We start from the raw sequence: 210,395 nt of genomic DNA, 5'->3' as shown, positions 1-210,395 counted from the left end.
TCGATATTATCTCCCGGGAGGAAAGGTCAGGGGGTCCAAACTGCGCCCTGGGGGTGAGGTCCCACCCTATAATTGTCCTTTGCAAGTCACCCCCAGCTTTTCGCCCTGGTGACCTGGACCTGGCCCATTGTGTTTGCTCTGCTCATGTCCGTCTAACTGCCTACCACACTTCTATTCCTCCTAGTCCCCACCTTATCTGAGCTTCATAAGAAAAGAAATACAAGCGTCAATAATCTTTTTTTCCCCATTAACCTATGACTTTCTGAAAACATGCTACTGCCTTAATCTGCTCAGGCTGCCATAACAAAGTACCATAGACTAGATGGCGCATAAACAACAGAAATTTATTTATCACAGTTCTGGATGCTGGAAGTCCAAGATCAGATCAGGTTCTTGTGAGGACCCTCTTCTGGGTTGCACATGATGACTTATCATATCCTCACATTGTGGAAGAGAGAACTCTCTGGGTCTCCTTCATAAGGGCACTAATCCTATTCATGAGGGCGACACCCTCATGACCTAATCACCTGCCAAAGGCCCCACCTCCTAATAATATCACTTTGGAGGTTAGGCCTTAACATAGGAATTTGGGGGGAAACACAACATTCAGTCCATACAATCACAATATTTCAAAGACACTATCATAAGCAATGACTTTTTATTTTATTATTATTTTTCTAATCACCACCTGAGGATATATTGTTTTTAAAAGATATATATGTTTTTATTGATTTTCTTGAGATAGAGAAAGAGGAACATTGACAGGAAATAGAAACATCAACGGGTTGTTTCCCATACCCATGTGCCCTGACTGGGAATTGAACTGTCAACCTTTCGGTAGATGGGATGACACTCAATCAACTGAGCCACACTGGCCAGGGCAGAGTGTGTATGTTCCCCCACGTCCCGCGTGGTTCCGGGCTCAGGATCTGGAGAAGGGGCTGCACACAAATGAAAGAGATGAGACAAGAGATAATTTGGAAATACTGGGGGGACAGGCGGGCAAGTCCAACTCAAGGGGAAGGACTTCCACTGGTGCCCAGGCCTCGCCAGCCTTTTATTCAATATTAGATACACATAAAGCCCTTAGTCAGGCAGGCAATTGTGATAGCAGACAATCTTAAAGGTCAGTAAATATTAGAAGGATTTACTCTGAGACTATTTGATCAGGAAATAGCTTGAGCCCCCATTGTCAGGACTAGACAATCGGTTCATAACTCAGGCCCTTGCCATAGGTTCAAGGTTCACCAGCGTTCTGGGATCCTTGTTTGCACTTCTCTGCTAGTGAAGACAATGGGCGGCTTCCTGCAGCAGAGGATATGTTTTTCCTATTGATTTTAGAGGGAGAGGAAGGGAGAAAGAGTGAGAGAGAAATATCAGTCGGTTGCTCCCAGACTGGGGATAGAACTGAAAACCTAGGTATGTGCTCTGACAGAGAATGGAACCCCCAGCCCTTTGGTGCAAAGGACAATGCTCCAACCAACTGAGCCACCGGCCAGGCCAAGCAACATCTTTTCTGAAAACAAGAGAACTAGAGCACTGAGCCCAGACATCAGCTTTCACTTACCTCCAATTTTCTCCCCCTAGAGCAGTGGTTCTCAACCTTCTGGCCCTTTAAATACAGTTCCTCATGTTGCGACCCAACCATAAAATTATTTTCGTTGCTACTTCTTAACTGTAATGTTGCAACTGTTATGAATCATAATGTAAATATCTGATATGCAGGATGGTCTTAGGCGACCCCTGTGAAAGGGTCGTTCGACCGCCAAAGGGGTCGCAGCCCACAGGTTGAGAACTGCTGCCCTAGAGGTGCCAGACAAACTCAGGTCCAACTAAGGCCCTCACAAGGGCCTTACTTTGTTCCTGCACTTGAAAAATCTTGCCGGAAGTCATGCCTGCATATCCCTCCCCCTCTTCACATGCTGGTCATTCCCAGCCTTCCAGCCTGAGCTCGAATGGCCCCTCCTCGGAGACTTTTACTGATAACCTTCTTATCCTTGTTTATTTTCTTCTGTAATTGTCTGTGTTTGCTAGTCATTTCTCTTCCTGGCAGGGCTGTACAGTTCATTAAAGCAGGACCATGCCTATTTTGAATTTCTCTCTCTCTCTGCCCTGTGAGAACACAAAAAGATGGCTGCTGTCTGAAAACCAGGAAGAGGGCACTCACCAGAACCAACCGTGCTGGCACCCTGCCTCTAGAACTATGAGAGAGAATTTTTTGTTGTTTAAGCCGCCCAACCTGTGGTATTCTGTAATAGCAGCCTGAACTGACTAAGACAGTGCTCAATAAATATTTGTTAATTCAATAAACAAACTTCTAAAAGCTCATGTAGTTTTAGTTCTCAGCTAAATTTATGCTGATAAAATAGGGTAACAGTGGCTCATTGCACAAATGTCAGAAAGATCCTTTGTTTTATGAAAAGATTCAAGACAGGTTTTAAAAGAAGTAACTTCACTTTCAAAATTCTTTTAATTTTCAAATTTTCAGGAGCATGACAGCAATAGTACATGAAGTGTGGTATATCCACATCTCTCCCACTTATGCAGTATTTAACTGGCAAGATTGCTAAAGAGTCTAATGTCTTCCAAATTTAGTAAACTTCTAATGAAATGTTTTCCTGTTTCATTTCATTGGTAAAAGCCATAAAACAGTTGGCAAATCAATGAACAGCAGTGACATTTCTTTTAAACTTAGCATCATAAATCTCCTTGGCTTTAGAGAGGCACACAAATGTGGGAGGTTTGGTCTGTTGTAGTTAGTGGCTATTGTTTACCTTTTGCAAAAATTTCAGAGGTGAATGAAAGTAAGAGGGAAAGCACAAAGCAGAGATGTGCTATGTATAGATGTGTGTGTTCTGAGTGTGATCTATGTGTGCAAACATGTGTTAAAGGATAGAGTTGGGCCCCACCAGCATGGCTCGATGGTTGAGTATCAAACTATGAACCAGGAGGTCACAATTTGATTCCTAGTCAGGGCACATGCCTGGGTTGTGGGCTTGATCCCCAGTGTGGGGTATGAAGGAGGCAGCCAATCAATGATTCTTTTTCATCATTGATGTTTCTATCTCTCTCTCCCTCACCCTTTTCTGAAATAAAAAAATATTTCTAAAGAAAAAACGAAACACAGGAACTGAATTTATAGAAGCCCCTTAAAAGAATATAGAATAATACAGTAGGAAATATACAACTTAATTAAAGCTAAAGAAAGGTGGTAACTATTAAATAGAGTCTCAATAAAACAGAAGATTGAGGAAGAAAGATGTCCTAAATATACAGAAACTAATAATGGAATTTGGACACATAATAGAAAATTTATTATCCTATATAATAAAAGCCCAGCGACCAAAACAGTGCAACAACCACGACCAGAGACCAGAATGACCACAGCCCCTCCCCCAGCCAGCCCCACTCCCCAGCGAGTGGTTAGGGGTGATCAGCAATCAGGCAGGTAGGTGAGTGGTTAGGGGCGATCAGGCAGGCAGGTGAACAGTTAGGAGCCAGTGGTCCTGGATTGTGAGAGGGATGTCCAACTGCCAGGATCCCTGTGGGATCAGGCCAAAACCAGCAGTCAGACATTCCCCTGAGGGGTCTGGATTGCGAGAGGGTGCATGCTGGGCTGAGGGACAACACCCACCCCCGTGCACAAATTTCATGCACCAGGCATCTAGTACTCTTATAATTGTATGATGAACAGAATAAATTAATGTTTACAATTACATATAGGTGAGAAATTTCTAGGAGTTTTACTAAATAAATTTAAAATGCCTATTATGGGATAAGTATTTGCAAGTTAGACATATCGTGAGTACACCTTATTGTTGCAGGCCCTCCCTTGGTTTCCCATGCCTCCCGCTTTGAGTCCAGAAACATTTTATTATTTCTGCTTGGTTAGTTCCTGTGATTAGGCTGGCTCAAACTGCTGTGCCTGCCCCTGCCTGTGTTCCACCTGCTTTGTTTTTCCACTGGACCCCTGCCCTGTCTGCCTGCGTTTCAAGCTAACTTCTCTCAATAAGAAAGGGGTTTGGACATAGAGCAGCCAGCAAGTACGAAATACCTACTGCAGGGCCAAAACATGAAGCAGAAGTTACAAAGTGAAGACAAACATTTTGCTTCTTAAAAATTGCTCGTTATTGGAAGTTGGTCCTAAATATATGTTAGCTTTATATATCAATTAAGTTAAATACGGTCTCCATCTCAAACATGTGGCTTACCATTTCATGTTTTAACTTTTTGCAAGAAATTTACAAAGGAAATTCATTTTTTTACACAGTAACAAAGAGCATTTAAATATATATTAAATCACATTTTTACATAAGATTTATTTTAAGTATTCAAATGGGCATTACCTATAACTTCTGTGGCTTCTCTGGGTAAGATGATAACTTATTGGATAATAATAAGATCATAGTCTTAAGAAGTGCTTTATATGTGTATTAACCCCATCCTCACAATAACTCTGACTGGCAGGCATTATTATTATCTCCACGTTACAGATGAAAAGCTGGTGCCCAAAACATCAAGTAACTTGCAAGGTCACACAGCTAACAAGTGGCAATTGGCTGCAGGCTGGCAGGCTCCAGAGTCTATCATTAGCCTCCCCAACATAGAAGCCAAATTAGCATATGTGACAATGTGATCATCATATATGTTTAACTTTATGTAATGCCTTTGCAAAATTTAGTTTTTCCCATACATTGTTTTCTGCCCTGCTCAACTAAAATGTTATAAACCAGGGAAATAATGACATCTTAATCACTAGGAGTACAGAAATAGGAAACTTTTAATATCTGAACAAATCAGTGTAAACAGAAGAAATCATGAAAAAGCCACGAAAGAGAGAAAATAATCTTTAAAAACTTCTTAAGGGCATTGCTAAGTCAGCCAATGTCCTTCACCTTTCAACCATAAAGGTTATTTTTAATTTCTTGGGAGACAGTGGTCTTATCTGTTTTTAACATCTCACAGTACTATAGACAAACACACCAACATAACAAAAATGGAAGAACAAGTCTGAATTTAAAATAAGGCAAAAAAGCACAGGGCTTTTGAAAGGCAAACATTAAATAGATCACTACTGAGCATCTATACTTTCACTATGTAAATCAGAAACATTAGAGACTCTAATCAAGTTAAGTTATGCTCATCACACCTTAGAGAGACACCATTTGGAAACCTCATTTTATATCTTTCTAGCTCCTAACTTCACCTGACATCTTTTGTTCAAAGTTTGCATCCATGAACTATATCTCTGCACACATTTCCATGTAGGGCCCTTTTGTTACTTGTCCTTACAAGTCGCTTTCTTACTCTTAATCTTGTGCTTAATTTCTCTTCAGACCTTTGCAACTCAGTTCTTGCTTCATTGAATTTCAGTGTTTGTGTTGTTGTTTTTCTGGATATTCCAGTGGAGTCATATGGAAAGATCTGTTCTCTCTCTCTCTCTCTCTCTCTCTCTCTCTCTCTCTCTCTCAACGGGCTGAGTGAGGCCATCTCTGTGTGAGAAGATTATTTGGGTGGATCCTCACCACTGTTTATCAGCAATCAGTTGGCTCTGCAGGGGCAGCATGGATGGAATCCTGAATAACCCTGCTGCCCTAAAACATGTTTCCTACCATGGACCCCAGACTTAGCATTGGGGGCTTGTGTTAAAATAAGATGAGCTTTTCAAAAGGGATTATTAGTGATTTCCACTACGAGTCCCATCAGTCACCTTGAAGGACACTGAGGGAATGGAGCTCGGGACAGGGATGTCACTAGGGGGCTGGTTCTTGGGACAGGAGGGCTGCAGTGGAAGATAAGTCTGACCTGAGAATCAAAGCCCAAGGCGGGGGAGTTTGCTAAATCAAGAACTAGCATCAGGTAAGTGTGCTCCAGGCAGAATGTACAAAGGAAAGGTGTGGAATACAAAATGGAGGAATAATGAAGGTTAGTTCCCGGCTTGATTAACTGCTCTAGGCTAACTCGGATTAGTTACATTATACCAGGAACTGTTATTACTGAAGAAATGGATACTAACATTCTCCCCTTGTGTTCCCATCAAACCAGAGAAAAACAAAGTAAAACTCACTTCATAGAAAGAATTTTTCTTATGTAAAGTGAATGGAGAAATTTGTTAGGCATCCCATTATTTTTTATTTTTTATTTTTATTGATTGCAGAGAGGAAGGGAGAGGGAGAGAGAGAGATGGAAACATCAATGATGAGAGAATCATTGGTTAGCTGCCTCTGGCACACCCCACAATAGGGATCAAGCACGCAACCCAGGCATGTGTCCTGACTGGGAATCGAACTGTGACCTCTTGGTTCCTGGATCAATGCTCATCCACTGAGCCACACCCGGCTGGGCACCATCCCATTCTTTAATTATTTCAGTACATGAAATGAAAATATGATCCTATAATTTAGTGGCCTGAAACGTACTCAAACCAAAATGAAGAAGGACGTGGGAATTGGAAACATAGACAGCTGCCATCTAGGAAAGCCTCCTCGAGATCAAGACTCTTTCCTCAGTTCTATTCTCTTCTACTTCACCCCTCCCACCTTTCCTCTTCTGGTCAGAGGCCAAGCTTTCACTCACCTCACAGGATACAGAAGTAGCACCAGGCTCCTTGGGGAGGGTCATGGGAAGGTGGGTTTTTCCATGCAGCATAATAAAGGAAAGCAATAGGTGCTTGAGGCAGATGCCACTTCCACTCACCATCCTAGTCCAGGACGTTGTTCTCCTCATGCTCTAGCAGCAGGTCACAGATTCATCTCACAAAGGCTGGTGAGAGAAAGCAACTGGGTCACCTGACATGTGACCTGGGCTCAGCGCTTCACCTCCCGGAGGCTTACTTTGGCCATCTGAGCCTGAACTGCCTTATCGGCTGCATGTATTGCTTTATGAACACCAAAGTGACATCCCAGCTAGGAAGCACTCAAAAACATATTTCACACAAAAATAAATAGTCAAACTTTTTTGTAAACTACTAGTAAGAAAATTCCACAAAAATAAATTCCCGATTACATACAGTTCAAATTATTTCTGTTCTACAGAGTGGAACAGACGCCTTTCCCACTTTCATAACATGTCATTATTTCCCCTTTGAAAGGTTACCCTCAGGAAAACACGGCAGGGAGTAATGAAGCGAAATGGGAAGAGAAGTCCCTTACTGTACACCTACTATGTGTCAGACACTCTCCTGGGCACTTCTTAAATGAATTAACTCATCAAATCCTCACAAAATCTTCATGTGGTAGACACTGCAATATCCCAGTTTTCCAGCGGCTGAGGTGGGGGATCTAACTTTCATACAGTCAGAAAGTGGAGGGTCTGAACCAGTCTGTCTTTGTGATTCTGCCACTGACTGCGGCTCAGCTCACCTTGTTGCTGATCTACAAGTGATAACAGTCACCAGGGGAGCAAATTTACACACAAAGGATTTATTTTTGTGTCAAATCGCCTCTAATCAGTCAGACTTTTAGCATAAAAGAACTTTTGATTGTGAGTAGCAAGATTTGAATATATTCACTTAATGAAGTGAATAAGACCCCACCTCCATTGCAATATTTAATAAGATAGGATAGAATCTGATAAGAAGTCCCATAGGTCACCTTCTGTTCCAGTCAGATTTTTGGTCCAGCCTATTGATTAGCTTTCTACAATATTTTCTGTGCTTTCTTCCATTGTAATAGCCTGGATTCCTACTTAGGAAAGAAAGGAAGTTATGAAAGATTTATGGAAAAGCTTTGAAATGCATATATAATCAGAAGTCCGGGCTTCTGTTCTGGCTTCTCTTGCATGGCTGTCGTAGTACCAGTAGCTTCACTTACACTGTCTCATGCCCTTACACTACCTCTGAAAAGGTCTCCATTGTGGAAAAGTAGTCTGCGAATTCCAGAATAGCAGAGTTAAACGGTTTGAGAATTATCACAGGTCTGGTCTAGTTCTTGCTTGCTGAAATGGGTGAACTGTGCAGATGGGCCACCCACAGATGGCCCAGGCTTGGGTTGAACAGAAAGTATTTTCTCAAGAATGTCTGAACAGAGAGCAGATCCTGGTGGAAGGTAGCCAAGATCGAGCAACGCGATGCTGAGCATCCTGGGAAGGAGCCCAGAGAGGGCAGGGGCTCCGTCTGTGAGGAGGCAGGTGGGAAAGGCCACTCAGGGTTGAGGCTGGGCTGCACTAGGGTGGTGTGCTTTGAGGGGCGCTTATGTAAAAGATCAGCGGAGGATGAAAGGGATAAAGGCTAAAATGATAGTAAGGAGGCTGCCCAGGCAGCTGTAAAATAAGCAAGACAGATTGGGTGAGGGCCAAGGGATAAAGGGCAACAGGAAGCAGAAACAGCGATTCCTCTATTCAGTAAGATCAGGCAACGGCAACAAAATACCAATTACGGCTTGGTTTGCATTCCATTCTGTAAACATACATGGAATGTCTGCACTGTGCAACACCCAGTGCCAGATGCAAAAGAGGAGGCGTTAACTCTACTAAAGTCATAAAAGAAAGACCAGAAGGACAAAACACTAGTGGCAGGAAAAAACCAAGAGGAAGTCTCTCTGTAGAGTTCTCCCAACCGTCTGACCGCCGTGGCCTGAGGTGACCTCTCTTCCTCTGAATCTGCCTGTATTATCCAGTAGGCACTTTCTTGAGGCTTCTAACTTATACTCAGCTCATTCATTGGGAATGAAATATTTACGGAGAAGCTACTATGTGCCGGGAGCTGGGAGCTATAATGAGGCATTAGACTCAGTCTCTGCCTCAAGGACCTTCCTCCCTTGCCTGGCTCCATTGGTTTGGGTCCTAGTCTTTCTTTTCAGCTAAGCTCTTGCTATCACCCTAGACCCCTGACCCCTCGGTTCCCATGTGAGGGTACATGCAGCACTGCATTTCCAGTGCTCGGTGCCTCAGCTGCCACACTGCTGACAAAGCTGCCCGCCACACACCAGTTCCTCCCCCCGCCCCCCCTCCCGCCCCCAACACACACACCCAGTTCACCTCTTCAGTCTCACAGGGCGATCCTTTACACATCCCGTTCCAAACCCTCCCACCCTTGCACTTCTACTCCATCTACCACCTACTCCTCACATTTTTTGGAATCCTGCCCAAGTATATCAAGAAATGCAATCGCCTTCACGTTTTTTCTCCCGCCTTTCCCTCGGGCCACCTTTCCTGCTCTTCTGTCCCCGAGGAAAAACTACCCCTTTTTTGTCATCCTGTAGCTTTTCCACAATGCCTTGCTTTCTGTTTACAAACATACATCTCCTATCCTGCTTTCACCCCCAGCTCTTCCTTCTTCCCAGTGACCACTGGAACTCACTCTGCTCTCTCCTACCTCACGCCACCCCACGTTCTGCAAAGGTCACTGCTCCTCAAGAGTCACTGGTGAGAGAATCACCACTCACCTGCCTGGGAGTCTTGGGCTGTCATCTTCCAAGATTTCTGTGCCACAGCGCATTCCTGTTTCTCCTTCCATTTTTCGACAGCCCTTTTCCAGGCCCTGTCCTGGATCCTTGTTCCATCCAGGAAATAGGGGTGTTAACTAAGATTCTGACTCTGGTACTTGTTTTTTCTTCACTGCGTCCCCTTTTCTGGGGAGATCTCATACACCCTGCACTGCTGGTGTCACACTGGGCCAGTATGTCCTAAATGTGTGTATTAGGGACTTGATGGTCTCCTCAGTTTCAGACCCGAGTTTACAATTGCTTGCTAGATATCAATTGTAATTCAACACATCCAAAATCAGATGCATTATCTGTTCCCCAAATTCTATTTCTTCTGACTTGTATATCTCAGATAAACACATTACCGTCTTCCCAATGCTCAGGCATGAGGTTTCAGTCATCTTTGATTCCTTCCTTGTCTTTCCTTCCCCGGCCACACCACCTAACACTCACCAAATCCAGCTCTTCCAGAATGTCCCCACATCTCTGTCCTCTTTCCTATTCCTCTGCTACTTCTGCAGTTCAGAACTTGGAGGCATGTGGTACGGTTGGAAGTGTGGAGGCTTTGGAGCTGACAGAAAGTGCATTTCCTTTCTAAATATTTAAAATCATATAGAGAAATGCAGAGGGAAAAGATGAAGGCGGCATATGTGAAACTGTTAACAATGGTATAGGGTGGGATTATAGGTGATTGTGTTCTTTTTTCTGTCTTTGTGCTTTACTATGTTTTTGTATGAAAGCAAAATCAAATATGAGTATGTTTAGTCATCAAAGAAAATTCCAACTGGTTTTATTTCCTAGCTGTGTAACATTATATGTATATATATATATATACATATATATATATATATACCTATATCTATATCTATCTATATATCTATATATATCTATATATATCTATATCTATATCTATCTATCTATATATCTATATCTATCTATATCTATCTATATATATCTATATATCTATATATATATATCTATATATCTATATATATATATATATATCGGCCTCATAATTCTGCCATAAGACTTTATTAACTTTAACAAATAAAGCTTTTAATTTACAGTATTTATTCTGACAGCATCTATCATAAAGAAGCAATTGACTCAAAATGAGTTACTTGATTGTAAAAAGAAATGATTCTTGTCAGAAAATAACAAGACAAGAAGGTACAACATTCTTTTCTGATAATATATGGGTTTTTTGGTAATTAAATTAGCCTACTTTGGAAAATGCAGTTAGTGCAGCAGCTTGAGCTTGAAGACATCCTGTACTGTAAGGCTTGGCAAAAATAGTCCTGACATCTTCCTGGAGTCAGAGTGGGAACACTGTGGGCAGGAAATGACAAGTTATAATTGCAGTGACCGCTGTCCATCTTGCTGGACACAGGAATCAGCAGGCTGCCCTGTGTTGTGCTATCTTCTACCCCATTTCCTGTGCTTCTCCCAGCCTTTTCTGAATCCTATACTTTACCTCTTCCTTATCTTCCCCTCGCTATAGAACAAGCATTGCATCCCTCCTCTGAGCTCAGATAATAGCATGTTGTCTGTACTTTCCTTATGAACTTGTTGTTTATGTTATGATTCTTCATATTCCTGTCATTGCATTTGGTAGATGTAGCACCCTGAGGGAAAATCTCCATCTTTGTGTCCTCAGTCTTTGCTCGATAAATATCTGTTGAAGGAATAAATGTGTGATAACAAAAACAGTCAAACTCACCTATATTTCTCACCTGAAGTCAACTGTTGAAAAGTTACAAAAATCTCTGATCAATAATTGACTAATTTTAAGACATCACATGCTTAGCAAAATTTTTGCCAGTTAAAAAAAGAAGAAAGAGAGAGAGAGAGAGAGAGAGAGAGAGAGAGAGAGAGAGAGAGAGAATGTCATGCTGTAACCCTGTGAAATTATCATTGGCTCATGCAAGAGGTCCATGGCAGAAAAGAACTGGGTTAAAATATTTTTTTTTCCCAATGACTTGCCTGATTTCTATGTAAAATACTTTCAAGACTAGAGAAGTAAACACTTTCTGATTTTTTTTCCACTTTAAAGGGAGTTCCAGAGTTTGACTCTTATTTTGAATGATGTCTTTGTAACAAACTTCCTCAGTTGACAAAGCACACATGGCATTTCTGTAACTGTGGCTACCATAGAAATGAGGAGCAGTGCCAAATGTTTTACTATTTTAAGGTCCTTATGCAATTTTTTGAGAGCTCAATTCCTCTAATCTTTAGCACATATGTATTATAGAGATATAATATGACTATAATACAATAACATACAATTATATATCTATTTATTTTATATAATACATAACTAATACAATGTTAATAATATTTAATTATATCTCTCTAACCCACCACTGTAATAAACATTTCAAGTAGTGTGAGCTTGGTGTTTTTTTAAACTTCTAGTCTCTTATTTTGTTTTAAATTATTTATCAACAAAGATCTGAAGACGTATTTGATATCCTCAGCCTTGTGGTGATAAGATTTTCCCTTTATTGTAGTTTTGTATTATTAAAGTAGGGTGGAAATGGGACAAATTAGCTTTGCATCTGTGCCTTCCAGGAGATCAATTTGCTTCCACTTCATAAAAGTTCTTCACTGTTCATTGACTCAGATTCTAGCAGAACTAGGGCCATCAAAATGTCTCTTGTTTATAAGATAGAGTGATTTCAGCATGACCATATTTTAAAATACAAATAAAAAAATTTTGCTGCTGAAACCGGTTTGGCTCAGTGGATAGAGTGTCCGCCTGCGGACTGAAGGGTCCCGGGTTTGATTTCGATCAAGGGCATGTGCCTGGGTTGCGGGCACATCCCCAGTAGGAGATGTGCAGGAGGCGGCTAATCGGTGTTTCTCTGTCATCGATATTTCTAACTCTCTATCTCTCACCCTTCCTCTCTGTAAAAAATCAATTATATATATTTAAAAAAATTTTTTGCTACTCTAGCTAAAATAGTTTATCATATTTTTATTCATAGCTTTTATATTTCTTTGGTGCCTTACATTTTCAGGCAACGACCTTCTTTTTTTAATCCTCATCTGAGGATTTTTTTCCATTGATTTTCCAGATAGAGTGGAGGGGAGGAAGGAGAGGGGCAGAGAGAGAGAGAGTAATATTGACATGAGAGAGAAACATCGATTGATTGCCTCCCGCACGTGCAATGACCAGGGCCAGGCGTCAAGCCCACAACTGAGCTAAGTGCCCTTGACCGGGAATCAAACCTGAGACCCTTCAGTCTGTGGGCCGATACTCCAACCACTGAGCCACCAGGGCCAATGACCTTCTTTAATACAGCGTTATAAGTACCAAGCAATTTTATGAAATGTTAACAACCATAAGGTAGCCTAGATAAGAAACAAAATTGCTGATTAAAAGCCTGAAGAAATATAAAATTGACAAAAAGTCCAATTAAAAACCTTTATAGAAAATAGTCTAATTCTTAATAGATAAGCAGTTTATGCACTGAAGCCAATAAATGTTCCCTTCTCTTCCTTTTCTCCCTTCACCTCCCTCTCAGGCACTAACACACTGAGCAACTCTCATCTTGCCACACTCTGTCCAGTGAGATGGAAAAAAACAATTCTGTCCCCAGTTCAATTCCATGACTTCCAAGAATGCCTGTCCAGAGGTCAAAACTTTCGGTGATTTTCCACTTACACCAGACATGAACCTGGCTGGAAGGCAGGATTTTAGAGTCTGAGGGCGCTCTACCTCTGTGGGCCAGCCTTTGGTGCCGAGGGGCCTGACCCAGACCAGTGCTCAGTCAGTACTTGTTGGATGAACATATGAGTAGAAAAAGTGATGTATTTGTATTAGTATAAGGTACAGGTAATTGCCTTCTATTTCAGTTTTAAGAAGAAAACAAGGATTTTTTTTCTTTTAATCATTTCTTCGTCTGCACTTCAACACTGCTAAAACTTTCTCCTGAGAGGGAGATTTCAGATTTCTAGATTCTGTTCCAGCAACAAGTTGTTCTCTTCTCCCTCTGCCCAGTTTTCTTTTCAGTGAAACAGAAAGTTCCTCTTTGCAACGTGGTTCCTGGTTTTGGATGTGTGTGGAAGAGACACTACTCATGTGACATTCTGGTAAAGGGGACTGGACTCTGGAAGCTCATGAACTGGATGGATGCCTGTACTGAAGTAAGTCTGAGAGCAAAGAGGGTTCTGAGGCCTGGTTATCTTTCCATCTGGGAATATGAAGCTGTAAAGAATGGAGGGGACAGAGGGGGAGGTGTGTTAATATGTATGTGCTGCAGTTGGCATGGAGACCTACATGGAGAGGTTTTTTATGGGCGGTTACTGGGCAGACTCAGTAGGGAGATATCCTATATAATAAAAGCCTAATATGCTAAGTGCCCAGTCGGCCGGTTGGATGTTCAGCCAATCAAAGCGTAACATGCTAGTGATATACTAAGGCCGCTCAACTGTTCGCCATGATGTGCATTGACCACCAGGCAGCAAACAGTCAACCAGTCGACCAGACGTTATGACGTGCACTGACCACCAAGGGGCAGATGCTCCAACTGGTAGGTTAGCTTGCTGCTGGGGGTCCGGCCAATCAGCACAGAGCGAGATGGGCCAGACACGCCCTGGAGCCCTCCCGCAGTCCATCCCTGGCTGGCCAACCTCCTGTGTCCCTCCTGGGCCCTGATCATGCACCAGTGGCATCTTTTGGCCTGGTCTGTGCCCTCTCGCAATCCAGGACCCCTTGGGGGATGTCAGAGAGCCGGTTTTGGCCTGATAGCGGAACGACTGGTCGCTATGACATGAACTGACCGCCAGGGGGCAGACCCTCAATGCAGGAGCTGACCCCTGGTGGTCAGTGCGCTCCCACAGGGGGAGCGCCGCTCAGCCAGAAGCCGGGCTGATGAATGGCGAGTGCAATGGTGGTGGCAGGAACCTCCCCCGAGGGCTATTGGACTGTGAGAGGGCGCAGGCTGGGCTGAGGGATGACCCGTCCCCCCCCCCGAGTGCATGAATTTTGTGCACCGGGCCTCTAGTGTTTAGATAAATAGGATCAACCTAAGTGATCAAAATAAAATCTACATAATAAACACTCTGATTCTGGGACATGTTTCCTGTTCTCTGAAAGAAAACACTTTGACCAGCAATGTGGTTTCAGGGGTGCCAACCTCTCTCTCATTTAGAACCAGCTTGTGGCAAATGGTGGCTTACATGTAATATCATGGGCACTAGTAACACTTTAGGCTGAGGTCTTGTTCCTATGGGTTATGCTCCTCGTCCTTTTTATTTTATTTATTTTGTTAGTTTAAAAATATTTTATCTTTATTGTTGAAAGTATTACAGATATTCTCCCCCTTTTCCTTCATTGACCCACTCTATCTCCATCCCGCTTCCCCACCCCAGGCCTTTACCTCACTATCATCTGTGTCCATGGGTTATGCACATATGCATACAAGTTCTTTGATCTCTTCCTACCCCCCTCTTTCCTGCTTTCCTCTAAGTTCCCTCAGTTTGTTCTATGATTCCATGTCTCTGGATCTATTTTGTTTGCCAGTTTATTTTGTTCATTAGATTCCAAATATAAGTGAGATCATGTGATACATGTCTTTCTCTGACTGGCTTATTTCACTTAGCATAATACTCTTCAGGTCCTTCCATGCTGTCTCAAAGAGTAAGAGATCCTTCTTTTTACAGCTGCATAATATTCCCATTGTGTAAATGTACCACTGCTTTTTTACCCACTCATCTACTAATGGGCACTTGGGCTGTTTCCAGATCTTAGCTATTGTAAATGGTACTGCTGTTAATATAGGGATGCATATATTCTTCCTGATTATGTTTCAGGATTTTGAGGATCTATTCCTAGAAGTGGGATCTCTGGGTCAAATGGCAGTTCCATTTTTTAATTTTAGAAGAAACTCCATACTGCTTTCCAGAGTGGCTGTACCAGTCTACATTCCCACCAGCAGTATACTAGGATTGCTTTTCTCTACATTCTTACCAGCACTGGTCATTTGTTGATTTGTTGATAGTAGCCATTGTAACAAGTATGAGGTGATACCTCATTGTTGTTTTAATTTCCATTTTTCTGATGATTGGTGACTTTGAGCATTTTTTCATATGTCTCTTGGTCATCTGTATGTCCACTTTAGAGACGTGTCTATTTAGGTCCTTTACCATTTTTAAATTGGACTGTTTGTCTTCCTTTTGTTAAATTGTATGAGTTCTTTATATTTTTTAGAAATTAACCCCTTATCAGATATTTCATTGGCAAATATGTTCTCCCATGCAGTGGGATCCCTTTTCATTTTATTGATGGTTTCTTTTGCTGAGCAGCTTTTTATTTTGATGTAGTCCCATTTGTTTATTTTTTTCTTTGTTTCTTTTGCCCTAGGTGACGTATCAGTGAAAATTCTGCTACATGAGATGTCTGAGATTTTGCTGCCTATGGTTGCTTCTAAGATTTTTATGGTTTCATGACTTACATTTAAATCTTTAATCCATTTTGAATTTATTTTCTTGTATGGTATAAGTTGGTGGTCTAGTTTTTCCTTTTGCCTTTTTTTTTTTTTTTGCATATACCAGTCTAATTTTCCCCACACCATTTATTGAAGAGACTGTCTTTATTCCACTGTATGCTCTTGTCTCCTATGTCAGATATTAATTGAACATAATGGATTGATTTCTGGGTTCTCTGTTCTGTTCCAATTATCTCTATATGTGTTCTTGTGCCAGTACCAGGCTGTTTTGGTTACAATGGTTTTGTAGTATAATTTAATATCTGATATTATGATCCCTCCTACTTTGTTCCTCTTTCTCAAAATTGCTGTGGCTATTCAGGGTCTTTTTTGGTCCTTTTTATAAGTACCGCGCGCTAACCGATTGCGCCACTGGAACTCCTTTTGGTCCTTTTTAAAGGAGAGAGAAGAGGCAAGGGAGACCAAGAAACTCAAGATCAGGGAGGAGAATACTCCTTTCATAATTTATTCAAGGCAGGGTATATTTTGTTGCCAAAGTGTTTTAAATGAAACTGAGTTGCATGTTCTTCTCTCCCCTTTTCAGAATGAAGACATTTGTCCTTAAATAGAGATAGAAGGGCACATGTAGTGTCTCTGGGTACCTGCAGGATATGTGTGAGCTTTGGGACAAGTGTTGTATTCTTATCTCTTCTCAACACTAGACTATGAGAAAGAATGTAAAAAAAATAGTATAAAAAGTCACTTAGGTCCTAATAACTTTGAGCTAGGTACTTTTGAAATTTTACCCAGCACATAGTTATTTTAGAGACTGAGATTTTAATAGACATATTCAGTTAATTCTTCAGAAGTGTTTAAATTATCTAAGACTTTTGTTAAACACTTTATCTATAAAGCCCTCAGGTAAAGGTCAAAATGCAAATATCTAAGGACAGGACATAATTATGAAATTACAAAAATTCAGAGTTCCCATAAAATCTGTGAATTTTATCTAAATGTGTTTCTACGGGTAAGCAAAGCAAGGCTGAGGAGTAGAACAGAATAAACAGTTGAAATTGTGCCAGTGGTATTATTAATGCACAAATCACTTTTCAGTTGAAGTAGTGGATTCTCAGAAGTAATCAGAACACACAGTTTGTGCTAATAACAATACAATGTTAGTTTGTACCAGAAAAACTAGAGAGTACCTGGAAGTGTTCCAGTAACTGACAAAGCAGTAAAAAAATAAATAAATAAAAATAAAAAAATTCCTGATTCCATGCCTGAGAGAACTGGATTTTATTTCCTCTGTTGTATAAGATTTGCTGCCCTAATGCAGGTTTATTGATGCATCACAAAGATGGGAAGGTTTTGTGTTTTTGTTTGTTTGTTTTTTAATATATGGCATAAAAATTCAGAGTTCCCAGTATTTTCACTCACCCTTTTTCTTTTTTTGTTGTTGTTAATCTTCACCTGAGGATATTTTCCCACTCATTTTTAGAGAGTGGAAGGGATACACAGAGAGAGAAACATCCATGTGAGAGAGAGACATCAATTGGTGCCTTCACACAGGCCCTGACCAGGGCTGGAGATCAAGCCTGCAAGTACATGCCCTTGACCAGAATCGAGCCTGGGACCCTTCAGTCCACAGGCCGACACTCTTTCCATTGAGCCAATGCCCCAGTCCCCCCCCCCCCCCCATATATTTTACCTGGTTTTCTAGTTGTTTATGGTGGAAGGACAATTTCCATAACAGTAATCCTTTGTGGGAAGACACAGAAGTCCCTTGTAGTATAGTTTTACATTGGCTTCTCTGGGGCTCCAGACATTAGCCATTTTTATGGGAACTCTTGGCTTAGGATGCTTAAACTATGTGGTGCTATAAGTGTGGATCCCACAAGTATGCAGTACTGGCTTGAGGAATCGTTAACTTTGTTTTTCTACCCAGAACCACCCCCAGGCAGATGGCAAGTTTCCATATAGCTCCTCCATGTCAGTTGGTGATATTGTTACTATTCCCTTTTGTGTTTTTTTACTACGCTACCCTTTGTGCTCACAGCCTTGTGCAGAGATGTTGGTATGAAGCTCCCCATTATGAGCAATCTGAGTTCGCACCTCTCGTTCTGACGGGTATTAAAACTCTAGCCCCCGGCCATAGGGGCTGTAACTGGGTAATATTATTTTTGCATTATGGCATCTGTGCATATTTGATTTCTATGTACTTATAATAGCTTAGAAAATTTATCCTAGTAAGTAGCTTAGTTTTATGATTCTGACTTAAAATGTTCAATGATTGTGATTTTATGTTACAGTCTTACTAAGTTTATCTACAAAGAAGTGCATTTAAGAGGACTCGAATTTTTCCATATTTATGTACTTAATTTTATAGGTAATTAAAGTTATTCAAGGTCTTGCAAAGTTTTTGTTTGGTAAGTCAGAAAATAGTACTTAAAATGGAAAGAAAATATATTAATTTATAAATACAGTTTAACAAGTTAAAGGGAATTTAATTATACTATAAAGTACCTTCAGAATAACTTTTCTCAATAGATAGATTTTTAAATGAAAAAAAATGAGATTTTAAAGCTCAACTTCAATAATTTAGGAAGCTCTAGACTTTTAATTTTATTACTTTAATATATTGAATATTAATTTTATAAAACGGGGGGGAGGGGGTAAGAGATCAACCAAAGGACTTGTATGCATGCATATAAGCATAACCAATGAACATAAGACACTGGGGGGTAGGGGAGGCCGGGGGATTGTTAAGGGCGGGGAAAAAAAGGAGACATATGTAATACTCTTTGTAATACTTTAAGCAATAAAACAATTAAAAAAAAAAGAGAGAGAGAGAGAGAGAGAGAGAGAGAGAGAATCTGGCTGGAGAACCTGGCTAGAGAACCCAACTATACTGATCATCTGAAAAACAAAACAAAACACCAAAACAAAAAAAAACAACCTAAACTCTGACGAGTCTTTTCTGTGTTCCCATATAATCCTCTGTATACCAATAGATCACATTTAGCAGGTCACAGATTCAAGAATTCTTATGTTAAAAGGACCTTCAACATCAAATTGATAGATGTGTAGTTTTAGGTTTTTTTCCCCTGTAGAAACAACAGCTTTTTATCTAAGCCATCAAATAATAGTTTATTCAGTTTGTTCATTATAATGGCTGAAATAATTCTAATAACCACTTTATTGAGCTATGAATACGAAAGCCATTTTTCTCCCTCACCGTTATGGTGTTCCAGAAAGTCTCTGCTGGATGGCGTGCATCTTAGTGATAGTCTACTTTGATTTCCTAAGCTTTCAAACAATTTCAGAATTTAGAACACATTGTTTTAAATGCTGTTGTTTTTAATCCTCCCCGAGGATGTGTTTCTGTTTGTTTTAGAAAAAGAGGAAGGGAGAGGGAAAGAGAGAGCAAGAAACATTTATGTGAGAGAGAAACATCGATTGGTAGCCTCCTGTAGATGCTCCGAACAGCCAGGGATCAAACCCACAACTATGTGCCCTGACTGGGAATCAAACCTGAGACCTTTCAGTGTAGGGGATGATGCTCCGACCAACTGACCCACACTGATCAGGGCTAGAACACATTGTTTTAAAATTGTGTTTTTATTGGATTCAAATCCTTCTTGTTTTCTCCCCAGTTTGACTCCAGTGGCATGGAAATGAGGAATGGGGTAGTGGGTTCTGTTAGCACACACCTCCCTCTCCACCTTCTCCCAACACTGGGACTCTGCTGTTGGTCTCGTGAGGGGTGCATTTAGGTTCTGTGTAAAGTCTTAGGGGCCTCTCACCTGCACAGCTCCTTGACACATAAACCCACCCCTGCTTCATCCCTTCCTCCTCTCTCTGCTCCCAGGCTATGTCCACTTTCCTTCTGGGTCCCCTTGCCCAGAAGGAGCCTCCTTGCTGAGGGAGGGAGAGCTTTAGACTGCTTAAGGTCAGCGGCCCTCCATTGGGTCCCCTGGACTCTCAGGGATCTCATTACTTGCCATGCCTGCTAGTGACAGTACAGCATCTCTCTCCTGCCCATGTTCAATGTCACAGCAATAGCTTGGGGCACTTGGCTGGACAAGGGAATTGGCAACAGTCAAATGAGATGCAGTTTCCAGTCCAGAACTTTGCATAGGAGAGGATTTTAGGTGCCCCTTCTAACAGTGTAAGAGAGTCTGTTGTCCCATTCCTGACCCTTGACAGGAAGAGGGAAAGAGGGACCTGTTTTCACCATTAGTATTTTCCTCCAGTGGTGTGTGAGCAATTGTGTGTGTGTGCGCGCATGTGTGTGTGTGTGTGTGTGTGTGTGTGTGTGTGGAGGGGGGGAGGTTGGGACTAGGAGTTGGAGAAGAACCAAATTTTCTAAAGCAGAATGCTGCCTGTAGGCATGTCCTGCGAAGAGGAGTAGGCCCCGAATCTGGCAGTTCTCTGAATTTAGAATGAGGGCTCTTTTTTCCTTAGTCACCAATTCTAGCACTAGACATCCCTGACCCTTTTATCATCCTTAATTGACACAACTCATTCAATTACTTTGGGCATCTTAACAATGGAATAAATTAATTGTCCAGTAAGATAACAGATGTACAGTGACAGAGCAATTTCACACCTCTGAACCTCAATGGACCTTGGGTGACTTACCTGATGTCACTCTGAAGGTACAGCTTTAAACCCAAAGGAATTTAAATCAGAAGACGAGCTACAAGAAGCGACAAGAGAGATGCAGCAGAGACCCAAATGAGCAGCCAAACAGTAACAATGAGAGAAACACTGATGAAGAAGAGAAAAGGAGTGAAGACTGTTTATTAATACCGAGGAGGCTCCAAATCAAAAGACCGCCAACCGAAATACACACCGCTGTCTCCACAACACACGGACATACTGGTTTGCTTAACAACTAGTCGCGTTCTCATAGGATACTGGAGCATAACTGCAATCTACATCCAAACTCTGCTCCACAGCACATTCGTCTGCTTTCTGATCATTATTCAATGTCCCTCTTTTTCTGGTCTTTTGCTTAAAACCCTTTCCTAATATCTGTGCTACCAATGGTATTTTCTTAACTATTAAAATATTAGTTGGTGCTTTTAAAAAATATGAATAAAAGATTTGACAATCCCCACTCTCCTCCCCTAAACCAAAAATAGGGAGTAGAAAGCACAAAGACTTCCTTACACTTAGCCAAACCATTTGCACACGAGTAGCACAAGGTAGCCTAGGCCAGATTCCTTCGCATGCCCTCCCAGCGGGTCTGATCACTTGGACTTAGCGCCTTTCTGAGGCTTCGCGGCAGCCATCCTCGCCTCCTCCTCTGGGATAAACACACTGATGGTGAAATCGATTGTCTCGGAGCCATACTTGTTCTTCACAACCAGCCCGTACTTGCCGGAGTCGGCGGTGGTCACCCCGGTGACAGTAAAGAAGGCCGTCTTGCCGGCTTCGAACCTGAGGTTGCAGTGGTCATCCGAGTCCAGGGACTTTTCGTTCTTCAGCCAGGAGATCTCTGGAGTCGGGTCGCCCCACACGGTGCAAGTGAGATTAAGTGTCTGCAAAACAGGTTTTATGAGAGGAAAGGAGAGATATCAGATATAATGATGATCCAACTTCAAAGTTCTTCTGATGGTGTGGCACGACTCAATGGAGGATAAATATAAACCTCCCGGATCAGGGGTTGAACTTGTTATGTATATGCACCTGTGTGAGTTACAGTTTGAACACAAACCTGAGAAGGTTTCTTAGGGACTCGGATTTGAGAATGCTTATTCCAGATCCCATCTCCATTTTCACTTTCATAAACACATAAATAGATGCCTTTCACTCTAAAATGGCATTTCAAACTTTGTCTCAGTAGAGACATCTCATTGCCATAATCACCACCTGCTCACATGTGCATTTCAACTGCGTCACAGAGCCCAGCAGCAGAATCCTAACAGCTGTTTCAGATAATGTGACTAATTTTCAAATTCCATTTCCTTGTTTTATTTCTCCCCCAGACTCTACCCAATCAGTTTCATATACAGTTGTAATAAATAATAGAGAGATCCTGTGTACCCTTACCCAGTTCCCCCCATAGTTACATTTTACAAAACTACAGCATAACATCACAACCCATACAATGACATTGTACAATCCACTGATCTTATTTAGATTTCCCCAGTTTTACTTGTACTCATTTGTGTATGTGTATGTTTACTTCTATTTAATTCTATCACCTGTCTAGATTCATGTATCCACCACCTCCATCAAGATACAGAACATTTCCATCACCACAGGATCTCTCATGTTACACTTTATAACCACCTCTCCCCACCTCCCAATCTCCCAATCTTATTCCTAATCTGTCTTCTGTTTCTAAAATTTTCTAATTTCAAAAACATTATATAAATAGCATCAGACAATATGTAACCTTTCTGGATTGCCTTTTCCACTCAGCATAATTCCTTGCAGATTCATCCAAATTGTTGCAAGTACCAATGATTTGTTCCTGCTTATCACTGAGTATGTGCCATGTTGTGGTCATATCTCTAAGGGTTATCTGGACCGTTTGGGGCTATTAGGAATAAAGCTGCTAGAAACATTTGTGTACAGGTTTTTATGTGAACATAAGTTTTAATTTCTCTCTGATAAGTGCCCAGGAGTGCAATTGCTGGGTCATATGGTAAATGCATGTTTCATATTTTAAGAAATTGCCAACCTGTTTTCCTGAGTGGTTGTACAATTTTGATTTACATTTCCACCAGCAATGTGTGAGTGATTCAGTTTCTCTGCATCCTCACCAGCATTTGTTGTCACTATTTTTTATTTTAGCAATTCTGATAGGTGTGTTATGGTATTTCAATGTGGTTTTAATTTGCATTTCCCTGATAGCCAAAAATGTTGAATTTATTTCACATTTTAAATTTCATTCTCGCATTTTTTTCTTCCTAAAATCCAGTAATTATAAGAAAAATAACTAGGGCACACAGGGAAAAGGATATCCTTCTAAATGTCCTTCTATAGAGTCTTACATGACCACCTGTGATCTCTTCTATAAGAGTATCTTTTAAAATTGCATAGATTAAGAAATCTGTTTTCTTTCCAGGATTAATTAGCATTTCTTACTGAATTATTCTACAAATACATTTCAAGAAAAATATGAGTCAACCTATTGCCATTAGTCTTCTCCAAGTGGGCCAGGTTTTGGGAACTGTGATTACTTGGGCGTCAAGACTTTTAACAAAACCAAACAAAACTAAGTACCTTAGATGTTATGGGAAACTACTATCCATACTCTAGATTTGAGTTATAGATCACAAAGTATTTTCACATATACACTGCCTCCTAATTTTCACTATGACCCAGTGAGTTGCATATTTTGAACCTCGTTAGGTGAGGAAAATGGAAAATAGAGTTTAAAACAAAAGCAACCCTGTAAATGGTTGAGCTTAAAGTAAACTGTAGTCATGTTTCACTACAAAGAAACACAGGTGGATGAAACCTACCTCTCACTCAACTTTAGATATACCTTGTTTTATCACTCTAGTTCCAATCACCCATCATATGTCTTCATTATCATTTTGAGGTGAGAAAAGGTTTTATTCTACTATAAATACCCATACCCCTATGACTGGTATATTAAACTTGTTTTTTGTTTTTATTGATTTTAGAGAGAGAAGACGGGAGATGGATGGAGAGATAGAAACATCGATGAGAGAGAAACATTGATCAGATGCTTCCTGCACGCTCCCTACTGAGGATTGAGCCCCAAACCTGATCATGTGCCCTGACTGGAAGTCAACCGTGACCTCCTGGTTCATGGGTTGATATTAAACCTGTTTTTAATGAAACAGGGATGAAGAAAGAGAATCTAGGTTAGAAATTATGTTCATTGCTTTTCAGAGATTATTATGGAGCCAGGTGATACTAATTTAAAACTTACGAACAGAAATCAGTTTTCAACTGAAATAGAGCCTATCGACATTCATGGAGCAGCATGTCTCCTTTCAAAGGTGAGGTGTTTAATAAGACAGCCCCTTTGCCACTAGGTGTTAGAAGTCGCTTCTTTCTTCAATTACATTTGGCATGTAGTTATGATTGAACATTTTCTACTCCTTGTGATTTTAGAGGGTAACTCTAGAAAGATACTAAGTGGTCTACATGTGCCCACATTAGATAAACTTGCATCCTGATGCTTGGCCCAAAATATTAAGATGATTGGAAAAATGGCTGCATTTTGAACCTTGTATTGGCTATTCTGAAGTCAAGCATAAGCAGCCATTGCATAGGATGGTATGTATCGTAAAAGATAGAACAAAGTCTGAGGCCCTGGAACCCATTCCTAGTGTGGAAGAAGCAGGGACAGGAGTGCTCCATGCTTACCTTGCCCTCCTGGATGGTGACCACATCGGGGAGACCACCCACCACCCGGGCGCGATCTGCAAGAATAGGCATTTCTGGTTAATCACTGAAACATTGAGCATCAGCTCAGCGATCACATTCACAAAACCACCCCAGGGAACTAACTTTCCAATTTAGTCTCCTTCTCCTTACAGTAACTTTATACCTGCTTTTAACATGCAAAAGTTAAAAATGATCCAGTGATGCTGAACTGTTAATCCTTCTTCACACACATATTTCATGAATGCAGGAGCCTCTATCTGTGCCTAAAATATCAGCTTGAGATCTCTTTGTTGGATCAAGACCTGCTCTATCATTTTCATGGCTATTTTCAGTCCTGGCCCTTCTGCAGCTCAGTGGGGCTCAGCTCGAGGAGGCAGAGCAGATCACTATGGACAGCCTCCAAGCTCAGTGTGGCCTCTTTTATGGGCTTCCCTATGATGAAAAAAGGTTGCATAATTGGAAGTGTTATGTCAGGGAGATCTGGCGGTTCGTGCAGACATGGGCTTTCTTTGAGGATTTCCCTGTAAACCTTCCCTTTCTCGTATCCTGAGAGTTCTTGGTAGCACTATGCAGGACTGCTGTCTATGGCCATGAGTATAAAGGCTTCAAGGTGAAGGGACAAAGTGCAGCCAAGGTGCTGAAATCCAGGGCTGACTCCCTAGCCGAGCCATGTATCCTGGGTGTGACTGCTCAGCCCCAGGGAAGGATGCCTTCTGTAATTTACTCAAAATCACCCTCTCTGATACCAATGCTGTGGCTGCCGCTGTCTCATTTGTAGGCCTGCTTCATGAATGTGTAGCTCTTGACCCATATTTCTACAATTCCCTTCTCCACTAAGTCAGGCTAAAGCTTTAGCTGCGTGTTGACTGCATTCTCCCACTGATTTCACTGCACCTTACACCACTTATAAGCCCAAGCCATCATCTTGGTCCCTGTGCCACTTGCTGTGTGATATTAAGCGTGTCACATCACTGTGTGGACCTCAGTCTTCTCATCTACAGAATGGGGGGAGGGTTGGATTAGAAATGTGCACAGAGTCCATGGGATTCCTCTGAGGGGGCCGGAGAGAAGGTCAAGATGGGGTATTGTGTCAAGGAGCCAATGAAGATAACTCTGCTTTTACCTACTTTATATATTGGGTCTGTGTGGAAGATTTTGTGTGAATTAAGTGTTCCATGGCTTGGAAAAGTTTAAAAACAGAGAGCTAGAAAAGCTCTAACATCTCTTCCAGCTCTAAACTGCGGTGACCCAGTGATCTTAGGAAACTATGCATGAACTGGAGGGAAGGTTGGGCTTCTTGCCCACTAGAGAGTTCAAGAATGGGGCGTGGCTGTCAACTGCTGCTGCCTCAGGCTTGGCTTTGCTTGTGTGTCTGAGTGGGAGGGCCATACTCGGGTGCCAACAAGAAAAACTCCCTGTCCCTGGACACTCCCCACAGTCCCCTGGTGCTGCCGTCTGCCCTATTCACCACCAGCAGCCACCTCACAAGCCAGGGCCTGAGCGGGAGAGGGAAAGAGCACAAGGCGGAGGACAGCAGCACATGGCAAAGGTGAAAAGTTCCATTCTGAGTCGCCTGGAGCCACTGCGAGGCAGACAGATGACTTCACTTCCTACTCCTTCCCCTGCTCAGGCCCTTTCCACTCCAGCTCAGGACAACTAGAAGTTTTAACCCTCAACATTTTTCAAGTCATGCCTCCCCCACTGCTAAAGAACCAGAGTTATTATGACAAATCAGTCTGTGACTTATGGAATGCCATAAGACCGAGTCCTTCTCGAAATCTCTATGTGTGAAGCAAACAGTTGATTGAACACATTTCTGGGTGGACTTGACAGTTTGGTGTGTGTTCACCGGGACTGTGTCCAGTGAAATGAAGGGGAGGCCTTCCTTACTGGGGGTTGTCTCTCCTACGGGGCTCTCAGGAACACCTGGAGTGCTTGTGATTTACCTCATATAAATGTACGAAGATTCTCATTTCTTTTTTTCTTTAATGTACCCAAATGTTTCTGATACTCTGTGCCTGCTGCAGGTGATTAACAACCTATTTTATGAGTTGCAGCCTGGAGATTTTTCCAAATCGCTGGCTCAAGTTAAAAGCTGGGTGACATTCCTATGCTGTAACCTGAGGCCTTCTTTTCATAGACATCCTTACTCAAGAGACTAAATGAAAACATATGTAGAAGGCCTAAGATTAAAGAAACAAAACAAAACAAAACAAAACAAAACAAAAAAACAGGGAAAAAAACTACTTTTACTCTTTTCCATCTGCAGTTATAATAGAAAATAAAAGTTACATTTTGAAACTATGCTAGGAATAAGCAAGAACAAGGTTTACTTACTTTTCTCAGCAATGGCAGCTTGTCTGTGGTTGAGAGAAACAAACAAACACACAAACAAAGAAGAATGTGGCTTTAGTGGTGTTTCAGAGTAGCTAACCTTGACTGTGTCTCATGGCCCCACAGACATTCTGCTGTTCAACACAGCAGTGGGGAGCACTGGTTTCACTGCCCTTGTCTAAAGGAAAGGCCCTCCCTGTTATTCAGGTGGGGGAGCAGCACGCAGGGTGTTCCAGAGAAATTAGTGCATGCACTTGGCCTTTGCGAGGCAAAAGAAGACTTACTTTAATCTTTGGAATTCGGCAAAGGCTTCCTCATAATCTTTAAGGGGAAAAAGAGAAGTTAGAATTTGCTCAGCCAGAATTGATAACACAGAGGGGCTGTTTAAATTCACAGCATGAGGTCAATGTGATCAGTGCAGATAAAAATAAGCTGACCCCGTGCCTATGTGTTCACTCTACAACTTGATGGACTTAAGCAAATACTTTCTAGGTAGAAAATATGAAATAGTGGACTTTAGAAGTTCTCAGTTCTGTGAGAGGCCTTCAGTTCTTCAAAGGGGAAGGCCAAGAATTAGCTCCACCAGAGATAAAAAGGGAATAAAGGTCTGTTTCAAATAAAAGTTGGTTGTCTAATAAGCATCCTGAGCTTCAAATAGGCCTTTCTCTTATTAAATCATCCCACATGCCATCGCCTCCTAGCTGGACAGTTAAATGTTTCTATGTCCCGTGGTCTGGCCCACCTATTTGTATTAAAGAGCACAAGGAATTCCTGCAGCCACAGGCGTGCCTGTGCTTGCCTGAAACAATGCTTCTCCGCTGTGCAGAGAAGAGATAAAAGGCGAGCGAGAAGAGGAAAGGAGAGCTACAGAGTTCTAAATAATCTGTTTCCCCGAGACTGCAGGGTGAGCCACTTTGAAGACTTCAGCTGAAAAGGCAACCTTGTTTAGAAGTCTCTCCCACCTTGCCTTTAAAGAGCCTCTGTGGTCTAGGAATCATAATATCGTACGGAAAACATTTATATAACACTAGCCCACCCCCTTCCTTTTCTAGATGGAAAAATGAAAGCATAAAGCCAGGCTTAATGTCTCTGGAGGTAGACTAGTTAGGCTAAACCAGGCTAAGAGTTCAGTACTCTTTCTGCCCACGCCAGACTGAGAGAGTCAGGAACCTGCGAGCCAATCTGCGTTGGGTGGCTGTGTCTGGGTGTAAGACAATCCACAGCCTTTTTGCTTAAGGGGGACTTAAGAGCAGGGTAGCTAACTAAGCCCTGATGGGCCAGAGGGTATAAGAAAAAAATTTTTAAGTTTTAAATCTATCCACTTCTTATTTTCCTTTTTCTACTGTGTTTCAAAGTATCCAATGGTCTGCAGAAGAAATCCCCTGTCACTGTGGGATGTGACTCAGACACAGTGTGGCCCTGAGAGCATAGCCCCAGGGGGCAGCCTCTCATTCCCTACAGAGACCCTTCAGCAATTATGGTGGGCGGGGCAAGGTTAAGAGACATTACAAAACCACTCAAGGCAGGGTTGACTGTTCTCTAAATTATGAATCTACTCTCTGAGGATTAAAACACTGAGAGCTATTACATATTTAGGTTGCATTTTTTTTTTTTTTCCAGAGAGGAATGGAGAGGGAGAGATAGAAACATCAATGATGAGAGAGAATCATTGATTGGCTGCCTCCTGCACACCCCCCACTGGGGATCAAGCCTGCAACCTGGGCATGTGCCCTTGACTGGAATCGAACCCAGGACCCTTCAGTCCGCAAGCCGATGCTCTATCCACTGAGCCAAACCAGCTAGGGCTAGGTTATATTTTAATATACGAAGAAGTGGAAGAAAAAGTCAGTCCCCAATCTTTTCTGGTAACTTCATACAGACTATTTTATTTTTTTAAGGAAATAATAAATAAGATGAAGAATACAGTACTAGGAGAGAGAAATGGCACACAGTGTTTTTAATTTTTTATTTATGACTGTATGTGTTAACTTTTTAAATTTTAAGTAATAGCTACACATCACCTTTTTTCTATGTTCTTAGGTGGAAGCCCTTTTTCCTCATCTCCTGTGACTTTCTTCTCTTACCTTGTCTTTCCAGAACCACCCCTCCACCCCCATTCTTTCAACCGATAACCATAAGGATCCAACTTTTCCAGCTTCTTTCTGTCCTCAGTATTTGTCATTGCTTAGTCACACTTATTCCCACCCCTGCCCTGGATCTCCACCCTTCCATCCTTCTGAACTCTGATACATCAATTATTTAATTCACTCACATCTTTAGTCCTTCCAACTCAGTGGATTTCTTGGAATCCATGAACATGATCACATTTCAATCCCCATAAAAACTATGCTTTTCCAGTGTTTGTCCTTGCTCAAGTGATAGTAAATCAATCTGCCTTTCTTTTGTATGCATCTTGAAAGAGTAGTGCTTACTTTTCAATGATTCTGCAACCATTGAAATTCTTGACTTCTACCACTGTGGTTGAATTTAAATTGCTTTACTAAAATCTCCAATCATCTTCCAATAGGTAAGTGTATTGACCTCTTATCACCCTTCATTAATTATTTTATTTTTTAATATATTTTTATTGACTTCAGAGAGGAAGGGAGAGGGAGAGAGAGATAGAAATATCAATGATGAGAGAGAATCATTGATCGAACCCGGAACCTGAGCATGTGCCCTTGACTGGAATCGAACCCGGGACCCTTCAGTCCGCAGGCTGACGCTCTATCCTCTGAGCCAAACCACTAGGGCTCACCTTTCATTCTTTTTAAAAAGCCCACTCCTCTATAGTAAGTTTGAACCTGCAGAATATCCATTTACCTTGTCCAGAAAGATCCACTGTCTTCTGGTGTCCTGTTTTGCCATCAAAAAGCTCCATTACATATTTCCCTTGGTCATTCGGAGTGGGCTCACTGATTTGCAGCCAGATCTGCTGCTCCCCGGTGACTCCGCTCTTAACTCTGTCTGTGTACCTAATAGCAGTCCCACTGTTCAAATCAAAGAAAACATCAGTATTGTTTGCTTTCATCCAGAGCTGACCTTTACTTTGTCTCTTATTGATGGTCTTACCATAAAGTTTTACAGGCTTTCAAATAATATGGGATCCACATGTGGTCTACAGCTTCAGAGCAATGATGGGCCCTGCCTGAGTCACTAAACTTGGATTTCAAGACCCAGGGTGAAGGGTGAGGGAGGGCGTCTGAGAGGCTCACATTTAACTCACAATAGCAGTCTGGGGCCCAGGCAGATTGCAACATCAGTACTTCTCAGTAGTATTAATTATCTTTGTTTTTGCTTGGGCTTATTTGTAGGACGAAGGGAATCTTTAAAGTGAAAAGGCCAGGGAACATATTATGTTACTGTATATTTCATGCAGATGCTCTATGAATATAAATCGGATTTTACAAGCTAATCAAAAACAGACCTAAGGAGGTTCACATGCGGCTGGCATCTATTGACATATGTTGTTAGAGAGCTATTTAAAACACAAGTAATTATGCACTAGTAAGGCCAAGAGTGAACGAAAAGAAGAGTGGCTGCCAAAATGAATGAGGCACCTTCTCTGTCCCTGGATGTGAGTTTCGAAGTGTTCTACAGTACGTCAAGAGCAGACCCAAGCATTGTGTTCTTTGCAAGAGAATACAAGCAAATAGAACCCTTTGTTTTGTGATCTGAGGATCTAGAAATGTTGCTGTTATAGAGGAAGTAAGAGAAAGGTACAGGTAGATGTACTCTCAATGATGTTAAAAGTAACTTCAAAGAAATAAGGGGAAAAGGCACTAGAACTACCTAATTTTATTAACAATTATGCAAAGAGAAAAGACTAAGGTATAATCCCAAAATGTTCATAATATGACTAGGAAAACCATGGATAATATATTATAAATACTTTCTAACTTATAATATGATATTATAAATGTATTTTCTAATTCTGTTTATAGTTACAATATGCAAAATAAACTTTAAGAAAACCTTGAAAAATAAAAATCTCCACCAAAATGTTTCTGTTTTCAAACAGTCAGCTTTTTCTTATACAGCACATTCTATAAAAGATATTAAAATTAAAATGCCATAAAATGTAAGACAAAGGAACCCATCTGTATCCATAGACTTTAACCTGAGCAATATATTTGTCTTAGAGAGCTAGAAAGACAGACAGTTCTCTGCTTTGCTATAATAAATGTTTGAATTCTTTAATCTCTGGCTAACATGCATAATAGTACCTTAAATTTGTAAAGCACTTTATGGTTTACAAAGTGCCATTAATTTCATTCATTTGTTGGATCCATCAGTGTTATGAGATAAAGCAGGTATTATTCAGTGAGATTCAGAAAATTAAATAACTTGCTTAATATCAATGGGAAGAGAGGAGCAATGTCAAGGCTAAAAGCCATTTCAAGTATTTTTTTCATCATGTCACATACCTACATAAAGACAATGAACACAATCCTTGACTCCTGAATCTTTCATAGGCAGGTGGACACAAAAAACATTTATTTAAATGACTAGTAAACCAAGTGATGTAAGAAGTTTATACCTTGTTAGTCTAATAGCAATTTGTTCAGAACTCAGTGTTCTAAGTTTTCTGAATAAGTAATTCTTTTAGGGATGATGTATAAAGCTTTTTGATTGATGATTCAATTACCTCATTTTCTCTTATTCTTCAGACTGATATATTAGAATGTCTTAGATGTCACAGAGGAATTTCCTGGAATTTGATCTATTTTAATTTATACTTTCCTACAATATATTCTGAAAGAAATTGGATAAAGGAATGAAACCCCAAGAATTCTACATTGGATTTTCACTTCTCATTTTTTAAGAATTCAGGAAATTAACAATAATAAATAAGTTCTACATAATAGGAAAGTCATTTTAAAGAAAACACAAATGGTTGTTCTGTGGGACCCAGCTCTGGTTAAATGTTAACCAAGACTTCTAATGCAACTTGAACACAGGGCCAGTGCCATGACAGGGGGCCTCTGGAGCCAGGCTGCCTGGACTGAGCCCTCATCCACCACTTTGCTGTGTGACCTCAGGCAAGTCACCTCCCTCAGCCCTAACTTCCTCTTCACTGAAGCAAGAAGTATCTCCTCCAAAGAGTTGGGTATGTTAAATGAATTCACACATCTAAATGGCTTGGAAGTACCGGGTATATTGTAAATACCCACTGAAGGGAAGATATAACCATTGTTATCTGTGTCCTCCTGGGGGTGCCGCAGTGACCTACTGCTCAGGGGGTCTCATTGGACTTGGGGAATGAGTGTCAGCTGCATCCTTAGTGTGGACTGAAGGCGGCTGTGCCCCATCAGATTTCTCTGCCAGGCTGCTGCTCTCTTTCAGCTCAGGATATTTCAAGGAAGCACAGAGGTTAGGATAACATCCACAGTATAAATGGGAGAACTGGTTTGACTTACAAACCCATTTTGGCTCTTGGAATCCCAGAGGTCAACCTGAATGGAACCCCTCTAGAACTCCACAAAGGAAGCCCGAGATCAGAACAGATCTTCATGCTCAATTCAGTTCAACTACATTTTCCCAAAGTGATCTTGAGATCTTCAAAGCCTTCCGAGGGAGGACAAGAAACATGCTAATGAACCAACTATGCCAATTGCTACAAACAACAATAACAAAGCTGGGCACGTCTCAGATTAGGCTTCTTTGGTGAATTAGGCCACTAATTAATACAGTGGGAAATTTAGTGTCTCTTGGTACATGCTGCTTCAGTTTTGTTCCAGATCATAGCATGGGTAGCTGTGTGTAGAAAGAAAGAATCAGCACCTGGCTCTGGATACTTGCAAAGCAGAGGGAGCCCAAACACAACCGTCTGGAGGTGGAGATCACATTATAAAGATGTGCACGAATTATGGCACTTCCCTGGTCACAGAGACATGCCCCTAGGCCTCACCGGTTTCACCCTATATGTGTTGAGGCAAAGTGCTAACTCACACAAAGGGAATAGCCTGGGTGCTTCTGTCCTATACTCATCAACATCAGGCCTGAGAGGTCAGAAGACTCCTTAGCTGAGAGTACAGAGAGTTGCTGTTGTTTTTCCAACTTTTTTTCTTCTTCACTTCAATGGAAAAGGAATTTCTACACAGCAATTAAGTTCCCATTACTTACTTGTGGGACCAGTTAACTTTCAGGTCATCCAGGTAGTAAGTAACAAGAGAGTACAGCCGGATGCCCTCAGCTGTGCTCTGAATTTTCAGGTCTGAAGCAGACAAAGCTGAAAGAAGAAAATAGCATATTTCATACACCTGTAAACCCATCCAGAAGAATAATGAAGCACTGTCATGGTGAGAACATTTTAACTTACCTATTTTTTTACATACTTCAGTCATCAGTTCTTGAAAGGCTGTGGATGGAGATTCACAGACAAAACTTTAGCAAAGAAATGCTCATTTTAAGGTCAAATCTCGGAACTATCAGCATTGTGCTCTCAAAAACATTCTATCTGGTGGAGGGTACTGGTCACAAGATAAATTTGTTGACCAATTGAAAATAAGTGTTCTTGGAGTGAATAATTCCATTTTTATCAAGTTGTAAAAGATCCTTGCTCTTATTTTGATATTTTCCCCTCCAATTCTCTAACTTTTGTCACATTTACATTCTAGAGAAAGAGCCACAATAAGATTTCCAGGAAGTTTCTTGGCTTTAAGAGTCTCTTCTTCTTAAGTCCCAGGAAGCCTTAGTTCCTATTAGAGGAAGTTTTCTTATCTGTGTTATCAATTCATAATACATTAACCATCTATAAATCTGATATTTTGCAGCCTAATAATGTTTTTTTGCCAATAAACACAGTTAGTCCTATCTCCACCAAGAGTTAGGAAGGTGAAATCAAAGTCAGACTTCTGCTGTTTGTTAGCAATATTGTTAAAGATCTTGTTCAGGAACAAGATCCACTTAACTCCCAGCTGATATTGGTTGGATATGTGACAAATCCATGGAAGTTTGGAAGTTTGTGGGTCACATATAGGTATTTGCTATCATGATGTATTATGTCCTTAGTAGTCTCTGAAAAGTGGAAATTACTTTCATGCTCTGCTAATAACTTAGAGGCTTAGAGTTTCATATATAAATCTTTCTTGTCATCATTTAAGGGTGGATTATTTTGCAACATGCTTCTCACAGTTTTTGATCCTGTAACATTTTTTATAGGGTTGAAACAAAAATGGTGATTTATATTGAAAATAAACCCCTGGTGGACTGTGGACTATAAATTCTCTGAGGATCAAAAGTACACTTCTGATTTCTAGGGGAACTTAGAATGAAGTATTTTTCAATATAACAGTAGTTCACTCTGCTGGAATTTCCATTAAAACAAAATCTGTGGATAAAAAAATCAGCATGACTTTGATCACCAGCTCAGTCTCACTCGTAATTCTGGTAACCTGTATATAGAACACACAAAACAGACCCCAGCAGCTGCTGGACTGACCTTTATCCACAAGCTTCAATCTGCTCTTATCTTTTCCTCTGTCGTCTTTCAGAATAACTTCATAAATCCCAGCATCTTTTTTGGAAAACTAAGGGAGGGATACATATACCACATTGTAGCTTATCGTGGCTCAGAGTTGGTGTTTGCATTTTTAAAGCCCTGTTATTTATAGAACTGCCATCAAAACACACACTGAACAACATTTAACCATGTGAGCAATGAATAGTTTGCAGATAAACCTATCCATTATAATTTGACCTAGCAGTCCTGATTTTTCACCCTCTATGGCTATAATTGATTTGAGACTTAATAAGTCCATATCTTTTACTCTGCCTTCATATATTTGAAAGGTATGCTCTTTTAAACAAAAAGGAGATAAAAATCTACACTTATATGAATACTATTCTGATTGTACTTTTAGGAAACAAGTTATCGTTAGGTTAAGAGCAAATGAAGAAGGATCCACTTAACTCCCAGCTGATATTGGTTGGATATGTGACAAATCCATGCATATCACAAGGTGAGAGAGGCTTTTGTGTTCCTACAGCTTGCTTTTTAGATGAAGTCAGGGCACGGATCTTTGGAGCAGTTAGAAGTAAGATACTACAAATGCCCAGGACAAAGGAATACAGAATCTAGTCTCTGGTTCTGGAGAGAAAGTAGGGTGCAGAACTAATGTATACATTTTACACTTATAGTCACCTACCTCTGTTATAAGCAGGGTACATATACCGTCCTTAAAGTCATGCTTTTCATCCACCGATATCTCCCTTTCATCTTTATACCACAAAATATGGGTCTCCTTCTTAATATTTGCCACCTAGAAGAAAAACCATAATTACACTTCTTGTAATAAGGGAATGCAACTCTTATGAGTAGTTGTTAATGTGGCCTCAGATAGAAGGAAAAGCACTAACCTTAGAGTTAGAAGATGCTAAAGGAATTAATTCAAAGCAATTTTAATTGGTAAAGAGTTTAGAATAAAGTGAATACAAATGGATAAACCTAAATCAGTAGCATCTTTATTTCCAGCAGTAAAACTTGACTTTAATAGTTCTAGTGGACAAGAAAAGAAAAAATAGATACATACACACTAACATACAGACAGACTTAAATGAAAATAAAGATCTGAAAACCATAGGAAGACAAATCCTATCAGATTAAAGTATGGTCTATGTCACATGATAAAACAAATGGCTTATCAAAAGAACAGAACAAGTAAGCCTCGAAATATAGATCTAAATATTTTTAAAAAGATAAATGAAGCTTTGCAAAGAAATTTGGAGGGGGACTATGTTTAAATTTTAAAAATAAGATTACAAATTTTCATCCGTTTGTTTATAGTTATATTTCCTCTTTGGGGAATTGTAAATTCATTTGTCCAGTTATTCAGCTAATCATCTCACTATACATACATCTAATCATTATGTTGTACACTTTAAACTTCTGGGTTACATGTCAATTATAACTCATTAAAAACAAGGTTATTCAAGTTTTAAAATGTTAAAACATTTTGGTTAATAAAATAAGAACCAACACTGGTAACAACATAGTAAAACCAATACAAATGCTCTTTATGATCCTGTAAACTGGTTTCTGAATTATAGAACGTGTGTTGCTAGGCGACATTGCTTACAATAGAAAGTACCCCTGACTGGAGAGCTGCATCCATCCCTCCCAGGGCTGGAAATGGACCCCATAGCTTTGGGCTTCCTCAAGTGTACTGATTCTTGTAACTTGTGCATGTCCCTTGTGGGGATCCTGGAAGCTCTGTCTAGGGAGTTGTTACAAGGGGTATGGGCGCCTTGAGGAGTGAGGAATTTTAAAAGCTACAGTGTTTCCTATACCTGACCAAAGCGGATCTTCCCTCCTTGCAACTGAGCTGTCATCTGGAGGTGGCGCTTTCAATATGCACTCCTACAGAGAGGCATGCCCCGTACCGCCCTGCAGGAAACCTGGGGTTCTTACCCTATATTCTTTTGAATAGACTAGTTCCAAGTGGGGCCCATGATAGTCCCATGAGTCTGAATGTTTGGCTACACATACTGCATTAACTATAATGAATATGTAATTGCTAAATGTACATAAATTGCTATAATAATGCAACAAAGAGCTATGAAAGGACAGAGGAAGGTTCATTCTACCTAGACTGAGAAGGTGAAGGCTTTATGGAAGAGATGACTGACATGGGCCTTGAGAAAAGATTTTATCAGAGAAACTGAAAGAAGGCAGCCATTCCAGACATTGTAACAACATCAATACAGTATTATAAATATTCAGAACCTCTTTCTAGGCTCCCCTTGATTGTCCAGAATCTGGGTAAGAGGCTAATTCTCCTGAGGAAAGCCATCAGATGGAACGCTAGAGCTCACCGCCCAGAAGGCTACTGCAATAGGTAGCACAGAAAGAAGGAAGATGGACATGTGGGCCTCCCTGGTTTATGGGGTAGGCAGTGTGCAGGAGAAAGTCAGTAGGGGGCAACATGGAAGTGCACAGCTAGGAGAAGAGGTAGTGAGGGTTTTAGCTGCTGCCTGAGAAATTGTTTTTTAAGCTTTGCCATTTCCTGAGAGGATAAAACCTAGAATTTATTTTTCTTATACATTTATGGTAGACTGCTGTTTCTTTAAATTTCATCAGACGTAGAAGAGACTGGGGCACTTGGATTCTGGCTTTTATATGACAACTACATGCCAAATGCCAAAGCTTCACTTCTACCTTGGAGCACCTGTTCACCATCACAACCTTCACACTTCAACTTCATCCAGCAGAGTTCCTTATCCAAAACATTTTGATGACTCACTCAGCTGAACACCATGTGCTAAGGTACAAAATAATTCAGGACGCAATGTGAATTGTTTCTTCTAAATCCTTCCAAAGGCCTAATTAAACAATTGATTCTGGGCTGCAAACACTTTACCTCTCCCTCATGGCAGCATGGTGGTCTCAAAACCAGTAGCAGAGCTGGCCAATACACAAAAGTATTATCGTACTAGTCACACAATTTTGATAGGAAATTGCTAAATTTTCATGGAAAGCAGTGTAGCTAGAATGATTCTGGAATAGATCTACCACTTAAAATGTAGATTTGACCTAAAACGAAGACAATGTGAGATTCTTCTGAGATTAATAATTTAAAAATAAAGGGGGTGTGTTGAACAGGTGGAGCACAGAGGCTTTTGAGAGCAGTCAAAATACTTTGTACGATACTATAATGGTGGACACATGCCATTTATACAGTTGTCCATGTCCACAGAGTGTACATCATCAAGAGTGAAGCCTAATGTAAACTACAGACTGTGGGTGATAATGATGGGTCGGTGCAGGCTCATCAGTTGTAACACATGAACGACTCTGGTGGGGGATGTTGTCACTGGGGGAAGCTGTGCAAGTGTGGGGACAGGGGGTTATATGGGAAATCTCTGTACCTTCCCTTCAATTTACTGTGAACTTAAAGCTGCTCTGAAAAAAAGTCTTACTTAAAGGACACACAGAATAGTCTGTCCTTATTGACTAGGGTGTGGGTAATGAATAAGAATGATCATGTTGCCTTCCCATATTTTTATGTTATTTTATGTTAAATGTTTCTTACAAACCAACCATTACAGTAACATTCAGCAGTAAGGATGTGTTGCTTATCATTTGGTTCAAATGGAGGAGATGAAAAGTTGATCTTCCTCTTCTCATATTCTATTTTATCTTTATTTCCCTTGTTTCAAATGTTAAAAATTTATCCACTTCTTACCTTACACTTCAATAGTACATTACATTCACCAGTCACTTCCCAGCTCAAATACTCAGCAAAATGTGGACCTAGAAAATATTAATATCAGTGATCACCCTATTAGTCATGAAAGCAAAAATCAAAGCTCATTCTTTTTTTTTTTAATCCTCACCCAAGGATGTTTTTATTGATTTAAAAAAAATTTTTTTAGAGAGAGACAGGAAGGGAAAGAGAGAGAGAAACATGAATGTGTGAGAGAAACATTAATCAGTTGCCTCCCATACTTGCCTGACCAGGATCATAACTGCAACCCAGGCATATGCCCTGACTGGGAATCAAACCTGCAACATTTTGGTGTTTAGACAATGCTCCAACCATGAAAGCTCATTCTTAAATTCTAATGTGATTTATATTTGAAGTGAATTTTTTAAAATTCAAAATTCCGTTTTTAAACATTTTAGATGAATACCTATTTAATAATAAATATTTTCAATTATTTTTTATTTGTAGCCATATTAACATAATTAGTAACATTGATTTTAATTTGCTGTATAAATAATCTTGGAATATTTTGTTCAAGAAACTGAAGCTATTTCTTTACTCACTGATTGTTTTTACCTTGTTTCCTGATCCATTCTTGCCTCTGGAATTCAGCTTCTTTCTGGAGATTTTTATAAACTAGAAATTGAAAAACAAGAACGTAAGAAACTGAGTGGAGTGGTATAAATGTGCATGACAGCCACTGTGCTAAGTGATTTATGTTCATTATTATAACATTAGTACATCATGACCCCTTTATTCATTTTCAGTCTTCATAGATGAAGAAATAGGCTTGGAAAGGTTAAGCAATTTGTTCAAGGTCATGGAGCTAGGAAATAGTGAAATAGTACTGGATATTGGAAGTGAAGAGAGCAGGCCACCCTCCCATTGCTTTGTTAAATGCCACATTTTAAATCTTGATGGTTCCCACAGTGGTTTATGGCAGCTGAAATACAATCGGATGTATGATTAATTAATGAGGTATGCTCTACTTTTGCATATTTTTCTTCTTAATTTAAGCAATTTAAGATAAGCACACATCATAAGATAGTATCACAGTTTGTTTCTGAGACACATATACAATCCTGGTTGTACTGCAACGTCTTCACTTTACTACTTTTAGTAGTAAATATTTGTTTATAGATGCGATAATTTATATACAGTTCTGCCTGTAGGCCAGGGATAAATTTGGTATTCTTTGAAATTAACTTTCACTTCTATGTAATGAAGTACTATGGAAAGTATTAACTGAGAATTGTATTTCAAGCAAGGGAATCCAAACAAGAACAATTCCTACTACCTTCCACATGACCACTTTTGTGCCATTTTCATTAAAGGGAGTAGCAAAGAATCCCGGTTAATGTTCCACAGAGTTCTTACCATCTCCAATGAGAACAAGAGTAGAATGGCCAGTTGCTCTCCCATCTTGAAGCTGGAAAGTATATGTTCCCTCATCCTCATCCAGGAGCTTGTCCATGAACATTTCAATTATACCAGTGTTTCGGTCAATATGCATCTTATATTTCTTCAATGTGAAAAGGAAAAAAGAGAAATTAATGAGGTAGATACGATGACAATAAGCCTGATAAAAAAAATACCAACTCCAAAGAATCATAATTTTAATAAAATTTCTTGTTAACACTTTTTTTTAGATGAGCACATTTTCAAAATCTTGTACCCAGGAAAAGTAAAATATTATGTGGAATATATGACTGTGACCAGAAATGATTACTAAAAGACTGAAATTTAATTTTTAAATATAGAGTTTTGTTATCCCAAGTCACAAAATATTATCCAAAAGTTGTTTTTAGCTAATCTCTTCACCTTCTTTCATAAAAAACATATATGCATAACCCATGGTCACAGACAACAGTGTGGTGATGACCAGAGGGAAGGGGGGAAAGCGGGGGTGGGTGGGGACATCCACAATAGGGTCAACAATAAAAATAAAGAATAATTAATTAATTAATTAATTAATTAGAAAGTCCAACATCTCCAATTTAATTACCCACTGTTAATTATAGCGGCATCCAATAAATCATGTGAGTAAAAAAAGTTGTTCTTAGATTTCCATTTACATTCCAGATTACATTTGTTTTAATTACCAGAATAATGCAAAATTAATTATAGGCAGTATGAGGGAAGTATTTGTCTCATTATTGCTATATCCCTAGTATCTAGCACATGCATGGAATGTAGCAGGCAATGAATTAATATGAGAAAAAAAATGCTTCCAAAGCATTTGAAATCCATTGGCTCCTAATGAAATTGCCCTGTTAGACTATGCTTAGTTTATCCTGTTGCTTGGGCAACTGTTTTTTTCAGTGTAAAGATAAATCTTAGCCCTTGGGCAAGTTCCATAATGAATTTGAATTAATAAGTTTTTCTACAAAGTGCCCATGAAGACTCAGGTCTGGGATCAACTCTGTGGTGCAATTCAGGTCCTGGAGCCTCCCCCAAGGAAGCCAGTCTCCAATTGAGATCACTTTTGGCTTAGCTTTCTTCTACCTTCCTTGTTTCCCTGACCCTCTACTCCTGAAAGTACTTCTCCGTAAATCACTGAAACTCTACTTCAGAATCTCCTTCTAGAAAACCTGACCTAAGACAGCATTTTCCACCCAATAAAACAGTATGATTAGAGCCTAATGCAATGACAATAAACTGTGTGTGCATGCAGCAACATGTAAACGTGTGTGAGCACATGACAGGGAGTGGGTCTCTGCACACATGTGCACGAGTGTTCCCTCAATGGCTGTGGTGGCACAGAGTGATGCCAACAAAGTTTTTCCTTCCTTTCCACTGGCCACAGCAGTTTATGAGAACATTTGAAAACAGGGAAGAGATGGGCCATGGTGGACCCGTATCTACACACAATTACTGTATGAGTTGAAAAGGAATAAAATGCATACCCATCTGCTCATTATAATACTCATTCTTCCCCTCACTAATGACCCCTCAAATGTTTCAAAAACATATCTTGATCAGAGGAGAATAGGTTGTTAATAGTGGCCACAAACCATATCTCTCCCCTGTCTTTTCAGTCTCCCATTTACACCCCTGGTAACATAGGTGAGAGCCAGGGCCCCTAAACCCACTTTTTTCAGTCCCACCAGGCACTGGCCGGATCCTGGCTCTACTGATGTCTGGAGAGGACAAACAAAGCAGAGATGTTGTCATTCTTTCTATGGAAACTATGCTTATGTTAAAAGCGAAGAAGTAAATATAGATATACACAATCACCTATGTAAATAAGATACGAATGGACATATACACACAGATGTATAGAAAAAGACCAAAAAGTACATACCAATATGTACATCAAAAAGTTGTAAAAATTTGTGACTTGTTCTTTCTAAGTCTTTAAAGTTTTTTACAATAAGGATGTATTGCATTTTTAACCAGAAAAGCAATAAATATATCTTACTGCAGTTTTTTTCTGAGCCATTGAAACAATTGAGGCCATTTCCTCCATATAAAGAACCAAGTCCCTGCTGGGGGTTCTGATGTGAGTATGTGAGTTTGGGTCAGGGTGCTGGCTCCTCTGCCTTCTAAAGGGAGCAGCTCTATTTCATGGGTGATTAAACTTCCTGATTTGCCTGAGACAGTTGTGTTTTATGACTCTCGTCCTGGGAAAATTACTAGTATCCTCTTTCATTCTCAAAAGTGCTCCACTTTGGATAGTATGAGACAATCAATTTATGTTTTTCTCTGCATTTTTTACATGTGAAATTTAGACTCCCCACCCCACACCTAGTGGTTTTCATAACAACTTACCTGCATTCTAATAGGCTCCCCCAGCACATTCTATAATAATATGTTTAGAAATCTAGAAGTGTAAAACCTACCGGCCCTTCAAAAATTTCCTTTTCATTAAATACGTAGTTGACTTTGGCATTGCCAGACAGCTTCTCAGCCTGCATCCAAAACCGGACCTGACCTTTCTCCAAAATTTCAACTGCCAAATCTGATTTAACTGCAACAGCTATGACAAATAGAAATAATAATTATATTGGTAACCAATTTTATTGACACAGATTCTTCCAACAAGTGAAAACACACTCAATGGAAATGACAATAGAGCACCTTGCTTCTTGAAAAGCCTGGAGGCAGTGAGAGTGTTGGAGGGAAAGCATGGCATGGAAGGATGGAAGACCTGGGTTCTAATTCTGACTGTCACTCTGGGCAAGTCACCTGCCTTCTCTGAGGTCAGATGTCTCCACTGTAAAAATGCAGAGGACGAACTTGCATCCTGAGGTCCTTCAGTTAACCTTTGTGACTCTCTACTGTGGCTTTGGTTATGTATACTGGTATGTAGGGATGAAAACAAAGTATGATGAAAGGAGTCTTGGGCTGGCCCCAGGAGAGCTGGAGCCTAGTCCAAGGTCAGCTACTAACAAGCTGTGATATTAGGCAGGCCATTTTGTATATCTGGGCCTCATTCAATTCATTTATAAATGAATGAAATTGAACTGAAAGTTCTAATTAATCAAGATATTCTCCTGTTTCACCATTCTGTGATCTTAGAGTTATTTCAAAATATTTGGAAAGGAGTTCAATTTTATTTTTTCAACAATTTATCTCCCTCTGGAGGTTCTTTAAAATGTTTTTAAAAATAAATTTTAAAAAGAATTAATTTTAATTATATATATAAGATGAACCTAGCTTGCCATTTAAACCCTACCTAACCCCCATGGTATACCAGTTCAAGTTCTCAGACCAAGCAAAAAATTTCAGAGGCAAATAGCGAGTCACTATTGAGAAGCTACATTAAAATACCACATGGATTACCTCACAAAGAAAGTGAAAGAACCATGTATCTCTGATTTATACTTGTATCACTTAAGCCATTTGAGTCTGAGTGAAATTTTAAAAGTTGGCTGACATCTCTTAAAACTAGTTTCTAAATTTACTGTAATGTGAAAATGTTCTCTACAAAGCCTCCTTCAGTCAATAGTTCTGTACTAGAGGCGGCTCCAGGGCATACTTTGCAGGAAAAGCATGGTTGTTTCTCAAAGTTTAGTAGTCCTTTTGCTTCCTTTAGGAGAAATCATCACCCTTAAACCTATCTCACAATTTTATGTAGCACTACTACATTTTAAATTATAAGCTTCTTAAACTTGTACCAAATGTATATTAATATTTATTTGTATTTATCCTAAAACTACCCTTTTCAAGCTTTAAGGGATGCCTTTTATTTGCACTTTTATATTCACTGTAAAACTCAGCTGTTCCAATACAAAGCTAAAAAGAGGCTCAGACCAAACCTCTACCTTCCATACAATTTTCAAGTATATATAACTGTTAAGACACCACTCATGGTATTATGTTTCCAGTTTTATGGTGACTAAGCATACAAAAGAGAAATGGTTTTCCCCTGGAATTCAGGAAGTCTGTGTCCTACATTTACACCTTCCTATGCTGCTTTGCCGAACAAAGTTGGTTTTGAGAACATTACAGCTGAGGCCAATAGTCATCAATCTCATCTATCAAGTACCATGATCAATCATTCCTTAGGAATGGAAAAGATACCAGGAAATTGATTTTAGAGCATCAATTTTTTAAAAATTGCAGTCTCATTTGAGAATTTCAGGAAAGCCATACACCCTCTTCCTAGAAAAATGCACATATACAAACATACAAAGTTTTGTCTATAATCTGGGTCACAGTATCATTTCCTGGTTCTGAAATTCCCATAGTAGTGAAGGAGTTATAGTTTAGGGATTAATGAGTTTAAAAAATCGTGATGTAAAAGAGTGAGTATATGAAATACCTTTCTATTTGTTTTCTCAAACTCTAGGGTGCAACTTTCTGGATAAGTCCCTATTTTGGTCAATAGGTACCAATGACAAGAGATCTTATCAAGCCAGTGGAACTTTCCGAGTGTCATTTCAGACTTCTTTCTCTTTTAGGTGTCAAATGTGAAATTTAATCTTTTATGTGGAAAATGTTTTATTGGAAGGTTTGTAGATAGTTCAGAGAAATTCTTTTTCTGACCAAGGCATCTTTGACTTATTTTTCAGGACTTTAAAGTGATCGGCAGGTAATATCTTTATTTAGAGGTATGATTCTTCTATTAAGTGCCAACATTAAATTGATTAGGAGATTACTTTGCCTAAAAGACACAGGAATTAATGTGCCCAGAAAAAATAAATAAATATATGATTCTAAAATGTGTAGGCAAAAAGAGAACTGCAGCTGTTATGCCTATGTAATCTGCCACTTCTCTATGAAACAGAGCATGAAATATGGTACCTATGTTAGTATTCTCTTCAGCTCTTGAGAACAATGACAAAGATAAAAGCAGCACTTCTAGAAAGTGCATCTGTAGCTATCAAGCTATGTTCCATTATTTGTTCTCTAGAGCCTCTTCTCTTAATCCTGTCAGAGTTGTTATCTGCCCTATTCCAGAAGTCACCACCTAGCAGGATTGCTAAACTGTGAAAGTATTGTGGACACTTACTTGGGAACTTGTGCTCTTGGCTGAGAGCAAGTAAACGTTTCAACTCTGTAGGGAGAAAAAAAGAACAATTAAACCTTGAATTACTAAAACAAACGTCACTTGATGATAGAACATCATTGAGAACTCAAAGCAGCTTGGACTTGTGAATGAGCTGGCTTTAAACTTACCTTCCTCATCTATCAAGTAGCTTGCTGCTATTCCATCAGTTTCTGTTACATCACAGGAGTAAATGCCCAAGTCTTCCATCCCGAGTTCTTTGAAGGTAATTTTTGTCCTTAAGAACAGAATATTTTTGTAATAAATGACTCCACATGGCATCTGGGGACCTGGGTCCTGCATTGTTTCTAGGCATTTGCACATGCTACCCCCTTCCTTTGGAGTCCTTAGTGACCTAGTCATTCTTGCTGTTTCTCGAAGTCTTTCCTGACATTTTCCTAGGGGTGATGGTGATCGGAGTGGGGAGCTGGTACAAATTTCCCATGCCCAAGCTATGCTCCATACCTATACACATGTCAAATAAAGACAATTTTAGCTGATCAGACCTTGCTAGGGAACCTGGTTCCCCCCTCTGGCCTCCCTGCGACAGAGCAGAACCTGCTGTTGGTAATTCTGGTGCCTGAGTTGTCATCCCCTGAACTTGCCATTCTCTAACAAAATTATTATTTTTTTAATTTTTGATATATATTGGGGTACTTTATAATAGAAATAATACTTGGGAATATTTTGCAATCCAGTGTGATTGGTATTATAAAGATATACACCTGGATAAGTAAGGCAAAGTAAAAAGAAAACTCAGACTCTTGGGGCTAAAAGGATTAGATCATAAAATCAATCTCCTTCACTCTCACCCATTCTACAGAAAAGTAATCGGAGGTTCATGGAAATTAAAAACTGCTCCGGGTCACACAGCCAGCTCCTGGCAGAGCTGGAACTAGAACTCATCTATTCTGTGCTTCCCACATAGAGTTCTTTCCAGTGCACTACTGTGTCACTCACAAGTGGTGGTGAAAAAGCAGAGCAGATTATACCTACCCCGTTTAATTTACCCTAACTTGAATTGGCAACCAGCAAGTTCTTCCTTGCTCCCTCCCCACAAGCATCCTCACCATTACTTTAAGATTTCAAAATCTGTAGTATAATGAGAATCATTTTTAAAGCTTACTTTTATGTCAATCAAAGCTCATCTAATACCATAAATGAGATAGCACTTTAAATGAAATAATGTGAAAAGTACTTTATAAGGATTTCTTTGTTGTTGTTTTTTGTTAATTCTAACCCATGGATATTTTTTCCTTTGCTGTTTTTAGAAAGAGTGAAAGGGAGGGAGTGAGGGGGAGACACACACACACACACACACACGCACGCACGCACGCACGCACGCACATTGATGGTTGCCTCCCGCATGCACCCCAACCGGGGCCAGGGATTGAACCTGCAACCCAGGTACATGCTCTTGACCTATTGACTAGGAATTGAACCTGGTATCCTTTGCTGCATGGGCTGACACTCTAACCACTTAGCAAACCCAGACAGGGCAAGGTTTGTTACTTTTTAAGGATTATACTGATTATTACTTTTTATATTACATACTAGATATAAAATATTTGTGATTCATCTCTTTATACTATTTGAAATGGAAAGCAAAGAGCTTACTTCACCCTTCTATTATGAAAAGGAAACCCATGATTATAACTGAAACAGTCCGTACTTGTTTCCTTTGCTTTCAACTTCCAAACGTGCAGAGTCCTCAGTGGCTACATAATCCTTGGACCAGGTGAACTCAGAATTTGGAGCCATCTGATCACACTCAAAGTTCAAGGAAATGATTCCATCATCATTCACACTTACAACAAGCTCTTTGGTTCCTAGAAGAAAAAGAAGAAGAAGAAAGAGGCACTGATATTTTCTGGTAAAAATCGACCAAGAATTCCTTGATATCCTTTACTTTAGCCGTAAAGCAGGGCTTTGAGCTTGTGCAGGGAAAAGCACCAACTGCTCACTGTGACTGACATTTTGTTTTACAATTCAACTTTTATACTGTAACAGGGAATTAAATAAAAGTGTCATGTTTGGCCAGGGCTGAATAAAAACTAGGTGATGTGACTGATGGCTCAGTTATGGGAGTGGGTTGATCACAAATAAGGAGAGAAAGGCAGCATTGGGAAAAAGGAAAGTTGGTTGAATGATCCTCATCAGGACTTAACTCATGACTTTGCGTTAGAAACACCTATATCCAACTCATCATCAGTAAAGGATAGATAAGAGATAAGAAAACCAAGGAGAAATTGAAGGGGAGAAAGTAGAGGCGCTAAGAACTGTCTATAGTCACATGTTCAAATTTTGCAGATCATTTAAGAATGGAGAAATAGATGAAAACTTGTTCCGCTGATCAGGCAACCATAAATAAATCTGAAGATGCCCCTCTGAATGGGAACAACAGCAACTTAGAAATGACTGTTATGAAACTGTATGGAAATTTAAATGGAAACAAATTTCAAGAGACCCATATGTTTCAAGATTGGCATTTAGAATTTAAAAGAAAACAATTCTGTTCATGTTTTGACTTCTTTTATTTTTGAGAGTTATACTAAATTGCACCTGCATATAATATAGCAATTCAAAGAGAGTTTGTACAGCATGTAAAATGTTCACATCTACATCTAAATCCAGTTTGACAGGTAAAATGCTCTTCAATTACCAGTCTAAACGTGGTGTGTTTTCATGTATCAGAAAAAACATATATTTGATCTCAAAAGGTGCAACTTTATTTTTTAAAAGCACAAAATCTTTTCCAATAGATGCTTCCCAAGGGATCAAAGGTTTTCTTTTTATACGGTATCATAAGATATCCCGCATTGTGGCCTACTGTCAGGGGAAAAAATTGCAAAATGTCATTCAAGGGAAGGCCAAAAGAATATGAGCGCCCAAAGAGTGAGCGGTGCGAGGCTCCTAAGCCTGGCAGTTGATCTAATTTGTGTCCTTGTTGATGGCAGTGTGTGCTTCAATTATAAATGTCTAAAAAGTGATTTTTTACACATGGGAAGCTTAGGGAAGACTAGGTCTAGAAGATTTTAAAAATGACTTTTTAAACAACAAACAGGGTTAATTTTATATTTGGCTATATGGGTAAAAGGAAATATAATCAATTAAAGAGTTATTTCTTAAGTGAAATGTCTACCATGTATTACTTTTAAGGGGCTGTGTCTACCCCATTGGACAGTGCAGACCATGTGTTACTTCTAGTCCCAGTAACACACGACTAATCCTTACAATCCATTGTTGTAACAAATAGTGAACAAGTACTGTACTTAAAACCTAAGAAAAGAGTAACACCTAAGTGTGTTGAGGTTTAGGCAGTTATAATACACAGTTAGCATGACTGAGTCACAGTGAGAATGTAAATCGGAAATATTCTATATATTTGTATTGTTATGAAGAGGGAAAGAAAGCCATGGAAGTTATCTAAACCTTTCTTGCTATTTGTATAAAGCCCATTTTGAAGGCACGGCAATTGTTCATATTAATCATTCATTGCTTATCTGTAGTCCCTTTTAAAAGGAAGTGAATCACCCATATGATTGCTGTTTATTATATTAGAGGTACGCCTTAGGTTTACAACAGAAAAAATATTGCTTAGGTTAAGAATCTTGTTTTTTACTAAGTCAAACATTTGACTTTTCTGGCAAAGGAGTCACAAAACTTAAAAACTAGAAACAATTTAATTAGCTTAGCCTTTCTCTCAATTCCATAGATAACCTTTGCACTCTAATACTTCACCCATCTGGAATATTGCCCAAAACTAAGAAGTAAGGAAAACAAGCCTCTAAGAGCTAGTGCTAATGTGACAAAGTCCACACATTAGTAGTATTTCTGGAAACTCACTGGAGAACTCCATAGGTTGTCACTTGGAATCTATACTTAGCTTGAGATGATTCTAACAAGCCTCATTGTTAGAATCTCAGTAGATTAAATTCCCCAAAGAGAGAGAAGTAAGATGCTACTATTAACAGGCACACTGAGAATAAGGAACATGACAGCAGGAGAGGAGACAGAAAACTAAAAAGCAGGCCCAAAGACATTATAGCAAGTTTTAGATTAAAATTTGTAATTTAAAAATAAGTGATTGTCGGGAGAGTCAGAAGATGTAATGTCAACTAGTACATAAGAGAGTTTTTCTCATCTGTGAAGCTTTTCTTGATCAATCAGGTCAAATCAGCACATTGTAGACAATATAGTGGATCGGAAAGAAAGGCATGAATATTTCTTCAATTTGTGCACAAAGTTGTGGCTCTGATGAGTGCTATTGGTTGATTTATTTAAACTATATTTAACACTTCAGTTTTAAAAATCAAATACTTATTAAGATGAGTATTTCATTAGATTTTCACTTTTCAAAAACTTCACTGGTTGATTATTTTAATTGAATATAGGGTTAAATTCTACAAGAGTAGGGATTTTTTCTTCCATATTTTCCATATGTATTTATATGTGCCAGGGATTGGATTGAAAAAAAAAAACAAAAACAGATTTAAAAGAAAAATGTCAGTTTAGAATTGCAACATTTACTTATTGGAATTTGTTTTCAAAACTTGAGTGTAAAAGCAAAATTTTGATAGATAAAATGAAAGTCACAATAAAGAAAACATTCTAGGCACAGTGGGTTTCCTACTTAATTTTATACTCAGAATGCAAAGTTTGATTTCCTCTTTGACAAATCAATGATGCTGTCAACTTGTTACAGGACAGCTCCCTGAGTGTGTGTGGAGGGCTCTCCCCTTCTCTATGGCTCTTGTCACTCTCATGAGAGGAATTCAGGCGAATGACATAAAGCAGCATTGAAGCAAGGCAAGTGAATTTATTAAAGAAGCAAAGCAAGCCAATTTATTAAAAATATACTTGGCATAAAGCACAAGTGGGCAACTCAGCTAGGCTGAGTGTGCCCTCCTGTGGAGGTTCAAGGGGTCTTACACCTTTCCTTTATAGGTTTCAAAGTCCCCTGCCGGATATCTTGGGTAGCAGACTAGGTTTTGAAGTTCTCGTCTACATTGTTGGGGTTTATCTTGGAATGTTTGTACGTACATCTGGTTATCTTGTTCTAAGCCGGCTGAGTTTTTTGCCTAGTGGGTGAGATAAAATTCCCACTTCTTTTCCCCTTCCCCACTTTGCTGCCCTAGCAGCTATCTATCCTGCCTAACATTCCTCAAGTGATATTTGTCCTTGGGTTTAGCTGGCACAAATGTCATTAATTGGATCTTTGTTCTCTATTTTCCCAGAACAGGGTGATTTAAGCTACGTATTATCTGGTTAGGGAGGAGAGGTATAAACCATTTGCTCTCAAGTGTCCTTGGTTGGGGAAGATAAGGTCTTTTGATTCACAAGCTGCCTGTAAGCTCTCCAAACTGGCCTTGTTTAATTTTCTTGTCTCAGTTTTCCCATTCCACTTGCCCAGGAATTTTTCTAGTTTCTTACTATCCTGCCACAAACTGGCTGAAAATATCATTCTAAAAATAATATAATCAGAATCTCAAAACTTTGAAAAATCAAATTTACTGAAAATAATTGCAATATTAGTTATTTAAGCATATTTCTTGAACTCCAACAATTTTCATTAGAAAATAATGTTTAGTTAGAATAACTTAATACTGTATTGTAGAGAAAGAATCCAGTTTCAATACTATCTCTGTGCAAACATAAGACAATGTTATTGGTTTATTGTCTTAAAAATGGTCAGTGCAAAAAAAATGGTCAATGCTACAAGCTTGTTGCCTATTTGTCACATGAATTACAATGCTGATGCTATCAGACTCTTTAAATAGGCTTTTCAAATTAAAAAAGTTCTGTTATTAAGTTTTAATTAATTTGTTAACATAATTCTTTGAATAAAGGTGCTATTTTTTTATTTTTTAAAAATATATTTTTATTGACTTCAGAGAGGAAGGGAGAGGGAGAGGGAGTGGGAGAGAAACATCAATGATGATGAGAGAGAATCATTGATTGGCTGCCTCCTGCATGCTCCCTATTGTGGATGGAGCCCAAAACCCAGGCACATGCCCTGACCAGGAATCAAGCTGTAACCTCTGGGTTCATAGGTTGACACTCAATCACTAAGCCATGCTGACCAGGCAATAAAGGTATTTTTAAAGAGTGACTTAGTAGACCAAGTATTTTACAATAATACCTAGAATGAGAAATTGGAGTTGCATTTGGAAAAAAAGGTGGACCCTTCTTGCATTCTGGGTATTTTTGGAAATACTTTAAAACTATTTAAAACAACAAAGAATAAATTAGAAGAGTTTAAAACAAAAGACATTTCTTGGAAAATTTTAAAGTAGACTAAAAATTTAAAAAATGAGCTCAGAGTTTTTTGTATCTGAAAAGGAAAGACATGTTGGATTGTAGATTTCTCTCTGTATAATAAAGACAGTGTATATGTTAATCTGGAAGGACCAATTTTTCCACATATTAAAATCTCGCCGAAACCGGTTTGGCTCAGTGGATAGAGCGTCGGCCTGCGGACTGAAAGGTCCCAGGTTCGATTCCGGTCAAGGGCATGTACCTGGGTTGCGGGCACATCCCCAGTAGGAGTGTGCAGGAGGCAGCTGATCGATGTTTCTCTGTCATCGATGTTTCTAACTCTCTATCCCTCTCCTTTCCTCTCTGTAAAAACTCAATAAAATATATTAAAAAAAAAAATCTCAGAGAAGTTAATTAGTAAGATTCCTTAAATAAAGGGGTACTGGATGCAGAGTGGGCAAAAAATTCTATTCCAATTTTACAAAAGATATATAATACACTATTCAAATGAATGGTTCTTTTTATAAACATTTAACGGAAAAAAAAAGTGAATTAATGTAATCAGTTACAAGTAATACTGGGCTCCCCTGTATTTAAGAGGAGGACCGCTGGCTGACCCACCACTTTGCTTCCATATTGCAGCCCCTATTGATGCTTCTCTCCCAGCTTCTCTTCCAGCTTCATGACGATGGTGTTCATTACAAGGTATCTAGGGTTCAGTATACATGGTGTGGCTTCAAATCAGAGTCACATTCACTGACCTAAACGTGGTAGTCATTCATTAGTTTTTCATTTAATAAGTGACTACTATACACCAGGTACGAGGCTCTCGGCTTATAGAAAGTAAAGACAGTTTCTATTTTGAAGGAGGCCATAGTTTACAAGCCAGTTTCATGCTATAATGTTTACCCAAGGAGTTAAACAAACAAGCAAACAAACAAACAAAAATGAAACTGTGCCCAGGCTCAGTACTGGAGATTCCGATATAATGGCCTGGAATGGAGTCTGGAATGCAGGCAGTATTTTCAGAAAGTATTTGCATGAAGGTTGGGAAGTACTGTTTTAATGGATGAAAGAGACCAGTGATTAAGTAAATACAAGTGCAGTTTTCTAAATCAGTTGACCTAATCTTTAATATTAAGCCTGGCTTCCTCCTTCAGAATCCTTCAAGACCACCATTAGGCCACTGAGCACATATTTACATTCTCAGCCCTACCATGTTCTATGACTAACCAGTTTTTAGAAACTGGGATTGGTTAGTGGGACGTCAGCCCAATCCCAGATCATTATTTCATCTGGTGCTGTGTTCTTCTAACCTGCCTTGCTCTAGGTGACCACGTCCTAATTTCCAGTAATCCAGTTTCTGCTTGGGACTCTGCCTTGTGTCTGGGTTCTTTTGCCCATCACCTGAAGCCTCCTGCCCAGTGCTGTTTCTCTGCTAAGAATAGCTGTAGCCTGTACTGCCAGTTATTTGTTGCCCTCCAGATCACCTGCCACACCTTGGCAGGTCTCTTTCTTGTCTCCCGTCTGATCTGGCTCACCTTGCTTCCATCTCCATCTCACCCCAGGCCTGATGTAATCAACCCAGATACTATTTGATAAATATCAAATATCAAGAATAGAAGTGCCTGTCATGTACCAACAAATATACACTAAATAATTTTCAGCTTATTCTTCTTGTAAGTATTTTTTAGCTAATAGATTTCTTGGTAGAACATGGCACAATCCATTTTCTAGATCCTCATTACTATTAGATTTTGTGGCAGTGGCTGAGCTATTTCTACTGGCATCTTAGTTGACATCAAAGGGATACCCGTGATCCTACAAACCCAGTGGATTAGGTTAACTTTTAAGTGGAATTCAAATTACACTTGAGGTGTCCTGTTAGATGTATTCAAGGTTTGCTGTTACATGATAAGCTTGATTTTCTATCAGAAATTTTAATAATGCATTCCAAAAGAAGTCGTTCTTCTGAAATAACAATGTGGGTTTTATATCCCAAATCTTGAAATTGATAACATGCTCCCCACCTCTTCCCATCCATTCTAACATAAAATAAATATCTGGTTAAAAGTAATATATTAGCATTTAACAAAATTAACAAATACAGACGACCTTATGCTACATATAAATTTTTACAAGGAGTTATAAAACTTTAATACCTAGCTCATGGCCTTTTCAGCTATAGGAAATATTTTATGAACATCTATCTAGCTCTCACATGTTGTAAACTCTGGCTTTTCCATCAGATCATAAGCCTAGTATACATGACAAATGCTACATTACTCTACTTCTGGTGTCCACACCACATCTCAGAAAACACATGTTGCAAGAATGAATGTGCCTGCTACATATGGAACAAGTCCAAGTGTCTCCTGGGTCTTGGTGCTTCTTCATGGCAAAACATTTTGACTTTGTGCACCCCAGGATTCTTTTCTAGGCTGGGATCCAGTGGTTCCCAAGTGGGGTTAATCTGGTGCTATTTTGTGATAATGTCTGTAGCTGTTGTTTGTAGTTACATTCTGGGGATGGAATGGCCATACCAAAATGACTTTTGTTGCCTATTCCAAATCAATGAGACAAAACGCTACCCAGGAGCCCACCAGCAGATCCTTTTTTGGTGGTAAATTTTTCATAGTGAAGGCTTCATTATGGCATGCATGGTCACCTACCACTCTGAAGCTATTAATGAGAAAATAATAAATCAATTTAAGCTTTCTTCAGCCAATCGTATTTGGATTCCGGTGCTTAAAGTGACTAGATTAAGAGTTTAATTTACCCATGACTAGATTAAAGTAGTTTCAATGTTCTACTTACAGGGATAGACTCTGTAGTTGGGTCCTTTTACATGTCCATTTGCCATCTTATATCTCCTCCTAGTTGGCACATGAAGGATCTGATTTCTATAGGAATATGTGTGCTGGTGTCTTTGTGTATTCCCTTTTACTTAGCATATATGTTCCTAGCATTTTTTCTGTTTTCTTGTGAAATTTTGCAAAGGGGACTTATAGAGGTATGGCACTCTCACCAGCACACTTACCACACTTTGTTATAAGAAGGTCACTTCTGTACCACCTAGCTCTAGAGAGAAGTAATAAGAATAGTTGAAAGAGAGTTATGAATAATAGGATGAAAGGGACAAATACTTCCTTCAAAGGGTACATTTGAGATACTCTCCATATAACAAAGTGAGAGCAGAGTTTTCTGTGTTTACATTGTTTTCTCATCATAAAAATAAATACTACATTATTTATCTGCTCTTTATTTCCATCTGAAAATAAGGATAAATTAAAGTGTAACTGCGTGGATTAGAATGAATATAAACTTAAAATGACTGGTTAATATTTTTTTATCCTATCTCATTTCTAGTGCTTTCTCTTATGCAACTTTAATGAACTGAAATATATAACACTGAAAAGTAATAGAAGTTAAATGACAAAGCAAACAATTATTATATATTGATTTGAAACTATCTGCACAGTGAACACTATAGACTTTGTTCCCATAACAAAAGGAAAGACTGTCTTGCCTACTCCAATCATAACAGCTCTTAAAACCGTGAAGTGAGGGCTGCCTCAACTCTATAGATCATTCAGTCAGACCTGCTGTTAGTTTAACCCAGGGGTCAGCAAACTATGGCCTGTGGGCTATACATGGCCCATTGCCTCTTTTTTTATGGCCTGCAAGCTCAACATGATTTTCACATTTTTAAACAGTTAAAAAAATCAAAAGAAGATTAATATTCCAGGACATGTGAAATTATTGAAAATTCAAATTTCACAATGCATAATACATTGTATTATATAATGCATATAACACGCACAAGGAAGTTTTCTTGGAACATAGCCATGCTTACTAGTTTATGCATTGTCTATGGCTGCTTTTGAATATTGCAACAGGAACCAGGTGGCCATAGAGTAAAAAATATTTACTATCTTGTCCCTCACAGGAAAAGTTTGCTGACCCCTGGTTTAAACTAATTTAAAAATCTTGCGGTTGTTTAAGAATTGTGATTGCTAACTGCTGTTCTAGCTTTCCCTATGATTGGAAAAACGTTCTTGTGGATTTTATGGCCATGGTATAATAGGAATAATGTCCCAGGAATGTATGCTTCAAACAGTCAGTCCAGGACTCATAATTTGATCAAGAACATCCCTGTTTTTAGGTATGAACCAGAATAGCCCTGGACCGTCTCAAACCTGGCTCAGCCCTGTACTGAGGCTCCTATGATGTGGTAAATGACTGTCATGCCTAAGGTAATACTTATCAACTATTCAGATACCCATATATTGATGATTTTGAAAACTAGGGAAAGCACAGAAAGTTAGGTTGAATGTTACTTTGGTATCTTACACATGAAAGAGCAAAAGCCCACCTGGTCGAGTTTCTGCCACAACAGGCCCAGCAAGGTCGGATGGCTTGCCAACACCAGCCTGGTTTATGGCTCGGACGCGGAACACATAGCTGACACCCTCCTGGAGGCCTTGCACCTGGAAGAAACAGGTATAAATACAATGGGCATTTTGTGTCACTTAAACATAAGTGCTCTTCCTCTGTAATAACAATTTATAGTTGACCCTTGAACAACATAGATTTGAACTGCATGGGTCAATTATGTGCAAAGTTTTTCTTTCTTTTGAAAAAAATTATATTGAATTTATGATTGGTTAATAAATTATATAGGTTTCAAGTATACAATTCTACAATACATCATCTATATATTGTATTGTGTGTTCTCCATCCAAAGTTAAGTCTCTTTCCATCACCATTTATTCCCTCTTTGCCTTCTTCTATCTCCCCCCATACCCCTTTCCTTATGGTAGTCACCATATTGTTGTCTATGTTTATGAGTGTTTGGGGTTTGTTTTGGTTTTTTTGCTTAATTCCTTCACCTTTTTCACCCAGCTCCCCAAACCTTCTACCCTCTGATGGCTGATAGTCTGTTTTCTGTATCTATGAGACTGTTTCTATTTTTTGTTTGCTTATTTTGTTCATTAGATTACACATATAAGTGAAATCATATGGTATTTGTCTTTCTCTAACTGGCGTATTTCACTTAGCATAATACTCTCCAGGTCAATCCATGCTGTTGCAAAAGATAAGATTTCTTTCTTTTTTTACAGTAGTATTCCATTGTCTAAATGTACTGCTGCTTTTTTATCCACTTATCTACTGATGGGCACTTGGGCTTCTTCCAATACATAGCTATTGTAAATCACACTGCAATGAACATAGGGGTGCATATATTCTTTTGAGTTAGTGTTTTGAGTTTCTTCAGATACATTCCTAGAAGTGGAATTGCTGGGTCATAAGGCAGTTCCATTTTTAATTTTTTTGAGGAACCTCCATACTGTTTTCCACAGTGGCTACACCAATCTGCATTCCAACAGTGTACAAGGGTTTCCTTTTATCCACATCCCGGCCAACACTTGTTTGTTGATTTATTGATGATAGCCATTCTGACTGGTGTGAGGTAATATCTCCGTGTGGTTTTAATTTGCATTTCTCTGATGATTAGTGACATTGAGCATCTTTTCATGTGTCTATTGGCCATCTGTATGTCCTCTTTGGAGATCCTTTGCCCATTTTTTAATTGGATTGTTTGTTTTCTTGGTGTTGAGTTGTATAAGTTCTTTGTAAATTTTGGATATTAATCCTTTATCAGATGTATCACTGATGAATGTGTTCTCTCATTCAGTGGGTTGTCTTTTCATTTTGTTGTTGGTTTCCTTTTCTGTGCAAAAATTTTTAATTTGATGTAGTCCCATTTATTTATTTATTTATTTATTTATTTATTTATTTATTTATTGTCTTTTGTTTCCCTTGCCCAAGGAAATATATCAGGAAAAGTACAAATGTCTGAGATTTTCCTGTCTATGTTTTCTTCTAAGATTTTTATGGTTCCAAGTCTTACATTTAAGTCTTTAGTCCATTTTGAATTTTTTTCTTGTATGGTGTAAGAAGATTCTGTCTTTTCTTTTCTTTTCTTTTCTTTTCTTTTCTTTTCTTTTCTTTTCTTTTCTTTTCTTCTTTTCTTCTCTTTTCCTTTTCTTTCCTTTTCTTTTTTGCATGTACCTGTCCAATTTCCCCAGCACCATTTATTGACTGTCTTTACCCCATTGTGTGTTCTTGCCCCCTTTGTCAATATTAATTGACCATAGATGTATGGGTTTATTTCTGGACTCTCTATTCTGTTACATTGATCTGTGTGCCTCTTTTTGTGCCAATCATGGGCTGTTTTGATTACTATGGCCTTATAATATAGTTTGATATCAGGTAATGTGATACCTCCAACTTTGTTTTTCTTTCTCCAGATTGCTGAGGCTATTTGGGGTGTTTTGTGGTTCCATACACATTTTGGGAATATTTGCTCTACTTTTGTGAAATATGTCATTGGTATCTTGATAGGGGAATTGCATTGAATCTATAGATTGCTTTCTTTGGGTAGTATGGACATTTAAATAATCTCAATTATTCTTATTCATGAACAGAGTATTTGACTTCACTTATTTATATCTTCTTCAATTTCTTTCTTCAGTATCTCATAATTTTCCAAGTATAGGTCTTATACATCCTTGGTTATATTTATTCCTGGGTATATTTTTGATGAAATTATATATGGGATTGTTTTCTTAGTTTCTTTTTCTTTTTAAAATTATACATGGGATTGTTTTCTTAGTTTCTTAATAATAGTTCATTATTGGTGTATAAATATGCCACTTATTTCTGGATATTAATTTTGTATCCTGCAACTTTATTGAATTCATTTATCAATTCCAGTTGTCTTTTGGTGGAGCTTTTAGAGTTTTCTATAAACAGTTTCATATCACCTGCAAATAATGACAGTTTTACTTCTTCCTTTTCAATTTGGATGCCTCTTATTTCTTCTTCTTGTCTGATTGCTATGGCTAATATTTCCAGTACTATGTTGAATAAGAGTGGTAAAATCAGACATCCCTGTCTTGTTCTTAATCTTAAAGGAAACCCTTTTAATTTTTGCCCATTGAACATAATATTGAATGTGGGTCTATCATATATGGCCTTTATTATGCTGAGATATGTTTCCTCTACTTTCACTCTGGTTTCAAATTTTAAACCCCCAGATTTTTGTTGTTTAAGAAGATGTTTGCTAAAAAGTTATTACATGTGTGTACTGACCTAGAGTTATAAGAGTATAAGGGTTATAAAAAAATTTAAATATGTTTTTATATGACACTTCCACTTTATAACTTTTGTGACTTTCTCTGGGTTCAGCACAATCTTATTACTATTATAAAAAGTGTTTCTATTTCACCAAATAGTATCTTTTTATTTTTAAAATATGTGATGTTTAAAAGCTATATTTCATTTGAAAGATAAATTTATTACACACAGAGGGTACAATTTTTCCCCATAATGTTGGGATAGAGATCATTATCCAAAATGTGATTTAAATCAAACAAAACTAGAATATATTTATTCAACTAAGCAAAGTGTTTGTGACTATTCATTTAAATGAGCTATGTGTTAAATCATTAGGATTTTAATCTAATAATTTAATTGTATTGTGTTCATGATGATGGAATGTCAGTAGGTAGTGATAGCTTTCACTGTAGCTAATAGAGTTTTGAAGTGAATTTTCATCTGTAAATGAACTTGATTTAGGTACAGGCTAAATTTACAGAGTTTGAAATATTTAAATTCTATGTTTAGAAATAATGCCAGGTAAGTGTGGATTTACAGAAAGGAACAGAAACATTTCCTTGTTGTGATAAAAATAGAACAGTTGCCAGGTGTGTGCCACATCTGCACCTGCCACTAAGGTAACATGTGGCTGTGAGTCAGATTTTTGCATCATGACACAGGAGGTGAATCCACATCCTAGTGTCTAGTCACTGGAGTGACATTAACACCCTTCCACTCTTAAAGGAATAATGACCTCTGGCCTTACTTCACCCCAGTCAGGTCCAACTTTAGGCTCTTGCTAGACTGATTTAGAAGTCATCCTGGCCCTAAACACTTACCACCATTATCCAGGATGCGCCTGGCCTTTATTTTACATTGGCCTCTGGGGGTTTCTTTGCATCTAGAGGCCTCCTGACTCATCTGGACAATTAAACAGCATCCTTGGCTCCAGACCGTCCTTGACCTTTTGCTAAATTGGTATATGCTAAATTGAGTCAATGGCATATTGGGTATAATGGCTTAGGGGTCATTTCTCCTGGAGCACATGTATACATTTTTTATGGGGGCTATAAATGCCTTCACTCCAGAGATTAGCTGACAGATGGTATGAACTTTAGTCCATAGTGGCAGGTCTACAGGTATCTTTTAGACCAGGTATACTTTGAATATCTTGTAAGGCCCACCCTCTAGACAGTGCCTATTTTGTCAACAGATGGGGTGGCACGCTAAATGTAGTGTTCAGCTTTCTGTATGACTGTGGTGAAGCCACACTTCATTCTAAGTAACAAGAACTAGAATCAGACATCCCCCTAGTTTCTGAGGCCCTACAGTGGAGTCAGGGTCTCTGGATACTGCTGACAATAAGGGGAAAACATTCTTTTGAGATTTCCATTTGGGACAGGTGAGAGATTCAGTGGTTTTAGCAGAACAGTCTTTGGTAGACAGAATTGGAAACTGGTTCAATTAGAACACTCTAGAGGAATCTGGAAGGCAATGACATAGATAAGGGTGAGGATAAGGTCAAGAGTTGAGTGAACCCATTCTACTCGCTTCTGAGAGCTCACATGAGCACAAACGTGAGGGAGCAGGTTAAGTGAGACTGGGCAAGACTCAAAGGAATCAGCAGTTAAAGGCTTACTGGCATGAGGCCTATAAAAATAGACCCTTAAATCAAAAAACACCTTCAAAAGAATTATACGAAGGAATAAGAAAGTCAGCTTTGAGGAATGGTAAGTAAAAATGTCTTAAGACTGTGAGTAACAAAATGTGAGGTGGGTAAGTGGAGGCAAGAAGGGGAAGACTAGAGAGAAGAGGACTTGTGGATGTTTTCCAACGCTAGGCTAAGGAATTCAGGTAAAATCTAACCAAATTGTTTTAAGCATCAGAAACCTTGCCAATCCCTAACCACTGCCAAATGAAAACTTACCAGGAGCCCAATGTCTGACACAGACCAAAGCAGAAATATTGTCTTACCTTGCTAACTTTTAAGTTAATATCATTAGAAGAGAATTTTAATCTTTTTAAACAGGTTTCTCAAATTATGAGCATCCTCCTACCTTCAGGTATTTGTTTGTAAGAGCTGCCTTATTGAGTCCTCGCCATTGGTCATCTTTGGCATTGGCCTCCTTCATGTCCACAAAGTAGCCAGTGACTGGAGTCCGTCCAGAGTGAATTGGAGGCTTCCACTGCAGAACCAGGGAGGTTTTCCTGACTTCACTATATTTGAGATTTTGTGGTGGTCCTGAGAAAGAGAGAGAAAGTGCATCAAAGTCATAATGGAGATAAGAAAACTCAAATACATATAAATCTAGAACCACATTTAAGGTCTTACAGCTGAATCTGAGGCTGTTTTTCGTTTTGTTTTGTTTTGTTTTCAAATCTACCATTTCCATAGAAATAGGTATTTTGTGGTCATTACATATCAAGTTTCCTCATTGCTCTACATCAGTGATGGCGAACCTTTTGAGCTCGGCATGTCAGCATTTTGAAAAACCCTAACTTAACTCTGGTGCCGTATCACGTATAGAAATTTTTTGATATTTGCAACCATAGTAAAACAAAGACTTATATATATTTTTTAAAATATATTTTATTGATTTTTTTACAGAGAGGAAGGGAGAGGGATAGAGAGCTAGAAACATCGATGAGAGATCAGCTGCCTCCTGCATACTCCCTACTGGGGATGTGCCCGCAACCAAGGTACATGCCCTTGACCGGAATTGAACCTGGGACCCTTGAGTCCGCAGGCCGACGCTCTATCCGCTGAGCCAAACCGGTCAGGGCAAGACTTATATTTTTGATATTTATTTTATATATTTAAATGCCATTTAACAAAGAAAAATCAACCAAAAAAATGAGTTCGCATGTCACCTCTGACACGCGTGTCATAGGTTCGCCATCACTGCTCTACATCATCCTAAGACCCTATATGGGCAGCAGGTAGTTAAGGTCAGTTCAAGATGCTCCTCAGAGGCTGGAAGGAAGGCCCCGATCGCGGCCCTGATCGCTGGCCAGGCCTAGGGACCCCACCCGTGCATGAATTTCTTGTACCGGGCCTCTAGTTATTCAATAGTATTGTAAAAATATTTTATGTAAACATGAGGAACCAAGAGAATTCATTTCCCGTAGAACTTGTCTATACAGCACTTAAATTTAGCTCCAAGTGGTAGGGTCTATTGGAAGAAAGTCTGAGTTTTCAGGATTTACCTGGAACAGCAATGGTCCACTCTTCACATTTGAAGCATTCGCTTACTGCCGAGGGCACTCCCAACCCAGCGATGTTCATAGCTGCCACTTGGAACTGATACACCGTGTTTTCCTTCAAGTTGCTGATCTGCAACATAGATAATATCACAGAGAGTGAATGTTTCAGGTTTGTTTTCTGTAATTGTTCAACATTTTATTTATTTACCTCCTGTGTTGAACACACTCTAGAATGACTCTCAGTGAATCATACCTTTTCGTAAACTCTCCTTGAGTGTGGGCGAAACAAGGGACCTGCTTCTAGCCAACAGAATATGGTAAGGGTATTGGAATATCAGTTCTGAAGTTATGTTACATTATAAGGCAAAGGAGAAAGGATATTTCATATGTTATTAAGGTTCTGAATCAGTTAATTTTGAGTTAATAAAAAGAGAACCAGATTATCCTTGGTGGGCCTGCCTGACTTTGATATTGTAATTTATAAGAAGAAATATATATTTGGGTCCTAATCGGTTTGGCTCAGTGAATAGAGCGTCGGCCTGCGGACTGAACGGTCCCAGGTTCCATTCCAGTCAAGGACATATACCTTGGTTGTGGGCACATCCCCAGTGGGAGGTGTGTAGGAGGCAGCTGATTGATGTTTCTCTCTCATCGATGTTTCTAACTCTTTATACCTCTCCTTTCCTGTCTGTAAAAAATCAATAAAATATATTTTTTTAAAAAAAGAAATATATATTTGGTCTTTGCCAACATTCCAGGCGCAGGGCTCCTAAAACCCTTGAAGTTTTACAAAGTGATGCAAACTTTAAATGTTCTTTTGTTAATGTTAATGAAATGGGGAAGCCCTTAGGTAGTCTAGGTATTGGGCTGGTTGCTAGGGAAACCAATCATGTGATTAGAATGTTGGAATTTTCAGCCTCACCACTGGAATCTCTGGGGAGGGAAGAGAGGCTAGAGGTTGAGTTGGCTAATGATTTATTCCATGCCTATATAATGAAGTCTTCATAAAACTCCCAAAAGAACAGGGTTCAGAGAGCATCCAGGTTGGTGCTGGGGGAGTGGCACTCTGGAGAGGTCATGAAAGCTCATACCTTGCCCTGTGCATCTCTTCCATCTAGCTGTTCCTGAGTTATATATCCCTTTATAATAAACTGATGATCTAATAAATAAAATGTTTCTCTGAATTCTGGGAGTCACTCTAACAGATTAATGGAACCTGAGGAGGAGGCTGTAGAAACCTCTGATATATAGCCAATCAGTCAGGTCAGAAGCTCAGTGACAACCTAGACTTAGCACTAGAATTTGAAGGGGTGGGGGCAGATTTGTGGGATCAAACCCTTTACCTATGTGGTCTGATTCTATCTCCGGGTAGTGTCAGAATTGAGTTAAATTGTAGGACACCCAGCTGTTGTCAGGGAAATGTTGGGTGTGATGGCAGTGTAAGAATAAAGGAGAGCCCAGCCAACATGGCTCAGTGGTGGGGTGTCCACTTATGAACCAGGAGATCACGGTTGGATTCCTGGTCAGGGCGCATGCTGGTTGCAGGCTCGATCCTTGGTGTGGGGTGTGCAGGAGGCAGTCGATCAATGATTCTCTCTCATCATTGATCTTTCTTTCTTTCTTTCTTTCCTTTCTCTCTCTCTCTCTCTCTCTCTCTCTCTCTCTCTCTCTCTCTCTCTCCTTTTCTCTCTAAAATCAATAAAAATATATTAAAAAACAAAGAATAAAGGAGAAACACACAGGAGAAAGAGTGGAGTTTTTTTGAAGGACTGACTTTAATCAGATAAAATGGGGTTTGGAAACTTCCTGAATAGAAACACTGTTTCAATGGTCATCAAGAAGCAAATGCCATTTTGAGACCCGCCTAGCCCCTGGCATTTGGAGAAGGGCAGCCTCAGACCTACAGCTGCCAGGAACTCAATTCTACCAACAACCTCAAGCTCCAGAGAAGAATGCAGCCCAGCTCACTCCTAGATTGCTGCCTTGTGAGAGCCCGAGCAGAGGACCTAGCTAAGCTGAGCCTAAACTTCTAACTTGTGGAAATGGTGCTATAACAAACATGGATTATTTTAAGCCACAAGGTTTATGGTAACTTGTTATACAGTAATAGAAAACTAATGCATGTACAGATGAAAATTAAATAAATTCTAGGCTAGGAATAAAAAAATTCAAATTCTTGTAATGTTTCTGCTCTTTACTGAGTGACCTAATATTTTCTATATCCCTCAGTAGGAATTAGGTTATTGTGAGGGCAAATATATGTAATAAAATAAGGAATATGAACACATTTGCAAAATAGAAATGATGGAATATATTAGTGTAAAAAAAAATCCATGGACTATACAATCCTTAAAAAGGCTTAATAGCCGAAACCGGTTTGGCTCAGTGGATAGAGCGTCGGCCTGCGGACTGAAAGGTCCCGGGTTCGATTCCAGTCTAGGGCATGTACTTGGGTTGCGGGCACATCCCCAGTAGGAGATGTGCAAGAGGCAGCTGATCGATGTTTCTCTCTCATCGATGTTTCTAACTCTCTATCTCTCTCCCTTCCTCTCTGTAAAAAATCAATAAAAATATATAAAAAAAAGGCTTAATAAATGGAAGTATTGCTGGAAATAGCTGCATTAACAAAGCTTACCTATTGTATGACTTAAGCCAAAACAAATATAAATCCATGATCCAGTCTACATCTGATTTGATCAGAAAGTCATAAGTTCATCCAAAAGTGGGCTTTTCTTGTCAGTTATTTAGGATATAAGTAGAATATAGTGGCTATGTATTATAGTAGCAGATTAATATAAACACCCTTTTTTATTAAACACATACACTCCCTTTAAAACGAAAACATCTTTTTAATTATGGTGAAACCATGAGGTAGAAAACTTGGATCTTAAAGTCCTTTATTTAGGTACCAGGGTTGCTTTGGGGCTCTATTACTGTGACCGACCATTACAGTTTTCCTGGAAGTACCGGGTTCCCAAGGATTAGGACATATGTGTGTTAAAATTAGGAGAATCCCAGCCATGACCTGTGTGGTTCAATTGGTTGGAGCATTGTCCTGTATGTCAAAGGGTGGCAGGTTCAATTCCCAGGGCACATTACCAGGTTGTGGGTTTGATCTCCCATCAGGGCATGTGTGTGAGGCAGCCAACCAATGTTTCTCTGTTGCATCAATGTTTTTCTCTCTCTCTTCCTCTCTCAATTAAAAAAAAAAATCCAGATTCATTTGGATTCTGGGATTCTTGAAGCTAGTGGCATATTTGTTACAGATATTTTGTAAGTTAATTTTTGTAAGAAACATTAGTTTTCACCGTAAGTATACATTTCATAATAAACATTCTAAGAAATTATGCTTATGTGTATGAATAAACATATAAACATACATCCTATTTATCTTCATATACATTTTACAAAACTCATGACATTGCAGGCAATGAACACTGGAGAAATGACATGAATCTTTTACAAGGTGCTGGGCATGTGCATGCATGTGCAAATGTGTGCGTGTTGAGTATGTCATACATGTGACACTCCACACTACAGAAGGTCACATTCTTACCTTATATGCTTCCTCACTGACAGCTTTGATGTTGGCTTCTCTCCATTTTCCTGGTACCCCATCAATTACCTCACGATAGTTCACATAATAGCCAGTAATTTCAGCCCCTCCACTCTTATCTGGTTGCTTCCATCCAAGAACCATTGAGTCACGAAAACTTTCAAGACAAGTGATATCATAGGGTGGAGATGGTGCCGCTGTTGCAATATGAATACTTGTGAGTAGACAGAAATGCATCTGTGATTCTATGTACATTAAACTTGTTTCACTGGTTCCATAGTGAAGGCACTAGGTCTTGTGGTATAAAACTAAAATGTGGCACTGATCAGTAACTTGGCATCTGATTTGGTGTATGAGAAACAAATTCACACAGGGCCAAAAAGGCACTGCAATTATTATTCTAAAGATTTTTTAAAAAACCTACCTCCCAGCCCCCAAGAGGGATAAATTTGAAACATTAAAAGCAAAATGGTGCAATATCCAGCAAAATGATTCCATTCCCCTGAAAAAGGAATATTGCAAATGGTGCAATATCCAGCAAAATGATTCCTCAAGATATACATTTTTGTTTCATTATGTCATTTTGTTTTTATTTGATCCTTGAGGAAAATGGAATATGTAAATCAATTTCTGCTTCAATTCATTTATTGAGAATTTCCATGTATTTACAGAGTTATTAGCATTTAACCATTCAGGTGCAGGTACCCTGGTGAGACATTATAACTATATAGGTTCTATCTACAAACAGGAAAAATCTTCTGAGGTTAAATGTCACCTTTAAAATTTTTTTATAAATAGGCACAATCTTCTATGTGATTTTTTTTTAGTACATAATACTTTTTGTCTCATTATTTTTAACCTGATGTTAGAATATTATTCATATAGTAAAAAATATTATATAGCTATTTCCGTGTTTATTGATGTCTAGCCATAAAAATATTTGGAGGATGTTTTAAAAATCTTTCTTCGTTTATGTGGCTTTGCTGATCAACTACTGAAATTATAGTTTTTAATAAAGATAGAGAGGATGTGGTGGTAGAAAGAAATCTATCTAGATATGCAATGACTAAAAAGAATTTTCTAAATATTTATTTGGCTTATCAAATATAAAGAGACTATCTCATTACCATTCAAAAAGAATCTCAGAACAGTAAATATTTTAAAAATAAAATACATTTGTTTCTCTCCCCCCAACCCCAACCTCCTTCATTCTCTACATTTTACAAAAGAGCACTCTTTCTCTCTTTCTCCCTATTTCAGAGCAATGTTAAATAAGAATATCCCATCTTACACTGAGTTGAAGGGACAGATAAAAGTGTCTAAAAAAAATAGAAGCTGTGACAGAAGTTGAAGGTGGGGTAGAAATAGGGGATAGATGAGAGGTATGTTTTAATGTATCATTACATGCTTATTATTTCATTTTTATTTTATTTAAAAAAAACATTGTCTCCTAGAATATATGTCACAAGTACCAATTATCTTAATCATAAAATCCTTAACTTACTGATAGTCTTAAATAAATCAGTACTGGACATGTGGTACATATATCATAGAACATAGCTAATACCCTGTTAAACTGTTCATGGCAATTCAAAGAGTAATGTTCCTTTTACTTATTTTAATTAAATGTGAAGGGTAATTTGAAAACCTGAGGTTGAACAACAGAAGTTGATAACTCTAATCCTGGTAAAATCTCCCTTCTTTGTGAAATCCTTTTCCTATGCATGTACTAAGACTGTTGCAAAGAACCTCACAAAGCTATGATGATCAAACCTTTCCTGCTCTCATCTCTAACTCCCTTAGCAAAATGAGGCAAGGGGTGTATCTGTCTCAGAAACCTAAAAGGACTGTATAACCAAATTACTTTAAATATGCTATTATCATTAAGCACAATAAGTTATGTATAAAAGCCAACCCATAAAAGATTACAAAAGTATTGCAATAAATAGCTGAAAACATAAACTTAAGAATAAACATGAAAGTGAACACAGATGGAAGAATGTGATCTGGACAATGAGAGGGGAGGATGCTGATGGAGACAGATGGAACATTTTTACTCTTTGAACTCTCACCTAGATTCTTCTTCTTTTTTGGATCATCAGACTTACTTTCCCCCTTAAGAGCTGCTTTCTGTGGTGGTGGGGTAAGCTCCTCCTGAACCGTTTCACTTACTTTACTCACTTCTTTTTGGCCCAGGTTGTGAGAGCTACTGGGAAGTGAAGGTTTGCTAAGTTTGCTATCAAGTAAAGCATCTTTCTTAAAGGCTGGCTGGGAGGTTCCCTGCATGCCTCCCCTGGAATCTGTTAGTCCACCAGGTGCATCATTCAGTTCAGGCCACACATCTGGAGACACTCCTCCCCCTACAATCGCCAGATAACAACAGAAACACTTTAAGCCCAGGCACAGTGTAAACTGCTCTTACTTAATAGAGCAAAGAGAAAAACATTAGCACCACAGACAGAACAAAAACAATCTCGGTTTAATGGAAATCACTTGGATTTGTCAGAAATATGGAGAGCATAGATTTCACATAATGTACACCAAGGAAATATTTCAATTCTCCATATTCTGGAAAAAGAAGAAATGAGAACAAAAAAACTACAGACAGAACAGGAACAATTTTGGATTTGCAGAACCCAAGTGTACACAAGAGAAAGCAAATCTCAGATATTTCTTGGAAGATATAAGTTGTATTATTCAACAGAATGGGGGGGGGGGAGAACCATAAAGTACACAAAAGACGTAACATTAACGATCCTGATTTTATAACAGAATGATGCATATTAGTGAAATATTAATGGTCTGTACCTCTCAACCTCAAAGCAACATGTTCACTATTGTCCATATTATAAGAAATATTAAAAAGTAATATGGAACACTAACTGAAGACAATTGATATTTAATGACCTTTCTCTTTAAATGTGTTACTATATGACAAATTTCATTTTGATTGCTCTGAAATTTCAGGGTCCGTTCCCCATGTCATCTAAGATTGTGAGGTACATCACGTACATACATACTGGTTTTATTCTGTTGGTTACTTTGCAAGCAGAGATGAAACAGGATTAAGCCACCACATGTGTCTTTGCAGGAACTGTAGAGGAGTTTATAAAAAGCATGCTAATGTGCTGTTAGTGAAAATAAGCCAGGCTGTGTTGCAGATGAAATGGCTTTTAGGTACAAGATGATCTGTGTTATGGGTGATATACCACTTCATGGAATTGGATGGCCCTTCACATTCCCGTGATGAGCAGGAAGTTAGAATGGAGTTTCCCACAATGGGAAATATCTGAGGAAACTTGGACTTGTGAAGATGAAAAGGCTACAGATGCACAGAATCTGGATAAGTGATGAAGATCTGTAAAATGACAGCTATGGAAGGTTAATAAGATGTCACCTGGAGTCAGAGAAAATGATCATTTGAGGGTGGAATCATGGAGCAATATTAGAAGCTTTAAACAATTTCTGGAAAGGGTGGTATCTGCCTTTATAATTTAGAAAAAATCATTTTTTTTCCTTAGCAAAATTATGCATAAGGAACTTACCAATAGCAGCTTTTACTTCAATTGCTTCTGAATCCTGTGAATATTCACTAAGTCCAGCTGCATTAACTGCTCTGACCCGGAAAATATAACTTTGACCAGTCGCCAATCCATGGCACGTAAATCTGAAAGGAAAGGAAGTTTCAAAAAACTTTCCTAGGAGAAAATTAGAGAAGATGGTTGTTAACTTAATGAATGATCTGGCTTTATGAAAAAGAGTCATTTTTTGTTGTTGTTGTTAATCCTCACCCAAGGATATTTTTCCATTGGTCTTTTAGAGAGAGTGGAAGAGAGAGGGAAAGACAGAGAGAAACATTGATGTGAGAGAAATACATTGATTGGTTGCCTCCTGCACAAGCCCCAACCAGGGCCCAGGCCAGGGAGAAGTGTCCAATCAAGGTATTTGCCCCTAATAGGAATCGAACCCAGGATCCTTTGGTTTGCAGGCTGACAGCCTCTATCCACTGATCCAAACTGGCTAAGGGTACGATTCATTTTTAAAAAGGAATAAAAAGGTGTAGAGAGATGCAGGTAACATGTGCTTTTGACAAGAAGGCTGTTAAGGCAATTTTCTAAACTCTGTCAAACAATGAGGAGCCCTGGTATTCCCCTGCATAAGTCCCTTAACCTTTCTGAGTCTCTGTGTGCTCATCAGCAAAATGGGGATAATTATATCCACATAATAATTTTGTGTAAATATTGTCCATAAAGTATTTAAAGTACCTATTACAGGGCCTGCATATAGAAGGCATTTAATAAATAACAGGTGGCATAAATAATATTATTAATGGCTATTTCAGGTGCATCCTTATAGCCATAAGCATAGGTGGCTCCTCATCACTGAGGCCTATTCCCTGCCTTTCTGCATGCCAGGGGAGGTATAATTACTTGAGAAATTTTACTTGAATTTGAAAGTAAGGTGAAAAATTGGCTCCAGAACTGCCATTTAGATATAAAAATTCAATAATAAGGTGTGAATTCATGGGCAGTTTCACACAAAACAACCTCACTCTCTAATAGCTACTCTGGTTATAAAAAGCTGTTTCATGAATCACTGTAACATTTTAATCCATTCTAAGGACTGTAACCAGAGGAAATAACAGATCTGCTAGTGACTCTATTACTATTTGCATGTTGAAATATTTAACAAAGGCAGCTACGATTTACACCAATCTTAAATTTAGGCCAACCCTTGGGCCAGCTCAGTTCAGCGAATATTTATTGAGCACATCAGTGTTCCAGACACTAAGCTGGGTGCTGTGAATACAATGACAAATAAAACATGGTGCCCGTCCTTGAGAAGCTCCCATCAGTTTCTGGAAAGGCAGGCTTTCCTCCATGAATGTTTCTAAATAGTCCCAGAAAAATGCTGGGATTGCAAAGTAAAAGTGAAATGAGCAAACAAGCGCAATGAATCTCTTGTAAAGCACATTGCCTTCTCCCATTAATTGGTTTGTCTCTATTCTCTCAAGTTTTAGAAAAGAAGCACCCTATGGGGGCGTCTTTGGACTTACCAGGTACAAGTGGTCAAAGAAGGAGCTGCCTAACAAGCTGCCAATTTTGTGGGTGGAATTCTCCTCTCAGACTGGCCCTAAATCAAAGGAGGCCCAGATTTTGGGTGCAGGCCAGAATTCATCATCAACTTGCAACGCTGGTTGATAAATTATTTGAGAGCAAGAAAAATAACCTTCCTCACATTAGAAGCAAAGTGTTGGCAAACTGTTCTGAGTGTCCTTGGTTTGTATTTATGTCTCATTAGCACTGAGTGTAATCATGTTGATGTTCAGAGTTTGATGTTTTCTTCTGTTCATTTAAAATACCTGGGCAATTTGGTTAGCTAGAGCCTATCAGATCCTTAGAATCTAGTATAACATTGGCTATTAAAGACAAGAACAGAGGGGTAAAAAAGGCAAATAGCATAAAGGAAAGAACCGGAAAAGACCTACGAAATGAACTCTTATCATAGCTGGCATTAAATATTTCTTTTTTTAAAATATATTTTATTGATTTTTCACAGAGAGGAAGGGAGAGAGATAGAGAGAGTTAGAAACATCGATGAGAGAGAAACATCGATCAGCTGCCTCTTGCACATCCCCCACCGGGGATGTGCCCGCAACCCAGGTACATGCCCTTGACCGGAATCGAACCCAGGACCTCTCAGTCCGCAGGCTGACGCTCTATCCACTGAGCCAAACCGGTTTCGGCATTAAATATTTCTAAGTGTTTAATATGACAAGTAAGCCTTTTATCAAATATATTGTAGTAGACATATTCAATTTTAAATTCATTTGAACATTTAAAGTACAATATTTTTTTCAATCTCCCTAATTGAAATTATAGGATAATGAAGAAAGAAATTAAAGAAGATACAAGTAAGTGGAAGCATATACTGTATTTATGGATTGGAAGAATTAACATCATTAAAATGTCCATACTACCTAAAGCAATCAACAGATTCAACACAATTCCTATTATAATACCAATGGCATATCTCATGAATCTAGAACAAATATTCCAAAATATATAGAGAACCACAAAAGACCCCGAATAGCTTTAGCAATCAATCTGGAAAAAGAAAAACAAAGTTGGAGGTATCATGCTACCTGATATCAAACTATACTACAAGGCCATACAAAACAGTATGGAACAAGCTTACAGATCAGTGGAATAGAACAGACAGTCCAGAAATAAACCCACACTTTATGGTCAATTAATATTTGACAAAGGAGGGAGGAATATACAATGGGGTAAAGACAGTCTATTCAATAAATGGGAAAATTGGACAGATAAATGCAAAAAAAAAATGAAACTAAACCACCAATTTACAACATACACAAGAATAAATTCAAAATGGATTAAAGATTTAAATATAAGTTGCAAACTATAAAAATCCTAGAAGAAAACATAGGTAGTAAAATCTCTCAGCAATATTTTTTCTGCTATATCTCCTCAGGCAAGGGAGACAAAGGAAAAATAAACAAATAGGACTACATCAAATTAAAAAGCTTTTGCACGGCAAAAGAAACTATCAATAAACTGAGTGGGAGAACTTATTTGTCAATGATACATTTGAAAAGTGTTTAATAGTCAACATTTATAAAGAACTTTACCAAAGAGGACATACAGATGGTCCATAGACATGTGAATAGATGCTCAACGTCACTAAGCATCAGAGAAATGCAAATTAAAATCACAACGAGATACCATCTCACTCCTGTCAGAATGGCTATCATCAATAAATCAACAAACAAGTGTTAGAGAGGATGTGGGGAAAAGGGAACCCTAGTACAACTGCTGGTGGGAATGTAGAATGCTGTAGCCTCTGTGGAAAACAACATGGAGTTTCCTCAAAATATGAAAAATGGAACTGCCTTTTGACCCAGTGATTCTACTTCTGGGAATACATTTGAAGAAATCTAAAAAACTAACCAGAAAAAATATATGCAACCCTGTGTTCACTGCAGCATTATTTACAATAACCAAGATCTGGAAACAGCCCAAGTGTCCATCAGTAGATGAGTAAATAAAAAAGCAGTGGTGGCCCTGTCTGGTTTGGCTCAGTGGCTAAAGCATCGACCTGTGGACCAAAGGGTCTCGGGTTTGATTCCCAGTCAAGGGCACATACTCTCTGTTCTATTCCATTGATCTGTATGTTTATTCCATACTGTTTGATATGGCCTTGTAGTATAGTTTGATATCAGGTTTATCAGCCCTTGTAGGGGTGTGTGCGGGAGGCAACCAATCAATGTGTCTCTCTCACATGGATCTTTCTCTCTCTCTCTATCTTCTCCCTCCTCCTTCCCTTATAGAAATCAATAGAAAAAATATCCTCAAGTGAGGATTTTTAAAAAAAATAGCAGTGGTACATTTACACAATGGAATACTACTCAGCTGTAAAAAAAAAAAAAAAAGTCATCTTACCTTTTGTGACAGCATGGATAGACCTGTAATGTATTATCCTAAGTAAAATAAGCCAGTCAGAGAAAGACAAATATCATATGATCTCACTTATATGTGTAATTTAATGAACAAAATATTTTAACAAACAGGGTGGAAGCAGAGGCATAGATGTAGAGAGTAGGCTAGAGGCTGTGTGTGTGGGGTAAGTGGTAGATGAAAGGAGGTGAAGGGGTTAAGCAAAAAGAAAATAATATATATAACACATAGGCATAGACAACAAATGGTGATAGCCAGAGGGAAAGGGGGTGGGTGTTGGTGGACAAGTGCAAAGAGGGGATAAACGGGGACAGAAAGGGACTTTACTTTGGGTAATGGGCACACAACGCAGTATGCAGATGATGTTTTATTGAGTTGTACACTTGAAATTTTTACGGTTTTGTTAACCAATGTCACCCAATAAAAATTATAAGGAAGTATTGAACTATTTTTTAAAATCCCTCCATTGGATGTTTTTGCTGCTGTGTGGGTCCATGGCTGTATTTCCTCTTCACAGACTCTGTAGCTCTAGTCAAATGTCCCTACCACATGACCACACACACACACACATACACAGAGTGCAGTTACCGTGGGCCCTTCACCGGGTTGTTGTTGCAGGGCTCCCACTTGCCAGAGCCAACAACACTAGACTCTATGTAGTAGCCAACCAGCTCCTTAGCATCTTTGGATTCCTCCCATGAAACTACCACTGATGTGTCTGTATTTCTGCTTGGGATGATGTTGCCTGGAGCCTTGGGGATATCTGAGAAAAGAGAAAAATAATGCTGAACTCAAGGTCACTTTAAAAAATTCATTCTTAACACATGTGAACAAACACACACACATAAATTTTATATAACTAATCATATCAAATATATGGTTGCTTTATTTTATAATATACTAGAGGCTTGGTGCATGACATTCGTGCACTTGGGGGGAGGGGGACCCCTCAGCCCAGCCTGCACCCTTTAGCAGTCTGGGAGCCCTCGAGGGATGTCCAAAAGTTGGACATCCTTAGCGCTGCTGTGGAGGAGGGAGAGGCTCTCGCCACCACCGCTGTGCTCGCCAGCTGTCAGCCTGGCTTGTGGCTGAGCGGTGCTCCCCTTGTGGGAGCGCACTGACCACCAAGGGGCAGCTCCTGCATTGAGCGTATGCCCCCTGGTGGTCAGTGCATGTCATAGCGATCAGTCATTCTGCCATTCAATCAATTTGCATATTAACCTTTTATTATACAGGATTGTTAAAACTAATAAATATATTAGGTTGAGAGAATGATGATAAACCAAATACCCAGGAACACAGTAACCCACTCCAGAAAAAATACATTATCAATACTGTTGAAACTCCTGAAGAAATTTACTTTCAAAATTTGATAATACATAATAATAAATTTTAAAAATGTATCCATCAAATATAGTCATCAATTAAACTTATAATAGATAAGAAAAATGTCACCACTTTTACTTCATAATATGTATAAATATGATGAATATATATATATATATATTCTAATAAAATTTTTGCTTTGGAATTTTCCCTTGAATTGAAGTAAAATAAGTTTATAGCTGTTCAACCAAGCTCTACACTTACCAAGTTTGTCCCCAACCACAGTCACTTCCGTTGCCTCTGAGGGCTCACCAACTCCTGCTGAATTAGAACAGCGGACACGGAATCGGTAGGATTTCCCCTCAGTCAAGTCGAACAGAGCGAAACGGGGAGACTTCACGGGGAGCTCTGTGTTCACCCGCTGCCAGTTTTCTGTTTCCATGTCACACTGCAGCCAGAACAGTGAGACCCATTGAAAGCACAGTAGGAATAAATGGGAACTCCAGGCAGGGCATCTCAGGGCTATTTATGTGTTTCCTGTTATTTGAGTTGAGAGGGTAACCTCTAAAATCCTTGCAGTGCCTTTCATGATAATGTCATTTGTGTGTGTGAGGGTAGAGAGTGTAAACTCCCCCTAGTCGATCTGCCCACTGAGGAATAAAACTCTCCCACGCTTTTAATCTGTTAGTTCATGGCTTTCATTCATTTTGACATACTCTCCCCTGGGGAACACAGAAGCAATTATCAGTCATTTATACTTTCTCAATAAAAATAATAGCTGCCTTTCACTGTGCTAAGAGCTTTCTTCACCATTGTCATTCTTCAAATCTAAACTATGCTCTGAAGTAGGCATTGTGGGGGTAGTATTTTGTGATTATCAAAGTTTTCCTGAGGGAGGACTTAGGCTTGGGGAGGTTTAAAAGCAGCAATGTGTAATAGTTGGGTGTATATGAACCTAAGCCAGACGGCGGGTTCAAATCCTAGCTCTGCCTCTTACTAACTGTGTGGCCTTGGGTCAATTATCTACCCCATGGGTGCCTCAATTTCCTCATCTACAAAATGAGCATGATGAAAATAAAAGTATTTCCCTCTTAGGGTCACCATAAGGATTAAGTGGGCTGACAGGCATGCAGTGCTATAAACCGTGCCTGGTCCTGAGCAACATTCCTGTTGATAGGAACAGAGCTATTGAGGGATGCTGCCCCTGTCTCTGACATGACCAGATTTTGACAGGGATGAGAGGAAGAGCTCAAGACATAAGACACCCAAGGAAAAGACCACAGTAGGATAAGGAGGCTGGGAGCCCTAGAGACCAATTCATCCGATTCCCTTGTTAATAAACCCCTCATTTTCAACCATTTCAGGGCTTAGGGACATGCTGTAACTGATGTTAAGCCTGTGGCCATGACAGGCAAGTGCTTTATGTGCATGCAAATCCCAGCTAAAAAGCTCCACAGAGAAGTGCAGGCATGGCAATCACCACAGAGGCAGCACTGCTGTGGGCCTGAGCATTCTGGAGATGGAAACTCGCCACAGAACGAGAGCACGGGAGCATTTCCCCTTTGAGAGGTCAATGTATGAGAAACCGTTATCAGAAATCATTTGAGACTCAGCTCAGAGGATCTGGCATGTGGATAGTTCTGTGAAGGTGGCCCAGGACCTGTGCTGCTCCCCCAACACCGTAACATCTCTGACTTTTTGAATGTGCCACCTGTGCCTGTACAAGCCTCTCTACTCGGGCTACACAGTGAGTCTTAAGACTGCCGATAGGTTCGTGGAAACTGCAACTTTAAGCGAAAGGATGTATAATGAAAACAATTTTATCATAGGCTAATTGATATAAACAAGAATTACATTTCTGCCCTAACCAGTTTGGCTCAGTGGATAGGGCGTCAGCCTTCAGACTCAAGGGTCCCAGGTTTGATTCCGGTCAAGGGCATGTACATTGGTTGTGGGCGATCCCTAGTAAGGCATGTGCAGGAGGCAGCTGATTGATGTTTCTCTCTCATTGATGTTTCTAACTCTCTATCCCTCTCCCTTCCTCTCTGTAAAAAAATCAATAAAATATATTTTAAAAAAAGAATTACATTTCTACAGCATATTTCTGTCACAAAAAACCACCAAATTTCTAAATAAAGACCTAAAACACATCTAATATTAAACACTGAAATAAATGTGAGCTATACACAGATTTAAGAATGATGAATAAAAACAAGTAAGATAATGCTTTTCCAACATGCTTATTCCAGTTCAGGGTTGTGGGCGACCTGATACTGTCTTGGCAGCTCAAGACACACGGCAGGAAGGTATCCTGGACAGGACACCATTCTGTCACAGGGCCACTCACACCCCCACACTCACTCAGACTGGGACACTTCAGACACACCAATTCATCTCACATGAATCTCTGAGATGTGGCAGGAAACTGGAGTACCCCGAGAAAATCTACACAGACATGAAAAACCTACAGACTCCACGGAGACAGTGGCCCCAGGCCAGGAATCCGTTTTTCCCTTCCCTTAATGCTTTAAGGAAATGACGAGGAGCGAAACTTAGGGGAGTTACAGACTTTGGTGGAGAAATTAGTTTATGTGGCCAGAGGACATGTTCAACAGAAGCCAACTGACTCATCGGGAGAAACTGCCTCAGAACTCGGTGGTTACTGTGTCATTCCTACAGAAAAGATTGTCACTGCTGTCCCAGTGCTTATTCAGAACTCTTCCTGTGGAGCACTTCAAACAGATTCAGTGAGGGTGCGTATTAAACACAATAGGGGGTGAACATTTATCATTCTATTCTTGCTCTCCATTAGAAGAAAAAAATATTCGATACGGATAAGAAGGAAGTGAGGCATCCTCCTCAAAGGCTGAGCTAAATGTCCTGATCAAAGAAAAGAAATTAATCAAGGGGAACCACAGACCCTAGCATTTTAAGCTCCAGTACATTTTTCTCAAGAGCCACTGATTTGAAATAATTAAAAAGCCATAAAGATGTTTATATATCAATTTTATGATTGTACATAATTTGTATATACCTATATATCTATAGCTATATTTATTTTCTGATAATAATAGTCAGGAAAGGTGACCTAATTAGGGTTGTGAAATTAAATGGTCAGAATAGCATTAAGAGAAAAGAGAGGGGCTTTTAGGAAAGTTAATTGAGCCCCACAATATTTTTGCAAAAATATATATTTTCTCTGATTTTTGCTGTGACAATAAATTGTAAAGTAAATAATATGTTATCAAGCTATTTCACACTTTTATAAAATTTTCTCTCAAGGACAAATACTGTATGATCTCACATGTAGAACCTAAAAACAAGCAAACAAAAAAACAACAATCCCAAACAATCCTCCCAAAAACCGAACTCAATGATACAGAGAACAGATTGATGATTGCCAGAAGCTAGGTGTGGAGAGTTGTGCAAAATGGGTAAAGAGGTTCAAAAGATACAAATTTCCAGTTATCAAATGTCAGGTAATGTACAACCTGGTGACTATAGTTAATAATACCGTATTGTAGAAAATAAATAAAACACACAAAAAAGTATAAACGCTTGTTTCATTGATTGTTCTAAAAAAATGGTGCAGAGCTGCCAATAAAAATGTAAATATTCTTATATATAAACTTATTTTTATTTCATTTTAAAAATTTTATCTTAAGAAAAAATTATATCTTAATCAAAACTTTTCTAACAAATGGATTTTGAACCTCTTTAATTAATTTATCATATTTATTTTATATTGAATATATTTGACTTATAACACTGTGTAAATTTAAGGTGTACAGCATGTTACTTTGATACATTTGTATATTGTAATATAGTTGCCAATATAGCAATATTTATCACATTGCATAATTATGGTATAATATTATTGTCTATGTTCATGATACTATACAGTAGATCTCTATGGCTTACTTACTATTCGTTACAAGTTTGAACCTTTAAACACCATCACTCTTATGCTCCCTTCCCATTACCTGGAAACCACAATATTACTCTCTGCTTTTAACAGTTTACTTTTTTAGAGTCCACATATAAGTGATATCATACAGTACTTGGCTTTCTGTCTGACCTATCTCCCTTAGCATAATGTCCTCAAGGTCCATCCACGTTGTTTGCAAACTGGAGACTATTCTCCTTTCTCATGGCTGAATAATATTCCATTGTGTATATGTACAACCACATCATTTTATCCACTGATGGGCAATTAGGTTGTTTCCATATCTTGGCTATTGTAAATAATGCTGCGATAAACATGGAAGTGCATATATCTCATCAAAATCCTGTTTTGCTTTGATATGTTTTCTTCATCTCCCTCCTCCTGCCACCCCCATGCCATGTATTTTTTTAAGACACTGAGTCACCTCCAGTACTACTTGTGAAGTTAGTGTCCTTATCTATGGGATTTACCTTTAAATGTAGCCACTATCTGATTTCTTTGCCTGGGTGCTTCCTTTAAATCCTGTTTCCATCTACCCAGAAGTGGGATTGCTGGATAGACAGTAGACATATTTTTAATTTTTTGAGAACTTTTATATTGTATTCTCTAGTGGTTGGACCAATTTACATTCCACCAATGATCTATAAGAGTTAAACCTCATTTTAGTCAAATTCTCTTTACATATCTTTTCTAGTAGCAATTATCCTTTTGGCCAAGAACTTCTTCCACTCCTAGGCCCTGTACCTGGCTAGGTCTCCTATGTATCTGCCTTTGCAGCTGGGGCAGCTCCCCAAACAATGGCCTGTGCAGGTATTGGCTCTTCTCCATTTTCTGGGCATAAATACTTTCTAGAACTCTCCTCAAGTATGAGTATATGATAGATTCACAAACAATTCTCATGATTTCACTCATTTTAGGCCTGCATTGTATGCTGCCCTTTCTAACATAAGTACAATATACTTGTAAGATATTTGAGGGAAAGAACTAGCCAATATGTTATGTTGTTTCTTAATCTCTGACTGCATCCTACAAACTGTACATAGAGTAGTGCTGGTCAAATGTGTGGCAGCATGTGAGGACTTTCTGTCTTCAACTCTCTCAGCCATTAGAAAGTATTTTAACTTCTACTCCTCTCATGCATCTACCCTTGCTGATGCTCATTCCCTACTGCAGAGGGACAAGGGGTAGAGAGGTGAAAAGCCATCACTAGGGCAAGAGAGGCAGAGAAAGTCTCCAGAAAACTGTGTTCTACAGGAAATCTGCAGTTTCAGGAACCTCTCTTCATAAAGGGATCATGATTTGGGGCCCGTGGACCTCTTAGAAGTCTATGGATGAGTCTTAGGGTCCAAAAATCCCCTCAACTTTCCAGCAAAGTTCTGTGTGATATATATTTTTCTGTGGAGGTTGTTCACAGTTTATAAAGTTTTAAAGAGTTCAGGACAAAATGAGAATGTAATCTCTGCTTTTAAAAGAAGTCTTCAGAAAGTGGCATGAGGTAATAATGCTGCTCCCAGAGTCTTACCTTTTCCACGAAGTACAGGATGCCCTCATGGCCACGCTGGCCAGGGGGTTTCCAACTCAGCACCACGTAACTCTGGGTTGCCTCGGTGACAGAGAGGTCTGTGGGAGGTCCAGGAACAATACCCTCTGAAAAACAACAAGGAAAGTGAGGGGCACACACTCTGGGAAACCCAGGACACTCAGGCACAGATGTTTCTCTATCGCTGAAGGAAGACTTAGTTACTGCTTCGTAGGATAAAGAAGTACCTTGTTTCTAAAATTCCTCCTAAGACAGTCATACCTAATTCAAAGCCACAGTTTTACTTTCTTTGCTGGACAATTTTAATTTCTTTATTAGTCCTAAAAAGCAGCTGTAATGACACAAGTTATCTTTTATATATTTACCAAAAGGAGTGGAATAATAGTTTTCTAATGCAATTGATTGATTGATTGATTAGAGTTTTCTAATTCTTTAAATTACAATTTATATAATATATTCGTTTCAGTGATACAACATATGGTTAGACATTTATATAGTTTACAAGGTGATCCCTCTTCCTAGAACCCCCCTGACACAATACAGAGTTACTACAGTACAGGTGGGGCACAACTTCTATTAGCTTTTTTAAAATAGAATATCTTTTCAAGGATGTTTGAATAGCAAACAACGTTGGAATATAGACAGCATATCCTCTAGGGCAGGGGTCGTCAAACTCATTAGTCAACAGAGCCAAATATCAACAGTACAACGATTGAAATTTCTTTTGAGAGCCAAATTTTTTAAACTTAAACTATATAGGTAGGTACATTGTTATTAACTTAATAAGGGTACTCCTAAGGCTTAGGAAGAGCCACACTCAAGGGGCCAAAGAGCCGCATGTGGCTCGCGAGCCGCAGTTTGCCGACGACTGCTCTAGGGCAAAGAGTTGACTGTTCTCTGACCAGGATAACAAAAGGTGATATAGTTCTCCAGAGAAAGTTTGGTTAGGTTTGGTAGACGCCCCCTAATAAGATTGTGGTTTCCTAAGTGTAAGGCTTCTCAGCAGAGACACAAATCTACTGTGTGTGCAGCATCCACCTCTGCTGCCCCACATAACCCTGTGGGGTTGGTGGGGAGGGGCAAGGGACACCAAAAGGAATATGAAGCTCATGCTGTCTGCAGTGCTGTGAGGAGAAGAGTCCCAGGAGTCTCATGTCTCTTGCTAGTATCTATGAAACTAATAGGAAACATTAGCTCATAAGTAGAGTAAACTTTTAGACCCTCCGTGGTTCCTGACATCAAAGTGATACTTCCATGTGAAACAACTACAATACTGAGCAAAATATATGAAATGACTGTTTCAGGCATCAGATATTAGTCAGCATAGGACAGTGAGACCCTATGGATAGGAAACAATTAGGTGAGTCCTGCCGTAGTCCTAGCTTGCTGTGTGGAGAGAGTTTCAAGGCAGCAGCTCACGAAGAGGAGCCCAGGTAGAGCCTGGCAGTCTCCCCGAGGGGAGGAGAAGCTGGACTTCCCAGGAGAGTAAGGCATCCACAGAAAGAATCATAGGGATGAACTTCAACTGGAGGAAAGGGCTGCCCAGAGAGCAGGCTTCAGAGATCTGCAGAGGGTCCCTCTGGAGTGCTCACATGAGTGCTGATCAGCTCATACATGTGAGGAATCCACCTGAGATGGGGAAAACCCACACAAAAGAATTGAAGGGAACAATCTTCAAAGCTCACGTTGGGCCTGAGAGAATTCATGTTCCCACCAGCCAGAATGGAAATCTCCTAATTCACGGGGCATCCGGAACAGTACTCAGGAGGGCATTTCCTCTGTAGTGAGGCCAAATTACTAGACTAAAGGCTTCTCTGATTACACTCAACAAAAGCAAGCCTTGAAAGGATTACTTCCCTAGAACAAAGCTTAAGAGTATTTATAAAAATACAAAAATATCCATCACCAAACACTGTAAATTCAAAATGTCTGGCATCTCATAAAAAAAATCAAGTATCCAAGAAAATACAAACCATAATGAGGACAAAAAAATCAATCAATAAAAACAAAACCAGATAATGTCACAGATGATAGAATTAGTAGACAAGGACATAAAGAAGTTATTATAAATATATTCCATATGTCCAAGAAGATAAAGATTGAACATGTTAATTAAAAACATAAAAAATATTAAAATGATACACAAATTCAAAGATTTAAAAAGAAAAAAACACCACTGGCTGGAATTCACAGCATGTCAAACACCAATGAAGAAAAGGGTGCCCAGCCGGTGTGGCCCAGTGGTTGAGTGTCAACCTATGAACCAGGAGAACACAGTTCGATTCAGGTCAGGGCACATGCCCAGGTTGCGGGCTTGATCCCCAGTGGGGAGCATGCAGGAGGCAGCCAATCAATGATTCTCTCCCATCATTGATGTTTCTACCTTTCTCTCCTTCTTCCTTTCTTCCTTCCTCTCTGAAATCAATAAAAATATATTTTTAAAAAACTGTCCATCAGAATCATACACACAGTGAAGACATATTTTAAAATGAAGATGAAATAGAGACTCAACCAAGAAAAATAAAATAAAATAAGTCATAGCCATCAAGCCAGCACTACAAAAAATATTAAATGAAATGTCTTAGGTAGAAAGTAATATCAGATGGAAATTGAGATCTACACAAAGAAATGAGCAACAGAAATGGTAAAAATGAGTGAATATCAAAAACTTTTTCTTACTTTTTAAGTCTTTTTGAAAGATAAGCTATGATTTGAACAAAAATAATAACATTGTACCATATGGTTTAAAATAAATACACAAATAAAATATATGATAACAATAGCACCATGGTTCAGAGGGGAAATGAAATAATACCATTGAATGTTCTTATACTACTTGTGAAGTAATAAAATATTACCTGAAGATAGGTTGTGACACAATGTATAATAAATTTCAAACTACTATAAAGTAAAACAAAGAATTATAGCTAATAAGATAACACAGAAAACAAAATAATAAAAAATACTTAATACAAAAGAAAGTAGAAAAAGATGAAAAGGGAAACAAACATATGGAATAGACAGAAAACAAATAGCAAGATGGTAGGTTTAAGTCAAATCATATCAATAATCACACAAAATGTAAATGGCTCAAACACCCCAATGAAAAGGCAAATATTACCAGATTGCATAGATCTAGCTTTTTTATACTGCCTACAAGAAACATGATTTAAATATAAACACACACATAAGTTAAAAGTAAAAGGATGAAAATCAGATGCCATGCTAAAACTAATCAATATAAACTTGAAAGGTTATATTAATACCAGGCAAAGTAGATTTCCAAGAAGGAAAAAACACATTACTATGGATAAAGGGACTTACTTCATAATAATAAAGTGGTCAATTCATAAGAGAATATAACAATAAAAATGTTTATGCATCTCATAACAGCATCGAAACACATGAAGCAAACCTTGTAGAACTAAAAAAAGAAAGTGATAAACATATCATTTAATCAGAGGTTTCATCACTACCAATAATTGATAGAACAGTAGATAGAAAGCCATCTATAATAATAAAAGCATAATATGCTAATTAGACCAGGCATCCTTCTGGATGATCTTCTGGACGAAGCCGGGGCTGGGAGGGAAGCCCAGTCCCAGAGGGAAGCCCGGGTCCCGGGTGCCAGGGGGAAGCCAGTGCTGGTAGCTGAGGGAAGGAAGGCCTACTCTTGCACGGATTTCATGCGTTGGCCTCTAGTTAAGGATATAAAAGACAATTGGAATCCCAGCAGATTTTTGTAGAAATTTATAAGCTGGTTTTAAATTTATATAAAAAATGCAAATACTTAGAATAGCAAAATAAACCTTGGGGGGTGGGGGGAGATTAGAGTTTATACTATCTGATTTCAAAACTATGAAACTTAAAAAATAAAAACACCCATAAGGCTTCTATAGCTACATAAAAGAGAAAATAAAATTTATCAATAGAGATTGCAGAAATAGATCCACAAACATGCAATCAAATTCCACGTTACTTGGGAAATGCAAATTGAAACCACTATGCACCCACACTATGAAATACCACTATACACTACTAGAATGTCTAAAGTTTAAAAGACTGCATGCCACGTACTGGTAACAATGTGGAGCAACTGGGGAACTCCCATAGAGAAACTACTGATGGGAATGTAAAATGGTACAACTATTTTGGAAAACAGTTAGCAGTTTCTTAAAAATTAAACATAAACCTACCATATGACCTATCCATTCTACTCATCGGTATTTATCCAAGAGCAGTGAAAGCATACATCACACAAACACTTCACAAAGCTTTCATAGAAACTTTCAATGGTGAATGGATAAACTGAAATGAATTGATACAAACATCAACATGAATAAAACTAAAAATAATTTTGCTGAGTAAAAGAAACCAGACAAAAATGAGTATGATTCCATTTATCTAAAATAGTGGGCAATGCAAATTATAGTGACAGAAAGCAAATCAGTGATGGCCTGGAGATGGGGAAGAAATAAAAGGGAGGTATTACAAAGGGATGTGAGGAAATTTTAGGGGTGATATGTTCATTATTCGGATCACAGGTTTCACACGTGAACACATCTGTAAATATTGTCAAATTGTACATTTTATAAGCATGTGGTTTAGTGTATGTCAATTATATCTCAATAAAATGTTTTAGGAAAAGTGTTTCTCTGACAATATAAGTTATTTTATGATATCCAAATGTTCCAGAATGTTCTTTCCAAAACATCTTAATATGCAGTGTACCATCCACTACAGCTAACCAGCAAAGCGAAACACTGGCAATAGTATTTGAGGAAAACGTAGCTTTTACCTCTAGGTTCCTCTTCAGTGACAATGATCTGTCCAGTCCAGGGTGCTGAAGGGTGACCTGAACAGAGATAAAAATAAAAATCACAAACATTCACAACAGCAGTTTCAACTGCACTTATAAACCGATTAACTGGCCAAGTTAGTCACAAATGGGTTTGTTACTAGTTGACTTATGTATTGTTCTAAAGAATCTTACTGAGCATGTATACGGTATTGTGTCCTTGAAGAATTCACAATCTGCTGGAGCTTGGAACCCGCCTGAACTGAGTCGCCATTTCTAGAATTGTATTTACACAAGGGAGGTAAATAACCTGTGTTCAATTACTGTTCCATATAGATCTCTTGAAACATGTGGGCTCTCTCATACCTTCTTAAGGGAGAAACCTTTCTGGAACAATTGCAAGCCCAGTAGCTATTTATCTGTCATAACAAAGATGAAAGAGGAGAGGAGCGCTGATGGTGCAGTAAAGCTCAACAAAAGCGATTTCTTGCCATTGCATTCAAAAACTGTTGTCTACAAAGGAAACCAGTTTAGATCTTAAGTGTGGGAAATGGATGAGATGAGGAGTATAAACTTAAAAAGGAAATTCATGTCTGTGATCCCACAGACACCAGAAAGAGAAAATTATTCAACTCCTGCTCTAATCAAAGGACTTTTGACCAGATTTTGTGCAAAAACAGAAAGGTAATAAACAGTATAACTTATTTTCAGCTCAAAAAAATCTTATTTTTATTGGAATTTATAGGAAAAGAGTAAATGAATATATGAGATGGAATTAGGAAAGAGAGATGGAAGCTGGATGTTAGGTGAAAAGTGATCGGAGAGCTATCAAGTAGTGTGATTAGAAAAAGTCTCGGGGAGGCAACTAAGATGGCGGCATAGGTAAACACCGGGAAATTATCGCCTCACTCAACAATTGAAAATTACCGCAAAGGACTGAGCAAACATCATCCAGAACAACAGGAAGGCTGGCTGAGTGTAAATTCCACAACTAGAAGGAAAGAAAAGCACGCTGAGAGCCAGAGGCGCTGCGGAGGTGAAGTGCAGAGGTACGGCGGCTCGCGCGCGCGAGGAAAGGGGGTGGCGCCTGAGGACGCGGCTGACTTTTTGAGTCACAAGCTCCTGACTGCTCTGAACTCCGGTTCCGGGAAGTCTCTGGGGACCCAGGACTCATACGGGGAGAGGCTGGTCTGTCCGGCAGCGAGCGAACTTGAGGGCGGCTGTCCCTCAGAGGTGCTTGCAGCCGTTACCGGAACACTGAGACGTGCGACTCTGGGCGGAGAATCGGCCATGGCTGCTTTCTCCGCCCTCTGACTCCCTGAGACCCCGCCCCACCCAGGCTGCGGCAGAGGCTTTTGCATGTGAATGTACCTAACTGCAGCCGAACCAGGCAGACCTGGAACTTCCAAGAGAAGGCCCAAGGCCCCGCAGCGGCTTGCATTGCTTCACAGCTGAGCCTCTTCGTGGCTCCTGCTGTGTGGCCTCAGGCAGAGGCTGAATTAGCACCTCCTTAGATCCAGGAGCCACTGTACCCAGTGGTCAGAGGGGGTCCATCCAGACTGCAACTCCTCAGATCCATAAGGGACGCACTCAGGGAGCAGACTCAGTGAGCACCAAAGCCCCACTGAAGCAAGTCTTGCCCCAGAAGGGTGTCTTCAGCACAGAAGTTCTCCCACTTTAGACACAGCTGATTCTCACAGCCAATTGGCCTGGAGGTCAATTCCTCCCAGTGATTCTACAACAACCAAGGCACCAAGAGTGCACCAAGAGTGTCCACCCCAGGTAACTGGGGAGGCTGAGCTACTGGGCCCTACAGGACACCTGGCGCACAGGGCCACTCTATCAACACAGGGAAGCTGCCAAAATGCGGAGACAAAGAAACAGGTCACAAATGGCAGAAATGGAGGAAAGCAAACGATTGGATATAGAGTTTAAGGCCACGGTTATAAGGTTTTTCAAGAATTTTATGGAAACCGCCGATAAATTTAATGAATCCCTCAATAAGTATAGGGAGACCATGGAGGACATGAAAAAGGACCAACTAGAAATTAAGCATACACTGACTGAAATAAAGAATAATTTACAGAGATCCAGCAGCAGAAAAGAGGATCCCAAGAATCAAGTCAAAGATTTGAAATACAAAGAAACAAAAAATACCCAACCAAAAAAGAAAAAAGAAAAGAGATTCCAAAAATATGAAGATAGTGTAAGGAACCTCTGGGACAACTTCAAGCGTACCAACATCAGAATTATAGGGGTACCAGAAGGAGAGAGAGGGCAAGATATTGAAAACCTTTTTGAAGAAATAATGACAGAAAACTTCCCCTACCTGGTGAAAGAAATGGACTTACAAGTCCAGGAAGCGCAGAGAACCCCAAACAAAAGGAATCCAAGGAGGACCACACCAAGACACATCATAATTAAAATGCCAAGAGCAAAAGATAAAGAGAGAATCTTAAAAGCAGCAAGAGAAAGACAGTCAGTTACCTACAAGGGAGTACCCATACGACTGTCAGCTGATTTCTCAACAGAAACCATGCAGGCCAGAAGAGACTGGCAAGAAATATTCAAAGTGATGAATAGCAAGAACCTGCAACCAAGATTACTTTATCCAGCAAAGCTATCATTCAGAATAGAAGGTCAGATAAAGAGCTTCACGGATAAGAAAAAGCTAAAGGAGTTCATCACCACCAAACCAGCATTATATGAAATGCTGAAAGGTATTCTTTAAGAAGAGGAAGAAGAAAAAGGAACTCTTACCATTTGCCACAGCATGGATGGAACTTGAGAGCGGATAAATACCACAGGATCTCACTCATTTGTGGAATATAATGAACAACATAAGCTGATGAACAAGGACTGATCCAGAGATGGAGAGGCATTGATTGGACTGTCGGGACTTGGAGGGAAGGTAGGGGAGGGTGGGGGTAAGGGGGAAAGATCAACCAAAGGACTTATATGCAAGCATATAGGCCTAATCAATGGACATGGACAACGGGGGGGTGAGGGCATGAGCGGGGGTGGGGGGGTGGGGGGTAGAGGGTAACGTGGGGACAAGGACACATATGTAATATCTTAATCAATAAAAAAATATATTAAAAAAAAAAAAAAAAAAAAAAAAAAAAAAGAAAAAGTCTCCAGAGAAAAAGTAGCATTATTTTACTTAGATTTTTATGATGCTACTACATGTACTTAAGGTAAAAGAAAAAAAAAAAGTAACACTGCAGCCCTAGTCAGTTTGGCTCAGTGAATGCAGCATCAGCCTGTGGACTGAAGGGTCCCAGGTTTGATTCCCGGTCAAGGGCACTAACCTTAGTTGCAGGTTCCTGGGCCCTGATTGGGGTGCGTGCAGGAGGCAACCAATTGATGTGTCTCTCTCACATCGATGTTTCTCTCTGTCTCTCCCTCTCCCTTCTACTTTCTCTAAAATCAATGGAAAAATATCCTTGGGTGAAAATTAACAACAACAACAACAATATTGCAAATAAACCACAGACCAGTAGTCCTCATCTAAGGTGAGTTTGCTCCCCAGAGACATTTGGTAATGTCTGGAGATAATTTTGTCACAAGGGGCAGAGGGGGTGGGGGAGCGCTATTGGCCTGTAGTAAGTAGAGGCCAGGGAAGCTGCTAACATCCTATAATGTACAGTGTAGACTCCCCATAACATAGAATTATCTGGCCTAAAATATCAACAGGACCAAGGTTGAAAAATCTGGTATAGAGTGAAATGTTAATTTACAACAATTATTCTAATGCCAGTTTATGGTTCCTTTTATTGAGGGTGCCATATGGGTTCCCATGAAACAAATGCAGAGCATAATTCACGTACCATAGTTTTGACGTCGATACTTGGAGGCTAACTGGATGAACAGATTATTTTTGACTGTCTATAAGAAAACTCAAGTATAGATCAGATATAATGTTGTTTTTCCTTTAATATAAAGAAACTCATTGTACTGAGATATTAATAGTGAATAGATGAGTCAAAAAACAAATACTTTTTTGTTCTCATGCTCCTCAGTCCTCCTCCCCACCTTAAGGATTTTCTGATCAATAAAGGATTTCTTATTCTCTGTGCCCTCTAGTGGAAGGGGGAGGAATAACTTTGCAATGAGATCGGTAGTTCTATTAAAAAAATTTTTTTAAAGGTTCAGGAAGACCCTAGAAAATGAAAAATGCTTACTTCTAAGTCTTGCTTTCTCAGCTGGGTCCAGAGCAGCTGCAGGCTCAGAAACACGAGATGGTAGACCTATTCCAGATTTATTCACAGCCCGTACTCGGAATATATAAGAACGGCCTTCTAACAATCCAGTGACTGGGAAACGAGCAAACTTCACAGGTGTGTCATTGCATTGAGACCAGCTATCTGTGCCCACCTCACATCTAAGGAAAAAAGAGCAATCAATAAGAATGTTAAGAGAAGTATGGCTAAATTCATAGTTTCAACGCTGCAAACCTACCCAGTTGCTTCAGATTTTTCTACAAAATATCCAGCTCAAGCGCGGTTCAATAGTTATTTAGTTGAACTCAATTCCACTCAACTGTAATGTATCTTCTCTAACAAGAAAAAGAAGCTCAGCTCCTTCTTGACACAGACATGTCCTTTGACCACACTAAAAATATGCAGCTGCCCTAACCGGTTTGGCTCAGTGGATAGAGCGTCGGCCTGTGGACTGAAGGGTCCCAGGTTCGATTCCGGTCAAGAGCATGTACCCTGGTTGCGGGCACATCCCCAGTAGGGGGTGTGCAGGAGGCAGCTGATCAATGTTTCTCTCCCATCGATGTTTCTAGCTCTCTATCCCTCTCCCTTCCTCTCTGTAAAAAATTAATAAAAATATATTTTAAAAAAAATAAAAATATGCAGCTAAGGGCCTTGGGTGTTAAGTAGAGGAGATATGATCTGGGATGGGGCTGGCGGGGAGAAGCAGGCTGGTATGTACAGTCTCTACATTGAATAGACTAAGGGGAGGATTGGTCAAACATCTGCCTGGCTGATGTCTTCAGTTCCACCATTAGCGACTTCTTTAGGCATTTTTGTTTAAATTATGGAACTATTGCTGAGAAAGTTAGCACCTTAAAAGATACTTATCTATACTGTAGTTTGGAGAAAGCTCACTTGAAGGTCACTGCCTGCTGTGCAGGTGGGAGGGCGAGGAGGGTACAGTAATTGTTTCTTAGCAGATGAGATTCATGAGATGCAGTGAAATTCCCAGGCCTGGATTTAAACACTTGAAACCTCAGATTTCTAACTGGGTGCTTTCAACAGTTGATGCCTGGGGATAGAGTGGCTACACCCCAGGAAACAAAGATGTGAGTTCTATCATGTTATAGCCTGATCCACAGGGCTTTAGAGGCTCAACATGTAATTGGAGTAACTCATCATTTTTCATGAGTAGAGACTGGACTTTTCATTTATATCACTTCCCCAACACAGCTTTATGTCCAACATGTATAATTCCCAAATGATTCTCATGGGGAGGGGGGTGGTTCCAATGGCAGTGCAAAGGTGGTTGTAGTGCGGGATTTATCTTTATTTATCATCACCCTTCCTCTTGGAGATAAATATTTTCCTCAACTTTATGTAAAGTGTTAGCAAATACAGCTTCACTCCTTGCCTTACATCCACTTTTCCCCTAAATCTTCCTTTGTAGAAATTATGGAGCTGTTATAAATGAATGTGTGAGGCTAGGACAATTCTCCAAACTGCCCCTGCCCCCTACCCTCTCTCTGTAGATTCTGTTGTGGTGACCCAATGATCCTACAGCATGCTTCCTAACTCTCCTGTGGGCAGGACAAAGGCGGAGAGCCGCTGCTCTGGAGCTGTCTACAGCACGGTGGAGCAGAAAGAATACACACAGCCGGGCTGCTCTCTGAGTTCTAGTTCTGCTAGAATTACACTATGTGACTGTGTTTCCTCATTAGCATGTGGCCTTCGGTCAGCTACTCATTTCCTAATCATAGTAAGAGTACATACCCACCTTTCAAAGGATGGTTATGGGGTAGTGGTCAATATATGAGAAGGGCTTAGAACAGTGCCATTCACATGGCAAATGATGAATAAATATTACTCATAGTATTGTTATTTTTTTATTTTGACTAAGGCAAGAGAAAAACAAAATGTACTTATTGTCTCTGGTTTTTCAATGATCAAAGTTTGAAAATCCCTTAGAAATTTGCCAAAGATAATAAGGCAGAAATTGTAAGGATGCAAAAGAATCTGTCTAAAACTTCACTGTTCTTCATTACCAAAAAATAAAAAATGTAGAAGCATTTAGTATACAATTAAATAGTATATAATTTATTATAAAGTTTTCTCTGGATGGTATTGAGATATATATATATATATATATATATATATATATATATATATATATATATATTTACTGCTATAAATATTAGGCTTAATATACCTTGGTACAACTTCGTTGTATCATAGTAGCTAAATTATCTGTTCCTAATAGTTTTTACAACCAAATTTTATTACTCAAAAAATGGAAAGAGAATTAGAGCAACTATTTGAATAGGAACTAAGTCAGACAATAATTTATTTAGGTTGATAATAGAAAATTTTTATCTTTGTTGTCTAAAGTTAGTGTATAAGTAATATGTAAGACCCAATTACCATAGATCAAAGTCTCTAAGTTTTAGAGAATGTAAAAAGTAAGAACTTGTAGATAGAACATAATTTAATACTACTGATATTTGTGATTTCTTTTTCTAATTTGAAATCACTTCCTGAGATTTAAATAAAATTTTGTTAGTATTCATAAAGTATTATTATTCATGTAATATTCTTAAATTGTTGACATACTAGGATTATGGACATTAAATATATTAAATACCACTTATTTCACTTCTAAAGTGACCTCTATTAGGTCTATGAATTTATAGTTTTCTTGCCAAATTAGAGACTTGTGCTGGTCATCAAATTCAAAGGTTATCTTTGGAATTTAGGTATATACCTATCTATAGCTATATCTATATCAGTCTACATCATCTATACATACACATATATGTATATACACATTTACATGTGTATACATATATATAAATGTATTTATATGAGAGAGAGAGTGAGAGAGAGAGAGAGAGAGAGAGAGAAAGGGAGAGAGAGAGAGAGAGAGAGGGAGAAGGAGTGAGAGGAAACCAGAAAAGAAAATATTTCACCTAGAAATGGTGGGAGAAATCAAGCATGCATCTCTATGGCCAAATCACTCTAACTAAAGTTAGACTAAGTACTAACTTATCAATAAAATATCCCAGAATAGGACTCCCTCCATCCACAGCTGGCTGTTTCCAGGTGACGATGATATAATCTTTGTTGGCATCCACGCACACCACATCCAAGGGAGAGGCTGGGGCTCCTTCAATCTCTGCATCACCATCTGTGGAGACACAGAAGGATCCCATTAGCCCTCTTAGATGTGCTCTCAAGCCCTCAAACTGGGTTCTTAGTGCACACATTTCAGTGGCTACATCTTTGACCCCAGTAGAGCAAGCTTCAGGCTTTTAATTCGCTTACCAACATAACAATGTGTGCTTTTCACCATCAGTACAAAGAACATTATGTTAGAAAGGGCTCTAAAAAGGACCCATGCTCTTTGCCTCATGGACCCTGACTGTCCAAATGTTCTAAAAGAAAATAAATATGTATATGTTAAGGATTGCTATCAGAAAAGTCAAATGTAAGTTGTGCCAGAAAGTCTGTTCTTAAGATATTTATTGTGTAATGTTACTCAGAAACTATGAATGGCTCCAAAGAGGAACAAATAGCCCCCTCTGTTACCTTCTGGATGCATCCACGAGAGAATAAGAACCATGAAGCTTTGCCCATTCCTGTGCTGGGCACTACTGTTTTGGAAAAGAAAGGAAAACATTCATTTCAATCAAATGTTTGTTCTCGAACTGAAGATATTTGCGAAAGGAACTCTGATGCAATACCCACATCTGAGTTTGGCTTATCTGAGTTTAGTAAAAGTCCAGGATTATACAAGCATCAGAGGACAGTGACCCTTTATGAAATGGGATCTTCTGACAGTGGGGTCTTCTCAGCACTGTCTTCAAGCACAGCTAAGTTGGTGAATCAGGGATGTTTTTAGGAGGAGAGGAAGAATAATAAAAATAATCAGTAGCCTTTTAAATGAGAACAATTAAGACAGGAGGCAAAGTCCCTGAGGGAAGGAATCCACGTTTGACACTTTCTTCTGACATCTGGTCAACCCTTTCATAATTGGAGTTAGTCTGAGAGGAGGCTGAGACATGTAGGAGCCACTTACCCAAGGGAAAACACTCTTGTTGACTGAATAAACACTTTGTTTTTCTATCTGTTACACTTGTGTAAGTCTTCTGAGTTACTAAAACATTTGATAGCAGGGCAGCAATATTTATCTACTTCTGAATATAATAGGTGCACATTACCTGTGACTAGTTCAAGTCACTTCGATTTTGAACATTCTATTTCTTGCCCCCATGAGATCTGCAGGAAAGTGTCTCTGGGGAAATGTCTCCTGCTATAGGAAAACTAATCAGTGCCTGAAACCTAATGCAGAATGCCTATATGCCACACAACAGGGAGTGATTTCGTCTCTGAAATCAACAAAAATATATTTTTTTTAAAAATTAAGCTCTAGCCGGTTTGGCTAGTGGTAGAGCATTGGCCTGCGAACTGAAGGGTCCCAGATTCAATTCCAGTCAATTGCAGGCTCACCCCCAGTTGGGCATGCAGGAGGCGGCCAATCAATGATTATTTCATCATTGATGCTTCTATTTCTTTTTCCCTTTCCCTTCCTCTCTGAAATCAATAAAAATATATTTTTAAAAATACATTAAAAGAAATTTAGTTCACTGAACATCCATTGTATTTAACAGTCGGCACTTAGGGAATCATTTTTCAGCACTTTTATAAAATTGCTTATAAGATGTGGGCTTGAGGATTTTTCAAAAACAGCTTCTCTTTAGCAGCTGCTGGAAGCCAAATCCAAATACTGTATTATGTTACTTCACACTTGTGCTCTTGGCTCCTAGCAGCTGCTATGGACTCTCTGGCTCACAGCCCCATCAGTCAATGTCAATCCTTTCCTTAGTCTCTGCCCTGCCTTCTCCCAACCCTCCAAATAGCCAAACTTTTTGTAGGTTTGATTAATTAGGTCAAAGACTATCCTGCTACTCTTTATTTTTTGACATCTGACACAGGCTATTAACAACTTTTTCCAAAATGTAAATAATTCTGATGTTTATATATATAAAAGTACTGCATGCTTGTTAAATATATGATAATCAAAAAATACATGAAAATATCTTTTAAATGCCATAACTCAGAGATTACTGCTACTAACGGCCTATATTTTTCTAGATTTTTCCCCTATATTTATAACTCAAAAGTAATTGTTTTTAAAATAAAATGGAATGGTACTATATACTAGTAATTTCATGTAAACTGATTTTTTTAGATATATTATCATCCTATCTAATAATAGACAAACATGGTAATTGACCATACCTTCGCTACGCCTCCCATTGGCTAATCAGCATGATATGCAAATTAACCGCCAACAAAGATGGCGGTGAATTTGCATATACCGGCTGGGAGCGTAGCAAGCCAGGTGGCCAAAAACAAGCCGGGAGGTGGAGGCAGGAGTGAAACAAGCTGGGCGGCGGAGGGAGGTGGGGGTGAAACAAGCCGGGCGGCAGAGACGGGAGCAAAGCCTGCCTCAGCAGGTTTCGCTCCCTTCTCTGCTTCGCTCCAGCCGTAGGAAGCCCTATTCTTGCAGGAATCTTCCTGTAACAGGCCTCTAGTATATATATATATATATATAAGTATACATCATTAGTTTTCATATAAGCGTACAACTTGTTTTTTCAACTTTGTCCACTCAAGTTCCTAGAATTATTGAAAATGTGCCTACAATGCATAGTGACAAAACACACCGAGGGAAGTCAAGCAGATTTACACTCACTACAATAGGAATTGGTACCTCCATTCCTTTATCCCAGCCCTAACTGGCTTGGCTCAGTGGATAGAGCATCAGCCTGCAGATGCAAGGATCCCAGGTTCAATTCCGGTCAAGGGCATGTACCTTAGTTGTGGGCACATCCCCAGTAGGGGTTGTGCAAGAGGCAGCTGATCAATGTTTCTAATTCTATCTCTCCCCCTTCTTCTGTAAAAAAATCAATAAAATATATTTAAAAAATAAAAATTAATAAAAAAATATTTTCATTCTCTTCAATATGATAGATTAGCACATTGTATCATTTTAATTACTTTGATTGCTAATGATAACTTTTTTACATACTTATTTGCCATTTGTAATTTTTTTTTCATGACATTTCTATCCCATCCTTTATCATATTATCAACTCTTCCCTCCATCCTCTCTTTATAGGGAATGGTGAGGAAAGAATACAGGGGTGGGCAAAAGTAGGTTTATAGTTTTAGTATGGAAAATAATACAATAATTGAAAAATAATAATACAAGAATAAACTGTTTTGTGTATTCACAACTATAAACCTATATTTGCCCACCCCACATATAAGAGTCTAGAAAGCTATGTAACAAAATTATAACACTGGATATCTCTAAATGGTAAACTAATGATAGGCTTTTCTCTTTTTTCTTATTTATATTATCTCTTTTCTTCCCCACGAAGAACACATATTATCTATGGAATAAAATCCTGTCCAAATGAGCACAGCTTTGGAATGTCTTTGTGCAGTGTATAAAGCACCATATGTCTTTGGAAATGACATATGGTGCTTTATACACTGCACGTTATAGTTCGGAAGCTATTTTTTAAGCAGCAAAAATACCAGAGCACTAGCATTGAAATGGCCTCATGCAGCTTAATGGATGCAAAGTTTAAAAAACACACACATAAAATGTCATTTAAATATTTCTTTTTTTTAAAATATATTTTATTGATTTTTTACAGAGAGAAAGGGAGAGAGATAGAGAGTTAGAAACATCGATGAGAGAGAAACATCGATCAGCTGCCTCCTGCACATCTCCCACTGGGGATATGCCCGCAACCCAGGTACATGCCCTTGACCGGAATCGAACCTGGGACCTTTCAGTCTGCAGGCCAACGCTCTATCCACTGAGCCAAACCGGTTTCGGCCATTTAAATATTTCTTAAAGAGTTAAATATAAATTTAACACATGACACAGCAATTCCACTTACAGGTATCTATCTACCCAAGAGAAATTAAGACCTAGGTCCATGAATATGAACACAAATGTTCATTGCAGTCTTATTCATAATAGCCAGAGTAGAAACAATCTATCAGCTGGTGAATGGATAGACAAAATGAGACATATCCATACAGTGCAATACTAGTCAGCAATAAAAAGGAACAAACTACTAACATAATGAACCTCAAAATATATGCTCAAGAAAAGAAGGTAGATGTAGAAGATCATATATACAGAAATGTCCAGAAAAGATGAATCTATTGAGACAGAAAGCAGATTAGTGGTTGCCTAGGAGCCAGACTGAGGATAAGTGGAGAATGGGCATAAGAAATCTCCTTGGTGTCATAGAAATGCTCTAAAGCTGGATTGTAGATGATGGTTACACAACTCCATACATATTCTAAAAAGCACTGTCCACTTAACATGGTTGAATCTTATAGATGTAAATTATACCTCAAAAAAAATTTTAAAAAAAGAATCTAAAATACATAATTTATTCAGGAACTGCTGAAATTGTCTTTCCAATTTTGTCTTTCCTATTTACCTTTTCAATTCTCTCATATCAATATCTGACAAATTTTAGAATCTTTCCATTTCTTTATTTTATGAATTTAAAAACTGGCTTAAGTATAAATTTCTAATTTAAATCCCCCCCCCCCCCCCGCCCAATCTATAGTTAGTTATCTGAAGTTTGGCCTAAATGTGACAGAGAGCCACAGTTCTGAGCGTGGGCACTGAAAAATGTTGGGGTACTCTAGACTATGTCAGAGTGCCCAGAAAGAGTCCAGGAGAAATCACCAAGGCATAACTAAGTATTTTGGGGTCACCAGGGATATTCTCTGGTTCAAGTAAGATAATTGAGAACAAAAGCAAAGACTTTGCTTATTCAGTCCTCGTTTAGTCAGGTTTATCCAGATGGTTTGGTTAAAGAAACTTACTTGCTGATAAATTCCCATGTGTCTGTTTTCATTGCAATTTACCCAGAAGGCTAGCTTCTTTCTTCCCTGTGGCAATAATGACTTTTCCCATAATGCTTTCATGTAGGAGAAAAATCTAACACATTTTTCAGTTGGTATAGATATTCGTGTATCTTTGTCAGTTGCTGGTCAGTGGCTAAATTCAATGAACATTGATTGCTGTTGAATACTGGTGTGGTATAAACTGCTAACTGTTCTCAGTATCCACTCTTCCTGACTCCTTTTAGTACTTAAACTACTGAGCTTTAGCAGGGAACACACTGCCCAAAAAGAGACTAGACATCCTAGCTTCCCTTACTGTGAGATGTGTGCATGTGGCTAAGTGTTCACATGCAGAAATGCTGTGTGCATCTCTGCTCTCCTCCTCCACTTCCTTCCTCTCCTCTTCCCATAGACTGGAATGGGATCATGGGACAGCATCATAATGGGTAGACTAAGACTCTGAAAAACAAGACTGAAGATAACTATCTGGACCATTCCCATGGTAAGTCTAAAAAAATTAGCAAGTCAACCTGTATGGTTTATATTTTTATTTTCTGAACATATATTTTGACATCTTATACACCTTTCTGGCTGGAGCTAGCCAATCCTTGGAGATAAAAGAGGGCTCAGCCTGGAGCATGTCTTTGATATGTAAACTAATTCATCCAAAGCCAGGCCTTTTTTGTCTGGCCCATGCACCCTAGGGGGAAATATTCCTCTGCCTTAATCATCCCAGGGCCAGGTACTACGTAACTAGGTACCATCCCTAAATTATTCACACGACTCAATCCTAAACTGCTTTGCTCTGTCTTGCCTTTCCCACAGAAACTTCAGTAAAGGCCATGATCTAGGCTCTCCCCTAACTCCTGCCTCCTGACCAATCAATGCAGGTTCTTTCCCATGTGGTCCTGCATGGTATGCCCTGCCTCTGTCTCTGGATTTGTAAGTATAAATACTCGGTTTTGCCTGGCCAGTGTGGCTCAATGGTTGAGCATTGAACTATGAATCAGGAGGTCACAGTTCAATTGCTGGTCAGGCTACATGCCTGCGTTTCAGACTAAAATGCCAGTAGGGGACTTGCAGGAGGCAGCTGGTCAGTGAGTCTCTCTCATCACTGAAGTTTCTCTCTCTCCCTTTCCCTTCCTCTCTGAAATCAATAAAAAACATATATAAAAATAAAAAATAAAATTAAATACTCTGTTTCCCTGAGCCTCTCCTCTGACTCCTGTTGTAGCCACACCTGGCTGATCATCACAAAAAAGAACACAGAAAACCACCCTTGTAGCCTGGAGGTATTAATGGTCCTCCCAATGTGCTAGGGCCTCATGTAGAAATAACATTCCCACTTGTACATATATGATCCATTCAAGACACTGCTGAAAAAAAAAGAAAGTATCCTAAAATTGATGATTATAGTTTGTCTTAAGAATTAAGTTATAGCCCTGGCCGGTGTGGCTCAGTTGGTTGGGCGTCATCCTGTGAACAGAAAGATTGTTAGTTCAGTTCCCAGTCAGAGCATATGCCTGGTTTGTAGGCTCAATCCCAGGCAGGCAGCCATCACTGTCTTGCTCTCACATGGATGTTTCTCTCTCTCCCTCTCCCTTCCTCTTTCTCTAAAAATTGATTTTTTTAAATCTTAAAAAATGAAGAATTAAGTTGTAGCACTTTGTTTACTAGTTCATTAAAGCTAAAACTATATTTTTAAAAGATAAGAAATAATAAATTTGCTCCCCAAATAGATATTAAAGAATAAGTTCCCAAATAACACATCATCCTTTTGTTGCAGCTCCCATAAACTAAGATGGCTTTTCATAAAGGATTTAACATCTCTACTCGAACACCTATAGATAACTGACGAGGAAGGTACTGACATTAGGGATAGTAACACAGTTTTGAAACTAGTTACTTTTGGGTTGGTGCCTTCAGAGTTAATTTTTATATCAGGTCTGGAAGTTGATATACCTATGCCATGTAATCTGGAAGAATTTCCAAACGGCTCTTTAATCATTACATAAAACCTGTTTTGGTAGGTTGATTTGGTCTCGGTGTTTTAAATATTCTTTAAAGATGCTTTCTGCTAGGTCTTACCTCGAACAAAGACATAAGCACTATATTGTTCGTAATATTCTCCCATTCGTACACGGATTGTGTAGAGGCCTTCATCTTCTTTATTGAGATGAGAAAATGTCAGTGTTGCCCGATCTCCACTCCAATGGGGTTGCACCCATTTTGATGAAGAAACAGGTATTCCTGGGGAAAGAAGTCAACAAATTAACTGATTTTTTTCTCTATTGCTCCCTTCTTCCTCTCTCCCCTCCAATGCTCTCTTTCTCTCCCCCTCTACCCTTTCTCTATTCCTCTCCTTCTATATTGAAGGCTATTTGACTACAAGAGCAATTCTCTAGGGCTTTGAGTCATTCTGCCATGTTTATATTGGTAAAAATACTAAATCAGAAGCGAGGGACCAGTGCCAGATGCATAATCTCCAGTGCAAATGAAATGGCAAGGCCTCTTGTTCAAAAGGCAGAGAAAAAAGTACATTAAAAAGTATAAGGCTTTTTCTTCTAAAAAAGTTTATCACTTATAAAATATAATAGGAATGATACAAACTGCAAGAACTAATATTTTTGTGCCATGATTTTACAAAAAATAATACTTTATTACTGTGATATCTTGACTGTTAATAAATATTTCTGGCTTGATTTTCTGCAATTCAGTTAATTAGGCCATCAAATTCATACCTTTAATAATTTCATTTTAAGTGGATGTAATTGAAAGCAACATCACTCATGCTTTACAAATGCAAGATCACAAAGGAGATTAAAAAATTTTTTATTTTGAGGAGAATCTTTCTGCTGATGCCACTACTATTACAGCTGTTAAGAGTGTTACTTACTTATAGTATTACATAAATTTATATTAAATAGTACCATATAGTTAGGGTACTATAAAGTTAACTTTCTGATAAACTATTTTAAAATATAAATTTTACTACTCTAGAGCTGATTATTCTTGAAAAACAATTTTTCTAAAAAGATTTAACTTCCATACAAATAAGTTTCATGTATATCTAAATTTAACTTAAATGTAATTTATGTAATTGCATCTTAATGTTTTCTTTTACATGCCCCATAATTTGTGGTGGTCATACAAGAAACTGAAAATAACTTCATGGTTTGTATATAATTCAAACACCTATTTATGCATTCTATCATTATCTCTTCAATTAAGAGGAAAAATTAATTTAAAAATTGTCTTCCTTGTTAATAATTGCTTCATCCAAAGTTTTATACAAAAATAGTGTTCTTTTACATTGAATGGGACAATCTTTAAACTTAGTTTCTATTTCTAAGTCTGTAGATAGTTGCTTTGCAATGTTGTGGCAATTTTCATAACCAGAGATTCTAAATTCTTTGAAGAATCTTAACAACTATCTTATGTGCTTTATTGCAATGTCTACGTACACACATTTATTTTGTAATATTTTACTGACAAAGTTTACTGCCTGATTGCTGGCAGTTCTTGACAGCGTTCAGGCCAGGGAGTTAATATCTATGCAGATGCCACAAAGGTAAGTCCTGGGGATGGACAGGCAAGCTGGCCTCCACAGATGGCTCCCATGCTGCCCCTCTCCTCCTCTAGGGACATGTCCACATCAGTGCTGCTACTGCTGCTGCTATGCTGGTTTCAGTCTAAGCCCAGGTCCAGGTCCCAGCCATTGCCCTGGGACCCCACGCTGCCCCAGACTGCCCAGGTGCCCCATGCACAACTGACATGCTTCCTAGTCCCACTGGTTTATAAACTTCATTTATTTTACTAAATAAAAGTAACTTACAAAATGAATGTATATCCAACTTACAACAGCAAAAACACATTTTTTGTAATCCTTTCCATGTTACTTGATAATGTTATAATTTTCACAAATATTATGAAAGTTCTACTACTTTGATGTATGTATAAAAACTTTTTTAAACATCCTCTAATGTTCAAATTCTGCCAGCCCTGATAAACAGATCTGCAGTCTCATGGACGTTCATGCTGTGGTGCCAATCCCAGTCTGTGACCTTCTGTGAATAAGAACCTAAGTGAGAATTCATTATCAAGGCTCACCATTTCTGTACCACTGGATCTCTGGCTGGAAATGCTTAATTTCAGGAGTGATAACTACACGGCAGCCTAGACTCAACGTCTCGCCCTCTCTCCCAAAAGACACATCAAACTTGTCATCAAAGTGGATATCAAACTTGGATGCATAACCATAAGGGGTCACGGCAACTGGGTACAACAAAAACAAATATCAGCAATTTATTTCTTTTCATCAAAGAGACACAGCATTTTAATAACCACAGGCAGAGAGCAGTCACAACAAATACTGATCAAATAATTTATCTAAGCAAAAATTAAGTCTTATAAAAGAAGTACATTGTGAGAAATGGAAATTCTATGCATGAAAATTCTTGCTTCATTGGTCAAAAAAGCTTATTTATAATTAAAAAATTTAAAGGTCATTTTATATAAAACATAAATTAATACCACATTTAGCTTAGACTTAGTTGCAATATACACATGCACTTTTTAATTTTAGATTCTGAGTTCATCTAAACTTTGTTGCTTGTAATCTTGGAACAAATAGCTATATCAATTCATCATAAAAATTGAGTTTTTCAGTAAGTTGCTTTAGTTTCTTTAAAAATCTGAGTAAAAGATATATTACAAGAAATGTCAATAGAGAAAACAAAAAGCTTAAAATATGGTAACTTTAAAAATATTTTTCTTAGAAATGTCTTATTAATAGATTGTATAAATGCCTGCATCATAAACTCTCCCAGGTTTTATTTTCTCTTTTCTCAAAGGAAAGGGCTTGAGAAAATAACAACTATTTATTTGTGGGTTATTATATGCCAGGCAAGCTACCATTGGAATGCCATTTAAACCTTGGCATAAATATTAGTTTTTCCTCTCTTCCAGATAGGATGTAGTAGTTCACAAATATACAGCTAATGACAAGGTTTCAAAGGTATCACATGTGAAATTAAAACTCAAACCTATAACTGCTCAACTCCCAACACTTAGGCCCTTTCGCTCATGTTTCATCTCTCTTCCTAAGATCTCTTAGTATTAATTTGAAAAGGCAAGCTAACTTTTATTGAGTTCAATTTGTGCCAAGTATTGTTTCAAGTGTTTAATATCTATTAACTCAAGCTACATAATAACCCTATTAGGTAAGTGCTATTGTTATCTCTATTTTAATAATACTCAATATTATATTAGTTTCAGGTGTACAGCATATTATGCTGTATTTTAAATGGAGATGGCACTTAGCAAATCTATTTTTAAACTTACAGCTGAGGGGCAGGGTGGAAGCCCCAGCATGGAAGCGAGTCTCATCAAACTCTCCCTTATATCCTAGAAAAGAAAGCATAAATGCATGTGAACTTCTTCTAATTTACTTGTCAGCAATGCGAATAAATAATAAAAAGGTGCATTTTGAATAAAATAAGTCAGCAAACCTACTCTTTACCACAACCGAGGCGTATGCTGAAAGCTCTCCTTTAGCATTCATCGCCGAGGCCCGGTACTGCGCGGTGTCTTCAAAATCACACCTGAAAGAACGTACAGAAACGCGTGGCCGTCACAGTGACACTCCCTGCAATTACTAGCTGCTCCTTCAAGGGGTCTTTGCTACCACGGCACACTGTAAGCCAGTGGCTAGCGTGGCTCTAAGGAACTCTTGAAGAAGCTACTCTCTGATCTGGCTCCCTGTGGGATTTTATGTAGCTCAAGAGATTTACAGCAGATTCAAGCCAGCAGCACAGAATGGGAGAAGATCTATAGTCCATTGTTACCCTTGCCCGGATTCATTTTTAATGTCCAAAAAATGTTAATAAAATGCTAAGCACATACATTACAGCATGAAGAGCATTATGATAGATAAACTGGGGACACAGCCTCCCTGCTGGCTTCCCTCAGGGTGAGTTTCAGTCTGGGGGCGACAGGGAAAGAAACAACCTCTCCTTGTAGACTTCCACAGCCTCCCTCAGCCCAGACCAGATCCAGGTTGGGCCTAATGTGTGTTTCTAGCCTCAAAGTACAAATAAGTTATTCATCCCTTAATTCTACTAAGGTTCAGGCCACACTTGCAGTTTTGGCCCACATTTGTTAGGTCCCCTGAGTTATAATACAGAAATTGGGATATCTTAATAATGGATTTAGGGAGACAATGATCTCACAGAGAGGTGAACAGGCTAAGATTACCAAGCAGGTTGTTTTGTGTCTTATCGCTACCAGTGTCTGTGTTATTCATTGTCCCTGAAAGTTTAGTTTCAGTCATATAAACTTATTTCTTGCTGAAATTTTATAGACATGAATAGAACCCCAGGAAGGTCAATGCAATTGTATTTCTCATAACTATTTAATTATCAAGCAGCCACACAGCTCACTGTTGTCTCTATAGAACAACTGACCCGCAGAATTGACGTGACTTTAGGTCAGGGTCAGAGCTTCGTGAATGTCACATGGTGCCAGGCAACTCTTTGAAGCCCAGCATCACGTGTCAATTGCTCTGACCTGAAGAGAAGGCTATAAATCTCTTGAGATCAGAATGCTCTAGGTTTTACTTTGACATCTCAGCATGTCGTGGTTTTATGTGAACTGAAGAGGGTGGGAGCTTGTTTAACTTTTTTATCCACATAACTAGGGTTGGACAGCAAAGCCATCTGAGGAGACACAATAAACTTTTGAGGACTTAGAAATTTTAATGTGGGTTTTGCTTTCGAATTTTGCTTTAAAAACATCCCAATGTCCACCCTGCCTCCATCTACAGGCTGATAGGCAGATGCATCATTTTCCACAGTTCCTGGTGAGCAGAAGGAAAGAGCAATTTCTCCTAGTCCACCTTACTTTCTTTCATTGCCACCCACCCCAACCTTCATGGCCTTTACTAAGTAAAGGCAAAAGAATATGATGATGATGATGATGATTTGGAACACTAAAAAATAATTGAGCCGTAGCCAGTTTGACTCAGTGGATAGAGCGTCGGCCTGCGGACTGAAGGGTCCCAGGTTCGATTCCGGTCAAGGGCATGTACCTTGGTTGCAGGCACATCCCCAGTAGGGGGTGTGAAGGAGGCAGCTGATGGATGTTTCTAACTCTCTATCCCTCTCCCTTCCTCTCTGTAAAAAAAATCAATAAAATATATTAAAAAAATAATTGAATATTAATGTCTATTTATGTAACTCATTTTCTTACTGATGTCTAAGAAAAACTCTCCAGTATATAAAAGATAAATTAAAAAATGTGAATTTTTTCTCATCTTTGACTAAATTCAAACTTAAGATCACTTTAGTAGGTAAAGTGGGCTTGGTAAGAATGAGTCATGCATATCATTCTCAGCTGGGCACCTAGAGAAGCAATGCATGTGCATGCCCCCATTGTGAGCATGCTGCATTTGGGAACAAGTGGGGAGGGCAGCTGTTACTGGGGCAGCGAGGTGCCTACCTGAGTGACTGTAAGGCAACACATACAGACCCTGATGTTTTCTTACTTGTTAATTTCCAGCGTGTGCATTCCATATCGACTTTCGATAATATACTTTCCAGGGTTTGCATGGACATTTATTGGCACCTGGTTTTTATACCTACGAGACAATGGAAACAAGGGGGAGTAAGTTGAAGTGTATATAAATAGCTTCATGATTAAAAGCACACACAATTCTTGAAGGAACACCTGTAAACATGGCACTGAGGTCAGCAGCAACATCTGTTCAATAAAGGCAAGTCTACAGTATATTAAATAAAATGCACAGTTAATGCAATAAAACCTCTCAATGTACTTACTTTCCTGTCCTTCATCATAAAAAGTACATTTAAGAAGCTGACCATTCATAACAATGTGGTTGAATCTTACATGTATAATGTTGAGTGGAAGAGAGAGAAACAAGAGAGTACACAGTACAATGGTTGCTTTTATATAAAGTGCAAAACCAGAAAAGACCGATTCATGCTGCTAGAAGTCAGGAAAGTTATTTCCCCCTGGGGTAAGGGAGGGCAGTGGGGTGGGTGGGGGAATTATGAAGGAGGCAACTTGGATGCTTGGTTACATGGGTGTGTGCAGTCTACAGAAATTCATCAAAGTTCTACATTCATATATAATATGCACTTTTGGTGTGCATATCCTTCGTAAAAGAGCTAAAGAAAAACTTGACCATTGCTGACACGACAAAGGGGAAGTTTTCGTGTTAGGGGTTTTATTGTTGGCTGTCTATGTAGGATGAAAGTAAAACATTCTTCCTACTAACATTCTTGCATGTTGTGAAAAAACAATATCAGTTGTATTGAAAGCTCATTATATTTAAGTGTTTTATTCACTCATAAGCAAGCATGGCTCTTGGCTTGGAAGAAGTTAAAATAATAATCATGAAAAAAAATCTGACAAATATAAGCTGAAGGATTCCCCTTTTCTGACTGTCCCACCCCTAGTTAAGCCTCTCAGACCTCAGAGAGAGAGGTTACATGGAAGGGTCCTTTCTGAGACACTGTCTCCCAAGTCTAGAAGTGGCACCTTGATTCTCTACCGTGTCCTCAAGGTCTGAATAGCCGGTGGCTACGGTGCCAAACCAGTCTCTCCTGCTTAAGCCATTTCCTCCCAAAAGAGGAGCTAGATTTCACTTGTTTTCCTTTCAAACGTGCCACTTTATGTGCACAGATAACATAAATAACACGAATAACCACAACCGACACAGAACATTTAGTAGAGCCAGGCAAGGTTCTAAGTGCTTTATGAATAAATTGTAAATCCAGCCCTCACAGCAACCACATGAGGCAGAACTGTTTCTAACATCATTTTCCAGATGAAGAAGTCCCGGCATGAAGAAGCTAAATAACTTATCCCAGTTCACACAGCTAGAAACAGCAGAGTTGGGATTTGAACACAGTCAGTCCGGCTCCTGACAACATGTGATGCTTCCATTTTCTCTATTTAGCTGCATTTTATTTCTTTAGACTTCTGGAAATGGTTATAAAGAGGTTTGGGATTAGGGAAAGTGGTGAAAAGGGAAAGAAAATAATCTTCAATTAGTTCCTTCCCCTTGCCAACTTGCACACTCACACACACGTGTGTACACACAGGCTCTATGCCCCTAAAACAGAAATCCATTTTCTATACTTAGTATTTATGCTTTATTTTATTTTTAATCCTCACCTGAGGATATCTTTTTATTGAATTTAGAGAGAGAGGAAGGGGGGAAGAGAGAGAAAGAGAGAAACATCGATGTGGGTGAGAAACATCTACTGGTTGCCTCCCTATGTGCCTTGACTGGGGATCTAACCCACAACCTAGGTGTGTGCTCTGACCAGGAATCGAACCTTTTGGTGCATGGGATGACCAAATGAGCCACCCCACGAGGACCATTTTCTATACTTTTTAAAATGTTATCATTCTCCTTCTCCATTTAGCAAAATCCCAACTCATCCTTCAAGGTTCATATCCAATGCCACTTCAATAAACTCCTCCCTAAAACCCCGCACAATATTACCTTTTCCTGCCTCTCTGCATCAGTGTTATTTGGATCAAATTGCAAGGTATAACATATTAAATTATTGCTAACTATGTATCACTCCTACTAAGCTCCCAGTACCTTGATGATGGGGACTGTGTCTGATCCATATTTACTTCTATTCCCACTCTCATGGGAATTTGAGTCATGGGCACATATTTGGCACTCTGTGTTTGTTAAATTGAATGGAATTATTGTGTAATGCAATAGACTAATTATAGCTTTATAATTTTGGGCCAAAGAAACAGAGTTCTGGTATGGATAATTTAAAATAAGTGCATATGAGGACAGTAAGTTGAGGCTCTTTGTGTCTCGGTTTTCTCATATCTAAAATGAGAGGGCTGGACTGGCTTAAGAATTGCAGTTGCATGTATGATGTCAGGTGGGTACTAGATTTATCAGGGTGATCACTTCATAAGCTATGTAAATGTCTAATTACTGGGTTGAACACCTGAAACTAATTTAATATTATACATTAACTGTAATTGGAAAATGAAAATTTTTTTAAGTGGAAAAAGAATTGCCGTTGTGTGGCAGTTGTAGCGGCATAACCTACCCAACCCATAGAACACATTGCCAGCTGCTTCCTGCTAGCCCAGAAGCAGCTTCAGACAGCTGCCTCCCCACAGGGTCCCAGGCAGACAGGACTATCTGATCAGGTGGCTTGTAACAAGAACTCTGCTGGCGGCTTCTAATTTCAAACATTCCTCATTTTGACGAATGACAGGGTAGAATCTGTTAATTGACATGTTCTTTTGATTGAATTAGGTTAGGTAATTTCACACTTGACTCAAAGCTCCCTCTTTCTCAGTTTTCATGTGTTGGGTGTTTTCAGTAGTTCCTTTTAGCATAAGAAGAGAAATATGACACCAAAGGCTGTGTATGTGATACTTGACCCAACAACTGGGTGACACTCAATTTGGCTTCTGACAAAAATGTTGTTCATATCTCCATAAAGTTTGAGTTAGAACAGGATTTTGCAGCTCCCAGGGTTGTTTCCCCTTCCTTGCTCTCCAGTACTAACCAACTTAGCACCTGACGACTTTTTTAAGTTGACCACATGGCACATGAAATCAGTTTAAAACACACACACACACACACACACACACACACACCATTTGAGGGTCTTCCTCGTTTTTCCTCTGGTACACCAGCTGTCACTGTAAGAAACGTCTGTTTTAAATCACCAGGCAAGGAGTAAAAAGCAATTCAACTCTGTTTTCCAAGGAAGTCACTGAGGCATTCAAATTCTGGGTCACTTGACATTGGCTATCTTCAGTATTAAGTCAGAAAAGAAAGGAAGGATGTTTGGCCTACTCTATATTAGTAAATGCTTCACAGCTTGTTATTTCTGGAAAGTGAAATTCCAAACTGGCCAGTCATCAGCTAATTCTGGAGAGCAATCTACAACCTGGGATATTTTGTCAAGAGGTTTCTGAAATTCTCATGAATATTCAGATGTATACTATTTCACTTATCATTTTCATGTAGCTTCTATAAACAATTAATGAGTTTGCATTTTACTATAACTATTTCTAGAATAAACTCTTAGTTTATGTGTGTAAAACACACAATAAATGCCCCTAAACAAATGTCTATTTGGATACAAGGGTAACAATGGAAGGTCTTTGGTGGTGTAAAACATCGTCAAGTAAAAAGGCTTCAGCCTAATTTTTTTCTATCAGCAAATAATGCATGCAAAATGGTATTTATCATATTGAATCCCATCACAAAGGTGACTGTTGCTTAGAATTCAACCTTATGTTTTGAGTAAATAGTTATTACCCAATTTAAAAACCAATGAGCTGAGAGAGCTCTATCCCATTTGGATAGATTTTGAAATTATATAAATAGAAAAAAATCTAAAATAAAACCCCAACCCTTATGTTGGGAGGTAATTAAAAATTACAAATAATTTTAACTATTCTAAATGTAGGTTGTTTTCCTAAGATAATATGGCAGCAAATACTAAATTTAAATATATTGTGAATAACTCTACTCTTATAAACAAATTCAATACATAGTCTATAATAGAATTTATAAATTCTCATAATATGCAAAAATAGAATAAGACCTTTCCAAATCTCCATTTTTCTACGATATATTTATCATATTATTTCATTCCTACATTTTAAATTATTATCATGCCTAATGACAATTTCTTTAAGTATCTATTTGCCAATGACCTTAGGAGCAATGTGAAGAATTCCAAACATGTATTTTTTAAGTGTCTCGCTTAAGGATCTAGCCAGTATCCACATATAGATCCAAAAAGGTGTTGAATGAGTGAAAGAATGCTGCTCACCAATACCAACACATGCTCCAGTGAGTTTGTGTGAATCTCCTTGCAGACTACAATCCATATTCTCATTGATAAAATTGATCTAGACTTTGGGTTGGAAACCCAATGAAATCTGGTTCTTTTTAACTCAATTCTTTCCTTCTTTTAAAGAGAATTGTTCTCTTTTCCGGTAATTCATATAATTTTTAAAAATGACTAAGCAGCCGAAACCGGTTTGGCTCAGTGGATAGAGCATCGGCCTGCGGACTGAAAGGTCTCAGGTTCGATTCCGGTCAAGGGCATGTACCTGGGTTGCGGGCACATCCCCAGTAGGAGATGTGCAGGAAGCGGCTGATCGATGTTTCTCTCTCATCGATGTTTCTAACTCTCTATCTCTCTCCCTTCCTTTCTGTAAAAAATCAATAAAATATATTTAAAAAAAAAATGACTAAGCAATACATTTGTATGGTCCAAGAACTAGAAAGTATAAGGGTGCACAGGGAACAGTCTCCTTCCTCACACTTGTCTGCCTTCTACCCAGCTCCTTCCCACAGCTTATATAATGCTCCCCTTAGATTCGTGGTTTTTTTAAAATATATTTTTTATTGCTTTCAGAGAGGAGAGAGAGATAGATAGAAACATCAATGATGAAAGAGAATCATTGATTGGTTGCCTCCTGCACATCCCCCATCGGGGATTAAGCCTCCAATCTGAGAATGTTCCCTGACTGGGAACTGAATCATGACCTCCTGGTTCATATAGATCAACTCTCAACCATTTTTACCTCTTCTTCCAGAGTTCCTTTACACAAATAAAACAAATACAATTTTCCCTTGGTATGCACAGGAGGTTGGTTCCAGGACACCTGAAGATACCAAAATCCACAGATACTCAAGTCCCTTATATAAAATTGTGTAATATTTGCATGTAACCTATATTTGCAAATAGGCTACAATAAAGCATGTCTACACATAATTTCATTTGTGTGGATTCAGCATAGTGCTTGGCATGTTTCAAATTCAAGTTCTACTTTTTAGAACTTTCTGGGATTTTTTCTCCGGAATATTTTCACTCTGCAGCTGGTTGAATCCGTGGGTGTGAAACTGTGGATATGGAGTTTCCTAACTATACAGATATAAATGTTCCCCTACCTTTTAAACCAATATATAGCCTGCCATACAAGTTATTACATAAATATTGCCTATTAAGAAAAACAACGTGGGACTGACCAAAGAGCAGCTGCTGCATGTGCGTAACATTTGCTAGACCTCAGGGATTTCCATGACCCGAGGGTGCCTAGTGGAAACTTGGAATCAAGTTTGGAAAGGGCTCTAAGGGAGCCAGGCACCAGGCACACATGCCTTTGAAATACGTGGCTAAGGACTAACTGTTGCAAACAGAGGCAGCATGACTACGTGAAGCATTATCACACACTTACTCCTATTATTTACCTCCTTCTATTCAGGAAGGTCATTCTCAATTATTTCTTTCATACTTGTCTTCAGTGTCAGACCCAGGAAGCTGAAGTTGGGAACCACAAAAGCATAAATGCCAGCAAAGAAATCACCAACCACCTGGGTTCTTGCTTGGGCTGTGGATTCCCTGCTCATTGAGGGGATGGATGACTTCTGAAGATTGCATTAGCAGCATTGCAAAGTAAGTCAGAGCTTCATTAATAGACAACATATGCAGGAATGTATACTAATCCCACACAGAAGTTTACTTCCAGAAGTGGATTTATCTACCTAGGAGCCAATAAGGCTGAAGTTGTAGGGTCTCCCACTAGCACGGGTCTCCACAAGACTGTATGTCTAATTTACACTAACTTTATGTTCTTCTTTGTAAAGACTACCCCCAAAATGAATAAACGTCATGCCCCACAAAGACTGGATCTGACCTTTTTTATTGCCATAGGCAATTTTCAGTTATCTACTAGCTGATTGTCCAAATTTCAGCTTTCAGAAGGAGAAAATCTTGCTCTCAGAAGTATGGTTAAATATTTTCTTGGTGGTCCACTACTTCTTTTGTTTTAATATTTACTTTTTCTTTGACTTGCAGGACAACAGGACTTTCTGTGAAATGCTCTGATCTGTCCCTACTGGAAGAATCTGGGGTAAGAATGAAGTTGTCTTCTCCAAGCACTAAAGGGAGTGTAGAAACTAGGGAAGGCTTTTCCAGTAAATTAACAGTCTCCCAATCATTCCTGAGGCAAATCTTGCCTCTGTCCCTTGGTTTTTGTTTAAAAGGAGCCTGTTGGACATAAAATTCACATGTTGAGGAAATGAATATTCCAAAGCCAGATATAAAATTTTAGTAAAAAATCATACTACTGCTCAATTCCATTAGTGAGGATAACTAAAAATTGACAGTATTTCTATTTTTCAATTTAACTGGAATTCTAAGAGTTGACATTTTGGTCATCTCAAATTTTTCTGGAGAGTTTTTATTTTTTATATAAATATTTTGTTTTTAAATCACTAATTTTCCAGCCAACAAAACAGAATATAAGAAGTTTAATCTTTGACATATCTGAGCTCTGCCTTTGTGGAGCCTGTAACTCCAGTTTAATAATTAACACCATCAATGTCCACTTGCATGCTTGTACTCTAGTTGCTGTGAATTTAGTAGAATAAATAAATGCTTAAGAAATGAATATTTACCTGCCAGATTTTACTTTTAAAAATCACCTTTAACTCTAATTTTTTTAAAGCAGAGATAGGATGCTATGTAATAAATATATGTACCTAACTAAGGACTCTGATTATTTGTTTATTAGTAGTACATTTGAATTTTATGAAAGAAATGTTTTTAATGACCAAATAATATTTCTCGGAGCTGGAAATTTGTTATCCTTCATGCATTTCTATAGGAAAGTCTGGATTTTTTTTTTTTTTTTTAGGTGACATGTCATCCATTTTTTAAGAGGAAATATCCCTTTAATAGGCCAAATTATGCAACTCTGTAGTCACAGAGAGAGATGAGGCAAAGATAAGTTGATTCTTAGCTTACTATAGTATACTTTTATACTTTAAAGTTTATAAATTTATTTTTTTAAACTTCATTTGCATTGAAATATGTTCCTACATTTCTCACCTTTGAGTATTATAAATTATTTGCCTTGACAATATATATGGCTTGGATTTTCATTCTTTGATTTTCAAACTCAAGAACCCTGAAAAAAGTTTACATGTAAGAAAAATTGCAAGTAAAGCCAATGTTATTAAAGGCAGGTTGACATCATAGGTGAATTTTTAAAAACTCTCCACCTGCTTCTTAAGAATAACCTTAGTCAGGTAACTGGATCTATCTTGTCAGCTACCTCCATTTATGCTAGCCACGTGTCTGACCAACATTAGAGATCATGGGAAAAAAGGAGAAGGAAGCAGGGACTCTGCAAGTGACAATGTCCTTCAGTGTAGTGTTTATACTGCAATATAGGGTGCATTTACCACCACTCCTGATAAAAAAAAAATAGCATGCAAAATATCCATGTCAGAGAATAAAGTGAAAAATGCCTTTTGAGTTGGCTCAATCATTTTCATACTTCTGCTCTCTGTGGCAGATATGCATGACACATAATAAGAAAATTCTGAGCTTTGGAATCAAAATATCACTGACAATTGCAATAGGATATACAGGATGTCCAAAACATGTATACACACTTTAACAGCTGATAGCTCAATTGATGTTTCTCTCTTTTCAGCCAGACTAAGCTTTGAACAAAAGAAATTCATCCTAAAATGCTACTAGAAGTTTGAAAATGCAGTTGAAGTACAAACATTTTCAAAGTATGTATACATTTATAATTATTCAAAGTGTGCATACATTTTTGGGGTCACAGGGTGTCCCCCCCATAAATGCATACATACTTTAACAGCTGATAACTCAATTTTCGCTCCTTTTCAGGTTTAACTGATTTGAAATAATGGGTGAAGCCAGACTAAGCTTTAAACAAAGTAAATTTATCCACTAGACTTTTTTATGGGGTTACAAAAGGATAGAGTTTACAGTACAAAACAAGCAATAGTTGATGAACTGAGGGCACACATTATCAGCAGTGCCTGGACCAAAATGGTTATCAGTTTGAAAACAGGCATTGACAAAAAAAGTTACCCATTTCTGTAGATTCTTTTAAAATTTGAAAATGAACTGTATGTTAACAAATACTGACTTTGTAATCTTTCATAGTGTGTATAATTTTGGGGGGGCGAGGAGCTACCATATATAATGGAAGGGGAAAGGGAGCATTTATTCTTTATGGAAAGAAGATTCCTTCAGGCCCCATATTAAGTAATATTTCCCATCAAATCCCCTCTTTTTTTCTTGGCTTTAGAAAAAACACATTGGCCGAAACCGGTTTGGCTCAGTGGATAGAGCGTCAGCCTGTGGACTGAGAGGTCCTGGGTTCGATTCCGGTCAAGGGCATGTACCTGGTTTTCGGGCACATCCCCGGTGGGGGATGTGCAAGAGGCAGCTGATTGATGTTTCTCTCTCATCGATGTTTCTGACTCTCTCTATATCTCTCTCTTCCTCTCTGTGAAAAATCAATAAAATATATTTTTAAAAAAAAGAAAAAACACATTGAACCTCAGCTCAGATGATTAGTAGAGTTGGAACCCTTTGGGTTTTAATTATTTTTTAAAAGGCAGTATTGCTTGTCATCACAAAATGATACCTATATTTAATGAGAACAAATTTTTATGATCTATAGAAATTATAGATATACATTTTCTTTGTATGTAAATATGTTGATAAAATTTTAACACTTTAATAAGATAAAGACCCATCGTATAATTCTACATAATAAAAGGCCAGGGACCATAAGTGTAACAACCGGAGCGACCGCTCCACCAGTCGCCATGAGGTGCATTGACCACCTCTCGGTCCCTGCCCCCCCAACATCCCCCCACCCCCGGCTCACGATTTCATGCGCTGGGCCTCTAATATAATTATAATGTATCATAATGTATGCAATACTGTTTTCCCATACATAAAATATTAATCTCAGTATACTTTCTTCACTATTTTAAAAATCTATACAAATTTGTAAATGCTTTCAATGACTCCTGCATATTTATAATGCTGAATATTTTCACTAGAGGTTAAATTAATTTTGTATAGTTGATTATAGGAGTAGTTTTCAAAAAGATAACATACCATGTGACACGAGGTGCTGGCCAGCCAGATACCGAACAGTGTAATTTTACATTTTCCTTCTCCCAAACAGTGTGGGAACGAGGTTTGATGACAAACTCAGGAGCATGGAGAAGATGATCTTCATTCATTTTTCTATGAAATGCCTCAGTTTCTTCTAACTGGAAAAAAATCAAAGTATTATAAAATCAAAGTAACTTGTACTATAAAAATAACAAGCAAGAAAAAAATAGCAGCCAAAAATAAAAATAACAAGCAGAAACCAAAATTACAATTTTTCCATTTGGAGCCTGATTTTTATATTTAAATCAAATGCATATTCCTTGCTCCTTTTTAAAATAAATACACCATTTAAGACTTCTGGTCAAGATGGCAGTATACCCCCTACCAGGCTTCTGGGGGATCCTAGGGAGAACCCTAGAGTCAGGCCACCGTAAACCCTGGGGAGAAGCAGAGACCCCTGAGGGCATCCCAGCCCCCCTTACTGTGACTCCCCACACTCAGCAATGACCTGTGGGGTGGGGGGGCCCTGGGACGTTTTTAAACCTAGGGTTTGGCGTCTGGACTAAGCTCCATCCATGTTACTCACAAGTTTCTGTTTATATTTCTAGCTTTTTTAAATAAAAATAAAAAAAACCCAGAAAACAGACGTTTTCACAGCCCAGGGGCCTGGCACGCCAGTCTGTGCCTGCCCACCCCAGCCCAGCCCAGCGGTCTCATTCCCTGGGCAGAGTCACATCCAGCCACCCTTCACTAACAGACCAGATCACACAGCAGCCGTGACTGTAACAGGCTGCCGCATACACACTCGGTCTCACACTCACCTGTGGGTTTTTGGTTCCGTTCAATTTGGGTTTTTAACTTTACAGGGTCAGTACCGCTTCACCCTCCTTTTGTATGGAGTTCCATCCAGGGGCTTTCCCCCTGCTCCAGTCCTGAGGCCTCCTGACCCTGATGTTGTGATACACCCCACAGAGATCTATGTTTCTTATATTATTATTATTATTGATAATAATTATTATAATATTATGTAATAAATTTATAAGAAATGAAAAAAAAAAAAAGATGGCAGTATAGGTTAATGTGGTACTCAATTTCTCAACAGAAACTTTGCAGGCCAGAAGGGACTGGCATGAAATATTCAAAGTGATGAAAAGCAAGAACCTACAACCAAGATTATTCTACCCAGCAAAGCTATAATTTAGAATTAAAGGACAGATAAAGAGCTTCCCAAACAAGAAAAAGCTAGAGTTCATCACCACCAAACCAGTATTAAATGAAATACTAGAGTGTTCTTTAAGAAGAAGAAAATAAATTTTAAAAAATATGACCCTAGCTGGTTTAGCTCAGTGGATAAAGTGTCAGCCTGTGGACTGAAGGGTCCCAGGTTTGATTCTGGTCAAGGACACATGCCCAGATTGTGGACTTGATCCCCAGTGGGGGGCATGCAGGAGGCAGCGATCAATGATTCTCTCTCATCATTAATGTTTCTAACTCTCTCTTCCTCTCCCTTCCTCTCTGAAATTAATAAAAATATTTTTAAATGGATAATAAAAGACAATAAATATATATATCAACAACCAAATCTAAAACTCAAAATAAATGCATAAGCAGAACAGAAACAGACTCATAGATACAGAGAACATTTTGATAGTTGTCAGATTTGGGGGGCTGGGGTTCTGGGAATGGGTGAAAGGGATTAGGAAGTTACAAAAATAGTCATGGGATGTAAAGTACAACATAGGGAACAGACTCAATAATACTCTAATAATTATGTATGGTATCAGATGGGTATGAGATTTAGTGAGATGAACACTTAATAAATTATACAATGTCTAATCACTAGGGTGTACACCTGAAACTAATATAATGTTGCATGTCAACAGTAATTGAAAAATAAACAATGATTTAAAAAATAAGAAAAATTTTAAAAGCTACACCATTTAATTTTTAACATTTTTAAGGCCAAGGTACATATTTTATTTCCCGAAGGTGGACTTCTTAAGATTCTTTAAAACCTTAATTTCTGTAGAACCTAAAATTACATGGAGTTTAAAATGATTGTTTGTCTTTCTCTGACCTATATATTTTGATGTCTTCTTCTTAGTTTCTTTGTTTCTCCACAAGATCACATATCTCTTCATTTGAAACAAGTCAATTTCTATCTATACACACACACACACACACACACACACACACACACACACACACTACATGCATTTCTACTTTTGTAAGCTATATTAACTTGTCTTTTCTTACTGTTTTTCTTAGTGACAGACGTTCTGCCTTTTCTCGAATTGCAACTTTTCTTGACTTCTTCTCAAAAACTTCCTCCTGGTGGAGAGTGGACAGAGACTGTTTCGATACTGTGGACTGCTTGGATGTTGTGATTCCTTCTTCACTAGCAAGAAGATTCCTCTGGGCTATATAAGCAGCAGCTTCTTTAATTCTTTCTTCTTCTGTGTCTGTTATTCCACTGACATGCACTTGGCTAGAATATAACAATGGCAAAATAGAGATATTGTGGATGGCAGTGATAATATTGCCTAATTTTACTAAGTTCAAGGTACCAGGCCTCAGACATTGTGCACCATGCCCAAAGAAAACTTGATAGAAAAACCTGTTAATCAGGAACTAACTCTTCATGTATGAAGTGATTGTCACCTTAACAAAAAGTGGTAACAACGATAATAATATCTATGGTGGCCCTGGAGTTTTGCCAAGTGCTTTTTACACACATTATCTCATTTTACCACCACAACAACCTTATGAGGTAAACTTTAAAACTTTATCATTTCAATTTTAGATATATGATAACAAGGCTCAGAGAAGTTAGATAACTTGCCCATGGTCATTTCCTTGGTGTGTATAAATATGATTGAGTCTATAATAAAAGATTAATTTATGACTTCCTTCCAGAAAACATCCTATATAATAAAAGCCCAGCAACTGAACTGCAGAATGACCAGAACAACCAGTCAACCAGTCGCTATGACGCACACTGACCACCAGGGGGCAGAGGCTCAATGCAAGAGCTGCCCCCTGGTGGTCAGTGTGATCCCACAGTGGGAGCGCCGCTTGGCTAACTGGGATGAGCGGTGCTCCCACAGCGGGCCGATCCCCGCAGGCCATGCCCCCCACCAGTGCATAATTCCATGCACCAACCTCTAGTGATACTATAAAATAAAATGCAGTTTGTGTGCTTTGATTCTGATACATGACTAATGTGCTTAATCTGAATCTATAAATCAATTGATGTAATGCATTGGCCAGAGCTGTTGCATGTATAAGTAAGTTCTAAATTTACCTGAGATCCTTATGCTTACTGGGTTTCTTTTCTAAATAATAAAGATTTCATGTGCATATATGATTGTGTATGTATACATGTATGTGTATATATTTAATATGATGGTCTTTATTTATACTTGCACATAGTTCTGATGAGATGCTAAAACTTGCATTTGAAGTGACCTTTATAAAAGTTACTTGTTTTTATTTATAATTGATGATAATGCCAAGTGAGTAGTAACACCCAAAAGTGTTCTGCAGTAGTTTATGATAGAATTTGTGCTGTGGTTTATTAATGTTGTCAAAAATATTTGGATTATTTTTAACCTCCTTGAATACCTTTGTCATGAACCCCATTAGATGTTTCAGTGAGTAAGTATATTGATTAGGTTGAAGATTCTTTTGAAATTGAGTCTCCCTAGACCTCTCAAGGCAGAATTGTATATTTGCTTTTCTTATCATAATAATTACCTCTAAATTTAAGCAAACACTGCCATTGTGTTTACAAGTTCCTGGCACCTGAATCTATGCAACTTGCTGAAGAGCATGAATCAACATTTTCTCAAGCTTGGAATTTCTTATGGAATATTACTAAAATATCTGGTAGACAAGACTAGTCTACTCTGTTTCTCACTAAACTTAGTAAGCTGTAATTTCATTTTCCATATCTCTATTTCTCCAAATATGAATAACCCAGTCTCTACTAAGGAATTTAGTAGTATATCCAGTATAATTTAGGAAGAGAAAAAGAAAAATGAAACAGTTTTAGCTTAGTGTCTTGATATAATTACCTCTCTCTCTCTCTTTTTAATGAGATTGGGAATGAATTAATAACTGAATACAAAACAAACCATAATGAAAGTGCCTGGAATTCTCTATAGAGGTTAAAATACAATAGAAAGATTTGAAATGAACTTCTAATAGGATACTCTCCTCTCTCTCTCATATATATATATATATATATATATATATATATATATATATATATATATATTTAACGGATTATATTCAGTGCTAGTTTTGCCCTGAGTTTCGATAACTCTATGTAAGAGAACATTAATTTTAACTCACATTACCTCTAACCGAGACATGTTGGCATAGCTCTAGAGGGCAGAATGGAGTCACAGTTTCCATGCCTTTTCCATTTACAAATACGCTTAACCTAAAAAAAGCTTTAAGTATTTCACATGAGAACTCAAGTACACTTAAAAAATATTTTTGACCCAGAACAGCAAGAATATTTGCCTTTAAGTAAATATAAATGCAGATCAGTGATAACCCTGCTATAATCTGGGTACAAGAATATGATGCTAACATGCTGACAAACATATGCTGCTACTAATCTATAATAATAAAAGCATTATATGCTAATTAGACCAGACATCCTTCCTGATGACCTTCCAGACGAAGCCAGGGCTGTGAGGGAAGCCCAGGTCCTGGGTGCCTGCTGGTGGCTGGAGGGAAACCCGGGTCCCAGGTGACAGAGGGAGCTGGTGCTGGCAGCTGGGGAAAGGAAGGTCTACTTTGGCACGAATTTTGTGCATCAGGCCTCTAGTTTAAAATAAATTTAAATCCTCCCTGATGCTGTGATTACCTCTGATGGTCTCAACTTAAAACCTGTGGTGACACAGTAAACTCAAAGTATGTCAGTATAAGAAGTAGAATATTTAAGTGCCATGCAAAAAAAATTGTATTTTCCAGAAATACACATACTATGCATGTATGTTGCATTGCCCAATGTTAGGGGGACTCTCAGCTCTTCTACCATCTGCCATGAGACTTGTAGCAAGTCACTGAACCTTGATTTTCTGTTCCAAAAATTGATATACTAATACCTCTCCAGGGCTGTATTGAGGATTTAGCAAGATAGTTTCTATAAAGTATGACTCCCAGAAAAAAATAGGTACTCAACAAATGTTCATTTCCTTCCCATCCTCCTCTTAGATTGCTAATACCATCAGCACATTATGAAGTATTATTTTCAAAATAGTAATAAGTATAGGAGATGACTCCATTTAAAAAATAAAGGAGAACTGGAAATAAAACCTATAAGATCTTTTTAAAGTCACATTTTCTTTTATCACAGTTTATTTTATAAATGATGATTTCTTGAGACTGGCCTGGAAAACACAAAATTGTTTGGTGGGAGAAGACAATGGAAAGCTTCATTTCATGCCCACACAGGTAGAGAAGCATGCCATGATGGTTAATGCTAAGTTGATGGTTTTTAAATAATTTTTTTAAAACAGTGAGGACGAAAACAAAAAATAAAATAGTTCACTCCTCTCCCCTACCCATCTCCTATAACGAATGTGAATACATATTACACTAACTGTGAAGAGGCTTAAGTCTGGGCAGGCATACTTAGTAATATAAGCAGGTTTCTCTGGAGAGTTCACTTAAAAATCAGGTATCAAAAAATCAAAGATATCAAATAAAAGGCTAAAAATAGGATATGATTTATTCCCTTACCTTCCTAATTGGGTTCAGAGCAATTGTGACATTAGCCTCTGAAACGATTCAGAAAGGAGCCATCAGAGAGCAGGGGGAAGAAAAACACGGGAAAACAAAAACCATAACTACATTATTGCCTACTGAACTTCCTGAGAGAACGACCTCATTCTGAGTATCACTATTAACTCTGTCAATAGTCCTCCATTCAAAGGAAAATCAACAGGAGAAAGCTCATAAAGTTCCCCTTAAATTTTAATTTGGTGTCTCAGACAAGTTTCCTTTCAAGATTCCTTTGGATATTATTATCATTCAAAAAACATGTTTATATTATAAACACTGAAATTTGGCATTACTCAGACTTGTGATTTAGTGATTATTTTGTTTGATATTTACCTCAAATAATCTATTCTACATTCAATAAATATAAGCCAGGCATCAAATTATGAGGTAATTCATATATATATATATATATATATATATATATATATATATATATTGTATTGATTTTTTTACAGAGAGGAAGGAAGAGGGATAGAGAGTTAGAAACATCGATGAGAGAGAAACATCGATCAGCTGCCTCCTGCACATCTCCTACTGGGGATGTGCCCGCAACCCAGGTACATGCCCTTGACCAGAATCGAACCTGGGATCCTTCAGTCTGCAGGCCGACGCTCTATCCACTGAGCCAAACCGGTTACGGTATGATGTAATTCTTTTACTTAGCCTATGTTTTCTAACACTTTTTCCTCCTAATGAATAATAATTAAAACCACACAGGCAACCAAGATATTTTTCATTTACCTAACATATCATTTTATTTTGTTTTTTTAGTTCATCCAACATCTTAGAGTTTTGAATCTTTCTTTCACTCTATAGTGACTAGATATAGTATTTGTTAGGTCGGAGAGAGCCCAGGTTCAGATACATGCAGACATGTGATGAGACAATGGACTTCCCCTGGAATTTCTCACAGATCAATGTGCCAGACACAGATACCAGCTTCTTCTCCCTGAATCCACATACCCCCACACAGATAGGGACTTCTTCAGAATACCCCCGCCCAACCCCTGCGGCAGAGAATTCCTCAGCTCATGTCCCCGCCCCTCACCCAACTGCAGTATAAAAAAAGCGCCCCCCTCCCTGTTGGCGTGAATCCATGTGCCCTGTCCTGGGGGTACGTGGGTCTCCCGGGGATGCAGAATAAACCTTTTCCTTTCCTTTCTTTTCTGATTCACTGGACTCTATTTCTTGCGCCGCCACCTGAGCCACCTAACCTAACATTTGGTGCCTTGAAACCCGGGTGGCGCGAGCACTCTATTTGGCCGTCCCTCCACGGCTCGGGGTGCCCGCCTCTCCCTCCTCATGGCTCTGGACCCATCAGGACCTCATCTCTTCAGCTCAGCAACTTTTCCCAGTTTGGCAGCATCAGCGGTGAGTCCCGCCCCGCCCCGTGCCGGTCCCAGGTGGCCGCCTGCCCGCCGGCATCTCTGTCTGTAAAACGTGGCCACGTCAGAGATTGCCTCTCCGGACCCTTCCAGGAAGGCTCCTCCGGACCTGGGGGGGTAGCAGGGACGCCTCTACCCCGCCCACGGTCCCTCCGTCCCTCCGTAGCGTGGGTTAAACTGCTGGGACGTCAGCCTTTAGCCCCGCTACAGGCCACGGGTATTGAGCACGGGGAATCCAAATTCCAAACCTGACCTGAGCACACCTCTAGGGTGCCGGCTCACCGATCTGGAATTGGGACCCTGACTTTACCGTCACACCAATCTCAGTAATTTCTGCCAGCGAACTGGGAAATTTGCCCAAGTCTCTCTCTCTCAGTCTCTCTCTCAGTCTCTCTCTCAGCCTCTCTCCATCTCTCTGCGTCCCCGTCCCTCCCCCACAGTTCCTTCCTCCATCTCTCCTCTCGCTCCGCCCTTCCTCCTCCCTCCAGGCTGTCCCTGTACTGCCGAGCCCCAGGTGTGTGCGGTGCGTGGGGGGGTGGGTTCATGTGCTGTGTGTGGGACGTGGCGACGGCACCGCCATCGTCTCCGCGTCCCCTCAACCCCTCCACAGGAGAACTCCCCCGAATTCCCCTAGTGAAAGCCGCCCGCTCTCCAGCCGGCATAAGCTCCTGTCCGTCCACACTCTCCCCTCCTCCCTCCCTGCTGGACTCTCCTCCAGCCATGCCTTCCGTTGACCCACTGGCCCCGCCTCCCCTCTTCTGCCTGCCCCATGGCAGCCGGAAACTCAAACCACCTTTTACAACCCCATGCTCCTGCACGCCTCCACCACCAGCCACTGTGCCCCGTTCTGCCGCCCCGCAGTCGGTCCCTCCGCGCACCGCCGCAGCCGCTAACACCATAGCCACTGCGGGAGCCGGAAACTCAAGTCCCCTGCTGGCCCCGCCCCTGCCTGCTTTCCCAGTCGGTACACACACGCGTCCGTCCGTAGGCTCTACCTTCCTTCTGTCCTTCCTCCTCCGTTCTGCCCCTGGGAGGTTGCAGCTTTTAAACTCAACTGCCAATACCTCTCCCAGGCCCACCCAGGCCACCTCTCCCGCGCTCTCCCCTTCCCTTACAGGCCTGCCTTAGTAATCTGTACCCCACGCAGTGCCCTCTGTAAGGTCTAACCACCCGCCTTCCTCTGTGCGCTCCGCCGAAACTCCGCCACCATGACTGCCAGCACTTAGGTTCACAGGTGGCCGGCCAGTTCCCTTTGCGAGAGGTTGCAGCTGGGGTCTCTTCAGACCCTCTTAACGAGAAGCTTCCTTCTCCCCTAGAGCCCAAATCCTAAGAACGTCAGCTCCAAAACAGCCTCTTCCATTTCTGCGCCCATTCTACCCCGCCATAATCCCGTCCAGGAACTGAGGGCATAGTCTGAATCTGTGCCCCCCACTCTCTAATCCGACCTTTAAGGTCTTTATTAGTCCTCAAACCCAGGTTCGAGATCGAGTGAAAAATGGCCTTGAAGGTTCTTAATGCCCTGGAGGAGCAGGCACAGTCAGAATGGGAGGCCTGCCTTCCACAGGAGGTAGACCTGCAGACATGCCTTAGTTGTTTGTGGCCCTGAGGTTGACGGCAGCCGCTATGGCCCTAAGGGGGCTGTGAGCGGTGGGGGTGCAACGAAAGGAACGCCACCAGAGAATGCTTCAAATGCGGAAATGAAGGCCACTGGGCAATGCAGTGCCCCTGGCCCCAAGCTCCGACCAAGCCCTGCCCGGCGTGCGGTCAAAATGGTCACTGGAAGAGTGACTGCCCTGGAAAAGTGGAGGGCCCTCTATGCCTCAGCGTAGGGGGGCCACCCTTCCAGGCCAGGACCCACCCGCTGGCCATGTTGAAACTGGCTGAAGACTGAAGAAGCCCAGCCTCGATGACTCCAATCACCCTCGCTGAGCCTCGGGTCACAATGAAGGTAGTAGGTCACCTTCCCGGTTGACACAGGGGCTGCCTTCTCTGTCCTGCCCTCCTTTTTAGGGCCCCTTTATCCTTCCAAGATCTCGGACATGGGTATTGACGGCAAATCCACCTGCCCTCTGGCCACCGGACCCCTTCCCTGCCTCCTTGATGATAGCATGCCCCATGCCCCTGTTAGGACGAGAGACATCCTCACCATCCTAGTGGCCACTCTGCAGCTCACTCTGAGCCCTTCAGCTTCCCTGCTCCTTCCACTCCTGGCCCCCTCCCTTTACAGGGACACCAATTCCCCACTGCCATGCGTCCCATCATGGGGCCCTGTTGTCCCAGACCACAGTAGCCTAGCTCAGTCGTCACCTAGCTCAGTTGTCGCCTAGCTCAGTCTTCGCTGTGAACGCCTCATCTCCTTATCTCCTCCGCCTTATCTCTTCCAAGACTGTCCCCTCCTCTGAACTGAAAACTGCTCTGACCTCGCCCCATCCCCCTCCACCCTCCCCAAAGGAAAAATGCGGCAGTTTTAAAATCCAAGAGGCTAGAGGTCTGGGAACAGGCTGCGTGACCTGCTCCCTCCCTCTCCCCGCCTTTTCTCCAGCCTCCAGGTCCCTGGCTTCCACTGCTCCGTCCCTTCCATTTTCCCTTGGATATCAGCACATTCTAACATTTCCTCCCACTTTTGCTGCAATACCTACCTCTCTCAGGCTCACCGAGTGCCTCCCACCATTCCCGAAGAAGATTCGGCGACACCATCCAAGACAGGATGACCCATCATTCCTCACAGGCTCTTACCTGGCAAGGGACCCTCCAATTTTGCTCAGGTTTTTCATATTTTCAGGTGAAACGGACATGGAATGATGAGGGAGTCATCAATTCTACTGTCTGGATGGGAAATCCTCTAGTGTCACTCTCTATTTATGAACCCTGGACCTACTCCTATGCCCATCCTCATCAACACAACTTTCCATTTACTCTCGAACATCAATCTCTCCTCCTCTACATCCTGCTGGATTTCTGTCACTGGCTCGAACCCTCATCATAGCCACTCAATTCCAACCTATTGGACCATCTAACTAAACTCTCTCTAGAAATTCGCAGCTCCTGGCCAGACCTCCTGCCCATGGCCCTGACCAAACTCCGGCTACACCAAGGAGCCCCACTTTCTTGAGCCCTTTTGGCTCTTCTTGCTCAACCACCGTCTCCTTACCGACCCCCCTCCCCTGGGTACGTATCTCCCATATCTGTCTTTAACCAGGCAATTGCTCCGAGAACACGTTTCTGCCCAAGCCAGAGCCGACCAACCAGGACTCCCAAGACCAGCCCTTCACCCTGGTGACTCGGTCCTCCTTAGGAACCTACAACTACAAGCCTTGGAGCCTAGGTGGACAGGACTTCACACTGTAATCCTCACAGCCCCCACTGTGGCCAAGCTGCTTGGCGACCCCAGCTTGTGCCAGAGGTCCTGGCACCACCTCTCCAGACTCAAGAGGACCCCGGAGCAGCATGACTTCTATAAATGTGAAGTGTTGGGCCCCATTAAGGTCCGCCTTAACCGCCCTCCCCTCTTCCTTCTCCTCCCAGCCCTGAGCAACCTACACCCACCCCCACCCACTTATGTGTGGAGGTTCAAGGTTCGTGAAACCTACTACCAGAATGGCAAACAAGTCACCCGGCAGGTAGGATCTCAGGACTGCCCTCTGTTCGGATGTCAGACAAAGATCCAGATGGCTGTCGACATCCAGTCAGTGTCCAATACTGGCTGATCCTATGTCTGTTTTGCTTACAACCAGCGGAACCCAGACAGATGTAATCAAGATGTCAACACCTATGGGGTTGCCACAGGAGAGACTGTCATACCACACCGCAGCCAGTCTCACCAAGGCCAGCCCAGGTACCTTCTCTGGTGCAACGGCACCTTAAGCAACTGCATGAACTCCTCTGACCCCGGGCCTTGCTTCGTGGTCACAGTAGTTCCCCAACTAACCTTGTATGGAGAGTCGGAGCTCACTGGTTGCTCCCTCCATCCCATCCCTGGACCCGCCAGGCTGCCTTCCTCCCTGTCATGTTAGGGGTGAGTATCGTTGCCTCAGTAGGCCTCACTGGGGGACCCTCGGGAACAGTCTGGTCACCGCTCAGTACTTTAATGACAAGCTCCAGTTAGCCCTGGAGTCTACTACCGCCTCTTTTAGCCTCCCTACAGCAGCAAGTGACATCAGTAGCCCAAGTAGCCCTACAGACCGGCTCGCCTCAGACCTTCTGACTGCAGAAAAAGGAGGAACCTGCATATTCCTTCAAGAAGAATGCTGTTACTACATCGAGTCCGGAGTAGTGGAGCAAAACGTAAACGTACAGACCCTGACTAAGCTGAGTGAAGAACTACATGCAGGACACTTCCAGGACAACTCTCCTTCCGGCTGGTTCCAAAGCCCCTTAGCTACCTGGGTCCTACCCATGATAGGGCCCCTGATTCTCATCTGTGTTCTTTTTTCTCCCCCTGCCTCCTCAACTTCATCCGCTCCCAGATCACAGAGATGTCACGAGTGACTGTGAATCAGCTCCTGCTCCATCCCTACACTCGGCTCCCCTCCGATCTGCCTCTGCCGAACCCTGGCCTTTAATCGCCCCCCCCCCTTCGTCGCCCGTGGTCAGCTGGAAGTAGCCAGAAAGAGTCGCCGTCCCCTATCACCAAAAGGCCGGGATGTTAGGTCAGAGAGAGCCCAGGTTCAGATACATGCAGACATGTGATGAGACAATGGACTTCCCCTGGAATTTCTCACAGATCAATGTGCCAGACACAGATACCAGCTTCTTCTCCCTGAATCCACATACCCCCACACAGATAGGGACTTCTTCAGAATACCCCCGCCCAACCCCTGCGGCAGAGAATTCCTCAGCTCATGTCCCCGCCCCTCACCCAATTGCAGTATAAAAAAAGCTCCCCCCTCCCTGTTGGCGTGAATCCATGTGCCCTGTCCTGGGGGTACATGGGTCTCCCAGGGATGCAGAATAAACCTTTTCCTTTCCTTTCTTTTCTGATTCACTGGACTCTATTTCTTGCGCCGCCACCTAAGCCACCTAACCTAACAATATTTAATCACTAGCATCCAACAGTCTCTTTCTAATTTCAACTAGTTACATAAGTAGAATAAAGTTACTGCCTGGCTGGTGTGGCTTGGTGGTTGAGCTTCAATTCCAGGTCAGGGCACATGCCAGGGTTGCGGGCTCAAACCCCAGTGTGAGGTGTGCAGGAGGCAGTCAATCGGTGATTCTCTCTCATCATTAATATTTTTATCTTTCTCTCCCTCTCCCTTCCTTTTAGAAATTAGTGTGTTTTTTTAAAGTTCCTGATCATTCTCTTTTCTCTTGTAGCCATCCTATGTGATGGTAAAGACTTTAACAATCAACACATCTCCCTCTGCATAGAGTTCCAAAGTTCTTCAGACCTTTCTCAATAGTATATAGTGAATGCTCAATAAATGGTAGCTGCTATTATTATTATTACTTGACATTTACTCTCTACTTTATTATAATCAAGGCCAGGAACAGAATGCATACTAACCGTCCTGAGAAAATGGGTACCATATAGTCACTTGGCAGGTTTTCCTTCTCCTCCCCAGAGAGAAGGCTTTTCTTGGCTCTCTTCATTTGGGGGCTCAACTTGGATGAATAATCTTCTAACATCAGATTGGAATCTGTGAGTCTGAAACAAAAGCCCTAATATCAGACAATAACAAAAAATGTCTTTAAAATATTCAAAATACTTATAAAATAAGGTTTTACCTGGGGGGTGGGAAGGGGGTGTCACAGAATCCTAGATCTCTAACGTTATAATTATCTTTTATCTTTAGAACTAAAGTGAATGAGAAAGCCCTCTAGACAGACATCAGAGAAAAATAGGCCTATAGAAATTTCATGGCTTTCCCCCCTAAGTTTCAAGGGAAAACAGCAGTGCTTTGCCAGAGGCTAAAGCAAACAGCAATTAGCATAAAAGTACAAAAGAGACATTGGAAGACCAATGGACTTTGATATTCAGCAAGGCTGAATATCAGCACAAGACTTCCCTGCTGTGATTGCAATGGCTCAAGGCAATTTCCTAGTAATCCTTACATTATTTACCAAACTTTACCTTTGATCTGCCTGTATGCATTGCTAAAGGGCAAATGTGTATTCAAAGTAAATAAAAGCAGATGGACAGGTCTTGGTCTCTCTGTGCCTCTTCACAAAAGAGGTTTCCACCTGGCCCCCCAAAATTCATATTTCTTATATAGCATTTTCATTTGCGCATTGGCCCCTCCTGCAGATCCTGAACCCCACCATGCAGGTCAAGGCAGTGTTTTTGTAATAGTTCCAAATACTTTTTGCTGTTAAGTTAATGTCCACAACGTAGACAGTCTATATCTATATAATATGCTAAGGGTAATATGCTAATTAGGGCAGACATCCTTCCGGACAAAGCCGCAGCGGCTGCCTGAGGCTCAGGCAAGCTGTGGATGGCCGCTGTCGCTGTGAGGGCCGGGCCAAGGATCAGGCAACTGTGGTGGCCAGCAGTGGCTGCAGCAGAGGCGTGATGGGGGTGTTGCCTTCCCCTGATCCACCCGGTCACCTCCTGCAGAGGGAGGCCAGAGGCAGCAGCAGCGAGAGGGTGATGGGGGTGGCGCCTTATCCTGATTGGCTGGTTGCCTCCCACAGAGCAGGTAGTGGGCCTAAGCCATCAGTAGGACATCCCCTGAGGGCTCCCGGACTGTGAGAGTGGGCAGGCTGGTCTGATGGACACCCCCTCCAGTTCACGAATTTTCATGCACCAGGCCTCTAGTATATATATAAATGGTTTGTATACACTGTGCATCCAAATCTTTTGGGGGATTAAAAAATATTCTGGATAGGGAGCTCAGGCAATTCAGATGCAGGGCCTTTAGGTCAATGAGTTGGGAACACTTCTCAACTCATTCTATAAGGCCACTATCTATACTAATAAAAGCCTATGTGGTTGTCACGCCCTAATGCTGTGATGCCCTCACATGGTAACAATCCATCACCAGGTGGCTGTGTGCACAGTGAGTGTGTGTGGGTGGGTGGGGACTTGACGCTGCATGTGTGACACGGAGACAGGTCCTGCAGCTCCACACAGCAATGCCGGGGGCGGGTCCTGGCAGCTCTGCACAGCGACACTGGGGGCGGGACCCCCAGCTCTGGCCTACCTCTTTGGGGTAATCCATAGAGGAGCCCCAGATGGGTGGGCGGGGCCTACCTCTTTGGGAAGATTGATGGAGGGGCTCCCACTCTCTGAGAGGGCACAGGCCAGGCTGGGGGACCTCCCCCCCACCCGAGTGCACGAATTTCATGCACTGGGCCTCTAGTTACCTAATATCAAAACTAAACAAAGTGCCCTAGCCAGGTAGCTTAGTTAGTTAGGGCATGGTCCCGATATGCCAAAGTTGCAGGTTCCATATTCAGTTAGGGCATATACAAGAAGCAATCAATGAATGCATAAATAAGTGAAACAACCAATCGATATTTCTCTCTCCCTTCCTCTCTCTCTCTCTCAAATCAATTTTTAAAAAACATAAACATTTTAAAAAAAATTTTTAAACTAAGACCAATGTTACTCATGAACATAGAGGTAAAAATCCTTTAAACAATGTTGGCAAACTAAATCCAGCAACATATAAAACCAAGTGGAGTTTATCACAGGAGTGCAAAGTTTATTTAACATTTGAAAAATCAATTAGTATAATAGAATAAAAAACAGAAACCACATTATCAATTAATAGATCCAGAAAAAATACTTGGCAAAATTCAGCATTCATTCATTTTAAAAACTCCTGCCAAAATAGGAATAGAAGGAAACTTCTTCAGCCAGATTGAGGCCATCTATAAAAAATTTATAGTTAATATCATATCTAATAGTAAAAACTAAATGCTTTCCTCCTAAAGTTAGAAACAAGGTTATAATATTGTTCTACCACTTCTATTCAACATTTTATTGATGCTTCTAGCCAAAGCAATTTGTCTTAAAAAAAAATTTACATTGTAAGGATAGGCATATAGTTCAATGGAACAGAATTGAGAGTCCAGAAATATTGGTAAACCATTACATTCATGGTCAATTGGTTTTTGACAAAGGTGGTAAGGAATTTAATGAATAAAAGGATATCTTTTCAACAAATGGTGCTGAGATTATTGTACATCCATTTGCCAAAGGGTGAATTTATAATTTTATTCAACATCACACACACAAAATAATTCATAATACTAGTAGATTATATTTTTAAATATAAAAGCTAAAATTATAAAACTCTTAGAAGATAAGAGGAACTCTTTATGGTGCTGAGTTAGGTAAAGAGTTCTTAGATATAATACCAGTAGCATGATTCAAAAGAAAAATTGGAGAATTAAACTTCATTGAAATTAAAAATTCTGATCTTTTAAAGACATTGTTAAGAGAATGAAAAGACAAGGCGCAGAATAAAAGAAAATATTTATAAACTGGACTCCTAATACATTGTTTTGGGAATGTAAAATGGTATAACTATTTTGGAAAACAATGGTGTAGTTCCTTATAAAGTTGACCATAAACTTAGCATCCAAACCAGCTGATACTTTAGAAAGTACAGTTATAAGTTCAATTCAAATGTTATGGAACAATAGACTTTCAGATTGTGTTATATGTTAGAGTACCACTGAAATTTTCAGGTTTTATTTTTGAACTTTCTATAGCAATTTCATTTTTCAACAGAAACTTATTCAGCATTCATTGTATGAAAAATACTGTGCTGTGCTTAACACTGGGATGAGAGGGAGATATGAAGATAAATACCATTGTTTTCTGAGAGCTTTATATCTAGTAGGGGAGTAAATGCTACCAGGCCTGGCAAGTTGTATTATGTCAATGGAAAAAAGGATGGAAGAACAGAAGGAAGGTGGGCAAATAAGCAGAAAGACAAATGCAAACAAAATTAGAATTCACAGGCTTGACTGAGAATTTCTGTCTGGGCTTATCAGGGAATCCTTTGTGAAAAGCTGGGCACTGGAAGATGGGTAAGACATCCCAGAATGGGCTGTATGTACAAAAGCCTAAAAATTAAAGCTTAATTTTCATTGCTGAATTATCTATGTTTTGCCATTAGACTTTACTGAGTGGCCATTAAAGAGCTAAACTCATTTTTATTATTCTAAAACTGTCCCTTTAAAACTGAAATCTTGATATACATTTACAACTTAGTACTGTTGCTTATAAACAACTATTTACCAGAGGAGAAAGAGGCAGTGGTTTTAGTGACCTATGGGACAGCTTCTCAAGAATGCACTTTTTGGCTATCATTACTCAGGACTTCTGGTATCTGAAGTTCCATTTATTTCACCTTCAAAACTTCCAGGAGGGTCAGAAACAAGCACTTGAACTTCACATTCTATTTTCTCATCTCAACTTTTCTATCACCCATATTTCCTCTCTGAAAGAAAATACTTTCTTTAGGCTTTTGTGAAAAAGTTATTTTGGGTATACTTTTGAATTAGAGCAGTTTTGTTCTATGCTGTTCCTTTGATATTGTCATCATGTCAGCCTCAATACTGTCTATTGACCTTCCATTCTCTGGTTTCCTAATATGGACACCTATGTAGGTCTCAGAAAAACATCAAAGTTAGTAGACATGTAGGATACCAAAAAGAGCCCATCTTGTGTTAATACACTTTGCAGAAAACATATCTTGTAAGATACAAGCATGAATTTATTTTTATTTTTTAAAAAGTATTTTTATTTATTTCAGAGAGGAAGGGAGGGAGAGAAAGATAGAAACATCAATTATTAGAGAAAATCATTGATTGGCTGCCTCCTGCACACCCCCTACGGTGGATCGAGCATGCAACCCAGGCATGTGCCCTGACCTAGAATTGAACCATGACCTCCTGGTTTATAGGCTGATGCTCAACCACTGAGCCACACCAGCTGGGCAAGCATGAATTTAGTTTGACCAACATCACCCTTGAAATTTATTGACATGTAGTGTCATAATAAATAAGTATCCCTTGGCTTTTTGTTTTTATTTTTTGCATTAGTTACCATACACTTAGCTTTTTTCCCCCCTTTTCATTTCAATCTCATGACCACAAAAATCTCACTCTTAGTTTTAAAAAAAAAAATTTTAGCTAAGATCTCCCAACTTGAGGGACAATTTCTTTCCTCATTTTACAGATGAAGAAACTGAGAGGTTAAATAGAAATATAACCACAGTTTTTTCTTGTAGTTATTGCTTTTTTATTATTTAAATTTCCACTGAGAAGTAATATTGAACTCTTCTTTTCAGTAACTCTTCTCAGCTGAACTAAAAGCAAATACCATGAGGGTCTGAAACACTTCTCATCATAAATGTAGAACAGTCATGTGTTCCAGAAAGGGTAGGTGGGTAAAACACTGAGAGATTTAAATTTTTTATGGTTCTTATCTACATACACTATTCAGTTTTTATCTGTTTCTGACTATTTAAGAAATTAATTTAAGTAGACTAGCTTATGACCTATTTTTAAGCAGAAGTGAAAGAATTTACTTCATATTTCCTAGAAATCATATTATGCAGGACACTTGACAATGGGAGATGCCTTAGGGAGTCTAAGTCTGCAGACCAAACATTGTCCAGGGTTTTTATAAAGGTTAGTCTTATTAACTTATTTACAAGGTCGCCCAGAAACCCACATCCCACTCCACTTTGGGGATGGTCCCTGTGGTTTACTAGACATTTTATGAAAGTTCCCTTCCTCATTTGAGGTGCTCCTGATTTCTCTCGTTTCATTTAGAAAGGCGGTTGTGGAAAAGGTCAAGCCTGTTGCAATGGATCCTCTGACCCTCCAGAACTCCGAGATCTCTGCAGGGAAGCTCAGCTACACCCAACTGCGTGGCAGAGCTAACAGTGGACACAGCTAACATTTCACCTCCAAGCTCTGGGAGGTAACGGCTTTGTCCTTCCTCTACCTTTAGCTGACTCATTCCATTCCTACTCTATTAAAGGACATGCTTTCCTTCTCACAGCATAACTCACCTGCCTATGGAAGATTAATGTCATTCTGAGAGTATCTTGTATCATCTAAACTTGAGTTTTACCTGCAAATAGTATTTGCACAGGAAGCAGAGAATGAATCACGTCTTTCTGGGCCTCAGTTAAAATGCCTATAAAAGGAGGGGCTTGATTTAGGTGAACTTTTGGTCTCTTCCTGCTTTAACATTCCACAGTTCTATTCATCTACAAATTGCTGATTATATGAAACTGGTATCACCAGAAGTGAGACTCTTTTTCTGCCAACGAGCTGCACATTTATAGCAGTGAGACTGGAGGCAGGAGATTGGTGCCTGGTGAGAGCTCCTCTCCTGGGACTCAGCGTTTATCTTTGGGATTCAGAACATAACTGCCTTTTAAAGAACTAAGTGGCTTTTCTGCTTGCATTTGATTTTCCTCTGACCTTCTCCTACTGAATAGGAAGCAATGCGACTTGTCAATTTCTTAAATTTCTTAAATTCTGGAAGACAAATCCCAGAATGTTGTACAGTACATCCTCACTGAACATCTTCAATAGGTCCTTGGAAACTGCAACTTTAAGTGAAAGGGTGTATAATAAAACCTATTTTATCATAGATTAATTGATATAGATAAGAATTATGAATAATTCTTACATTCCTACAGCATATTTTTGGTCACAAAAATATCACTAAACTTCTAAATAAAGACTCAAGCACTTCTAATATTAAGTATTGAAATAAATGTAAGCTATACAGACATTTAAGAAAGATTAATAAAAACAAGTAAGATAATAATTTTCTAACGTCCATATCCTAGAACAGGGCCATGGGTGGCCAAAGCCTATCCTGGTAGCTCAGGGTGCAAGGTGAGAGCCCACCCTGGACAGAATGCCATTCCATTGCGAGAAGTACCCACACCCACACTCACTCAGACTGAGACAATATAGACAAGCCAATGCACCTCACATGCACATCTTTGGGAAGTGGGAGAAAACTGGAATACTTAGAGAAAACCCACACATGCATGGGGAGAACATGCAAACTCCACACAGACAGTAGCTTCGGCTGAGAATCAATTTATTTTTCCTTGTCAACATTATAACAAAATGACATTGAATGAAACAAAATTATTTGAGGACCTGCCGTATTGATTATTCACCCGATATATAATATTTTTAAGCAGAAATGAAAGTGTTATATTGGGGTAGGGTGCAGGCTGCAATACCCAATATACAATATATGTATATTTTTCCTTATGTATAACTAGAGGCCTGGTGCACGAATTCGTTGGGGTCCCTTGGCCTAGCCTGCTCCCTCTCACAATCTGGGACCCCTCGGGGGATGTTGGAGAGCCGGTTTTGGCCCAATCCCCATAGACCAGGCCGAGGGACCCCACTGGTGCACAACTGAGGGCGGGGAGGAACCGTAGGAGTGCTCCAGGGCATGTCTGGCCCATCTTGCCCAGTCCTGATCAGCCGGACCCCAGCAGCAAGCTAACCTACCGGTCAGAGCATCTACCCCCTGGTAGTCAGTGTACGTCACAGCAACTGGTTGAATGGGCAAACAAACGGTCAGACACTTAGCATATTAGGCTTTTATTATATAGGATAATAATACTTTTTATTTATAGAAGAGGCTATATGACTATTTCCAGAATATAAAACCCTGATATAACAGCAGCTTTCAAACAAACTTACCCTATATAATAAAAGGCTAATATGCAAATCAACTGAATGGCTGAACAACTGGTGGCTATGACACATACTGACCACCAGGGGGCAGACACTCAATGCAAGAGCTGCCCCCGGGTGATCAGTGCGCTCCCACAAGGGGAGCACCACAAGTGCAGCAGCAGTGGCAGGAGCCTCTCCCGCCTCCACGGCAGCGCTGAGGATGTCTGACTGCTGGCTTAGGCGGATGTTTGGGCCTAAGTCATCAGTCAGGCATCCCCCAAGGACTCCCAGACTGAGAGAGGGTGCAGGCCGGGCTGAGGGACCCTCCTCCCCCCCCACCGGGGCATGCATTTTGTGCACCGGGCCTCTAGTTTCCCATAAGAGTCTATTGCAGCAGTTGTCAACCTGTGGGTCGTAACCATCAGAAAACACATATAGCATATCAGATATTTACATTACGATTCATAACAGTAGCAAAATTACAGTTATGAAGTAGCAACAAAAATAATTTTATGGTTGGGGGTCACCACAACATGAGAAACTGTATTAAAGGGTCACGGCATTAGGAAGATTGAAAGCCACGGATTGGTTCAGTAGTTTTACATAATTCAGGTTCAGCCACTTAAATCTACAGATGGGTTTTAATCTCCATACAATTATGATCATTTCATGTGTTTTTCTTACTAAGTACCATAAAAAGCAGTAACAACAAAACAAGATACTTCATTGGAATCTTTGGAATGGAGAATAAACAAATGGTTTTATCATCATCATACTGCTAGGTAGTCTCAAAAGAGCCACTGTATACAGAACATCCACATGGATCTTTTCACAGCCTCAAAACTCCATAGGAACTTAAGAGAACTTAAGAGCTTAAGGGAACTTAAAACTCCATGAAAAATCTGATGGAATTTAGAATTTGGCTAAAACTAATAGATCCAAAAACATGACCACTGATCACCACAGCCTTTTTTATTGTGCATCACCAGATCTTGCCTGGACTATAGCATTAACCTCCTAACTGGCTGACCTGCCTCTATTGTGTCCCATAGTTTGTTCTCCACACAATAGCCACAGTGATCCCAATACAACTTAAGTCAGATCATGTCACTCTCCTGCTCAAAACTCTGCCCCAGGCCCCTTTAACTCAGAATAAAGTCTTTACAAGGCCCACAAGGGCCTACATGATTGGCCCTGCTCTGTCCATGACCTTTCGGACATCTTTCCATCTGTTCTTCCCCTCACTCCTCTATTTCCTCACTGGTCTTTTTTTTTTTAATATCTTTATTGATTTCAGAGAGGAAGGGAGAGGGAAAGAGAGGTTCGATTAATAAATGCCCTGGGATTTTTTTGTCTTAGAATTTGTGCCTTTCCATCTATTGTTCCCTGCTCTAAATCTTGGTTATTTTGGTGTTTAATGGCTTCTCCAGGAGAAGGGCAAATAAATAAGCATAACACAAACCTATATATTGATGCTTCAAGAAAAAACTGGTGGCAGTGTGGTCAAGGGGGGTTGTTGACCATTAACTGGCTCATGTTCCCATGGAAAGGGGTGGGGAACGTTCGTAAAGGGGGTCAAATTGCTATTCCATCCCTTTTTCGTGTAAGGAAGGTCATTTAATCTTTTTGGCCTCCAATTTTCTCTTTTGTAAAGTAAGGATAAGAATTTCTACTTCTCAGGGCTAATATAAAGATATAGTGGTACAGAGGATGCTATGTTAATTACATTATGGGGACTGAATTTTAATTTGTTTAGAATCAGACAATTAAATGTCTACCATTACCACAGAGGGTTGAGACATCCCCAAATTCTTCTATCATTCAAGAACTATGTGCTATGTTGTTACTATTTTTTTTAAGTTATTCATTCCTACTTACCAAGAATAACAAAATATTTTTATTTCCATATTTTTTTATCTTCACCTGATGATACTTTTTCCATTGATTTTTAGAGAGAGTGGAAGGGAGGGAGAGAGAGAGGGAAAAAAACAAACATTGATGCAAGAGAGACACATTGATTGGTTGCCTTCTGCACACAACCCGAGCAGAGCCAGGGATGGAACTGGCAACCCTGGTACGTGCCTTGACCAGGAATCTGAACCCTCGATCCGTCAGTGCACTGGCAAATGCTCTAACCACTTAGCAACTCCGTCCAGGGCTATTATTTCCACCTTAATGTGTGATCCAGCTTACTCAAAAGAAAAGAAGGTAACTTATTTTCCATAATGCCATATTATCTGTAGGGCTCTGCCTTATTTCATCTCAACTCCTAATACTGTTGGCATTAGGAAAGGGATCCTCAGGCCATGCACTGGGCTGTCTGGTACATGTGTTGACTTTCTAGTGCAGTGGTTCTGACCATTGTTGAGTCACAAAGTTCTCCGAGAATCTGATAAAAGCTTCAACAAAAAAATTCTCATCTGTGCCTAATTTTGCACATAATTTCAGATTTTCCAAGACTCGGTTGAAACCTATTTATGGACAGAGTTAAGAACCTTTGCCTAATGGTTATAAAGTGGCCATGAGTACCATTTCTCTTTTAGTCCCTGATAATATTTGTGGACTGCTAGCATAAAACAGTAATTTGTATCATTTTGTTTTCCTGAAATACTTTCTTTTGTCACTGTGACTAATAATAAAGGCATTTAGAATAAGCCTCCAGAATTTATTTGATAACCCTTGGCTCGGAATGTAATTGGTAACTGATCCGTGCTATAACCACATTGACTCTGGATGAGCCATTGTTTGTAAAACTGAGGTCAGCCAAATCCTGAGCACAGTATAAATCTCTGTAGTTTCCACTTTAACACTAGACATCTAACTACAAAGCAGAGGCTAAAATTAGATCACACCCAGTACGTACATATACTCCACAGAATTGCAGTTCCAACCCTAGGGGTTCTAATAAACAACATTGACCACAATCTAAAGAGAGATATTTCATTTAGCAGGAAAAAGTTGCTCCACTTTGAAAAGGTTAACTAGGACCTATAGGAATTATGAAGATTTTGAAATGTTCAGGGAATATTATCTGCACCTATTAGCTCTAGGTCTAAAGAAAGAAAGACTAGAATACTCCCAGAAATCGGTTGGCTTTTTTTTCTTTTACATTGCATTATACAAAGGAAAAATAGTGGCATTTTCTTCCCTCTCATTTCTAGGTCAACATGTTTTTACCAAGAAGTTTGCGTTATTCAAATACAGAAAGCCATTAATAAATACCTACCTACATAAATACATACATAGCAGGAAGGAACAAGATATGAGGTTGACTACAGAAAAATAACTACAGTACTGTTTCCTATAGAAAATTTATTATGTGAGACTCTTTATAGCTAAAATGGCGAAGTCTTCCAATGATTACATAGAGCAAATGTTTTCTAAATAAAATATAAAAATTCTCAAAAGATGAATTACTAATGTTTGGTGTAATAGATCAGATTATGAATAAATATAAATAGTGCATATGTGGTTAAAAGTATTTGTGTAAAGTTAAAATAATTTTAACATAAAATTTAGCAATAGAGTTGAACTAAAGAACACAAAAACACAAATTCATAAATTCTATAGATTCTACAAGCATCAGTAAGTACACAAGGAGTTACATTAATAGTGGTATGATAATGAAAATACCCATCTTCTATAGACTCAGCACAGATAGTGCAGGAAAATGGATATTTAAAATACAACCCTCCTCTTTTATAAGACAGCTGCTTTCCTAAATGAGGTTATTAAACATATCTATGGAATATTGTTCAGGAGAGCAAAATGATGCTATCACATACAGATGGTGTTAATTCCTCCCAACTTTCCTTTGCAAGGCAGTTCATTTGAAGCAAGTGCTAAAAGAAATGAATTTCTCTCAGTGACAATATTTCCACATTTGCAGCCAATTTGAGATCCTAATGAATATCCTATGGCAGAATATGACTCATGAAAGTGAGATTGCAAAATGAGCTTGTTCCATTTTAAATGGAATTTAAGAATGTTGACATCATACATTCCAGGTAAACCCCACTGGACTCTGGCTCTGTTACTGAACATAGCAGAAGCTCCCAGGAGGTCACTGTCAGTGCCCATGAAATGACAGCCCTACATCAGGTGCTCCTTAATCCCAATAGGAAATCAGGAATTTCTGCCTTCAGAAACCTTCTTCACTTCTGTTCATACAAACCACTGTGTTATTTCCTCAATAACTATTTTAATTCCCAGAAATACATGCCTTTTCCAGGTGTCCTAACAGATATTTTGTGGGGTCAAATTTTGTAAGGCTTAAATTTTCATTATGTTTAGAACAAAAATGCAACCTATGTCAGATGGTTTGGAAAGAATTTGAGGCAGCAGGTCATTATTTACCACATAGCCCAGTGTTGAAATTCAGCAATTCTTTGTGAGGACAATAGTTTGATTTTTTAATAAAAATCACATGCATCTTGCCAGGGGGCTTTAATCCCCTAAAACATTTCATTCTGGGTATTGAACAAATTAAAATTAGCTTGGACTGAGAAAGTAAATATCTACTCAGCAGGCTGGAACAACAGACAGAGAAGCCAACAGCAAAGTCACAGGAAACATTTCTCCCAAGGAACACTAGTGCTATAAAGTGTCATGGCAACTTCCTTCTTTGAGTGACCACTGAAACTTTCATCTCTAATATAAAGACTATCAGGTTGGCCCTGACCAGTTTGGCTCAGTGGCTAGAGTGTCGGCCTGTGGACTGAAGAGTCCCAGGTTCGATTCCGGTCAAGGGGATGTACCTTGGTTGCGGGCACATCCCCAGTAGGGGGTGTGCAGGAGGCAGCTGATCGATGTTTCTCTCTCATGGATGTTTCTAACTCTCTATCCCTCTCCCTTCCTCTCTGTAAAAAAATCAATAAAATATATATTTTTTTTAAAAAAAGACTATCAGGTTGCTGTTTGAAATTTTATCAGTAAGAATGTGACATCGCACTCTTGCCTGGAAGACCTCAGGAGCTCCTGACACAGAGAAGCAGCTTGATCCCCAGGCCCAGAGCTGATTCCACATAAAGGGTTTAATAGGACAGTCCATGCTTCCCTCAACTCACTGTTTCCAAAAAACAGCATCCTGGGTTCCCTTTGCAGACCAGACTTGCATCTAAATTCCACTCTTTCTAGAATCCTATACTAACTCTTTCTTTGAAATGGGTCGATAAATCTAATTTTGTGGGACTCCAGGTTTGTTTCTGGTATTCTTAGGCTGAGTGAGTGAGGTGGGGCATGTTTTAATTAAATGCTCCAGCTGGAGAAAATGTCTGCTGCCTGAATAACAGTGCTGAATTTTAACACTGGCTTTCAGATACTGAAAAATTAGAACCCATCTTCATAGTGTTGTGGATTCCTGTGACCTGTGAATATTAGATTCTCTACTGCCTTCTCATCTAAGTAGAAACATTCTGAAAGCCAGGAAACCTGTTATGAGTGTTGAAATGATATTTTCTGGCTCTCTACTACAAATGCAACCTGTGGCAAACCATATCTGCTTCTAAAAATCAAGCAAGGATTCCCAGGGTGACTGTGAAGCACTTTTAGAAACTCAAAGAGATGGGGTGAAGGGAAATAGGAGGTCCCAGTTCTCCCAAATACACACACTTGCAGAGATGCCAGATTTAAGAAGAAAAGAAAACGTGATGTGGGAGGGGTATTTGAAGAATGAGCCTTTGCCCTAAGGTTGGAAGGCTGCTTTTGACATACCCGTGGGAGTAACCATAATCGTAGGCTGAGGCCGCCTTCCGACTGACTGCAGATGCCAGGGAGGACTCGGTGGTGGCCTGGGACGCCTGCTGCAGGTAGGAGGCTGATGATGAGGATGCCTGGCTAAAGGCCTGGGATTCCTGGCGGCGCGCAGCCAATGAGCGGCTGCTGTAGGCCGTTGAGCCATGTGTGTAGATGGCAGAACTTTTCTTCTCCTGCTCATGGTACTGGCTCATGGTGGTGCGAAGGTCCTTGTTACGGTAGCTGCGATCATAGTGCTCATGCAATTTCTGATAAAACGGCAGAGACATCGTGTGCCCCCAGGGAACCAGGCAACCTATAAGAAAGTAACCATTTTTTGAGTAAATTATTAAGGAACAAATCCTATAGAAGAAGTAATCAAAACCAATGTGTAAACATTAATACTCTTATCTTTTCCCAGGAGTAAGTGGAAATTGATGTGAAATACTGCTTAACTGGCTACTCAATGAACTTCCTACTTCATGCCCAGCTATCCTTGTGCAACTTTCTTTTTCCTTTCTTCTCTCTTCCTCTTCTCCCCTCCCCTTCTTCTCTTTTCCTCCTTACCTCCTTCCTTTCATATATATATTAGGTTTTTACAAAGTTTCCCTTTCCTGGCTATTGTGCTTTTCCTCAGAACTTTTTTTTTTAAATATATTTTTATGATTTCAGAGAGAGGGAGAGAAACATCAACTTTGAGAATCATGGTCAGCTGCCTCCTGCACGCCCCCTACTGGAGATGGAGCCTGAAACCACGGCATGTGCCCTGAATGGAAATCCAACGTGACCTTCTCAGAAAAACTAAGTCTGCCAACACCTTGATCTCTAGCCTCCAGAACTGTGAGAAGATTACTCTCTGTTGTTTAAGCCACCCAGACTATGGTACTTTGGGAGCCCTAGCAAATTAATATGAAGGCCATTGCAATAGTCCAGGCTAGAGATGATAGCGGCAGCAATGGAAGTGTGAGAAGTGATCAGACTCCCCACATGTTTTGAAGGCAGAACCAGTAGTATTTGCTGAAAGTACTGGTTTGGGATGTGAAGGGAAAAGAGTGAGAAATGACTCCAAGTTTTTTGCATAATTGCAAGATTGAAGTTGCTATTAATTCAGATGGGCAAGAATGTAAGAAAGTAGCAGTTTGGATTGAAAGTTAGAAGACTGATTTAAGGCATTGTACATTTGAGATACCTGCTAGACATCCAAGTGGAGATGTAAAATGGAAAGTTGGGTATGTGACTTTGGAGTACAGGATAAAGGTCCAGGATGAAGACCAACAATTGGGACTCACCAGCTTACACATGATATTTAAATCCAGAGAGAGAGAGAGAGAGAGAGAGAGAGAGAGAGAGAGAGAGAGAGAGAGAGAGGGACATTGTATATGGAAAAGGAAGTCCAAAGACTGAACCCTGGAGTGTGCTTATATTGTATAATGAGCTCTCACAAATACTTTAAAAAGGTATGGTGTCAAACCATAGAAATTTGCTCCATTAAGAATATGAAGGTTTCTAATTCTCTAACATAAAGAAGTCATCAGTGTAGCAATTTGCATTGTGAACTTGAGCTAACAGTTCTACTGAAAGTTAAATATGTTTGCTTAGCATAGACTGGGGAGATTTCATTAGTTTTCTTGAATAACCTGTCCACTGACAGAAGCCTATCAGCCACATTGACAACCCTGGATGTAGTAACAGTTTTATGGAGTCCCCGTTCCAATTTTAATGCGTTTCCTGTGTTCTGAAATGTTATTTTTAAATTTTACAAGTAAAATGGTCATTTTTTTCCAAAACGTTTTTAAGTTCTAAATGAGGAGTGAATCCTTTGAAATTTGCCATATTGTTTGTCAAAGTTTAAATCTACTTTTTATTTAAACTATTTTTTTAAAAATATATTTTATTGATTTTTTTACAGAGAGGAAGGGAGAGAGATAGAGAGTTAGAAACATCGATGAGAGAGAAACATCGATCAGCTGCCTCCTGCACATCTCCAACTGGGGATGTGCCCGCAACCAAGGTACATGAAGGTACATGCCCTTGACAGGAATTGAACCTGGGACCCTTCAGTCCGCAGGCCGACGCTCTATCCACTGAGCCAAACCGGTTTCGGCGATTTAAACTATTTAAAAAGTCAGCATGTATTCCCTAGAGAAGAAAATCCAGTAAACTTCACTCCAGAAATATTTACCTTAGGGCTCATGAAAGATATCAGTCTATATCGCATTTCCCAAGAGGAAAGAAATAGCGACTAGCAAGCAACTTTGCTTCAACCCTTAAATAGATTGCTGTTTTCTGTTCTAAAATATACATAATTATCATTTGTAATGAATAATTATTACATAAATTTTGATAAAACAAAAGAGTTAGAATATATTCATATAAAAGTATATCATGTTTGGAAGTTATAAAGATATTAGATATTTCTGTAATATACATACTACACTGCAACATGGCAAATGTTATTAGAATAAGATTCAAATAAATAATTAATGACCTTCCTATATTTTATTTTATAAGCTAAATTCACAACTCAGATGACTTGAAATGCTGTTATTTTCACAAAATAAAAGTTTTAAATATCTTGCCCAATTACACTTTCCACTCAATTTCTGTTTCCCCCCGATATATTTATTTTTAATAAGACCTAATATTCCAAGCACATAGATAACAAATTACAAGTATACAGGGTTTGGCTTTAAGTCAGCAGAGCTGATTGTCACAGCTCTGACCTCTGGAACCAAGGTACAACTACTGTCTCTTCCTCAGTAAGTGAGGATTATCCCCAACACAAAACATCTAGAGTATGTGGGGAGGAAAGACAGTTTGTTTGTCTTCTGTTCCTCTAAGACCTGTGTTTTCTGCTGGAAAATAATTTGGGAATTTAGGAAGAAATGCTAACCCCATAGTTGAAATCCTGATATGATACTTTTGTTGCAGGCATTAGAGGCCAAAAGCTGATAAAAATTTTTCACAGAAAGTGTTAAATTAACGTCAGGGTCATTACATGGGGATCTATGTTGCCTCTGAAATACTGTCTGACCATTTTCAGGTCAGGAATATCATAATAATGCACTCTTACATTTACCTACATGGCACTGTCAGAGCAAAATCACTGAATTGGAAACTGGTGACTTCAGAGTTAATTTACCTCCTTTAGGTCTGATTTGTAATCAGGGAGTATTGTGGGCATACGGAGGATAGAAAGTACATGATTTCCTGTCACCGCATCTCCATTCCATATTTCAACCAAACCACTGAATTGTAAGTTGTAAAGAGTACCTAACTCACGCTTACAGTTCCATCTGAGACAGCCATTATTTCCAGGAATGGTAGCCTGATTTAAAAATAATACAATGAGCTGAGAGAATAGCTGTGCCAGCAAAAACTGGCACTCGGTTGCTCTTGTCTTCCTTCCCAGGGCCTCCACTTTCCTATTTCTCTGCTATTCTGACATCTCTTAGAGAGAACTGCTGAGCTCAGGAAACAGTAAGAAACCACACACACCATAGTGCTGTTAAGCACATAAAATATCTAGTGCATTTTTCTGTCTCAATGTCACACTTACCAGTTTCCAAAAGAGTGACGGTGGTAAAAACGTTCCGATGTGGTTGTAGGACTGGATGAGAGATGAAAAACCCACGTAGTTTGAATCCCAGAAAAAGTTAAGAGGCAGGGCTGAAGACAGGACCCTGGGGGCCAGTTCAAAAATAATGCATGTGGTCAGGCAGTAGAATGTCAGAGCCACACAGCCAGCCTTTTATGGCCAAGAAGGCAGATAAATATAGCAGCAAATGAGGGTAGTCCTAAACTGAGAGGAAAAGAAAGGCACAGGCTGGTAGCTGCCTCACTAATGTAATTACATTAATGCCACTCAATGGGTCTGGCTTGATTAAACCAAAGTTAGGTTATTTATTTGGCTAGAAGAGCTATTTTCAATATTACTTTATCACTGGATATTTAAAAGTGCAATGGAAAGAGTACAATGTTGAGAGCTAAAAATAAGGGTAGTAATCTGATTCCCAACATGGACCTCATGGAATTTTAATGCCAAGATATGTTTCTGGGTGTGCTGTTCACAACGCATGTAGAGTACACTTAAAAGATTCAGGTGAAAAAGAACTTGAGGCTAACCAGAGGCAAAACAAGTAAGAAATGAATTACACGTGATGGCAATTGTGACCTGATGATACAGCCATGGTTTTTTTTTTTTTCATTTCAGGAAAATTTACAAAGTCAGAGCTTAAAGTTTGAATGTTTGATTTCCTATTCATTAACTAAAGCCTTTGAGAAGTAACATGTTTTATCTTTGTTAAAGGTTGAGTAGGGTCATTCTATCTAACAAGAGATTCTTTTTCTTTGTTTTTTTCAGACTGTATAACTAAGTAAGACGTGGTAAAACCTGGTAGTTAGAGGCTGCACTTTTGATTCAGACTCAACCTAGATCCCAGGCTATTTTTTGCACTTAATAGCCACATAACCTCAAGCATTTTATTTCTTCTCCCTAAGCTTCATTTTCCTGCTCTCTAAAATGGGGATGACAACATCCAAATGGTGGGAGTGCTGTGGAGATTAAATGTGATAATGCAGAGAACACACAACCCAGGATTGCCATAGAATAAAGACTAAGTAAATGTCAATTATTATGACTGATAGCAATAATCTTAAAGTCATTGTATTGAGCAGCTTATGTTCTGATAGCGCTATTATATTGTAGTCTACTTTATAAGTACTTTCTTGATAACCACAGTTAACACTATTGAGGACCTATCAAGTGCAGACACTGTGATAGGCACTTTAGATACATAACCTCATTATTTCTCATAATACTCTGAAAGGCAGGTATCATTAGTTTCAATTTATAGCTGAGAAAACAGAGGCTGTGAGAGGCCAAGTCATTTGCCAAAGAGCACACCGCTGGTGAATGACATAAATGCAATACATTCAGAGATATGTGAATTCCAAAGCCCATAAACTTTTTGTCATGCATTGTCATATCCACCCTCCAGTGACACTTTGTTTATTAGAAACTAAATATTTGGAAATAGTTTTTCAATTGCAATATAGGTCTCCACTTACAACTGGTCAGCTTCTGAGCTTCCTAAATGATATAAAAGAATATATTTCACTTAGTTCTGATAAAATTTAACCTGGTATTTCTTTATCTAAATACACCCCTTGTTGGTGTGTATAAGTGCATTTTAGTGGTCTGGAATCCACAGGAGAATTTTCCAAGCTTTATGTTCCCCAAGTATTCATTTGTTCTCTAGACACCCAAAACAAAATGGCAGTGGCTCTTCTAAGTTTTGTTCACCAGCCATTGGAATGGTTCCCATTGAGCTATTTCTCTAGAGAACATGGTAAATTGCTACAAACCCCAAACAGGAAAGAGGAAAAATAAACAAAAATAAGAGATATAAATGGTCACAATACAAGCTAATATTTAATGATCACTTGCTATATGCTACTTAATGCTAACTGCTTTACAGTATCTTATTTGGTCATCACACACACATAAAAACTTTTTATGAATTAGGAAATTGAGATTTAGAGAGATTAATATTCCTTAAGTTACACAACTAGAATACGACAGAAAGTTCAAATATAGGTCTGTTCTACACAGAGCCTGCTCTCCTGTCATATTATATTAGCTTTTAACCATTTAGCTCTTTGTATGTGTGTGCAGGTGTGTCTATAAATGCATAGATAGATAGATAGATAGATAGATAGATAGATAGATGATAGATAGATAACAGAGTGAGCCATGTGCCAATAATGTCAATTAGAAGGAAAAAAACTATTACCAAAGAAGAGTTTTAGTTATATTTCTTATGTAACAGATTACTACTAATTATTAGATCAAGATGAACTGGCTACAAATATCAATACATTAAAGTATTTACTGAACTTTTATCCTTGTTAGGAATGCAGAATGAGAGAAGCCCACACACACTTGTGGAAAAACTAAAATATCATTTACTTATTGACACTCAGGGTCCCAGTGAAAGCCAAAGAGTTTATTTCAAACAAATATACAAGTTTGACAAAAGAAGTATGAGCAAGACGTAAGTGATCTTTCTGCTATAGCACCATCTTGATACAACCTTTTCTAACAACATACTTATCCAAAATATAACTACCCAGATAATAAAATACATACTGTGAAGTACTACATAATAAAACTAAATTTTTAAAAATTTAGTTGGGCTCATACAAATAAATTATTGTGATTTAATTATAATTCCCTTATAGATGTATAATCATTCTGTTGATTACTCTGATTTAATCATAGTGTCCTATAAATATATCATTATTCTGAATTTAATGGAATGATAATCAACTCTAATTTCAAATTGCCAAGAAAACCATATAATGCAAAATACTTTTTAAAAAGTGTGTAGCGCCCTAACTGGTTTGGCTCAATGGATAGAGCGTTGGCCTGTGGACTGAAGGGTCCCAGGTTCGATCCCAGTCAAGGGCATGTACCTTGGTTGCGGGCACATCCCCAGTAGGGAGCGTGCAGGAGGCAGCTGAATCGACGATTCTCTCTCATCAATGTTTCTAATGCTCTATCCCTTTCCCTTCCTCTCTGTAAAAAATCAATAAAATATATTTTTTTAAAAGAAGTGTGTAGCTACAAAAGTCTGGAAATTAAGAAAATATTTGCTTCAGAATTATAGTTCATTTCTTAAGAAATTTTTTAAGTAGATACATTTTCTCTTTAAACTAACTGTAAGCATATTAATATTTTTATAAGTGTGAAGTGATGAGTTTAACTAACAGTATTGTATCCTAGAAGCTAAAATAAATGTCTAAATTGTATTTAGCCACCTAGCAATGTTTGTTTTAGAGTCGAAACAGTGAATGAACAAATAGATCCAGAGACATGGATGCATGGAACAAACTGACAGATCCAGAAGGAAGGGGAGTAGCGGGGAGGGAAGAGATTAACCAAAGAGCTTATATGCATATATGCGTAACCCATGGGCACAGACAATAGTATGGTGAAGGCCTGGGGTGGGGCAGGGGCTGGGTAGAGGGGGCAGTAAGGAGGGGAATGGGGGACATCTGTAATACTGCCAACAATAAAAAATAACTTTTTTAGAAAATAGAGAGCAATCTGCCTTAGCTGGTTTGGCTCAGTGGATAGAGCATCAGACTGCGGACTGAAGGGTCCTGGATTTGATTCTGGTCAAGGGCACATAGCCGGGTTGCAGATTCGATCCCCAGTGGGGGCATGCAGGAGGCAGCCGGCCAGTGATTCTCTCTCATCATTGATGTTTTTCTCTCTCCCTCTCCCTTCCTCTCTAAGTCAATAAAAAAATATTTTTTAAAAAATAGAGAGCAATCAAAATTGGTTTAGTATTTTTTAGTGCAATAGGATGGTAAATATGAGGTTAATGTTCTTTCAGAATTCTGGCAGATGTCCCAAAGGCTGAGGGCATTAATAGAAGAGCAATTCAGGACACGCTAAATCAATTCAAGACATTTGAAATCAATTTTGTGAGTTTTAGTTAATTATCTACCTCAGGCCCAGCCGACATGGCTCAGTGGTTAAGCATCGACCTATGAACCAGGAGGTCACAGTTCAATTCCCAGTCAGGGCACATACCCAGGTTGCAGGCTCGATCCCCAGTGGGGTGTGCAGAAGGCAGCTAATCGATGATTCTCTCATGATTGATGTTTCTATCTCTCTCTCCCTCTCCCTTCCTCTCTGAAATCAATAAAAATATATTTTAAAAATAATAATAATCTACCTCAGGATGATAAGAGGCAAAGAGATCAATCTTTAGACCTGAGAGAATTTAGAAAGACGAGCATCCAGAATTTTCTGGAGGGAGTTGTAAGGATTTTGTGAATCAATTCCACACACACATTGTGTGATGAGTGGGTGGTGCTTTTCATAGCATTTTAAAGATATTACTGCACCACCTTCAGCATGTATTACTATTGCTGAAGGAAAGCATACTGCTGGTCTAATTACTGTTCTATTGTAGGGAAACTGTCTTTTCTTTCTGGAAGTTTTTACTATTTTCCTTTAACCCTTCATGTACATAAGTTTCACTGTGAAGTGACCTGGTATAGATTTACTTTTATTTTTCCTGCTTCATATTCAACGTGCACGTTCAACCTGAATGAAGATTTTTTATTCTTTCAATTCTGGAAAACTCTCAGTCATTATCTCTTTTAAAATTGTTTTCCACCATTCCCTTTTTTATTTTGTTCTGGATTTCCTATTATATATACAATGGATTATCTCAATACATCCTCCATGACTTTTGACAGCTCTTTTATATTTTTATCTCTCTGTGCTATTTTAGGTAAGCTTCAATACTGTCTTCTAATCCACTACCTCAAACTGTCATTTCCTACCATTACCATACCCCATATTCCAAACTATTTCTTCCCATGTTCCTTATTTCAGTGACTGACATTATTGTCAGATATCCTGATTCCTTCTTCTCCTAGGCTTACCTTCTGCTAATCCTCTGTGCTATCGGAGCAACTTAAAAATGATGCAATTCTGGGGTGGTGGGACCCGAGGAGGAGGCTCCAGACACTGCTCAAGAATCAGGGACCCTGGAGTGCCTGTACCGTGTGCACTCAGCTCAGAGGTGTCAAGGCCAAGTACAGGACCCTCCTCCAGGACCTGACCAACAACATCACCCTTGATGATCTGGAACAGCTCAAATCAGGAGGACATTCCCAGGTGAGAAGCCTGAGGAGATCACAACAGGCAGTGCCTGGTTTAGCTTCCTGGAAAGCCACAACAAGCTGGGCACAGACAACCTCTCCTACACTGAGCACATCTTTGAGCTCTCTGGCCATCCTGACCTACCCACTATGGTGGTTGACTATACAGCCCATGTTCTTAAGAGCTCTGAGGAAGAGGAGCTGGTTACCAAGCTAACCCACATCCCCAGTAGAACAAACATATTATCGGGCAGCCCTCTGAGAAAGATAATAAAACTGGCTACGACAATCCAGCCGGTTTGGCTCGGTGGATAGAGCGTCAGCCTGCAGAGGGAAGGGTCCCAGGTTCGATTCTGGTCAAGGGCACATGCCCAGGTTGCGGGCCCAGTGCAGGGACGTGCAGGAGGCAACGATCAAATATTCTCTCTCATCACTGATATTTCTCTCTCCCTCTCCCTTCCTCTCTGAAATCAATAAAAATATAAGAAAAAAATGTTTGAAAAACCATACCAAAAACCTGGCTACTCCACTGAAGAAAGCATGAGCAAAAGGGAATCTTGGTGGGCACTCCAGCGGGAGTGGTGTGAAGAGCAGGCTGATTCTGCTGATAGTCTGGGGCAAGGACATAGCACAGGGTTTCTGCCATGGCACCCACTGCCAGGTGATTGGTGTTTCAGACAAAGAAATGGGACCACAGAGCCCTGTCACCCCTTGGACTCCTAAAACTCGCCTTCTGTCGCCCTTGGTGTTGGGTTGAGGAGTACATTACCTGTAAATGGACAGCTATTGCAGCAGAATCCCTCTGTGACTGATCCCCAGTCGGATGCATCGGGGGTGGGAGGGAGAGTACCCTTTGGAGGTCCAGGGTCACCATTACAGTGAGGGCAAAACAAACCCCACCTCCAAGCAGCAAACAGCATGGCTATACTGTCTAATGGCAGCCAGGGAAGTTAGCTGAGGTAGATCACAGAAGTAAAAATTTTGTGATTTAGCGCCACCTACTGGAAAATAGTAGAAATACCTCTTCAGAGAAACCTGCTAGAGAAGGGTCAATAATATACATAGATGCCTAGACAGAAGAGACCAACACATACCATGAATAACCATGGTAGCGAGGTAGCTCAGAAAGAAAATGCAAATTCCAGAAAGCAAACTGGAACACATGGCAACTGATCAATGATTCTCTCTCATCATTGATTTTTTTTTCTCTCTCTCTCCCTTCCTCTCTGAAATTGATATAGGATTTTTTCTACTGGAACATCTGGTGTTCCCCTGGGCAGGATCGTTCCCCAGATTCTTTGTCCATCGGAGTCAAAGAATGAATCCACGGATGGAAGATGGTATAGCAAAGGTGGAAATTTATTGAAGAACAAGTACAGACTCCCACGTGGGGAAGGGGAAAGAATCTCACAGCACAGACTCCCACATAGGGAGGGGGAAAGAGTCCCACCGAATTCCTGCAGCCTTATAAAGGCAGCAGTTCCTGTGTCCTGATATCCCCTTTGATTGGTCAATATTCCCTTTGATTTGGTCACTACAGCAACTCCTGAGCTCATTGTTCTCCTATTACCTCACATGGGACGTGTGAAGCTCTCCTCCCTCATTGTTCTCACATTCCCTCTTCCTCTTTATTTTGTAAATATAGACCTTTTGCTACTCCCAGTTTCCTTATCTTATGGAAATGCAACTGCTGCCTCTCCCTTGTCTTATGAAAATGTAACTTCTCCCAGTCTATAGTTCTGTGTTTTTTTCCATAGACCTCTTTCATTTTTTAAAATTTCCTAAACCTGCCTATCTCCCCCTAAAATTCCTATTTCAAAATCAATAAAAATATTTTTAAAAAAGAAAGGTTAGATGAGGGTCATGGAAGAAAAAGAAGTGACAAAGATAAGTCAAAGGTTTTTGGCCTGAGCAACTTAAAGTATGGAATTGCCATTAACCTACATAGAGAAGCTAGAAGGAAGACAGGGTTTTAGAGGTAAGATTAGGAGATCAGTTTTAGAATATAAAGGATGAGAGGCCTAGTAGATCTCCTCATGGATATGTTAAGTGAATATTTAGATAAATAAGTCTAGAGTGTAAGGCAGAAGTCTTGGTCAGGGATACATACTTGGGAGCACTCACTTTTAAGGAGTATTTAAAGCTTCAGAGTGAATGAGGTGAGCTAGGGAAGGAGTGTTGACAGAGAGGAGAGCCAAGCACTGAGTCCTCAGCTACTCCAAGGGACTGGGGAAATTAGAAAGAACTGGCAAAGGAAACTGAAGAGTAGACATAAGGAAGGAGGAAAATCAGGAGAGTGCAGCAACCTAGAAAAGAGAGAAGTGTTTCAAAGGTGAGGAAGTGAATACCTTATCAAACCTGTTTGAGGAATGATAACTGGCCATAATGACATGGAGGTCATTGATAAGCCCATGTTTTGTGGAGTGGTTGGGGAAAAAAGCCTTATTATAAAGGGTTAAAAGAGAAATAGAGCCAGTGAGTATAGGTGCCTCTTTTGAGGAGTCTTACTAAAGGGGGAAAAATAGGAGCCCAGCTGGCGTGGCTCAATGGTTGAACGTCAACGTATGAACCAAAAGGTCATGGTCGATTCCCGGTCAGGGCACATGCCCAGGTTGTGGACTTGATCCCCAGTGTGGTGCATGCAGGAGGCAGCCAATCAATGATTCTCTCTCATTGTTGATGTTTCTATCTCTCTCTCCCTCTCCCTTCCTCTCTGAAATCAATAAAAATATATATATATTTAAAAAGAAATAGGACAATAGCTGAAGGATCATGCATCAGGAAGAGGGTTGATGTTTTTGTCAATATTAGTTTTCTATTGCCGCGATAACCAATTACTATAAATTTAGTGACTTAAAATAACTCATCTTTTTTTCTTTTTTCTTTTTTTTTTTTTTAAATATATTTTATTGATTTTTTACAGAGAGGAAGGGAGAGAGATAGAGAGTTAGAAACATCGATGAGAGAGAAACATCGATCAGCTGCCTCCTGCACATCTCCCACTAGGGATATGCCCGCAACCCAGGTACATGCCCTTGACCGGAATCGAACCTGGGACCTTTCAGTCCACAGACCGACGCTCTATCCACTGAGCCAAACCGGTTTCGGCAACACATCTTAATTATCTTATAATTTGATAGTTTAGAAGTCCAAACTGGGTCTCATGGGGGGGGGGGGGGGAGGGTAGGTGTAACCAAGACTATTCCTTTCTAGAGTTTCTGGGGGAAATCCATTTTCTTGCCTTTTCCTGCTTCTAGAGGTCACCCACATTCTTTGCTCATGTCCCCCTTCCTCTATCTTTAAAAAGTCAGCAACACTGCATCACTCTGACCATTCTTCCACTTTTCTGCCTCCTTTTGTCTTATCCTGCCTCCCTCTTCTACTTTTAAGGCCCCTTGTAATTATATCAGGTCCACTGGGATAACACAGGATAATCTTCCTATTTTAAGATCAGCTCATTAGCAACCTTAATTCTCTTTGCCACATAAGCAAACATATTCACAGGTTCTGGAAATTTGGATGTGGACATCTCTGAGGAGTCTTGGTTCTGCCTGCCACATATAAGACACTTACAGCATACTTGTTGATGGGAATACTTGGAGGGAAAGAGATGGAGAGAGAGAGAGAAAAACACAACTCGATAATGCAGGAGAGGACAAAATCATTGGAGTGACATGAGAGCAAATGGAGGACTGGTTTTCCATAAGAGCAAGAAGAGTTCTTGCTCTTATGGAAAGAGAGGAGGGTGAAGATAATATATGGGGACAGATGTTAGCTGGTGGGTAGATGTGTTGGTGGGAGCTTGTGGGAATCATTTTTTACTCAGTGACTTAGAAACAAGAGCAAGAATGGGAGGTGTTGGAGGTGTAAGAAAACAATTATAAAACTGACATCTAAGAGAGCAGGAGCATTAAAGAACTGCAGAAATGTTATGAGCATCAAGGTAGCATCAAGGGCCCACTTGAAGTCTGTGGTCACTAAAGTAAAGTGTGACCATTCAGCCTGTTTCCTCCAGTAGAGTAGACAAAGCACTGGTATATTAATTAGTCAGGGTAGGCTAACTACTCTACAAACTCCAAATTTCAGTGCCTAATACAGGGGTGGGCAAACTTTTTGACTTGAGGGCCACAATGGGTTCTTAAACTGGACCGGAGGGCCGGAACAAAAGCATGGATGGAGTGTTTGTGTGAACTAATATAAATTCAAAGTAAACATCATTACATAAAAGGGTACGGTCTTTTTTGTTTGTTTGTTTTATTCATTTCAAACAGGCTGGATCCGGCCTGCGGGCCGTAGTTTGCCCACGGCTGGCCTAATACAACCAAAGATTTCTCACATGGATTGTCTCAATTCTCACAATGATTGAATATAGTGGGTATTAATTCTGTGCTTTTTCAGATGAGGAAACTAAAGAATTTGTTGAAGTAAGCATAAACCTAAATTTTTTTTTAGGTATTTATTTGTGGGTATTGAAAAATATTTGCCTCCTGATCACCTTCATACAATCAAACATGCAATTCCCTTTGCCTGGACTCTCTCCTGTCTTTCCCCACTGACTTCTAGAATCAGTTCTTCAGTAGTCCTCCGGGGGACACCTTCCACAAGTCTCTATAGACAGGTTTATTTCCTCCTGTGTGCTCCTTCTATAGGCCTTACCTAATTGTACTGTAATGATCTGTCCCACAATTATTTCCTGACAGCCCCTGTGCCTTCTATGCCCTCCCTCTCCATCCAAGAGGTAGCAATGATGTTCAATTTCAAAAACCATAAACCACAGCACCCACCACAGTGCGTTGGCAATGCAGTCACTGTTTACCTGTTCACTGAGTGGAAAAAGGAAGATGAACAAGGCAATTCTCTGTCACTGCAGGAGGAAAAAAAGTTCCTGCTCCGTTTGGAACTGAAGGGGAAATGAAACTATTTCCTTGTTATGGGTTAAAGTTTTCTTTCTCAAGGACAGCTGTGGAAGGCTTGCGCTCTGTGGTGGCAGACCTCCACTCAGTGGAGCTGTGTGTGCACTGCAGGGTGCTCAGCTGCAGGGTCCTTTCACTGCTGCCCAAGCCAAACTCCAAGAACTGGAGACTCCCGCCCAGTCATTTGGAGTCTGAGTTGTCACTGCCTAAGCCTTAGACCCTAAGCCGGTGGTTCTCAACCTTCCTAATGCCAAGACCCTTTAATACAGTTCCTCACGTTGTGGTGACCCCCAACCATAACATTATTTTCGTTGCTACTTCATAACTGTAATGTTGCTACTGTTATAAATCGTAATGTAAATATCTGATATGCAGGATGTATTTTCATTGTTACAAATTGAACATAATTAAAGCATAGTGATTAGTCACAAAAACAATATCTAATTATGTATGTGTTTTCCGATGGTCTTAGGTCACCCCTGTGAAAGGAATGTTTGACCCCCAAAGGGGTCTCGACCCACAGGTTGAGAACCGCTGCCCTAAGCCATCTAGCTCTATGCTCCCACCTTTTGTGATGACTGCCTTGGACCTGCCCTAGTAGGTTCTCATTCAGTTGGTTGGATAATTTGTATTTTTAACTAGTATTCCATGTGATTCTTACTATCAAGGCAGTTTAGGAAATTAATCATCTTTGGTTCAGTCATGCTATAGAATTGGGGCAGTTATTTTTCATTGACTTTAACTCTGATAACTTTAAATATACAGGGTGTCCCCCCAAAAATGTATACGCACTTTTACAGCTGATGGCTCAATTGCTATTTCTTTCTTTTCAGATTTAACCCATTGGAATTAATAATTATTCAAAGTGTGTATACATTTTGGGGGGACACCCTGCATGATTGCTGAACAGATGAAATGCTCCTGAGGTCCCTGAAAGTGTAGCTCGATATTTAGAATACAGTGGGGCCTTGACTTACGAGTGTCCCGACAAACGAGTTTTTCGAGATATGAGCGTCTCTCGGCCGATGTTTCGCTTTGAGTTGCGAGCTAAAATTCGGGTTACGAGCCAGCTTCAGATACCCCACCGCTAGTTGGTGCAGCGAACGTCACAATGAACGCCACAACATCAGCCCAGCATCACGTGTCTCACTCGTTCACTGATTTGACAAATTGATTTGACATACGAATAATGTGAGTTACGAGCTCCGTCACGGAACGAATGAAACTCGTAAGTCAAGGCCCCACTGTACACTGTTCTGCAGCGTTACCTTTCTTTTCAGCATGGTGATTCGAGTGAGAGCAGCTCTTAAGGAGAGGACCCTGGGGCAACTCCAAGCTTCAGAACTGTTCTAGCTCAGGAGCCAGGCCAGGCACCGAAGCCCAGTGCTGACCCGAGTGTCATCGCATCCCATTCACCTTTTTCTTCCAAGAGTCAGAAATCTGAGGTGCCCAGCACCACACCAGACTTTGGACGGGAAAAGACAGAATCGGGGAACACTTTCTCTTTTCCCCTAACAAGATGCATTTTCAGAGCTGTCCCTAGGCTAGGGGAGCTGAGGAAAAAAAGAGCCCCGACTTTTTATTCCTATTTGCAACAGGCCACAAATCTGCGCCATAGTGAGGTTGGGGCGAGATTTAGCAAGCTCTTGTTGCTGGTCGCCTGTCTTCCAGGCCGGATCCAGTCAGCTCTCCTGGTCGTCAGAGGGGCTCTTCTGATAGGAAAAATAATAGCAAACGTTTTTGAAGAGGAAGGAAGTCTTCAGCCGCTTGTGACCTTATGAAATCCGTCTGGGCCGAAGAGATAGTGGCCGCTTGGCTGAGGGCCCTTGGGACTTCACAGAACTGTCTCCCCGGTGGATGGGGTGGGACTCCTCATAAAATAACACGGTGCACAGAGGTCAAGTCGCTCGCACGAAGGCCACCTACCCGCTTACGCGAGCGCGCAGCTGTGGGACCCACAGGCGCAGTTCCAGGCTCTGAGGTGCGTCCTACGCGCAGGCGCACGACCGGGAGGCCCACCCGGGCGCTGGGGGGCGGGGCGAAGGCCAGTCACGTGGGCCGCGCAGCCCTCGCGGCGATTTCCCTTACAAGGACTCGGACTGACAAGTCCCGCCCCTGGCCGTACCCAGGTAGGTGTGGAGAGGCAAACCCATAGGACAGACCCAACCATCTGCTCACGGGGAGGGGGAGGAAAAGAAACATATAAGAGTGGGCACAAAAAACACAGAAACTCAGGCGCCATACCCAACGAGCCTCTATACATTGCTCTGTTCTTAGTCGTCGCTTTATATTCCTTCCTGTGCACTCGGTCAAAATCGCGCCCTTTTATCACAGTGGCAACTGCGCCCCCCGTCGCCTTTCCCTTAAGTCAGGCCCATCCTGTTGGCAAAGAATGGTGACTGGGCTTTTTTCCGGTTTGCTGAGGGGTGGCCGGAAGTGTAGTGTTTTAGCGGCTCTGGGTGTAGAAGGGTGGTGATAGCGGCAGCGAGGGCAGCGAGGAGGTCACTGAAGCGCTCGGTTCTCTCGGCAGTGCAGGGTGAGTGGTGCTCGCGGTCCGGCACGTGGGGCGCATCTCGCAGGCCCGTCTCCGCCGGGCGGCTGGGAGGGCAGCGGCGCACCTGGGCAGGTGCACTAGCCGGTTACCCGGGATCGAAGGCCGCGGCCAAAGTGGCCCAGACGCGATCGGGGCTCCGTTGCCTAACTTGGGGCTTGGGGAGTGTGGCTTAGCTCGCTGGCGCCGCGCACTTGGGCGATCGCCCGGCCCGCGAAACCCGAGCCTCGCGGCTCTTGACTCCGGGACTATGTTTAGTTTCTAACTAAACTTGCCCGATTCAAGAGGATTTGCGTAAAAACCCAGCCCGGAGTCCTCGCCCCGCCCCACTGCTGCAGCTGTTGTTGCAGCTGCGGAGCTTCGTTTAGTAGGAAGAATTAACTTAAATTAACTTCCGCAGCTCAGTATTCATTTCTGTAATTAGAACTATCATATATATATATATACACACATACAAAAGGGGGGTGGGGGTGGGGGATAGCTTGCGACTTGAGGAAAAACTCCAAAACGCAACACCGTGTTCCTTTGGAGTGGAGACTTTGGACTAAGTCACTTTGCCAGTGTTAACTTTTGAGCATATGAAAACACAAATTAGGTCTTTACACAACTTTGGAACAGAAATAGGTGTTCGGTTGAGAATTTAACAAGTGCAAAAAATTTTTATATCCAAAGGTAAAGGAAGTGTTTCTGAAAGTTGCTATTATTTGATTCATGTTCTGGGAGGCTTTTGATAAAACTTAACCAGAAAAACGTTTTCTTTTCAAACGTGAGGCTTTACTGGCAAGTCAACCCCGACAACGAATTGCCTTTGTCAAGTGCCGAGAACTTTTTGGGTGTGGCGGTCTTAAAAAAACCAACCCAGCCGTCCACCGGAAGTGTGCACAGAATTGAAAACTTGGTTAGAACAGAAGCACCAACTTGAAAATGTACTTTTAAAAAACTGTGCTGGCATCAAAAACATTACATATAGTTAGCTTGAAAAAAAGGTGCACTGATTAAATTATTTGGCCTGTATTTGGGAAGCTGACCAAATACTAGGAAGTGTTTCTAAGATGGGAGTTTTTCCTTAAAGAACAGATCATATTTCCCACAATACTGTCAATTTGAGTGGTGATTCTGTAGAAAAAGTCGTAGGTTATCTTACATTTATTATTACCACTCTAAAAGTGTGGGACTCTAGGATTCTACCTAGAGTAACCTAATGTAATATCACTATGGATTAATCTCATTTTATAAATGAAACCATAGTATGGAGAGATTCTGAAAAATCTTCTGGTTTGCTGTTGGTGTGTGGGGAAATCCTCTTTGAGGATTTTTATTTTTCACTTATACCATTTAATCTAGGCTAACATCTTCCTTACATCTATTTCTCCTTTTGTCATAACCCTAAATGATTTTCTATTTAATCAAGCAAAAATAAATAAATAAAATAAATGAAACGACAAAGTCATTGTCACCAACACTCCACTCACTCCCGTGATTTAAAACATTTTGCTCCTTTAGATCTGTAAACTGAATCTCCTTGACCTTTGTTGTCTGTTTTATTGACTTGCTCATGCATCTGAAATCTTTATGTATTTCATAGAAAGAAGCGTGCTCTGCAAGTCACCCTGTTTTTAAGTTTCATATAACACATATGCCTTCACACCAAAGATCTTCCATTAAATGCTTGAAAAATAGACTCTAGAATGAGTGAGGATCCTCACAGTTTGGAATTCTGAGGTGCCTACATGGTAATCTTCCCTTTCTAAATAAAGAATACCTACATTGCTATATGAAATATTTTCATTTTAACCCAGATTTCTAAATTTCTTTGAGAATTGTGCATTTTCTGAGGTCTTGTTAAAATAAGACAGTTACAGTCTTAATTGTTTGGGGAAAGTGAAAATGGACAGAAAACTTAGTCATAGCAAGGAATATAATGACAATATCATACGTAATCTGCTCCTTGGGATCATAGCACAGTTCCTGATTCGGCTCCCTCTCCACCAGTGTTTATTCCACCTCATACTTTTAGTTTGGTAGGAAAAAAATACACTGACTTTCCTTGTTTTGGAATAACTAGCTGTGAAGCTAAACTCCCTATCCTTGAAAGGCCCAGGATTTCTGGTGGGAGATAAATGCATAGAACAGACTATAACCTCCTTGAAAAGGTAGTAACTTGCCCAATTTACACTACCAGTGTTTGGTAGAATTAAGACTAACATCTGCATCTCTTAATTTTAATAATGTCTTGTAGCTTCTAAGTGGAACAGGGTTTTTCAGGGTCTTCTTATCCCCCTCTCTGAGTCTTTTAGAAACAAAGATCTTTTCTGAACTCACAGTATTTGATAATCATGTACCACCTTTGAGTTATTTTTCATTATTGTCACACATTGTTTTGAGAGTCATACTTCTGGAATGAAAACTATGTGACTCATTTCATAAGTTGAACCAATCATTTTATTTCTTTATAGTTGCCTCCCCAACAAAATTTTAGGCTCCTTAAAGATAGGACACTTGCTTTATATTTCTTAATTCTTAAATAGTTTTCAACATTAGTGACATTTGATGCACATTATTGCCATTAACTGATTATATTAAAAGTTCTCAACCTTCTGGTCCTTTAAATACAGTTCTTCATGTTGTGACCCAACTATAAAATTATTTTCGTTGCTACTTCATAACTGTAATGTTGCTACTGTTATGAATCGTAATGTAAATATCTGATATGCAGGATGGTCTTAGGCGACCCCTGTGAAAAGGTCGTTCGACCGCCAAAGGGGTCGCGACCCACAGGTTAAGAACCGCTGTATTAAAGGTTGATGATAAATATTGAATGAGCTAAAGAAAAGTTCTAGGTAAGATCACTGTCAGTGCTGACCCAAAAAACTTTATAATTTTTAAAAAACTGTAACTCATTTACAAACTTAAGGAATGCATGATTAAAAGAAAGACTAATAGGAAATATATCAGAACTCAACGTATGTGTATTACTTTATAACCCAAATTAAGTATTTTTTAAAAGTACTTAGAGCCCCCTCCCTCCACCAGATATAATATGAGGTTTTGTAGATTCAAAAATCAGTTGTCAACCATTTGACTTATAATTCTCATCCGTTTCTTTGGTCTTATAATAACTGACATTCCTGCATCATTAGAGGAAGACAATGTTGTCAAACAAAACAGACTATTTTTAAACATGTGCTTTGGTTTGCAATGACATGGCATGCCTAAAATAATAAACAGATTTGCACTGGTAAATATGTGCCACTCATCGGGTTTCAACCACTTACCCTAAGTCCCTCAGAACATTTAAGAGATGACGGGATAATATACTCCATACTTCTTGTAGTTTTTAAAACTACATTCAGAATAGAGGGGAAAATTACAGCTTTATGTAGTTAATAATGGAATTTACTGTCCAGAGAAGGTGTTACAGCATGAAAATAATGCTTTCGTAAATGGTTTAGGTAAATTATGAAAGACAGTCTCCTAAAGGGTGATTAAAGGAAACTTGGAAATTGGGAAAGAGTATGTGTCATAATTTCAGTGTCATGTAAGGTATATCTTACCAATAACACATTCCAGTGTTTCTCTACAGGGTGCTGTATTGGATGGACTAGAATTTGTGACTTTTCTTTTTGGAATTTCCTACTAAAATCTAAGAACAGATTTAGCTTGGGGGAGGGGAAACTAAGGCAGAGCTTTTCTAATTATTCCCATGATTGAATTTAGTCTGGAAGATGTGGTATAACCAAGGAGAGAATGTAAGAAATAACTTTAAACTCACACAAAGCATTGTATTCTAAGGTCACTTTGCAGTGCTGAGACCTAGGTAGTGCTTCATTCTTTGCAACCCACAGACTTATTTTTAGATCAAGGGCATAGTGTTTTGCTACATCATAGCTAAATGTTGTTTTCAGAACGTAAGCTTTAAAATTGTTATCCTGGTCAGAGAATGAAATCAGTGGTGCCTATTTTAGACCTGCGTGGAAGAATATAACTCAATACAGTGTCTTAGTCTTGCTCATTAGAGGTTTTGCAGACTACTGTCACCACATCAGCTCTGAAGGATGGTATGGTAACATTTTATCTGATGATGATGCGATTTTTAACTCCAACTAAAATTTTATAGTGGTTTTTTTGTTTTGTTTATTTAAGATTCAGCCTTTTCATTTTAGGTATGAGATATTCTTCTTGCTTTTAACTTAAATTTTATAGGGATAAATTTAGATTATTAGAGAGCAAAGATAGTTTCCAAACTTAAAAAAAAAACTAAATTGGTTTTAAAAACTACTGTGCTCTGATTTTTGTATAGAGAACTTAGTCACTTCAAGCTTGACTCTGTGCAAGAAATTGTGGAAATATCAGTAAAACTTAATTATAGATTAATTAACTTCAGAGTTTTCTATACTTTTCAGTTAGCCTTTCAACAAATATCTTTTTTTTAAATATATTTTTATTGATTTCAGAGAGGAAGGGAGAGGGAGAGAGAGAAGCATCAATGATGAGAGAGAATCATTGATTGGCTGCCTCCTGCATGCCCCCAACTGGGGATCGAGCCCGCAACCTGGGCATATGCCCTTGACTGGAATTGAACCTGGGACCCTTCAGTCCTCAGGCCGGCGCTCTATCCATTGAGCAAAACTGTCTAGGGCAACAAATAACTTTCTTGACAAAGATTCTAGAAGTAAGGGTGCAGTAAGAAATGCTAGTTAGAAGTGAAAACAATACTTGGCAATAAAGATTAAGAGATGAAGACGTGTTCCATCAGTTAGTCATCCTCCTACTTTCTGTCCACTTTAGAATGGAATAACTAGTATAGGCTAGGGCTGTAGAAGAATCCACCTATTAAAAATGAATTAGTATTCCTCAATAGTTCCGTCACTGAAGTATAGAACTGGAACTGCTTCCCCAGGGTACCTACATTCTTTTGTGTCTTGTTTCTATATTGCTATTAAACCAATAGATTTGGTTATCAGTTCTTATTAGGCTGTAAAGCAACATGGGGACATGCAATCTTGATATGCTCTAGGATTTGAATTAATGTTGGTTATAGTTTGGAAGTTAAAGTTAGTGATCAACTATTGATTAAATGTCACAACTGCTAAATGAATGAACTCAAAGCATGATTCTGATTGTTCTCTTTGTAGTTTGGTTCCATGAGTAATGGTATCTATTAACTGAGAGAGATTTTTGCCAAGTGATACTATCCTGCTGAATATTTTTTAGACACATTCTAAGTAGCTTAAACATATAAGGAACGTTCATTTCACCTTTTGTTGTTCTTTGTCTCCTTATATTTCCTTTCCTAATTAGGAACTAACCACCACCATGTCAAGCAAAAGGGCAAAGACCAAGACCACCAAGAAGCGCCCCCAGCGCGCAACATCCAATGTGTTCGCCATGTTTGACCAATCGCAGATTCAAGAGTTTAAAGAGGCCTTCAACATGATTGATCAGAACAGAGATGGTTTCATTGACAAGGAAGATTTGCATGATATGCTTGCTTCCCTGGGTAATGATCAGTTTTAATATTAATATACTAGACTAGAGACCCGATGCATGAAACTCGTGCAAGGGCCTTGGCCCCACCAGCCCCTGGCCCCGCCAGCCCCCGCCCCGGCCTGCTGCGGCTTTGTCCGGAGGGAAGGACATCGAGAAGGACAGCTGGTCTAATTAGCATATTACGCTGTTATTATTATAGATAGGATTTTTGTAATGTCTTTTATGTTTATTTCTTAAGTCTTAAAGTTCTATGAAGCCAATCTAATGATGTTATGGTTTACTAAATAAGATTCAAAGTCTAGAGCAGTGTCTCCCAAAGTGTGGTCCTTGGACCACCTGCAAATTTCTGGCCAGATCTCATGATTGGGCCAGAGGCCAGCTATTTTTGTGTGTATTGCAAGGGCTGATCTTGATTATGAGAGCAGTATCATTCCTTTTGACATTACAATGGAATAGACTATAATCTCCACTCTTAATATAGGCCCTTTTCATTAAGAAGACTGTTTTCCTAGTAGTTTTGCTATCATGAATGTAAACAGCAAATTGTATAAATGATAAGTCTTTTTTGTCAAAATGTTTACTACGATGAATAGGTGATACATTTTGTGATGTAATCAGAATTATGGCCCTCTTTTTTTACTTAGGAAAAAATCCAACTGATGAGTATCTAGATGCCATGATGAATGAGGCTCCGGGTCCCATAAATTTTACCATGTTCCTCACGATGTTTGGTGAGAAGTTAAATGGCACAGATCCAGAAGATGTCATCAGAAATGCTTTTGCTTGCTTTGATGAAGAAGCAACTGGTAATTACCATGATTTAATTTTTAGTTATGGTAACTAAAATATATAACTTGAAATATGATGACACAGTACTCTCAGGTTTATACCATACCTGTTTGTTCAGTTTTGTTTTAGATAGGCTTCTCCTATGGCATCACTCAATTTACTGCCTCTGCATTTAAATATTTGATTTAAAATTTAATGGGTATATTTGAAAGTTTTTAGGAAAGTTATACTCCATAAGGGTTAGGCTCAAAGTAAATATGTATTGAATGAATAACTTTTACTAGTGTAATCTTGGGTAAAGTGTAAATTGCTATAGGCCATGACACCAGTACAGTCCTATGTTTGTTTATCAGGTACCTCTCAGTTCTGAGATTGTTTAAATCTGGTATGAAACTCTCTGGTTTCATATTGCTTTTCTGCATAGTAACTGTGTGAGTTGGGGCAAGTTACGTAACTATCTAAATCTCTGTTTTCTTATTTGTAAAATGGGCAATAATATTACCTACCTCACAGGGTTGTTGTGAGGATTAAATGAAGAAATGAGATAATAGCATATTGCCTGGCCCAGAGTTAACTCTCAGAAAAACCACAAAAAGATAACTACAGAAATGCCTGATCCTTTGACAGAAGTGTATATAAAAGATAAGAGGGCAAGTTTTTAAAAGGAAGGCACACCCTTTGGTTATGCATTACTTGGAGTAGTTTACCAGTAAATAAGCCAAGCACGGTTTGGTAATGGAAGCATACTGTCCCCACTTTGGCTTTCCAGGCTCCCCACAATATGGCCTCTTTTGGCCTATTCAAGTATACCACTCGCGACTTTTATGTCATCTTTCTAACCTCCTTCCAAGCTACTCTGTGCATTGGTGTCCTAACTTACCTCCACCATTTCTGCCTCTATGTCTCCCTCATCATACCACCTCTCCCTCCTCCTGAACTTGAAACTCTTAACTTTTTTTTTCTGGGAGGACTGGGGAAGAGGCAGGCAGAGGAGACTTGCTTTTTTTCTCCTAAAGACACTTGTGTATTGATTGAATTTTTAAATTGTAAGCAGGTGTTTGTTTTTTTAATGGAGGGAAATAAAATCATAAAAGAGTAAAATGTCTTATCCATTCTTCAAACTCTTCAATTGTCATATTCTTTATAGAGCCTAGTCTATATTTTCCTACTATTTTTTCCTACTCAGAAAATTTAAAGTCTCTTTCTTTTTTTCTAAATATATTTTTATTGATTTCAGAGAGGCAGGGAGAAGGAGAGAGAGACAGAAACATCAATGATGAGAATCATTGATTGGCTGCCTCCTGCATGCCTCCTACTAGGGATCGAGCCTGCAACCTTGGGCATATTCTCTTGACTGGAATCGAACCTGGGACCTTTCAGTCCGCAGACCGTCGCTCTATCCACTGAGCCAAACCGGTTTCGGCTATCTAAAATCAATTTTAAAAAATAAAAATATCAATGCCAGATAATAAATCAAGAAAGACGTCAGGACTTTTTTTTTTTTTTTAAGCTCTCTGGATGATTCTGATTCTCATGTGCAGTTAGGTTTTATGAGAAACCTGCTTTCACCCTTCCAGAGTAGAAAGCACACCTTTTGGCTCACCACTCCCATCCCCAATTCTTAGCCCGGTGACTGTGACATAATTAATGCTCAAACATTTACCCAGTATCTTTGCACACTCTGGGCTTGGCCATATTTGTTATGAATTCTAAATTAGGTTTTAAAAAAACAAACATTTAAGAATCTCATTTTACATATTAAAAAACAAAGTCAGAGGTAAAGTGAAATATTTGAAATAACATAGCTTGTTAGAACTGGACCTCAAGACTCCAGCATTTTTTTCCACTGAAGCACTTTATTGATTTTATAATGTGGTATTGATTTTAGTGTTATTTACTTATAGAATAAGTATGACCATTCATGCTATTTTAAAGAATCATAAGGCATAGATTCCTTAATCATACTATATTGCTTTTATTTAGGCATCAGTTTAGCCCCTATTATCAAGAGATCAGGAGATGGATGTGGAGGAAGATTGTTAGAGCAGAGCAGGTTAATGCCACTAGGCAACTACCCGTTTTCTAGACAACTGCTGAGGCTGACTTAACCATGTAGAGACCCATATTTCATGTATGTGCATATTTATAGTTCTTAGCATAGAGCATACATAGTCAAGTGTAGATGCTCCTTGTAATTAATCCTCAGAGTAGTATATATTCTGAACCCCAGTTCTTTATTTTTTAGGCACCATTCAGGAAGATTACCTGAGAGAGCTGCTGACAACAATGGGAGACCGGTTTACAGATGAGGAAGTGGATGAGCTGTACAGAGAAGCGCCTATTGACAAAAAGGGAAATTTCAATTACATTGAGTTCACACGCATCCTTAAACATGGAGCAAAAGATAAAGATGACTGAAAAGAACTCCAAATTGCAGCCAAATGTTCTTTGTCGCCACATTGGGTATTTCTGAGACTTTCTCTTAGAGTCCATAACATGCCCTAGCTTTGCAGCTTTTGCCTTTCTTGTGGTATTTATTCTCAGCCATTTTGGGCACAGCCATCTCTATAATCAGACTGGAAGTAGGACTTTTTGTGATTTTCAGAATAGAAAGTAGGTAATTGAACTTACCAGCCTTCCCCATCCCCTCATAACTGCAATCTACACAGAGTCAATATATTTTTTCAGAAAAGTAATTCACTCAATTTTTTTCTGAACCATAATTAAATTTTATGATCAAAACGTACTTGTTTAAACTTCTTTATTTATCAAAATTGACTTTTATTCGTTTTAGTTGCATCTTTCAATGAAAGGTAGATGAGGCAAAAACCTAGAAAATGGTGTGGTTGTTTGACCTTTTCCTTACTTCTCCCAGTTTTCCTAACAATCCTATCTCCTCTGCTACTCATTCGTCCCTTCCCAAAGAAATACAAGTTGAACTGCCTTAATTGTGTTTCCTACACTTTGTCTTCCAATTTTAAAAATAATTTGCTATACGATTTGCATATATATGATAGTTTTAGTAGTTGTAAATCCTCAAGTTTAACCTACCTACCAATGTTCCTCCTTATCTGTCCTAAGCTTTTCGTGTCATTTAAAATTAGGCCAGGCCAATGAGTTTAATTTTAATTTGTCCTCATTTTTAAAACTATTTTAGACTCAAAGGGTCTATGGAATGCTGCTAACAAGAGATTTTTTTTTTATATATTTCAAAATGTTGGAAATACAGTACAGCATTTTTTATTATATAAAACTTTTTTAACACTGTAATGCATATTGAAATACCATGTTTGTTTATGCAGAGATTCACCATGAGTCCAAGTGTGAATTTTGGACATTCCTGCCCTGCCCACAAACAAAACAGCTGAAGCTAAGTGCTAGGGAAAGTGAGATCATTATTTCAATACTCAAAATAATTTCTGCTGTTTCCAGAAATGCAGGACTGTTTCAGAGTTAATCAGGAAATGGTTGACACTTTCATTTGCTTTGCACTTCAAAAAGCTGAAAGATTGATGAGTTTAAAAGTTGAAGCATTGTGGGGGGAGTTGGTTGAAAAATTTTACAATTAGCCTATAAAGATGAATAATTGACAATTACTCTAATAACTTTACGTTTTATGCTATTATTAACCAAACTATCCTTGGACAAAATCATTACCTCACTCAATAAATAATTACTAAATGCCTTCAGGGTGGCACTTAGCAGGATAGATGAGTCAGCTTTATAGAACAGGAGTAGAAGGACCAGTACCATGACTGCTCTTGCCCCTTTTAAGTTTAGAATCTTACCACCTGCCTTAAGTACTTTTTTCAGGCTATAGCCATGATGTTAAAATCTTATTTTGCTGAATCGAATTTCCATTTCAACTTAAAAAAAACATCACTTCTGCTTTAACAGATTTCTAGTGAAGAACAAGTAACATTGTTTTCACTTAGAAAAAAAGTGGTCTCATTTACTAAAATTATCTCCTGCAATGCCCCCATTTCCATTTCAGATAACTGCTCAAAGAACTGGCTGCCATTAGGAGCAGTGCAAGGTCTTCCTGAGTGAAATAAGTCTCCTCATTTAGTAATAGCATTCTCTATGTAGTAAGTAGGCTTTGCTTAAGGGAAGATGACTGCTTAATAAAAAGCTAAAGCATCTACTCCATCAGTGGATTTGACTGGAGACCAGTCTCCCTGATGAAAATCATACTGGAAACAAACCATTTCAAACGTTCTTTGAAACCAACCTAATAGGGGCAGCATTGTTAGGATTATATTGTCATTTGGACTCCAGATCCCAAATTTTACTTGATCCAGAAGCCTATGACTGGAGAGCAGGAATTGATGAGTGCTGCTGGGAAAAAGGGAAGAAAGCCAGAGACAAAAGCAAATTCTGAAAAGGAAAGGCAATGATTTTCTACAAAATAGGAGAAAAAGGACAGCAAGAGGTGTAACACCTAGACTAAGGGAGGTGCCGGCAAGTTGTAAGAAGAATCAGAAAACAGTAAAAGGGCTTAAGAGAGGTAGAGCCACACAACATGAAAACCATAAATTTAAAATTTAGTTCCTCAGTTATATTAAACACATTTGAGGAGGATATGCCATAAATAACCATTTCCCAAGTGCTAGATATTTAGATACTCAGCTTTTCATTAATATTCTTTTTCTTTTGACTCTTGAGAGGAAAAATATACCTTAAGTTATTTTTTTTTTAGAACAGTGTTACCTAGTAGAACTTTCTGTGATAATGGTCAAGGTACAGTCAGGGTGTCTCAGCTATTAAGGTGGCAGGGTGAGGGTTTATGCAGTGGTAATAGGCCATACTTAGAAGAGCGCTAAGACAAAGACCTAAGAAGCCAAAATCTTATGTTTGGGGGGAAAATTATTTAAATTATTGGACCAAGAACAGAATGTACAGAAAATCAAATATTTTAGAACCCAGGTATGACTTCTCTGCAGTTGCTTTTCAAATTTTATTGAGAAGATGCATTCAGTTAGGAACTGGACCTTGGGCTGGGACGAGGACCAAGCATCAGCATCCCCTGGAAATACAAATGATCACCTCACCCTCCGCCTACTGAAAATGAATCTCTGGGGCTGGGGCTCAAGAATCTCCTACCAGGCCCTCCAGGTGTTTCTTATGCATGCGACTGTTTAAGAACTGCTGTACAGAGCGCCGAACACAGAGTCTAACATCTAGGAATTTCTGATCAAACATTTCTAGAATATAAATGAGTGATTCATCTCCCCAGCATCAGCACGCATTCAGGCAATCCCAAGTGCTCAGTAAAGGTTTGCTATTAAGCTGCCTATCCTCCCTTCAGAAATAGTGCTGTCCATCTTATTCCAGGCCGAGGGGACTGACGGCCATGGCCACAAACAGGACCCGGGACAAAACGGGAATAATGTAGCTTCGCGGGTTCCTTTTCGGCCAAGAGCATTAAGTAATGTGTCCGCGCGATTGTATGCGCGTGTGTTTCTGACATCTCCTTAATGACCCAAAGGAAAGCAAGTAATTTGAATAAAACCTTCTTGTGGTTGGAGAGGGACTGGAACCTGCTGTCCCTGGCCTGGCACCGTAAACCTTATAATCTGAGGGTAAGAAAAAGGGAGCCAATGACGCGTCGGATTGGAGTGCAGTTTAAAAGGTTTGCAGGAGTTCGCGCCCCTTTCCCTTCCCCAGTGTTCCGTGGGACACACCAAAAAATTACTTGTTTTACCTGAAGTTCAGATTTAACTAGACCCGCTGCGCTTTCATTCGTTGCTCTGGCAGCCCGGGTGGGCGGTTTCCGACGCCCGGGAACCCCTAACCCTGAGGGGCTGCGCCCGCCCCGCCCGGGTCAAATTCCAGGCCCCACCCGGCGCCCGCGGAATGCGGAAGGGCGCGGGAACCGCGGCGGCGTGGGGGGCGCGAGACGGCGGCGGGACTGCACCCGCCCCGGCCCGCACACACCGGCCGCGCGGAGGAAGCCAGCGAAAACCCCGGCCGTGCTCATCCGCCAGCCCCGCTCCCGGTGGCCGCGGCGGGCTTCGCTCAGCCTGACTGCGAACCGCGCCGCACACCGCCCCCCCTTCCCGAGTTGGTTCCCGCCGCGCCTTCCGGAGCGCCTTCCGGTCCGCCTCCCGAGGCAGGAAGTGCCGGGCGCCGCCTCTGTCGCGCCACAGCCCCGCGATCGTCGTAGTCGCCTGTCGTCTTGTGCAGGACAGCCCGCGTTCTGGTGTCTGGCGGCGGTGAGTGGCGCTTGCCCCCGCGCGCGACACCCCTTGGGCCCCATTGGCCCCCTCTCCCTCCCGCCACACGCCGGGGTCAGACTCCGACCGGGAGGGGGGGGCGGGGGGGCGAGGGCCGGGGCGGTGGGAGCTGTCAGGGTGGGCGCGGAGGCCCTAGCCACCGCCCGGCCCGGCCTGAACGGAAGCTCCCCGCGGGTGAAGCGGCCTGGGGAACGGCCCGGCTGGAAGAGGCGGCCGGGCTCCCGGCCTGCGTCACCCAGGATGACATCACACACCTGGTGCCCGCGACCGCCCTGCCGCCGGGATGCCTGCCTGCCCCCGCCGCTGCCCCTGCCCCTGCCCCTGCCCCCGCGGGCCCAGTCCGTGGATTCGGGTGCGGAGCCCCTGTTCTGTACCGCACACAGGGCTTGATGCTCTGGGGGTTCAGGACTCTACTGATGCTTGGTTCTTGCCTTGGGTGAAACGTCCAAGGAGAATCTTAGAGAAACGGCTCCGGGTGCGTGGTTAATAGGCTCAAATGTCATGATGTGCATAGGCGGTGTCTCACTGCATCTTGCATCTTGTAAAGATTTAGTGCATTCGTGTTGATTGGAGAAAAGGATAAATAAAAATCAGGAAGGATTTCAACTGAATTGTGACCTCGTTGAAAGCCTTGGAGTCAGCCCCAGAAGGGAGGATTTAGTATTTCCTGGCTGGGTCTGTGGTAGGAGGGAACAAGACCAGAAGCACCGAAGGGGGGGATTTGTGTCGAGCCGAAAGGAGATGGTGGGAAGACTAGCCTGAATGGAACAGAACTATAACGAGTAACAGTTGGAAATAAGGGTGGTGGATGGGCAGGTAAACGTGGCCTTTTTATGGGTGCCTTGAAAACTTGAGGAAAAATAAAAGATTATGTAAGAGGCATGAGGGAGTCATTTTGGATTCTTCACCAAGGAAGTAATATGAAGAAAGGGTGTTTAGAGATTAGTTTGGCCGCCTTTGTTTAAGATGAAATTGCATTGGTCCTTTGGTAAGAAAAGCATTTTAGAATTCAAAAGAACTTTACAGATTATCTTTCATTTTATAATTGAGGAAACAAACCAGGAGAAGGGAGATAACTTGCCTAAGATCATTTGAGGGATTCACAGGATGCCACCCATTTCCTCTGTAAGCATTAGGTGGACCCTCCTGGACTTCATAACAAGTATATAAGTTTGTGTTTGTTCAGGCTCTGTTGAATGAAACAACTTCTACAATGGCTGAGTCAACATTCATTTATGTTTCAGTAGGACCAATTTAGATAAGATGAACTGGGACTTTGAAGGAAGAACAATCCTCAGGTCAGGGCTGGAGGGGTTAGAAAGATAAGAGGACTTGGACCCCTACATGAGGCTGGTTATCCCTCTCCCAAGATCCAGACACCAGATGTCTAGGAATGGTTTTCATTGCCACCAACTTTGGGATCTTCCTCATTTCACGTGTGAGCAGTGTGGCGGCGTTGCTTACCACCATCTGGCTATGTATATTTTCATGGTGGAGAATTTCAGTTGCCTATATGCAGGATATTATGGACTAGTGATACAAGCTCTGGAGCTAGACTTCCTGAGGATATATCCTGGATCTAAGCCTACCTTTTTCTAGCTGCATGGCCATAGGCAAATTGATTATTATTTTTGCCCTGTTTTTCCTATCTAAGAAGGGGGGGATAATAGTTTCACCTATATCGTAAGTTGTTGTGAGGAGTAAATATGTTAACACGTAAAATGCTTAGACCAGTGCCTACCACATATTTAGCACTTGACTATTGGCTACTATTAGTACTGTTTCTTCCAGGTATAAAATAACGGTAGCTGGTAATTTTGGTAAGGATCTCTACAGGAAGGGTTCAGTGGAGTTTATGCTAAACCATGGGTAGACCATAGAGAAAAGCCTTGTTTTGGGAGTCAGATCCAGGTCCTACCTTATAATATGCATCTGTATATGTAACTCTATTTGAGATAGGAAGGAAGCATGTTTATGTATTCACGTAACTAGTATTTATTAAGCACCTGCCGTGTGTAAGTCACTCTACTAGACCTACAATCCAAGGTAGGAAGGCTAAATGTCATAAAAATGTATGTGTAAATGGCATGGCAATGGAATATTACTAGGCAGTAAAAACAAGAATGAACCACTGGTAGGCAAATCTCAAAAACATTACATTGAGTGAAAGAAGTCAGGCACGTAGAATGTACAATGTATAATTCCATTTATAAGAATTCGAAGACAAAATGAATCTGTGGTGAAATTTGAGCAATCGTAGCCCATGAGAGAGGATGATTGACTTCGAGGGAACTTTCTGGAGTGATGTTAATATTTGTTACTTGATTAGGGTGGTGGTTACATGAGTATACACATTTTCCAAAACTTATTTTAAAATCTGTGCATTTCATCATATATAAATTTTATTGTAATAAAACAAAATTATATCGGAGCTCAAAGGATGGAAAGTTTACTGCCAGCTGGGATGATCATAAAATCCATAATGAAGAAATGAGAGCATTATTGTGGCCAGGTGACTCAATTCATTGGAGCATTGTTCTGTACACTAAAAGGTTGCGGGTTTGATTCCCAGTTAAGGCACATACCTATGCAGGTTCCATCCGCAGTTGGGGCACGTACAGGAGGCAACACATAAATGTTTCTCCCTCTCTCTCTCCCTTCCTCTCTCTCTAAAATTTAAAACACAAGCAAAAAACCTATCCTCAGGTGAGGATAAAAATAAAAATAAATGACAGCATGTGCTAAATATTAAAATTTAACCATGTATTACAAGGAAAATTTAACTGGTACTAAGAAAAAAGATGTAAAAATTGAGTAAAGCTCTTGGGGAAAAAAGATATAATTTGTTGAATTGATTACATTTTTGCCTAAATATGCAGCCATGTCATCCTATATATCCTATATAATAAAAGCCTCATATGCTAAGTGTGGGGTCGTCTGGTCAACCAAAGTGTAATATGCTAATGATATGCTAAGGCTGCTCAACTTCTCACTATGAAGTGCACTGACCACCAGGGGGCAGATGCTCCAACCTGTAAGTTAGCTTGCTGCTGGGGTCCAGCAGATCAGGACTGACCCAGACAGGCTGGACATGCCCTGGAGCCCTCCCGCGGTCCCTCCCCAACTGACCAACCTCCCGTGTCCCTCCCCAGCCCCGATCATGCACCAGTGGGGTCCCTCAGCCTGGCCTGCACCTTCTCGCAATCCAGGACCCTTTGGGGGATGTCAGAGAATGGGTTTAGGCCCGATTCACAGGACAGGCTGAGGGAACCCACTGGTGCACAAATTCGTGCACCAGGCCTCTAGTTAAATATATGAGGTAAATTTTGTGGAGTATTTTAACTTAAGTACTAAATTTTTTTTAGGATTGCTGTTTTCAAACTGTTGCTCATGTATCCAGTTAGCACAAACATTAGTCTGAACTATGATAATGACCTTGGGAATCTGTAAGAAATTTATAAAAATAGACCTTGGTGAAGATGGCAGTTGAATCAGAAATGATCTTAGGTTTCAGCCCAAGAACTGCTGCTCTGCTTTTTCGTGTTCATCCATTCTCCGTCTCACCCTGTGCCTTTGTTCAGAAGTTGGCTTTGCCAAAGGAGACCTCTTAAGCATCCTGCTGCAACTTGGCCAAAACATGAACTTTTTGTCATCCCTTTGCTCACAAAACCAGTTCCTCTTCCCTCTTTAATAACCTCATTTTTGAGTAGTAACTTTGTGCTACCAGTTTTTCAACCAGTACTTTAAAAGCAAAGTCATTCAAGGACTGCCCTAAAGGAAATTCCAACTAGGAGGCAGGCACTAGCAAGCAAATCAGCATAGGAATCAGCAAGAAGAACAGGAGAGTGGTGATAGGAATGTTGAAGAAAGGGTGACTCTGTTGCAGTTAAAAGAGGAATCAACAGAAGTTGGAGAGAAATTGAATAGAAGGAATTGACATTTTCTAACCAGAAATAGAAAATTCCCTAACTAGTGCAAACTTGATTGTGGCCCCTTTGAACTTTTGAAAATTCTGAGGTTATAATTCTGACATAAAGGTATGACCTGTTTTAATATTAAAGAGACAAAGGAAACACAATGGCTTTATTAGTTTTCTATTGCTATATAACAAATTACTCCAAAACTTAGCACCTTAAAAAAAACAATAAACAGTTTCTGAGGGTCAGGAATTCCAGGGCAGCTTAACTGGGTGGTTCTGGCTCAGGGCCTCATGAAGTTGCAGCCCAGATGCCAGCTGGGTTTGCAATCTTGAAGAAAGATCAACCTCCAAGATGGCTGATTCACATGACTGGCAAGGTGATCCTGACTATTGACAGGAGGCCTCAGTTCCCTGCCACATGGACCTTTCCTTAGGGTTGCATACTACCCTAATAACCTGGTGCTGGTTTCTCCCAGATTGTGATCCAAAAGAGAGCAAGGCAAAAGCTACAATGTCTGTTATGACAAAGTCACACTATTATTTTTGCAATATCCCATTGGTTATGAAGGGTAGCAGGATATGTCATTTCAAAATATGCCACTTGGGCATAAATACTATTTTGAGCTGAAGGCAATTTAGAAGAAGCCGAACAAGACATAAAAGCAGGACATAAATTTACAAAGGTTTCCTTCCCTCTCTACCAGGAAGGACAAAGATTACTCTCTGTAGCTAACTTTAGACTCTTATCGGTGAAGAAGGCCCTGATTTAAGTCTATATGACAATCCTTACTCTTGTTTGCTTTGCTTTTCCTGGTAACCTTCCATAACTAGCGTCTACCCCTCACATATCTTTCTTCTTTTGTCTTCAGCTGAAGATGATATTTAAGCCTGAATTCTAAGCCACCTCTGATAATAGTTTTTTCCCTGGATATCTCCCATGTATACATGAAGTATACATGTTAATAAACTTCTTTGTTTTTCTCTTATTAGTCTATTATTACAGTGGTGTCAGGAAGAACTCAGAAGGGTAGAAGGAAGGTTATTTCACCTCCCTTACCGTTTCACAGGCCAACAATCTTTTTTATTGTTGGAGGGGACTACACAAGGACATGAGGAAATGTTGAGGGCCATTTTGGATCCTGGCTACCACCATAGTCAGGGAACAAGTTCAACTCGGTACAGGCAGTAACATAAACAAATACTGACCGTGTCAGGAAAATAAGGGAATAGTAGGAATTGCTCACTGAACACTCACTATCGACAGGAATTTGGGAATGCTGGTCAAGTGATTACTATCATCATATAGTTTTCCAAGATGTCTGAAATTTGTTTTTATTAAAGTAAAATATTCAGGTTTTTAAAACAAATTCAATAATTTAAAAAGGCATTTAAAAGGTTATACTTGGGGGTATTAAATGAACTTTCTATAGACTGCATATATTTTGGTAACTGCCAGTTTGTGACTTCTGATCTACCTTTTATTTTATAGATAAAAAAAAAAGAGAGAGAGAACCAGGAAAGCTAAAATAACTGAAGGCCATACAAATTGAAAATGACAGAACGAATTAGAATTCAGTTCTCCAGCATCACTATTAAACCATAATGACCAAATTTTAAAAACTAAAGGGAACTAAATACACAATCAGCCAATACCTTCAAAGTACATTGGAATTACCTGGTACATTTTTTTAAAATACCGATTGTTGTAATATACCCCGCGAATCACAGAAGGACGCCTCAAGAAGTCAAATTAAAGAGTCACATTTATTGCAATCCGGGACTATGAGGGGGCATCTTGCTCTCCCAAATCTCATAGTAATAAGATGGTCGCAAAACCAAACTTATATAGGCAAAGATCACAAAGGTATTGATTACATCCCAAGGTTTGGAATGAGGAACCTGTTTGCAAAAAAGCAGTTTACAGAAGCAGAAGCAGCATGTTATCTAAATTATAGTTTTGGGTCTCTGGATCACTGAATTGACAGAAACACATTATCTAGAGCCCTCGGGTCTGGAATGAGGAACCTGGTCAGACTTAAGCATGTTATCTAAATTACAGTTTTTGGGTCTCCGGAACACTGAGTCAACAGGGACACGTTAACTGGAGCCCTCTGACCTTGGGATAATCGTGCTGTCCTTCCCAGGTAAAGGAAAATCTGCTTTCTAAGACCAGTATGACCACAACAAATGGGATTTCACATTACAATCAATAGGGTATTTAATCGAATGGGATGATTTATATAATTCAGAAAATCAAAATAACTTTTCTATTGTTAAACAAAGCAAATAAGTACAGAAGCCAAACAGCAGGGTTAAAGTTAAACTATAGTTTCTACCTGAGATGATTGCTACCATACTTCAGATTCCTGGGCCCTGCCCATAGATATTCAGTTTCAGTTTAACTAGAGTAGAATCTAGGCACCAGTTTTTCTAAACTTCCAGGGTGATTTTAATGTACCGTCAAGATTGAAAGCAGCCCTAACTGATTTGGCTCAGTGGATAGAGCATAGGCCTGAGGACTGACGGGTCCCAGGTTCGATTCCAGTCAACAGCATGTAACTTGGTTGAATACACATCCCCAGTAGGGGGTGTGCAGGAGGCACTAATGGATGTTTCTCTCTCATCGATGTTTCTAACTCTCTGTCCCTCTCCCTTCCTCTCTGTAAAAAATCAATAAGATAGCCGAAACCGGTTTGGCTCAGTGGATAGAGCGTCGGCCTGCGGACTGAGGGGTCCCGGGTTCGATTCCGGTCAAGGGCATGTACTTGGGTTGCGGGCACATCCCCAGTGGGAGATGTGCAGGAGGCAGCTGATCAATGTTTCTCTCTCATCGATGTTTCTGACTCTCTATCTCTCTCCCTTCCTCTCTGTAAAAAATCAATAAAATATATTTAAAAAAAAAAAAATCAATAAGATATACTTAAAAAAAAAAAAAAAAGATTGAAAGCAGAAGGTTAACTACTTTGAGAGCCATATTTACTTGCCATATGGTGACAGCAATTAGCTAATTTAAGATACTTGAAGAAGCCTTAAAAAAATGTCAAGGAATTCATAATTGCTGACAGAATATACCCCATCACCATATTCGCAGGCTTCCCAAAAAGCTATATAGGCTGAATGATGTTCACAAGCAGCTTCCGCTTATTAATGATTATGGTGTCCATGTTTTGATTTGCACATTAGTATTGCAGGTGATTTTGAAAATACTTGGTTATTTGAATATTAGAGGCCCAATGCACAAATTCTTGGAATAGTAGGCCTTCCTTCCCCTGGCTGCCAGCACCGGCTTCCCTCGGGCACCCAGAACCCGGGCTTCCCTCGAAGCCTCAGCTTTGTCCAGAAGGTCGTCAGGTCTAATTAGCATAGTACGCTTTTACTATTATAGATGTGGACGCCACAGCCACCTATAATATCAGTTTTTTTATATTCCTGCCCTTCTTGTAACCTCTGTGAACACTACTTAGTACCTTAAGTTCACTTCATATTGGAAATTTACCAAAAATAATTAAAAATTTGAAGAGGAAGTAAGAAGTCTTTCCTGCTATTGAGGGTTATTCATTACATTATGTGCTATGTTATATATGAATATTATTTTCTGTAACTATAGTTTAAGGGTAAGGTTTGGTTGTTTTTTCTTTACATTTATAGATTAAACATTAATTTGACTGTCCTAGGTAAAGGTTTCAAGCCTTTACCTATCATGTCAAGCCAAGACTATGACTGATAGGAAGTACTGCCACTTGGTTAAACCCAAACTAGGGCTGCTACACTGCACAATTCTGGAGTGTCATTTATATTTTATTCTCTTACCATTCCACAATGCAGTTGTATTCTGTACATTGGTTTCCCCATATAGTTTTCATTTATTTGAAAACTCAGTTTGTCTAGGATCTGAGTTTGGGGGAAAGTAGCTGCTCAGAAATCAGTGTTGGATTATACTGGTAGTATTGAAAGATTTTTTTTAATGTGATAAACTCAAAATATTAGAAGAACATTTAATACAGAGAAAATATATAGGTAGAAATAACCTTGAGTAAAGGAGGTTTGACTCCTAGCTTGCCAGTAGGTGACCTCTGGCAAGTTATTTAATATCTTTGATCTTCAGTTTTTTCATTTGTAAAGCAGGCATGTTAAATTTAATGCATATAATTTGCTTAGCACATGAGTCACTCAATAAATGGTAGTAGCCATTAGTTGAGTAGGCCTTTAATTCTCTCTCTGGTCTTAAAGCATTTTGGACTCGAAATATAGCAAGAGCAAAAGTACAGTACACAAGAAACTGCGTGGTGCCTTGGGCCCAAACAAGCAGTGTGGTATTGCTGAAGGAAAAGTACAAAGCAGAGGTCTAGAGATGAGGCTGGAAAGGTCATTCTAGAGACAGGAGGATCTGGTATGCCATGCTTAAGAATGTATACTTTGTCCTATGAGGCAGTAGAAAGCCAAAGAAGATTTTTAAAGGGGGAATGGTGATGTCATAATTATCTTTTAGACACCTCTGGCTGGAATATAAAGGGTAGTTTAGAGGGGACTAAGAAGCAAGGATATTGGTTAGTTGGCTATAGAAATGCACAAAGAGATGATGGGGCCCAGCTGAGGGATGAGGAAGATAAACAAATCTGAGAAATATTTAAGAGGCAAGGCTTGATTCATCAGGCATAAAGATGAGTCACGGTGACTCCTAGATTTCTGGTTTGGTCAGTGGGTAAGTGATGGTGCCATTAACTAAGAGAAAACAAAAGGATGAGAAAGTTTAGGAAGGCGGGGATAAGTCAGTCTTCAGCACATTGGTTATTAGTGACTGGGATATTCAAATGGATACCTTTCGCGAGCAATTGGGTATTTGAGTTTGTAACTCAAGGACAGGTCAGGCCTGGAGATAACAGACTTGGGAAACATAGGTGTTGTCAGAACAGTGAGAGTCAATGAGATCATCCAAGCAAAGCAAAGTCATGACTGCCTGAATACATGAATATTTAATATAGGTGAGTGGAGGAGATAAAGGCTTAACAAGAAAATGGACCAGCCATACAACAGAGAGATTATGTGGGTCACACCAAGTCAAATACAGCATTTTACATAAATCAGTCTTTCCAATATAATGTTTAGGAGCCTTCCTCACTAGAGTGTAAGGTCTTCAAGGTTGGGAACCTTGCAGTCTCTTTCCATTGGGACAGTTCATTTCTACTGTGACTGTGACACTAAGACCAAGAATTTTTGGGGCTTTGAAGAAAAGAGGAATAAAATGGCATCAAATATAGCAGAGTGGTCCAAGGAGATTTAGACTGGATTTGGTAATTTGAAAGTAGTTGCAGTAGAGAAAAGAAAGCCAGATTGTGGTGGGTGGAAAGTTAGTGGGAAGTGAGAAAGTGGAGAAAGCCTACTTCTCTCAGTAGATAAGGAGATCAAGGATAGTAGTTTCTTTGGGGACCAGAATTTTCTTCGGATTGATTGTTTTGCTACAACTTTGTCTCACATTTTTCATTTTATGTGTCTATGTAGTTTTTATAGGTATTTTATACATGTATAAATGTACTGTTTTTAAATGAAGTACAGAGGAAAAAAATAAACTTTTTTTTTTTTAAAGAAATGATGGTGTTACTACATTGAGCCTGTATCTGCTCTGTTCAAAGCTACACCATTGAGCCAAGCTTCAGAACACCCAAGTGGGGTATTTTATAGATGGAAAAAAGAGAAGGAAACAAGTAGGTTAAAAGTTCAAGACTAGAAGTCCTAGAGACCCAGGTCCAAAATTCCCTTGCTCAGCCACTGCCCCAGTCATCTGCTTTCACTATGTGGCTGCAGAGTTAAAGAACAGTCCCCAAGACCACCCTTATTTCTGACACCAATGGCAAGTGTGGGTTTCCAGGGTAACCCTCAGGTTCAATAATTTGCTAGGATTCACAGAACTCACTGAAAGCTGTTATACCCATGGTTTGGTACAATAAAAGGATTCAGATTAAAATTATCCAAGGGAAGAGACACATGGAGCAGAGTCCAGAAGTCTTCTAAATGTAGATCTCCCAGTTGTCCTCTCTCATGGACAGTATTGACTTCTGACAGCAAGGTGAGACAGTCTGCATGGAGTATTGCCAACCAGGGAAGCTCACTTGATCCTTGATATCCATAGATTTTATTGGAGCTCTGTCACATAGATATGGTTGACTGCTGCATAGCTTACCTCAGTCTCCAACCCCTCTAGAGGTCAACTGATAACACATAACCCCAAACCCCCATGGTAAATCACATTGTTAGAAATCTGGTGTGACCCAAGATTCCAGATATCAGGCATGGCATTTCAAGGGCTTAGAGATTACTTCCCAGGAGCCAGGGACAAAGGCCAAACCTTTCTTTTGGCAAAATTAAATTCTTTACTGCACGAGGGCCCTTTTTTTTTTTTTTTTTTTTAACCTAGGTAGTATCTATCTCATAGGGAAGTTGTGAAGATTGAATAAACATTGGATCAAAAAATTACTCTGGTGTCCTTGGGTTTTCTGAGGTTATATGTGGTAATAATGGTGGAGTTAAGATTCAGACTCAGGACTTTGTTAATTAAAATTACAAATAAAAAATGGAATGAAAAGTGTTCATTCTTTTTGGCATTTAAATTATTGGTGGCTTTCAGTGGAGTATTGAAGGCTACTACCAACACCATTTTACAGAGAATTGAGTTATTGGGAAGATGAGAAAATGGGGACAGTTGAGTATTAATCTAAAAGTTTTGTCAAGGGAAATGGGAAATGAAAAGGTAGCAAGAGGGGATGCAAGATTAAAGAACAGGTTTTGATGATTTTTTTTTAAAAGATAGCCTTTTTAACATGCTCCATACAGTGACTATACTAGTTTCTTTGTGTATGTTATCTCATTTAATTCTTACGTGTACTGGAGTAGATATTGTGTTTTGCTGTAAAACAGAGTATTGAGTGGGCTTCCCTGCTTTTCAAACCGTGTTTTGAAAATATTGAGGCTCAGAGAAGTTATGCAACATTGGTAATGAAATGGAAATAAATAAAATGGATTGTTGTGAGGATTAAATGAGGCAATCCTTGTAAAAATAAGATATCAACTTTAGAGCCTTTCTCTTTAGGGGAGCCCCATGTCTTCATAACAGTGCTTGGCACATAGTAAGCACTCAGTAAATGCTAGGTTGTTACATATTTTAAAATTAATTCCCACTTAATAAATATAGGTTTAATGAAATTTTAGGGGGAGCTACATCAATAATATCTATTGTTTCTTAATTTCTTCAGAACTGCTTTTTTTCCCCTGGCCATTTAATTGTCACATTGGAAATAGAGCTGAAATATTTATTTACTACTACTCAAATAAAGTAATAATTCTACATTAAGATATTTTTACTCATTAACTTTAGGTATTATAAGTTCTGTTTTTGCTTTATGTTTTATGCATTCTTTTTTGCTTTTTCTTTTTAACTCTAGAATTAAGCAGCCACAATGTCGAGCAAAAAGGCAAAGACCAAGACCACTAAGAAGCGCCCCCAGCGCGCAACATCCAATGTGTTCGCCATGTTTGACCAGTCGCAGATTCAGGAGTTTAAAGAGGCCTTCAACATGATTGATCAGAACAGAGATGGTTTCATTGACAAGGAAGATTTGCATGATATGCTCGCTTCTCTAGGTAGACTTTTATATTCTTAATATGCCTGCTTTCAAAAAATAATAATTCAGCATTCTATGAATTATTTTTTGTGTGATGTTCAAATATTCCTGTCCTGTCTCCAAAGCCTATTGAGAAATGCCTGGGTGGGAGGTGCCATGTTGGGGTTTGGCCAGTCATAAGAGGATAAGCCCGTGGGGTTGGGGACCTGGCAGGTACTTGGCCAGGTGGGCCTCAGTTCCTCTCAGCTAAATACTATAGGTCTACTAGGTGAACAGCCAGGAGTTGGCTAGGTGGCAAAATATTGGAATTTATAACAAAATATGTAACTAATAATGTAGCACAGTTAGGAATAAGTGTTGAGGACAGTTTATAGGTAGGAAGTAACAATAATAAATGATAGTATCAGGAGGAAGGGCAGTGCTACCGGAAAAGGGAACACAGGAAAGGGGACTTTCACAATTTTATTTATAATTTTTTTTTTTTTTATAACTAAAAAGAAAATGTAAAGATAAAGGATTTAAAGTAGCCCAGCAGGTGTAGCTCAATGGTTGAGCGTCAACCTGTGAACCAGGAGGTCACAGTTCGATTCCCGGTCACATGCCTGGGTTGCAGGCTTGATCCCCAATAGGGCCTGTGCAGAGGCAGCTGATCCCATGATTCTCTCTCATCATTGATGTTTCTCTCTCTCTTTCTCCCCCTCTCCCTTCTTCTTTGAAGTCAATAAAAATGTATTTTAAAAAAGTAAACATAAACTGCCCTTTATTATTTTTTTTATTATGGGTATTCTTTTAATATTCCTTCTATGATATTGTTGTTGTTTGTTTTGATCTTAAAAAGAAGGCCCAAAAGCCCCTCTGTGTTGTGCACCCAGTCAGCACTAATTTTCTAGATGTGGAGAAAGGAATAACAAGCCTGCTTCTTGATAGACCAAAGTGACTGGCAGGGAACAGGGTGCAGCTCAGGGATGGCCTGCAGTTAGTTAGGCTCTGCACTCTGGAGTGTTCTTGTGCTGGACTCTTAGCCAGAGAGCAAAGAAAAAGAGGTTGCTATATTTTTTCTTTTAGTTACCACAATGCAATTTGTTCCTCTGTCTTATTTTTATTTTTTTCTCCTAACATATTATTTTGAAAAATTTAAGCCTACAAATATAATGAACATGTGTATATCTTTTATCAGTGTTAACATTTTGTGACATTTCCTTTATTTAGAGTAAGAATAGAATCAAGATACTGATTTAATTTGTTGACTTGCAGGTAGGTTGGATCCCAGTGGTTTCCACTAAGAATAACTAAGGGTACTCTCTGGGCAGGTCAGTACTGAAGAAGCCCATTGAAGAAAATTGAGAGACTTAGTTATATTACAAAGATTGAACACTCAAGCCTATATCATGATCAGAGTATGTGCTCACATAATTTATGAGTGACAGTAGTATAAGAAGTTGACCTTGGGGCCTTCTATTTTGGGGAGCCCCATTCATTTAAGGCATGTATTTACATTTCAAATCAACAAATTATAATGTATGCCTTGAATGGTTCCATAGGTGTTTAGTCTAAACCAATTCATTATAAATCCCTGTGTCTTTTTTGTACCCATGTTCTCTTGACACCTTTGGATTATACTTTTTAAAAAAAAAAAAAAAATGCTGCAAGAGAGTTGGATTAAATATGAAGGTAGAAAAGTAGATCATTTTCTTTATTTCTACTTATTCAATGAATCTAGAGATTAATTTTGGGCTAATCTTTATATTGGTGTGTTGAGTAGGTATGAGTGAAGATTGTAAAGCAGTAAGACAGATACCAACTTGGCATTTAAATTTTACCCAGATTCCCAGGATTAAAACTTTACATATGAACCATAATTCTAGATTTGACTATCATTAAATGCACTTGGATGTAATATTGAGGTGCCTCCTTAGATATGAATATCTAACTTACAGATGTTCTTTTCATGGAGAATCATACAAACTTAATGTTAGAAGGAACCTTTCAGATACCAGATTTAATCAGTCCATTTTACAGATTTAAAAAGTAAACCCTAGACACCTGCCAGTTTCTCCCAGGTCACAGCCAGCGGCAGAACTGAAATTCAAACCACTATTCCAGACCTCTCATTCATTGTTACTCCTACCATATGTGGCCATTCCAGAGGAATTACTCCCAACTTTGAGAGAAGGGTCAGGGCACTTCCCTCATTACTGCACTAGAAGAGGGAGAGTGCTCTCAGTTGGAACCAAGATTAAGATTTCCAATATGAACAGTACTAAACAAGAATGAACTTAGTGACATGAATCAACAGCATTTGTCAGTATGTATGGCAATCAAACAGTTTGTAACATTGTTCAAAATAATCATAATCTCCCAATTTTAAACCAACCTAATAGTTTTCACTTAAATCACCAACAAATAAAGTTTTAAAGCATACCAATTCATGGGCAACTATACCACAATGGGGTATATGAACATTTAGATTTTTTTTAATAACTGGTATTGAAATGCCCTGATGGCCTTTTATGTTATCAACATTCAAGATGAATAACATGGCATTGCCTAGACCATAGTTTTAAGTGTTTGTTTTGTTTAAAATAGTGAAAGAAAAGTTATAGAAAATATCAATAAATGAGCAACATTCAACTTAAGCCCATTTTTATACATGCATTTTTATAATGGTGTATCAGATTTTTTTATGATGTCATAAGTTGTCTTTTAAAATGGCCTTAATGCAATTAATCGAAAAATTAGTTTCATGTGAGGATGATATACCTTTTAAAATGTCTTGGGGAGAATAACAGCAATTATTTGTTGAAATTAGATCTTTGTCCTTAAATGTTATAATGTGAACTCTTACAGGGAAGAATCCAACCGATGCATACCTTGATGCCATGATGAATGAGGCTCCAGGGCCCATAAATTTCACCATGTTCCTCACAATGTTTGGTGAGAAGTTAAATGGCACAGATCCAGAAGATGTCATCAGAAATGCTTTTGCTTGCTTTGATGAAGAAGCAACTGGTGGGTGCTCTTTGTTTATGTCCTTATTCCAGACTGTTTGAAACATTTTTTTGGAAATGAAAAATATTAGTTGCCCAGCTGGCGTGAGTTGGTAGTTGAGTGTGGACCTATGAAACTGGAGGTCAAGGTTCGATTCCTGGTTGGAGCACATGCACGGGTTGTGGGTTCTATCCCCAGTGTGGGGTGTGCAGGAGGCAGCCGATCTCTCATCATTGATGTTTCTGTCTCTTCCTCTCCCTTCCTCTTTGAAATCAATAAAAATATTTATTTTTTTAAAAAGAAAAAAAACATGAGTAAAATACACATTTTTAAAAATGAATAAAGGGAAACTATTATTACAATGGGACAGTATAACTGAGAATGGCTAGGACACAGATGTATGTAGGTTATAAAACTACACAATTGGTGGTGTTACTCTTTGAATTTGGATCTGAGCTTCCTGAAAGCCAAAGGGAATGTCTGTTAAATAGTAGTTCTGAAACAATAAAAGCAACTTCTTCAAGAGACTATATATCACACCAGAAAGTGTACAGTCATGTGCCACATAACAGCTGCTTCGATCATGACCAATGGCACAATAGTGGTGTTCGCACAAGATTATAATGGAGCTGAAAAATTCCTGTCACCCTAGTGATGTCATAGCCATTTTAACATCATAGTGCACACGTTACTCATGTGTTTGTGATGAGGCTGGAATATACAAACCTACGCTGCCAGTTGTATAAAAGCATAGCACATACAATTATGTACAGTACAGAATACGGATAATGACAGTGAATGACTGTTACTAGTTTATGTATTTACTATACTATACTTTTAAATTTTTATTGATTGTTATATATAGAGAGAAATATTGATATATTGTTCCACGTATTTATGCATTCATTGGTTAATTGTTGTATGTGCCCTGACTGGGGATTGAACCTTCAACCTTGTATCAGGATGATGCTTTAAGCAATTAAGCTATCTGGCCAGGGCTATATTACACTTTTTATTGTTATTTTAGAGTGTACTATTTCTACTTATAAGAAAAAAAGTTTGCTGTAAAGCAGTATGCTGTGTGTTAGACCAGCAGCAGCCTCATACATCTCGTGTTTATTGCATCCCTTCATTGCATCATTTCATCTTGTGCTTGGTTTAATCTCATGTTGTTTGTACAGGCTTGTAGCCTGGAGCAATAGGCTATACCTATAACTAGGTGTATGGTAGGCTATACCATCTAGGTTTGTGAAGGTACACTCTGATGTTCGTATAACAATGAAATAACCTAATGATGCATTTCTCAGAATGTATCCATTAAGCAGCACATGACTGGAGTTAACAAACTTCAGTTATTAAAATTTTAGGATGTTTTCCCCTTCTCATTTTGAAGTATGTAAAGCCTAGCTATTCACTTTTCTTACTTCTTTCATTTTCGTCTTGTCTTCTATATTAACCCTACATTAACTCAGTACCCACATCACCTCCTCTCATGTACCTTGCACCCTATTCCTGCTTCCCCATTTCTGTTAAAGCTTTACCATCATTCATGCATTAATCTGTTAACTAAACTTTTTAAATGATCCTATATAATAAAAGCCTAATATGCTAACACATTGCGTACCGCATAGAAATCTCTAAGACAAATGCCAGGGACCACACGTTTTTGGGCAAACTGCACATTATTTAAATCATCATAATGCACTTTAGGTGTTGTTTTTCAATAATTATAACATTTTTATTTACAAAAACAATTAAACAATTAAAGTTCTTAGTACTTTTTTAATGTATGGTACTGCGTAAAACATTTTACTCTATGAAGAGGGACCAAACAAAATTTACGTAAGTATCTAGATTCACTCCTTTTTCCATGGGCGTGAAAAACATGAGCAATCCTTAACAGATGGCGTGCGAAACACGAGAAAACTCCTGAGCGGTACGAAATGTGTTAAGTGTCCGGTTGTCTGGTCGACTGTTCAACCAGTCAAGGCATAATATGCTATTAATATGCTAAGGCTGCTCAACTGCTCGCTATGATGTGCACTGACCACCAGGGGGCAGACAGTTGACCAGTTGCTATGATATTCACTGACCACCAGGGGACAGATGCTCTGACCAGTAGGTTAGCTTGCTGCTGGGGTCCAGCTGATTGGGACTGAGCAAGACGGGCCGGACACAACCTGGACCTCTCCTACGGTCCCTCCCCAGCTGGCCAGCCTCCCTCATCCCTCCCCAGCCCCGATCATGCACCAATGGAGTCCCTCAGCCTGGCCTGCCCCCTCTCGAAATCCGATCCCCTCAGGGGATGTTGGAGAGCCGGTTTTGGCCTGATCCCGCATGCCAGGCCGAGGGAACCCCACTGCACGAATTCATGCACCAGGCCTCTAGTCTAATCTAATAAAAGAGAAACATGGTAATTGGCGTACGACCACTACCCTTCCCATTGGCTAATCAGGGAGATATGCAAATTAACTGTCAGCCAGGATGGCGGCCGGCAGCCAGGCAGCTTGAAACTAACATGAGGCTTGCTTGCTTCAGTGACGGAGGAAACCAATGTTCCCCGCCTGCCTTGCAGGCCTCTGAGCCTGCAGTTTGAAACATTTTAACAAATATAGAAGCTAAAAAAGAAACCCCAGAAACCAGCTTTCAGCGAGCTGGGATCTCAGAGCTGGAGTCAGAGCTGGAGTTATACATTGTTTCGATTACCTACGTTCAGCAGCGGAGGCCTAAGAGTTGGAGCCTCAGAGCTAAAGCTGGCCCAGAATTAAAAAAGAAAAAGAAAAAAAGCGGTTGGGAGATTCCGTCACCCGCCAGCCTGAAAACAGCCCTCAGCCCCTCACCCAGACTGGCCAGGCACCAGTGGGGACCCCCACCCTGAAGGGTGTGTGACCAGCTGCAAACAGCCCCCAGCCCCTCACCCAGGCTGGCCAGGCACCCCAGTGGGGACCCCCACCCTGAATGGTGTGTGACCAGCTGCAAACAGCCATCATCCCCTCACCCAGGCTGGCCAGGCACCCCAGTGGGGACCCCCACCCTGATCCAGGACACCCTTCAGGGCAAACCAGCCAGCCCCACCCATGCACCAGGCCTCTATCCTATATAGTAAAAGGGTAATATGCCTCCCAGCACCGGGATCAGCGGAGCCGCGAGGCCTCCTGGCACCGGGATCAGCGTGACGGGGCAGCGCCCAAACCCCCTGATCGCCCTGTGGCTCTGTGTGTGACAGGGGTTGGGGCCACAACCTCCCTATCCGCCCTGCTCTGTTCGTGACAGGGGAAGGCGCCCCAACCTCCTGATCAGCCCTGCTCTGTGCCTGATACGGGGGAGCTCCCCAACCTCTGATCGCCCTGCGGCTCTGTTTGTGACAGGGTGCGGCGCCCCAACCCCCTGATCGGCCCAGCTCTGTGTGTGACAGGGTGCAGCTCCCCATCCCCCCCCCCCCCAACGGGCCCTGTTCTGTGCGTGACAGGGTAGAGCCATAACCTCCCCATCGGCCCTGCCCTGAGTGTGAGAGTGGCAGCGCCCCAACCCCCTGATCGGCCCTGCTCTGTGGGTGATAGAGGGTGGCGCCACAACCCCCACCCCTCCCACGGGCCCTGCTCTGTGTGTGATGGGGTAGAGCCATAACCTCCCCATTGGCCCTGCCCTGAGTGTGAGAGTGGTGGCGTCCCAACCCCCTGATCGGCCCTGCTCTGTGGGTGATAGAGGGCGGCGCCCCAACCCCCTGATCCGCCCTGCTCTGTGTGTGACAGGGGGCGGTGCCCCAACTCCCCTATCGGCCCTACTCTCTGAGTGACAGGGGGGAGCTCCTCAACCCCCTGATGTACCCTGCTCTGTGCGTGACAGGGGGCAGCTCCCCAACCCCCGGACTGGCCCTGCTCTGTGCGTGACAGGGGGTGGCGCCGCAACCTCCCCATCGACCCTGCCTTGAGTGTGACAGGGGGCGGTGCCCCAACCCCCCAATCGGCCCTACCCTGAGCGTGACTGGGGGTGGCATCGCAACCTCCAGATCCGCCCTGCTCTGTGCATGACAGGGGGCGGCGCCCCAACTCCCCAATCGGCCCTGCTCTGAGCCCGACCAGGGGCTGCACCTAGGGATTGGGCCTGCCCTCTGCCACCCGGGAGCAGGCCTAAGCCAGCAGGTCGTTATCTCCCGAGGGGTCCCAGACTGCGAGAGAGCACAGGCCAGGCTGAGGGACCCCCCTTCCCCCCGAGTGCACAAATTTTTGTGCACCGGGCCTCTAGTTTAATATAGTATTGTAAAGAACTCTAAAAGTAATAGGAAAACATAATGATATAGTTACATAATGTCTTAGTTCACTATTTTTTTCGTTTAAATATGTATATTCTGAAATACTTTGTAAGATTGACCTAGTGTACAAATTAACCATTAAAGTTCCAGGAAGTATTCATGACCCCCTTCCTTGTATGTCTTCCAGGCACCATTCAGGAAGATTACCTGAGAGAGCTGCTGACAACAATGGGAGACCGGTTTACAGATGAGGAAGTGGATGAGCTGTACAGAGAAGCACCTATTGACAAAAAGGGAAATTTCAATTACATTGAGTTCACACGCATCCTTAAACATGGAGCTAAAGATAAAGATGACTGAGAGAACTTTAGCTAACACCTTCCAATTACTTTGTCTTACTCTGTTTTATTTCCTCGACACTTTCCCCCATTCTCACAGACCTGTTGCATGCAACTTAGTTTCACAGCTTTGCCTCTTTTTTTTTTATGTATTTATTCTAGACTTTTCTGCCACTTAGCACTTGTATAATCAGACTGCAGATGGGGATAAGATTGTAAATTGTGTTGAAAAAGAGTTTGCAAATAAAAATCAACCAATGTGAAAGCCCAGGAAAATATATTTGGTATTTCTAGTTTTGCTGGATTTTTACATTTTTATATAATAAAAATGCTATTTTGAAATAAAGATTATGCTGACTCAAATGGAGTATAATGAAAAATGATAGGTGGGGGTAGTCCTATTTTCATATTTTCAACTTTATGTATTTTAGATTTCATGGTTAAACTGATTTTTTAAGTATAGCCCTGCCGGCGTGGCTAAGTGGTCAAATTAATACCATGCAATAAAAACTAGTTAGCCTTTTTTTTTTCTTTCACACTTCTAGGAAGTCATATGTTTAAACTGCTAAATTATAAATACAGAATGTATCTGAGAAAACACTCAACATTTCATTGATCTTAAGAGTCTAAGAAGATGAGGCGAAAAACTGAAAAAAAAGAACCTTTACCGTTGTAAAGTATTGCACATAGACGATTTTAATTGAATCTTCCCAACAACCTTGTGAGAGAGATTTCTGCTGGCCTCGTGCTCCTGGTGAGGGAACTGAGCTCCGAGCAGTTGAGTGAGTGAGCAGAGTCACTGTTAGGAAGTGAGAGTTGGCATTCCAGCCTGGGATGCCTAAGTCCATAGCATCGAGTGCTGTTTCTGTGAAAAGCCCAAATGCCTGGGGGGTCAAGATGTTTCCATTACTTTCTAACATAATTGTGTAGTTTATTGAAATTTAAAATCTGTTTTGGAAATTGATTATGTGAACAGAATTTCAGAAAATTCTATCCAGGTAAAAAATAGAAGACAAGATTATAATGAATCCAATCTTTGAAGGCAATCCGTGTGGTGTAAACTGTAGGAAGGGCTGACAAACATAGATAAGGCCGCTATGAGCTTGTTTAAAATCCTCAAGGCACTAAGCAATATTACAAGTAGGGGAGGAACCTAAGAAGGGGAATTTTTTTTAAAGTTTCCAATGTGGTTTTAACATCTATTCCTTCACTTAAAAGTGTTCTTTTGGTATAATGTCTGCTTAAAATTACATATTGTTTAATATTTCTGTGTTAGAGCTTGGTGTGTTAGGCAAATCCTGGTCACTTGCTGCTGTCACTCAATTTTTTTCTGGGCTTCCTTTTCATCTTTAAAATGAGAGCAGTTCCACTCTTGTGGTTAGTACAGTATTTCACAGTTCGTAAGAGCTTCCATATTTGTTACCTAACCCTCACAGCCTAAAAGGTTAATAGGGGAGGTATTATTCCTTATTCTTTTATGAGGGCTGAAGTTTAGAGAAACTGAAGCATCTGTTCCTGGTGCCACAAGTACAAGAATCCACATCTGGCTTTGGCCCAGTGGGTAGCCCAGTTGGTTGGAGCGTCACCCCATATACCAGTAAGGCTGCAGGTGCAATCTCTGGTAGGGCATGTGCAGGAATCAACCAATGAATGCACAGGTGGGTGGAACAACTCTCTTCCCTCTTCCTCAAATCAATTTTTTTAAAAATCCCCATCTGGCTACCTTTTCTACTTCCAAGCTGAAAGTCACTGTGCAGTGTTAAAACCAGTGATGACTGTAAGGAAAGGGAGAAATAGACTGGGGTAATCTTGATCACGAATAAATCAATCACCTTTATGTGCCAGGCACTGTTTTAAGTGTTGGTGATCAACAACTGATGGGTGGGGGTGGGAGGGAGAACAAACAGGATGCTGCCCGCCACCCCACCCCCCACCCCCACACCGGGAGCTCACATTCTCACAGGCTCATGTTGAAGTCATAGTGAAGTACTATGGGACAGAGGGCCTCAGGAGTGATGGGTCCTTTCAAGGCACATGTGCCAGGAGCTTTAGGACACGAGAAGAATATAGGGATGGTATTTGCTGTGTAGTCTAAGTGGGAAATCAGGGCTTTGGGCAGGGAAGAAACATGAAAACTCGACCTTGCTGCTTTGTATGGAATGGAGGGCAAGAGTAGATAAAAGCGAGAAGGCTTCCTATTAGGAAGCTGTCACTGTCCCGGCAAGATAGGAGGGCGGCTTGGGCTCGGGCAATGGTAGAGGAGGTGGCTGTGGCATGCCTCTCCTTGTCCTACCTATTTCCTCCATTCCAGCCCTGCCTTGTTACCATCTCTTTGGCATTATTTTAATTACATTTATTCTATTGCTCTTGTTTGAAGCCAGATTTGAGAAATTGGGGTTGGGGGTAAGGAAGGTGGGGGTAGACTTTTCAAGATTAAAAAGAAAAACTTAGTTGTTTCTTAAATGCCTTATGGGTTTTTTACATTGTAATTTTAATTGGTTCAATTACAGTTGACATTGTTCCTCTCTAGGGTCCAATAAATATTAATGATGACAATGAAAACCCTCTATTTAATATTTTTCTTGAGAATCACATAGTGACGATCTCCTAAATTGACAATTGATCCCTTGGCCATTGAAGTGGGAATGTGGTGTGTGTGTGTGTGTGTGTAATCATGTAGTTAAAACTACTGAATGTTTACTGTGTGCTAATAAGCATGTTACACTACTGCCCTTTGAGATAGGTACTTTTATTATCCCTGCTCTACATATGATGCACTGAGGAATAGAGAAATAACTATTCAAGGTTACCTAACTAGTAAGCAGCGGGACCATAATTTGGATTCAGGCAGTCTAACTCTAGCACCTGCCCTCCCAGTAAAATGATTATTGGAAATAACACCCCTAATTTCTTACCTCTGCAGAGTAGTTTTAAAAACATTTGCTATTGCATTTGTTCCTCAAAACTCTAGTAGGTAAGTTAGTTATTGTTATCCCAGTATAAAGGTAGGAATACTTTACTTGCTCAATTTATATACCTAGACACTGTCTTACCCAGGACTTTTTAAAAATATACATATTTTATTGATTTTTTTTACAGAGAATAAGCGAGAGGAATAGAGAGAAACATCGATGAGAGAGAAACATCGATCAGCTGCCTCCTGCACACCCGCTACGGGGGATGTGCCTGCAACCAAGGTACATGCCCTTGACTGAAATCAAACCCAGGACCCTTCAGTCCACAGGCCGATGCTCTATCCACTGAACCAAACTGGTCAGGGCTCCAGGACTTTTGAGTGAGATACAGTGCTTCTCATTAAAACTATAATTAATTAGTGATTATTGATACCTACAGCCTGACTAAAATTTTGACTTTAAATTTATGTATGCTATACTATATATATCATATATATGAAAACCACTGATATTTTCAACAGTGAAATTATACTTAATTATATATTTAATGAATCACCTTTCCTGATAAAATATTTGCACAAAAATAATTTTTAAAATTCAATATGTATATGAATAAATACTTGAGTAATAAAATTTATTGTAAATTTGGTTTGTTGTTTTTGTGTTTTACATTTTAATGTTTTTGAAAACATGGTTTACAGTCAATGTTTATAGTTAATATTTTTTATCCTGAAAAGTAATTGTATCAATGTTGCACCTTAAAATTGATAGATCTTAAAGAAACATAGTCTTTAAAATATAAACATACAAACTACTGAAAAATCTGGAGTGAATAGGCCCCATAAATATGTCACCTGGGAAGTATGAATGAGGTTGTGAAAGTTTATCACATAGTAAAATTTTGAGGAAAGATTTCTTGAGAAACAAAATGGTATCACAGGTTGCACATGTCACACTCTGTCCTTAATCTCTTAAGTGAATCTTTTTAATAACAGATGCCATGTGCAATTTTAGAGACAATAACTAGAAGTGTCACTAGATGGCACTATTATTCTTGATACTGTAGTGTAGGAACCTATTCCTTAAAATGAACTTCAGGGTGATAAAGCATGAATATGAATATGTAGAGGGACTAGTCCCAATAGTGCTGTAACTTTGTCATTGATAACAAAGTCTATTACAGTGACATTCATACTACCTCCTGAACCCTAAAATGCAAGAAGCAATCTCTAGGACTCCTTTTTACCATGCTGTATTCATTCCTTCATTCACTTACAAATACTTATTGTCTGCAAAGTACTGTGATCTCAGTGATGCTCTGGTTATTTTCACACTGAAGTAAGGACTTTTGTTGAAAATAGCTTTGTTCCCGTAAGACCTGAGTCTGCCACTTACTGACTGGGTCATCAGGTGAAAGTCACTATTACTATCATCACTTCTATTTTAGAGATGAGAAGACTATAGCACAGAACAAATAAATTTACGTGAAATGTTTTGTAAAATCATGCTATCTATATGAATATTAATACTCCTTCAAGAATGTTGAGAACTATTTCTATTAGTTCTATACAATATACTCTATTGAGCCACACAATCTAAGCTTATTAAGATTAGCCCCAACACAAATGACCATGGGACAGCTTCTTGGTGTAGCTGTTCCCTGCCTCTACCTACTCTTAGAAATACTATCAGAATAAAAAATGAAGTAGATAGGTCTGAAGTGTTTTGGCAGAAGGATACTTGAAGCATGCCGTGGGGTGTGTGTGGATGGGTGTGTTTGAATCTTAAAAAAAATTGTTTCAACCTATCTTGCAGGAAGCCAACCTAATCTTTTACAAGTCCCACTTCCACGGCAGTTGATTTTGCTCCCAGCACACAATACTGCCTTTCAGATTCTCATTCTGAATAAACATGATGCAATTGCATATTTCCTCATGGACATTGCTGACTAGCTCAGCAAAAAGAAATCTGAATGCTTTATTCACGTTGTGTAATAATCTGAGTATAAATTGACAATGGCTTATTTAAGAGTTGTGCTCATTGTACTCTTCTCTAGTAATCTTTTTATTTGTGATCTCTTTATTCAGTTCTCACTCTTTGAAGTGGATGTTGTGTTCTAGTGTTGCGGGAGATACAAAGATTCTGATCCTACTAGGTGTTATGCTAAGTGTTATGGATGCACGTAATAAAGGTTAGTTCTCTCTCTCTCTACCAGAATCCCCAAAACAGCTGCACTCTCTGGCTGGAGCTATGGCTGATGTCTTAGGAGTTCACTGAAGAGGTAAGATGTTTGTTTTTTTAAAAAGATGCTTCTCTAACAATGATGCTTGTATTCTCCGCATCACCCGTGTTTGCCTTCATAACAGCCAATTATATAGTTAAGAATTCAAGCAAACACATGAAAAGAAAAACAACCTTGATTTTAAAATTTTTATATTGAAAATACTCAAGATTTTCTGCTTACTTTAGCGACAGTTAAAGAAAGTCAGGGTATTATTTATGTTAAGTCCCTACCAGATTATAAACAGTTGAAAGGAGGGTGCACTTGCTGAAAGGCATCTTGACAGAGAAACTCCCACTTCTCAGGTTGGAAGACTGAGGCCTCCAATCTCGCAAGTCTCCCTTGAGGTGTTTTGCCAGTTGTGGCAGAACTAGTCTTCTCCTCCAGGCTCTTTCTATCTCCATGCCTCACCCAGTCTAGGATTGGCTCTCTCTACCCAACTCAAGACCTCTTCCCTTTGTTTTTAAATTGTCTTTGAGTTCACTATGCTTCCTCTCCCTTTCCCCCCACACAGTGTTTTTACAACTTGTGGCCCAAACTTTGAATGTAAATACAAAGAGACAAGAATCTTTAAACAGAGAAGCAAATAAGGAACAATTCCTACATTCGTGCAAACAAACAGAGCAATCTCAAAAGACAATCTAATGGCGAATTTTAACCAATGATTTCGAGAAACTTCCTAAGCAAAAAAGATTTATGTCTCAGTCTCTCTTCCTACCCTCATTTTAGGTCATAGTTCCCAGCTCTTAGGGAGAGGAAGTTAGGAGGTGTGTGCAGCACACTCCTTCTTGCACCATGTCACATTCCCATAACTTTTTTTCTGACTTTGTGAGTCTGGCTATTTCTTTCCCTGTTAAAAAGAAAAAAAGCATCTATAGCCCTGACCTTTTCATAAAACATCCACCCAAATTAGAACAGGACCCTCCTCCCTTTACCTAACAGGCTTGCCATTCCGATGTGCAATCCATGAAGAGTTGTTGGCTGTTTGATCTGAAGCAAATCCATCGCGTACTCCTCAGGGAAGGGGTCAAGGCAAACCCATTGTCAGTCCAAGATGGTCACACGGAAAGAGCTGCAAATCCAGGCTGGCCCTTCAAGCCGGCAGGATTGGCAGAGAGCCGAGTGAATAAAGTGAAATGGAAGGTAAATGGAGGCAACCAAATTACTACAAAGATGAAATAGACAAGGTTATCTTTAAAAGATGAAAAATAAGCACTTCTCCCCCCACAATCATGGGGCTTGAACACGTTAGTCTTCTTGCTTATCTTTTTGTGTGTGTTTATCCGTTTATAGGCATATGGTTTTTGTTGTGATTTTTTTTTCTTTTTTACCACCTGTATTCCAGATGTCTGTCACCATCCTGACTTTGCCACTTTCCTTGAATATTTCAAAACAGACCTCAATTTCAAACTCTCTTGTAACACGTTTTTCTTTTATTTCAAAAGATGTGTTTGATTTAGAAAATATAAAAACGTTGCCCTACTTTCTTTGCATTTGGGCTAAATTGGAAGTGGGCAGCAAAATGGGTGACCTCCTGATTAGAGGAAGAGATGTCAATCAAGAGGCTGCGGACAGTGCGGACTGTGGGGGAGTAGGGGCCAGGGCCAAGTGCATTGCCCCAAACTTTGTGCTTCATTGTGTCATGACGGCCAGGAATGACAGAAGGATATGGACATCTGAGGCTTCAGTTTAAAATAGAGTCCAGCCCTGGCCAGTATGGCTCAATTGGTTAGAGTGTCATCCTATACACCAAAAGGTTGTGGGTTCGATTCCTAGTCAGGGCACATACCTGGGTTGCGGGCTCAATTCCCTGTGGGGCATGTACAGAAGGCAACCAATCAATGTTCTCTCTCTCATCAATATTTCTCTCTCTCTCTCCCTCTCCCTTCCTCTCTCTCTAAAATCAATAAAAACATAGCAATAAATAAAACAAATAATTAATTTAATTTAATAGAGTCCATACTATATTAAGAAATCTACTTGCATATAATATGTGTTCTACACATGTGCGAACACACATGTATTCATGCAGACATACATTCATCAAACATCCCTGGAAAGACACAGGAAGCTTGTCACTGCTGAGATGGAAATCTGGTAGCCAGAGGTGTGAGGAGGACTCAATTTCACTGTAAACACTTTCTTTTTTAAAAATTTCAAACTTTTGCTTGCATTTCTCATTAAAAATTAAAACGTTTGGTAATCATAGCAAAAGAATATATCCCACAAGACTGGGCAAATCTAAAAGGAGTTCCCCCAAACCATTTCTCCCTTTGCATAGGACAAAGAAAATCCCAAAAACAAAACTAACCAACTAACTAAATAAATAAATAAAAGAAAATCCCACTTGTCACCCCAGTTTGAAGGGGGATTAACGTGGCATGTCTATACACCATGGTTCTTCTGCAGAGATCTTTAAGTGCTGAAGATATGTATGTAAGAGATGCATGTATGTTCCCATGTATGTAAGCAAATGGCTCTTGAATACCATGGGTTTGGCAGCTCCTGATAACAGTGCTGTGAGGACTCGGGTGTTTGCGTTGATTGGGCCTGGATGCCACCTTCCTGCCCCTGTTGTTGGGAGGCCATGTTCTTGGAAGGACCTGAATTAAGGCTAGAGAAGTGGGGATTGAGAAATGAATGAATTAGAACATACTGAAGGAGCAGATTGTGGAACCCTTATTTCCCCCTCCTCAGGCAGCAGAGGCAGGTGGAACATCCAGATACATAAAACCCTTTGGTTATGCCATCTTGATTCACTCTTTGCTGCCACCCTTGATGGGCAACCTGTCTAGATTCCTGAGACATGAATGCAAGCTTTTCTCTAATTGACAGTGATTACTTAATATCATTACATAATAGTATTCAATCAGCATTCAAATTTCCTCTATCATCTCCAAACAAAATTTTTTACAGCTGGTTTGTGCAAATCAGGATCCAAACAAGTCCCCACATTGTATCTTGTCAATAGAGCTCTTACTCTTTTTAAATCTATATGTTTTCTTCTCTCTTTTTTTCTTGCAATTTATTTGTTGACGTTATTGAGTGTCTTATCCTGTAGAGTAGTAGTTCTCAATTGAGTATACTTTAAAAGATAAACAATTCACTTGGGGATCTTGTTAAAAAGTAGATTCTGCTTTAGAAATATCTGGGACCCAAGGGTCTGCATTTCTAGCAAGCTCCCAGGTGAGGGTGGTGCTACTGGTCCACTCAGACTAGCAAACTCCAGAGCTGCCTGTAGTCTGGATTTTGATGATTTCATTCCCATGATGTCATTACCATGTTTCTCTGTCCTCTCTCAACTGGTGGTTAGCTCTTCTGGATTAGGTGCAAGTGACTTGTGTGTTAAGCATTCCTTTCTTGTGTAATCTTATTAATGTTCCTTCCAAAGTGTATACTTAAGCAATTTGAAAGTTTCCACTAGTACTTTTATAGCACCTCCAACTCCTTAATATTCTCTCCAATTTAAACTTTATGCCCAATTTATATGAACTGATTTAAAAAAGTACTTTTTAGGGAAAAGAGGGAATATATTTGGTAGTTGTGAAGGGAAAGGACATGCCAATTCGACGTGAAAGAAGGCCTAGATCGGGCGGAAGACAAGAATAAAAGCAATTATAAAATTTACTTGGGTAGAAGGAAGAGCCCTTGGGTAGGGGAATGAGGCAAGGTGAGGGCTGCCTGATAGAAGTGGGGGGTGGAGAGTGTGGAAAACAACTGCACACAGTGATCCTCAAAAGCCAGTCCAAATCCCAGAGGCACATGAGGGGCTTGTGAGAAATAGTTTCCTGTTCTGACCTATCAAATCAGAATCTCTGGAGAAAGAGCCCTGGAATATGATTGGCAGGTATCCCCTGGATGTCGTGTGGGTTTAGAAACCACTGAACTACATGTGGTGCCTTACATTTCCACAGTGCCTGTGGTTTACAATATACTTTCATTCTTGGTAGGCACTTGGTAGTCTATATATGTGTTATTTCACTTAATGGCCGAGACAGTAAAGCACAGTGGTTAAGCACTCCAACAAATGTAACCTCTGGGGAGGAGTGTGGGGTTTACACTATACATGGCACTATTTATATACCAATTACGCCCATAGAGTACCAGGCTCAGAAGGAATTGGATCTTGGACAAGAAAAATTGAAATAAAATTTGTAAATTATTTACAAGTTTTAGTATTCTGTTTTCAGTCATGAAACTAGACTTTACCCAAAAAGAAAAAAGACAGAGAAACATTTGCACACACTGGCGCGAGCTTGCTTGCCTACCATGATCCATGGGCCCTTGACCTTCCTGTGTCCTTGGTCTGGGTGTCTCACACAGCCCTAATTTGCAGCAAACTGCTGGCTTGATTATGAATATTATCTTTATATGGGCTTTGGTCACCCAGAGGGCAAACGGGTTTTCAAAAATTTGAAGGAGCCTCCTTGTTAAAATGTTTACATTATTTCCTTTTTACAGCCGCATAAGCCAACTGCACACATTGCTTCCTACTCTGCAGATTAAATTCCAGCTCCTCTTTCCTTGGCTTAAGCACTCATCACTTCCTTCTGATCCCGCCTGTTGTTTCTTTTCTTTTGTCACATCTGGCTCTGACCCAACAAGTTCAGCCTGCTTCTGAGAGTGTGTTTATTGGCCTTCCTAAGCACTTCGAGAAACCCTGTAGTGTTTCTACTGCAAGGGAACATTTAGATTACGGGAGGACTTGAATTGATGATGTTGGTTTTATTCATTACAGTTATTCTTTGGTTAGCATGTCCAATAACACGAATACATTTTAAAACCAATTAAGTTTTACAGATGTTCTAAAAAGTGCTCTTTTCCCATTGAGACTAAATGACATTTTGTTAAAAATGGAATGCCAACTTTATTCAATATTTTAAGCCAATAAAATGGAGGGAGGTCACTGGTGCCGCCTGCAAACCTTCCCATCTTCCCACCTCCTTCCTTATACATTGGAAAGTCATATAGTGCCTTCCATTGCCAATTTGAAATGATTCCTGAATTATCCACTCCCTCCTCCTCTGCTCATTGGGTCAAATGTTGAGAGTAAGGGGAAGGACTCAAATCAGACTTAGGTTTGAACCTCAGAAGTTTTTAGCTGTATGGGTTTGGATAAACTTGTAAACCTCTTTAAGCCTCATTTTTATCTTCTGTAAAATGGAGATATTAGCGTCCACTTTCAGAAGCATGTTGTGAGCATTGATTATTATAATCCATGGTAAGCACATAGTGTCTGGCTCACTATAAGTACTCAAGACACTTCGGTCATTAATATTTCTCCAAGTTTTGTTGATAAATATTCTGCCTTTTAGCACAGTATAATCATGAATTATAAAATCATTTTTGGTTAAAAAAATTGCTGGCAATAATATTATTACTGAGATAAGAAAAGACTAAAAACATAATCAATAAACTGAGTTAAAATTTTTCTTGACTTTGATACTATTTAATCCTATATGTTCCTTATTTATGCCTCTTACAGTCTTTGGAACACATGGACTGGCATTGTAAATTGACCTTGAAATGATTGTTGTGAGCCAAAACACAGACTAAGTCATATTACCCTGATAAAAGAATGGTCACATATTATCATCACAAAGGAATTCCCGAAGACCTGCTTATTTTAATTTTCTACTTAAAAATAAAATGCCACAAAGACAAGTATTTGTTTGATATAAAACATCAAACTCTCCCTTTCTATATATCCCAAGTCATTCAGTGAGGAAATGCTCTCTGACTTTGTTATAAAGTAATAAAATGCACATGACTAAAAAAATGTATAATAAATAAGGATGTAAAAGAAAAAGAACAAGTTTCCCTACCTGAGCCTCCTCTCCACTTCCCAGAGAGAACCAAGACTGACCATTATGTGTTTATCTTTCCAAAAGTCGTGTCATGTATATGCATAAGTATATATTCTGGAAGCTCTGTAGTTCAGCTTGGCTTCTGTGTTCTGCCAAATTCTGCTATTTGGTTTCATTTTAGATCTGTGGAAGATTGCATAGTCAACTGCCAATTTATCATCAATCCTGGCATTCTCAGTCTCTTGCATGATTAATTGTCATCTAGGTCAGGGGCTCTGCAATTTACCAACTTCAGGCCAAATCTGTTTTTTATAAATAAAGTTTTATTGCAACCCACCACATCCATTTGTTTAGAGAATTGTCTAGGACTACTTTCACACTGCGTGGCAGAGTTGAGTAGTTCAGAGATGGGCCTGCAAAGCTTACAATCTTTCCTATCTGGCCTTGTATAGAAAAGGTTTGTTCACCAATGATACACCTGATAAGGGGTTAATATCCAAAATTTGTAAAGAATTCATACACTTCAACCTCCCCAAAACAAACAATCCAATTGAAAAATGGACAAAGGACCTGAATAACACTTCTCCAGGAGGGCATACAGATGGCAATAGACATATGAAAAGATGCTCGATGTCACTAATCATTGGAGAAATGCAAATTAAAACCACAACTAGATATCACCTCACACCTGCCAGAATGGCTATCATCAATAAATCAACAAGCAACAAGTGTTGGCAAGTATGTGGAGAAAAGGGAACCCTTGTGCACTGTTGGTAGGAATGCAGATTGGTGCAGCCAGTATGGAAAACATTATAGATATCCCTCAAAAAATTAAAAATAAACTGCCTTATGACCCAATGATTCCACTTCTGAGTATATGTGCAAAGAAACCCAAACACTAATTCAAACAGATATATGCACCCCTACTTACAATAGCCAAGCTATGGAAGCACCCAAGTGCCATCAATAGACAAGTGGATAAAAAAGAGGTGGTACATATATGCAATAGAATATTAGTCATTGACTGAGGACAAGTTGAAGGAACATCTATTAGTTAGAAATGAACTTGACTTTGGGGGAGGAAACTCAAAGTAGCAGCGGCTTAAATCAGAAAGAATTTTGTTTCTCTCTCACTCAGAAGTCTGCACCAGCCATCACAGTTAATATGATCTTCTGTAGTGTTTCAAGTTCAAGTTTACCCTGTGGGCCCAGATGGTCACTCTAATTCCAACCATCACCTCTACTTAGTCAGGAATAAAGAGAGAAGAGGAAAGGGGAATGCCCTCTCTAAGCACTTTCCCACAAATTGTACACGTAACTTCATCTTATCGCTCATTGCCCAGAATGTAAAACCTATGTTGTTGTACCTAGCTACAATATTGGCTTGGAAATGGTTTTTTTGAGGGGCGGCTTTGTGCCCAGTAAAAATATATATTCTAAGGAAGGAGGGAATTGCAGACAGTGAGTTCTGCAAGGATGAGGGGCTAGTAAGAGGAGAGGAGGAGCTTCAGCTAGGGCATGGGCTCTCATGACTGTTGGATCTGGTCATTGCTCTTTTGCTATCCTTGGGTTAAAACTCCTGTACCAAAATTCATTACATTGTATTGGTAGAGTATATTTACTTTTAGATTATGACGTTCTCCAGTTAAGAGTAGAACCATGAAGCCTTTGTTTGCAGCCAAGGAGAAAGGTAGGCATTTATTTCCTCTTCTTCACCTCTGTTTCACCTGCCAATGCCTCTCCCTGGCAACCATGCTGCCACTCCCCTAGCGATGAGGAACAAAAAGATAAACGAAGCGTGTGGGTTTTGATAATCTACAGTCAGGAATGTGTATTTCTTTCTTGTTAACTTCATTTAATTTTAGAGGAGATTCTGTGATCTAGCTCACAAGTTTCTCATCTTATCCCCAAGTTGTCTTCAAATATCCCTAGATGGAGACAAAATGGGTAACTGTATATTGAGTGGATACATTTGTCAGAATAAGAAAACCCATCTCGCCCGCGTGGCTCAGTGGTTGAGCATCACGGTTCGATCCCCAGTGTGGGATGTGTAGGAGGCAGCCAATCAATGATTCTCTCTCATCATTGATGTTTCTGTCCCGCTCTCCCTTCCTCTCTGAAATCATTACAAATATATATATTTTTAAAAAATCTCTTTAATGGCTCTCATGTCTCCCTAATGGAAGCTCTGATGGGCAATGAATGACTCTTAACTATCCAAAGATACACAGTTATATTTTTCTTAGGAAACTAATTACCACATTATTTATAAAATTAAAAATTTACTGAGAAGTAATAATACGCTCCTCTCCTGTGCCATCAGCTATTTTCCAGCTCCTAACTCTGTTGGTTATGGTAACCCAAAAGTATTTTTATTAAATAAATGAAGGCATTTTATGACACTTTAAAATACACCTTCAGGGAAGCTTTAAAAACTCTCTTACTGATGTATTTTACTACACGATATTCATCTTTTATATTTTCCTCCTTAGTTAGCTGTCTCCTAAAACATCAGCCTGGCCTAAAGTGATAATCTGACTAATTAGAAAGGCCTGATTAGAGTGAATAAAAATAAATATAACAGTTATTACTAACATATACTGAGCCCTAAACAATAGTACCCTTACTTAAGCACAACTTAGTGCTACACAGGTGGCTGGAACCCAGAGCAAACCTATGCAGACAGGGTAAGGGGATGCAAGCTCCCTACAGACAGTAGCCAGAGTTTTATTCTCATCAGCGTAATAACAAAACAATGTTGAACAAAACATTATTCAAGGATTTCCTGTGCATATCAATTTTCATTTTTGCTTCAACATTTTGAATGTATACTGAAGACCGATGTTATCATTTCACACCAGATCTTTGCTACTCACTACAATACTACGTGACGTTTACATTCAACTGTTTTCTGAGCCTTTCCATTAAAGTCCTAGTTCTCTGACCCTTAGTGGCTGGGTAGGCACACCTGTCTTTGTCATTGCCACCTCCAGCCTCTAGAAAGTTATTTCTTAGCTTCCTTCAACATGGTGGAAAGGATATTGCAGTTGGAGTTTTCTCAGAACCTGAAACCCTACAGCCCCGGAGGGGATCTGCTCTGGGTAGGTGGAACCACATGAGGTCAACTGATGGCCAGATGCCACACACTGGGCTGTGCTGTACCTGGTGGGCTCCTGCATCCCATTGTTCTCCCATACCAGACAACTCCCTTTGGAAAGGGTCCGATTTCAGCACAGGATTTCTGAGTAATTACTTCAGACTTTAAGCAAATCCATTTTATGACCTGCTTTCTCCCTAAAGTCTTTCTTCATGCTCACACTCTACAATCTTACTGCATTTATCCTTAATTGTTAAATAAGAAACAATCATGTTTCAATATATGTATTCTTAGATGTTATATACACATTTTGGTGACTATGTAGAGGTAGGCACTGATTTCAGGTATAAGCAGCAAGAAATATAGCAGGTATGAAAAACAGAATTTCAGACTAAAAAAAATGGATGTGCTCCTGTAATTTTTTCCTCCTTCTGCATTGTTAAGTTTTCTCTGATCTTTAGAGCATGACAAGTTCAAGCACAAAGAAACTATAAAAAGAGAAGCCTAGAAAAAGGAGATATATTAAGTCTAAGATCTTTCACACAATAATTTTTTAAAAGAACACAGTGAACAAGGAAGATAAGTTAAAATATAACAAGAAGATTGTTTTAATTGAATAGATTAAAACATGTTTAACCCTCTTCCTTTTCTAGCCCACCACCCCATATGATCAGCTGTGGGGCTTTTTGCTTGTTTTATATTTTGTTGTTGTTTTTAATAACAGTAATCTTTGATGTTAAAGGCCAGAATAGTGGTTAGCTTTATGGGATATTGACAGAAGGTGGCCTGAGGTAGCCTGCTGGGTGCTTGATCTGGGTGGTGGCTACATGGTGTGTGTGTGTATGTGTGTGTGTGTGTGTGAGAGAGAGAGAGAGAGAGAGAGAGAGAGAGAGAGAGAGAGAGGGAGGGAGAGGGAGAGAGAGAACTCATCAAGCTGAACACTTATGACTTGGCCTATTACTAAGCGTAAGTTATATTCCATAAAGAATTTATAAAGCAGTGACGGTTTGACCTAAACTAGCTTATTAAGAGGTCCAAAGAGCATATCTAATCACCTTGGTGCAATGCACTGCGCTGCCTAACAGCTCACATGGTATGTTTCGGGGCACAGTGTTGGACCCGCACTGCAGGTCTACCCAGGTGCCAGTGAATCAATCAGGTTAGTGTCTACACACCAGAAGTAACCTCAGTGTAAAGGGGATTGTTTTTTCCATGCATTTAGGCCAATTCAAAATTATTAAATGGAAAACATTTAATAACCATGAGGTAATTTTCAATATATGTAAAGTATCATATTTTTCAGGAAATGGTTAACAATGAAATCTAATTAATTGGAATTTCAGGTGCATTTTGGAGCAATTTCCCAGATGCCACAACATCAAAGTAGCAAAGTGCAAGGGTCAGTAGCTGGACCAGAGGTCAGGTAACCTGACTTCTCCTCCTACCCTTGTCACCAGGTTACTCAATCACTTCACCCAAGTCACCTGATCATTCCATCTCTGACCCTCAATTTTCTTACTTATGAAGGGGGATCATAACTCTAAAATTATGAGACTAAACAATTTTGAATTTTACAAACTTTTTGAATGGATATATTGAATGCACCCAAAGGAGAGGTGTTTCTTTAAAAAAAAAAAAAAAAAAAAAAAAAAAAAAAAAAAAAAAAAAGACATGTACATAGTAAAAAAGAAATTCAGACAGTACAGAAAGATATAAAATGAAGTCTCCCTTTACCAACATCTAGTCCTCTGGACTATATTGACCGAATATAATTAGACTATTTTGATTAAATATAAAGTATACTTATCCTCCAAGAAATCTTTATGTAAATATCAATGTATATGTATCTATACTTTACAAATGACATCACACTAAACACTGTCTATATTTTGCTTTTGTCTACACTTAATAACATATCTTAGAGATCTTTCACATGAAACATACAAATTTACCTATTCAGGTTTAACAGGTTCACATTATTTCATTGTGTTTCATAATTTATTTAATCAGTCTCCTACTGATGAATGTCTGGGTTATTTCTAAAATTTTGTTATTACAATTAATGCTGTAATAAACATCTCTCTATGCATAAAAAAAGGACATGCTATTGAAAATATATCCCATAAAGTAAATAGCCAGTAGTACAGCAGTTCTCAACCTGTGGGTCGCGACCCCTTTGGGGGTCGAACGACCCTTTCACAGGGGTTGCCTAAGATCATTGGAAAACACATATATAATTACATATTGTTTTTGTGATTAATCACTATGCTTTAATTATGTTCAATTTGTAACAATGAAATTGGGGTCACCACAACATGAGGAACTGTATTAAAGGGTCGCGGCATTAGGAAGGTTGAGAACCACTGCAATAGTAGAATTACTGGCTCAAATGATAAGCACATTTTGTATTTTGGTAGGCTGTGTTAAATTACCCTTCCAAAAGATTTACTAATTTATTCTTCAGCCCAACCCTGTGTTAGATTGCCTATTTCCTCCCTCTCTTGCCAACACTGGGCATTATCAATCTTTTACATTTTTGGTCAATTATACATAAAAGTGTGGTGAGGCATAAATTTTAATGTCAGAATTAAGTGATGTAAAATTACTAATCTTAATGTATTTCCTTATATTTGGTCCAGCAGAGAGGTCACTTTCATCTTTAAGAGTTTCTTGCTTTTCATTTTTCAACCTGTCAATTTCTTCCATGATAACTTTAAAAGTTTAACAATTAACCAGGTTTGCTTATTTTACTAAAAACTAGCAAGACACATCTTTCATTTGCATTATGTTTCAGTCCCTCATTTAGTTCCAGAAAATTTGCCCTAATGGGAACATCTTCTGCAATGCAGCTGATATGGATGAAAACATAATGTGTACTTCAATGGATACATTGTGTCCTAAGACTTGAACAGTGAGTGATATGGCAGCTCCCAGAACAACCAGGTTGAAAGAAAGAACAGATTATGCTTTGTAGAATATGTACAGTTTTCCCAGGTAACTCATTGTAGATTTTTCTCCCTGTTCTGGCAGGGTTGTTCCTAACATGCTATTATTGCTTTATACAGAAGTGTAAGTGTTGAATAGCAACCATGTGATTTTGCATCTGGCTTCCCAGGCTTCCATGAACATAGTAGGAACATATCTACTTACAGAAAGGATGAGAACCAAGATGGCGGCATAGGTAAACACCGGAGTTAGCTGCCTCGAACAACCACTTCAAAAATACAACTAAAAGAATGGACATCACCCAGAACCACAGGAAGACTGGCTGAGGGGAAATTCTTCAACAAGAAGGAAAGAGAACAGCATACGAGACTCAGAGGAGGCGCAGTGCGGAAAATACAAAGGTGCGGAGGTACGCGCGGAGCGGGCTGGTAGCTGAGGGCGCGGTTGTCGTTTTCAATCGGGAGGGAGTCTCAGATTCTGAGCTCCAGTTCTGGGCGAGTCTCTAGGGACCCAGACTCAAACAGGAGAAGCGGGACTGTCTGGCATCGGTTGGAACGCGAGGGCAGCTTTCTCTCTAAGGTTTGCAGCGGTTGCTGGGACTCTGAGAGGCAGAGCCTCTGGGGACGGGACTGAGAGCAGCCATAACTGCTCCCTCCACCCGCTCTGTTGATCCCGTACGACCCGCCCCGCCCAAGCCCTGCGCAGAGCCATTTGCCAGATAGCCTCAGGCACAGGCTAGATTAGCACCTCCCTAGAGGACAGAAGTTTTCCCACTGCAGACACAGCTGATTCTCACAGCCAGTTGGCCTGGAGGTCAAATCCCCCTAGTATTAACTACAACAATCAAGGCTTAACTACAACAAGACTGTGCACAAAGACCACTAGGGAGTGCACCAAGAAAGCATAAAAAATGCGGAGACAAAGAAACAAGACAAAACTGTCAATGGAGAATATTGAGTTCAGAACCACACTTTTAAGGTCTCTCAAGAACTGTCTAGAAGCCGCCAATAAAGTTATTGAGATCCTCAAGAAATCTAATGAGACCCTCGATATTATGATAAAGAAACAACTAGAAATTAAACATACACAGACTGAAATAACAAATATTATACAGACTCCCAACAGCAGACCAGAGGAGCGCAAGAATCAAGGCAAAGATTTGAAATGCGAAGAAGCAAAAAACACCCAACCAGAAAAGCAAAATGAAAAAAGAATCCGAAAATATGAAGGTAGTGTAAGGAGCCTCTGGGACAGCTTCAAGCGTACCAACATCAGAATTATAGGGGTGTCAGAAGATGAGAGAGAGCAAGATATTGAAAACCTATTTGAAGAAATAATGACAGAAAACTTCCCCCACCTAGTGAAAGAAATAGACTTACAGGTCCAGGAAGGGCAGAGAACCCTAAACAAAAGGAATCCAAAGAGGACCACACCAAGACACATCATAATTAAAATGCCAGGAGCAAAAGACAAAGAGAGAATCTTAAAAGCAGCAAGAGAAAGAAACTCAGTTACCTACAAGGGAATACCCATACGACTGTCAGCTGATTTCTCAACAGAAACTTTGCAGGCCAGAAGGGAGTGGCAAATATTCAAAGTGATGAATGCCAAGAACCTACAACCAAGATTACTTTATCCAGCAAAGCTATCATTCAGAATTGAAGGTCAGATATAGAGCTTCACAGATATGGAAAAGCTAAAGGAGTTCATCACCACCAAACCAGCATTATATGAAATGCTGAAAGGTATCCTTTAAGAAGAGGAAGAAGAAGAAAAACGTAAAGATACTAATTATGAACAACAAATATGCATCTATCAACAAGTGAATCTAAGAATCAAGTGAATAAATAATCTGATGAACAGAATGAACTGGTGATTATAATAGAATCAGGGACATAGAAAGGGAATGGACTCACTATTCTTGGGGGGAAAAGGGGTGTGGGAGATGCGGGAAGAGACTAGACAAAAATCATGCACCTATGGATGAGGACAGTGGGGGGGTAAGGGCAGAGGGTGGGGTGGGAACTGGGTGGAGGGGAGCTATGGGGGGAAAAAAAGAGGAACAAATGTAATAATCTGAACAATAAAGATTTAATTAAAAAAAAAAAAAGAAAGGAAAAATGACACTTAGCAACAACAAATGATGGTTTCAAAGTCATTAGGTTGAAACCAATGAAATACAATTTCAGACTTGAAAACCTTCAATGCCCTGACAATTATCACACATTATTAACTTTCACTATTCCTACAAGAAAATTTTGTGAATCTCTAGAATTTTTATGTCTTTCCTTTGAGCTATAAAAATAAGCATCTATTTGCCAGGAACAAATTGCCAGAGTTCACTGATACTGTCATTTAAAGCCTCTAAAAAGTATCTGAGAATATATTGACCAAAGGTAAGATTTTTAAAACAACCACAATGAAACCTGGAAAAGAAGAGATAAAGGAAAGAGATGAGGAAGGAAGGAAGGAAGGAAGGAAGGAAGGAAGGAAGGAAGGAAGGAAGGAAGGAAGTTCTCAATGGAAGAATGGGTGAAGGAATGAATGCACAAATGAATAAGTGAATGCCTACTCACATCTTTTTTTAAAATTAAATTTATTGAGGCAACATTGATTAATAAAATTATATAGGTTTCAAATGTACAATTCTATAATATATTATCTGCATATTACATTGTCTTAGTATACCAATGTCAAATCTCCTGTCAAATCATATATATAAACTAGAGGCCTGGTGCATGAAATTTGTGCACTCGGGGAGGTGGGAGGGAAATCCTTCAGCCAGGCCTGCACCCTCTCGCAGTCCAGGAGCCCTCAGAGGATGTCTGGATGATGGCTTAGGCTAGCTCCCCAGCAGTAGGGCATCCTTAGTGCTGCTGCGGAGGTGGGAGAGGCTCCCACCACCACCACTACACTCATCAGTCATGAGCCCGGCTTCTGGCTGAGTGGTGCTCCCCCTGTGGGAGCTCACAGACCACCAGGGGGCAGCTCCTGTGTTGAGCATCTGCCTCCTGGTGGTTAGTGCGCATCATAGTGACCAGTCGTTCCCCCGTTCGGTCGATTTGCATATTAGCCTTTTATTATGTAGGTTATATAGGATATCGAATAAATACATTCAGAAATGTACATGTAAAAATTAATAAGTATTGGTTGCTAATACCTTGCTGAACATGTTAATTCTTACTAAACAATTAGTTACTGATGTGATAAAGATAGAACTGAAAAAAAACTTTTATACATACTCCTTCCCAGAGACTATTTCTAATTACACTGACTTATTTTCTATCTGGTTTTTAATCTGGAGAGATTTTCCTAATGAGTTTATAGATTATATTTTGAAGATACTCTTCTTTCTATGAATTGAGTAGCTACTAAAAAAAAAAATAAATACCTTAAGGTTTTGTGAATTACAGAGATCTATGGGTTATCCTTTTTATCCAATAAAATCTTTTAAATAAAGTAAGTATCTTCTTTTATCTATTAGTATTGACTATTCTAGGATGCTATTAAGACAACCCTACTCTAAAACCTTTGATTTTTATAACATGGAGTGCAATGTATTTTATTTAACCCAATAAAATATAATTAATGTATTTAGTTTTTGAAGAGTCAATATAATAATTTAAATCATATGCCCATAGGCTACCTTATAATTTTAGTTTCCTATCCTTCTAATGAGTAAAGAAAGCAGCTGTTTATTCATTCTTGGCAAAGAAAATTTGTTGGTATTGTATTCTGAATGTTACTTTTGTAAATACAAAATCTGGCAGCATTTTAATTTCAAATTATCACATGTACTGGAATGAATGTTTAGAGAGACAACTGCCAATTTTGAAGGGCTACTGAAGGTACTAAAATATTCATCAAACAAGAGGTCTGCCAAACACTTTCAAAGTCCAACTCATTCCTCAAATTACACACTAGACATAGAAGATTTAGGAACTGTTAACAAAATGAGAATATTAGTTACTTAGACAGTTTGTTTGAAATCTGAACTACTGAAACTGGAAGTAGCTATAGCCTCATCCAAGGTTAGGAGTCAATGAGAAAGTGTCTTTCCAGAATAAGTAGAATTCTAAATATGATTCAGTGACCACCATCACTGCAAAGCTGGCCAACTGGGAGTTTGGAAGAGTGGAGAAACTTAAGGATTCTAAAAGAGACCCCTAAAAATAGTCAAATTTATCAAGATTAGGCTTGTGAATTATTCACTCATTCATTAAATAAAGATGAAGTATCTATTATACTTGCTCGTCAAACTATCTCCATGAATGCAGCCGCTTTGAGGCCAGTGATGGATTTGTTGTTGTTGTTTTAATCAGGAACAAAGCTACTTGCACCACATGCTTTCTCATTGTTTATAATGTAGGTGATTTCTGCCAGTTTTGCCAATCCAAACCCTTTTCCACCTTAATGCTCCCCAAACTCACACCATGCCCTATCCTTCCTTTTTATAATACATATATTTTAAAATTTGTTTTTATTGATTTTTTAATATAAACTCTTTATTTGATTTTTTTTTTTAAGAGAGAGAAGAAGGGAGAGGGAGAGAGAAATAAAAACATTAATGATCAGAGAAAATCATTGATTGGCTGCCTCCTGCATGCCCCTACTGGGGATGGAGCCTGCAATCTGGGCATGTGCCCTGACCGTGAATCAAACCAGCGACCTCTTGGTTCCTGGGTGGATGCTCAACCACTGAGTCACAAGGGCCAACAACCCACCTCACCCCCCTTTCTTAAAAAACACAGACACACAAACTGGTCTGAGATCATTGGCTCTCAATCTTGTCTGCAAATTAGAATCATGTGAAAAGTTTTTAAAATATATAAAGCCTGGGCCCACCCTTAGAGATTCTAGTTTAACTGCTCTGAAGTGAGGCCCAAGCAGGAGCATGTTTTAGAAGTTTCCCCAGATGATTCTAATGTGTAGCCAGCGGTGAAAGCCACTACCTTAGATCTCTGCTTTTCCTGCGGAATCTCTTCCTCTGCCCCGCCCCCGCCCCTCCCTCCAGCCCCAATCCATCTCACAAGGGCCTACTCAACAACATTCCACAGCAACCCAAGCATCACCTCACCTCTGAGTCATTTCCAGACTGCCCCAGGAAGGAAAGCCTCTCTCTCGGTGCCCCATTATGTATTCTGCAGAATTCCATCACAGCACCTATAAGTTGATGAACTTTTTTCATGGGCAAGTCTCTGCTTCCACTGGACAGTGAACTTGTGAGTAGGATTTGTCTACTTACTCCCACCCCCACCCCCACCTTCGTGTCACTATACATTGCCAGAAGGAATGAGGGACAAATACAAACTGCTTTTAGAATTCCATCTGCCCTGGTTTAAACTTGCAGAATCCCTTGGGGGAGTATTTCCAAGGCTACTGGTATTCCAAAGACCCATACATTCTTCAAATTCTCCATTGGAAACCTGTAGTGGAGGCAGGTGATAGTGAGGACAGGGGAGGAGATGTCCAAGGTTGTAAAAATCCACCTTTAGGCCCAGCTGTTGGGACACTCCCTTGGGGTCTTTGTAGTCCAGGCACTGTTCCACAAGATGGTATTTTCCCCCAGCTTTATAGAGGTATAATTGACAAATAATCATTTGGTATTTTTAAAAATATCATTTTTTTAAACCTTCATGACAATCATATAAAATAGTAGCACATACAAAATAGTCCCTGTGGCAAGTTGAGTCCTCTAGAAGCAGAAAGTGAGACAGAGTTTGGGGTGCAGGATGTTTATTAGGGGTCAATGCCTATGAAAGGAAGATCCAAGAGAAGCAGGATTGGACAGAGGGAGAAGTTGAATTTGATTCAGGCCTGAAAAAGCATTGGTCAATTTGGTAGGGAACTCTAGAGCAAGTGCTACCCATCAGACTTGCCCTATATTGGGCTAAAATGGCCAGGCCTTTATACCCTGCTGTGCTCAGCCGTTGGATTTGGGCTGCCCTAGGAAGGGCCTGACCTTGGACAAAACAGCAGTCTGCAGCTGATGACCCTGAAAGAGCCAGGCAGCTGACCACTCCCCACATCTGGTACATTGAAAGGGGATGTGAGGGGGGCATCTTTGTGTCCACCACCTACCTCCATGGTAATTAAGTTCCATGAGGGCAGAGACTCATCCTATATAATAAAAGCCTAATATGCTAAGTGTCCAGTTGTCTGTTCAACCAATCAAAGTGTAATATGCTAATGATAAGCTAAGGCCTCTCAACCGCTCACTATGATGTGCACTGACCACCAGGGGGCAGGCGCTCCAACTGGTAGGTTAGCTTGCTGCTGAGGTCTGGCCGATCAGCACTGAGCAAGATTGGCTGGACACACCCTGGAGCCCTCCCTCAGTCCCTCCCTGGCTGGCCAACCTCCCATGTCCTTCCCTGGCCCCAATTTTGCACTGGTGAGGTCCCTCAGCCTGGCCTGCACCCTCTCGCAATCTGGGACCCCTAGGGGGATGTTGGAGAGCTGGTTTCAGCCCGATCCTGCAGACCAAGCCAATGGACCCCACTGGTGTACGAATTCATGCACCGGGCCTCTAGTTCTCTATAATTACTGATATAGTGCCAGCATGTAGAACATGGCCTGGTTCATAGTTGGGCTCAGTAAGTGTTGATTGAATGATTGAATAAAAGAAAGAAAGGAAGGATGGAAGGAAGGAAGAGGGGAGAGGGAGAGAGAGAGAGAAGGAGGGAGGGAGGGAGGGAGGAAGGAAGGAATCAGTTACTAGATTGGAGACTTTATTAAGATAATATGTGAAATGGTGCTTTAATAATTTTATCCCAATGAATAATAGAGCTCCTTTGATCATTCGACATGAAAAAGTTTCCATCAGTTTTCCCCACTCCTGTTATGTTATGGAACCATAGAATAACAGCATAATGATGCATCTAACAACCTGAAAAAGTCTGTGTTCTCTTCAGCCAGATTTCCTTTTAGACAGTGTCTTAGTCTGCTTGAGCTGCCATAACAAAATACTGTTGTAGAGTGGGGGTCTCTCCCCTACTCTCCTTCATTCTGATCCCATGCTGTGCAGGGAAGTCCAGTACTGTAAGGAAGTTTCTTCATGGATTTGCCTTCTGGGAATAAATGTGCCAATCAGCAAACATGAGTATCTGCCCCACACATGTGTCTATCACTTAGTATTTTATTTTAATTACTCAATTGATACTATTTGATATTCTTTTTTACACATCTATCTCTTGTGAATTTGATTAGTGTGAGTCAGATCTGAGAAACTGTTCACCTCTGGATCCCCTGACAATGTCATAACTCTACAAAGAAGAAACCTTAGACTGGACACAGAGAGGACACCTCTGTGATGCTGTAAGGGGAACACTCCTTTTGGTAGTGCCTCATGCTTAC

The 210,395-nt window shown here is 39.7% G+C and overlaps 3 protein-coding genes and 1 long non-coding RNA gene across 9 annotated transcripts; 3 read left to right on the top strand and 1 right to left on the bottom strand.

Annotated features, from left to right (window-relative positions):
- Window positions 1-20,627: 20,627 nt before the first annotated feature.
- MYOM1 (myomesin 1) lies at window positions 20,628-141,943 on the bottom strand. Of its 3 annotated transcripts, XM_036322837.1 has the most exons (38): window positions 141,776-141,943; window positions 138,196-138,532; window positions 125,363-125,503; window positions 114,932-115,163; window positions 112,676-112,833; window positions 103,228-103,320; window positions 101,199-101,287; window positions 101,028-101,090; window positions 99,795-99,959; window positions 97,773-97,934; window positions 90,781-90,922; window positions 87,721-87,920; window positions 83,537-83,593; window positions 78,721-78,845; window positions 73,517-73,700; window positions 72,515-72,689; window positions 67,994-68,115; window positions 66,521-66,808; window positions 64,449-64,645; window positions 60,896-61,022; window positions 59,746-59,930; window positions 54,900-55,014; window positions 45,939-46,095; window positions 44,398-44,504; window positions 44,231-44,275; window positions 41,616-41,752; window positions 39,151-39,295; window positions 38,350-38,409; window positions 37,753-37,820; window positions 34,717-34,830; window positions 34,011-34,098; window positions 32,889-32,927; window positions 32,693-32,798; window positions 29,390-29,556; window positions 26,851-26,887; window positions 26,570-26,592; window positions 24,212-24,267; window positions 20,628-21,399 (listed from the first exon to the last, which is right to left on the bottom strand). In XM_036322837.1, exons 2-38 carry the CDS (start codon window positions 138,504-138,506, stop codon window positions 21,109-21,111), a joined length of 4,971 nt encoding a protein of 1,656 aa, XP_036178730.1. In that variant the 5' UTR covers window positions 138,507-138,532; window positions 141,776-141,943; the 3' UTR covers window positions 20,628-21,108. The 3 variants fall into 3 exon arrangements, with proteins under 3 accessions (XP_036178730.1, XP_036178731.1, XP_036178733.1); XM_036322838.1 differs by lacking the exon at window positions 125,363-125,503; XM_036322840.1 differs by lacking the exon at window positions 66,521-66,808 and having other exon boundaries at window positions 141,776-141,942.
- LOC118663354 lies at window positions 108,926-115,046 on the top strand. Its single transcript, XR_004970020.1, has 3 exons — window positions 108,926-109,174; window positions 109,577-109,631; window positions 114,944-115,046. It is a non-coding gene; the product is annotated as an uncharacterized LOC118663354 (long non-coding RNA).
- Window positions 141,944-154,192: 12,249 nt separating the features above from the next.
- On the top strand, window positions 154,193-163,390 carry LOC118663550 (myosin regulatory light polypeptide 9). 2 transcript variants are annotated; one of them, XM_036323302.1, is made up of 4 exons: window positions 154,193-154,350; window positions 159,667-159,865; window positions 160,500-160,661; window positions 162,890-163,390. In XM_036323302.1, exons 2-4 carry the CDS (start codon window positions 159,682-159,684, stop codon window positions 163,060-163,062), a joined length of 519 nt encoding a protein of 172 aa, XP_036179195.1. In that variant the 5' UTR covers window positions 154,193-154,350; window positions 159,667-159,681; the 3' UTR covers window positions 163,063-163,390. The 2 variants fall into 2 exon arrangements, with proteins under 2 accessions (XP_036179195.1, XP_036179194.1); XM_036323301.1 differs by lacking the exon at window positions 154,193-154,350 and adding an exon at window positions 158,285-158,423.
- A 3,314-nt stretch (window positions 163,391-166,704) lies between these two features.
- On the top strand, window positions 166,705-186,517 carry LOC118663551 (myosin regulatory light chain 12B). Of its 3 annotated transcripts, XM_036323303.1 has the most exons (4): window positions 166,709-166,859; window positions 178,236-178,434; window positions 181,263-181,424; window positions 185,843-186,015. In XM_036323303.1, the coding sequence occupies exons 2-4, from the start codon at window positions 178,251-178,253 to the stop codon at window positions 186,013-186,015; spliced, it is 519 nt and encodes a 172-aa protein (XP_036179196.1). In that variant the 5' UTR covers window positions 166,709-166,859; window positions 178,236-178,250. The 3 variants fall into 3 exon arrangements, with proteins under 3 accessions (XP_036179199.1, XP_036179196.1, XP_036179198.1); XM_036323306.1 differs by lacking the exon at window positions 181,263-181,424 and having other exon boundaries at window positions 166,705-166,859; window positions 185,843-186,341; XM_036323305.1 differs by lacking the exon at window positions 166,709-166,859 and having other exon boundaries at window positions 178,251-178,434; window positions 185,843-186,517.
- The last annotated feature ends 23,878 nt before the right edge of the window (window positions 186,518-210,395 follow it).

Source organism: Myotis myotis, unplaced genomic scaffold (assembly GCF_014108235.1).
Source record: "Myotis myotis isolate mMyoMyo1 unplaced genomic scaffold, mMyoMyo1.p scaffold_m19_p_9, whole genome shotgun sequence".
NCBI lineage: Eukaryota > Metazoa > Chordata > Mammalia > Chiroptera > Vespertilionidae > Myotis > Myotis myotis.
Note: the sequence above shows the minus strand (reverse complement) of the source record. Positions and strands in the feature narration are given on the sequence as shown.

What these genes read in the sequence shown, in the direction of transcription:
- LOC118663550 (XM_036323301.1), top strand. An exon ending in TGATATGCTTGCTTCCCTGG is followed by an intron (nt 159,866 to 160,499) that starts GTAATGATCAGT and finishes TTTTTTACTTAG; the next exon opens with GAAAAAATCCAACTGATGAG. An exon ending in CTTTGATGAAGAAGCAACTG is followed by an intron (nt 160,662 to 162,889) that starts GTAATTACCATG and finishes TTTATTTTTTAG; the next exon opens with GCACCATTCAGGAAGATTAC.
- LOC118663551 (XM_036323305.1), top strand. Translation starts at nt 178,251, where the DNA reads ATGTCGAGCAAAAAGGCAAAGACCAAGACCACTAAGAAGCGCCCCCAG. An exon ending in TGATATGCTCGCTTCTCTAG is followed by an intron (nt 178,435 to 181,262) that starts GTAGACTTTTAT and finishes GAACTCTTACAG; the next exon opens with GGAAGAATCCAACCGATGCA. An exon ending in CTTTGATGAAGAAGCAACTG is followed by an intron (nt 181,425 to 185,842) that starts GTGGGTGCTCTT and finishes TATGTCTTCCAG; the next exon opens with GCACCATTCAGGAAGATTAC.
- MYOM1 (XM_036322837.1), bottom strand. Translation starts at nt 138,506, where the DNA reads ATGTCTCTGCCGTTTTATCAGAAATTGCATGAGCACTATGATCGCAGC. An exon ending in GATTATGGTTACTCCCACGG is followed by an intron (nt 125,504 to 138,195) that starts GTATGTCAAAAG and finishes CTTTTGTTTCAG; the next exon opens with ACTCACAGATTCCAATCTGA. An exon ending in TCACCATCCAGGAGGGCAAG is followed by an intron (nt 21,400 to 24,211) that starts GTAAGCATGGAG and finishes CCTGTTTTGCAG; the next exon opens with ACACTTAATCTCACTTGCAC.